The sequence below is a fragment of the Drosophila guanche genome, unplaced genomic scaffold, assembly GCF_900245975.1.
Source record: "Drosophila guanche unplaced genomic scaffold, DGUA_6, whole genome shotgun sequence".
Classification (NCBI taxonomy): Eukaryota; Metazoa; Arthropoda; class Insecta; order Diptera; family Drosophilidae; genus Drosophila; species Drosophila guanche.
In genome coordinates, this window is record NW_022995743.1 from 2,614,385 (window position 1) to 2,825,925 (window position 211,541).

The 211,541-nt window shown below is 48.2% G+C and overlaps 24 protein-coding genes across 89 annotated transcripts in view; 10 read left to right on the forward strand and 14 right to left on the reverse strand.

The window, feature by feature from the left end:
- The first annotated feature begins 5,422 nt into the window (after window positions 1-5,422).
- LOC117578667 (serine protease inhibitor 42Dd) lies at window positions 5,423-6,970 on the forward strand. The gene is made up of 4 exons (XM_034264293.1): window positions 5,423-5,528; window positions 5,596-6,479; window positions 6,544-6,688; window positions 6,752-6,970. The coding sequence occupies exons 1-4, from the start codon at window positions 5,510-5,512 to the stop codon at window positions 6,874-6,876; spliced, it is 1,173 nt and encodes a 390-aa protein (XP_034120184.1). The 5' UTR covers window positions 5,423-5,509; the 3' UTR covers window positions 6,877-6,970.
- On the reverse strand, window positions 6,866-7,402 carry LOC117578668. The gene is made up of 3 exons (XM_034264295.1): window positions 7,319-7,402; window positions 7,099-7,263; window positions 6,866-7,038 (listed from the first exon to the last, which is right to left on the reverse strand). Exons 1-3 carry the CDS (start codon window positions 7,344-7,346, stop codon window positions 6,965-6,967), a joined length of 267 nt encoding a protein of 88 aa, XP_034120186.1. The 5' UTR covers window positions 7,347-7,402; the 3' UTR covers window positions 6,866-6,964.
- A 936-nt stretch (window positions 7,403-8,338) lies between these two features.
- On the forward strand, window positions 8,339-51,807 carry LOC117578662 (protein prickle). 3 transcript variants are annotated; one of them, XM_034264288.1, is made up of 6 exons: window positions 8,339-9,358; window positions 46,357-46,915; window positions 48,089-48,202; window positions 48,950-49,078; window positions 49,149-49,352; window positions 49,429-51,804. In XM_034264288.1, the coding sequence occupies exons 1-6, from the start codon at window positions 9,318-9,320 to the stop codon at window positions 51,298-51,300; spliced, it is 2,919 nt and encodes a 972-aa protein (XP_034120179.1). In that variant the 5' UTR covers window positions 8,339-9,317; the 3' UTR covers window positions 51,301-51,804. The 3 variants fall into 3 exon arrangements, with proteins under 3 accessions (XP_034120179.1, XP_034120178.1, XP_034120177.1); XM_034264287.1 differs by lacking the exon at window positions 8,339-9,358 and adding an exon at window positions 27,385-27,771 and having other exon boundaries at window positions 49,429-51,805; XM_034264286.1 differs by lacking the exon at window positions 8,339-9,358 and adding an exon at window positions 37,195-38,381 and having other exon boundaries at window positions 49,429-51,807.
- LOC117578666 (serine protease inhibitor 42Dd) lies at window positions 9,513-11,066 on the reverse strand. Its single transcript, XM_034264292.1, has 3 exons — window positions 10,957-11,066; window positions 9,795-10,829; window positions 9,513-9,728 (listed from the first exon to the last, which is right to left on the reverse strand). Exons 1-3 carry the CDS (start codon window positions 10,982-10,984, stop codon window positions 9,607-9,609), a joined length of 1,185 nt encoding a protein of 394 aa, XP_034120183.1. The 5' UTR covers window positions 10,985-11,066; the 3' UTR covers window positions 9,513-9,606.
- Window positions 11,134-12,754, reverse strand: LOC117578665 (antichymotrypsin-2). The gene is made up of 3 exons (XM_034264291.1): window positions 11,723-12,754; window positions 11,512-11,662; window positions 11,134-11,439 (listed from the first exon to the last, which is right to left on the reverse strand). The coding sequence occupies exons 1-3, from the start codon at window positions 12,698-12,700 to the stop codon at window positions 11,327-11,329; spliced, it is 1,242 nt and encodes a 413-aa protein (XP_034120182.1). The 5' UTR covers window positions 12,701-12,754; the 3' UTR covers window positions 11,134-11,326.
- On the reverse strand, window positions 13,622-15,446 carry LOC117578663 (alaserpin). 2 transcript variants are annotated; one of them, XM_034264290.1, is made up of 4 exons: window positions 15,288-15,446; window positions 15,019-15,223; window positions 13,922-14,988; window positions 13,717-13,853 (listed from the first exon to the last, which is right to left on the reverse strand). In XM_034264290.1, the coding sequence occupies exons 1-4, from the start codon at window positions 15,301-15,303 to the stop codon at window positions 13,717-13,719; spliced, it is 1,425 nt and encodes a 474-aa protein (XP_034120181.1). In that variant the 5' UTR covers window positions 15,304-15,446. The 2 variants fall into 2 exon arrangements, with proteins under 2 accessions (XP_034120180.1, XP_034120181.1); XM_034264289.1 differs by having other exon boundaries at window positions 13,622-13,853; window positions 13,922-15,223.
- A 7,071-nt stretch (window positions 51,808-58,878) lies between the features above and the next one.
- On the reverse strand, window positions 58,879-60,745 carry LOC117584209 (odorant receptor 43a). The gene is made up of 6 exons (XM_034272981.1): window positions 60,292-60,745; window positions 59,960-60,227; window positions 59,795-59,894; window positions 59,640-59,741; window positions 59,077-59,184; window positions 58,879-58,983 (listed from the first exon to the last, which is right to left on the reverse strand). The coding sequence occupies exons 1-6, from the start codon at window positions 60,743-60,745 to the stop codon at window positions 58,879-58,881; spliced, it is 1,137 nt and encodes a 378-aa protein (XP_034128872.1).
- Window positions 60,746-63,290: 2,545 nt separating this feature from the next.
- On the reverse strand, window positions 63,291-65,078 carry LOC117590736 (adenosine kinase). The gene is made up of 3 exons (XM_034283649.1): window positions 64,589-65,078; window positions 64,361-64,516; window positions 63,291-64,302 (listed from the first exon to the last, which is right to left on the reverse strand). The coding sequence occupies exons 1-3, from the start codon at window positions 64,666-64,668 to the stop codon at window positions 63,435-63,437; spliced, it is 1,104 nt and encodes a 367-aa protein (XP_034139540.1). The 5' UTR covers window positions 64,669-65,078; the 3' UTR covers window positions 63,291-63,434.
- A 3,614-nt stretch (window positions 65,079-68,692) lies between these two features.
- LOC117591897 (growth arrest and DNA damage-inducible protein GADD45 alpha) lies at window positions 68,693-70,087 on the forward strand. Its single transcript, XM_034285282.1, has one exon. It carries the CDS (start codon window positions 68,992-68,994, stop codon window positions 69,472-69,474), a length of 483 nt encoding a protein of 160 aa, XP_034141173.1. The 5' UTR covers window positions 68,693-68,991; the 3' UTR covers window positions 69,475-70,087.
- A 7,999-nt stretch (window positions 70,088-78,086) lies between these two features.
- On the reverse strand, window positions 78,087-80,297 carry LOC117583472 (bromodomain-containing protein DDB_G0280777). The gene has a single exon (XM_034271783.1). It carries the CDS (start codon window positions 80,280-80,282, stop codon window positions 78,288-78,290), a length of 1,995 nt encoding a protein of 664 aa, XP_034127674.1. The 5' UTR covers window positions 80,283-80,297; the 3' UTR covers window positions 78,087-78,287.
- Window positions 80,298-84,439: 4,142 nt separating this feature from the next.
- On the reverse strand, window positions 84,440-90,213 carry LOC117583464 (peregrin). Its single transcript, XM_034271774.1, has 4 exons — window positions 88,818-90,213; window positions 87,496-88,754; window positions 87,163-87,434; window positions 84,440-87,096 (listed from the first exon to the last, which is right to left on the reverse strand). Exons 1-4 carry the CDS (start codon window positions 89,959-89,961, stop codon window positions 85,425-85,427), a joined length of 4,347 nt encoding a protein of 1,448 aa, XP_034127665.1. The 5' UTR covers window positions 89,962-90,213; the 3' UTR covers window positions 84,440-85,424.
- A 252-nt stretch (window positions 90,214-90,465) lies between these two features.
- Window positions 90,466-91,925, reverse strand: LOC117581242. Of its 2 annotated transcripts, XM_034268242.1 has the most exons (3): window positions 91,513-91,925; window positions 90,882-91,457; window positions 90,466-90,819 (listed from the first exon to the last, which is right to left on the reverse strand). In XM_034268242.1, the coding sequence occupies exons 1-2, from the start codon at window positions 91,839-91,841 to the stop codon at window positions 90,896-90,898; spliced, it is 891 nt and encodes a 296-aa protein (XP_034124133.1). In that variant the 5' UTR covers window positions 91,842-91,925; the 3' UTR covers window positions 90,466-90,819; window positions 90,882-90,895. The 2 variants fall into 2 exon arrangements, with proteins under 2 accessions (XP_034124133.1, XP_034124123.1); XM_034268232.1 differs by having other exon boundaries at window positions 90,466-91,457.
- Window positions 91,926-92,512: 587 nt separating this feature from the next.
- Window positions 92,513-95,377, forward strand: LOC117581231. The gene is made up of 6 exons (XM_034268220.1): window positions 92,513-92,674; window positions 92,765-92,933; window positions 92,989-94,063; window positions 94,125-94,221; window positions 94,290-94,947; window positions 95,018-95,377. The coding sequence occupies exons 1-6, from the start codon at window positions 92,606-92,608 to the stop codon at window positions 95,209-95,211; spliced, it is 2,262 nt and encodes a 753-aa protein (XP_034124111.1). The 5' UTR covers window positions 92,513-92,605; the 3' UTR covers window positions 95,212-95,377.
- A 966-nt stretch (window positions 95,378-96,343) lies between these two features.
- On the forward strand, window positions 96,344-112,975 carry LOC117581200. 5 transcript variants are annotated; one of them, XM_034268183.1, is made up of 10 exons: window positions 96,344-96,688; window positions 97,640-97,792; window positions 99,559-99,939; window positions 108,333-110,750; window positions 110,815-110,978; window positions 111,037-111,159; window positions 111,217-111,888; window positions 111,948-112,108; window positions 112,162-112,303; window positions 112,365-112,975. In XM_034268183.1, exons 3-10 carry the CDS (start codon window positions 99,732-99,734, stop codon window positions 112,563-112,565), a joined length of 4,089 nt encoding a protein of 1,362 aa, XP_034124074.1. In that variant the 5' UTR covers window positions 96,344-96,688; window positions 97,640-97,792; window positions 99,559-99,731; the 3' UTR covers window positions 112,566-112,975. The 5 variants fall into 5 exon arrangements, with proteins under 5 accessions (XP_034124074.1, XP_034124097.1, XP_034124066.1 ...); XM_034268206.1 differs by lacking the exon at window positions 97,640-97,792 and having other exon boundaries at window positions 108,333-110,324; window positions 110,391-110,750; window positions 112,365-112,565; XM_034268192.1 differs by having other exon boundaries at window positions 96,386-96,403.
- A 6,601-nt stretch (window positions 112,976-119,576) lies between these two features.
- On the forward strand, window positions 119,577-121,387 carry LOC117582577 (golgin subfamily A member 6-like protein 1). Its single transcript, XM_034270426.1, has 4 exons — window positions 119,577-119,666; window positions 119,901-120,356; window positions 120,424-120,681; window positions 120,745-121,387. Exons 1-4 carry the CDS (start codon window positions 119,646-119,648, stop codon window positions 120,997-120,999), a joined length of 990 nt encoding a protein of 329 aa, XP_034126317.1. The 5' UTR covers window positions 119,577-119,645; the 3' UTR covers window positions 121,000-121,387.
- A 7,525-nt stretch (window positions 121,388-128,912) lies between these two features.
- On the reverse strand, window positions 128,913-189,621 carry LOC117592618 (Down syndrome cell adhesion molecule-like protein Dscam2). 50 transcript variants are annotated; one of them, XM_034286506.1, is made up of 26 exons: window positions 189,164-189,621; window positions 185,531-185,675; window positions 176,695-177,039; window positions 171,274-171,444; window positions 169,994-170,143; window positions 167,709-167,841; window positions 157,062-157,906; window positions 156,844-157,005; window positions 151,156-151,461; window positions 141,319-141,438; window positions 140,021-141,247; window positions 139,801-139,956; window positions 139,059-139,742; window positions 138,879-138,987; window positions 138,649-138,825; window positions 138,425-138,591; window positions 135,546-135,758; window positions 134,101-134,268; window positions 133,267-133,422; window positions 132,633-132,943; window positions 132,387-132,567; window positions 132,166-132,324; window positions 131,947-131,961; window positions 131,063-131,129; window positions 130,881-130,892; window positions 128,913-130,145 (listed from the first exon to the last, which is right to left on the reverse strand). In XM_034286506.1, the coding sequence occupies exons 2-26, from the start codon at window positions 185,601-185,603 to the stop codon at window positions 130,061-130,063; spliced, it is 6,192 nt and encodes a 2,063-aa protein (XP_034142397.1). In that variant the 5' UTR covers window positions 185,604-185,675; window positions 189,164-189,621; the 3' UTR covers window positions 128,913-130,060. The 50 variants fall into 50 exon arrangements, with proteins under 50 accessions (XP_034142397.1, XP_034142432.1, XP_034142396.1 ...); XM_034286541.1 differs by lacking the exon at window positions 171,274-171,444 and adding an exon at window positions 171,601-171,759; XM_034286505.1 differs by lacking the exon at window positions 171,274-171,444 and adding an exon at window positions 171,867-172,037.
- Window positions 189,622-189,872: 251 nt separating this feature from the next.
- On the reverse strand, window positions 189,873-194,502 carry LOC117586517 (kinesin-like protein costa). The gene is made up of 4 exons (XM_034276653.1): window positions 193,747-194,502; window positions 192,983-193,688; window positions 192,508-192,926; window positions 189,873-192,451 (listed from the first exon to the last, which is right to left on the reverse strand). Exons 1-4 carry the CDS (start codon window positions 194,369-194,371, stop codon window positions 190,590-190,592), a joined length of 3,612 nt encoding a protein of 1,203 aa, XP_034132544.1. The 5' UTR covers window positions 194,372-194,502; the 3' UTR covers window positions 189,873-190,589.
- A 1,065-nt stretch (window positions 194,503-195,567) lies between these two features.
- On the forward strand, window positions 195,568-199,042 carry LOC117585029 (putative pre-mRNA-splicing factor ATP-dependent RNA helicase PRP1). Of its 2 annotated transcripts, none has more exons than XM_034274277.1 (7): window positions 195,568-195,715; window positions 195,781-196,595; window positions 196,665-197,138; window positions 197,204-197,467; window positions 198,066-198,188; window positions 198,244-198,597; window positions 198,661-199,042. In XM_034274277.1, the coding sequence occupies exons 1-7, from the start codon at window positions 195,663-195,665 to the stop codon at window positions 198,786-198,788; spliced, it is 2,211 nt and encodes a 736-aa protein (XP_034130168.1). In that variant the 5' UTR covers window positions 195,568-195,662; the 3' UTR covers window positions 198,789-199,042. The 2 variants fall into 2 exon arrangements, with proteins under 2 accessions (XP_034130168.1, XP_034130177.1); XM_034274286.1 differs by having other exon boundaries at window positions 195,574-195,715; window positions 195,784-196,595.
- LOC117585163 (gustatory receptor for sugar taste 43a) lies at window positions 199,011-201,346 on the reverse strand. Its single transcript, XM_034274506.1, has 9 exons — window positions 200,832-201,346; window positions 200,713-200,767; window positions 200,368-200,500; window positions 200,136-200,298; window positions 199,933-200,076; window positions 199,731-199,874; window positions 199,587-199,665; window positions 199,178-199,529; window positions 199,011-199,125 (listed from the first exon to the last, which is right to left on the reverse strand). Exons 1-9 carry the CDS (start codon window positions 200,983-200,985, stop codon window positions 199,063-199,065), a joined length of 1,287 nt encoding a protein of 428 aa, XP_034130397.1. The 5' UTR covers window positions 200,986-201,346; the 3' UTR covers window positions 199,011-199,062.
- Window positions 201,347-201,401: 55 nt separating this feature from the next.
- Window positions 201,402-202,424, reverse strand: LOC117585137 (lactoylglutathione lyase). Its single transcript, XM_034274469.1, has 5 exons — window positions 202,266-202,424; window positions 202,036-202,172; window positions 201,882-201,968; window positions 201,701-201,814; window positions 201,402-201,649 (listed from the first exon to the last, which is right to left on the reverse strand). The coding sequence occupies exons 1-5, from the start codon at window positions 202,335-202,337 to the stop codon at window positions 201,523-201,525; spliced, it is 537 nt and encodes a 178-aa protein (XP_034130360.1). The 5' UTR covers window positions 202,338-202,424; the 3' UTR covers window positions 201,402-201,522.
- A 2,260-nt stretch (window positions 202,425-204,684) lies between these two features.
- LOC117585049 (ell-associated factor Eaf) overlaps window positions 204,685-211,541 on the reverse strand; it is a 15,684-nt gene continuing 8,827 nt past the window's right edge. For both annotated transcript variants that reach the window (XM_034274311.1, XM_034274318.1), the window contains exons 4-8: window positions 206,389-206,527; window positions 206,099-206,319; window positions 205,939-206,026; window positions 205,263-205,875; window positions 204,685-205,199 (exon numbers count right to left, since the gene is read on the reverse strand). In XM_034274311.1, coding sequence (XP_034130202.1) covers window positions 204,738-205,199; window positions 205,263-205,875; window positions 205,939-206,026; window positions 206,099-206,319; window positions 206,389-206,527 — 1,523 coding nt within the window. In that variant the 3' untranslated portion in view covers window positions 204,685-204,737. The remainder of the gene's footprint in view (window positions 205,200-205,262; window positions 205,876-205,938; window positions 206,027-206,098; window positions 206,320-206,388; window positions 206,528-211,541) is intronic.
- LOC117585115 lies at window positions 207,185-207,897 on the forward strand. The gene is made up of 2 exons (XM_034274432.1): window positions 207,185-207,214; window positions 207,271-207,897. The coding sequence occupies exons 1-2, from the start codon at window positions 207,187-207,189 to the stop codon at window positions 207,843-207,845; spliced, it is 603 nt and encodes a 200-aa protein (XP_034130323.1). The 5' UTR covers window positions 207,185-207,186; the 3' UTR covers window positions 207,846-207,897.
- On the forward strand, window positions 208,067-209,016 carry LOC117585119. Its single transcript, XM_034274445.1, has 2 exons — window positions 208,067-208,144; window positions 208,205-209,016. The coding sequence occupies exons 1-2, from the start codon at window positions 208,117-208,119 to the stop codon at window positions 208,771-208,773; spliced, it is 597 nt and encodes a 198-aa protein (XP_034130336.1). The 5' UTR covers window positions 208,067-208,116; the 3' UTR covers window positions 208,774-209,016.
- Window positions 210,603-211,541, forward strand: part of LOC117585091 — a 4,236-nt gene continuing 3,297 nt past the window's right edge. The window contains exons 1-3 of one of the 7 annotated variants that reach the window (XM_034274387.1): window positions 210,605-210,657; window positions 210,727-211,210; window positions 211,241-211,364. In XM_034274387.1, coding sequence (XP_034130278.1) covers window positions 211,112-211,210; window positions 211,241-211,364 — 223 coding nt within the window. In that variant the 5' untranslated portion in view covers window positions 210,605-210,657; window positions 210,727-211,111. Of the gene's footprint in view, window positions 210,658-210,726; window positions 211,365-211,541 lie in introns of all 7 variants that reach the window. The other 6 variants (XM_034274395.1, XM_034274379.1, XM_034274405.1 and 3 more) reach the window with 6 other exon arrangements.

The following is a 211,541-nucleotide window of genomic DNA, read 5'->3' on the forward strand; positions in this document are numbered from 1 at the left end:
ACAATTGTTTAGCCAGGCCGGCGCGCTCTCTCACTCTCCAACACTCCAACACTCCAATTCCCCAACTCTCTCACACTCTCCACTTCTTCACTCACTCACGCTCTCCGCACTCTCCCCACTTACTCACAATAGCGTTGCACTCACTCTCTCCTCCACTCTCAGGCGGGACCCATTTAAATGTCACTTTAGACGCGTCAGTCCGAATCCGAATTCAAATCCAAATCCGAATCTGAATCTCGCACATTAACACATCTTCGTGTGGCGCCAAAGACCCCATAAAACGCAATCTACGAAACTATTTTGGCAGGGGCGTGTCGAACAATAAATTTTGGAACCCCCGCTCCTCCATCCTGCTGCTCGAAAAACGTTGCCTAAACTCCGTTCTAAGCTCTGTTCGTGGATCGTAAAAAAGCGACAGCGACAATTTCCGTGGAAAATCCGCTTTTAAAACTCACATGTGTGTGTGTGTGTGTGTGTGCCTGTGTGCGTGTGTTGGTGGTGAACTTTTTGCTTCAGCGAATTTGCATATAAAGTGAGGCAAAGTTGGGGCGGAGGATGCGTGTGCCCTGCTGTCGTCATTCACACGCCGGGTTAGAGCCTTTTAGCCAGTGCCAATACGTCAATAAATTGGTTCCCTGTGGCAGCAAAAACTACACCAAACTGACAGACAGTTCAATTTTGGCGATGCTGCTGTTGGCTTCTGTTTTGATACACTTTCTAGGAGGAGTGGAGTTGCCTACAGCAGCAGCTTGGGGACTGTAAGTGATCTAAAATAGAGGTCGGCCGAAGTCACTCACATGCTTTGGTGCGTTTGTATGCACACACAACAGAAAATAAGTCTCAAAACGTTTCTTGCTTCTCTGCCGCTGCGCGCAGCCGATCAAAGTTCTTTCTCTGCCGCTGCAGCGGTTCTCTATTCATTGGCAGACGTCACACGAAGCTTTCACGGCCTGCGTGTGCGGACGTGTATTTGCATTCCTGCTGTCTCTGTCTAGCTGGCACTGCAAGGGCATCAAAAGCTTCGGAGCCTCAAGGCTAAATATGTACACACAAAACTCTTTCTCTTTTATTGCTTCGCCTGCTTATTCATCTCTTCGGTTTTTGCTTTGTTCCATTCCATTGTTGCTGAAAATCGACTGTCAGCGGCGCGGTATACTTTTGGGCCGAAGCGGCAAATGTAGCTGCCTATCACGCAGGCATGCCAGGGCGATGGATGTCCAATCCGCGCCCTCCCGCTCTTCCCTTGCTATCTTTGATCGATGTGTCATTTTGACAAGCAAATTAGCATACGCCAAAAGAGAGAGCGACGAGGGGGGCACAGGCCTCTGAGGAGACAGCGTCATTTGCTGAGGAGGAGGCCGCAGGAAGCGGCGATGGATCTTCTCGGATGGGTTGGGTTTGGGTTTGGGCTGGGTATTGGGACCACCATCATCATCATCATCATCATCATCGTTATCCCCATGGCCCATTCCCGCTGAGCGTGTGCTTTGGCCAAACATTTCCATTTCGAATGCATCTTCAAAGGCAGCATCTAGGCAGCATTTGCAATGCAAAATGTTGTTGGCTCCCGCTGCCGTTTGAATGGGGATCGATCGTTACATAAAGTACGCCACCAGAGAGAGCGCAGCGCCAGCGACAGGCTTGCGAAAGCAAAGGAATAGAAATGGCTGCCTGACTGCCTGACTGCCTGAAGAAGGTGCAGCCCGAGCTGGAGTGCCTCTCCCCTGGCAAACGGCATCTTGATCATGCCATTTGTTCTGTGGCCGTGGCAGTCGCTGGCTGCTGTGGCTGCTGCTGGCCATAAACTGAGTCTAAAATAATTGCCCCAGCGCTGATTTCAATCAGCTAATTGACATTTTATGATGGACACATTCCGCCCCAATAGACAAATGAACGTCGAAGGTTGCCCAAAAAATATTACATTGCATTGATATGTTGTCCATCATATTGAGAACTTAGCCTCAGACTCTTTCCAATTGAATTCGATTTGGTTTTGGCTTCGATTGGTCTGCGGATCCCATGGATCGTTCTTTCGTTGGTTCGGTGCCCACTTTGGGCATACCAATCGCGACTGACTGCTTAGGCGGCTGTCAGATGCCTTAACGGACGGCCAACAACATGGTGTGGCATGTTTCCTCCTGATAGATGTCTCTGATTTCGTAGAAAACGAAAGGCAGGCAGGGGTCTAGGGTCTGCCCCTGTCCCACTCGCTCTCCCTCTTGCAGTTTGCCTATTTTAGTGCTAATTAATGGGAAGTACAAGCAGTCGTTCTACTCGTTGCAGCTTAATTTGTCGCGGCTGGAGCGACTCGGATTGAGGCGAAGCCAGTTCCAGCCAATGTTGCATGCACCACAAGTGGGTAGACGCAAGATTGACGTGTCATCCATGCTGTTGCTCTGGCTCTGGCTGTGGCTACTCCGGCGTCTGTCCCTGTCAGCGACTGAACCTCTGTCTCGGGCCTGGTCAAGTGGAGTCCAACTCCATCTCGGACTCTGCTGCGGCTGACTTGTCGCAGAGTGTGTGCCGTGGCAGGTTTCTATTTGCATACGATCCACGCCAAGTGCAACGCTTGATTCGGATTTGGCTGCCGCAATTGAATGAACGTCTTTTTTTTTTTGCGGCACGGCCAACGCCTCGCGCTTTTCACTAAAGTGCCTCCTCGGTTGAGCCATCGATTAGATTGGGCCACAGCATTTAGCTAATTACCGAGCTTGTCGTGGAGCGGAACGGGTACCCTGAGTGGCGGGCAAACCGCTTAGAAGATGTCAGCCCGGTCGGATTCCAGTTAGAGATGAGCGAAAGCAAGGCCAATGAGGATGTGCCACCCGTACGGGGAGTAAAAGATAAAAATTTGAAATAAATATTAGCCACAGCCAATTTAACAGACTTTTAACTACGTTTATGTATAATTTATAATTATTTATCTACTTTTTTCTCACACTTTGCCTGACTTTGTACCCGTCCGTTCCCACTTTGGACCCCGCTCAGCCATTCGGCTCTCCCACAATACCCATTCCATTCCACTTCGTTCCCTTGGACCATCAATTGTTTGGGCTGTGGACACGCACCAGCACCAGCCAGCACCGGACAGAACGTGGCTAATCCCCCTGGGGCTTTACTCCTTCGATACTATGCAAATTTCGAGTATTCTGTTTTAGTTATGTGCAAATTTATTGTTTATAAAAAGCAGCAGCACCAGCAGCAGCACCAGCAGCAGGATGATGAGCTGTGGAAACAAAGGGACAGCGCGGAGAGCGATTGCTGCCATTGTTTTTTGTGTTCTTTTATTTCTGTATTTATTTATTTGGTTTTTCTGTTGTATTTCGGTGGTGTTTGGGGGGAGTTTTTTGTGGCCCAAGTTGTGCTTCTGCTCTATCGTCAACTGGTTTCGGGTTACGTGCACGCACACACAGAGCAGAGCAGAGCAGAGTCCGGCAGGAGAGAGTGGGAGAGGAGATGCAGCAGCAGCAGCGATCACATAATTCGTGTTGCTGCCTCATCATTCTTATGCTTTTCCAGGCTGGAGCACCGACTGGGGCTTTGGCTTTGGCTCCGGTGCAGAGACGGGCAGAGGGACGGAACAAGAAGACGCTTTTTGCCAAGTTTATTTTTATCAACAGCGGCAGGCAGGCAGCATTTTGCTGCCGTTGCATGATGCCTTCTGCAGCTTCAACTCCTGTCCCCCTGCTCCGTATTCCCTTTAGCACGGCCTGCTGCTGCTGTTGTGTGTATCTATAAAGACAAGAGACAGGGCTTTTTTTTTGCGGCATCCCGACATCTCACGATCTTTAACATGTTTTGTCTCGATCAGTGAAATCATTCAATCAGAACGGTCAGCATCGGCCTGCGGTCGTTGCCAGGAGACGATGCACACAGACACACAGCCACACACACTTGGAGAAACAATCTTGTAGTTGTAAATTATATAAGGCTAAGCCGAATCTGGTTTTGTGCTTTTAAGGAAGGAAGCCAAAGCCACAGCCACAGCAAACATCTCTCCCCAGTGCCAGCGATTCGATTCCCAGTGCAATCGATTGAAAGTGTTTGCGCCTCTCTTTTTTTGTTTGCGCTGCTCTCACATCTCATATTTGTACCGTAATTATGCAATATCTAAAGCACATCTACTCATATCTGCGTCGTTATTCTGCACAGATCTGAGCAGCCCATCAGTCAAATGCAGGCGCTGCCCATCCCTGCCACGGTAGCTGCCAGTTTATGACACCCCAAGCAGCAGAACAATACAAAAGGTACTTCCAATTTTTTTTGCCAGAGTCATCCTCCTTGTTTCAGTTTGATGGAGCACAAGAGCAGGAGAAACAGCGGGAGTGCGGGTCAGTGCTGCGAGTCCATAAAGCATGTTTTTAAAATTCCATTAAAATTTATTAGCATTTCACACAAAATGTGCATAAATAACGTGGACCCAAATCGGGATACTTTTGAAACCATACCGCAGAGGGGCAAACAGATAACGAAAGAGAGCGTGAGAGCGGTGGAAGCGGTGGGGGAAGCTGTTCTGAAACGGTAACCGCGCGCCCCTCTTAATGATAAAAAATTGCTTAACGTTTTCGGCCTTTGATACGCTCGTTGAGCATGAGCATGCTGTGATTTCGATTTTTGGGGGTCTCTGGGGTTTCGTAAATATCTTTCTGTCTGTCGGTATGTGCGCGCTGCACTTTATTGGAGGGCAGCGCATCTTTCCCATTGCTAAACAGTTTATGCGCAGCCTCTGTTTGCTTTTGTTTCTCCCCTTCCAAGTCCGACACGGACAACCATTGTTTATGCACGCATTATCTAAACAAATACGAAAATAACTCATTAAAATCAGCGGCTGTTAAACAGGGGCATTTTAAGGTGTTTTTCTAGGGAGTTGGAGGAAACAACACGAGAAATTAGAGTTAATGTAATTCCCCCCAAATCTAATACGCTGATCTGCTGAGCCACTGCCTCCGCCGCTCTTCCCCTGCGCACTCTTCTTCTTGGCTGCGCGCTCTCCAAGCAGTCAGTCATGTAAATAATTTGACAGAAGAGTAAATGCCGTGGGCGAGGGGTGAGAGACAAGTGCAAAAGGCAGAAAACGGCAACTCAAGTGCAACTACCAAAGGGCATTACAACAGGGTGAGACGCAACGCAGCGCACGCTCTCACTCATCTGTTTTGTACGTAAAGAGAGCATAAGATGGAGCGGCACTGCCTCACCTTATTCAAGACGTCACGCGCACAACTGCAGTGCAAAAGAGAGCGCCAACAAGAGAGCGAGTTTGCGTGCGTGCGTGGAGCGCATGCGATCGTTCGCTTAATCTCTTCCCAGTATTTCCAGAACCTTCTCCTTCCTTTCTTTTCTTGCCTTTATTGCGTCGCTTGTTCTTGTTCTTGTGGCTGCAATGCAAAGTGCATTAAGCCGCTGTCGCCGTCGCTGTCGCTGCCTCTTGGACTGTGATTCCTGGCGCGGCTATAAATGACAGGTTCCAGGCCCATTTCCCTTTCAGTATCGACCCAACGACGCAGTCGCAATGAATCGCTGGCTAAGCTGTGGGTGCTACTCCCACCACAACCCGAACTCGATTCCTAATCTCTCTGTCTCTCTCTCTCTTCACAGTTCTACTTTTAGTTGGAGCGCTCGCTGTCCCGGGCGGGCGGTGCAACACCATCAAGGAGCGCAATCTGTTCGCCACGGAGCTGTTCCAGACCCTGGCCACAGAGCGGCAGGACGAGAATGTGATCATCTCGCCAGTGTCCATTCAGCTGGCTCTGGGCCTGGCCTACTACGGCGCGGAGGGCAGAACCGCCACGGAGCTGCAGAAGGCGCTGCACGCCTCGGCCAAGGAGAGCAAGGATGGGCTGGCCGAGAGCTACCACCGCCTGCTGCACTCCTACATCAAGTCCAAGACGGTGCTGGAGATTGCCAACAAGGTGTACACCCGCGAGAACCTCAAGGTGGCGCCACACTTCCGCGAGGTGGCCCAAAAGTACTTCGACTCGGACGTGGAGGCGCTCGACTTTAGTCGCGAAACGGAGGCCGTCGATCGCATCAACGCGTGGGTGAAGCAGGAGACGCAGCAGAAGATCGACCGGGTGGTGGACAGTGTGGAGCCGGACACCAATGTGGCGCTGGTCAATGCCATTTACTTCAAGGCACGCTGGGCGCGGCCCTTCAACGATGAGGACACGCGCGAACGCGACTTCTGGCTGAGCGAGGGACTGTCCGTCCAAGTGCCCACCATGTTCGCGGACAACTGGTACTACTACGCGGACTACCCCGAGCTGGATGCCAAGGCCATTGAGTTGTTCTTCGAGAACATCAACATGACCATGTGGTTCATTCTGCCCAATCAGCGGACCGGACTGCGCGCCCTCGAGGAGCAGCTGAAGGGCGTGGACTTTAAGCTGCTCGAGGATCGCTGGCAGTACCAGAGCGTGTCCGTCTACTTGCCCAAGTTTAAGTTTGAGTTTGACACGGACCTGAAGCCCACACTGAGCAAGGTAGGAAGTCGGGCATGACACTTCATGCTTGAGTTTTTATTGGGTTTCTTTTTCCCTTTGATAGATGGGCATCAGCGCCATGTTCTCGGATGCCGCGGACTTCAGCAACATTTTCGAGGACTCGCCCATTGGCACGCGCATCAGCCAGGTGCAGCACAAGACGTTCATCGATGTGAATGAGATTGGCTGCGAGGCAGCAGGCGTGGGCTGTAAGTATTAGCCACCCTTCACCCTACACCCTTCGATATTTGCCTTATAAATCCCTTTCCTAGATGCCGCTGGAGTGCCCATGTCGCTGCCCCTCGATCCGAAGACCTTTGTGGCCGATCATCCCTTTGCGTTCATCATACGCGATCCGCACGCGGTCTACTTTACCGGACACATTGTCAAGTTTTAGCTTTTATTCAGCGCTCATATCATAGCATTGAAAGTACATTTGTAATCGCTTCATAAATGAATAAACTGGAACTCGTTTTCCATTCGATTTAGAACATGACCGTGAGGCAGTAGGGGGTTTGGGTCTCATTGTTGCACGCTCCCTCGGAGATCACTTTGATGACTGCAAAAGGGAAACTCTTTTATGGATTTCGCTCTGCATAATGGCCTGCAGCCCGCTCACCGCTCAGGCCCCGCTCCTTGCGATGGAAGTTGAACGTGTTAATGGTGCAAAATTCCGTGTTGAAGTAGCAGCCGCTGAAGGCACAAACCATTTTGCCATCGGGTTTTGGACAGTTGTTGGGCCACAGCATCCGAGGCACTGCCACCTGCACCAGCAGGGCTACAACTGCAATAAAGGATTGTGGTGGTAAATCTCGAGTGTAAATTGCTAAACCAAATACCAAGGAGGAGTACCGCAGCGCGCTTCATGTTCGATTCGTTGCCTGAAAATGATTCCAGCAGCCAACTGGCAGGCGTGACTCTCAGCCATGCCAAATCCATTCTACAGGGTTCAAGAATCCAATTATGATAAATGCAAGTCACAGAAAGCCAAGGCTAAAGCACTTCGGCTTTAACGATCAGTAGAGACTTCGGCTGATATTTCATAACGTACTCAGTGGCCGACTTTAGCTTGAGAGCTAAAAATAAACATAAAAGCCGTGGAAATAAATATGGAAATATATTTTCGAAGTCAATTGCAATATTTAACTCGAAGCAACGGGAGAACGTGCGACCCCAAAAGAGTGAGGAGAAAGTCAAGCTGGACGAACGGTGGATGCCCTGCCCTGCGAGGTTCCAGCAAGATTTGGTTAGCCCCCTCCCAGAGGCCTCTTCTAGGATCTGGGATTAGTTAAATGAACTGTCAGATCACCACAGAAACGAGTTTGCATCAAGAATCAAGATCTCTCGGGGCCCTTCTGCGGAGTAGACAGCCACAGCGCCTGCGCCTGCACCTGCACCTGCTGCTGCTGCTGCTGCTGCTGCACGTTTTAAAATTCCGCTCACAAAACGTGAAAACAAAGAAACAAAAGGAGAAACAGCAACAGGGAGAACTTGTCAGGGCGCACATAAACAATTCTAACAAAAAAAGGGACGGACAGCTAGAGGAGCGACATCACATGCCACATGCGAGGCAGCGTTCCAAGAGGGAGCGCTGCAGGAATTACAATTACAACGAGGCAGCGCTCCAAGGTATATGCTTCGAGAGGTGCAGCACTCCCCTAGGTAGTTGCATTTTGTGTACGTTGAGCCATTCCTTGATTTTATTTACTTTTAGCGGCGCGTCGAGCTGTCTGTGTGTTCCCAGTATCCAGCGCTCAGCAATTACCAGTATTTCCGCAGTCGAAAGAGAGCGCGCGCAATCGGCAGCGAAGAGAGCGCGCGCGACTCCCCGTTTGGAGTTCGTCTTTGGAGCCCGATCAGTCTGCTTTCAGACACGAACACACACGAGCGCGCGATCACTTGGCTCCACGTGAAGCACAGTTCAAGTTGCGCATGCGCGAAACCTTGCGAAAGAAAACGTTATTGCAACGGCAATCGGACAACGTCTACTGCCCCCGCGTTATTTTCGGCCAGGCCTTCTTATCAAGATCCGGGGCAGCTGTCTCGAAACCGCCCCGAGGCTTGCGTGTGCAACGTACCGTGCCACGGCCAAGAGGAGTTTTTTAATGAATAAAAAATACAAATATATGCAACAAGTAGCCGTAACCATACGTGTAGCAGCATCAGTGTGTGCCTGTGTGCCTGTGTGCGGTGTGTGTCTGTGTTTTTGGTAAAGTAAGCAACAAAAAAAATGTGCATCAATTATTTTAAATGGTCAACTTAGTGCTCCCCCCTCCCAGCCACAGTGCGCGACATCCAATCAGCGCGAAAATGTCCACCACTTTGTGCAACACAGATCCCAAGCAGTAAACACAATTAAGGCGACTGGGAGACAGCGTCCGAGCCAGAGCCAGAGCCAGAGCCAGAGCAGCGCAAACGTAATTCGGGCACCGCGAACCAGTTTCCAGTTTCTAATGCCAATCCAGCAATCGACAGGCACACTCCACCTCCAAATGCCACCAACTGCAAAATAAAAGTTATAGCCCAACAAAAAATATAAGAGAAATAACAAAAACCTAATAATAAATACGCCTAAGCCCAAATTGTTGTCAGTTTTGTGCGGCTTTTTCGTTGATTTATGTGCGCGATTAAAGGAAACAGCAACAGAAAAGTCCAAAAGGCAGCGACAGAAAACGATAATAAATAAATCCGTGTAGCTGCAGCGCCCCACCCTTGCCCCCCCACAGTGAGTGTGTGTTGTGTACCTATGAATGCAAATCAAGCGAAAAACAAAGCCAAAAGGCAACAGCTGATCAAACGCCAGAGATAAGCTGCAGTACAAGGATAAATTCCCGCAACATGGATAAACCCAATCAAATGATGCCCATGGAGCTAGAGAGGTGAGCGACATTTGTAGCTAAGCTTATGGCAACATGTGTAGCTACATTTCAGCTACATATTCTATGTGGACACTTTTTGAATTATTTAACAACAAAATATAAAACACTTAGCACCTCTTTCGTTTGCTCAAGCTCTCACACGAAATTAATTTAATTATTATATGTAAATTCAAGCACAAAAGTTGCCGCCTTTATTTAGCAATAAATGAAATGAACAAAGTGTACAACAAAATATTCAAGAGCTCGCCTCAGACATACGCATAGTTGGCAATGTGCCCAATGAAGGCTATCGAGTCCCGGTACTTGACAGCAAACACAAACGGATGATCGGCCTCGAACTTCTTGGAACGCGAGAACAAGCCCTTGAGAACTATATTTGGGAAGGGAACGAAACCATAAATAGGGGAAAGACCCTTGGGGAATGAGCAAAACTCACCGCCCGATTCCAGTGGCTGTTCCACGCCCGCCTCCGAGACCTCGACATTGGCCTTGTGCTCCACGGCATTGATGAAGTGGCTGACGAACATGCGATACATGTTGCTGAAGTCACCGTCCCGGGAGAACATTGTGTGCACGCCCAACTGCTTGAAGGGCTTCTCCAGACTGAGGCCAAAGGTAACGCTGAATTTGGGCAGCAGCACCTCCACCTTGTGCTGGCTCAGCTCACCAATCTCCGCCAGCAGATTCTTGCCCACCAGCGTTTGCTGGAGGGACCTCAAACCATCCTTGCGGTTGGGCAGCAGAAGGAGCATCGAAAAGTCAGCATTCTGGTAGGGCAGCTCCACGACCTTGGCATCGAGAGAGCGCACCTCGGCATAGTTGAAGTTCTGCAGGGTCCACATGGTGTCCACGCGCACGGACTGTCCGTTGCCGGTGCGGAAGGAGCGCTTCTCGGTCTTGTCCAGCCTGAAGGCCTTCTGCCAGGGCGCCGCAAACGAGATGCCATTGACAATGACGCCCTCGGTGCGATCGTTGAGCAGTTCGGCGGCGAGAATGTCATTGATCTTGCCATTGGTCTTGGTGGCGATCGCTCGATTGATGCCATCCGCTGTCCGCTTGTTGTACGGCGGATGGAAGTCCAACTTGTCGATGTTCGAGTCGAACTGCCGCTGGGCCACGTCCCGGAAGGAGCCCTTGAACTCCAGATTCTCGTTGATGTAGATGTTGTTGGCCAGCCGCAGATTGTTGTCGCGTGTCAGCGACTGCTGATAGCTGCCGAATCGCTGGCTCACCTGATCCACATCCCCGGGACCCAGCCGCAAGCCCTGCTGCAGCTCGCTGGCCGTCTGACCCTTGGCCCCCACAAAAGCCAAGGCCATGGAGCTCTGTATGCTGGCAGGCGAGATCACAACATTCTCATTCAGGTGATCGGCGCCCACCGCATTGTACAGATCGGCGGCCAGCAAATTGCGATCGATGGAGGCATCAAAGCCCGAGTTGGTCTTTGCCCGGGCAAGGCCCACAAGGAGCACTAGAGAACGGAGGGGAAAATGTTGTTAAAGATCGAGCGTTTTTCCTTTGATCATAAGTAGTCATAAAAGAGAATAAACGAGAGCCATGGAACCCATTAAGACCAGATCGTATAAATTGGGGCTTACGTAATAGGCAGCTGACGATGACAGCCATGATCGCAGTCGTTTGTAGCTTTGCTCCACTGATTTCGCACTTGAGATGAGACCCAAACGCGTCGGAATATAAACTGAACGAGCAGTCGAGCGGCGCTGCGCCTTGGAGGTTGTTCCAGCCGCGAATTCCAATCAATTTTCACAGCGCTCTTTCGCTCTCTTTGGCTCTCTTTTTTATTTGGGGGGATCTCAGAGAGTGATGTTTACAAATCATTTGTCACCTTTGCTCTGTGTTTATTTGCTACGAACTAGAAACTGATTTGAGCCTGAGTCGGGGCACTGATAAGGCGATAACCTCCGTGTGGCCTTCCCACCGCTGAATGCATTCGACGTCGGAGGGCACTCAGATGTCGACTATGTGGCCAGCCAGCAGCAGGCTCTTGTCGTTGCCGATGGCATAGAAGAACGGATGATTGATGGCCAGCGGCAGGGCGCGTCGAAACAGATCCCCAAAGGCTGCAAAAAGACAGCAGGCAGCTGATTAAAGAGAGAGAGAGAGAGAGCAAAGACTTCCAGACACAAACTTACAGAAAGAATCGCTGGCGCTGCCACCCGCCTCCTGCAGCTCCAGCAGCGTGCTCTGCGACATCTCACCCAGATGGGGGGCCGAGCTGGCGAGCAGCGAACTGAAGACTTCACCCAGCTGCGCCTCCGCTGTGAAGAGTCGCGTCAGACCCAGCTGCAAGGCAAGGAAGGGGGTTGGAAGGGATTTACCGTTTGCGTTCTACTCTTTGCTCACCTCTTTCAGCACCTTGGAGAGCTGCGAGTGGACCAGCACCTGGAACTTGGGCAGCGTGAGAGCCACCTTGCGCTCGCTCATTTGCCCACGGAGATACTGCAGATCGTACTTGGCCAGCTGCTGCTCCAGCTCCGGCAGTCCATCCGCTCTGTTGGGCAGAATGAGCAGCAGCCGCAGCTCTGCCACGGCAAAGGGCAGCTCAATCAGCTGCGCGTCCAGAGCGGCTATCTCCGCGTACCTGAAGCGATGCTGCCCGAACATGGCATCCACCAGCTTGGGTCGCTGTCCCTCGCTAAAGAAATTGATGCGCTGCGTCTCATCGGGGTCGAAGCTCTGGGCCCAGGGTGCGCGGAAAGTCACCGCCGACACGTGCAGGAAGGGTGTGTCGTGTTCGGCGATGGCCTCGAGCTGCGCAGCACTGACCAGCTCTCCCACACTGAAGTTGCTGCGGGTGAGGAAGTCATAGTTGATGGCTTGGGCGGCGCTGGCGGGCGACTCCCACTCGAGGCGATGGCTGCCGACTCCCATTTGGGCTGCGAGCGCCTGGAACTCATCCCGAAAGTTGAAGGTAAAGCGCTGCAGCGTGTAAAAGTCGCTGAGCAGACGCAGGCGACAGCCCACGGCCGAGGATTGCTTCAGTTCGGAAAGCAGTTCCCGAAGGCCAGCGAGCGATTGTCGGGCGCTGCTCGCATGCGGCAGATCGAGTGCCTCGCGCAGCTCCCGGGCCGCCGCGGAGTCGGGCTCGGTGCCAGCATACAGCAGGCCGAGTGCTGCCTGCACGAGGATGGGCGACACGGCCACATTGACACTGGGTTGACTTCGTCCCAGCCTGGCGGAGAGTCGCAGCCCAAAGCGATAGTTGGAGGCGCTGGCGGTAGCTGAGCCCGGACTGCCCGAGGCAGCGCCAACGACTGCCAGCAGTTGGATAGCCAGCAGCGCGGCCAGTGGGAGTCGTCTCCAGTATTGTTTATTGCTCATGGCTTGTGGCTATTCCAAGCTTTGTTTGGTTTGCGTAGTTTGTGATCCAGTGGTTTACACACAACTAAACGAAGTCGTCACACGGCTCATTCATGGAAATTCAAAAATACTTCGAAGACATTGAGCCGGTCGGGGTTCACAGTTTGTTTATTGATTGCGCAGCCAAAAGCTCGGCATTGAAATTCTGTCAGTGTTGCTGCGGGGGGGTTGGTGGGGAGGGACGCTGACCGAGAGAGAGAGAGAGGCACAGTAGCTGCTGTGAGCACACAAACGAATTGAGAGCGGGAGAGCGGGAGTTGAACTTTTGAAGAGCGCAAGCAGGCGCAGAGAGTGAGAGGGAGAGGGAGAGGGAGTGTCGTGCTATCCAGTAATGATTTCAAGATCAAGCTTCTACCTGCCCGCCTCTCTGCCTCTCCGTTTCGCTACACTTGCACAAAACAAAGCTGTAAACATTGAGCCAGCCGAGCCTTAATCCCTGCTGAAGCCCCTTTTTCTGCGAGTGCATGGGCAACCTTGAGTCGAGGCTATTAATTATGCGCAGCTTTCAGCGGGTATTCCAATTACTCATCTCGGGCTTTCCCCTCTCTCTGTCATTCTGTCGCGCTCTCGATATACACTCGTGCTGGCTGTAGTGCGCATGAGGAAGTTCGCTTTGAAAAATGATTGAGAAATTCGCTTTTTATTTATAGCCACTCCAGTGAGGCGGCAGTGGGGGCCAGGCCAGATCGTGGCTGGGCTACCCAAACGGGTTTGCCAACTTACAGCAACGAGCGAACGGCAATCGCTGGAAATTCTGAATCCAAATCAACAAACAGAATGAGCACGAGCTGGGAAAAGGCACCCACCGGAGGTGCAGCTGTGGGCTGCAAAGGTTATCGTTCCTACAGCGAAAGGTGATTCGCATTGAATGATTCGCAATCCTTGGGGGAACTATGAGTATTTTTTGTTCACTTTATTATTTGTTTCGCAAATGCATCAATCTCTCTCTGCTCTAGGGTGTGTCGCGGCGGAGTCTCTTAGGCCAGTGCCGTGGGCTGCAGCACGTGGCCGATGAAGAGCACCGAGTCGGGTGTGCGCAGCGCAAAGACGAACGGATGATCGGCATTGAACTCGCGCGACTTCATGGGCAGGGAGAGGGGCACAAACTTGGCATCTACCAAAAGAGAGAGAGAATAAAGTTAATCCTGCACGCTGAAAGCTTCTCCTTTTAGCTGTACTCACATGATGAAGCCGCCGCCTCCGAACCCGCCTCGTTCACATCGATGAAGGCCTTCTGCAGTATTTTGGACACGCGCACGGGCCGATTGAGCATTTTTGTGACTTGGGACCTGCGCGTGAACATCTCGCGGATGCCGAGCTGCTGCAGTGGCTCCGTCATGTCCTGCTCGAACTCAATGCGGAACTTGGGTATCCGAATGGTCACCGTCTCCTGGCGCAGGCGTGCCGCAATCCTGTTGAGATCGTGCTGGGGACGTGCCAACTGCTGCTCGAGCTGTGCCAGGCCATTCACTTGGTTGGGCAGCAGAATCAGCATGCTGACCTCACTGTCCGCGTAGTTCATCTCCAGGGCAGTGGCCCCAAGATCGGGCAGATCCGCATAGCCAAACACATCATCGTTGAACATCATTGCCACATTGCTGGGCGCACCGCTGCCGCGTCGGAACTTGCCGGAGCTCGTGTCCGTGGCGGAGAACTCGTTGGCCCAGCGGGCCTTGAAGTAAATGGCATTCACCAGCATCGCCTCCGTCTGGCCATCGATGTCGCCGGGCTTGACCAGCTCCCGGATCTTGTTGCGCGTCTTGTCCGACACCCAGGCATTGATCCAGCCAGCCGTAGCCCTGGCGCGTCCCATGTCCACGGGCTCTATGCCGGACGAGTAGTAGTACTCCGCGTACTCCGGATAATCCCGATTGACGGCGCCCAGATTCTTGTTGTAGAACATCTGACTGACAATGTTAAGCTCCGCATTCTGTAGCTGTCGTCGCTGTTTGATTAGCTGACGGAAGTCCTGCCCCACGGCCTGTGCATCGCTGCTGAACTCCGCCGCCTGCTGCAGCTCCTGGGAGGTGCGACCCTCGGAGGCGCCGTAGATCATGCCCAGCAGCGCGTGCACCGACACTGGCGAGTAGACCATATTCTGTTGCTGCGAACGGCTGGCAATGGGCTGGAAGAGCTTCGAGCTGAAGCGATCCTTGAAGCTGTGCTTGGCAGGGGGACGTGTGGGACTGTTGGAGGCGGCGGGCAGATGCACCTCATTGGCGCCCAGCACATTGGCGGGCTGTGGCTGTTGCTGGGGCTGTTGCTGTGGCTGTTGCTGGGGCTGTGGCTGTTGCTGCTCATCGGCAGTCGTCTGGGGCTGCAGCTCATCCTCCAGCGGCCGCTGATTGTCTGTCTGAGCTCTGGGTGCTGCCGGAGCAGCGAGTGCGCCTCCGAAACGCAATGCGATGGGCACGACATAGGTGCCGTGGGTGTAGGCCTGCGCAGCCAGCAGGTAGGGTCCCAACACCAGGAGCAGCAGGAATACTAAAAGAAAACAGAGATTGGCCTACAGAACGTGCCTCGAGGTGTAGCTGTTCCTTTTGCTTACTGCATTTGCTTGCCATTTCGTTGTCTGTTATCTCAGCCGCTTGACCCGTTACTGTTTTCCGCACTATATTTAAATAAATATCAATCAATTCCTTGTCGCTGTGCGGCCTGCTGCGGTGTAGTGCTGAGTCGATCAGCACGATTGCAGCTTTAATACAAAACTGAACTTAAAGATGATCGCAAATCGCCAAGCGCAAAACGGAACGGAGACAGAGAGAGAGAGCGCGAGAACCGGTCCAGAACACGACTTCTATGCTGGCAGCGCAGAAAGAGAGAGAGAGAGAGAGAGAGAGAGGCAGAACCAGTTGAGGTTCGCTGCTCTCCCGTCTGTTTACGGGCCATTCGAGTGGGGAAAAACCCAAGCACAAGCCGAAGCGAAGCAAAGCTCAGGCCGAAGCCACTGCTGATGCTGAAGCTGATTCTAATTGCACACAAAAAGCAAAAGGTACAGACATCAATGCATACACACAGACACATGTGTAGAGACATTGCACACAGACACATGTGTCCGTGGAGCTGTTGCCTGCTTGGTTTTCCCGATCTCTGCCCCCAATTGTTGGTTTGCCGCGTGGGTTGCCCGTCGCCCATTTCCCATTTCCCATTTCCCACTTGGCAGCGTGATGTGACTCATACGAAAGAACATCTTCCAGTTGTAAACCTGTCTACAAGTTCTCTCTCTCTCTCTCTGTCTGTTGTATTTATAGAAACATTATCTTGGGCCCGGCATCGACTCATAACTCTGCCACTTCCTGCTGACATTTGTATGCCACCAAAATGCTACCTCAAGCACATTAGATAACTCTTTTCTTTCCCCATGTCCACATCCATTTCATAGTCACAGACCATAAATATTAGCGCTAGCATCTAATTAGAATATTCCAACCGGCAGATCAAATCTAAGAACGGAGCCAGACCGCACACGTGGTCTCTGTTGCAGCCTCACTCTCAGCATTTCCATTTCCATTTCCAGTTTCGCTGCTGGAACCTTTTTAATTATGTAAAAACCAAACACGAAATGCATTTCATATCAGCACTCTGCCGCTCCCTGCCAGCACTCAATCTGTTGCGTTCTGTGACCCAATTTGCAGGCGGCCGAATGTGTAAACATAATTTACTCCAATTAGAGTGCCGCCGCCACCGCCACCGCCTTATTAGTGTGCCACGCCCACGCCAGCACACACTCCACACCGCCTGTTGCTGCTGTTGCATACGAAATTGGGGCACATATTCAGAGTGCATCGCAGATAGCAGGCACATGAACGAGGGGTAGGCATAGAATGCAATCAATAAATGAAGTGGAAGCAAAGTTAAAAGTGCCCACAGGCGGGGGGAGTACACACTCGAGCTAATTGTAGTGCCTGCCCCCAGGTGCGTGCATTTCATTCCATTCAACTCTGTGAATCTATCCCTCCTGTGTCATGCGAGTCTCCCTCCTGTGACTGATTTGTCGTCGAGTGTTTTGCCAGTGCAAACAAGCAGTTCGCCCAGGCGGCAAGCAGTACGAGCAGGCAGCAAGCAGTACGACTGGGCAGAGGGACAGCTTTAACATCGTTCTGATTGGGTCTATCAAATGTCTATGGCATGAAGCATTTCTGATGGCATTTAGATGTGTATCATCTGGCACCACTTTCAGCTGTCATTTTGTAGTAAGAATTGCCTCAATCAGCTGCACTGATCATTCCTTCTCTTGTTAGATTCCAATGAAAACAAATATTATTGAATATGAAATTCCCTAGAAAAGCAAACGCAAGTCAAAGATTAATTCACAGATTTATGGGAATTAAAGAGAAATATACCATTTATGTGCATTCCACTTTTCATTTGCGATTTCCTTCAATTAGTCACTCAATTAACCACCTCACACCAACCCACTGCAAGCCACAACCCACAGAGCATGAAAATATTATAAATTGTCGCTGCAATGTTGCCTCAATTAGCGTGTGCAACATGTTGCAAACCACAAAAGCAATTTGTTGCTGCAAGCTGCCAACCAGACTCTAGTTGGACGCTCATTAATTTGCGTGTTGAGTGGAGAGTCGCTGGAGCATTAAATGACATGGGAGCAGGTGTGGAGTGGCGGAGTGCAGGTGGAGTGGGAAGTGCATGGAAGGCGGCAAATGAGGCACACACACTGGACTGACTGACTGTCCGTTGGCGTCGCTTACAACAAAATCGCATTAAATTGCACGCTTTGCGGCACGATTTGCCCGATTTGCATATAATTATGGCAAATAAATCATAAAGTTGCCGTCAAAATATTTACACATGCGATTTCCATATACAGACGTTTTGTATGTGGCGTGAGTCTGACGCCGCAACATGTTGCTAACGAGGCGACTCCACGCTCCTGTAGCGCCGCCACTGCATCCGGAGCCTGGCATCAATTAAAGCAACATAAATGAAACTTATAATTTTGTTTTAACTTAATCATAGTCGGCATTCTTTGTCCTCTCTGCCCCCCGCTTTGGCTTTCCCACTCCGCTCTGCAGAGACGTAAATGCAGCAGATCATGCATTTAGCAGCATTTATAGAAATTGCTGCGGGAAGCGAAGCTGCGCTCTCTCTTGCTGCCCGCCTCTTTCCCGCTCTCACGCTTGCTGTTGTCCCAAGAACTGTACAGTTCTTGGGCAGGGCAGGGGGAGAGCCGACTGCAGGTAATCGCTGTTTAAATTTGTACTTCGTGATGCAATCATTCTGAATGTCAGAGAGCTCGGCAGAGACTCTCTGTCGCTCCCTCTCTCGTCCGTTAAGCTCTTTCGTACGTTAGGCGCCATAATGGGTAGAGCCTTGCACACACCCACACACAGATCTCAAGTGTGGGAGAGAGGGAGACAGCGCTCTGCTGAGGTCAGCAGCCAGGCAGTTGTTGTTTTTGTGCTGCATTGTTTGCGGACTCCTTTTGTGGGCTTGGTTCTGGCTCACTCTGCGTGTTCTTTATTGATCTAAATTTGTGGTTTGCAAATTTCCAGCTCCCTCTCTCTCTCTCTCTCTGTGTGTGTGTGTGTGTGTGTGCTGCTGCTTGGCATTCCATTGGCATTTTGGGGCCGCCGCAATTGTCTGTTATTTCCTTTATAGATCTAACTGCCAGGGACTCTAATGAGCCGAGATCTTATTGTAATCAGTTAAGGCTTAATTGGAGCCGCAGCCACGCCCCCACAATGGGGGGAATCAAGAGCAAGATTAGGCGGAAAGTACCGCTAAAGCAAAAGCAAAAGCAAAAAGCTAACTGCCAGTGGCGCTGGCATTTTGTTTTATTTCTTGTATCCAACCGACTTGACTTGCCAATATATCAGACAGCAAGCACAAGAAAACGAGCGGAACAGCCTTTCATTAGAGTGCAGGAAAAGAACAACAAAAAAAGAGCCACAGAATAATGATGAATTGCGGCATTATCGCACGGGTAATACAGCCATGGAGGAGACAGCGAACCACATAGGAAACTGGAGCACACCGGCACGAACAGAGAGAGAGAGAGAGAGAGAGCGGAGCACAGAGCCAGGCCAGGCCAGGCCATGTCATGTCAGGGGTGGAGCAGAGCCCCAGAGCCCCGAAGAGCCCAAGACAAATATGTAATTGGCCGGCAGACACGAAGGTGCGCGAGTATCACGTACAAGCCAGGCAGACTCAAATGCATCGACATGTTGATTTATTTGCATTGCAACAAAGCCAAGAACATGGGCGAACACTGTGAGAAGTTTGGGGCCAGAGAGCAAAGAAAGTTGTGTCAGGCAGTTCCCAGCTTCAGATGCAAACATTTCTTGCAGTGCTGGAAAAATCCAACACGTTCTCGTGGCCAATTTCCCGAACAACTTAATTGAATTTCGCCTCGGGGCAGCTCTTGGCAGCAGTGCAACGCCGCGTATACGCAATGTCTTCCCGGTGGCTCTGTCGCTCATTTGCATTTTTCATTCAGCACGCACGCAGAGCCCGAGAGTCTGATCGACCTTAGCTGCATAATGTGGCTTATTTCTGGTGTACATTCGCTGGCCCCGACACACCCCAAAAGCCGCCTTCAACTTTAACATTTTTGCCACGGATCGCGGACTCTTTTTTTGTTGTGGATTTGCAATTAAAGTCGCAGTCGCAGTCGAAGTCGAAGTCGGAGCTACGCCCAACAGCCGCTGGCGGATCCACCCATGACAATTGCCTTTGACATTTGAGAGACGGAAAAGCTGGAGACTGGAAAAAGACTAAAAGGAAAACCAATTTAAAAGCGTTTTTGTTTTGCTTTTTTGCTTTTTTGCTATTTGCTGCCATAACTAAGTCGCTCTCTGGCAGAGCCGCACCTTTGTCGGCCTGTCAAGCTGGAAAACTGGCCAAGAGAGCCGCAGCAGCAGCAGGCCGGGCCAACAGTTTTGACAATTTACCACCAGCCTCGGACTTGCGATGTCCGACTGGGAATCAGAGTCTTACCTTCTGTCTCTCTCTCTCTCTCTCTCTCTCTCTGTGGCTGTCTTTGTCCATTTGTATAATTGGCAACTCTAATTTTGTGTGCGCTTTGCGGGAATCCCAATCCCAAACCAGTGGCTGCCCGGTGCCTTATTATGGAGTTGGTGGCTGGAAAATTCACGATCAGCGAGCAGCGCGGAGCCGGTTAAGCGTGAGTAATCGGAAAGGCAGCAGGCAGCAGGCAGCAAGGAGAACTGCACAAAAATGAAACTGGTTTGTGGGTTTTGGGGCGGCAGCTCTAAGAATTACAAGCACACACTGCAAGAGAGAGAGAGAGAGAGAGAGAGAGAGAGATAGCTGTAGCCAGTGTTGCCATAATGCTCGTCATAAATTCTCCAAATTACCCAACACGTCGAGGTCTCGGACTCGATCTCTGCCTCTGCCTCTGCCTCTGCCTGATTGCAAATTGTGTGACAGCAAAGTTCGCCTCGCTCCGCGTAAATTGAATTTATGTAGCGCGCTCCCTGCCGCTCTCTCTGGGAGCTATTTACTCACAGGATTAATTGTGCCACGAAGCTGGACTCTGTTGCAGTCCATTCGTCAATCAATGTACCCCCAAAGATATTGATTTCCAAACATGAGCCTCGATTGAAGCCACAGCTGCCGGTGCAGTCGGTCCATTGAACTTGTCCCGCCATTTGGAGATCAACAGAAGAAGCCAATAAAATATTTCCATGTTCTCTTCAACAAAAGCGTTCCAAAGTCATTAAAAATGTTTTAGCTCCGCACAGAGATTATGGCTAATAAAGTTGGAAGATTGAAGATAAAATCTCCGATTGTGTAAGCCAAAACGTGGAGATAAATAAAAGAGCAAACGGGAAATAAATTATGGCTTTTTGGAGCTCACATTTGGCTGCAGTTTGCTGTAGGAAATCTGGAATGAAAGAGGAATTTGTGCCCTAAACATGGCCCTAACTTTGGCTTTGGCTAATTGCAAAATGTCAAATGCCTGCGAGTATATTCTGTGCATACATAAATACATATTTTCTACATAAATACATATGTTTGTACATAAGTACATATTTTTGTGCTGTGTGCCGTGATTCATTTGCCCATTTTATGGGCAACATTTTGTAGACTTTATTTTGCTGTTGCCCACTTGAAAGGCGGCTCTTGTCCGCTGTTTGGTAGCCTCAAGTTCCTCACTTATTTTGTGAGTTGTCTGTCAAGGCCCACGCGCTGAGCGGTTCCCAGCTGTTACCAGCACACATTACGCACATTTGCGTAACAGATTCAAGTGCGCAGGAGGTCTCAAGTGGGGGGGGAAGCATTGAACATTACTCAAAAAATGTACATACATAAATGTATGCCTTCTGGCGGCTCCATGGTTGGGGAGCATTACGCAGCAAGACAAGTTTTCGAGTGGCTGAAAAATGTTTTCTGTTTCAAGTTTTTATTTTTTGTGCGCCGGTAATGAGTCTGCAGAAGTTTCGTCTGCTCCAAGCGGGGGGGAACTGGTTTTTTCTATACAAAAATGAACTGTGTTTTGATTAATACTCGATTAAATCGAAGCGAAGCCGAGCGCGCTGCTTGGCTCTATGGATTATGTTTGGCACAGGTTTGAGGCGTTGAATGTCTGCCTGGAAAGTGTTCATCTTGTTGATGGGAGCAAAGGTTCTTCGTGCCGGATGGCCAGCTAATTGGCCTAATTATGGTGCAGTTTACTGCGAGGACAACATCAACTGCAGGCCAGTACGATTCACACTTCCGCGATGGATGGGGCCAGAGTTTGTTTTAGCCGTTGCAAAACGGCAAACAACAAAGGCCAACGGAGGCAGCGGAGAGAGACAGAGAGAGAGAGAGAGAGAGAGAGCTCAAGAGTTGCCGTCTCCAAACTTGAGAATCGAGTGCAGGGAATGGCACCCAAAGGCAGACTTGAAGTTGCAGCAGTGGCGGGGGCAGGGGCAGGGGCAGGGAGAGGTAGCGGCCTGCAGTGTGTCTGCTGCCAACATCGTGACTAATTACATGCGACATAAAATGAAAGAAAATCCCCGTAGCCCAGGAGAGGCAGCGCTGGCAACCAGGTCGTATACGTAATTGAAGAAAAAGTATCTGAAAATTGGCAAACGACAAGCGGCAGCGGCTGCAGCAGTAATTGGCAGGAAAAGGCAGCAGCAGCCAAGAGCCAAGAGCCAAGAGCCAGCCACCGCTGCAGCAGCAGCAGCAGCAGCAGCAGCAGGAGGAGGAGGCTGCCACTTGACAATTCAATAAAAGTTGAGCTCCGATTGCTGACATTCTGCTAATAATCAGCAGCTCTTGGCCCTGACACTGGCTGGCTCTAATTTGAGCATTTTTGGCTGTGGCAACTCCCCGTGGCATGGCGGCTGTTCATTAAATCTGCATCTGTTGCAGCCATTCTCCTGCCGCGTCCAAACAATTTATGTGGCAGGCAGCAACTGCTGTTCTCTTGCTGATTTCTGGTTTCTGGTTTCTGTTTCTCTCATCTTGAACGCCCACTGGCCTGGCATCGCCATCTGCTGTTGCAACTTGCGCTGCCACACGAAAATAGCGCAAAGTAGTGCATCAATAAACAATAACAATGCTCCTGCTGCAAACAAAACAGGAAAAGCCAAAGCCAAAGCCAGCCACATGTGCGGATGTTGCAACAACAACTGCTGCCTGCCTGCCTGCCGCTGGCGAGTCTGCTGCCTGTCAATAAAGAAGAGAAAAAGAAAAGGCAATGCCTGGAAAATCCGTGTAGAGTGTGGCAGGGGCCGAACATGTGCAAGTTGCAGTGGCCCGCGGTTAAGTGAAAGAAATAGCTGCCAATAGCGGAAATATTAGTCTGTGGCAAGGGGCAAACTCCTCCGAAAATGGGGGGCTCCTGCAGCTCGCAGACAATGTGTTTATTATGGCATAGAAAGATGGATAAGCATCTGGCAGCAGTCTCCGCGAATATGAAAAGTATTTCGCTAATAAATCGATTCAATCCGATACGTTATAATCCGATCCGATCCGATCCGATCTGTGGGTATAATTAGCCATTGAATTGCTAGAAATTTGAGTGAGTTTAGGAGCTCCAGAAACTGGGGTAAGAGGTGGGTTAGAGGAGTGGAGTTTGCTGTAAATTTTGATACATTTTGTAGCTCAAAGCAAGTTCTCCCATCTGGCCATGCCTGAAGTGTGCTCCATGACATGTCACTACCCCGAGGTATGTGGAACGAATCAATGCCAACCTGCGCCCAATCCAATTGTCGCTGAAAACGGGCATCCAAATGCCTCGACATGGCTGCGCGGCAAAGGGCTGTCAGGGGCAAAGTCAAACCGATTGTGTTAAATCAAATGAAGCATAATTTTGACTCAATTTATGTGCAGGCAGTAGCCCCAAGCCCAGGGGGAACGCTTAGCCCACCCACCAAAGACGGGGCCAGAGGGTTGCTGACTTTGATGAGAGCTGACAGGATGGTGGAGAGAGCTCTGGCCCGGGGCTGCCTCATCTATCTATTAATGACTTGCATATTTACGAGCCAGTCCCTCTCTCTGGGTCTCTCTGCGCCCGTGGGCACCCACCCAAAATGAGTGCAAATAAGCCAAAAGATTTCAATAATAGACAAACACAACGAACGGGCAAATACCACGAAATACTCGTCAAAATGTGTTGCAAGTTTTGCCTGAGTTTTGGTCTGGTTCTCGTTGCGAAAGGCGTAGTAAAAACGGGGCAAGCGGAAGAGCCCCCAGCGATCGGCGCTTTTATCCGCATTTTGTAGTTCGCTTTGATGTGGCCATGGATTTCGTCAACATGTGGCACGGCCCAACGATGCGTGGCAAGTCTTTAAATAAACAGCAGAGTCAGCAAGCGGCAAGCGGCAAGCAGCTGCCTGGATCCAGCGGCATTTGCATATGATTTTTTGTGGCAAAGGGAGGAACGACCCAGCGCTAGGCTTAGAGCTAAAAAGTGGCTTAAAAAGTCGAGTAGAGAGTGGCTTAGTTAGTTGCTGTCTGTCTGTCTGTCTGTCTGTCTGCTTTATGAGCGCTTCTGTGTGGGCTTTTCCCACAGCAAAACGGGCAGCGGGAGGAGGCACTGGCACAACACAATGGGCCTATCAAAGTCTAAGAGTGCGCCCCTTGATGAAGTGTTTGGAAATATCAGGCAATCAGCATATCAGCGGCAGTCACGGAGGGAGCTGACAAAAATTGTAATTGAGCCGCCGCCTTGGGTACTTTGATAATGATGGGAAACATCTTTTTTGGGCACTGATATTGTCATTATCTAAACGCAACTTGAAGGTGACATTTTGTGTATTTTGTGCTAGAAATTCCACTATCTGCTCTCTCTCTCTCTCTCTCTCTGTGTCTCGCATGTTTAACCCCTTAGCTGCTTTAACACTTGAAACTGTTCGCTGCCGGGCCACAAAGACCTGCAATATTTGTTGGGTAAAAACCAACCCCAAAAGAGTCACAACAGCCGCAACATGTCTGGCAAATGGAATTAGGAAATCTTTTTCGCCAAATCCAACAAATCATGTTAAAGGCGGCCCCGGCCATGGCAAGGCCCAGGGCGAGGTGAGTATCGTTGTGTCTGTGTCGTGCAGTGGTGAAGGGGAAGGGGAAAGGGAACTGTAACGGTAACGGTAACGAGAACGCCGGCGGGCTGAATGTTTATACCGCTCTCGGTTTTTGGGCTGTTGGGCTGAAAACTGTGCGGTTTTTGGGGGAGGGGGAGCAAAAGAGAACTTGGGGGAGAGCTTGGAGTTGGACAGCGTAGTGAAGGTGGTCCGCGTGGGCGTGTGACAATATCGAGGGTGGAAAAGCAGTCCAAGAACTGCCAGACGGCAGGGGCATAAAGTTTATATAATTATTTTTATGCCGACTCTCGTAAGCAGAGTGGGGAGTGCGAAGTGAAGTGTGTGGTCTCTCCTGGGTCTCTGTTCTTGCTAAATATGTGAGTTATGCAATGAATAAAATTAAATTACGCAAATGTCATTTGTCTGTGATGTTGGTCGTTGTTGCTCGCTGATGCTGCAACATGTTGCTAATGACAGCAAAGGCCTGGCCTCACACCTACCAACCAGATGCATTTTAATTAAAATTTTGAAGCAGTTCTCGCTTTAATCGAAGGGAGAGCCCTCTGCTGCCGCTGCTCCCCCTCCTGTACCCAAAGCGGAAATTGTGTGTGCGGCTGTTGAAGTGTTGTTGGTTGTTGGTTGTTATTGCTGGCAGTACGCTCCACCCACCAGGCAACGTTATGCATGTTTGTTGTCCTGTCTGCAGGGTTGATTTGCCAAACGACGCAATTTGTTTGTGCTCGCAACAGTAACAGGCAAAAGCAACATGCCAAGGAGTGGAGTAGAAAGGAGTAGGTGGGAGCAGAAGGTAGTAGAATGGTGTGGCGTGGCGTGGTGTGGGTCAGTGGCCGTCAAATGTCGCGTAGTATGAGATATTTGCACATTAAATACCGTAGCGTTACCCAACAGAGCTTTCACTTTTACCCGTGTTCCTTTGGGGAAGGGGGGCGGCATGCATCCTATTCCCTGGGGCCTCGTAAGTGTTGCCTGGATGATTGTTTTGGCCCAGCACTCGCAGAGGTGCGGTGTGTGGGGTACAGTTATGTTGTCTAAACTCTTTCCTCTCTGTGCTGCGTGTTAATTGCATAGCATAGCAAAAGCTTCGTCAAGCTGGGCAGAGACGCGTCGCTGTCTGTCTGTAGGTCTGCCTCTGAGCATAAGCAGCATATGAAATCATAAAATTTAACGATCGCTGCGCTGTCTGGTCACGAGTGAAACCAACCCCCGGGCTGACCAGGCGACCCACGCAGCTTTGCTTAGCTCTGCTCGGCCGCTCTGCTCTGCTTAGCTCTGCTGCTCTGCCTAGCTCCGCTGCGTTTCTGCTTTGACCCTCTGCTGCGACGCTGTTTTGCTGCTTTTCCGCTCAGCTCAGCTTCTGCTCCGCTTCGCTTCTGCTGCGCTGCTGCCTTCGCTGCTTTGACGCTCAGCTCAGCTTCTGCTACGCTGCTCTTGTGCTGCTCTGCCGCTTGGCACGTGTGCAAATTACCGTGAAGACGCTTAGGCTTGGGGGTTGCATTCTGCAGGGTACAACAGCCCGAAGAGCCAAACGACATTCAAATTGAGTGAGTGAATTAAAATAAAAACCAAACCTGGCAATCAGTGAGAAACAAACTACAGAAACAACGCGAGAGACGCTCTCTCTTGCACTCTCTCCCTCGTTCGCTCTCGTTGTCTCTCTCTGGCTGTGTGTGTAACAAAATATGAGCATACGTTCGAGCGTTCGTTTCCTTCCTGCCTTTGTTTACTGTTTTTGGGGTTTGTTCGCTTCGAGTTCCCTTCAAGAATATGCTTGCCTGTGTTCGTGTGTGAGGGGTAAAAGGTTTTCCTGTGTGTGTATGCGAGTTCACGGGGATCGCGTCGTGCAGACTTTTATGGCTATAAGTTACAACTGAGCACAGTGGTGCGTGGGTTATTGGGTCTCTGTCGAAATCCAACTGCGGCGAAAGCGAATTGAAAGTGTCTAACTGGATGCTGTATTTTTTTGACAATAATAATTTGTAAATATACAAATAAAGTATGGCATTATTATGGGATGTAATAAAAGAATTTCATAGCTGGCAGAAGAACAAATTTAATTATAATTTTCCTTCGTTCGAAGCCACAGTTAGTTCTGTTCAGTTCACTTAACGAAATATTTCCTTCTACTGCTTAAGACTTAGCTCAGATTTTTATTCTCTAATTCCGATTACTAATCAGAAATTAAACTACAAACTTCAATCTGCATTGTACCAGCGTTCCCCAACCACTGTGCCCATCCAATTCGAACTCCGTTCAAGAGCTTCAAAAGGTGAACACTCACACTCAGGCACACACCCACCTCTCCACCACCCCTCTTATGCTAGCACTTTGCGCCCTCTCCCTTTGGCTACATAATTTCAACAATATGCGTGCATTGAACACAGAGCCCTCCCACTGCCTTTGGCCTCCTGCCACCCCATACAATCGCTTCAAAACCGAAATCAGACATAAAAACATTACATTACAAACCCTTATTTTACTTTACACACACACACACACACACACAAACACACACACACACAAACACACTCGCAAATGCATTAAAAAAAGGCAGAAGAACGGTAACACAAGGCGAGACAGCGACCAAAACTGAAACTGAAACAGCGACGAGGTGGCTGGCGACTCAAGGACGCGAGGCGAAACGGTGGCGAGTTCTTTTGCCATCGACAAGGGATGCAAAAGCGAATGCCAGATATTAACCCCTCACGTACAGCTGTGTGTGTGTGTTTGCCTTTGTGCGATGTGTTTTTCGCCGTGGCCGTCAATTTTGGGTGCCAAAACAAACGCAACGAACATTTTCGCCGATTAGAAGGAAGAACAATCCGTGAGTGCAACGCGAGCGGAGAGCAGCGCGCGCGACCGTCCGTCTGTCGTCTCGTGTTCAAAGTTTAATTGAATAAATATTATTAATAATATTTCCTGTGACAAAACCCCAAAACCGAAATCGTGTAGAAAAAGGCAAAAATCTCAACAGCAACAGAGAGAAATTTCTTGTGTGCCCACAGCCGGCTGACTGTCTTTGTTATTGTTTGCTACGCGGCTCCAGCTGCTTCTTCTTTTAGTTGCTTTCTCTCTCTCAAGGAATAGTTCTCCTTTGTGTCGGTGTTTCTGTGTGCGTGTGAGTGTGCGTGTGGCGTGTGGCGTGTCTCTCTCCCAGCGCCGTGTGCGTGTGAGTCAGCGCAAATGGCAATGCGCATCTTTGTTTACCCACCAAATATTATCCCAGCGGCCACGAAGTGACCTCCTCCAGTGAAAGCGGCGCCAAAAAAAAACAATGAACGATTCGTTGGATAATTTGCATGCCTCAAGCGATAGCCAAAATCATAATTTGAGCAACAATAATGCCAGCAACAATGATGCACCACCCCATAATGATGGCGACTCGGATGAGGAGGTTATCGAGGGCATGGCCCTGCTGGAGGGCAACTATCAAGTGCTGCGCCAATGGGTGCCACCCGCGCCCAACTATTGGGATGCACCGCCAAAGGCCATCATCAAGTCGGCCGAAGTGAGGTAAATATCCAAGAGGAAGTTGTAAACTACACTGTGGGAAAGTAAGAGTAGTTTTGGAGTAGTATTTTTTATGATTTCAAATTTAAGTGTCCCCAAATGAAGACATAAAATGTAATGAGAAAGTGAATGAGCTTTATGGTGAAGCTTTTTATGGTTATGCAGTCTCTATCTACAGTGGAATTTCCTCAGCTTAGCTTTATGAGCTGTCCACGAATAAATAAAGATTGAAGATTACAAATCTCCAATCAGATTATGCCATAGTTGACTTAATATATTTTTCTGCTCTTTTTTCTCTTCTGTTTGCTGCCTCATTTTGTCTCAGTGTCTCCGCAACACTTGCGTCTCCCGTGCAACATGCCTATGCAATTAAAAGTTCAATTTTTGCATACATATACATTTGGCTATACATGGGCTTTCAATAACTTTTAATTAAGTGCTTTGCTGCGGCATTGATTTGACAGCGCAGCATTCCATGCTGCTGCTGCGCTCACAAATTGCACAGCAATTAGCTCAAATCAGCGCGATCGGCGCTCAATTTGAGTGGAGTTTGGACATGAACATGGAGCTAGAGGGAGAGCGAGAGCGAGCGCTAGAGCTTTGGCTGCTGCTGCTGTCTCTGTCTCTAACGGTCCAAGGCAGCTGCTGCTGCGGACGCTGGAGCCGGTGCCGGTGCCATTCAATAAAAGTGCAGTTATTTGTAACGCACTTTTTATGGCCGCACAAGCGATGGCCGATCTGGTTGGACCACAACCACATGCCCCGCACCCCGCACCCTTCTGCCAACGATGACAATCTCAATGGATTTGGCCTCGACGCTTGACAAATAATTTGAGCATTTTTACAGCCAGCAATTCATTCAATAAATATTTAATTATTATGGGCGTCATTCACATTTTGCATTACAAGCAGCAACTAACCGAAGGAAATTTAATTGTGCATGGCGCACACATGCCCTGTATAGAGAGTGGTGGAGAGGGTAGATACTTTATGCAGTGGATTATGTTTAGACACAATATTTGTACCAGAACTTGTGATATTTGTGCAACATTTGCCATTTCATAGCTAAAAGCAGCTCAGAGGGTATTCCTTAGTCTTATACCCTAATATTCCCGTTCTTATTCAACTTTAATGGGAAATCCCAGCAAGGAATACATATAATAATAATAAATATATCAGTTTTATTTACGTATCAGCCGCCCCGCTCTAATTAGAACTTGGATCATCGATTTACCCGTAACTCTTGGTGGGTTTTCACCCGAAAAAACCCACATCGCATCGATAGAGCATCAACTGATTGTCGGCTATCTGTCCATCACTCGACAGTTGGCGCTGTCTGGCTGTCTGCAGCAACCAGAGTCGAGAGTTGCAAGTTGCTGTGGCTGTTGTCTCACTGTCAACACCAAGTGGTTAGCTACATGCAGCTGGCGGACAAGTGGTGTGGGGGCCCGTAGCTGGGCTCCTCTACAAGTGTCTTCGCCGTCGTTGGCGTTGACAACTGCAGCATGAGTCTGCGAAATTGAGTTGCAGTCTGCCGGCTGCCGCAGTTGCCTCCTTTTGTTGCCATCCACTACTGCCTGCTGCTGCTGCTGCTGCTGCTTGCTTTTTCTGCTAAGTAATAAATGCGTTACTGGAGAGCACGCGAAATGGGAAATCAAAATGCAAACGCTGCCAGATTTTGCATCTTGCCACGGGATGCACTTGATGCCGCAACAATGTCTTTGCCTCGTTGCTTGCTTTGGCTTCGTTTTGTTTTTATCCGCCGGCCCGTTAAGTGCAACAGGGGGAAAGGGAGGGAGGCAGAGGCAGTCTGCCTCTGTGGAGTATCTCCTTGCACGTTCTCAATATGCATTTCTGAATTACAATATGTTGATTGCATTTCGCCCGGCACGTAGATGGAACACATGGAGCACCCCCCGTCTGGCCATAATAATGATGAGCATTGAAATTGGTAACAATGCTCAGTGCATTTCCGCACAACAACAGTCCAAACAGTTGCTGCTTCCCTCTGCTGCGGTTTGTGGCCTTTTGTTCTTGGCCAGGATACGGATACGAATACGGATACTACTCTACTTTGGTCTACATTACTTTATATGTTGGTTGCCTGGGTAATTGATATGGCTTTGTTTCGCTTGGCCAACTTGGGCTTGTGTGGTGTCGTCTTTGGGGGCTTTTTCTGCCCTAACCCCTAACCCCTAACCACATGAAAGGCACTGCCTCTGCCCCTCCAACTGTACCCCAAAAACCGCAGATGACATAATTAATGTACCCTCGAAGCATCATAAATAAGGCTCTGGTTATTTCGGTTGTTGTTCATTTTGCACATGACTCGTAGATAAATCAATTTCATATATTTCTCATGTATTTTAGGTAAGGATTCCTTTCTCTTTGCCCGTCACAATGGCAACATTAAACATTTGTGAATTGTGTGAAGGCGGCACGTCAATGTCATTGGCTCTCGTGGGGTAAATGGCAAAAGGGAGACTCCAATTCAAGCAGCGTGGAAATTACGATGACTTGTCACACGAGGCAAACATTTGCCTCAGTTATTTCAGCGAATTAGCACAGCGCTAAAGTAGAGCTCATAAATTGCCATTTAGTGGGCTAAGAAGAGGGAAAAACTCTTTAAAAATTTGTATAAAGAAAGAAGTTCAGCAATCTCTGGAGACTTTCCATTGATTTGGGACACATCAGCGCAGAAATCTATTAGCAGGAAATGGGCAAAGCGAAAAAACTATTTCCATGCCCTGCGGGACACACCTGCGACCCTGTGCTGCGGCGCTAACTTTGCCCATTATTATGGCCTTTAATGGGCCAATCGAAGAAGTCCGAGACAGCAGGCTGCCACAGTTGGCCCTCCCCCTTTAATGGCTGCAAATGTTGCCCGGGAAAAAGTTTGCTTTCCCATTTGGCCTCTGCCTTTGGCGCTAACTTCGATGCCTGTGCGCTAGTTTGCATTGATTTGATGACACTTTGGGGCTTATTTTATTTCACTAATAAACGATAGATACAACCCCCAGTTCCGACCCACTGCCCTGAGTTGGCGTGTCAAAAAGTTGTCTGCAGCCTGAAGGCAGCTCCCTTGGACGTTCCTAATTCTGTGTTTGCTGGCGTGTTGACGTTTGGGTGTCTCACGAAATGTGGCAGCAAACGAGGTCATTATGCTTTGCAATTAGCCAAATTGATTTTGTGATAGCAGCGAGGAGAAGGTCCTGCCTCTAAGCTCAGCTCTAGCCCCAGCTGCGGCACACATAACGAATTCATTTGGTTGCCTAATTAGGCTTTAGCTTTAGCTAATTGCATCTGGAATTTTCAGTTTTCCATTGCCACCAATGCCGGTACTCGTAAAGCGACTGCCGGCACCTCGGGAGCTTCACACGGCCGGAGCCACGCACTTGCCCCGCCGCTCCATAAATCATAAAATCATAAAATCATAAAATCATAAAAGAGCATCGCAGCTCTCTGGGTGCAACAAAAAAAGGCATTTCCGCTCTCACTACGCTCCACGCTTGGCATCTAATTAGCCCAGAGACCGCATTAAGGGCCTAATGTCATGCTCAGAGAGAGGGCAGGGCCTAATGATCTTGTGACCGGCAAAGGCATCTGCCTGGCTGACCAACTAACATGGTCAAAAGGCGCATTAGCCTTGAACCCCTTCACATGGCTAACATGGTTGACATACGCGCTTTTTGTCACGGTTTAATGTCTCAAGCAGCTGGAGGGGACAGCCGATGACACGCTCAAGTGCGAGATTCCACGGTTGGGGAGTCACTGCATTGCTCAGTGGCGCCACGATCAAGTAGTTCATGGCGTCGAATTTGAGAACTATGCACGTCTACATGTTTTGGCGCGACATCAAACTTACATTCTACACAAATTTCACTTATCTCAGGCAAAGAAAAGAATAAAGATTAGTGTTTGCTATTTAAGCACATATTTTGCAGCACAGAATCATAATTTTTTGTTGTGTTTTAATTGATACTCTTCTAACACATTTGTAAGGTTTTATTGCAAATAAATGTATTACATGTACAAACAACTAAATCGCTTGTAGCCTTGTACTTCCAAAACTGTAGCACACCGCTGGGCTGCGCTAGCTATTCAAGATCCACCCATCGCGATCCACAAGCAAAAGAGAGAGAGAGAGAGACAGAGAGTAGTTTGTAACGCAAAATTGAGTTAGACTCTCTTTGCTTTGAGTATGAATGCCATAGTGCCCACCCCACTCCTGTCACTGCTCAAAAAACCGAGTCTCAGAGACACGAACTCATTTTGAGACGCAAAAATGAGAAGAGAGAGAGAGACCTAATCCTCTCTTTGGCATATAGCTAGCAAGGTATGGCAAGCAGGTAAAAAAGACGACATTTTTTTATGGATCCTACCTTATTAGCACCTGTTTAAAATGACATGAACGATTTCGTTTGTATAAAATCCATCACGGCGGATGAAAAACGGGTGTAGTTTTCGACACCTTATTTTCCTTCCTCTGTTTCCGTCCCATCCCAATGTTAAGGGAATTTGTATGTATGGTGAAGGGAAACCAAAGCCAATCCAAGTTTACACCTGTTGCGCGTGCGCGTCGTACCTCCATTCGCTCTTTACTCTGTTCTTTCGTTCATTCCGTGGCACGTTCGGGTCGCGCCGCTGATGTGGATGTCGATTTCGGTTCATGTTATCTTGCGCCAGATCTGTCATTTACCGTTCTCCTACCAGATCGGTGCAAAGTGCACTCAAAAAACAACATCAATTATAGCAGCAGCTGACAACACAGAAATTCGCAATAATCCCAGCGATCCAGCGATCGCAGTGTGTGTGTCCGTGTCCAGTGTGAGTGAAGTGCGAAAAAAGGATCACAAAAAACTGTGATCTCAGTGGCCAATCCCCAAGGGAACGTCGCGGCAAAGCGTTCGATTATGCAAAGAGCCGGGGCACGGGCTCCACAGTGAAGGCGAAGCCGCTCCAAGTGTCGAGTGAGGTGCGACCAGGGCCAGCCATTGTCAACAGCGCATTTCAAACGATACGGATACACAGATACAGATACAGATACAGATGCAGCAACAAAAAAATTACATTAAAAAATCAAATGAAATTCGAGTGCGATTTGATATGCGAGGCACAGGCAGCAGCATAATATTTGTATGGCTTTTATCACAGATTCAGAATCATTGAAGCATAGTGTGAGTGTGTGTGTGTGTGTGTGTGGTAGTGAGTGACTGTTGAGCAACGAACTTGATGACCGGACCCCGACCAGCGTAATGGCATTCATAAGCCGTTGGCAGCAGCCACCTCATTTGATTTATTTAGATGCGTTCAATTTTAATCGCCACTGCGCCGCGCTGTGCACTTTCACCAGCCACTAACAGCATCGGGGAATGAAGTCATAACCAAATAGGCTTACGAGCCCATAAAACAGGCTCCAACTTGCACACACATTACTTGTCTGCCCATAAAAAAGCATAGGAAAAAGGCCAAAACAAAAATAATTTGATTACCGCGTCGAGGCTTTCTCTGCTCCACTTGATCCAATTAGCCAGGCTAGAAGCGGCAGTGGCTTAGCCACCCACAAGCCAAAGCCATAACCGAACCGACGTTTGTAATGGAATTGACTTACGTACATGGCCCGGGCAATGTGTCACCAATGGCTTGTTAGCAATTGAGTCCCGATACGTGTCCGTGTGGGCCGTCGACATGGCTTAAAAATTGACAAGAGACATTTGACTCGATCGAGTGTGTGTGTGTGTGTGTGTGTGTGTGGGCTTTTGATCAGAATTTATCTTTGATTTCTAATTGCTTGACATGCCAATTTAAATTTAATGCTCGACCGATAGCAATTTCAAGTGAATTCTTTGCACCGGAATGGCAGTCTGCCATAAACATGCGAATGCCGAAACGGCAACCCACAATTTGCCATAATATTTTATGGCACCAGCTGAGATTACAACCAGTGGGAGAGGCAGCGTGGTGGCCCAAGCTGGTGAGCTGCAGTCAGCTCCCCGCTAATCAATTTTTGCACAAACTTTGCTTTTGATTTGTTTGCCTTTATTGAGAAATTCTTCGTAATTATGTATGGATAGCCGCCGCCGGCACTAACGAAACAAAAACTGTTGTTTATGGCTGGCAACTTGTTGTCTCAATTATGGGCAACTCCGACTGCAGCAACTTTCTCCCTTACTTTGGCTGCTGCTGCTGCTGCTGCTGCTGCTGCTGCTGCTTAACCCAAATCCCAAATCGACGCCTCTAACTAACTGGCGTGTTAATTTGTTAGTTTCCACTTGAGAGACAGAGCGACAGCCACTAGGAAATTGCTGGAGCATGCAAGACCCTGAAGAGAGAATCTTCTCAGCTGTGGAATGTGTGGAGCAGATTGGCTGACGCTTTACAGTTATCAACAGTCTGTGTTGCTAGCATGACAAAGGGTACAAAGGGGCAGAGAGAAGGGTCAACAAACTGTAGAAAAAGAGAGGAGAGAGGAGAGCCATTTGACATTCGTTGGGCCAGAAATCTCAGCCTCATTTGCATATTTATTACACATGTTTTCTGTGTGTGTGTTTTTCTCCACATTCGAGTGAACAATTAACGAACTACACACAGACATTGTTAACTCCCCAGTCCGGTCGGGAAGTCATAAATAAAGTTGGACTCTCAATGATTAGATAGATTGGCAAAAATCCCAATTCGATCTGTCATACTGTCGCCTCGCGTTAGCCGATAAGCCGCAAGGAGCGACTCCTCGAACGGGTTTTTGCTCGTGCGGCGTTTCCTTTTTCCGCGCGACGCTGTTTTGATTGCATTTGACATTTCACACGAGTGCCACAGATTAGATTAGAGCGGCAAACACGCCCACACCACAGACACAGACACAGCAGCAGTTCCAGTTGCCTGGGAATGGAATGACAAATTTCGATTAATGGGCTATCAATACGCAGAGCAGACAAAAGGCATTTAACACTTCGAAACTGGAGGCGGGAGAGGCATCGAGAGCGAATGAAATATGAGACTGAGCCGGACAATGCCGCCTCATTAGAGAGGCAAAAACTAGTTCTAGGCTGGCTCTCCAGCCAAAGCAGAGGGGCCTTTGGTAGATCCTAAACAAATTCCAGCTGGAGCTGCGCATAAAATAGACAAAAACAAGTTAATCCATTAGCGGGCGCTGCCTGCACAAGTGAGACATCATCATCGGCGCTGCTGCCAGAACCGGAGAGAACTCGACCGCAACATTGTCTCGCATATTTCTCATTGTTTATCGCATGTTAATATTGCTGAAATGTGCCACAGCTGCATCATAAATGATGCAATTTTACAGTTGCAGCCACAATCTGATGCTGCTGCATGCAGCTCGGAGTGAGCTGTCAAGTCGCTGCTGTGGCTGCGGCTTTCTAAACCACTTAACCCAACAGTGATAAGTCCATAGATATGCCAGCTTGAGCGCTGAATGGGATGCTTGATAACACCACTTTTGAGCTCAGATCAAAAGAAAAGCCTCTTAGCACAACAAAAGGCAGCAGTCAAACCCAAATCCAATTCCAATGAAAAGTAAACCAAGGCACAGCAATTGACCTTTTCTTGAGCCACATTGCAGCAGAGAGTAGAGGAAAATCTGCATAAATAGCAATAAAATTAATTGCATCGCCTGTCTGCCAGCCGCCGGCAATGAAAACTGGAAAACTGCACAAATGTGACGGCGAGAGGAGCTGCAGTTAGCGGGGTAATTGCAGCTGAGGATTGATGACTGCAAATGCAAATAAATCAAAGCAAACTAAATAGACTAAAAGCCAAAGCAAATCAGTCAAAATAAATGCAAAATGAGCATAAAATATTGTGTCATTAAATGCGCAAATCTCTAATCAAAATCAGCTGCTAATTATGTGCCGTAGGAGGCAAAATAAAAGCAAAATAAGTCCAAAATAAGGTTTAAAAATCCATAAAAACCGATATATTTGTGGCTTGATTTGCTGCTGTTGGGGACTGACTCGTATGCAAATGTGTGGAGCCGTTAGCCGCTTCAGTCGAGTGATTTTCAATCGCTGCCGAGCAGCAATTTCCTTTGGCCATCAGTTATTGAATCGAACGAGCGCGCCGGATCGATCGGTGGCATCGATCGGCGTCACTTACACATGTACGAACAGGCAGCAATAAATACTAACGGTGCCTGGCGGCATTAACTTCGACCGACACTCGTCAGCAGCAGCAGGCAGAGGCTAGGAGGCTCCAGATGAGTCTCCACCTTGTGGCATCCAGCGCCGGAAGTCTTTGTTTGAGCATTTGGACTCCACTTTATTTCTTATGATTGTTGTGTGATCGCGTTTTGATCGCCTCAAGACGTGCCACATGTGCCGCTTGTTGTTCTTCTTCTATGTAAACTGGTTTCGTTCCCAGCGGGAATGGGCTCCATGGCCACTTACCCACTCATTGGGCTCTAATCACACCCGCCGTTGCCTGCCACTCAGTGCGCGATCTCAGCTGTAACTGCAGTTCTGGCCGCAGATCGCGTGCCCCACACACAGCGACTAAGTTGCAACTGGAAGGCGCATCTTCAGCCAGCTCCAGTTATGACTTTTCCTGCATTTGTTTTGCCTTATAATTCAATTATGTGGCAGTGGCCGCCCGTAAAGAGGCAAACTGGAATGCGTGGAATGTCTTCCAGCTGCTGGCTGCTGCCTGGGAAGCTCTTCCCAATGTTTGATCTTTGATCTTGCTGCCTCCACTCTTGATTGACAGCCAGTCCCTGCCCGAGTGCCTCCAAAGGCTAAGCTAAAAGCAGCTTAATGCTGCAGCTCTCGGCTGGCCCTCGGCTTGGATAATGGCTCCAAAGGCACTCAAAGTTGATGCTGCCACTGCCCCATGCCACTCCTCCTGCTGATGATGATGAAGATAAAGTTATTATTATCTGACAAGGGCATCGCCGCCTTGCATTGCAGTTGCAGTTTTGCAGTTTTGCACTTTTCCACTCGTTTCCATCTACGTGTCTTGTGTCTTGTGTCTTTATTAGAGGCGTCTCTAATCGCCTGATGCCTGATGGCTGAATCATCATCATCATCTGACTGCGGCAAAAGCACTTTGCTATTTGCTATTTGCTATTTGCTTTCTGCAAGCCACCAATTTTCGCACTGCGCACAAAATGTTGCCTGATTTTTGGTGCAGTTTTTGCTTGATTTTTGTTCGATTTTAAGGCATCTTTTTTGCTTGAGTTTCGCTTAATTTGTTGTGCTGGCTTTGGCCTTGTTTTCCAGCTTGTTTGGACTCCAAATTATGGCCCATCGATCAGAGTTTTGTTTGTTTTTTTTGTTTGTGAAAGTTGCAGGCAAAATTTGTGTAACGTTTGAAATGCGGCTGGAAAATGTCCCAAATGGAAACTCTTTTAACTAATTAAGTGTCACATAAAACTAGTGAAATAAAAGCAAAGAAAAAACTCAACTAAAACGCACCAAAAAACAGCAAAATTCAGCTTCAATAAATTGTGAAAAAAAAAACAAAGGCAGGCAGGATAATGTCATTGGCAAGAAGAAAAGGCAACTGAGAACTGAAAAATAATTACGGCAGGAAAGAACAATAATAATAAGCAACATGAGCAGCCTGTCAGCGGTGCCAGGAGCTGTTGCAGAGGCAGCAGCAGCAGCAACTGGAGTTGCCACTGCCACGGGCAGCATGGAGCCAGCGATGGTGCCACGTACCGCCAATTTGCTGGCATGCAAACAATGGTGGCGCGTCTGCTTCTTGTACGGCGACCAGCAGAAATATTATCGACAGCTCTATAGCAAGGCAGCGGCACAGCGGCTGGCCCACGGAGCCACCAACAATGAGGCAGGCGGCCAGGGACAGGGACAGGGACAGGGCCAAGAGTACGACACGGTGGCTGGCGATTTTATCGCTGCGCAATTAGATGCCGCCGAAGATGCGGACGATGGCATTGATCTGGCAGGAGATAACAGCAGTCAGCCAGGAGCAGGAGGAGCAGGAGGAGCAGGAGGAGCTGCTGCTCGCCCACTCTTTCCGCTGTGCACCTCGCCGCGACGCAGCAAAAAGCTTCTTCGCTCGCTCAGAGCACATGTCCGCGGGGAGAGCAGGCAGGAGAAGGTGAGGGAGAGGGAGAAGCCAGAGCTGACCCAACGGAATGCCCGTGTGACTGTGCTCGATGATCCCTTTCTCTTTGGCCTGGACATAGACGCGGAACATCTGGGGGATCTGGTGGAGGGCCGTGGCAATGGCAGTGCCAGGGGCAAGCAGTACAGTCCGCTGGAGGCCACAGAGAGCATTGCCAGATACTACGATGAGCTGCAGCAGGAGACGCTAGAGGCCACAGCGCAGGTGCTCGAGATCATCGAACAGGAAGAGGAACAGGACAAGGAGCCACCCAAGCCCGCGCTGCCGCCGAAGCAAAAGCAGCCACGTCCTGTGCCCCCGCCGCTGCCAGCGCGTATCACGCAGGGCGCGTTGCAACCTCTGACCGTCGGCGATCTGCAGTTCCTGAATCTGAGCCTGCGGCAACGCAGTTTACCGCGCAGCATGAAGCCGTTTAAGGATCCCCACGATATCAGTTTCACTTTCAATGAGCTGGACACTGGAGCGGAAGTGGCCACAGGAGTTGGCCCCGCCACACAGCAGGAGTCCAATGAGTGAGTAACCTTCCGCCCCGGCAGCTCGCCAAAACTCATTTGTCAAGAAGAGCCAAAGCCAAAGCCCTTTTCCTTTTAAGATGCTGCTGCTCCTGCTGCTGCTGCTGACAATTTAAATGCACAATTTGAGTTTGCCTCTCTGGCCACAGTCGCATAAAGATTGATTACCCGCAGGAGCACAGCGATCCCCAGCAGCCCGAGAGGAGCTGAAACCAAGCCAATGAGCACACATTGCGTGTGCTGTGGAGCCCCAAACCGCAAAATGCACGCAACCCAGGAGACAGGAACTTGTTCTTGTCTTGGCAGCCACTGAAATTGAAACCCCCAAAGGCAGAGACAGTGGGGCCAGAGAGTCGGCGACTGAGCAAGAATGTGTGTGGAGTGTGTCTGCCTTTTCGCTGCTACTTGGAGCCACCAAAAAGCGCAAACAACACTCGGCAATGGGGCACTAATGGAGCTTCCCATCACGCTCTGCCCGTCCGTCACTCTCCCACGTAGCTGCCCCGTAATAACTTCTCTGGGTTCCCACCATCAACGGAATTAGCTCTGAGAGTTGCCAGTGCCTGCACACACAGAACACAAACAGAGCCCTGTGCTCACACCTTGCACCAGTGTGCCGTGCCGCACACACTCTACGCATCACTCGCATCGAAGGCAGGCCTTTGGGTGTCTCCTCTTACCGCTGGCAGCTCGGGTTACGCATACGCCGCATTGCCCCGCGCCTGCCATTGGTTGTGCTGTTGCGGCGATAAACAAACGACAACTGCCAAAGTGTGATTTACCAGAGGCCTTTGTGCGCTCCCTGCAGCTTCGCCGCTGCCTCCCTCCGTGTCTCCGCTTTCATGTCATGATTTTGCATAATGCCATGCAAATATCGGAGGCTGCTGCCTGCATTGTTGTGGCAGGCACGCAGCTTATGAAATATGGCCAGCGATTGTTTGTGCCGCCTGACATTTCCTACTTCTGCTTGGCATATATTTGTATGCACATTTAAGGGCTTTGATTTAGTATGCAGAAGGACTTTGGCTGCTCGATTGTGGAGCCCTAAGACAAAAGACTTGGGCCACAAACTGGCAGCAGACAGGGGCACAGCCACAACTCAATTAGGTTTTGCCGATGATGAAGAGGATGATGATGAACCTTTTGGCAACTGCAAATTAAAGCGCCCAGCGCAGAAGGCACAAATCAAAGCATAATTATTAATAATAACAGTTGCCGTTTCAGTTTCTTTTCCCAACACGCAATCGATGGACAGACACAGAGAGGCAAATGAGAGCTGGAGAGAGTTTCCTCGAAGCTGCTTGGAGTTCTAGGCACAACCTGGGACTCGTCTTCAGCGCTCAGCACTTAATGAAGTTATTAGAAAAGAAGAAGTGCAATCATTTTCAGCTTTTAGCTTCTGGTTTGGCAATTAACTTGCGTTCAGCTCGTGTCTAAGCATTCAATTCAATCTTAACTGCCATCGCAAATGCCGCATAAATCTTGAGCGCAAAGACTCGCCAGCTCCGACTGCAGCTTGGAGCTCCTCTTGCGGCGTGTTAGGGAGGCGTTGCCCAGGGTCCAGAGACATTTACGACCTGTTCCTCCATGCACAAATGACAAAAATTGATGGAATTTCCTTGGCTCCGCGGAGTTGCTCAAATTTAATGGTCCAAGCGGAGTGCCACATTCCCTATTGATTTTTTTCTTTTTTTTTTTGGCTTTTAATTAACAAAGTCATTTGGCTGCTCTCCGCCTTGACACATGTGCTGCTTGGAGGGGGAGGGGCGTGGCAAAAGCAAAAGCAAAAGCCTCCGCTGATGGAGCTGCCCCAGACAACGGCGCCAGCGTGAAGTGCCGCAGCATTTTGTGATTTATTTATGCACGTGGCCGTAAAATAAGATTTTGTTTTCGTTTTCTTTGCCTTCTTTTAAGGTTTTTGTCCGCGGCCATTAAGCGGCGGTCTCCGCATGTTCGCCCATGCTAATTGCCTCGTAACGCAGAGATGGCCAGAACACAAACTGCAGAACCGCGCAAATTAATTGGGCGGCACAGGGACGAGGGCAAAGGGTATTCAATGCTTCGATCTAGCGGCGCTTTTCGCTGCCTTTTCTCTGCCGCTCTTTGAGCCGCGTTAAGCTGCTGTCAAAGTGTCCGAAACGAAACGTGTCTCGCCCACATCAAAGTGAGTTCGTATCTGAAATTGTTGCTCTTAGACATCCAAAGAAGTGCGTGCCTCTACAAGGGATTTGTTGTGCATTTTTGGGGCACTTTTGAACATTTGTTCGTGTCATTTCGTTGGCCCAAAAGTCGACACCTGATTGACAGCGACACGGGAAATTCTTAGGAGAGTTCCTGCAGTTCCAATTTATAGATCTAATTAATGAAACATTTAACGCACACGCAAGGCCATCAATTAAGCGGCATGTGCGGCATGTGCGGCATGTGCGGCATTTGCGGCGTGCCGCGGCAGTCGCGTAATTTTTATTGACAGCTTCAATTTTTTGCATTTAAATTGGCTGCATGCCACAGGACTGGAGGCGAGGCATTAACACTCTCTAACCTGCCACAAGCGGGTTTCTGGCTGGCAGTGGCCAGCGGCCAGCGGCCAGCGGCCAGCGGCGTGATAAGCGAAACGGAATCATTGTTTGAACGGGGCTTAGATCTGCGTAAAGACCTTTCTGCCTGGCCACAATCTGCGGCATCATTTAACTGTCAACTAATTATGAGCTGCCTCCCTGCTGCCAGTTGTCAGCGAGAGAGAACCGTTAGTGCCGGCGTGCACTTTACCGTTGCAGCGCTTTTTGTCAAACATTTGGCCAAATGCAAAGGCAATGCCTGGCGGCCAAATACCCTGACAGAGGTGGAGGCCAAGCCAAAGCGGGTTTTGATTATCATTTGAGACGGCAAATGGCATATTTAATGCTACTTTTTAAGGGATTTATCCAGCAATTGCTTAACAAAATGTTCGCCCAACGAAACTGAGAGAGAGTCTGACCAATTGCATGAAGGCTTATTTATTAAGCAAAGATAAATCGATCTCCCATTGGCAGCTCAGAGCTGCAAGCTGCCGGCCAGCATCGTCATACCCGTTGGCACACTGCCAGGGTCCACATAGGATCCACAGGAGGATCCTCCGCTGCGTAGGCAGACGAACACACAGAGAAATGTTCGGTGCTGCTGGGTTTTGTTAATGGCCAAGAAATTAGATTCCAATTTCAGCTGGCCATAAATCAAAAATGAAAGCGAACATGCAGCAGCGGGGTGGTGGAGGGGGAGGAGGAGCAGCAGCCAGCCAGCCTCAACTTTATTACGGTTAATTTGTGAACAGTTTTGCTGAGCTGCAAGCCGCATAAATCAAATCGGATTTGACTGTACTGGCACTGTGGGCACTGTGGACATGTTTTAGGCCTGCAAATGTGTCATTTATAATTATGGTTTTAGCCAGAGTGCAGTTGATTTATGCCTGGGGGAGGGAAGCAGAAGCACAGAAGCAGCTCCGGCTCGTCTTTTTTGCTTATTGAAATCAATCAGTGCCAATTTGTTTACCGAATCATCATAAAAACCAAAGCAGAGTCCAAAGCCACTCGACCTAACGGCTGTCCGTGCTGGAAGGGGGTTGGGGCAGGGGAAAGGAAGAACGAACGAAAAATGTAATTATGGTCAAAAACAAAATTGAGCATAATCACGGCGGCATGGCAGCCACCAGCATTAATGTATAAAAATCGAAGCAGCAACAAACACAAAATAGTGGAAAGAAAAAGAGAAGAGAGAAGAGAAGAGAGAAGAGAGCGGAGAAGAGGCCCACAGACGACGACAAGTAACAAGGGGGAAGGGGGAAGAGGGCAGAGGGGGAACAAAAAATAGAAGAGAAACAGAAAGAGGCAAAGACACGGCTTCAATTAAAAAATAAGTGCGGAAAGGGGCCGCAGGTAGAAGAGGGAAGAGGCACAGGCAGAGTGGAGTGCTGGCTGCTTGGAGTGTAGAAAACAAGTTCATAGACCAAAGACAACGACCGCAGAAGCAGCAGCCAGCCAGCCAGCCAGCCAGCCAGCAGCCAGCTGCCTGGAGCAACTCCTGCCTCTGCCATTCCTTTTGCTACTCTCACAGCCGAGCAGCGCCTCTAGTGGGCAGAGGGCGCAGTTGCAACTTCCATTTGCGGCGCTCCTCCTGCCGCTGCTGATGCATTGGCAAAACAAAGTTTTTGGAATTAATTGGTCGTCGCTTCGAATCAAAATGAATGCCCTGAATCAATTACCATGAAAACAAATTGGAACTTGGGCCACGCTCTCCCCAGCTAAATTTGCATTGATGTTGCAGCCAGAAGAAAGCCTGTTGCGGCTGCCACAAACCTGATCGCTCTTTTGGTTATGTTGCACTGTTCTCGCGGTGTTGCCTGTTGCCTGCTCTTCAATGCTGCCGCCTAGCACACAAATTGCTGGCATAGTTGCTGCTGCTGTTTGCAGCTGTGAAAATTTGCACGCTCGCAAAACAATTTTGCTGCCCGTTAGCAGGCAGCGAGGCAGCGAGGCAGCGTGTACATATTTGCCGCCCAACCTTTAATTGGTTTAGTTGTTGGCCACAAAGGCAAAAGGCTGCAAATTGAAACAAGAAATTAGCGTGGAAAAGTACAGTTGACCACCCAGTGGCGGGGTCGGGGCAGACTCTCACATTCTTAATCAACTTTCAGGTTGAGTGCGAACCGTCCAGCCGCCTGCCTGCCTGCCTGCCTGCCTGCCAAAGTCAATAAAAATGTCAACACGCCAAATGTCAAATTGTCATGTTGACAAGGCAGACGCGACAGCAGCAGCGGCAGAACGTGGTCCATGTGGCGGGGGGCAGCATTCTCTCTCATAGAAACTTTACGAGCTTTTGCTCTCTGCGTTCCCAGCCACTTTTATGGACAATTCAAAAATCGTTTATGACAATCGCAGACAACACAAAGAGCGCGCCGCAGCGGGGCTCAAAGCTTTTTAATAAACTTTTTCGTTGTTGTTCTGTGTTTTGTGTGGAGTAAAACAATAAAAAGGACATGTGTAGAGGGCAGCACAGGGAGCGCCACATAATTGCTGTCCAGCGCAGAAATGTCGTAAAAACAAGTCCGCAATAGCAGCACACACCTGCCCCAAAGGGACTCACAAACAGGCACGGAGAAACCCTACAAGATATGGTTGCTGGTTTTATGTTGCACGGTGTAGAAACTTTCGCCTGTAGAAATGTTTCACTGAATTTCGAGCTCATCCGATCCAACATTAACCCAAATCTCATCCACCAACACGGCAAATGACTTGTGAGAAAAAACCGCACACAAAGTGCCAAAGTGATTTCGAGGCTAACCTTTGAAGCCATTGTATGTCTGTCTGTCCGTCTGTCCGTCTGTCCATCGTTTAGGCCGTCTTTGGCCAGCCATTGAGCCGTCGCTCATCGTTGCTTTTGGGCAATTTGTCAACGTGTCCGTCCAACCGGCGGACTAATGATTATTCATTTGGATGGATGTGGCTGCCGGATAAAGTCGAACGATCTGGCTAAAAATAGACACAGACACAGACAGCTGCAGTCTTGCCACCTTCAGTTTGCGGTTATCAATGGATGGATGGATGGCCCTCTGCCTGCGATATGCCAATGCCAATGTCGCTATCGATGTCGATGTCGATGTCTGGCGTTGAACTAGTTTTCCAAAAGGGCCACTCCGCAAAACCAGTTTCTGGGTCATCGACTGCCAAAGTAATTGCCTGCAAGGAACGAAGGGTTTCCAGTCCCCGATCAATGCAAATACGAGACGCGCAGTGCCAGCTGCAGTTGGGAGCGCGCGCTTTTATGTTGCCCGGACAACAATGTTGTGCAACATTTGTGGCCAGGCCGGGCCAGCACATGTGTTTGTGTGTTGCTGTTGCTGCCTGCACTTTCCATTTTGTTCTGCTGGCCACCTTAATGACTTCATAGACCGAGAGCCAGGCAACCAAATTGAAACTTGCCACAATTGCTGTGGCAATTTTACGCAATTCGTTTCAGTCAACAATAAATTTGCAGCGCGCAAATGGAAAAGAAATGCAGGTCGCTCGCCCCAGTGGATGGTGGGATGTGGGTCTTGGATGTTTCCATGTTTCCTTGTTTCGTTGAAGCTGGACTAAAGTCGTACGATAAACTTAGACACAGACTCGCGCGCGCTCTCTCTCTCTGTGTGTTTCTGGGTGCCGCGGGGCCGTCAACAAATTTTGTGTTTAGGCACAGTTTCGGGTTTGCTTTTCATTTGTGGAACAGTTGGAGATTGCAGCAGCGGCTTGGGTGCCGCGACTGAGGTGTCCCGGCTGTGTTGCTACGACTGTGGGCCGTTTGTTTGGTTCGGTAATTTGAGTTTGAATGCAGCTGATTTGACAGCGGAGCAACACTTTGGTATCCCCAAGCCGTATCCAGCTGGGACGCGACGCTGCACGTGCATGTCCAGCGACTTTTGATTCGCATTTCGCATTCGTTCGCACTCCCCGCTCACAAACCCAATTACTATTCCCAGTCGCTGTGCCAGAGCATTCTTTGCCTACAGCTTTTTGAGCTTTAAAATGCAAATGTCAAACGAAATTGTTGCTGGGTAGTCAGAATCTGCGCAATTAATTTGCTGGCAAACCGCAGCAACCGCTGCGCATTGGCACTCACTATTGACACATCAGCGCCAGCCAGCCAGCCAGCCACACTCTCTCCCTGCCCACCGACTCCCCAATGGCTGCTGGACTAGAAATGGAATTGGAAAATGCTGAATGTTGAATCCGTACAGAGAGAGAGAATGAAAGAATTCACTGGTTAAAAACAACAAAAGGGCGGACAGCATTGTTTTGATAAAACGCCCGCATGAACTGCACATTTACAGTACAGTTCGCTACGCCCTCATACACTACCCACAATCCACAACACACCACTCTCCAGTTCTCCCCCTCCCTTGCTCATTCAAAGCTCGACACGATTGTGCCTGCACAGACAATGCACAGTTATCCTTTGATATGGCAAACTGCCATGAAATGGTGCGTGTTCATTTCACCGATGTTAGGCAGCAAAGCACAGAGAATGCGCTACAAAAGGGCAACCTTAAAAGAGAGAGCAAGAAAGAGAGCACTGAATTTTTGGCAGAAATAACTGTTCTTCTGCAAGCTGCAGCAGAACCTCAAAGCAAAAAGAGCCAGCAGACCCACCCTCAAAGCAAAGAGAGGATCAAAGAGAGCAGAACTTTATTTGCTACCTGCTACCTGCAGCAGCTTTCGCTTCAAGCAGCGCCTGCAGCAGAACTTCGAAGCAAAGAGAGTACCGAAAAGAGCACTGCGCTTAGGCAGAAATTAATTTTCGACCTGCTGCCCAGCCGAAGCGGATCACTGACGTTCACTGCAAGCTGCAGACGTTGCGGTAGGCCGAGCTGCTTGGATTACAGGGTACCTAGCATACAGCACTGATGCGATAACAATGTCGAGCTTGGCTTTAACATGAATGACAACGGCGACAGCGCTGCGGGCTTGCGCTGGGGCCTGTCCCTGTGGCATGGTTTGGGCTTGGGGGCTAGGACTTTGCTGCCAGACAAACAGCAACACAACGCGGGCTGTCGATTTGTTTGTGCTCTGAAGCGTATATTTTTCATTTTGACGTTTGCAAAAAAAATTCCCCCACCACACTCCATCAGCACACACAAAAAGCAAACAAAACAAATAGCAAAAAAAAAAAACGCATGAAAAACAAACTAAAATTGACAGCTTGTTCGGAGCGGCAATAGGAAGTGAAAAACCGCATAAATCCGGCGACTTACAAAGGGAATACGTACAAGCCGTCCGAGTATGCGGTTTTTATATTACATTAACAATTTGATCCGAGCCGAGAGATTAACAGCCAACCAAACTCTGACCCGGCATGTCCGCACCGCAGCAGGAAACACTTTAATTGCGATTTTCATTATTATTAAATTTGAATTAGTCAAGGCTCGAGACTCCACACTAAATTCTAAATTCTTTCTCGTTTGCAGACCCATCAGCCGGACGCCGCTAACGCAGATCTCCTATCTGCAGAAGATACCCACGCTGCCGCGCCACTTCTCGCCCAGCGGCGGCTGCGCCCAGGGACTGCCCCCACCGCCGGCCCTCGCTGGCTGTGGCTCCGCCTTGGGCCTGCCCAGCAGCTCCTCTGCCAGCGCTCTGTATGCCGCGCAGAATGCGGGCATGCTGCCCACCTCCCCGCTGCCGCTGCAACGCCATCAGCAGTACTTGCCGCCGCACCATCAGCAGCTGCCTGGAGCCGCACTTGGACCGCAGTACTCGCCCGCTGTTTCGGGCTGCTCCTCCACTGCCAAATACTCGAATGCACCGCTGCCGCCGCATCATCATCAGCTGTCCCCAGCGCTGTCCACGCCGTCGCCGCCCTCGCTGCTGCACCATCCCGGCGCAGGCACGTCCTCCGTCTCGGCACACGCTCCCTTCCTGGCCGGTCCGCACATGGATATGCAGCGGCAGTCGCACTCGGACGATGACAGCGGCTGTGCGCTGGAGGAATACACCTGGGTGCCGCCCGGACTGCGACCCGATCAGGTTAGATTTGGATCGTAAAATTTCCCTTTAAAAATTCCCCCTAGAGAATGCACAAACCGCTGTTAAAGCTAGTGCTAAAACCCTTTGGCACTCACGCGCCCAGGTCTAGCCCGACTGGGAGCAAGATTTGTGGGCTGGCGATAAGCGAAATACTTGAGTTATTGTGCGTTATTTTGTCACTCGGAGCGAGCTGTAGATAAATACACGCGACGAGGCCATAAATCAGCAACGGAGCAGACTCGCAGCCTTCGCCATAGTTGGGAGACGCAGCTGATAGTCGGAGAGCTCAGAGCTCAGAGCTGAAACCCGCTTTATGGTACTGTGTCAATTAGTTGAGGTTCTGCTCTGTGTACCATCCATCCATCTACGACTATCTATCGAATTAGATTGTGCTAATGAAAGTCCAGGGCTATTCCTCAATGCGAATTTGACTTTAATGGCCCGGGCCGAACTCTTTCTGGCCTGGCCATCGTTTCGTGCCTTTTTCAATTATTTGGCCCGCAAACCCGAAACGAACTCGTAAATTATTCGCGTGAAATATGCGACAATGCCAAATAAATCTTTCACAATCTTCGCAACCGGCAACGGGCAACCATTTTGCATGCCCCAACCGCTGCCTGCTGCCAAATCTTTCTTTTGCCATTTTCCGCTGAACTCGCTGTGGCTTCCGTTAAAGCTAAAGCTGTCCCCCAGTCCGGCCCAACGGACCTATCAAATGTCTGGCATTGCATTTCTTTTTTTTTTCGTTTCCTTGCTGCATTTTTTCTGTGACTTTTACAAACAGAATTGAAAATTTATTTACAGCCATGTGGCAGCAATTTACGTTGATGCGGCATAAGCCATGTGTCAGTCACTCGCTGTGAGAGTCGGCTTGGCAGCATCTCTCACAGCCGCCGAGGGGCAACGGGCAGAGCTGCAGAACGTTCTGCAGCGTCTGCTGCGAGCGTGGCCAATAAAGTTGGCTTAGCACGTTGTGCACCTTTCAACCTGGCTCAACCAGAATGAAGTCCCGACAGAGAGAGAGAGAGGGAAATCAGCGCAATAAAATCAAAAATCTTTTACTCCACCCCGCTGTGTGGCTAGGAACTCGCCTAACCCTTTCTCCCCTCTATCCCTCTGTCAACTGTATTTAAGCATTCCATTTGCTCAATTGTGTGGCTTGTTTACCCGCAGGTCCGCTTGTACTTCTCGCAAATACCCGACGACAAAGTGCCATACGTCAACAGTCCGGGGGAGCAGTATCGGGTGCGACAATTGCTGCATCAACTGCCGCCGCATGATAACGAGGTGAGTACGGAACAAAAAAAAGGGGCAAAAAATGGAAGGCGACACCTACTGGTCGCTGGCTGTAGTCTGCCTGGAACCTGTCAATTTCGTGTCATTTATCCAAGTGCTCTTTATCGTGATTGAAAGCGCGACGCGCATTGCGGGGCTATGACATTTCAAAGTCAAATTGTACGCCCCAACCCCTTGGCCGCTGTGTAACCTTTAATTAAAGGAGGTAAAAAAAAAACGCACACAAGTGCAGTGCGGGTAGAGCAGTGCAAGCAGTGCAGAGTCTGGCTGCTGTCGGTATTTGGAGCAAAAAACTATTCAAACAAACACACAAAAAGCGGCTTGAGCGGATTGCCAGATATCAGCCACTGCCATGGCCAACACTGGCTAACGATGGCTCCCAGGAACGCTCATTGAAGGCCAAACTACGTGTGTGCCCGAAAAAATAAGTGGAGGCAGAGCCAAACACACAAAAATTTGCATACAACACACAAACGAGACGGGACGAGACGAGAGGAGCTGGGCTGACCGCAGTGGAGCTGCAGGCCAGTCTGCGCGCGGCTACCGTTTTGCCTTTTGCGGTCTGCCTGTCTGGCCACCCCACAATCTCCGACTGTACGTTCCTGGAAAGATCACTTGAGACAGCCCACGGTTCGGCTGCAACATGTTGAACATATGATTTCCCTGTCCAAAAAAGAGGGACAGGGAGAGGGAGAGCTAGAACGGTTTTCTTCAGTTTACTTGCTGCTGTCATTGCAGGTTCGTTACTGTCACTCACTGACGGATGAGGAGCGCAAGGAGCTGCGCCTGTTCTCCACACAACGCAAGCGGGATGCCCTCGGACGCGGCAATGTGCGACAGCTGATGAGCGCGCGACCATGCGACGGGGTGAGCCTATGCCCGACAGGCCGACACTGTGCCACATTCAATAACTCTCATGCCCTTGCCCCTGTTGCAGTGCGACGAACTCATTTCCACGGGCGACATTGCGGTGTTCGCTACGCGCCTGGGACCCAATGCCAGCTGGCATCCGGCCTGCTTTGCGTGCTGCATCTGCCGTGAGCTGCTCGTGGATCTCATCTACTTTCATCGGGATGGACGCATGTACTGTGGCCGGCATCACGCGGAGACGCTCAAGCCGCGCTGCTCGGCCTGCGATGAGGTAAGAGAATCACCTCTGGGATGTGGGATGCCCACAACTCAACTCTGATGCAACTTTGCTCCCTTCCCGCTTTCAGATCATCCTCGCCGATGAGTGCACCGAGGCGGAGGGTCGTGCCTGGCACATGAATCACTTTGCCTGCCACGAGTGTGACAAGCAGTTGGGCGGCCAGCGGTACATTATGCGCGAGGGAAAACCCTACTGCTTGCACTGCTTCGACGCAATGTTCGCGGAGTACTGCGACTACTGCGGCGAGGCCATTGGCGTGGACCAGGGACAGATGAGCCACGACGGGCAGCACTGGCATGCCACCGATGAGTGCTTCTCGTGCAACACGTGCCGCTGCTCGCTGCTGGGACGCGCCTTTCTGCCGCGACGTGGCGCCATCTACTGCTCGATTGCCTGCAGCAAGGGCGAGCCGCCGACGCCGTCGGATAGCTCCGGCACCGGCATGTACACCACGCCCACACCGCCCACGCAGCGTGTGCGGCCACAGACGCGCATCACCAGCAGCCACGCCTCCAGCTCGCCGCCCATGTCGCCGCAGCAGCAGCAGCAGCACCAAGCGAGCTTCAACCAGGCGATGTACCAGCTGCAGAGCCAGCAAATGGCAGCGGCCGGGGGGGCAGCCACAGCTGGGGGCAGTCTCTTGGGGCTGGGCGGGGAACTGTCCCTGCTGGAGCAGGCCAAGCAGAGCCAGAGCTACGCCACCTCCGACTCGGATGCGGGCGTGGTCAAGGATCTGGAGCACTGCCGCGGAGGCGGAGGCGGAGGCGGAGGCGGCGCGGACTTTACCGACTTTTCCAGCACCTCGCAGAATCTGTCGCCGCTCAACTCCCCCGGCGACTTCCCGCCGCACGCGCTCATGCCGCAGCCCATGGAGCTGCAGCAGCGGGATGGCGTCTACAACTTCAACGAGATGTCCTCGAATCTGGATGCCGCGTGGCCCGCCAAGCCTCCGCTGGGCGCCACACACAGCTACCAGCTGCAGCGGCAGCTGCTGGAACACTCCCACACCTCCAGCATGCCCGAGCTGGCGGGGAAGGGGCCAATGCTGCAGCATCATCATCAGCAGCAGCAGCAGCAGCAGCCAGCGTTGCATGCCTCCGCGCAGCAGTTTCAGCACGAGTACGCGGACATCCTGCATCCAGGGACTGCCACCGGGGAGCTGCCTGAGTTGCCGACGCCCAACCTCAGTGTGGCTTCGACGGCGCTGCCGCCCGAGCTGATGGGTTCGCCCACAAACTCCGCTGGGGATCGCTCGCTGAACACGCCCCTGTCCACCCACTCGGCCACGCATGCGGCCACCCACCCCGTGTCCATACTGAGTGGCGCCTCCTCCTCGTCGCCCATGAGCGGGGAGCCCGCGAAGAAGAAGGGCGTCCGCTTTGAGGGCATCCCGGACACGCTGCCACGCTCCCGCAGCTACTCGGGCAATGGAGCGGGCACGAGCCCGGAGACGAGACAAGGCGACAAGGACAGAGACAAGGAGCGGGACAAGGAGCGGCATGGAGCGGGACACTCCTCGCGGCGCAGACGCCGCCGCAAGTCCAGCAGCGCCGCCGCCGCCTCCTCCTCCAGTCATCACCATCGCAGCGGCAGCGGCCATCGCTCGCACTCCACCAGCCGCGCAGACACCTACGCCCCGGCACAGCCGCTGTCCTCGTCCTACCAGGGAGCGCCCTCCATGCTGCAGGCGGACAGCGAGTCCCCGCACAAGGGGCGGCAGCCCAGGGAGGAGTCCGCGGAGGAGTCCGATGTGTGCTCCACGTGCAGCTCGAGCTCCTCCAGCTCCGAGGACTACATGATGATGTACCAGCTGCCACAGCGACGGCACTACGGCGGCGTGCGGGTGAGCTACGTGCCCAACGATGCGCTGGCCTACGATCGCAAGCGGAAGCCCGCGGAGCTGCCCGCCGACAAGGACAAGAACTGCATCATCTCGTGATCCCTGAGGGCATTTCAACTAGAGTCGAGCAGCGGCGGAGCAGGAGCATTGTTAATGAGGCGCCGCGGGGCAGCTCCACTCGCTAACGAAGTAGCCACAGAAGCTGCAAGGGATCATCAATTCAGAGCGAAACGTGGCTGAACGCGGAGCAGGGGCAGAGCTGCAGCAGTTGAGAGAGCGAAACGGGATCCCGAGGATGCAACACAATAGGAGCCAAGCACAGGCGGCGGCTCCACACTGTTCCAAATACACACAGCCCTAGTTTAGGCTAAGCGACTAAGCAAGTACACAACTAGTTTAGGCCGAGCAACTAAGCAAAGCAGAACCCAACTTACTTCCAACTGGCAAGTGGAAAAACTATTTTCACATACGCAAATATTTGGGCAGCTAAAAACTATTTATGCAGCGGCAAAGTACGAGTTTTAAGCCACAAATTTAACTGTAAATTGAAGTAAAATTAATTTTATTTATTATTAACTTTTAGTTCCACTTTAAGCCACATTTTCATGAATAAAGCAAGCAAAAATGGGGAATAAATTGTGTGACATTTTGGCTGGAGCTCTGAGCAGAGATACAGTGCGTGCCATGCCCATGGGTTTGCCTTCTTGCAGCTGCAATTATGAGCCAAACGCATAATGAATACAAATTGCTGGCTGCTGCTTGTTGCATTCTGCATTTGCATGTCCAGTCCAGCCAGCGGCGGGCAGCACGAAAATTAAAATCGAAGACACAGCCAGAGAGCTCTTCTCGTTTTTCCTGCTAATAAGTTGCCGGGCAAATTATGGCAGGGACGACAACAACGTTGCAACTGCAATCACATGCATGCAACGCTGACTACTGGCTACTGGCTGCAGGGCGTAATTAGCCAGGCTAAGAAGGAATGCTGAGTAAAGTGCTGCCCCTGCCTGCCTGCCTGCCTGGCTGCTGCTGCTTAGAAGCAAACCCAATCCCGCCCTCCTGCGCTCATTGGCAGCTGTGTAATTTGTGTTAATGCTGCATCCCCCCCCGAACCAATGCCAAGGTCCGGCTAATGGCCACTTAATAATGCCGCATGCCACCTGCATGGATTTGGCGATGCGACCAAGCGATAAGCGAGCCAAAATTGTCTGCGTCTGGCATTGATAAGCCCGAGTGTGTGACAAAGGGACATCTGGACTTTTGCAATTGTAATTTTGGGTAAAAGTTTCTGGGGTTCTGCTGCTCGCTAAAGTGCATTTGCCAGATAGATTTTTGCTTGTTAGATGCCATTTTTCGTTATAATCCAGCAGCAGACAATGGATGTGCGTGCTGCCTCCCCGCTGCCCTCTGTCCTGTGTCCTGTGTGTCCTTTTTGTGCTTTATTGCATGTCATTTCCGTTTTGGCCGGTCCTGCGGCGCACTTCCGATGATTGGTATGGCGTACGGTGGGTAGTCTGGCCGGCATCCTGCAGCCATTATGTTTATCCTGCCACACACACAGACACTTGTACACTTGTACATCAGATATGGCAGAATTTATATTCGCATTTCCGACGCTCATTTTTATCATGACCAAAGGGGAGAGACGCTGCCCCCGAACAAATTGTAATGTAGCGAGAGTACTTATTTGTGGCCAGTGTGGAGGCAGGGACTGGGGCGTGAAGCTGCACAAATAAACGGTGCACTTTCAAGCTGCCAGTTGCAGCGCAGAAATGAAAGCTGCCACTGCAAAGCGTGGCATACTTTTAGGCTGCCCAAATTGAGCCACAAAAAATGTTTGCTTAAGCAATGGAAAACCAGCGAAATGTTGAGCAGAGAATGCAGCTAAAGTGACACGAAAGCGTAGCTAAAAAAATATGAAAATGCACAGTAAATAATACACCAAAATTGACACCAAAAGTCAACAATTTGCAGCAAAAACTACACAAAAATGTACAAGAAAAAACAAAGAAAACTGCGGGGAAAGTTTCGCACAAATGCATAAGCGAAAACAAGTTATTAACTCTGTCGCAATAAAATGCATAACATGAGGGAAAACCCTGCTTAATTTATGTGTCCACTGGGCTGGCTTATTATTGCAGCAATTTTCTGGCACTCCGCAGCCCCCTTTGGGCTGGCGGTGGGCACTGCGGCTAATGGCGCAGCTTTCAGCAATTGTTTACTGGCCCATTAATTAATACAAATATAAATTGGCAATGCGAGGCGAGTGCGTGCTGGCCAAAAGCAATGAATCAAGCGTAGGCTCGGCCAGGGGCATAAATAACCACGAAATGGCCGAGCAGCAAAACAAAACAAAAAAAAATACATCCATACGCCCTTCGCCAGGGACGTTTAATTAATTTTTAGCGTGTTTCGCAGACGTCGTGCAACAGCAAAAAAAGAGCAGAAACAATTATTAATATTCGCCCACACACACACAGACACACGTGCAGGCTGTGCATGTGTGGAAGGATCATCATCAGCATCAGACTTGAGGCCTTGAAGAGATAGTCGGCGAGTGTCGAATTAAATTAAGCATTATTGATGGTGCCAAGAGGGGGTCTCTGGTGTTTATCGCAACATAAGACTGTGCCGAGCAACAGTGTGGCAGGAGGGGAGGGAAAAACTGGCAGCGAGTCGTGTGGGGCATACAAATATCGCAATCATTAGCTCCGCTGGTGGCTGGCTCTCCCGCTCTTCTGTGTCTAATGCTCAAATCTAATTAAAGCTGCACTACAGCACCGCACACATAAGTTCTCTCCGTTCTAGTGTCCACTGTGCACACCATAAGTGCCACAAATAATCATAAAACTAATGCCACAGACACTCGCAGCTGCCCTTGGCTGGAACTGACTTTGCGACTCTCTTCTGCGCTGTGTCTTACACTCACACTTTTGGCCGTATTTATGATGGTTGTACTTTAGCTGCTTGTAGCTCTCACTTGTATCCCGGCATCTGTATCCCTTTTGGCTGTGTCTTAGCTTCATATTTCATTATGAATTTATGTGCCTCGCCGCTGCTTGTAATGTGTTTATGGGCCAAGCGCTGGCTCTGGCTTGTAGCTTTAATGTGGCTACCGAAACATATGTTTCGGGCGCTGTTTGGGTGGCGGGCAGCCTTTAATTAAGTCGCTCCGCACTGCCAGCTAAATAATTAAAATATGCAAATGCCGTCTAAGCCGGCGCCAGGCGACACGTACACCGAGCAGACAAAACGTCGGACCGGTCACAGTCCACAGTCCAATCCAACGATTTGCTTAAATTATTCATAGCTATGCAGTTGGCCTTGCGGAGTTGGCTAGTAAATTAAATAAATGGACTCGTCGTGAGAAAGTTTCAACGATCTATGCACGAAAAATGCTGTGCAGCAGTGAATTCCCGGCGACTGCTCGATGGCTCCATGCTCCGCGCTCCGCGCTCAAATGTATGCTACACTTTTTGGTCTGCCTCCTTCCCCCTATCCTGGGCTGGCTAAAATATTCAATTATCGAAGTGGTAGGCCCTGGACTCCGCCACTGCCCAACTTTTGCATCGTTTTGTTTAATTGTTAAAGTTTTATGTGCAGATTTTATTCGTCTTTTTTACAACTTTTTCTGGCCATGGAATGTTTCCCTTTCCGCCACTGCCAGAGGTCGAGCGAGCGGCGAGGAAACATAATTTTTAATTTCGTGTGCGGGCCATTTTTTTATTGGTTTTTAATTTCGTTGCTGCCAGGCAGGCACAGACCAAAGTCAGGCAATGTCCGTCTTGTGCAGTGAATGTAAACAGCATCCTTGGAGGCGCTTCTCCACGCTTCTTGGGGGGTTGTCACAAAGCGTTTGGCGTTTGGCTATCATCAGCAGACAGGTTGGGTTGCGCCACCCCCCCCCGCTCCGCCTGCTAATATGCTTTGTCTCTAGCTTTCGTTTTAATTCTTTTTTTTTTTGGGTTTGTTCTTCCTTTTGCTGTTGCTGTTGCTTTTTCATTACTTTGGCTTAAAATTGATATGGCAGAGACGGCGCCAGCGCCCGTGCCATCAATACGCTTCATGTTTATTTTACCAGACAGAGCGAGAGGAGCACACCCACACACCCACACACCCACACACCCACACATCCACACACATCCCTCGCGCTGTCTCTCTGTGTCTGCTCCTGCGTTTGTGGCCAGTTGTTGTGTTTGTCCTGCTGCTCGTTGTCCTTGTGCCTGTCGTTCATGGGTTTTTAATTACGGCAAGAATAACAATATCATGTGGTCGCTCGCTGGACTAACTTTAACTTCACTTGCAGCCCCATCTAAGTCCTACAAAATGACATTGAAATTCGAAATCAAAATTTGGCACGCCATAATTTGATTGCTTTAACATTTGGCTGCAAACTTTATTATCGCAGGCGGCAGGATTTTGACTCGTTCTGTGCATAGCTGAAATATCGCTTAAATATTTGATGCATCGCACACACAACCACTCAAAAAAAGGAAAGCAGAAGCAGGTGGAAAAATGCAAAGGCAAACAGGCAGCCGCAGGCAGGCAGGCAGGCAGGCACCACGCTAAAGCGCTAAACGTTGTTTGCCATTCGGATATGGGGAGTTACAAAGCATAAAATCAGTGCGAACGAGGAGGAGGGAGTTCCTCCTACAACTTGGCGGCATATTTGAATGTGGCTGCGGGGCAGACACTCAAAGTGGGAGCCAGCTGGGGTTGCAGACAGTCGACAATGTGGAAAATGTGTCTGCGTTTTCGGTTAACAGGAATTTCGCATTTTCCAGCCGATAATCAAAATGTTGATCAAGTTTGAGGCCCCTGGCCCCTGGTCCCTGGTCCCTGGTCCCTGGTCCCTGGTCCAACTTAAAGTTTGTTTTGCTGCAAATGAAGTGCCACGACAAATGACATTTTCTGGGCCTTCTGGCTTTGCCTCTTCATTTTCCGCTTGTGGCTTTTTATTTTTGTAATTTTCTACTTTGTGGCTGCTGCAAAAGGACAGACTCGCTCTCTGCTGTGTAATTATCTGCTTATGCTTGCCGCTCCTTCGCTGTTATTGTGGCTCCTTTGCTGGCATTTTGCAGCCAAAGAAAAGCTGCTTAGGCGCGCAGTCAGCTCCAGCTCCAGCACTCAACCTGCACAGAAGCGGAAGTAATTGGCAATGGCATAAGAGGCCAGGCCATGGCCCTCTGTTTCGGCAATTTGTGCCTGTAATTAGCAAAGCTGTCGCGCGGCTGCCCAGCCTCGAAAACTAATCGAAAATGTTCCCTAGGGCCAAGGCAACCCACAAGTTGCCTCTTCACTTGAAGCTGCACTTCAATTACTTGTTCCAATGCCGCAATTACCATTCGTAATGTGTCCTTGTCAACGCTGACTGTGCTGCTCCTCCGTCTGCAGCTGCAACTCCTTCTCAAGGCATCTGCGGGCTGGTTGTTTGCACCTTTGCTTTGGCAAATTTACACATGGCCCTGGCACTAATAAATCAAAAGTGAAAATGCAAATATTTTGCCAGAACACAGACAGCAGCAGCCAGGCAGCCAGGCAGGAGCCCTCGCCCGAGCCAGACAAACATTCTGTGTGTGTGGCTGTAGCGCTCTGGCAATTTATTGCAGCCGACTGCCGGAGTCTGCACGGCAGAGTTGTTGCCTGTGTGGGAGTCATCAATAAATAATTGCAAAATGAATGCTTTGCTTATGAGGGATCAGTGCAGACAATGGGCATTAGACACACACACACAGACACACACACACAGACAGACAGACAGCCGGCAGATTGATGGAATTTAAGTGGAGTTAAAGCCAGTCCCTAGCCAAGTGGCTAAGCCGTAACCCAAACTCCGTGATTCCAACCACAAATTAAAATGAAAATTAACAGCAAACAGCAAACAGCTGTCAATGGAAGTGTCACGAGTGACAGTCAGCTGAGAATGGGCTGAGACCAGCAAACACGCAGGACACACACGGCACATGCACATGCCATCAATGAAGCCACTTGGCCTGCTGGCTGGCAAGCGGCAGCAAAACCGCAATTGAAAATCCACTTAAAAGTGCACGGAAAATGCGTGTCCTGTGAATTCAATTATAAAACAGCGTCAACTGTGAGTTGGCCCGTGGCTGCTGCTCCCTTCTCTGATGAAACCAAAACTTGTTAATTTTATGCAGCAAAACCCACAACAATGAAGCATCCACACAGGACACACTGCTGCTGTCTGCCACATTTACATTTCCGCTGCCGCATTTGCATATTTGTGGCATGAAAATCAAAGGATCCGCCCGGCAAACTATACCCGCTGCAGGGAGCAAAAAGCGAAAGCCTAAAGGAAGTTCACATTTTGCGGGAGTCGCCGGGCGGCATAGGCATTCACCTGCCACCAAGGCAGACAACATAAATAACAGAAGCCCAAGACAAGAGGCAAGTGGCAAGAGGCGGCTCCTAGGTGGCAAAGTCAACTGGTCTCCGTCCCCACTTGACACCTCATAATAAAATTAAGTATACGCCACTCGAGGCGAGGGATGGATGGAGGCGCAACGCTGCTGTCCTGCTCGACTGTTGTTATTTATGCGCTGCTCCACGGCAGGACATCGAGCAGCGGCACAGCGGGGGGCCGGACTTTGAAGTGAACTTTATTTGCGTTTATTCCAGCGGCGCTCATTTCAATTTTCCCCACAGCGAGCGCGGGTCCTTGCTGTTGTTTTCCTTTCGGCTGGCTGGCTGCACGCCTTTGGCAATTGTTTAACTAGTTGGTGTCAGTTATAATGAATTTTAAATTAAGTTGTTATTGCCGTTCGTTGCTGGCATTAAGCGATCCCAAAGCTGGAGCTGCTGGTGCTCCTCCTGGCTGCTGCTGTAAGCCTTTTATTTGCATAATAAAGGACATGACTAATGTTAATTAAATTGCAGCAGACAACGACTAGGCTGGGGCACTTTAATTAAAAGCCCTCCAGCAAAGGGGAATTCGATTGGCCAGGCTCAAATAAAGGAGCACAAAATAACTGAAATTCGCTGCCCAAAATAATTGAAAACAAATAATGTGTGCTTATGGTTGTCATTAGTTTAAACCACATCAATGCCACAAAGTCTGCACTTTGTGGCTTAAGTATTCATAAAACAAATTCAATTTTGGCCTGGACTGATTTTCGTGTAACTTAACTAACTCTGTGGCTGTGTCTGATGTTTGGCAATCACAATTTAATTCCATATTTTAGCCACAAATGCGAGAGCTCTGGCAAGCTGCAAAAACAAACCGAGAAACGGAAAACTTTCGGTTTGACTTTACTTCGACGATAACATTTTGCTTTAATCTACAATCTATTTTGTGTAACAATCTGCAGAAGCCAATTCAAAGCAATTTTAGCTGGCAGGGGCAGTGGCGAGGAGGGAGCCAGTAGTCGGCAGCCAGCGCTGCGATTGCAAACAGTCCGCTTAAATCCTTTCAAACGGCAAGCATATGCAAATAGGCAAAAAGGGAAGCCAGGCAACAACAAGTACAGCAACAACTTTTTGCATTACACAGATGGCTGGCAGTGTGCGGAATAGAGGAAAAGGAATGCAAGAGAGCGGATTGCTGCCGCTGTGCAAGAGCGGGAAAGGTATGCAAGAGAGAGTGGGGGGAGGCGAGGTAACGGAATACAGTACAGGGTTTACAGCAGCGCAAAGCTCCCTCTCTCCTTGGTCTCTTTCAGCTCATTTATTGGTAACGCCACGCAGCATGGTGAAGTAGGAGTACGATGCATTCAGCAGACTCTGAAACATGGCCAAAGTCATGGGGTAAACGTTGCCAACTCTTATCTGAAATGATGAAATGGAGCGTACAGCACACAGGATTATGTGGAGTTAGAGAGTAGAGTCCTGGCACCCAAAATGAAATGGAATGCCACCCACCTCTAATGGACATTGCGTTTGCATCAGGAATACCAAGAGAGTTTTGCGAAAATAAATGCTGCCCTCATACCACGGCACATTGTAGACGGCCTGCGCCACAAGCGAATTCTAGAAGCAGGTGGAGAAATTAGTCAGAGCAAAGCAGAGCTCGCAAATAACTGTAAACGCTTGCGGGGTACCTGAAAAGAAACCTCTGCTTTGCTCTGCTCAGCTAAAGCAGAGGCTGGCAGCGTCGCATGCTGTGTACATAGCGAACGATCACGGGCAGCGCAGTCGGCGCATGCAAAGCGTGAAAGCTTTGACGCGTCGCGACGCAGCGACAGAGAAGACACTGCACAATTTCTAGATTGCGCGCAGCGGCAGAGAAGCAAGAAACGTTTTTGGCTTCGTTTCTGTTTTGTGTTATTGTGAGACATGCTCGATCGTGTCTCGACGCAACCAAAGAGCGAGTGCATGCTGCAGTTATAAAAGGTGGTGGGTGTATTCCCCTCTCTCGTGCAAATAGTGTTGACAGTTATTTGCGAGCTATGGAGCAAAAAAGAGAGATCTGGAATGACGCCTACCTCAATGACCAAGTCGTTGGCGCGATTGTAGTAGGTGTACATCACATAGAGCATGGTGAGAATGTACATGACGATTATGATGGTTTGCGTGGGTGATGTTATCTGAAAGAAGAGTAGCAATAACTCATAGTCGATGTTCCACTGTACTCACTTACAATATTCAAGCAGAAAAGCAGCGAGCTGATGATGGAGCCAAAGATGACTGCCTCGACGGCCACAATGAGGTTTACCAATTCGTTGAAGTTTTTCACATAACTGAAAAGACACAGACAGAGCTAATCAAAGCTGGTCAAGTGGATGCAACCCGGACGTCCGCTCACCCCATTACTGCGATGTAAAAGCGTATGCAGGATATCAGATCTACCAGCATGCGATGGTCCGTGCCCTGCCCGACAATCAGCGACAATTTGTGCACGAGAATACGCAGCATGGCCCGGCCGAAGAGCGCAAAGCCCGCAAAGACACTGACAAAGGGCATGTAGAGGGCGGAGAGCAGCAGGGGCGTGGGCAGCTGCAGCAAGTAGGCGACTTCGTAGACGGGCGAACGGCTCATGTCCAGCAGGGGTAGAGCCACGCCAAAGGGATGAACTGGGCGATGAGGGGGGGGGAGAGACAAGGAGTAATGATTCCACTGACCAGCAGCACAACTCACCTCGCTCCTCTTTGAAGAGCGTAAGGACCAGCGCCCCCACAACGTCCAGAAAGGAGGCGCACAAATTGCACACCGCCAGGCGATGGGCCTCTCGCTCCGCCTGCAGCAGCAGGGACCGACTGTACTCATCACCGGAGCACTCGTGAATCCACTGATAAAGTCCGTGCAGCTGCTCCAGGAATGCCTCAAACTCGTGACGCTTGATTATGACCAGCCACGTACGCATCAGGGCATTGAAAATGGCCGCAAAGAAGAATAAATTGAGGATGAAGGCGGGCAGGTCGCCCCACATGCGGAGCAGATAGAAGAACTGCATCACATTCATGGCGCAAACGGGCAGCACAAAGGCAAACTTCCTCCAATTGGTGGCCGGAGTGGGGTACAGCACGGCCACATATCTCCAAATCCTCACGTTGATCCCCACCAAACCGTTGTCATCGATTGTCGCTGCCATTTCTGCCACTTACTCGAGTAATTCTCCACTTTCAACTGTGCCGCAAAGTGCTGGGGCAAATGTCTTTTATTCTTCTCGCCAATTGACGCCCTCAATGGCGCTGGTAGGAATGTGCTTTGGATTGGTATTGGGTAAGGGGAATTTGTCATTGCCTAGGCTATAATTTAGCTAATGGCCTGCCTAATGACGAGTGTGATGTAAGTGACGTGGGAGTGCTGGCTGCTGATTGGAAAAGGACAATAATTTGCTCAGGAAAATTAGCATGTGACAGCAAGCAAAGCGAGAATTTATTCTTCAATATTACAGAATTTTACTAGCAATTATTGGCTCTCAAATATAAACAAATGCTGCGCTTGCATCCCAAAAGTAAATCCAGAATTCCTTACCCTCATTTTCAGTGGCTGTTCCTTTTTTTTTGGATAATTTGATGTCCCATTTGATAGCGTTATCTATTTTCAAGAGGTTTTGCCTGATTTAAAGTCGATTTTTCTGCTACATGCAAAATGCCATTTAATTTGGCTATCGATTTTCCAGAAGCTTCACTCTCAGCAGGCCAGAAAAAGGCAGACAAAAGAGTCCTCCAGCCAGCACAGGTTCTCCTGACAGCGATAGCTGGGATGACTTATTAAACAATAAAACCGGATTATCCGTAAACAACTGGGCAAACATGCCAAAAGAGTCGAATATGTTTGGCCAGAGAGCCGCTTATCAGGCATGCAAAGGGCCGAAAGTCCAGCCAGGGAAAGGACTTGCCCAACCGACAGCCCGACAACTTTCTCCCGGCAAACAGACAACAAAAAATACAATATAAAAATCAACAAGCCAGCCAGCGAGCGGCCTGGTAAAACATAATTCAGCAACAATGCTGGCTCAGCAAATATGGCAAAAAGGAATTAAAATGGGAACTGGAAGCAGGATAAAGGCAGGAGCCGGGCAGGAGCCGGGCACTGCCAATGCCAATGCCAAGCCCATAAAGGCACACATTATGGCCACTTAACCGCGCGTTATGCCGCAAAAAGGCAAAAGGGACAAAGCCAAACGGCAAAGAAGGTTCTACTCGGGTGGCGTATGCGCAATATTTTGTGCAAACATGCCCCAGAGGGGGCCAAGCCAGGGGATGGGTGGCATCTACGAGGCTGGACAAATATGCAATGTCAGTTACAGCTGCCCCATTTGGCTGCTCACACGCAGCGTTGCACATAAATCAAAGAGGAGGAACGCCAGCACAGAATGCACTGCAAGAAAATTGCAGAGAAAATCTATCGGCAAGCCAATTTATTACTAATTAAAATGCCACAGTTAATTATAACATTTTAGAACAGATCTTAGGACCGAGCAGGAGGAGCTGGGAGGACGCACATCAAAGTGGAAACTGCAGACTGTGGTCAGCCCTGTTAACCCCATGAACCACACGATGACATTAATTACGGGCCCCAGTCTGGGCGAAGGACTCGAGCACCGACAGAGAGTGGACGGAGGCACTGTGTTCCCTCTTGGCTTGTATAAAATTAATATCAAGTAATTAACGGCAGCGGCAGCAAGTTCCATTTAAGCAGACCCATCGGCAGGCGGCACTCAATTGTGTGGGCGTGTCAATATTGGCTCTGCCACATGCCCATTGCCATTGCCATTGCCATTGCCATTAGGTTGAGCCCCTGCCAGATTCCACTCGTACTTCTTAAACATTTTAAGCAGCTTTCTGCCAATTAGGCAGCTCACTAAGCTGAGCCGAGAATTGGCCTTTAAAGGCCAAGCCAAAGCCCGGTCCGTCGCTCGCTTTATTGTTTTGGGATTTGCCTGCATCAGCTGAGCGCCTTCGGCTTAGTTTTTGTTAACGATTTGCAAACATGTGTGTCACAGCCGCCAGCCCCACAGGAAGCGAGTTCTTGCCGGGCTGGGCCATGCCGTCATTCTGCCTTCTGTGTGTGGGTGGACTGAGTAAGCCGGCCTAGGAAAATGAGAAACGTTTTGTTGGCGGATAATAAGGCAAACAATTCGACATGCCTGACAACGAATGAGGCAGCGAGCGAGGTGGAAATTCAATCTTACATTTATGTACATATTTATACATATTTATACATATTTATGTATTGCCTGCTTTCACTTATCTTACAGAGCTCTGCTCTGCTGCCTGCTGTTCCCAATGCATTTCGAAGCATTGAAAGTAGTCCGCCAAAACGGAGTCTTACATTTTCTTGATTAATAAATGTCAGCCATAAAAAAGTGTCAACAAATACCCGTAAGGTGTGCGCACATGTCTGCACTTTCTCTCACTTTTAAGCAACTTTATCTTCTCCTTTCTTAAGTCAATACATTTTATTATCACATGTGACTAAACCCTGCTCTCAGACATGCATCAAAATCTTTTATCTCAAAAAGCGCGCACGAAGGCACAGTCACGCCTCCCCTGCGAAGTGCTCCCCCCTGCAATAATTACTAATCTGCGCAGTTCCACATACACAAATGCCCCATTAATCATGGGCAAACACTGACACACATCTCCATATGTGGATCACAGACTCAAGTTCTCGCAGTTCTCTCGCAGTTGGATGCAAAAAATTAAGTTTTTATTAAGTCAAATTGCTAGTGGGAGGGTGAGAGGCAGGAAGCTAAGCCTAGGAGTGTGTGTGGGTGTTACGTACATGCTAAGAGTCTACTTTGATTGATTGTGCGAGGATCCTCTCTACGGCTAAGGACTGGGCAGATTGCAGCCCACTTGGGTGACCACCTTGGCGGCCACATCGGTGGCCATGCGAATGCTTTCGCCCAGCGAACGCTTCTCCAGCCAGGCGTGCAGGAAGCCAGCGACAAAGGCATCGCCCGCTCCAGTGGCATCCACCAGCTCCTCCACACGCGGCGCACGATAGTCCTCAACGCTGATGGGTCCAGGGGGACCCAACTCGTCGACATAGTTCGTGATCACCTGAACGCCGGCGCTGCCTTTTGTGATGCATATAACGCGGGTTTGGCCCTCCCGCAGCAGTTGCTCGGCCAACTGGTCCACACTCGGCGAGCCGGAAGCGGCGGCAAGTTCCTCGAACTCCTGTCCATTGCCGAAGAGGAAGAAGGCGTGCCGCGCCAGCTTCAGGATGGTCTGGGCATGTCCCCGCACGATGTACGGAGCGCTGAGATTCAGTGCCAGGCGACGACGATTCCGCACCAGATTCTCCACAATGTAGTCGCAGACATCGGCGCACTGGGGCACAAAGAAACCTTCGACGTAGAGGATCTGCTTGCGTTCGAGGGGACGCAGGAAGGACTGCCCCTCGTGGATGGCCGCCTGGCTCAGTGCCTGCACCGAGAACTGCGCAGAGGCGCCAATGTTCGCATAGAGCGTGGGATTGTCCTCGTACATGAGGCACACACACTGGCCCGTGTGCGTGGACTCGATGGTCTGCAGTCGCGCCTCAATGCCACGCTCCCGGAAGATCAAACGCAGCTCCTCCGCATGCTTGTCCGCGCCAACGGCACCAAAGAACGTGGGATCCGTGCCCAGTTGCTTGAGGATGCGCGCGGTGTTCAAGGCCGAGCCACCGGGCTTGGTCAGGCATTGGGAGCTGTCGGAAAGATAACTTTATGGAAGATATTCTGAGGAAGAGCGAAGCTAACTCTTACCTCTCGGCCGCTTCGAGCGCTAGTTTGTTGAGTTTCTCCAGCTCCATTTCCCCCTTGGAGCCCAGCTGCAGATCGTAGCGCTGCAGCAGTTCCGGATCCTCCAGCTTGACCAAACGATCCAGCAAAACATTGCCAAAGCACACGACTTTGCGGGGCCTGAGAGAACGGGAAAAACCAAAAAGGAAAATTAGCGCTGAGCTTTCCCAGTGCGATTTCCTCCCAACTTACGTGTGGCAGCGCCCTTGCGTGTCATCGTCTGGGGCATTGCCGCCGAATAATTTCTCATAAACATAGCTCAGGTACTCCATTGTGTTCGGTTCGCAAATTAGCGTGGAGCGGGTACTTTTCGCGATTCTACGTCGTCACACATTTGATTTACTGTGCTGCCGGTTTCCGCCTGCTCTGTGCTCTATTTGTGGACGGGCCAACAGCTGAGTCCGATCTGTAGCGATGCTGGGAGATTCTTCGTGTGCCGTCCGTAACTTTCGCCCCGACCAGCGAGACGCGAACTGAGTGGCGGAGCCGGTTTGGCTCTGTGTTTTTATATCATGACAGTCGCTGTTTCTGTTTCTGTCTCTGTCGCTGCCGCTGCCGCCTCCGTCGTGTGGGTTTCCCACTTATCCCAGTCACAGAGCAATCATTGGAAATCCAACTTCAACTTCTTTGTTCACTTTGGCACAAAATACTCCACTGTTGTGGCTGTTTTCGCTGCAAATTCTCTGCTCATTTTGTTCTTTTGTTCTTTTGACTTTGAAAAGAAGCTTTTGGCTCGCTCTACCTGCGGGCCCGGCTGTCCGTGTTGTGTAATAAGCCTTCCGCTCTGCCTCTCTGCGTAGCTAATGACTCTCTGCTGCTTTGAAAGTTCAACTGGAAATGCCGTCTATTATAGCTAATGACTTTATTTCTTAATTTATGCGTTGGAATTATTCTAGTGCGGATTATATAAAGTTATTCACGCCTGCAGCCCTGGCAACAGCTGCTCTTGTTTGGGTAAGAAGCAGACGCTGAGCAAGCGAAAGCTCTTTTCGCCGGCAAAACAAACACAAAAGCTTCCGACTGTGAGCGCAGAGAGCGGGAGGGCAAACTTTAGACAGAGCTGCCACGCAGCCGAAAGCTTAACGAAACGGTTAAAATCCGTTGAAGATTTGAAAGTGCAGCTGCGAAAGTTCTGGCAAAAGGGAGTGCAAAAGCAACAAGTGGAAATAAATGAACGTAAAACTAAACTGTAAGAATATGGAAATATTATTTGACATTTATTAACTTAATAAATGATTCACAGGCACAAAAAGTATTTCGCAAGCGCTTCAAAATAATCAATATAATTTCACCACAAAATATTTTGCATGCAAAAAATAATTCTTAATTTATTATACATATGGAAAGTGTTTTTTTTATAATTTATACAAACTCGAAGCCTACATTGAAAATTTCACAAGCTTTCGAAACTAAACACAAATATTTCACCATTAAAAAACAGAACAGATAAAGCTTTCATTTCGGTGGCAGAGGGAACCACTCTCCTCGTGCTTAAGATAAACTTTTTTTTACTCTTTTTTTACAAAACAAAAAGTACCAAAACGAAGGCTATACACAAAAAAAACCACAAACTATTTGTATTGGGGATTTTCAGCGGAGAATTCTTGTGCACAGGCGGGTTTTCCCTGCAGCCAACGATAAATGGGAAATCCCCCAGCATAGACGCTGCATCGCATACATAATTGCAGCAGTGCAGCACCTCGCCCGACCGGTGCACGTGAGGCGAGAGAGAGACGCGCGAGAGACGGGTGACTGGCTGCATGTCGCACTGTATCGGACTTTGGAACGTCTTTCAAAGCCAAATGTGGCTCAATGCAGCGGAGTTTTTCAGGGGAATTCTCCAAAACCAGTTCGGTCGTCAAGAGCCCCGTCAAGAGCTCCGCCAATCGCCCAAAGACGCACTCGATTCGGCTCTTTGGCTTTGACTCATTTGGGCTGTGGGCCAGGCCAGATTTAGTGCTGCGGCGACGTGACTCAGCAGTTGGGCATTCGGAGGCATCCCACCAGCGAGTGGCAGCCACAGCCATGCATCGATCACTGTGTAAGGCGAGAGCATCCGACACCCTTGGCACCCATGTGCCGCTGGCATGTTGCACACACAATAACAGGCGATGGATCGCCCCTAACTGGAGGTTCATTGGCCACTTTTGAGTCGGCAAAAGAGCGCAAATTCAGAGCTGAATGCGCAGTTTCCCATAGAACTGCGCTTCCCCTGTAGTTCCATGTTAGCGCCGAGTAAGCAGTGAAAATTGTTTATGTTTTTCGGTGCACTTGCATAGGTCAGTATTTGGCGGGGGAACCCCAAAGAGGGTGCGGAAAGTTCACTTGATGCCAAAAACAGTTCATTGAATCCACATATATATTTTTGTAGTTTTGTTTTATATTTTTCAACTTTGTTTTTGAGCCAATTCAAATTACAAGAGGAGCGGGCAGGTTCTGTTTCCAGGAAGTTCATTAAACTCTTGCAGAAATTTTTGCATTATTGTGTGAATTGCTGGGCTTTGAATCCAGTAGCTACAGTTGGGACTGAATAAATGGTTTTTCATTTTAATATAGAAATGATCAGTAAAAACATATTTTTAAGGGTTGTTTTGGCATTCAAGGTAGGGGTCACAGTAATTCAACATTCACATTCCAAATCTCCTCTTAATGATCCATACCCTGTAGCATTTTAGTGGGCCGCACTGTCAGCAGTTTGTTCAACCCATTTACATGTGTAATAACACATTTAATTATTTATTTATAAATGTTTCAATGTATTTTTAAAACTTGTTATTCGACACAAACAAAAACTGTGCAAAAAACCCTTCGATGAGCCCGAAACGAAATAAAACCCAACCCCCACAACCATAAAGAATGTGAAAACAAGCTGTAGGGTCGACTTAACTGATACCCTAATGGAGGGAGCGTTGCAGGATTTCATTTACATATTTTTATTTATTTCTTAGAACTTTCTTCAAAGACATTTCGAAGCATTTTTCTGAATAATACTTAAGGCCACTTTATCGCGACCATAACCAATCGAATGTGTAGAATTTATAAGGTCCCAAGCTTCCCCAAAATACCATAATACCCATCACAAATCCAAAGTAAACAAATAATTCATTAAAAGGTGCATTAACGGGACTGGGAATATGTGCGCGGTAGTTGAACCCCCAGGGGGGTGATGGCTGGGGAAACGGTACCAAATGGCGTAGTTTCTTCGCTCCCTCGTTCAGCGAGGTTCAATTGATCAAAATTTCGCGTGAATATTTATATAAATTTTCGACACGTTCCCACGTGCTCAAATATCGATGCGATGGACAGGGAGCACACGGATATGCGATAAATTGATTAGCAGCTTCCATTGTATTGTTCGTGGTCTGCTCCCATGTTTGTTCCAATGTCTGGTGTCCGAAGCAGAGCAAATAATCGAGTACAAGAAGGAGCATGAGGAGGCGTTACCCGCTCTCGTTCGTTCGCTGCACTTCGGGCGAAAACCAGAACAGAAATAAATTTAGCTCGAACTCATTTCGTTTTCAATAAGAAAGGTCGTTAATTAATCATGCCTGAGACACCCAGCACCATCGTCGCGTTGGCCAAAACAACGCATTAAACACAGACGTCACAGGGGTCCGTACCCGGTGACAGTAGCAAGAACCTGTTGAATGCCTTTTTGGCCTAGTGCCAAATGGTTCATGACCAATCCACTAATTTCCCGGTAAAAAGTGTTCAGGAAAATGGTGGGAAATCATACAAGTTTGCCCGAATTTCGCTGAGCAACCTTTTGTTTCAATCAAAATTACTTTTTCTGCTGAAAAATATTAAAAAAGAAGACTCTTAAATTAAGGGAGACACTTTTGGGCCAGACAGGTGCGTGTGCCTGTGTGTGTGAGTAGAGTGGGAGAGCGCTTCCGAAGTTGTATGACCTCGATGCGTGATCCAAGGCGCGACAAACTGCAGTTGCAACCCATGGAAAGAAACTCCAAGACTTGCTAATTGCCCCGAAATGAACGGAAATCTTTTCCCTACCAGTGAAAAAATTACCGATTTTCGATGAGCGATGCAAAAATGGTGTGAGAGAGAGGCGTGAAAAGAGAACAAGACTGAGAGAGTGTCCATGTGTGTGAAGTGAGCCCCCATGAGAAAGCTCTCTTGCTCTCACTCTTCCTCTCTGCCATTCGTTCGTTCGTTGGCGCTCGCTCTCTCTCTCTCGCTCGTTCGTTCGTTTCTGATGAAATTCAATGGGAAACGCACGTTTCGGAGAGCACAGCTATAAAAGCTCGCGTTCGCCCGGTTGGGGCATTCATTGTGAAATTGCAAATCAAAATTGAAACAGCGGGAAATAACGGTTGAGAGCGGATCGCAAAGCGTGCCACACACAAAACGTGAAAAGAATTTCATAATCAAAAGTTAATCCAAACGCTACAACAAGCAACAACAAAAACCCACAACAACAATCAGTGCCAGCCAGTGACAAGCAAAAAAGTCAAAAAGAGACTAGCCAAAACCACACAGTGCTAAAAGAGCCTACAAAAATTGATCAAGTGCCGCCAAGCCGCAATATAATTTCGCCAGAGCAAGAACTGCAGCAGCCACTGGAATACCTAAGCAACATGGTCGTCGATCAGAACTGCACAATGCACCACCTGGACATGGAGCTGGACATGGAATTGCCCATGGAGTGTGCCCCCATTGGGCGCACCGTCAAATCGGCCCTTCTCAGGGCCCAGGACGAGTCGCGTGTGATCGTGGGCCTGTCCGCCGCCATCAACGTGCTGTCCAAGTCACCGGATGGCTCCCTCTTTTGCCTGATGGCCGTGCCCAAGGACGGAGACTCTGCCACCCACATGCACGAGGTGCTGCTGGAGGCCTTCTGCTACGAGAACGACATCTACGTGATCAAAGTGGACGATGCCACCAAGCTGAGCCGCATTTTGGGCCAGGAGACGGTCGAGTCGTGCTGCCTGATACAGAAGACCTGGACAGCCGACCAGGATGAGGAGCGCCTGAGCAAAGCCGAGAATCAATTGGTTGACTACTGCGAGGCACACTGGGATGCACCCAAGCAGCCCACTGTGCAGCTGCCGGCCGTGTAGGCTGTGTGAGCGGGACAGCCACATCATTGAACACTAAAAACCCCCGAGGACAGTGGGGCAAACATGGTTTAAATTGAGAGAAACTTTGCAATGAGCGAAAACCAATAACCAGTTAGAGGTTGATGTACTCCAACGTCTTGGAGAGTTCCCCGAGGGAAACCGACGTTTGGGCTGCCACAGCCACATAACTTGTACATACATATGTATATAAATATCAGTCATATACATAGGATGTACATACCTATATATGTAAAATCTTATATAACTGTACACGAGAGGAGGAGTCAGATAATTGGAACTGAAAGGCGACCTTCGTTGGGGCGGGTAGAACCTGCCTCTGAACACCCGCGGAAGTCGCTCTCACAGTCCCTCTTCCCCTTTGGCAACAGCAGCAGAAGCAGCAGCGGCAGCAGCAGAGACGCAGCAGCAGCAGCAGTAATTTTGCGACACACTCATACACTTACACACAAAAGCGCGTGACCAGCTGCCGCTTCACACACACACAACTTTTACTTGCTCAAAATTTATTGATAATGGCAATTATTCTGTTCACACTGATCGGATGCATGCCGTAAATTGTACAGTAAAAATTAAAGCACATCCGAAATAATGTTAAAAATTAAAGTTTTGTTATGTTAGCTTTTCCCAAGGCATAAAAGAAAGAAAAAATGTAAAAAACACACAAAATTGTTATTTAATTATAAGCAAATTAAATTTAAAGATTTTTTGTTGGTAAAAAAAAAACTGAACCAACTAAATACAATGTTATATAAAGACCAAAACTCCACCTCTGTCTTGTCATTTCTTTGGTTAATTATTTCAGCAAGTTTTCTCCAGCCATTGACGTCAATCATGGCAAAGGCCTGGCTGATGGAAGTCCCTCATTAATCTGCTTATGAATAAGACTTTTGGGGGCATTCCCCAGCGATCCGTGCCATGCATATGCCGTGGCCCTTATCAAATAATTCTCGGAACGAGCCCAAGCCATGGCACAACCATAAGACAGCAGCTGAAAATGGGCACAATTTCGATCAGTTGGTTTTCGACTTTGAGTTGCGCTTAGAGGTCTGAAGAAGAGCTTGATTTATGCAACAGGTGCCAAATTATGCAGCTAGCTAACTAAAATATTATCAATTATGATACTAATGAGATGTCTGGCTATTTATTTATTCTGTTATGCACTCCACTGTGCACTCACACTGCTTGACCTGCTTCCACATATCATCGAGTGTTAAACCCAAACGTGTCTGGTCCGTGATCATGCCAATTGAGTTAACTAACCAGACAGATGGATGGATGGCTGTTAAGCAGCAGCTGCGACATGTTAATACAATCAATGCCAGACATCGCAAAATGTTAGCTTAATGTACGAATCCAAAGTAGCAGACCAGATGCGGCGGCCAGCCAGGAAGAGCAGCGCAGAGCAGAGCAGAGCAGAGAGCATGTGAGCGACTCGTGGCAAACACAGGGAAAATCACTGGGAACAAAAGTTTGCCACTGATTAGGACGATTAACATGAATTTGGGTATGGGTATGGTCCAGACATAGGTCAGTTAGGAGGAATGTCTGAGCACGATTTATACGGGGAAGCGGCTCAAACATTTCCACTCTTCGTGGTAGCAAAAATGCTCAAAGAGGACTCTAGTGCATAGTACCCCAACAATTATCAACTGAACTATTGGATGATTGCATTACGGAGGGGATTTACTTGCTAATAATTTAAATGTACTTTTGGGTCAGCTAATATTTGCCCGACTTTTGTTTACCTTAAAGCCAATCGGCACTTAATCATCGGCTGTACTTTACCCCCAAGTCGGATTTGGTGAATTCCAAAGAACAACTTCGGCGCACCGATCCACACTCCATTGTCATGTACCGATTCCGGCCAAGTCATGCCGGGTTGAGTAATGGCACATGCGGCCATTGACTGAACAATTGAAGTTGGCTGCTTCTCTGTCGGGAAACGGGGAAGTTTAGTTAGACAGTGAATGGGGACAGTATGGGTGCTGGCTGGCTGCTGTTATGTATGCAAATTGGATCGGCAATCTTTGCACTCTGTGCGCCAGCACAGAGATTCGTCTGTGTGTGTTTTTTGCCGGAACCAAGCTGACAGCGTGACTGGGCGAGATTTTTGTGAAGGCAGACGGGACGAGACTTGGAGAGTTGGAGCTGCCCCAGCTCAAAGTGCAAAATCTCAAAAGATTCACCTCCAGCGGCGATGTCGTCGAAGGTGAATGATTCACATCAAAACGGTGCCAGCCCCTGTCTCTCTCTCTCTCGATAAGAAATTAGCATAATTCTCAATGCAAAATGTACGTCAAATACTGGCTCAAAATACCCATAGATACCCCACTACAAAATACCCCCATGCTCAGGGGAACTCGATCTACAACCAGTCTGTTGGTCGAGCAAACTAGTTTTTGAGTTCGTGTGACAATGCCGCAGTTTTCTCAGCTGTTTCGAACCTGTACATGTGAGTGCCATGAGCTCGCGCTGTGTGTGTGGTGTCTGTGGGGTCCGTACACCACCCTATGGCCTGCACCACCCATGTACGGATAGCACCTGTAGAGCTCAGCGGCTGTGACGTGGTGGGGCCTCAACCTGAGCCGAAAAAAATGTCTATTTTAATTCGTTTATTTGTCTTTCTTATTCGCTTTCAACACGAAAATACAAAATATTTTTATTATTATTTATTGTTATTGTTACGAAGTATCTGTATCTGTGTAAACAGTTCTTGGCTCTGCTTTGGCGGTTTTTCCCCGCAAATCCCTATACGGATTTCTGTGGAAATCAAAACGAGAGCCTGAGAGCTGCCTTATCAATGCCTTGAATGCGCCTCAGCGCCAGAGCAGGGGATTATGCGGCGTAGAATTATCAGCTGCCCGGGACTTACGCAGAATAACACAATGACTACTGCGCATGGAGCTGGACTGACACGAAGCGTGCCGCTGAATTTCCCAGCCTCGAACAGCAGCCCATAGACAGGGAATCACACCACAGAAAGTGAAACAGACGCCACTGATAATGGATCAGAATTTCCATAATTTGGCCTAATCAAATGGTTCGATATTTGTTTACCCGCACAGTTCACTGAATGCTTTGAACTTTTCCACTGTTATTCCTTCAATTTGATTGATTAGATACTACCAACTCTCCCCCGCCCCCCCGTCCAATATTATTCCGCAGCTTAGAAAAATATGAAAACAAAAGCCGCTGTATTATGAATGAAATTTGAATGGCTTCAAAACGGGTTTTTACTCGGGGGAAATGTTTAAAAATCTGGATACCCCCCCTGGGTGTTGCTTGGGTTATACCAGTCAGCAGAAATAATGTAAAAATGTAATAATAAAAAGTTGTAACTGGTGCTGGGAACATTATTATACAATGTGTACTTTGACAGGCGAAATCTGTGTGGAAATAGTACTCGTATTAGGCATGAGTTCGCAGAATACCAGTCGGGGGGATACTCCGCGTTCCGCTGATAAGAAGTTTGTGGCCTCGTTTCGCCACAATTCTAATCATATGTGGAGCAATTGAAATTTATTGAAATTTAAATATTTACTTTCGCTTGCTTGATTTGTTTTAAGAATGCTTTCCAGAGAAAGCAAACCAAATAAATCTGTTTTAAATAAACAATTTCTTAATATCATTTAAGAGTTTATAGAGAAAACATAATAAAAGCAGCTGCCTCCTAAAGTGCGCCTCAGACAGATCCCTGCGACCCAGCCAGACAGTTTGAACCGGTTCGGTTTGGCATTTCACATGATCCGGTAAATCGAACAAGAGCAAATCGCACTTTATGGGTGGGTAAAACTAATCGGAAAGTCAAACATTTATAGTTCGGTTCATTGTGCGGACCAATATAACAGTCAAATAACGGCGCGAAGGTAAAACGCAATTGCACTTGTTACGGCCATTGATATAGAGCCCCGCGAGCCCTGCTCCACTCCATCAGCAGCAGGTTAAATATTTGCACAAACAAATAGCCAGGGGAAATTAGCGCCACATTAGTAATTGAGAGAGGCATAGACAGGTACTTCATTTAATTAATCTTTTTTCCTAGCTTTTGCTCTCTCTCTCTCTCCACACTTTGCAAAGCGCACGGAAGAGCGCTAGTGTGTGTGAGAGTGAGCGGCAATTAACGGAAGGGCGATGAATTTCACAAGAACACAGAATAGCAGGGTATATGCATGCAGGGTGTGGTGTGCATGTGCGGCTAGAACTAGAAGGTGCCTAAAATAGTCGCCAGCATTCTGGAAAGAGAGCAATAAGCTCGCAGCTGCACTGACCCTCACCTTGCACAATTAAAGCTTGCTCTTCACTATGTTTGCCTCTCCCACTCTCTGCGTGCGTTCGCTCGCTCGCGCTCTCTTTTGTCTGCTGCAAAGTGTGCCAAGCAAAGTCAAACGCCGATAAGATTACTGTCGAGTGACTGGGGATCTCCACCCCACCCTCTCCTGCTCCAACGCCTGACTACCTGAATGTCGCACTGCCTGACTGACTGACTGATTGACTTCGGCTGCGGCTGCGATGCCGGGGTGGTCACGGGCAAGTTCACAAGGTGCTTCCACCCAGCGGCCAGCGACATGTTCGAGCACGTTTGCACGAACACTGATGTGCCTTCGATAAGAACACAGTTATATTGCATATTTAACGATTTGTGAGGGCACATGTCCTGCACCATCGTCTTGGCTGCTTACGCAAATCAAAATCGAAAGACGGGCGCTCCGGTAATCCACAGCACAGCGTGTCGCCGCGAACCGTGTACCGTTATGCAAGCGAGAGTGAGCAGGCGCAACAACCACCCAGCAGTCAGTGCCACCCACCAAACAGATGCTGCAAAGGCAAACGAAGCGACCGACAACTGCGTCAATGTCATAAAAGTTTCTCACGTAAGTCAAAGTCAGAGTCAGAGACAGAGGCAGAGACAGTGGCTGGAGAGAGTACCGCTATACGTACACATCTTGTCGCCCGAATCTCGGCTTATCCTTTGTTGAAGCAACCAACAGCACTGGCATCGCCACCCCCAGGCCTGACCAAAAATATTGGGTGTATAAATACGAGTTTTATGGCAGTGTAAAAAATGATTTTTTACGATCTCGAGTGGATATAATGAAGTTATCTTTTGCCAGATCTCCAGCAAACAAAACACATTCAAAAAGGGAAACTGCACATTTCAAACATTATTACGAGCATATCGCTTACTTAACCCAAGAACAACGGAGGAAGTACAGCGTCAATGCCCAAAGCCAAACCCAAACCCCCGCAAGAAGTGATATAATTATGTACCGCAGGTTGTACTTGGTACACACATCTTATAACACTGCTTCTTTGCCTCCAACAGTGACGAAAGCGAAGAGTCTTTGTGACGTCAATACGCGAGGCACCTACGAAATATCACATGTGCTCTGTTCTGGGGGCGGATTTTAATTTGCTTTTGCTGTTGCTGCGGTTGCTTACTCCTACAGGAATAGCAGACTTATCCGCTGGGAAATCTTTCATTTTGGCGGCGAACCAATTTTTGAGCATTATTTAATACGTCAGCAGACGTCTGGCTTGTCTGTCTGCAAGAGGTTTCAATATTAAAGAATTTGGAGCATGTGTACACCTAATTAGGTACAGTTTTTCCAGCCACAAACCAACCAGATCCCCAGCGTCGATAGCCGTTTTTATGTTTTTTTGGAGACCAAAAAGGCAGAAAAATTATCGCAAAAAACGTGATAATCATAAACGCGTGACTATCATATCACGTTCCAGCTTTCATAATCATGCGACAACTGTGAAGCAGCGGACCTGGCAACAAGGCAAATTGTTTATCATTGCTGAAATGTATTATTGAGGAAGGAAGTAACAAAACACTCGGCCATATGGAGTGGCCAGAGTGCTCCCCACATCACGAACTTCCTATTGTTTCTGGGTAAAGATATTACATGCACTGCCCCACTGGAATTGCTATTAATAAATGCACAAACAAAATGGAACAGCAAACATGGCGAAATACCCGTACTTAAACTCTATCTAATCAGAATCAGAAGAAATCAATCGAAACTATGGTAGGAGCAAACATGAATTCAAGGAGAACGATTCTGCCATGGAGACACACTTTCTCGTAGATAAGAGGCAAGCGGTGTTATCAGCTACACACAATGTTTGCATTGGGCTCTGGCTCTGGGGTTCAACCCGTTCGTCTGTGTCTCTGACTGATGGCCAGCCACCACTTGACATTGTCTTTCTCATTACCGTCTGCGTCGCATTAACATCCAAGCCACACACACAAAAAACCAAAAATAACCCAACAAATGTTAAAAATAAACTGCCCGCCTGCTAAAAATATCAACGATAACAAATTTATAATAACAACGAAGGCAAATATTCTGCATAAATATCAAAGTAAAGAGACCTTAGCACAAATTCCTGTTCGTTCTTGTTCGTTTCTGGGCGTTTTCTTATCAGTAGTTCCGGAGAAAAACAAAAGTTGGCACAGAAAAAATCACCGTTGTTTGCCCAGCACTCGATGGGGGGAACTCCCCCAGTGGCATTGCCTTTTACGGCCAAGATAGCCAAAAGGCCAAAAACTGTAGAGTTTATTATTTAATGGCGATTACGAGTGCGATTTCGGGTGAAATAGAAAATGAATGACAACTGGCGCCTGAAAGAAGCAGAAAAACTGCAAACAGAAAAAGTGTGCAGAGGGATAAACGTTTAAACGATAATAATACATAAGTTAAATATTGAAATATGTAAACCCGAAAAAGAAATTATATTTCCGTCTAAAATGTTACACCTTCAACCGAAAAGTTTCCCATTCTTTCAATGATTTCTAGTTCAAGGAATCGCCCACATATGATGAGTGGGATTATTTTTATGCACCTGCAAAAATCCCCTCTGTTATATTTATTTGCTCTAGAGATTGCTTGCCCACAGTTCAGTTCTCAAATGCCTGAGATATTTCCCATTTTTTCAGCGAATTTCGATTCGAAAGGTAATTTAATTTTGGCAATCACCGCCCCGTGTGCCATTGTAAACACAAGATCGAGCACATTTTTGTGGAGCAGGGAAATAATTCGCACCCACAAAAGAAACTGCGCAGCGGCATGGAGTGAACAGACACGGAATGCCCCACATCCCATTTGAACAAGGCCAAATTGGGGGAGGGGGGGCTTTGTGTAGCCGCAAGTTGCATCAGCCAAATCAGATCACAGATATCGCTACAATTGGGAGTTGGGATTGATTTGATTAGGCAGCGATAAGGTTGGGTTTGTGTGGGATGGCAGCTGCCTCCCAGGCACCTTTAGACTTTGTACCCTGACAGGCACACATCAGGAGACATTGGCAATCTTTTCTCAAAGTGATTCATTTGCGTTGAACCTGTGGACTCGGAAGACGCTAAAAACCATCGGCAGTTCCGCTGTAATTTCTATGACTTCTGGCTCTTATCTGCCATTTCTGTCACATGTCTGGCAGTGGCATCCGCAGTGGCACTTCATCTGCTCCGACATCTTGTCCATAAATGGCCATAGGCATAGGAACATCTTTCATTAGTCACTTTCGCCAGACATTAGTCATGCTAGAGCCACGTAATCGCTGACGAAATCTTATCAGCGCAGGGCAGACAGGCGGCAGGGCGCACGACAGGTACTACAAAGCAGTGGGTGAGGGACGGTGCTCCAACGGTAATTTCATCAATTCCACCGGCGATTAACGGTTCGAGTTTGTGTTCGGTTTTTGTGCTAGGTCAGTGCAGAACCGCAAAGCACCGAGCACCGAGCAGCACCGATCAGAATTCTGTTTTGGGGGGATGCGATGCAAAGTGGATTCCGTTCTGTATAAATTTGTTCAACATTTTAATACCCGCTACTTTAGCTGGACACAAGGCTATATTGCGGCGGAGTGGATATATGTAACGGAGCCCATAATCCCAGTCTAGACTGCAGCTACATCCGTCTGTCCAGGCTGTGTCCAGCTGTCCAGCTGTCCAGTCTGCACGGCAGCTAGAACAATCTTTAACGGCTAGGCTAGCCCATACCAAATTTGGTATGTAGATTCTTGTTTGTGGCGCGCACACGCTGCCCCAAGTAGATCAAGTTTATATTAAAATTGAGCGACATCGAATAAATGTGAATAATAAAATAACAGGCCTCAATTTTTCAAGGAACCATTCGAATGCGCTTGAATAATGCCCAGCGCCACACTCTGGCCTAGTTCCAATTTCATAACAAAATCCTGCAAAAGCAGTTCGCAATTAGCGCACTGCTCGCACTGCCACAGGGTATGCTGCAGTGCGACAGCCAGCATTACCATCCGATGTACCGTTGCTCACTGCTTTGATATATGCGTCAAGTGCCGGACGGATAACATCTTCATCTGTGCCAGTTTACGGCGTCATTTGAGCGCCTTTTATGCGCATTCCTAAACGATCGGCCGATCAGTCCGACAATCTGGCGACTCCAAAATTGAAATTGAGAACGTTCTCTCGCGTAACTGTACAAAGGTATCAAGCATTCCATTTCCTCTGTGACCCAACCCCGCTGCCACCAGCCACCAGCCACCCGCCACTCCCACTCCCCCTTGCAGATGATTCTCATTTACGGTTCACCGTCTGTGTCTTCACGTTTTTGCGTTGTTTTATCAACTGAATTGCATTTACGAATTGGCACTTAAGCTATGCAGGTGTACGAGTATGAGTATGGGTGTGGGCATGAGTGTGAATAATGAGTGCTGGGGTGAGTGCGTAAAGCAGTGCGTTTGCTTAAACCTAAGGGCAATGCAAGTGAAATCGAATTGGACAATTGTTTGCGGGTTCAGGTTCTGCCTTAGTGATTGCAGTTCGGGTTCCAGGGGGTCTGCAGATTGGCCAGGCGCAGCTGCTCCAGCGCTATCTCATGGGCACGCAGATGTTCGCGTGTGGCCAGCTCCAGTTCGGGGGAGAACTGCACCTGGGGCTGGATGAAGGCCGCCGCAGCCGCCTTGTCCGTGTAGACAAACGCTGGCGCACCTATGGGCGCCGTGGATGTTTGTATGGCATTCGGTTGATTCGTTTGAATGCGCAAAAGGAAACCATTCTGCACCGACTGCTGCTGGCTGATGGTCGAGGCTTGGGTCTGAGCCGGAGCTGGGGCTGCCTGGGAGGCGAGCAGCTTGATGTTGCCACCCTCTGATGCACCCAGAAAGATGGGCAGCGAGTCGCTGGTTGTCGTCTCCGAGCCGGTGGCATAGTTCTTGGTGCTCTTCAGCTCCTGCTGCTCGGCCTGCCGCTCGGCATACAGCCGCTGGCGATCTTCCTCCTCGATTTTCAGTTGCTCCGCCTGCAGCAGTCGCCACTCCTGGCTGAGGCGCTCCTCTTCGCGCAGTCGCTCCAGGGCCGCTTCCTTTTGCTCCATCACCTGGCGCTCCCTTTCGCGCAGCTTCTCCTCGTCACGCTCAAGCTCCTCGAGGCGTATCATGTCTTTGATGTCCTCCAGCTTGTCCTCGGCCCTGACCTTGGCTTTGTTCAGCAGCTGCAGATGCTGCTCCCGGGCTAGCTTTACCTCGGGCGTGTCCTCAATCGGCTGTGGAATGACCTGTTCGATGCTTTTTATCAGTGGTGCAAACTGCGCACTGGGAATCAGCGGCTGCTGCTGCACATCGATGGGCTGACGCTGCAGCGCCTCATTGAACTGCTTGAGATGCTGCTCCCTGGCCTGCTTGACCTCTGCGGTTTCCTCCACTGCTTGCGGCGTCTGTAGGTTGCCTTCGGGAAACTTGAAGCTGCTTTGTGGTGTCTCGTAGCTCGTAGCTTGGGGCGTTGCCTTCACGTTGGCCTCTTCGGTGGGCTGACGCTGCAGCGCCTCATTGAACTGCTTGAGATGCTGCTCCCGGGCCAGCTTCACCTCGGGTGTCTCCTCCACGGGCTGTGGCGATTGCTGCTGCTGCGGCTGCTGTATGCCAGGGATGGTCTTGAGGATCGGCAACTCCGGCACGGCCTCGGGTTGGCGATGCAACGCCGCGAAGAACTGCTTGAGATGTTGCTCGCGGGCGAGCTTAACCTCGGGAGTCTCCTCCACGGGCTGTGGCGTCTCCTGGGTGTAGCCTGTAATCGTTGCTGACTTCACGAGGAACGGATTCAGTCCGTAGGAGTGCGTTTGCGGTGCCTCAGCGGACTTGATCTGGAACTGCTGTGGCGCCTGCTGTCCATAGATCACGGGCGTCGCCTGCTGCTGCTGCTGCTGCTGCTGCTGCTGCGTTGTCTTCAGCTGCACAATCTGCTCCTGTGGCTGATAGTGTCCCGTGAGCTGCTGGGCCTGCTCCGCGCGCAGCACCTCCAGGCGCGCCTCGTTCCAGATGCGCAAATGCTCATCGCGGGCGCGCTGCACCTCCGGACTGAGGCCGGGCACGGCGTCGAAGGCTGAGTACTTGACAATCTGCTCGAGTGGCTCGAACTGGGCCATCATTTGGGCCGAGGGCTGCACCCCCTGAGCGCGCAGGCGCTCCAGCTCGAGGCGCATGGCATTGTAGCGCTGCTCGCACCAGGCGCGAAACAGCGCCGTGTCCTGCTGCTGCTCCTCGGAGGCCAAGCCGGAACGCAGCAGACTCGTGCTGGCGCGTATGCCGTTCAGTGGCTCTGGATAGTTGTAGGCCAGCAGGCGCTCCGCTCCCGTGCCATCCAAGTAGCGCACATAGCCCTGAGCCAGTCCGCTGAGCACGGGGAACTCGCCACGGGCTGGGGCATAGGAGAGCAGCTGTGGCTGTGGCTGTGGCTGGATCGTGCGCACCACGGAGAAGGCCTGCACGGAGCCAAGGGCCAGCAGGCCGAGCACAAACAAACGCATCTTGAGGGGGGAGTCGCTCCTGGGACTGGTACTTGGACTTGTAGGACTTTTGGGCTGCTGCTCCAAAATTTCGCTACAACTTCGAAGGACTACTGCTGCCGGTTCTCGGGGATAGACTGATGCTGTTCTGGCTGCGAGTGGAGAGCTTTTATAGTGGAAAAGAACCGCAAGCCGGGACTGGTTATGCGATGTGTCCTTGGGTGACCAGACACCAGACACCAGACACCAGATACAGGATGTGTCAATAAATATTCTGTTGCCCCAGGTCTGACCTCTACCTCTCTCCCTCTTCTGCGATTCTTGAGTCTTCTTTTATCTCTGAAAACTTAATTGGCCAGCGTTCCCCTCTCCGCCTCTGCCCCCAGGACCACATTTCGCTTTTTGCCCTTTTCCGTTATGTGGCAGCCGCTCAAGGTTAGGCCCTGTTTTATTTTTAGCACCGACTGCTGGCAATTTATGGCCAAGTCCAGACCAAGTGAAAGGACACAACTCTGAGGGCCAGTCGATCGATCGCTGGCTGCACCGTTCCTTTGCCTATCGATTGATCACTGACAGAGAGGCTACATGCGGCTGGACAATAATTGAAATTTGTCAAAAAGTCTCACTGGGAGGAACAGCGCCCCCTGCAAGCAGTTCACTTATTTTTGTACAGTCGCCGTCTGGTCGCGCCTGCGAGACGCTTCTTGGCTGGCAGCCGGGAGTATCCAGCTAATACCCAATATGGCTTTTGGGCGCTGCCTGCGCTCCAACCGGTTCGGCGACTGTTCAAGTTAATTCCAGCCGGCGCCGTTATACGGCCACAAGGGGGGCAAAATGCGAGAAGCCTCTCCTGACTGGAGAGCCAGTTCGGGCATTACAAATTATATCACACAAAAGATGCCAGTGCCACATTCCTGTGGTTTAAGACTCAGCGGCAAATCCCCTTTTTATTGTAATCAAATTAAACAAAAGCAGCAAACAGCTGTGGCCAAGAAGCGCACAAAAAAACAAAATACACCCAAATTTATACATACAAAATGACTGCACTGCTTTGACTGCTCACTGCTTGGATTTATGGCTCCAATATTGCCAGAGCCTTAGCACTGCTTTGATTTCTTGGCTCTATCATTTCTTCGTTTTGTTTGGCAAAATATTCCCTTCAGTCTCACTGCCCCAGGGGAAATTCCTTAGCTCCTTCTTCAACCCTTTCAAGCGCATGTCTCTCTGAGCGTGGTGAATTGGTGCTCCCCACAGCGCACAACGGCAGCAGCTTGTAAGTAAATTCCCCTTGGTTGGTTTCCTCACTCTTTCTTCGTTCTTCTTCCACTCTTTGCTGTCAAATTTTCAGCGCTTTTTGCAGCTATCTCTTGGGAGAGCATTTTGCTTATCTGTTGCCCCAGCTGATAATCTGCCTCTTTTTTGGACATTTTTGTGCTCATTCATTGATCACATGCCATGGCTTGGCCTGGCCCCATTGTTCGATTTCATTGCCAGATTTTCACCCATAAAAGTCACCTTGGCTTCAGGCTACAATTTTCACACTCTGACAAGACGAACTCGAACGGGGAAGACACATGACAACGCGGTGACTGTGACTGTGTAATGGGCATGTGGCATACCTCACGTAATGCCCGAAGCCTCAACTTTCACAGGCAGAAAATAGGCAGAAAACATTTCATAATCCAGCCACACAGTTGGCATAGAAAGCGTTCGGGCAGCTGGCAGCTGTCTTGTTGCCAGGCGGAAAGATCGCTCTCAGATAGATTCTCTTCTTGCTCGAACTGACCATAGTCACGTTGCCGCAACGCACATGTGACGTAGATCCAATGATGCGCAGCCTCTGCCCCCATGGTTACCACTCGTCGTCTCTGCTCTCGCATCTTTTCGGGGCGCGTGTGGCTGCTGCGCCATCAATTGCTGCTTTTAATTCTTTTGTTGTGCCCAGACTCTGGCGTTCGATGTGCCATTCAATGAACGCCGAAAAAAGGGAGGCACGTCCGCGCTAATTGGAGCAGTTCAAAGTGCCTGCTGCTCACCACGTTGCCGCTTATCTTATCAGAGTAACAAAAGTCAGAGTAACAGCCAAAATGATAGCCAAAGCAGCAATCGCTGAGCGCTGCATGTGGCAGATTTGTAGTCGTTAATTAGTCCACAATTAGCGCATTCATTAAGGTGTCTGGTGGCCCAACACGCCATCTCTCGCTCTCAGAGCTTTGCAAACTTTTCCCTCAAAAAATTCCGCAAGCCAGAGGGCACAAGTTTATGGCCACTTGCATGAATAGTGATGCTGAAACTGTAGGAATAACAGCTCCGTGCTGCAGAGATTATGCAGAGATGCAACTGTAATACAACTGTATTTACATGCACATACATACGCCACCCCCAACAGTTATATCAGCAGCAGCCAAGTTGCTGTTACCAGTCTGACTGTTAACCACTGCTGTTATGTTAATGTAACTGCTTTGTGGATCGCTTTCGCTTACCTGTACAGCGTTTGTTAGCTTCAAATATAATCAAAATATTCCGCAAGCCAGAGGCCAAAAGTTGATGGCCAAGAAACGCACTTGAACCAGCAGCAGCAAAAGGAATTCCCAAAGTTTGTCTCTTCTTTCGGCGGCAACGTGCAACGGATCACGTGCCTCTGTCTCTACGAAATAACCCAAGACGTCACTGCAGCTAACAGTAACAAGGCAGCGGCAAATAAAACCGATTCAGCTGTGATTTTTTTATTTATTTTTGATGGCAGGTTTTAGAGCACATTTTGGAGCAGCTCTTCCAGCACTTTTCCTACCTCACAGCCACACTCAAGGCCATGCATTTGTATGCCCAACATATTCTTTATTCAAAGCAAAAATTCGCTGCGCTCTTTTGACGTCACTTTGGCCGCAGCAGAAACTCGTTTCTCTTGGGCATTTCCCGCACTCGCAGTTCCGGGGACGAGGGCGAGGGCGCGCAAATAGATCATAATTGCGTTCAGTTCAGTGATAAATAAATACATCAATTAGAGCGCCAACGCAATGACCTACAGCTGGACACTTGGCCAACACTTGGCAAACTCGTCAGCGACAACCGACAACGAAAGTAAATCCAATCCGTAAACTTTGAATCGTCGACAGCAGCAAATTAATTTGCATTTACAATTGAGGCCGCCAGCTAATGGAGCGGGTAGCTGCCAGGTATTTTTGGGCGTTCTATAAGCCAGAGTTGAGCTGAAGATTGAGTTGTTGTGACTGTCAGACTTAAGCCCCGCTTATACACTTGATTTGTGGCTTAAAGATCGCTGCCACAAAACGATTACAATTATTTGTTGTGGTAAATGCGTTGAAAATATTTCAAGATTTTGTTCTGTCACGCAGCACAAAACAATTCCATTTTTTAACGCACAAAAATGACTTTGTTAATGCTCGAAATTAATTGGCCTAATCATGTGGCTGGACCGTGACGTGTGAATGCTCAACTGTGAGGTGGCTGAACAGCCGCAGAGTGGATGGAAAAGTCATAAAAATGTAATTAAGGGCCGTGTAAATCACTTAACATTTAAGAGGGGAATGTTTTTGAAAGATAATTGAGCAGCTAATATAATTAGAAGCTTTATTCTGTTCTAATTGATTGCGAAACATAAAAAGCTGTAGAGCTGTAGTATGGAATAGTGATGCTGAAACTGTGGCAATAACAGCTGTAGAGATTCTGCAGAGGTGCAACTGTAATTACATACATACATACACCACTTCCCCAACTGTTATATCAGCAGTAGCCAAGTTTCTGTTACCAGTCAGACTGTTGGCCACTGCTGTTATGTTAATGTAACTGCTTTGTGGGATCGTTTTCCTTTTGTAGCGACTCCTCAACTGTCTACCCTGGCCAGTAATCACACAACTGTAATTACGTCTGTGTAAAAATAAACATGAAACTGTAAAGCTGAAACCATCTGTTCGGGTGATAATTGATAAATCAGCTGCTGCCGAAGGCAACCCAAAACGTGGTTTAATGACCTCAAAGTGTAAGTAATCAAAATGAATGTAAGCCAGTTCATCAAAACAAAACACCCTGCCCCGAACTGCTGACGCAGTTTAGGCGACACTTAGCACGTGATGGCAGCAGCTAAAACTGTGCAGCCAGTGCGCACAAAACTGTCAGCGAAACTTTTTCACGCAGCGGAAATGCAAAACGGAAGAAGGTTTGTTTAAAACATTTATTTTGTCTGCATTTGAATTTATGTTTAAGTTTGTTTGAATAACATTCAATCTTGTTAAGGTCAAAGGTGGTGGTTGTGGTGTGAGGTGTGGCTTGGAATTGTGTGTGGGGGGAGTTTCAATACTTTCAGACCTAAGCAAACGCAGGATTCCTAGCATGAATCACACGCACAGTAACTAACTATAGTAATAATCATTATGTACAGTAAAGCATAATCCTTGCGGGGAAATCAAGATATATAACTGTATATATATCAACGCACACACACACACACACACACACGCAAGCACGCTCTTTTACAGTTTTTTTTTTAATGCTATTTTGTAAATTTTTCATCTTGATTTTTAAGGTTTTTCTCTTTTTCTTTACACACTTTTTGCTTAACGTTTTTTTGTTTTCTGTTTTGGAACTTATTCTGTAGCTTGTTGTTGTTGTTGTTGTTGTTTTACTTAAAACTATTTAACTTAAACATTGATTTGATTTCGTGTGAAACATTTTGAGGTTATAAATTCCATCTTGTTGCCGCGTGTTTCCGGTATTCATTTAAGGTTCAAGGTTTGGGGTCTGGGGCATTTTCTCTTAACACTTTTCGTTTCATCGCAATAATTAATAATAATAATAGAAAAATCCAAATAACTAATGTACAAAAATCATCGCTTGGGATTACAAAAACACACACTAAAAACTGTACACAATCGTGGGCAAAGGACACTTGCAGTGGGGGGTTGAGGGAATCAAACGAAATACGCTAATGGAGGGCCTTCTACTGCTTCTGCTTCTGCTTCTGCTTCGTATAACAACAAATGACGTAAAAATACACACACACTATAAAGAGCAAGGATCAAGGATCGAGGGCACATATTTATAGTAGAAGATTCGGGGCTGGGGACTGGGGAGAGGGGGCATATTTTATGGCTAATTTCGAGCGATGACGCGCATTCAGCACAAACTCAATTGGGCAAATAGCTTTCACATAATCGGATCGGGCCCCTGGCCCTCTAGATCCGAGACCTGACTCTGATAGTGCAACGCATCCTGGTACGCCTTCTTCACGGCCTTCCGCTCCGCCGGCTTCCTGGACTCGATCAGCTTCTGCTGATCCACCTGCTTGTCGATGCCGAGTATGTCCAGCTTGTTCGCCGGCAGCCACTGCCACGTGCGCTTCACATCGAAGAAGAGCACCAGGAAGACAATGTCGTCGAGGCAATTCTTGCGCAGCGCCAGCACATCGGTGGGCGGTGCCGGCAGCGGCACGCCGTTGTACACGAACCCCTTGGGCGTCTTCGGGTCGAGTATGAGCGCGGGATACCACGGATAGCCGCGGCACTTGGCCCACACCAGCTGCAGCGGCTCCAGCGTTGGTTTGTGCGAATTGTGATGCCGCGTCATCGTTACCACCTCCTCCACATCCATGTCCCCGTGTCGACTCTTGTTGTTGTTCATGGCTGTCGTCGCGGTTGCCGTTGCCATTCCTGTTGCCGTGGTGTTTCTCCTCGCCTTGATGTTGTTCACCAGCGGCGAGACGATGCTGGGCGTGGCCGAGCGCAGCTTGCCCGCCTTGCGCATGATGGGCGGCGGTGTGGCCGTGGAGCTGGTCGTGGACTCGCTGAGATTGCTGCGCCGCTTGCCACGTCCGCGTGCGGCGGACATGACGGGCCCCCGTGCTGCCAACGGTATGGGCGTGGGTGTCGGCGTGCTGCGGTTTGTTCTCGTCTTGCTCGGCCTGCCGCGTCGCTTCGGATGCTGCTGCCCATCGTTCAGCAGGGGCTCGTCCTCGCTGGAGCTGCCGCTGGCGCCGCTGCTGCTGCTTATGGCCATGTTCCCGTTGCCCTGCTGGCTGTTGTTCATCCCGAGGCTGGCGTGCTGCAGATCCATGGCATCCGTGGTGCCGTCCTGCGTGGACGTGGACTCCCGCTCCTCGCTGTGCCCGTCGCTGGCCTCGTCGCTGTCAAAGTCCGAGCAGCTGCCGGACATGCTGAAGTCCGAGCAGCTGCTGCAGGGGCTGCTCGACTGCGAGGGTCCCTCGTCGCTGTCGCTCACATCCCGCTGGTTGTTGGCGCGATAAACTCGAAAACTGTCCGGAATGCGCTCGAAGAGGCGACCATCGGGCAGTGGTTGGGCTGCAGCTGGATTTGGGGACTTCTTTGGTGACATTGAGGCACTGTTTCGCAGCTCGGGCAGGCGACGATAGCGTCCCGGCCGCTTGGGCGACTTGACGCCCAAATTGAGGCTCATCTTGCTGCTGATGGACAGCGCCGTGGATGTCAGACTGGCTGCGGCAGCGGCTCCCGCGAGTGCACCCACACCGGGTGTCGTAGCGGTGCTCAAGCCCGCGGCGTTTCCCCCGCTGTTGCAGCTGCTGTTTTGTGTCAGCGTAAAGCTCGAGACGGCAGCAGAGTTAAGGCTGGCATTGGCTGTGGGCGTGGGCGGCACACTGTTGAGTGAGGCCACGCTGGTGGCAGCTGTCGCCGCTGTAGCATTGGAGGAGCAGCTGGCACTGGCACTGGCGCTGGCGCTGTGGCCCATGGACTGACTGCTGGAGGACTGGGAATTGTGTTGCTCCTCCTTCACGGGCGTGGACAGTGGCTCCGAGGGCCGCTTGAGCGCCGCCTGTGACTTGCGCGTGAGCAAAATGGCCGTTCTGCGGGTGGGAAATGTCAGGGATAAGGCTGGGCTCGTGGCTATGGTTTGATTCTGACTCTCTCACCTTCGATTGATGCCCACCGGCGAGCTGCTGTTGTTGAGACTCTTGATGGGGCTGCAGGGCGGCGTTTGTGTTGTGCTGAGCATTTCCTTGGCTGTCTCCTCCTCATCAGCGTCGCCCAATGACTCCTCCTCAGAGTCTTCATCCTCGTCCAGCTCGTCATCCGGCTCCAGGTCCATGTCCATGGCGCTGCTGTTGAGACGTTTGCGTGGTCGCTTCTTGGAGGGTGAGCCTCTGGCCTCATCGTCGTCGCTGCGGCTACGATTGGCATGGCGCTAACGGGGGAGGGAAGAGACATTAAAGGGAGAACTTTAGAGGTTTGGGACGTGCACATACCGCTGCATAGCGCGCCTTTTGCAGCGTCTTGCGCATGCGCGTAATCTCCAGGCGAATTTGCTTGATCTTCTTCGTGCGATAACTGGGATTCTTGAGCACCTGCGACTTGTCGGCGAGTATGAGCAGCTTCTGGACGACATCCTCGCTGGCTGGCAGCGTCAGCAGTTGTCGCAGCTCGTGCTCCACCTCCGCCTCGACATGATCGACATGCGAGCGCTGTGTGCGCTCCAGCAGCCCGTCCCGCTGCAGTTCCTTGCGCAGCTGCACGAAGAGCGGCGCCGCCTGATCGCGCAGTCGTATGCCCGCGCGATAGAACACCGTGTCCTTGTTGTTGTACGCCAAACAGTTCTGGATCATCAGATCAAAGTCACTCTCCAGCTGCTCCAGCGTCGTGTACTGGCAGTCCTTGAGCCGCGTGCGCATTGTGCCCAGATCCATGGGATGCTTCACAATGTCCGTGTAGTCGGGCACCTCGCTGATGTCCACCGGCTCGCGGAATATCTCCATGGTGTCCCGCGCCTCCAGCGCATCCAGCAGCTTGGTCAGCGCAGACTCCAGCGGATTCAGCTGCAGCATGACAACCTCCTCGGAGATCTTTACAAAGGCCACCTTCAGCTTCTCCCGCTTGCGCACCAGCTCGCAGAGCAGACGCGCACGCTCCAGATCCTGCCGCAGGCACTGCCAGTACTTGAGCTGCCGGTACAGCTCATTCGTGTCCGGGGAGCCCTCGATGCCGTTGCGCTGAATGACGCCGTGATTGTGTCCCTGGCTCTGCAGGCGCCGCAACAGCGGCACACCGTTGCGATAGTGCCGCTTCAGCGTCCAGTAGGCAATGATGCGATCGAGGAACTCCTTTTTCTTCTGCATCGTCACCATGGTGGCGATCTCCTGGACACGGTCCGGCGGTATGGTCGGTATCAGCACCACGGGCGCCGTGGAACGCTTCTTGGCCAGCGCCTTGCGTGCCTCGCGCATCTTGTGCCGCGTGTCCTCAAAGTCCGGCACGTTCATTTTCAGCTTGGCATCCGCTGGCGTGTGGGCGTGGCAGTAGGCAAACTTTTGCACATGCATCGAGGAGTCGTTGTGGCCATCCTTGATGGTGTCCATCGTCATGTAGAGGCCCGCCTGCTGCGCACACGTCACGTGGAAGGCGGCATAGCAGCTGTTCCTGTGGCACTGGATGCAGGCGCCAAGACCCTTCTCCTTGCACACATAACACGTGAGACGCCAGCGAGCGGGTGGAATGGTTTCAATAGAATCTACAGGGAGCAGAGAGCTTAAGTTAGTTCAAGGCAGAGGCAGGATCGGTGGCAACTACAAACCAATTGGCTCCAGGAAAACGGTATTGGCAAACCGCACCTCGGGTATCCACAGAGCGCACACCACATGCGCCCACTGGCCGTGATCCGTTTGCTTGAAGGCGCCACCCGCATTGGGGCAGAGAACACAGTTGACCGGCTTGCTGGGGGATTGCAGGCAACGGCGGCAGAGCCACTGGCCCTCGGGTATGTAGGGCACACCGTAGCAGTCCTGGTGCACCGCCAGGTTGCACATGTCGCAGAAGAGTATCACGTTGGTGTTCTGGCACTCGCCATCGAGGCAGATGCAGCACACCGCATCATCGTCCACCTCCACGCCCGTGGGCGTGCCATTGGCCGCCGCCTGGAAGTGCGACTCCTTCTCGAGGCGATCCATCAGCAGCTCCATCGTGTCGATGCTGACGGCTGTGAGGCCGAGCTTGTGTCGCTCCTCGTTCATGTGCTCCAGCCAGGCCGAGTCCTCCTCATCCACATCGTACTCAATCTCACCGTCCAGCTCCTCCAGCGACTTCTCGATGAAGCGATAGTAGGCCAGCGGTCGGGGCGGGGCGTCAGGCACATTGTAGTCTTCGATTTCGCACACCTTTGCCACCGGCACCTGCACCTTGGCCCACGGTGCATTCTCCTCCAGCGGCGCTGCATCCGCATTCAGGATGCATCCCCGCTCCACCAGCGCAACGAATTCCTCCTCCTCCACCAGCGGCAGGGCATCATCGATGCCCAAGCGCACGCTCTTGCCCTCGATATTGAAGGTGACGGTGGCCTCCTCCTCATTGTAGGCGACCAGTGACTCGGGATTGGCGTACTGATGCCGCGTGACGCTCCCACTGCCAGCGCCAATGCCGCTGCAGGCTCCGTTCTTCGTCTCTCCACCCACGCTGCCCGTCGCATCCCCGCCGCTGCCGTTATCCTTTGGCTTTGGCGTCGAGTGGTGCGTGGAGCGGGAGCGCGCCTTTTTCCGATGCGGCGTCAGCACTGGCGTCAGCGGCTGCGGATTATCGTGGTCGTACTTGACCAAATGGTATTGCAGTCCCATGATCGTCTTGTAGCTGCGGTCACAGTCCCGCACTGGACACGCATACGGTGGCTGGGATTGCTTGTTCTTTACACCTTTGCAGTACTCCAGGGCATCGAAATCGAGTCCCATGGCTGCGCTGCTGCTGCCTGCTGCCTGCCTGCTGCGGGTGCTGCCTGCCTGCCTGCGAGTGTAGCTCTGCGTGTGTGTTGGGACTTCTGGTTACGAATTGGGGACAAGTGTGTCTACTCCCGCATACGGTTTCCTATATATACATCTTATTGTTGTGGTCGCAATGCGCGCGGTTTTTTTGTTGTCCCCCTTTCCTAAGTCGGATTTTCGTAGCTTGTTGCAAAAAACGCGATATTAACAAATGCGCAGTGTGACCGTGGAACTATCGCTAAAATATACCGTTGCGCCGTCAAAAATAAACTAAAATATACCAAAATATACGGTATCATTTTAAAGGTATACCGTAAGTTACGGTATAATCGAGGGCTACAAGCACATCAATGGCCACAATGTGTTCGCCGACATTCTTAGCGGGTGCAGCGGGCCACAGCAGCAGGGTGACCGTTTACGGTATATTTTTTCACGTCGAAATTGAGTCGACGGTATATAGGTATACTTCGACAATTGTTCGGTATATTACGGTATATTTGAGACACATTTTCGAGAAAATTTCAAACAGATTTCAAACAAAATTACAGACTACAAATTTTAAATCAGAAGCTGGGCTGGCGCCTCCTGCTCTAGGAGCTGGGCGAGCAGCTGCCACAACAGCTGTGTGTGACCGCCAGCCGACTGGGGCAAGTGCCTGGAGTGCCGGCAACATCTGCAGCAGTTCCGACAGCTGAGCGAAGGCTTCCTGGAGAAGGTGCTCATTCGGAAGGATCATTGTGCGTTCACAAGACAAAAGCTGGCGTCTGGCAAGTGCCCTACTGCGAGGCGTACACCCCGAATCCCACAAACAGCTTTGTGTGTCGAAACCTAAAGACTTGATCGATGCTCATATCATTGGACTAAATATATGTAGAACCTGAGACTAGAACCTGTAGACTACTGGCTACTCGCATTGGGGGACTTGGCACTTATCTTTGACGCTCTTCTTGTATGTCTGCTTGTTGCGACGACGCTCGTAGGTGATCTTCTTCTCGGCAGCGCACATGAGGCGACGCTTGATGTGATTGTCCATCTCCAGGTCCAAGTCAACGGACTTGGCCAGCTCGTTGGGATCGCGAGCGGCCGCCGAGTCCAAGGCCTTGATCACGAGACTGAGCAGAGCGTGAGCGAGGCGATGGCACACATCATACTCGATGGCATCCTCGCTGGTGTAGTAGATGGCCGATTGGGAGGCAGGCTGGACACCGATGGCCAGCAGCACGTTGCAGAAGATGCCGCGCTGCATGCGGGCATAGGGATCGACCAGCTGCGGCGGTATGCGCATTGTGGTGGCCAAATGGGTGATGAACTTGGCAAACTTCTTGATGAGCACGTTCAGGTACTGTGTGCGACACTGGCGCTCCAGTTTGGTCAGCATGCTGTAGTACAGCTCCTGCTTGCGCTTCAAGAAGTCCTCCTTGCGCCGCTCCTTTGACTCATTGCTCTTGAGTACCTCAGCAAGCTGTCTGCAGCGAAAGAACATATCGTTAGAGCCCAGCACTTGCTCCTTTAAGCACTTACTCTGTGGTTATGGCATTGTACTTGCCCAGCAGCCGCTTGATGCGCGTTGCTCGCTGCTTTGGGTTGTAGTAGTCCTTGAACTGTGCGTACGTGTCGATCAGCTGATTCTTCTTGGGCTGCGATCTGGCCACATCGCCGGGTCGTGTCTTGGGCGGCATGGATGGCTGGTAGGCCATGCGGCGCACATACGAACGCAACTTGTCCACGTTCTCCTGCTGCCTGAGCTGGCGGTTGGTTGGACTGCAGTAGTCCGGATCCTCCTCCTCGACCTCCTCGCTCGACGATGTCGGCAGCGGCTCATCCCAGTCGGACACATTCGAGCTGGCCATTCTTTATACACAAATTCACACAGAAATTTGGCAAAAAAAAAAGTAGAGAAAAAACGAAAAATTTGCTTATTTTTGTTAAATGAAACTCGAAATACTTTGGAGCTCTCCCACTGACAATTTTTATTTGTTGCTTAATCGAACGTTGAATGTTGAATGAACGAGAGACGGCATATCCTTCCCCTCTGTGGGGACAAATCTCTCGGCCTACCACATTCAATCATTTATTTCAGTTGGCCCTTGAAACAACATCATTTAAAGCTATTTGTGTGTGTGTTTGTGTCTAGTCTATATGTAAACTGCTCTTTTAGTTGCTATCTTCTGCTTCCATTGCTATCTTATATCACTACTAATATTTATAAATTTAAAACATTTATTACCTGCATTCAATCAATAATTTCACAATTTGCGCGGGAACTTTTCTGCACCGTTCAGTGTTGTAAGTTGTAAAAAGAGCAGTCGGCTGTGCGCATAACAGCAAATAATATTCTCTTTCTCTCGTAACAATCTTATCAACAAATTGATTGAAAAAACTAATTAAACCATACTTTTGGTGGTGACAGGCTTTATGATTAAGGATTTGCAGTATATTTACGTTGCATTTTGAAAAGCAGATATTACATTTCGGTATATTTCTGAGGGCTGTGCTGTATATTTGATCGCTAATTCTGCGGTCACACCACGCATCGCTATTGCCGCCATTTTAAACGGGGTACGAAAAATAAAGCCAACTTTGCGCATTTTGTGTAGATTTTGTTTTGTGCCAAATGGATGACTTGTTGGATATAATGCGGCCCCTGTCGGAGCTGGAGCTGGAGCTGCAGATGATCAGAGAGGTATTTATCAGAGCATGGAGTGGACACGGAACACGTTGATCAATATGGCGATGACGCTTATGTTTTTTTTTCACTTTTGGTTGCTTGCAGGCTCACTTCAGGGAACTGGATGAACTTTTCTACGGCATCAAGGTCAAAGAAGCCAAGCCAGCAGACAGTGCTCCGGAACAGAGCGAAGGCACATCGGTGACGCCACAGCAGACGAAGAAGCGGCCTAAGCGGCTGACGAAGCTGTCGGAGAACTCGGACGAGGCCGAAGGTGAGTTTTGTGTGGCAGCTGGTGGCAGCAAATCTCACACTGCTCCCTTCCACAGATGTGCACGATGTGACGGCCGACTCGTCTGGCATGCAGAGTACGCGACAGAGCAACTCCCAGCTGCTGGCCGTGGCCGAGGAGGAGAGCAATCTGAACAGCACCGCGGCGCTAATGCCGCCGCCACCGGCGCCCACTCTGGCCGATACCACCATGAGCTCGGGTCGGCCACAGCGTGCGGCCAAGCTGAAGTCGGGCAAACTGCTCAAGGAGCCCTCGCTCAACCGCAAGATGCGTCGTCCCAGCGATGAGGACATGGTTCGCGTGAAGGTGGAGAGCGAGCATCGCGTCTCGCAGTTCAACAGCTCCAGCGCCAGCAGCAGGCCAAATAGTACAGCCTCCGAGCCGCTGCCGGAGGTGCCTGCTGTGGAGGAGCCACTAGCCTCGGATGAGCCACAGGCACAGCCAGAGCCGGCAGCACCAGTTGTGCTCAGTGAGAAATCATCACAGAGCATACACAAGAATTTGGTCGTGAAAGTGAAGCGAGAGAAGCTGACGGGCGAGTTACCCCCGCCAGCGCTGTCTGCCGCTGACACAACGGAATCTACCACCACAGATGAGACCTTGGCCGTGGCCGATGTGTCCAAGAAGTTGCGCAAGAAGAAGAAGGACGGCACCTGCCATCGACCCATCAAGGTGGAGCGCTTTAGTGAGATTGATAAGAACTCGCCGGTGTCCTCGCGGACACGCAAGAACAGCTGCGAGTCGCGCACCCAGGAGCGCTCCATCTACAAGGATGCGCTTGAGGAGCCAACAATCGAGCAGCCGCAGCAGCCGCAGCAGCAGCAGCCGGCACAGATTTCTGGCGCTGTTAATGAGACGATGACCTTGTCGAACGCCACCATGGTGCTGGGTCCAGCGCCCAACGATGTGAGTCCCAGCATAGCGCCTGCCGATGCCACTTTTGAAGTAATTTCCAACAAGCGGCAGCCAGCAATGCCAGAGGCGGAGCCAAAGCGGAACAGTCTGCTGACCGAGGATGAGTCGCTGGACGACAGGGTGGTGCCGGTGGCCAAATTTCTCTCGAATGTAAAGACCATGAAGTTGCCCCCCGGTCGCCCGCACGAGCTGTTCAAGTGAGTATGAAATGGAAGCTTCATAGAATGCCATTTATTACCTTTTGTTCCAACCCCGCAGTCCGTTGCTACAGAGTCCCGTGAAGATGCGCGTGGAAGCGTTCGAGAATGCGGCCATTGCACAGAGCAAAGTGCGTGCACCGCGAGCCAAGAATACGGTAAGTGAAGGAAGCACCTCCTCCCCTGCTTCCACGATTGATAACTCTCGTGTCTCTCCTTTCTTCAGGGCACGCCAGGAACTGGAACATCGAACATTACTCCCAAGATTGGCAAGTTGCAGCCACCGACTGTGGGTCGTTTTTATACGCCCACTCAGACCTCGAGTGCACTGCCCGTAAGCGCGGTGCAGCCCAAGAAGGCGCCCATGAGTGCCTCGAAGGCGACGACGCTGCTGAAGACGGCCACTGGCACCAATCTGAAGTCCACCAATTCGACATCCAGCAAGACGCTGTCGCGCGAGAACAGCGGCGACGATTTCCGCAAGGGTCTGCACACGCTGGCCGAGGAGCGCAAGAAGCTGCGCGAGCAGAAGCATCTGCAGGCCGCACAGCAGCGCGAGGCCAAGGAGAAGGAGCGAGCCAAGCAGGCGGCGGAGCGTGCCAAGGTGCGGGAGGAGCGCAAGAAGCTGGAGGAGCGCAAGCGACTGGAGCTGGAGGAGCTGCATCGCAAGATGCGCCAGCAGGAGGAAGCCGAGGCTCTCAAGAAGGCCAAGCAGCGAGAGCTGGAGCAGCAAAAGCTGGCACAGCTAACCGGCGCCAAGAAGAAGATGCTGCCACCGCCGCCGAAGACAAAATACACCTGGGACATGCTGCACGAGGATGACTCCACCGACGACGAGGGCAAGGTCACACACAAGCGTCCACCAGCACCCACCTGGAGTCGCAGTAAGTTTTGGCATTCCCTTCGGCCAAATGTTCCTTGATTTAAAACCGATTTTTCGTGTGCCTTTTGCAGGTCATGTGCGCGCCGAAATGGTTGCCATGCAGAGCCACTGCCCCACGGATATCATCGATAGCTTCTTCTCGGTGGCACCCACCACGCCGGACCTTAAGCAGATATTCCCCAACATCGATCCCAGCCAGCTGAAGCGCAACTCCAGTGTGCTCTGGTCCACGCCGCCCCGCTACTCGGAGCTCCCCAAATATTAGCCACTCTATTAAATGTTTAACTAAATAATCCTTTGTTTTTTCTTAGTGTATTGTCTATGGGAAATGTACGAATATTTATGTACTATAATTATGAAATATATTTACGAATAAATGCTGTTTAAATAATAAAATAAAGTAAAGCAAGATACCGCTCGTTGCCATTCCACTTCACTTGATTCCCTCTGACACTAATACCCAACTGCTTAAGAACTATTAAAGCCGCCAGCGTGCTCAATTAATGGAGATGCTTGGGGGGGCTTTAATGCTGTTTTGATGCCCCAAAGGTGTTTCCATTAACAATGAGCAGGCGCTCTTCCAGCTGCCGCTGCTGCTGTCGATTCGTGAAAAGTGTGGAAAGGCGCAGGTGAAAAAGAAAACGAGCAACGCAGCACAGCAACAGCAAACACAATTTCACTGGTCATGGGGCATGGTTTTGTGGCATGATGAGCCGAACAGCGGCAAATCTTCGTCTGCTGCCTCTGCATCACACGTTTTGCGCTTTTCCCGGTTCCCCCCAAGCACCAAGCTGTAAGCGAATTGCAACCAAAAAAACTCTAAGGATTTTTCATTTGATTTCGTGCGTTTGCAATTTGCATGGTAATTGCCAATGATTGGAATGGAATCTGTTCCGATTTGCCTGCAAATCGCAATTTAGAGCCGCAAACAAGCAACGCGAAATTCCCTAACTAAGGACGTTCAGCGGAGTCCTAATCTGCGATCGGATTAATGTCTGTATATTCAATAAATAGCCACTTTCAATTGTTGTTATTTCCTTTCTGGTTGGAAATTCACTACGGTTGCACGGCGACGTTTGGTTACCCTCACAGATCTACCTAGCAGTGAGCTAAAATCACGAAGTTGTCTACCCCGAAACTGGTTCATTGCTTTACACTGCGCGAAATGATTTGTGGTTGAAGCTTACATTTTTTCGTATTGAAACTTTTAAACATTTATTTATATAAGAACTTATGAACAGCTTGGAGTTCCTCTTCTCTGTTCCTACCCATCTCCAACGCGTTGTCTAGTCGCGTATACTCTTCATTACTCTGTCTGCCATCCACTCTTCGTTCACCGATCGCAGCGCTTGGGTCTTGGTTTCTTTGCAGTTCCACGACTTGGGGGCTTGAGGCCTCCACCTTAGTCAGTCTCTGGCGATCGAACGGTGCACACCTGTGTTAGCGGTGTGTTTTTGGTAAGACAGCGTCGAAGCTGTAAAACGGCGACGGTGAAGTAGAAGACGCGCGAAAGAAGAAAGAAAGAAGCGAAGAAGCAACACAGCAACAACACAAAGTGAAGAAGCCACTCTGCCGGCGGCTACATACATATTTACTCGTGTGTGAGTGTTAGTGTGTGCGTGCTTAAATCTATGAAAAGTGAATAACTAAAACGAGCTCAAAGCTACAAAAGTGTGTGCGTAAAAGAAAACAACAACAAAATAGAGTGTTTCTTGTATCTCTAGAAGAAGCAGCCGCAAAAGGTAATAATGTAAAACGAATACATGATATTTGCGCGTATCTCTCTCTCTTACTGTGTGTGCGTGTGTTTGTGTAGAAAAGCAAAAATATATGCGGCTGTGTGTGCCTATGTACAGCGGCAACAAAAACATAAAAAAAACTTTCTTTTTTTCGCGCTGCCTTTTGGCTGTAACTTTGTTTTTGTGTCTTGCGGCTTTTGTTTATTGCATTGTTGCTGTTGTTGAGTTCCGCCGCTGTGGAATTTGTTTGCAAATTTTATAATTTTCCCTGTGTATGTTGCACCTATTTGCTGGCCAATTAACGGGCAATTCACTGCAAAAGATATGAAAAAGAATGTGAATAAATTGAAATTTTGTGGAAGCAAAGAAAAAAAGATTAATAATAAATCACAAATATAGCAAAACTGTAGAAAATGGAGAGAGAGACTCCACTCCTAGCCGGATATGCTCCACCGTGGTCAACCTGTCTACCCCCACACACACACACACACACACAGGCACAGGCGCACACTACTTCTCTCCCTGTCTGCCTGTCGTCTTGCCTGTCGCCGCAATGTGATCTGGCCTGTCCACTCTGCTAAATTGCCAAGAGCGCTTGCCCCTTCCATTGCTTGCCCCCTGCTGCTCTACTCTATGATACTCCCCACTCAAGTGTCCCGTTCCAGCATTTAATACTGTTACTTGTGCCATTTTGCGCGCACTTGTGCCAATTTTGTATGCAGAAAACAGCAGCAGCTGCCTCTCCCCTCTCTACATCTTGTCCAGTGCTTGTCGCTTGATTTTTGCTTTTCGATAATTTAAAGCTAACATTCCTTCAAGCCACAAAACCGCATTTCTGGCAAACCTCTTTGCTACCACCAATCCAATCCACTCCAATCCCAATCCGTCTCCATGCTGCCTGGCTGGCTTTCGGAAATCTTCAATTTGTTGTGCCTCTCTGGTTTTTTTTTGCAGTTTTGTGTTTTGGGTGAAATTTGTTCCATTATTAACGTTGCTTATGTGCAAAAACTAATTGAAAATATCGTGCAATAGAAAGAGAAATAAAAAAGGAAAAGGAAAACAATATTCAGAAAACATCAATCACATGATTATTGGCAGCGTTTTGTGGTGAGTCTGCGGGGAGTGGTGGGGGATAAAAGCAAAAATGAAAGAAATTGATGGGCAGGGTCTGTGTATTTTCTGAGATGAATCTGCAGACTTTTGCGCGAATGCAAAGTCACAAGAAGAGTATTATGCAACTCTCTTTCTCTCCACTCTCCACTCTGCACTCTCCACTCTCTTACAACAAAAATATGAGGGTTGCGCAACAGAAAAGAGCACCAAAAAAACCTTTATGAAAATCCCATGAGTCATTTAACCCGAGAAGAAGATGAAAACATAAAAAAAGACTAATTACCGAGAGCAACTTCCGTTGGGGTGTTGAAAAAGTCTCGAAAAGAAAGCAAATCTGGTAAAATTGGGCAGAAGAGAGGAACAGAAGAGAGGAACAGAAGAGAAGTTAAGTCAAAACAAGCGCTAGCGTGGGCGAATCATTCATTGGAAAAGTCGTAGCAGCAAGAGCAGGAAAATGATGAAATGGAGTCATTTAATGACAAACGACGACAGACACAATTCCAAAGCAACAACAACGCCCACGAAGCAACAAATTTTGTTGTTTGTTTACAAGAAAACTTTCTATTTCATTCGCGCTTCTCCATGCGTACCCGCTGCCTTCTTTTCAAGGTTCCAAACGAAAATCCCTTAAACAAGAAAGAGCAGTCGGTACCAGAGGTCGAACATAGAGATACCCTTTACATTGCAGGGATATTGATTGAGTTCTCAGGAATATAGAGACCAGAGAGAAAGATGCAAATTGTATGGCTAATATTTAAACATAGTGACAGACGGGAAAATGTGCATAGGTTCCCACTTTAGTCAGATTCGAGCATACCCTCTCTGAGGGAATTGTAAAAACAAAGTAAAAGACTGCCAAAAATCGGTCTCTGGGCATGACTCAACCCCTTGTTGCACATGTTACCGGCTCAATCCGGTCGTGTCCGGCTCTGAGATCACGTAGCAGAGCAAAACAAAAAGCCAGCAGCCAGCGAACAGCAACCTTTACCTTTCCTTTCCTTTGCTTACCTTTGGCTTTGCGCTGCTCTGGCTTTGACTTTGCCCCCCCACCGCCCCGATTGTGGCCGCTCCTCTAAATGCCGTCTCGATGCTTTCACTTTCCATCTAATGCACGGCACAATTGCTTTTGCGGTCTGGGGCGGCCTGATCTTGTTTTGGCTTCTGATTAGCAGCGACTCGAGACACATTCGGTAATCGTTCGTTAAGCCCCAGCACCAGGATCGATTAGAGATCATCGCATGGTAATGGCTGTTGGGGCATCTACATATGTAGATATGAATGTACATCCGAGTGGTAGAAACATTTGTGGAATTTCACTTTTGCTTTTGCAGACACCTCGAGATTGTGCTCCCAAAAACTTTCGCTGCAAACCAATTTCTGTGCGCACAGCAGTCGCTGGACATCAATCAAAATTAGCATATCAATCAGCTGGAGATTGCAGTTAGTTTTTGTTGAACGAAGCCTCGAGACTTTATGCAATCATCGAAACAGCTAAACTGTTGCTGAAAGTATTTCTTTTTCCAACCATGCTGGAAAAAGTATTTACATAAGCGTGGGGCCAAGGGTCAAAAGCATTTGTAGATCACTCGGGGAACACATGATGGACTCACCTCACTGATGTAATGTCTGCTAATGCTTTTCCTTTGGCACTTTGTACTGGCAGCAACAAAAGACTCAAGCCACAAACTTTAGAATATATTTTGCACTTTTTTGTTTGCATTTTTCATTAACAATTCTTTCTCTCTCTTTTTATTTTGCAGCATAAATCTGCATGAGGAAAGCAGCAAGATGCCAGCACCAACTACAATTCAACAATAAAACAATCTGAAAAAAAAACACAAACAAACCACACAGAGAGATTGAAACCCCGCAAAGTGTGGCACAGAGGAGTAGCAGGAGAAGAAAAGGGAGGAGCTATTGGATTTATGCAAAAATGCGACGAAAGCCACAAAACTTAACAAAAAGTAAACAATCGAGTGGCAGAGCAGGAGACGAAGACGAAGGCGGCGGAACAGTCCATAGAGGTGGCAACTTCTCAGCATTAGCAATCCCCAACGAATACAACAATAGAATGCCAAGAGACCATCGACACATGATGGCCATGTGGCTGGCATTGCTGCTGCTGCTCATCCAAACAACAGGTAAGTGTAAAGAGTGTAGAAGGGGGGGACACAGGGGGACACACAACAAAAGAATTTCACATTCAGTTAAGTTCAGTTAATAAATTGAACCAGGGTTGCCGGCCAACTTTCCCACTGGGAGAGGATGAAAGTTTCCGATAGCAAGAGAATTTGTTTAGAGAATTTTTAAAGACAAAGCCTAGGCTATTACCAATACTCAGAACTATTTGAATTTATCAAAAAAAGGCCCATAATTTCTATGGAACTCTGAGCATTAAAAGAGCATGGAAAAAATAACATAAATTCTCCCAATGCTCCGCAGTACGTGTGCCGTCGATGAAGATGCTCCGACACGGCTCGTACGTGCCTCGTATTTAGCTTCTTTTTGTTTTGTGTGTGTTTTTTTTTAGAAAGCTTGTGCTTGCTGCATAATTTATTAGGCGTTACTAAGAATGCGCATAGGTTCGGTGGCTCGTTTGGACTCGTTGCAAATGGAAAACTGTGCCAAGCGTAATGAAGTGCACAACGAGACTGTACCAGTACTCACAGTCTTTCTATCTATCTGTCTGTGTGTCTTTCTATCTGCACACCCGCACAGTTGTGTTCAATTGTTGTGGGCCAAGAAGTTTGTTAATTTGTTTTGCCACTGAAATACGGGCTTGACACACTCTGCGCTGTCGCATGTCTCTGTTGATTTTTGTGTGTGGGGGAAATGTCCCAAAAATGTCTCAAAAATCCATCACGAAACTGGATTGTCTGCTAGACCCGATACCATCATCGCAGCTCACTGATCCGCAGTGAATCATGGGGCTTACTTTGGTATTGCACAATCGCGATTATTCATGCCGCGATTCATTGGACTTGGGTTGGGTTTTTTCTTTGTTTTCTTTGTCGCATTGCCAAGTGCGTGACGTGCGTAAAGTCCAAGTTAATTAATGTTTATTATGACTTGAGCAGACGCGGCTTGATAATCGCCAAGTGTCCGCTGTATTGGTGATTATATAATTTTAGTTGTGGCAAAATGTAAAGGTTATTAAACTGCTGGCAAAGGGCAGGGAAAAGCCATTCTGCTATAAGGCATGCCTTGGCTTTTGTTACAAATTAAACTGAGAAAAGATTTTTACATGCAGAGAACACCCTTTTGTTGTTCAAATAACTTTGTCTAACAAACAAATACATATGCATTTATTAGTTAATTATTTGTATTTGCATTTAATTAAAATCTCATTCGCTCCCACAGCATTTCCCATGCAAGTAAATTCCCTCCCCAATTAATGCTTTGTGGAACGCATTCCACATGCTCTCCATGCATTCCACATGCTCTCATGCACTGCTTGCTTATGCATACCAATGGAAAGCTGCTGCCAGCAGCCACAGCACTTGCCATTAGGCAGCCACTGTAACCGTTTAATTGCGATGAGGGCGGAAGGGGGTGTGTGTTCGAATCAATTAAAGCTAACTGCACTATTTACTGGCCCATTTGAGGCAGCTCCACACACTTGTGGCTGTAACTGGAACTGCAACTGGCACTGGGAAACCTTTCATGCAGCTAATAAGCCTTTCCATATCCGAATGGAATTTACATAAAGCCGCCAACAAGGCAGCGGCAAAATTGGGTAAAGTGAAAAGATGTGAGAGCAGCAGCAGGCAGCAGGGAGTAAAACTTAATTAAAAAGAATCTTCACCTGAGTTATGGACTTAAAGAAACAGAAGACGAGGCAATGCCATGGTAACAGTTATAGCCCCATGTAACGGCGTTTTTTTAGGGGGCCGGACCGTCGATATTTGTGGAACTATAACGAAGCTTTGCTACGGAACACCCTGGAAAAGTGTCAAAGAAAGCGCCATGAGTTGGCCTTTTATTTTCCCGAGTCATGGAATCAATCAATGAAAACAATCGATGGGAGCGATGGGAGAGAGATTGGCTGCCATTCGATGCGCGGTGCTGTTGACACTCTAACCCATTGACTTAGTGCTCGCTCTCTCTCTAGCTCTCTGCCTCTCTCGATTCGCTGCCAACTGTTAAGCTGATTACATTTTCAGATTAGCTGCTGCCATAAACAATTTTTCCTGCACATTTTTGTCAGTATTTTCTTTTTTTTGGCACATTGCTGTTACATGGCCCACTTGCTGCAAAGAGAGAGAGAGAGGGCTGGTGGGCGCAGAGAAACTATAAATAATCAAAAAGCAAAAGAAAGAGCCAACAAAAATTGTGTCTCAATGCGAAGAAGAAGTAAAGAAGCCGCCGTTGCCGTTTTGCAGGCTGAACAAAAATTTATCGCTTGAGTTTTTATTGGGTCAAGAGGCAGGTTGAGGTTCGTTTGGCAGGTTTTTAACTTGGATTTAGCTGGGATCTTTTGCTGTATTCTTGGTGGGCTTCGGGGCACTCATGGAAGTACCATGGAATGTTGATGCAATTTATTTTATGTATGAACAGGTGTGCCGGCGTAATCCATAGTGAAGAATATGTCGATGGGATGATGCGCTCTTCTTTCTCTTATTGGATGCGTTCCTCGATAAACGCTTCCTCTCTCTCGCTTCCTTTCGCTTTCTGCAGACCACATGCTGCTGCTCTTGCGCTGCCTCTCCGCTCATCTTTCATTTTCAATTAACGTAAACGTTTCGCCACCCCCCGCCAAGCCCTGTCGCGGCGTTCATTCAATCGAAGGCGCAAGCACTGCCTGAGCTTGGGCCCAATCAAAACACGAAACCCAATCCCAGATCCGTGGCAGTATCAATAACTGCATACGTACTTTCCCTTTCCCGTGAGAAGAGAGATGCGATGCGCGGCGTTTCGTATAAAAGATGCCCAAAATTGTACAATGAAATTCGGCACAACGAAAGTTGCACACACCCAAAAGAAAGAGAAGACTAAAGGGGGAGGGGAAGCAGAAGTAGAAGCAGCAGGAGAAGGAGATGCAGAAGCAGAAGGAGAGAGAGAGAGACACAACAATTGGCGCAGGTAGACGGAAAGTAACATCTCGTTTTTGGGCTTCATGTTCGTTCTGCTTTAATGGGTTGTCCTGGCCCGAGGCCATACAAGTTTCGCAGAGAGTGGGAGAGGGAGAGATGATAGATAGAAACCCTTTCATCTGGCGGCGTTGACAATCAATGGCAATCAATGAAGATACTCGCTGTTGCCCCTTTCCCTTCGAACCGGTTCGCGTTTGGAAACGCTTCTTGCAGCCTCACATTCTCACATTCCTACAGCAGCGAGTTTTATATTTGCTTAAACAAAAGACTTGAACAACAAACTGGCAATTTGAGAATTGTAATGGAATTGAGTAATTGAAATTGTAGTAATTAGAAATCATTTAGTAATTGCTTAGGAATATGTTTAAATATGCAACTTTTACTTAAACAAAGTTTATCAACTTCACAAAATATTTATCAGCAAATATTTGCTACAAATATCCCACAAAAAAGCTTACAAAAAAGGCTTGAAAAACAAATACTCACATCAAAAGTTTAGAAAAAACAAAAATAATCACGAATATCGGAGTATAAGCTGGCAGTTAAATTCACCGTTAAATGGGTGCAGTTAGCTGGCACGCACGCACACTCACACCTGCCTGTATCTGGGCTGACGGGCCTGGCATGACACAATAAAGCCCACGCACACACACAGACACACACACACGAACATAGAAACACAAAGCTACAGTTTTACAGCCACTTTACCCATTTCCACCATTTGGCACGCAGTCCAGAAAGTAGCCTAATAAAAAGCTAGCAAGACAGCGAGACAGAAAGACAAACAGATAGAAGAGTTTATGTTGTACATAAACAGCTATAGATTCTTTTTATATACGGAGCAGCAGCCGGTTCTGTTGGTCACTTGTTGTAGATTTATATTTGAGGCAAAACACAGATGCGGATACACACAGAACACACACACACACACACACACACACACACACACACACAGCTACAGAAATAAAGTCTCTGCCGCAGCGACTTGAACTTGTCACAGACCATTAAGACCATATTGGCCGGCAACTTGTTTCCGTTTGGTGGCGGCTACTGTGGGTACATTGACACAGTTTCATTTCGGTAGAAACATAGAGACAGAGAGACAGAGAGAGAGAAATGGAGAAATGTAAAGAGAGAGGGAGAGCACAACTTATCAATCAATAAAACTCTCAAGCACTCAGCCTGTGCTCTAAGCCAGTTTGTTTTCGCCTGAAGGGGCGTCATTTGTGTGCCAGTTCTTGGCCAGGTTCTGTTCTGTGCTGTTCCATTTTTGCTTGCATTTAAAATGTGATTTTTAATTGTTCAATTAGTGTCTCAGCAGCGCCCCTCGCAGCACCAGCCAAAGCTGGGTTAGTGACCCAAGCAGCGGCATGGGAAATACATGGCAACTATGCACGGCATGGACTGGGGTTTGGGCTGTGGCGGAGGCTGTTGCTGTTGCTGTTGCTGTGGCACGACAAACATTTCAACTGTGCGCCGTCGCATTTTTTATCCCAGGGAATCGTGCAGATCGCTTATCGCCTGCTAAATTGCAGCTAGTTATAGGCTTACAATCTTGTTGCTTGTTCTTGGACTCCAACTGGGAATTGAGACTGGAACTGGGCTCTGTTTGGCGTCTGGGTCTAGGGCCATTAATCCCGCGAGTCTCTCCATTGTTCTAGCTGGTAGTGGAATGCGTTCTTGTTGTACCTCTACTTGCCGCACTTAATTAAGCAGCTCTTTGGGGGAATTAGATTTCATAAGTGGCAGCAATTAACTCGAGGATAGCAGCAGCAAACAGCAGCAGACCAACCCGCTCCATGGATATCGAATCGAGGATGGGCGCATATTTTGCCAGTGTTCATTTTTCCCTGAATTGCAACAGAGCGCATCCAATGGCGGCTGCTAATAAATTTCCCTCTCTCCTGCTGCTGCTAATAAATTTCCCTCTCTCCTGCTGCTGTTGTTTGTGTCTTGGATTTTGGCTTAGACATGGACCCGCCAGGGGGAGCCGCAGTGGCTGTGGAGCGTAACCGGCAGTAGCAACAGCAATGCAGTTCGACTGCAACCGGCTTTGGCTTTGGCTTTGGCACTCAGTCTGGGACTTGGCTTTGACTCCGAGTCTGTGCTTTAAGGCGGTTAGATCAGAGTCGACTTAGACCTTGATTAAGGTCATTCGCTTTGCAAGAAAACCTTCCACAGGCTGCCACCACGTACACTCGCAGAAAAGGAACATTTTAGGAAATATCTCCAGGATTCTTATGCCTTAGACACATGCAAAATGCTAAAATCAAAGCGCAGAAAAGGCCACCAAAGGCCAAAGCTATAGAAAATAAATTTTTCAGTGAAATTTCACTACAAAACAACTTCAGTTGAAGTCTCAAGTGAAGTCAAAGTTGTGCTTGGTCTTGGGTCTCTGTCTTGGCACTTGTCTGCTCATTCGTCTTGCTGTTAATTGCAGCTCATGCATTTCAGCTGCCAGAGAGCCATGAAGGCTGGAGCAGCCACACACATTTCTTTTCACAAGTTCTTTTCAACACTCCAGAGGAGAGTCGGCTTGCTGCTGCTCCAACTGCCTGTCAAGTGTTGAGTTCAGTCTGAGAAGTTCCTCTATTTGCTTTGCTAATGAAATATCTTCTACACATTATTTTTTGTGGCTGCAACTTTCCTTTGTGGCTCACAATTTTGTTGTTGTTGTTTATGAGCTCAAACACAACGAAAGTTTGTGGCCAGAATGTGGATGTTGCCCCGCAGCAAATCAATTAGCACTAAATCAAATTTTTAATGCCACAAACTGGACAACGCCCTCAGAGAAGATTGGAACACAGATCAGGGTTTGAGACTGGCTGGGGAGACGCTCTTGAGGCTCATAAAAGAAATCTTTGGCTGTATTTATGAGCAAGAAACGACTGAGCATAAAAGCTACAAACATACACAGCTCGGGCTTAGATTCGTTCAGAGATATATTGTCTGAGTTTGCTTTGTGAAAAGAGCTGAGGAATATTTCCTGTTTGTTACTGTTTGAGAAATGTGAATGTGAAATGTTATGCGAGGTTTAGTTCAGGCTTGACCAAGGAGAGGCCATAAATGTAAAGATTAATCTGTCGAATTCAGAGACAAAAGTGTCGAGGCTTTGTTTAAGCTGAAGTCTGCCTTTTCATACATTTTCCATGAGGTTTTAAGCTTCACAAATATGAAAACTTATGCCGGCATTATGTGCTCTTGGCTGCTGGCATTAGTTATTTATAATTATATAAATTTAAGCATTCATTTATGGTGAAAACATGACAAATTGTCAAAGGCAAGCCATCAAATGTTATTATTGCATAATCAAAGCCCCACTTCCACCTGTTGCTGTTGCTGCTCCTCCTCTCCTAGGGCTGCCATGTCGTATGCGTAATGCGGTTGTGGCTGTGGCTGTGGCTGCCTGTACGTGTGCCAAATATTGTAGTACTTGTGCGCATTTCGTAAGCAATTATCCACGCCAGCTCCACATTTGGCCTCAGCTTGGATGTGTGTCGTTGGTGGCCTTTTTTGGTGCTCGAAGTGCTCGAAGTGCAGCGAAATAGAAAGTGATTTTGTGTCGTCAATTTGGCGGCGCTGAAAATTGCCAATTTACTTGAAGCAGCAGTTGGAGTAGAGGCTGAAGTTGTAGTCTGAAGCTTGAGCCAAACAAATTCGTGCAGCCAACTCCCTGTGCCACCTCCCAGTCCCCACTGCGACTTCCCTTTGCCTCTGCCTCTGCCTCTGCCTCTGCCTCTTGTCGTGGGCTGAAGTAGCGCCTCAAATTAGTGTGGGCAAGCGCCTGGAACTAATGACGTTGTTGCCTGCTGTCTGCCAGTACGATTATCTGTTGCCACAGTCTCTGAATTGTCATACAACCAAGGGTGCATTCAACCCGGCATATAGCCTCGAGAGCGAGCAACAATTGAAACAGTTTTACTTTCATTTGGTGGCTGGGGCAGCAGCCGTGAAAGTGCAATTGAATTTTTGTGATTTATTTCAAATGTGTTTGCTACACACAGCCACACAGCCACACAGCCAACCATGGGCAGGGTCCAGTTCCAGTTGCATGTCCAAGCCCATGTCCCAGCTCCACTTTTTCTGATATTTTCACAGCCTCCGGGCGGGCAATCCAGCCAGACTCACTTTCATCCGCACAATTCAATTTTGGCATCGATTAAAAGTGAAACAAAAAACTGCCAAGCGAGGAAAGTGAAAAGCTGAAAACTGTGTCTCTGGAGCGCATTTGTGAGCCAAAAGGAAGCGCTAATTGTATTAAAAGTAAATGAAAAACAACGTAGAAAGTGAAACAAAGTTATTTTTGTTCATATTTCAATCAGAGTTTTGATCCCGTTTGGGGCCGAGCGAGCGACAGGTGAAAGCGAGACCCAGACCCACAATTGGGTTAAGCTTCAATAAGTAAACGTGTTCCGGGGGTGTTCTACGGCGTGTTAAAGTGTGAATTATGAGCCCAGCAATGGGCACAGATTTGTGTACACATTTCAGGCCACAAACTGGTTGACGGCTTTAGGCGGAGATTTAAGAGCCAGACCAAAGATGGATGGGTCTGGTTCGAGTTCTTTTGTGGCCATAGAAATCTTTAGAAATCTTTTTGGGTGCCAAAGAGGTGTCAACTTGTTGAGCAAATAAGAGCTTTGATGGGAACTGCACGCTGCCGAAAGGCAGAACTTACACCAGGAAGAGCTCTACGACTGATCATAGGTGGCATTTCAAGTGAGTTTTGAGGCCTTAGGCTGCATCACTGCAGATTATTGGCTCGAATCTGGCGAATCTTTTGCTAGAGGAAGTGCTCAAGTGCCTGCCCCAATCGTGGCAATCGTTGCTTAAATATAGATTGTTGGCTTTGCTCATTAATCTGCCATAGCCAGAGGAGAATATGATGAAAATCAGCGGCAGAAGCAGCCACAGGCAACAGCAGCAACTCGATGCTACATGCAACTACAACTAAAACTAGCAACTACAACGACAAACGAATGTCTTGGCATCTTTTCAACGCTTGACGTAGCAATTTGTGAAATTCTTGCCAGCTCAAAGTGCAGATCTCTCAGTGAGTTGGAGCTGCGAGCTGCGAGCTGCAAACTTCATCATGGAATGGGCCTTCATTTCAATTGTGACAGATGTGCAGGCAGGCAGGCAGCGAGCTCCAAGCCCACAATTTTGAAGGCAAAACCAAATGAATTACACATGAAAAGAGAGTGAAACGAATAGGCCCCAAGGCAGCGCAGGGGGAGGACACACTTGACATGGAAACCAAATGATGCCTGCAGATGGAAACTGATCTTGCAACGAGCCTTGCCTTGGGGCTCTGCAAACGCAAATGAAACTCGTTGACAATGACAAAGCGAAGACGTGTGAAAAGTGAAACCAGCAGTGGGAACAAAAGGCAACAAAGCAAAAGAACTTTTCCCTAACGATTTGTTCCTTCTCTTTCTTTGCAGTGGCGCAACACGAACGCATCTCCCAAATCTCACCCAAGTCGAGCAGTCAGCGGAATGATCGCCTGAGCATTGAGAGCACCATTGCGGACTCCATCAATGGCTTGGCGGAGAGCCAGTCCACGCTGCAGCAGGACCAGGAGCCGGACAATGAGAACGAGACGCGTGCGGAGCGTGTGGAGCGTTCGGCGTCGCCCATTCTGCACGAGCAGCACAACCAGCAGCAGCTGGGGCAGGCAGGCAAGGCCTACCTGGGACCCAACGATGTGAACTACCGCGAGGGTCAGCAGAAGGATGTGTCCGCGGGCAGATATTTCCACTACAACATCAAGCCCACGGGCACGTACGACAGCCAGGAGGAGCAGCCCGAGCAGACGCAGCGAATCAGAGCGGGAAAGACTTTAGCGGGGAGCAGCCAGGGGAGCAGCAGCAGCAGCAGCAGCAGCAGCAGCAGCTTGGAGCAGTCTTTTTTAGGGGCGGGGGACCTGCGACCGCTTACGTCGGGGTCCCCGCCCATCAGGCCGAGTCCGAGCAGTACTGCCATCTCGGGCACGGCGAGCAGTGCCACCCAGGCGCCGCATAGTCCCCGACAGAACGGCAATCCGGACATCCAGGACATCATCACGGGCATCGTGAAGCTGCTCAACGGCAACGTCAATGTCCATGCCAACACGCAGGGCGTCGTCCGTCGCCCCTCGGCCAGCAGGATCAACAACCGTGGACCGCCGCGCATCTCGGATACGCAGAATCTGCCGCCCATCGACTACGAGGCACAGAAGCCGGGCACCTCGATGCGTCCGCCGCCCTACCCCTTCGACCGACCGGAGCGTCCCTTCATCACGGGCGTGCCCATACCCGAGCAGATTGTGCCGCTGCGGCCGGGCTTTGTCAGCAATCGGCCGCCCTGGTACCGCAACAAGCCACGGCCGCCGATCACGACGAGCGTGGGTGGCAGTCGCCGCCCGTTGCCGCAGTACAAGCCGCTGCCAGCGCCGCAGGTTGTGCCACAGCAGCAGGAGCAGCCACAGTCTCCTGCGTTGCAGCAGCCGCTGGAGGACGCTGTGCTGCCCACGGACACCACCTACGACTCGGAGTTCTCCAACGAGGATGCCAATGCGCAGTACATTGAGGTCTCCGATCAGGAAACAGATGCCACTGGGGGTGGCGGAGAGGTCGAAGATGAGCTGCTGCAGCCGCCGCCTTCTACGCCCACCAATCCACCTTCGACCACGCCCACAGCGCCCAAGAAGAAGCACAAGCCAAAGCCAGAGAAGAAAAAGCAGGAGCAGCCACTCGAAGGTCTCTACACCACCATCGTGGAGACCAGCTCCGTGGTGCACACCGTCATGGGTGGCATGCCCGCCAGCTCCTCCACGTACGTGCCCATGCCCATGGACAGCTCCGAGGGCCTGGACTTGGATCCCTCCACAGAGGAGGTCATCTTTATGACGGCCAATCGCACGCCCGGACTGGAGACGAGTCCCAGCAGCACGACGGCCACACCGTTGCTCGCCATTGAAACTTCCAGCATAACGACCACCAGCAGCACCTCCACCACGAGTTCCACCTCCACCACTTCCACCACTTCCACCACGTCCACCTCCACCTCCACCACAACCGAACAGCCGCCCAGTTCCAGTCCCAGTTCTACTACCAGTTCCACTGCTAACACAAATGCCACACCGCCTGCCATTCCCTACCATCCCCGACCCGGCATTGTGCTGGATGATCCCGAATTCAAGCCCGGCGGCAGGCCACGCCCCGCTGCCGCTGCCGTGCAGCCCAAGCCGCCCATTCAGCCCACACGACAGCAGCTGCCGCCTGGCTATGGCGAGATCTTCGACGTGACACTGTCGGCCATTCAGGGCCCGGGGCCCAAGGGCAGCGGCTCCAAGCAGACAATCAACATTAAGCCGTACGGAGGGTACGCAGCGGGACAGGGACAGGGACAGGGACAGGGACTGCGGCAGGATGACATCATTGTGTCGGCAGCAGGTGACGATGGCTTCGTCTCGATCGATGGCAAGCGCACTTACATCAATCTCTTTGGTGATCCCACAGATGCGCCGGCGGGCAGCGGCACAACACCAGCGACACGTCTGCCACAGCTGCCAGGCGCAAGTCCGGGAGTGGCTGCCTCGTCTCCACCCGCGAATGCCGTCACTCAGAGCAGCGGTGGCTATGTGGTGCCCGAAACGGAAGTGGTGGATCTGCAGGGACAAAGTCAGTCCACGGGAACTGCTGGTGCCGGTGCAGCCACAACAAATGCGGGACCCACGCGGCCACACTATCGCCAGCGTCCGACGCCGCCGCCTGTGCGGATTGACACGTGCATCGTGGGCGATGATTCGACGTGTGATCAGGCGCAGCACGAGCGCTGCAAGACGGACAGCGGCGTGTCCAGTTGTCACTGCAGGCCAGGTCGGGATTGAAACCCATTCAACGATGATAATTACTGACATTTCTCCCTGTTTCTATCCCACAGGCTACTCCCGTCGCAAGCATCGTGAGCCGTGTCGTCGCGTCATCTCCTTCCATTTGGGCCTGCGCGTGGATCGCATTTACGAGCATCGCATTGTGTGGGATCACAAGCTGATGGATCGCCACAGCGAGCCCTTCGGGCAGCTCAGCTATGAGTCCATAAGAGCGGTAAGCAGGAGGCGCAGCGAGAGCCACAAATAAGTCTAATTCAATGCCCTTTTCGCAGCTCGACTCTGCCATGTCTATGACGCCCTATTCGGATGAGTTTATGGAGGCCAAGGTGAACAATATTTATCGCGGGGATCCCAATTTGGGTGGCAATGGCGTCTACGTGAATATGACCCTAAAGGTGAGCGGAATGTCGCAACGTTTCCCCAACCAAACGACTCATTTTTTTGCCTTCCAGCTGGACGAGAGCGTGGAGACTTTGCGCCCGAATCTACGCAGCGATGTGCAGAAGCATCTGCTGGGCGTGCTGCATCGAAGGAACAACAACATTGGCAACTCCGTGCTCTATGTGAGCTCGCCCGAGGGCGCTGTCTCGCCGCTGCAGGATCTGGATGAGTGCCAGTCGGCGGAGCTGAATGACTGCCATCCGGGCGCCACTTGCAGCAACACTTGGGGCAGCTTCCGGTGTGCCTGCGAGGCGGGCTTGCGCGACCCTTGGGCCGATCAGCCGCAGCGTGCGGGCCGCGAGTGTCAGGCGTGTCTGGACTCGTACTGCAACAACCACGGCAGCTGCAGCTACAACGACGAGGGCAGCCAGCTGTGCACCTGCGACTCGAGCCACTACGGCGCACAGTGCGAGATCGATGGCGAGGTGCTGGGCGTGGCCATAGGCGCCTCCGTGGCGGCCATTATCATCATTGTCCTCACACTCGTTTGCCTCATCATGTGGTCCCGTCGCTGGCAGCGCGAGCAAAAGAACGCCATGGGTTCGCCCGTCTTTGGGTACATGAACACGGCGCCCTTGAAGTCTGCCGCGGGACTGCCGCAGGCGGGCTACCAAGTGACGCTGGAGGATCGCATGCGCTGGGCACAGATAGCGGATGTTATGGCCCAAACGAATCACTACGGGGTGAGCTGGGAGTTGCCCTAAAAGCCGCGTTCCTTTTGCTAATTTGTTTTGCTTTGCAGGCGGAACCCATTGGACCCACGCGTCCCTCCTCGGCCATGTTTGCTTACCCCAACCTGGGGGCCATGGGCATGGGCATGGGCACGCTGGGCGGCATGTCGATGCAGAGCACCATGCAAATGCATCCGAGCGCCAGTCTGGCACCGCCAGTGCCATTACCCAGGTAGGAGCACAAACCCTCTCCTGTTGTATTTTCTCAACCTCTTTTGCACTTAGAAGACTTGGCCTGGGTCCACGCTCGAATGGCATGCGCACCCTGGAGAACAGCAGCTCCAGCGAGGAGGAGGATCGCGCGGACTTGCTGGGACGCAACTTTCAAGTGCCACGCCCCAAGAGTCGCAGCAATGGCAGCATAGCGGTGGGTGCACGCAGCTTTAAACTTCCTTTAGCTGCTGCAACTTGTATTTCTCTTTCTGTAGAACCAATCTGGCATCTATTACGATGTTGACTATGAGCCATCGGGCAATGGCATTGGCAACAGCAGCGTGGATCATCTGTACGGCTCGCAGAACCCATCCGTGACGCATTCGTCGGGGAACAATCACATGCCCGGGCCACAGGGCATACCCATGAGCACCTACACCTCCGGGCGGGCGCCCAGCAGCTACTACATGAAGTGACCCCACGCAGCACCCGCCACCCGTTGGGACTGGATCAGAGCACAGCCCAACCAGCCCAACCGGCCCAGTTAACCCTGTACATAGGCAGCACCTCAACACCCTTAATGTAGGATTATAGCCAGTAAATTCCAGCCTAAAATGAATTTCCACTGCAAGTCCCCGCGGCGACTGCAGCTGAGATGCGATTTTGTGTCCTGCCCCCCCTTAGCATGAGAAGCGTAGACTTAGACTCGATTTAGCACAACAACTAATCATTAATTGTAAACTTTAAAGTTTAAACCTTAAACTAAAACTAAACTTAAGTTATTGAAGTTGCAGTCAAAAACGCATGAAATTAGCCTTAGTTTGTAGCTGTATTTAGTTTGTGTGCATGTAAATAAATGAATAAAAGATTTAGGTGTTAAATTAAACTCGAATTTGTTGTTAAAAGTTTAAGAAACAGCGCTAAAATCGCTGCTAAAGTGCATGACATTTTCAGGCGTTCAAATTGTGCCGCCCAGTGCTGCTCAAACTGTAACTCATAGTTGCAGCTCGCTTTAACATGTGCTTTGTGGCGGCCGCAGCTGCAGTTTGCTATGTGGCTCGCTCTAACGCATGCTTTATGCTGGGTAAAACTGCTGTTAGCTGTGCGAGCGGGACAACTGGTGAGCTGTAGCCAGTGCTGTTAAGTGCTGTTTGTACACGGCAGCAATGGGCGCGCATTTTCAAAATAAAGGCAGGGATTTCCTAGGAAAATTTGTTTGCACGCATAAAAATAGTTTTAGCGGCTAATTTTAATAAATAAAATGCATAAAAAAGTGTGAAAATACTTGGATCAGCTTCAGCTGTGCTTATTTATAGTTTCTGCTTTGTTAATAATCGAGGAAAAGTCACAAATCCGCTGATGATTTATGAAATTTCAACTCTCACGTCCGGAAAAGAAAACGAGAGCCACTCCAATTTATGGCAGTCTTGGGGCTGCTCTCTCAGGTTTGGTTCACACGCATAAATACACTTGCGTTGATGGCCGCGGCGGCAAGAATGATGGCGAAGAAAATGAAAATTATTTCATGCGTGTGGCAGGCACCGCGAGGGCTCTTGCGCAACCCCAAAGATGATGCGTTGAAAGGTGTAGCCCCCCCTCCCGGAATGCCCATAAACAATAGACAGACATGCTTGAGGCAGAGAGAGGGGGGAGAGATATGATTTTGACAAGTCAACAACTGAGCTTAGCAGATCATCATCAATAAATTCCGTGGCCATTAGCAGCGGAACGAACACACCAGCTGTCGAAGTTCAATGCCAGGTCCGAGACTTATTAATTAATCAATGGCTGGATGTGGATGTGTGGAAGTGTTAAAGGTCGCCGCGGAGCCCCTCACTTGTGGCTCACCCTTTGAATGCCGCTAATGGCGCTGATTTAGTAATTATCTTAAGCGCTGTGACTAGTAGCTGCGACACCGCTGCTCCGTTTAATTGAAATTAATTTGGAAATTGTAATTTCGACTTTTGATTTTCATTCCATTTGCAGCTGATTTGACTGACCCATTTTTGGGAGCTCTTTTTGCACATTTATTTATAACATTTTTTCGCTGGGTTTTATTTGCAATGACGCTGCAATCCATGCCAATCGAATCACGTATGTCGATGGGTGTTCCGAAATTCCATTAGCTGCGATTTGTGTGCATCGATTTGAGCTCGTTATTGGCTGAAATGATGTCACTAGTTAGCCCTCCGCTTCAGCTGCTTGTAAAGTTCCTCAGTCTTGCGGCAAGGGCAGGCATTACTGCTGCCAGTGTGCAACAAAGTGGCACCAAAGCCACAGCCATAAACACAATTCGCACAGCACGGAGGCAGGCAGAGCTGCTGGCTGCTGGCTGCTGGCTGCTTGCAGCTTTTTGGTGTTCCAGTTAGCCACATTGTTGCGTCTTCGACAAACGGCAATGACAATGCCAAAGTGTGTCGTCAGCGCCTCCATGTGACGTGTGGCTGCTTGTCGTTTGTCATAATTGGGCGCGCGTGGTGGATGCGCTTCCAACTTCCTTGTTGGCATTGTTGCCGCATGTCAGCACCAACAAAAGCTATCTTTAGAAAATCTACAAAAAACGGCTGACAAAGCGTAAAAGATTGACAAACGGCTGTGGAATTTTGGTGGCGGATAAAGAATAATTGTAGTACTTTTCAAATGGCAATTTTTGCCATTGGAGCTGGGAATATTTGTGAATATTAGAAACCAATAATGGCTTATGGGTTTTCCTTAAGGTTTTCGGCGTCATAATTGGACCTTATAATGTGCCACAAATGATACAATTTTGAATGCACTTTACACAAGGCAAAAATTGAATTGTAGGCTGGAAAGAGTAGCTCTCCTGCTCATACTTAGGTTTCCCATTCGACAGCCAAAAGTATTTTTAAAAAATTAAAGCAAATTTGTACGCCGCAGCTGCAGCTCGAATATGAAGAGACGAATGATGAATATGCCCGTAAATTGTACCAACTCTCCAGAATTTATGTTACGTGCTGTTAGAATGAATATTCCCGAAGTTACAGCAACTCAAACTAGAAGTTTTCCATCAACTTAAATGTTTCTACAACTCGTTTAAGCCGATTCACATGCCTGAAGCTAGTGGAAGTTGGGAAGTTGCCACAAAAATTAAATCAACTCTCTCACATGTCATTACATAAAGCAGAAGCAGTGGCAGTGGCAGTGGCAGATGTGGCAGCTGTGGCAGTGGGAAAGTGAGCTAATTGGTGCTGCTGGAAAACTGGGCAGCAAGTGAATGTGGCGCTGAAAGAGTTATACAGACCCACTGGCAAGCGAAACGTTGGTGCCACTTGCAGGCGGAACTCGTGACAAGCTTCAAGTGCAGCCAGCCACTGGGAGGCCACTGCAATAAACACCCATAAAAAACAAGAGTTTAATGAATTTGCGTATTAATGAGCAAAAAGGCAACCAAGAGACATTCGCACGCATGCCAATGACTCAATTTTTGTTGTGCTAGCTGGCCACTTGGACACTGTCTTCCCTAACGCCCACCTGCGCTGGCAACACGTCGCTTAAGAGTCGCAGAGAGAGAGTGCGGCTGATGATGATGTTCATGAAGCACGGTGAAAGGGGATCTCACGTAATGCGGTTGCATCTTCTTTTGAGCCCAGGCCAGCAACTCGTATCGATGGGGCTGGTCCGATTGCGCAACATCTAATTGTGTGGCAGGAAGCAGCCGAAGTTCCGCTGTGGCAAGTGGCAAGTGGCAAGTGGCAAGCGGGTGGTTGCCCAATCTGTTGGCCAGCTGGCAAGTCTGCCAGTCCCCTCCCCCATGATATGACGTTTAATTAGCCATATTTGTCAAAGTGCTATAATAAACTGCGCGGACAGGTCCAGCTGGCTGGTGTCATCATCCACGAGCAGCTTAGGTACACTGCAGCAAAAAGGGGGCGAACAGTGCCTGAAAGTGCCTGCAAGTTCTGGGCAAGCAAACACAGAAGGAACGCCCTCGCTTTCCGCTCGCCTTGCTGCCTGCAGACTTACTTTCTTCGACTTTTTAGCTATATTTGCCGCTGTGTAGCAATGAGGAAATCAAATTTTGCAGCGGGTGCAGCTGCAACATTTTGGGGGGGAACTTTTGGCGTCTACGGCTACGCAAATTGGAATGCGAGACCTCTGACTGTGTGGCTGGCTGGCTGTGGCTTAGCTTCAGACGAGATACTCGTCTTGCGTAATGACCAACTGAGCCACTGAGCCACTGAGCCGGTTTCAGCACAGATCCAGTATGCTGCTGGCAACTGTAACTCTCTGCCACTCTGCTCAAAGGACGACTGCTGCTTCGCAGCTTCTTGCCTTTAATGTTCATTGCAACAGACTTTTGCTTTGGCTTTTGCTTTGTTAATAAACTTTAATACCATTTACCATTTACCCAGAGCCGTAGCCATGTCGGAACGACCTTGGCTGGCAGACTGCGAGACTGCGAGACTGCCTTCTGCCTCTGCGCACATCTTTGGCTGGAGCTCGAGCTGCCACCTGCTGCTTAATCCGCTGATCCGCTGGACACGCACTTTCAACTGCAATTAATTTACCTGAGCATTGCATTTAAGCTGACTAAACGCACCCACCGGTGCCAATTGGCTGGCTTGCCTGCTTCGCTGAGTGATGCAACTGCAAATGAAATCAATTTACGCTGCCGAACCGGAGGCTGCAATTAGCCATTGGTTCATTTACCATGGATGTGGGTCAACATCATCGCCACGCAGCTGAAGCTGGAGCTGGAGCTGTTGCTGATGCCGTGGCAACAATGACATTAACGTCAACACTTGAGGTGCGGGCACCTGCTTGAGACCACGTAACGAATTGGGGCAGCGCCAAGTGGCAAAACTGAAGAAAGAAAGCCAAAAGCAATTACAAGCGCAATCTGTCGATGAGGCCGAGGATGATGACGTTGCAGACTTGTGCCGTGGAGGCCATTACTCCTCTCCATTTCATTTGGATTAGGCCTAAGACGAAGCCAGGGGAGAGAGCGATAGAGAGCTGTTGCCTGATTGAAGGTTAAGCGTGTTGCCTTTATGGCTTATTGTTCGCGCGAGCTAAGTGGCAGATATTTCTAGTTGCAACAGCGCTGCCGCCGCTGCAGCTATGGGGCGCGTTTTTCACTTGAATGTCAAGAAAATGCCAACGAAAAATGGATTAAAATATGGCATGCATCCACGGTTTGGATTCCCAAACGAACCTTTCTCTTAAGCCAATCCGTTAATGCCTTTGCTTTCATCCGTGAGCCATTTTCCAGGCAATTGAACACGCTTCCTGTCCTAGCCATGAATGGTTAAGTGAGGCCAGAAACCTGTCTGTCTGGCAGGCACGACAAGGTACTACATAACCTACATATACATATATTTATATGTAAACGATAAACGTTCAGATCAATAAAGAGATGCCGTAAATTATGCAACTGGGCGAACCAGGGACGACAGCAGCGAAAGGTGTTTCCAGTGGGTCTCCTGCAGCCAGCCAGCCAGCCAGCCAGCCATCCTCCACAACATCTTCGACTAAACTCGATCTGCCAGTCGCCCAATACGCTGGGCACGTTTCAGGAATTTCAATTTCATTTTTGCACAAACAAAAAGAAGCACAAAGAGAGCCACAGACGAAGCAGCAGAAAAAGTTGGAACTGGGAGTCGCAGTCGCAGTCGAAGTCGCAGTCGAAGTCGCAGTCCCAGTCGTAGAGCCTGTTGCACATTCTTCATTATTCGCATATGTATTGCTGGTTGTTGTTTTTTCTTTACCTAATTTCGAGTTTTTGTTTTTGGTTTTTATAAATTGGTTTAACATGTCGCTGTGTCTTCGGTTTGTTGCTTTCCTTTTGCAGTTTGCCGTTCCTGCATTGAAGGCCGTTCGCCTGGCAACTGCCAATTCGAGCGTCGTCTGCCTCCGGCTCCTCCTTCGGGCTGTGATGTAACTTCTGGTCTCTGGTGTGGTCTCGCCTGTCGCATTCGATTTGTGCATATTATTTACGACGCATTCGGAACGTATCAAAGGGTCAGAGCTTTAGCCTCTGCCGAACTGCTTGCTGTGAGTCCGTTTCTCGAGTGTTAATTGCAGTTCAAAACAGTTGCTCTTTCGGTGCTTTTGGCGCATTTATCAAAACCTAATGTCCAAAAACTATTTAGGTGTTCATAAAATGCCAGCCTTATTACCATGCTAAAATGTACATTTGGCCCCCCGGTAGCCACTGAAGCGTACCATCGGACGGCGACGGCGTCGGCGTTGGTGGTGGTGGTTTACTTCTTCATGCTATGTCGTCCCGTCCCGTCCCTTCCCGTTCCGTTCCCACCTGTTTCGTTCCATTCGCGGAGGTCGCTATGCCATTTGAGCAGTTAGGGTCGTCCCGTCCATAAATGGACTTTTGTTGTTGTACTTAGTCGTGTGTTAGCTTGGCCAAATGGCGGCGTCTTTTCTTGCTTATTTCGATCATTTTGCAACTGAACTGTGCTAATTGTTTGTCTCTCAGAGTCGCACATGGTTAATCGTGCCATATAAAATGCGAGCACGTAGCGGCTCCAATTTGTTATAGCTTAGCGGTACTTAGCTGGTGGGCACGGGGCAAACGCCCACACCAATTGACCTTATCGATGTAGCCGGAGGAGGTGAACCACTCTCTGCACAGTGCGAAATGATTGATTCGTGAAGATTTACCATTTTTGTGGATTTAATTTGTTCATAATAATGAAGGTTGATTAATGAACACAAAACGAATATGAACTCAGACTTAGTCTGCGATTTGTATTATTTCCCCTGAACCATCAGCCATGAACCATCCATGTGCTGAATTATGCAACTGTTCTTTGTGTCTCTTCTTTTCTCCCTGTGTAGCAGTGTCCGAGTACTCGCACAACTCATCGCTGCCAACAACACAATTACGAGTATTCGTATGTCAAATTCTAACTGTGGATCAACGCCGGACTTTGACTTCGGCTGCGACTGCGACTCCAAAGACAGCGCATACATACATACAAGTTTGTGTACATACTTGAGTCCAAGAGCAGACCATTGTTTTTGGATGATGGTGCGACTGCGACCTGGGCTGAAGCTGCGACCGAGGCTCTCCGCATTACCTTGGGAAAATCCGCGCAGTCATCGACGGAGGGGTCCAAGACCAAATCCGAATTCGAATTCATCAGCTGAAGAGCAGCACCAGCGGCAGAGCCGAGCTTGCAGGCGGTTCACTCTCCCTCTCTTGCGGTTTTCGCTTTTGCTTTCGGTGGTAGTTGCGTGCATTTTGCACAGAAGAGCACACAGTGGAGAGAAGAGAGAGAGAGCGCGAGGCGATCCGAGCTTTGCTTTGGTTACAGTTTGGGTTGTGTTTTGTTTTGTCAAATTGTTGTTGTAGCTTTGGGCTGTTGCTGCTGTTGCTGTTGCTTCTGCTGCTGCTGCTGCCGACGCTGCCGCTGGAGTTGGAGTCTCCGGAGACCGACCGAGACGAGAGCCATTCAAAATATAAATAGATGTGCATGTAGGGAAATGCGAATATTGTTCATAGAAGACCTCAACGGAGGCACACACCAAGCTCCCTTTTGTTTTGACGCGCTGTTGGTGGTACAGGGATACCAAGCATGAGATCCCTCAGTTTGTTGGTTAGTGTTTCCATTCAGTGATCGGCCCGATAAAGCCATAAAATCCCCCAGTGAATCCTTGATAAACGTGAAATCAAAAACTGCATGCAAAATTCTACAAGTGAAGTGACAAAATGAGTGCTAAAATATACAAATAAACAAAAGCTTATAAATAAAAGTGAAAAAGTGAACTCTGTACGCATAAGAAACATGAAGTAACTGTTCTTTGCCTTCCCTTTTGCCTTACCCCCGCAGCTACTCGGCGCCAGCTGCGCGCTTGTCATAAGCTTTGCCTACGCCCATCCACCCGAGGGCGTGTGGAAGAAGAAGCTCACCTGGAAGGAGGACTGGGTGCAGGTATGGAAGACCGTCAAGAAGGAGGCATGGGAGACCAAGTGGAAGAAGGTATCCGTGCCCATATGGAAGGAAGTCAAGGTGCCCGTCTGGAAGGAGGAGAAGGTGCCCGACTGGAAGATCATAAAGAAACCGAAGCTGGAGGAGCGCGAAGTGCCCGCCTGGAAGGAGGTCAAGGTGGCCGAATGGAAGAAGATCACAAAGCCCATTTGGGTGCCCACCAAGGTCGCCGTGTGGAAGGAGATCCAAGTGCCAGTCTGGAAGGAGGTGCAAGTGCCCTTCTGGAAGGAGATCCAAGTGCCCGTTTGGAAGGAAGTACAGGTGGCAGACTGGAAGCAAATGTTCGAGCCTCAATGGGTAAGTTTTTAGCGTTCCATTTTCCGATTTTCATCGGACTCAGCACTAACCTGAACCTCTGGTGCAGGTGAAAATGGGTATTCCCGGTGAAAAGTTCCTGGGCAAGGATCACGAGGGCTGGGAGTACACCAGCCACGATCTGTGGCGCAAGAAGCTCGTGTGGAAGCCCGTGTGGAAGAAGGTCTGGCGCACCGAGAAGAAGCAAGAGTGGCGCACCGAGAAGAAGGAGGAATGGCGCACCGAAAAGAAACAGGAATGGAAAACCGAGAAGGTGCAGGAATGGAAGCAGGACAAGAAGCTGGAATGGAAGGATGAATGGATTCAGGTTGGTCATCCCCCCTCACTCTCTATTAAATTGACTTCTCATTGACATTTTCCTTCTGTGCAGGTGTGGAAGACTGTAAAGAAACAAATCTGGATCAAGGAGAAGCGCGAGACTTGGGTCGAGGAGAAGGTGCAGATCTGGCGCACCGAGAAGCGCCAGGTGTGGGCCACCGAGAAGCGGCAGGCGTGGAAGGATGAATGGCAATCGGTGAATGTGCCCGTCCACAAGGAGGTCAAAGTGCAAGAGTGGAAAAAGGTGTGGAAGCCCGTCTGGGAGAAGGTCTGGGTGCCCGCACCCCATGGTCACGGCTGGGACTGAGACCGTTCGCAGGCTATGCGACAGCACTGATATCTGTTAACTGATCCACTCTTTGTTCATCCCAATCCATTGAACCATCCATTGTCCCTTCCTACCGCCAGGAAACACCTTTGTGTAGAAGCGATATTGTTGTTAAAATTTGTTAAATAGATTTAAACTCCACTCCACTCGCCAGCTGCCTGTTTCATGTTTCATCTTCATCATGTTGTATAAAACATTTCATTATTTCCATTCTTCAGTATTCTTTCTGTCTTCTCTCTCGCTCTGTCCATCTATTCTTATCTTATTCTCAAGTGTACAAATTAGTCATGCGCGCGATTTTGTCTTTAAGTTATACAAAATAAAATCACAAAATTCAATAAAACAACGAATAAATCTACGAATTTTGATCATTTCTCTGCCAGTACTACGAATATGTATATGTACATACATAACTACATAACTACATACATACATCTACATACGTACGTGTGAAATCTCTAAAAAAAACTGCACAAAAAGATTGCCTTGTAAATATGTACTTAAACATAATTATAATCCACTTTATAAGTCCACACACACACACACAACGAGAAAAGCAGAAAAACATTTCATGTAAAGTTGAAAATTAATAAAACCAACAACAAAAAATAATAAACTATAAAAATTAAATGCTTTTAATTACGGTTTTAAGCGTAAATTACAAACTTAACGCATCCTCAGGCATATTTCAATTCAGAGCTGGCTCTTCCCATGGCCAGCGGCTGCGGATGATGCAATTTTCGTGGCTTCGTGGCAGAAGATGCAACTCATAAAAGTTTCAATTGCTGTCCCGCGATATGCGGAAGTTAGATAAGAGCACAGTCCTCATTGTCGGGGATCGTGTATCGGGGTTCAATTGGCAAAAAGGTCTCGAGCTGAAGATGAGGAGAGGCCATGAGCCAAAGTCAACAACTGCTGGGACTGTCAATGCTGATGATCATTATAATGTTGATGATGTTGCCTGTTGGCATTTGCCGCTTTTGCTAGATGCCAAATAAATCTCAAGGAAGCATCTCCCCAGCAGATAAGCAGCAACAAACAATACCGTTTGCCACTTCCTGTTGCCAAGTTGAAGTTGAAGTTGCAGCTGGCAGACAGACAGACAGACAGAGCAGCCTATGGTGGTGCTGGCTGGTGTCTTACCATTCCAAGTCAGTCGGTCGCGTCGCCTGTTTGGTTGCAACATGTTGCTTTAATTGACTTGCCACCCGCCCTGCCTCCCTCTATATATGTATGTGCTCTGGCTCTGCCTGTCCCTGGTTTCCACTGTGTCTGTGTGCCAGCAGCAGCGTCGAAAACCCCACATAAGGTTAGCCGAGGAAGCCAACTGTTGCAGTTGCAGCTTGCAGCTTGCAATTCGAGTCCCAAATGCGGTGCTGGCGCTGATTAGGTAACCGCCGCCAAAAAGTTCGAGTTCAAGCAAACATTCCATTGGGAAATGTTTGTGGCGGTAGTTGGCGAGTTGCCGACTTGCCGACTTGCCGACTGGCCCCCACCTTATCTTAATGATGTTGCCGAATCTTTTGCTTGGCAAATCAACATTTGATGTGGCAGACAAACGAGCATTTGGCGGAGGGCGTGTCCGAAAGGAAAGGGAACTGCAAAGATGAGCAAAGATTAGGCCCGAAATAGCTTCAGTAATTAGTGCTCACTGGCAGGCATTTCCTTAATGCTGCTCCCCAAAATATCCATAAGCTGTCGAACAACTAGCCACTAATTTAGTCAAGGTCTATGTCAAAGGTTTCTAGCGATAAACAATGGAAACCCAATCGATTTCCATGACATTTTCAATGTGTCGCAAGTCCGAGTGTCGCGAGTCCAATCTTTTGTTTTCCCTCTTTGTGATTCAGCATTTTGTCACGTTTTCAATTTGTTATTAATGGGATCTCTCGTTTGGCTGTTGGTTTGATTTGCAATTGCTCGACATGGCTTATGGCTGGGATGCTCGACTGAGGCCTAAATTGCATTCCGTTTTTATATAACCAAAAGCCAGGCAAGTGTCATGCGAAACTGAGATTTAGCAGCGAACACTTAACGCATTTGAGTGAAGCACATAATTGTTGTTGTTTTAATTATTGAAGCGGCAGAGGCAACATCAAGCAACATCTGTGGCCATTGCACAAGCCACAAAAACCAAAACAAAACGTAGCCAGCCACACCACAAACCACACACCACATAAAAAGCGCAAAAGAAATTGAAAAAATGTAATAAAAATAAATTTTGATGAACAAAACAAAAAAACTGAGACAGCAACGAGCAAAATGCGAAGCGATAGAAATGTTTTATTGTAATAAATCTTTTGTTTCCAACCGGAGAGACACCCCAGATTTGAGCCAGGGGCTCAGCGTGTGGCGAAGCATTTGATACTCTAGGAAATTACAAGGTAGAAAGGCTAACCGAGAGAGTGCTGATGCTGATTCGTTGGCCAACAAAATAAATGTTTCTTTTATAACTATAAATAGAAAATGAAATATTACAAAAATAAATCCAATAGCGACTCAGGTTCAAGTTACAAACCGCAGCAGCCGCAGATTCGAGGAGAGCAGAGCACGTGACGCCTTTGCCGCCAGCGCCTGAGCCAGAGCCAGAGCCAGAGCCAGCGTTTGCCAAGCGTGAAACTGCAGCAACTGCGGCTGGTGCCTAGGATGACGTATGGGAGGTTATTGCACGCCTCGCAGGTGCTGTTGACTCTGGCATCGTGCGACATATTGTATGTGGGTCGAACGAAAGCGAATTGGGAGAACTGGAGCACAGCCTCTCCGCTCCCTGTTGTCACAGGCATGTGTGTTGCCCAAGTGTGGCAAGGTCGTACGTCAACTGTGGCTGATTGAAAAGAAAAGAAGCTGTGGAATGGCAGGGGAGCAGGAAATTAGCGGTGGGCCGTAAAGAGAATGCGAAATGAAGTAACTAACAAAGCAACTAACCAGCACAGACCAGGCCATGACGCTGCTGAAATGCCACTCGAAATGTGTTGCAAACGAGACGTTGCCCGGTACGCTACGGGGCGGGTACTTGCATCCCCCCATTCGAGCCGTTAAAGTTGATTAAAGCGCGGCACGGAGTGATGCGATTGCGTTGACAACAGGCGCGCGGTTTGCTCTTGTAGCTTCGTATCTGCGGATCTGTTTAGACGATATGTTACGGCTCTGGTCTGGGCCACGCTGGACAATCGGCACTTCCACACAAAAGACTCTGGCAACGAACTCGTTTGGCGGCTGTCAACAGTCGCAACTTTATTTTTATTTAACTTTTCGTTGACTGTCAAATATTTTGATTGCTGCATTTGGAATTTTATTAATTTATTGTGCTATTTTCGGAAATTTTACATTACTTTGTTTGAGTGATTTATGGCAGGAAAATGCTTTTATTATTTTATTAAACTTATTAAGCCATTAAACAGATTTGATGATTCTAATTATTAACTAAAAGTATAAAGGAAACTTTATACTCTCATCTTTTATTCCCAATTAATTTGTGATTCTATTCCCTGTTCTAATTTATTTCAGTTCTCTTTCAATTAATGAATTGTATTTGCTATTCATTTAATTACTCGCCTGAGCTTATGCAAATCTGATGCACAATTACCGTTGTGGCCTACTTGTTGCACCTGCTGCCACGCCTCTTCATAACAAAAACGAAAACAAAGCCTGGCCACGCTCCATCTCCAGCAGCAGCAGCAGCAGCAGCTCGGGCTTCTCTCTGGCTCTCCAGCTGGTTCCCCGCCATTCACTCATTCACATGCAAACGATTTGATTGTCAAACGTTGATTTTTTTGTTTTTATTATGTTTGTTCGCTCTTTTGTTTTATTTTCTCTCTCGCTCTTTCTCTGGCGGCAGATTTATTGCAATGCCTCAAGAAAATTGCAGTTTATGACTTCCTGCGGTGTTCTGCTGCCGATACGCTAAATGATCAATATTTGATGGGGGAGTGGGAGTGCGGCAGGGGAACTGGGCATGGGTATTTGTCATGTTTCCATCACCAGTTGCCAGCAGCTCGTCGTTTAGCGTCTAAACGTTTGACTAACTCATTCACCGTCCCACCCTCTCCACTCGGCTACACCCTCCACCAGCAGCCCCCTTGCGACTCCCATTTGCATGTTGTAATTTCTGTTATGCAGCAGCAGCAGCAGCAGCAGCGGCAGCGGCAGCATTGAAGACAATGCACAATTGTCGGCTGGGCATGGGATGGGGCGGTGCGGCTTGTCGATTGCGGGGCGTCAAACGCAATTGTTTGCGAATAGTTTTTCTTCTTTTTTTTTGTGTTTAACTACCGACCACACACACACACACACCCATACCCTTTAGCGGTGCTTGAATTGGCAGTCGTTTACTGTGAGGCGTCGCAGAAAAGTGCTCATAGCCGTATGGATTTATATTTAATGCTGCTCATTTGCAACTGCTCATTTTGTAATAATTAATTGTATTATGCAAGGCGCCTGGCCACTCAGAGAGTGCAAAATATAAATTACTTTTGATTGATTAGGCAACAGACGGATGCAAATGATGATTATGGCCACAATTGGGTAATATCTGAGGCATGATGGCAGATATTTGGACTTGGAGCGGACGGTGTCAGTGGGTAACCCGCTGGAATTGCCCCTCAGTCGGTCTACATTTGTACTCTGCAAAGCCAATATCTTAAGCCGATGGCTACATATGCATTTGTACAAAGATTACAAGATATGAGAACATTGAAAACAGCCGCCCAGCAGAATAGACTCGCAGATCAAACACACAATGCATATATCTGTACATACATACACATGCACTAGTGGGAGAGCATACAAACACGAAGAACATATGTACGTTTTTACGCTGCTTACTCTTCCCTCTCCAAGCACATGCCAAACCAAGAGCACATAACTTTCCCCTCCTCATCATTCACAGTTGCATTTCGCGTGTAAAAATTTCGCTCTCTTAAGGTACGAGAGGAAGAACAAAAAAGTCAATGAGACAGCAATTACGGAAGCTCATCAGAAAGAGAGCATGGAATGTTCTAGAAACTAAGCTTCCCACGCATGCATACTGCGCTGCTCTCACACTTTCAATATATTCTTCCTGCCTCTCCCACCACATGACAACCCAGGTGCACACCGCTTTCCCCTCCTCACCATTCACCGTTGCATTAACGCGTGTCGTTCATCAAAAGCACAAACGTTCGCTCTCTTGAGGTAGGAGAGGAGGAACACAAAAGTCAAAGTCAAAGTCAATGAGAGAGCAATTACAGAAACGCATCAGAAAGAGAATGTTCTATCACGCTATCACACTTTCAATTTTTCGGCCGGGAAAAACGCGTGGTTTTAAGTCAGCGCCGCGTCGCGGGTCGCGTGAATCGGGAAAAGGATGAAAAATCCAACGGGAAATTGTCGCGCAGTTGTGTTGTATTGCAGTGTTGTGATGTAGTGCTGTGGTGTAGTGTTGTAGTAAAGTGCTGTGGTATAATGATATGTTGCAGTGTGCAGAACAGTGATTAAAGGCCCAATGTTCCTGATGAAGAGCGGAGGCGGTTGTCGTCAGAATGGCAGCAAAAGGCAGAGCGGCAGACGCAAAATGAGTCAATAAGTGAAAAGTGTAGATTTGATGTACAAAATGTGTACCAGAATATTGTTCGTGATTATTGGCATCTTTGGTGATCTTTGGTGTGTCTCCGCAACAAGGGCAACAAGAAAGCTGTGAGTGCAGCGTGACGACGCTATCTCGTACCAAGTGTCTCTCCCCCCCACACGATCTTCAGTGCTGTTGTGCCTCCCCTTATATTGAAATGTGCATGGAATTATTCAAATTCCGTTGGATGTGCCAGTGCGTTTTCGTTTTCGTTTCGTAGATCGTTCTTTCTTAACCGTCGCTCGTTCTCGTTCTCGTTCATCCTCGTTCATCCAATCGTCGACTTAAGGAAGAGCAACAGCAAATGCTGCTAACGAAAACGTAGTGAAAACGTAACGAAATATTATTGCCCAAAAGGTACGTGAGAGCAGAAACCTGTACTTGTTTTATACCCACAGCTTTTTATTGCCACAGCTCTTTGAATAGTTTTTTTCTCCATTTTTTGAGGCCCAATAATTATTTTTAAAGCAGTCGCCCAAAAGTATGCCTATTGCTGGTGATGCATTGAACATAAAAGAAAAAAAGAATGTCTGTTTTGGTTTTATCCAACATAAATTGGCATTTATTTAATTTGAATTGGTTTCTGTTTGATTCGAATGACACTGAAACTGGAAACTGACAAATTTCTGTGCATGCGCAGAGTGTGATCGAAAACTTTCTGGGGGCTACCCTGCAGATGCATTTGGATATTCCTCTGACTATGAGTAAATGCCCTGGCAAGTCTCTTGTGTTGTCAATTCAATACATTAGATATTTAATATAGTTAATATATATGTATGCGTTTTGTAATTGTAATTAGTAATACACATATTTGTATGTAGTATAATGCCTCGCTTAATGATTACGAATGTTTCCACTTGGGGGTATTGATTCTTCTCTTCATTTCGTATAATATTTGTTCTGCTAAGAAGGAGCGAGTGATTAGTATAAATGCGATTTAAACTGCTTCCGTTTTCCCCATTTTGGATATACATCTTTGTTTTTGCTGCAATGTACTTATCCAGTGTCTTTTACTTCTTTGCTTAGGTAGGTCCTTGTGGATGTTGAGACTGATGTGCGTTGAAGTTGAATGTCGGTTGTGTGTGTGTGAAAGTGAATTTTTCACTTACTCGTAACTTTGTTGTTCAATTTTTGTTGTTTTTGCGATGGAAGTTAAATTTTGATTAATGCATTTTATGTAAAGTTAAGTAGAAAATTAGTTATATATGTAGGTATGTATGGTAAAAAATAGCGTTCTGCGGAATATCTGTAAGTATTCCCGCTGGCAATGAAGCAACACAAAAAGCGATCGATTTGATTCGATTCTGCATGCATGATACGAGTACGTACGCCTACGAGATTGTAGTATGAAAAATGGCTTCATGATTCTTAATAAATGTATGCAATTAATGCGTGTTTTTTTTTTGTTGTACTTAGCCTAAGTTTTTATAATCTCAAACCGCTTTGTTGTATTAATTCGTTTTTTAATGCCCGAAACTGTAATTTCTTAGATATTTTCTTTTTTTGATTTTGATTTGCCGAAAAGTTTCTCTAATTATTTTGTGAGTAAAATCTGGTTTTCGTTTCGTTACAATTTCTGAAATCCAACGTTCTCCGACCATCATCGATTATTGCTTGCTATTTGAATTACTTGAAAATTTGTAGGTGATTTGATTCCTCATCATTATTTGTTTGTGTTCTTCTTTTTTTTATAGCGATTAAATGCTTTTGCTCTTCGCTAAACACTACTTAATATTTGTAGTTCGTTTACCATGAAAATTTGTAGTACATTCAGATAGGTTTTCTCATAATACACAAGCAAAGTTAGTTTTCTTTTGTTTTCTTTCGGTTTTTGTTTACTCACAACGCTACATTTAGATATATATATTTATATGTAATTGTATTTGTATTTGTATTTGTATATATCTATATAAAATTGGTAGAGTAGTCTGGGTAAGAGTGGATATAGAGTTTGAGTGGGAACCGAAAGCGAATGAAATGAATATAATTGTTCCTATAAATGTTTCCGTTGTTTTTCATCCCCCGGTTTGTGATTTGGGTAAATGCAGTTCGTGATGTGCATAGAGTCTGGGTAAATCAGTATCCTTTTGCGGATCTGATGGCAGTGCCCTGCTGAACCATCATGGAGCTACCTCGAAAATGCCTTTGCTATTTCTACTGTTCAGCACTTTCGTGTCGGCTATTCTAGTACTGGGATTCATCCGTTTTCGTATTGAATTTTGCATAGTTCAGTCTTTGTTGTGCAGGCCGGAAAACCAAAACAATAAATAAATAAAACAATATCAAATAAAATGTATAATAAAATCATATATTTAAAATCTTACGGGCTAGAAAACTTAAAGTAGAGCGACTGAAAATGAAATTGAAATGGCATAAATGGGCATAAACAATTTCAAGTTCCCTTTAAAGCTGAGCAAAAACTTTGTCTAAATCAATCGTGCGAGAGTGGGTCCTGTGAGTCTGTGTGGTTGTCCTTTGGGGATCTTGTATTATACAATTAAAAATCTTTCGTGGCTGCATTTTGTGCATTGAACAGTTCTTTCGTTTTGTTCTATTGGAAGCGCATTTTAAAATCAGAATAAAACTATGTTATAAATAAGAATTAAAAGCAAAACGAATACACACGAATACAATTACTGACTGACACAAACAAGGCTACAAATTAAAAATCATCACAATCGTCAACGCAAAACGCATTACAAAAAAAATTAAAAACAAAATTTGCAAATGTGTGCAAAACGTATAGCAGAAATTATACAATCCGTATATGACTAAGTATACAATATATATATATCGATAGGTGAGTTAATATTATGACTCTGACTTAGGCTAGGCAAAGGATGAGTTTGTCTGCTCTTGGCATAGATGGCAGAGGAGCTTCTGCGTTTACGTTTACATTAAAAACAAAAGTCCGAAATGCAGCTCCTCCCTAGTGGTTCTCTGCTGATATTTTGGTAGGTCTCGCTTACTTAACTAAAATACAATATATTAAAAATTAACTTTAAATATTCAGATGCGAATATGTAAGTTTTTGTTGTTTCTTTATCGTTTGCTCGTTTCTTTCTCGTTTATGTAATTGGTAGATACCTTCCTTAGAGTAGTTATTCATGTATATATGATGTATATCTTTATGTATGTATGTATCTTTTATGTACGGTTTACGGTTTACGGTTTACGGTTTACGGCATAGACACTATAAATATGCTTTTGAAGTTTACTTTCTTTACGTTATAAATACTTGAAATACGAGTACGAGTAGTTGAGTAATTTGTTATGCGTGTATATATGCGTTATATAATTCACTTTTCTGTTTGTGTACGGATGATGTGTGTGTGTGTCCGAGTGTGTCATTCAACTCCCACGCACTTCATGCACCTAAAACCACTAAGCTACAATGCCACGCCCACACTGCTGCTGGCTTTGGTTGCTTACAAATTACACTGCCATAGTATCGTAGGCTGTGAATCCTGCGCCATTTGCTTGTTGTTGGAGTTGGAGTTGTTTTGGGCCGGCTTCGTTTCTAAACAGCGTCAAAGGAAGGGGGAATCCAAAAATAAATGTGTGATTAATCAGTTCAACTAGAGGAAAATGTACATTAATTTGTAAACAACTATTTATAGGCTGCAACCAAAAGCATTGCAATGGTACGAGCTGGGATCCCTGGATCGATATTTAAATTTCGTTGGGGATCCCAATTCGTCGGGTTGGCCGTGTCTTTATGTTCTGTTCATGGTTTGTTTTTGATCATACGAGTTTATGTTTACTTCTTGTGTTTGGCAAGCTGTGGCCAAGCGCAAAAGCTGCAAGAGACTGTTAGAACTTGTGGGAATATTATGTATGTACGGGTAGATAGAGTATATCGTGATAGACGGATACGAGTACGAGTACGAGTTATGGCTTACAGTATCGCATACGATATATGGGAGTAGTTGTATCAAAACGATTTTCAAAACATTCAACTGTGATTTGCCAGCAAAAACAAAAAAAAACCAGAAATAAAAACAAAATTTAAAAATCAGAACAGAATTAACTTAAAGACCAAAACCAAAACCAAAACCAAAACAATTCAAATTCAAATTAGTAAACAAACCGGAAAAGGAAAATAAACTTGGTTATATATGTTTTTAGTATACAGATTGGATGCACAGACTCTGTTTGAATATATGTACAAGGATGGACCATGCATTGGCGTTTGTGGATTAGTCACATTTAGTTGGGGCTTAGAGTTAAGAGAGTTTAGTTTGAGAGAACTTACAACAGTCGACGACTAGTGCCGGCGATCATATTCATTCACAATCAAGTTAGTTAGTTAGTGGGTAAAGTGAACGAAAAAGGATCAATTAGTTGGGAGATTTGCTGCACCAGAACTACAATTATCAACTGGATGTGAGTGTTGTTTGAGTGTCGAGTGTCTGAGTGTGCTCTCGGGAGTCTTACCTTTCAATCAGTTTACGCATCTCTTCGGTGGTGCGCTGATCTTTCGGTTGGGGTGATCGCTTCACAGCTGCGATTTCCACATTTTTATTTGTATTCAAAAATATTTGCAATAGAAGTTTGTTTGTTTGTTTTTGCCCGAACCGAAAAAGTAGGATATTTATATTTATTTTTGGGATATAGAAAGAAAAACATAAAACATAAAATGAAAATAAAACATAGGATCGAGGGCATCGGGCTTAGGTCTAGACACGTGTTCGATGTCCCCAATAATTCGTGCAGGGGGTACTGTGAAATGAGTGCTGATCCCACTGTAGAAGAGATTCCTCTATGAGGTCATCGCATGCAGTTTTCTAGTCACAATGAATACGATTCGATCCCCCCCCCCCCCCCCCCCCCAGAGGGTGCTCCGTTAGTTACAAAAAACATAAAACATTTAAGAGTGATATGTGTGTGTGTGTGTGCGCCATGAAGTGAAATGAAATATGTTAAATGTGCAAAATGTAAGTCTTAATCTTATGAACGAATAACCGAAACTTAACACACAAACAAATATATTTAACCATCAACCGAAAATGTAACATAAAATTCCGAAATATATAAAACTGAAGGACAATTACAACACGGATTGATGTTTGTTCCTCTGTAAAATTGTTTTAGCAAAACACAGCATGAATATTTTTGCAGGTGGAGTGGATGAGTGGAACAACCAAAAAGAAAAACTCGCTGACTGATGGGGAAATTAACGGTTGGGATTACAATTTGAAGTACATTTTGGTGTTGTGACAGTGAGGAGTCGAAGTATGAGGGTGATTCTGGTTATCGAATGATTGATAATGGATAATCACACTAGCTAACTCAAACTTCTTTGGCTTTGCATCACTCACCCTCATTGGAGTCTTCTGATTAATATATATTTAGGTATTTTTGTTATGTTTTGACCGTATTTTTATATATACACAAAAATTTCGAAAAAATAGAATTGAAAGAGATGGCGAATTGGTTGTGTTAAAATTAGACGAATTTCTTTTGAAATTTACCACAGCGAAGTGTCACGAGTGTCACTTTAGGCTCCTGTGGAGCCTTATCTTTGTGTCAGAACTTACCGCCATAGTTGCCGCGTGGTCCATGATCGCGATCGCATTCAGCCTCTGAGATCTCGTTGCTCTCCTTGGAGTCGTTGAATGAGGAGTTGCTCATGTCATGGTTGCGTGGTGGCGGTGGTGGGGGTTCGGGTGAACCATTGCCAGGATTGCGAGCAGAGCCTGTACAACACAGAAGAAGTTGAGCAGAGACTCGATTGGCATTCCCCTTACTTAGCACTTACCAACGCTGCGACGTCCCATGGAGCCACGAGAGCCATAATGATCGTAGGGCTGTCCATAGGGGCCACCATACTGTGAGCCATATTGATCCTCCTCAGGTGCACAGTTGGCTGGATCATCGTATTCGGGTCCGGGTCCAGAGTACAAGCTGCCGCCCTGAGAGTTGACGCGAGTATAGCGGCGCTGTCAAAGAAGGAAACACAAAAGTCAAGTCAGGCGGTTCTCCACGTAGCCAAAGTTTTACGCACATATTGATCCTCCTCGGCACAGTTGGCTGGATCATCGTATTCGGGTGCTGGTGTGTAGATCGACGACTGTCCACCCTGGCTGTTCTTGCGTTGGTAGCGATTGGCCCGTGGCATCGACTGGGAGCCCGAGCGTGAGTGCACATGTCCAGGGTGTCCGGGTGGCAGCATGGTGCCGGCATGGCCGGGCACGGGTCCAGTGTGTCCGTTCTGGTGTGGGAACGTCTGGAAGTTCATGGCCTTGGTGGGATCCATTTCCTCGCGGAATCCAAGCAGATGGAAGGTAGCATAGGGGCAGATTTCATCTTCCATGCCTTGGCGGAACAAGAGAAATCAATTAGCTTGGGTGTTTAGCTTCCACAGCTGGCAACAGTTGTGTTTGGATGATGTCTGTTTAGTGTGTTTAGTATGATTGAGAATGAATCCTGTTCCCCGATTAAGATAGTCCCCCACCAAGTGGTTACTTACTACTTTGTTAGCTCGCTGCGACCACGCGTTAGACTGCAACTTTGTTAGTGATGGTAAAAATCAACTCAAAGAGAGAGGATCGGTTGGGTCAGTTGGGTTGGTTGTTGGGTTAGTGGGCATGTTGGGAGCTTGGGAATGTACAGAAATAATATCTTGCTACTCCTCCTACCTGGATGCCTGTAATGGCACTCTGCGGGACCATTGCCATGGGCATGACCGTATTGATTGCCGTGCAGCGGCACTGGCGGTGCCTTCAGCTCCTCGTACAGATTGGGTCGACGTGGATCCCACGTGGAGTGGTTCGAGCGCAGGCCACCACCGCGGCCTAATCGATTTAGCGTTCGTTTTTTTCATGGTTTTTGGTGTGGTATGATTCGGTGTGATGGATTTTCGTGTGATATTTTTTCAAATTTCCAATTTCGTACAACATCAAAGATAAGTCAACGGAAATCATAATAGAATCGAAGCAACCGAAATGTGCGGAGGTTTGGGAGTTTGTGGGAGGTAAGAATAATTAAATTAAAAGTTTATAAATGCAATCAAAAAGTGTTGGGCTGCTTGCGCAATATTTTTTCAATGTTGCGAATGCAGCCCCAAAGGAAGATAAAGCTTAACATAAAATTTATCTAAATTTACAACAACATTTAGGAATGGATTTATTCTTTCGTTCATTTCATGCGAGGAGCAGGACTGGGACTTGGACTCTGGGAGGACTCAAACTCAAAAGGAAGCGCTTCGAAAAAAGCAACATTAAGAATTTTTTTCACAGTCTCATTTTAAAAGCTTAGCTCGAGTGTCGTGTGTGGGGCAGATGGGCGTGTCTGCATTTGTTTGGTGCAATAGCAACGCAAAATACTTGATATTTTTTTGGGTTTCTTGGTTTTTGCAAAGTAAATGGAAGAAAGAACTAAGCCGCTGCGCCATGTCCGGGTGCTGCACTGGCGCGACCCGAACGTGGGCTCGTGGCATTAATAAATGTTGCATTGGAAATTTAGATGCTTACTTATGACTGTACCTCGCTTAATCCGGTCGCAGGTGTTGTAGTTGGAGCCGGGCACTGGGGGCAGCTTCCTGTTGGGTGGCGCAATGTAGCCGAGCTCGTCGCGCAGATCCGGGCGGCGCTTGTCCAGGGTGGCGCCGGGTCCCATTGTCTGATTGTAAACTACATCGTCTAGAATTAATATATGATATCGCCAACTCAATATTGAAACACTGAAGATGCTTTTCCGTCATCCGCTCGCATACTTTACTTCTGTTTTTCGTTTTTCGTTTTTCAATTTCGATTTTCGACTTGTGCGTTCCCGTCACTCGTTATTGGATTTTTGACAATTATTTTGGTTACTTTTTTTGGTTTTTGGTTTTTTGGTTTTTGGTGCGGCATTTCAACACACTAAATGTGCTAATTAGTAGCTCAAAAATACAAGTTACAATTGCGAAAAAGATTCCAAAAGATGTTACGTGAAGTGTTTTTTGGTTTTCTCAAAATATACCAACTGGTGAACTGTTTAACAATTACGAGAGAGATTAATAATGGCATGAAATGAGCGATGAACTTAATTTTGTACTCGACTCGACTTTTACTCTAGATTTGATCCAATCAACGATCTCGATTGCGATTTCAAAAAGCATCTTAGTTTGGTTTCAAAGTACAGAAAAAGGGGGTAAAAAGTGCGGAAAGTATTCAACTGAAAAACATTTACGATAGATTTGATTTGTCTTTGTTTTTGTGGTCTGATATGTACGAGTATTTATATGGATAGATAGTGGGATAGTTGAGATAGTGTTGAGAAGTCGTTTCGATTTGTAAAAGTTGCTTAGAACATAAGCAAGAACGTATGTACAACAATAAGGCTAGGCGTAGGGGTATTACTTTTACTTGGATTAAACTAATATTTGCATACAGGAAGGGACCAGCAGGACCAGTTTCAGGTTCCCTGTTGGCCCTTTGCTGCGTAAATCTGTACATTTTGAATCATCGCAAACTGTATTTATATTTGAATTTGTTAACTTTCCAATTGGCTTCAATGAAGATGGAAGAGCTAATGATATAGACACTGAATAAATTGGATATATATTATACGAATTTACATGGGTAAGATCTGGTGGTATATTTTCAGTATTTGGTATATTCTGTTGGTATATTTTTGTAGTGCAAAACTTTTGGTTTATTTCTGTGAGTGTGGACTAGTATGAATGAATGTTTGTCCATAAGCAATTGTGAATCATGCCAGCATGCAAAGAGTGCGTAAAATCAGACACAGACATGCCATAAAATATGTTCTTAGTTGAAAGTTGTACCATGGAGTGACGGCTATCGTCATTGCGCGATTGTCAAAAGAAAAACAGTAATAAAATATCGAGCTAAACTAAAAGTTAAATTTAAATCGTTAAGCAACACATTGCGCCTCTGAAACAGCCCAAGATTTTGGGGGGCGGTGGGCAACCTACAGTAGACATCCTTCTGGCCGCCGCGTAGATCATCCGCTCGTCTGCGGGACAGCGCCACGCACACCACACAAATGCCCACAGCAACCACCACGACGGTGGCTATCAGTGGCACCATAAAGTTGAGATCCAGCCACTCGGGCATCCAGGCGGGCAGGCGAATGCGGGTGTGCACATTGCCATGGCCCAAGCCATCGTCCAGTGGGGCAATGGTGCCTTTTGGTCATGTAAATGTCATGCAGAGGACCAACGACAATAGTTTCATGCAAAAAATAATTCAAGGCAAAAGCGCAAGTGTGTTGTGGGTGTGTACGCGGGTGTCGTGTGTGTGTTTCAGAGAGACAGATTGTGAATGTGTCAGAGAGAGAGAGAGAGAGAAACCGAAAAGAGAGAAAACGAAATGCGTAATTAGTTGGATTATACTTATAGATACCTTTGTGGTGATTGCCCTTGCTACGCAGTATACAAATAACAATTATCGCTATTATTATGACGAGCAGAGCCGCCACGACGGGCACAACTAAATTGAGATTCGAGAGGATAATGCGGATTGTGTCCTCGGCGCTTAATTCGGGTAAATCGCGCGAGGGTGCGATAGTGCCTGCAAACAACAACAACAACAACAGTAACAACAACAACAACCAAAGAGTCAGTTTGGACAGGTACAAATGTAGAGAGAGACAGAGAGAGCGCGACAGCGAGACAGACGATAGCGAGTGACAGAGACTCGCTCTCGTACGAACGAGTGGGCCAATCTTCTGTGGCTTTTCGCCTGCCTCTGCTTCAGCTTGTGGCACATGTTGCACATTGACTTTTGTACCCAGACACGCACACACATTAAATGCATATACAAATACAGACAATTGTCGTTGCAACTCGATAGAGAGTAAGAGTGACAGAGAGAGGAGAGAGGAGAGAGAGTGAAATGTGATTAAAGTATTTTATGGTTTTTGTTTGTTTTTTCGTTGGTTATTTTACAATGCGCAGAACTTGAGTAACTTTGAATCTGAAAACTAATTTAATTGAACTATTGAATATGTTTAATAGTTTGTTTAAGTTTTAACGATAAATTGTATAAAAAACACTTTTTAAATACGTTTAAATGCAATTTGTTTTTTCTCTTAACCGCTTAAAGCTAATTTGTGATTGTAATGATGTACGTACGAGTATTGATGTATGTAAAAATGCTCTAACTTTGATCAAAACGCATTGAACAACATTCGAGAGAGAGAGAGAGAGAGAGAGAAAGAGTTTCGGGCTCTGCTTGAAATGAAACCAACTAACTAACTAAGGCACTTAGGAACAACTCAACCATAAACTTTGACATAACTGAAATGAATTGTAAGGAATCGTAATGAATCAATCACAAAAGTCCAAATCAAAATGTAGTTTCCATGTAACTGTAATGAATATGTAGAATGTAGAATATATGTATGTACGTATGTAGATAAGGAAAATCAACTCTCGGGCTCGGCTCTCTGGTCGGATCGGGTCCGACTCGCTGATAAATTGGATTGGATTGGTTGGAAAATTCTTTGGTTGTTGTGTTTTACTATATTTTCTTTTTCTTTTTTGTTTGTACTTGTGGTAGTGGCTCTGCTCGATTCCCAGTTTTGGAGTATGAACTTTGTTTCTTTTTCATATTTTTTCCTGTGTTTACATATTTTGTTTTTAAATGAGCATTTGGCTAATTTTCAAATCAAATAAAAAATACAAATTAAATGCTAAAATGCGAGTGAGTGGGTGAATGAAATCTGTGGCCAGTTGCGGAATGAGAAATATTATTGAAGTTTAGTGGAAAGTTCAAAGAATTCTCCGGCTTGAGCACACTGCTATAAAATGGAGCTTAGAAGAAGATTTTTACAATATTTTTGTTTAGCTGGGAATATACAAAGATTGGAATTTGTACAATCTGTGAGAACTGGGTGGGAGGATGGATCGCGGGGTACGACAACATTTATTGTACATAAATACGATGTATTTCAGGCAGTTAAAGCTGCAAACTATCGCAGACTATCTTGTAATTCCTTTGCAGAAGTGTGTTTTGGCATTTGTACAAAAATCTCTTTCACAAACTGGGCACAGAAATGCAGTAAAAAAACACAAAACATAAAAACTTAAAACAATAATAAAAATCATATTTATGTAGTTACATTATTCATACTGTGATCTTCTAGCACTACAAATGGATGTTCTATGATAAAATAATAGAATAAAATAAAGTAAAACTGTTGCTGGATCGTGAGTTGGATTGGTAAACTATTCAGTTAGGTACATCTCGTTTCGCTATGGTTAAACAACAAATGGAAAGAAACAAATTGCATTTACGTAAGGAAAATTATTCGTTTTTTTTTACACTAATTATCTTTTTTTTTGGGTGGCGCTGCGTTCAAAGTTCTGGCATTTAGCAACGAAATAATAAACATTACCAAAAAATATAGGAACTAATTCCACAAGCCAAGTTTGGTGCAGATCACAAAACGGAAAAATATAAAAAGAAAATATCAGAGAATTAATTTTACTGTGCAATTTGTTCACAAATGAAAATTAAATGAAAAATTTGCTCATTTTTATATTTTTTAAGGCAAAAAATCAACTCAGGAAATATATTTATGAAGTGTTTTCGTGGGTGTACAACATTTTATATAGCTGGGGTGCTTCTCATCTTGTTATTTGTATATGGACAGTGCTGGTGGGATGGCCCGAACCGCAAGCCACTGCATGCAACACAACCCCAAGGGACTGGAGCTGCTGCCCCATGGAGTGGCTCATGTTCTGGCACCCCACACTGTCTACGTAGCGTACTTCTATGTACAAAAGCAATGCGGGAATCGTTTTTAGGGTTTGGTGGAGTTTCGAATTGGAAAACAGATCATAAATACCTCCGGTCACGGTCAGTGTGGCAAAGTCGTATTCGGCAACGGTGAATCCCGCGGAGTTGTGGGCCGTAATGCGTAGATTGTACCAGGTGGCAGGCTCCAGATCGAGCACCACGTAGTTGTTGTCGGGCTTCACGTTGTTCGAGATTTGATTCCATTCGATTTGATCGCTGTGAAGAGTCAGGCTGGATGGTTAGCAAATGTTTTGGGAGAGAGGGTTTACGTACCGTTTCTTGCTCTCAACCACAAAGTGGGACATGGGGCAGCCGCCATCTTTCCAGGCCTTGAAGTGCAGCGAAACGGAGTTGGAGGAGACTTCAATGAAGCGTGGCTTCTCGGGCAGCTTGGGCTTCTGGCCCTTGGTGCGGGTGTTCAATATATCGGAAGCTTCGCCGGCACCAATGCTGGATAGAGCAGATTAGTTTAGTTTGGAGCTAAAGATTGTGGGGCTACTCACTTGTTGAATCCTGTGGCATACACCTGATAGCGCGAGCCGCAGAGCAGATTCTCAATGTTTTGCTTCTGCGAGTCCACAGACACCTCAGCAGTTTCCCATTCTCCAAATTCTGCAAGAATAAATTTCACATCAGGAAAAAGTCTGAGAAAAGTTTCCCGCTTCGTAGGGGACTCCACCCACCTGGCTTGTAGTGCAGTGTGTAGCCATGCAGCGGTGCGGTGTCGCCTTCATGGGGCTTTAGCTTGACGGTCAGCGCATCGGTGGTGGTGGCCGAGAGAGTGACATGTGGCGACTGAGGTGGTGCCAGCACAATCAGTTTGTGTGTAATCGAATCCTTGGCAATGGAGTTCTCGGCATGGCAGGAGTAGTCACCGGCATCTTGTCGATTCACCGACTTAATCAGCAGCGAGCCGTCGGGCAGGAGGCGCATGCGATCGTTGGCACTGAAGTCGACGCCCTTGATCTTCCAGGTAATCTCGGGTTGGGGTGCGCCAACAGCCAGGCAGGGCATTTTGGCATCCTCCTTGAAGGTGGCAGTGAACGTGTCATCGAAGGAGGCTATCTTGGCGGGCACCTGATCGCTGGGCATGGCCACAATGCTCTTGGACTGCTGACCCTCGCCAATGGTGGTGCTGGCCGTGACCCAGAACTCGTACGGTTTGTTCTTCTCCAGCTCGCTGGCCTCGAAACTCATTTGATAGTGTGGCACCTTCTGGGTCTTGGTCTCAGTCTCAGCGCCCTCGGCCTTGGAGTAAACGGTGTACTGCGTGATGATGCCATTGGGTTGTGCGGGTTGACGCCAAGATACGAGAATGGCAGCATTGCCCATGACCAGAGCTTTGACATCGGTGGGTGCTTCGGGAACTGCAAGGGAAAGAGAGGGTAATTAGAAAGGGATCTTCCCAAAGCATTATGCACCCACCATCGGGTTCGGTTTGGCAGTGTATGGGTGCGCTGCGTACGCCATCGCCGCCTGCTGTGGTGGCCAGCACCTGCATCGTGTAGTTGGTGTACTTCTTCAGGCCATGCAGCACAGTGTCCGAGGAGGCAGTCTTCTTGTAGTGTCGCTTGGTTTCATCTGTTAAAGGAATTCAATTTTATCGGGGATCCAATCTATTGGTTGCTTTAGTTTCCCCACTTACCATACCACTCATCACTGGGGGCATACACAACTTTGTAGGTCTTGATCACACCATTGGCAGACTCTAGGGGTGGACTCACCCAGCTCACGCGTATGGTCTGGGAGGTCAGGGTGGTGCAGGATGTGTCGCTGGGTGGCTGGCTGGGTGTGCCTTCGGCTGTGAATTGTTTCTCCTCTTCGCTTAAAGGTCCAGCTCCAATCTTATTGAATGCCTGAATGACCACCGAGTACTGGGTGTAGACGCGCAGATTCTGCAGCTCCAGGTTGTGCTCCTTGCCTTCTTCGGTGATAAAGTTGATGGTCTCAAAGACGTACGAGGAGTTGGTGTTGGATAGCTTGTAGCCGACATAGTAGCCAAGGATCTCGCCGTTCCATTCGGTGCGTGGCGGTGGCTTCCAGGTGACGCGCATTGTGGTCTGATTCACGGGTTCCACTTTGATGTTTTGCGGCTTGCCGGATGGCGCTTCTTCTGCGGTAATGATGGTGACGGCTTCCGAAGACTGCGACGTGCCAATTACGTTCTCGGCCACGATGCGAATGTTGTAGGTGGTGGCGGGGCTGAGTTTCTGTACCTGAGCTTCGGTTGTGTGGCCGGGCACCATGACGCGATCGATCTCGCTCCAGGAGGCTCGAGAGCGCTTAAATTCGATGATGTAGCGATTCAGGGGAGAGTTTCCATCGTAGGGTTGGGCCCAGCTCAGCTGCACGGAACGGCCGGACTTGTCGAGAACCTTCAGGGCGTACGGCATCTCGGGCACCTCCTGGACAATCATATTGATGCTGGCATCATCGGAACCAAAGGCATTGGTGGCCACACAGGTGAACAAGGCAGAGTCGGAGCGTTCGGTGCGCTTAATGGAGAGACTAGACATCACACCAGTGGAGAGGATCTCCTCGCGAATCGTATAGCGGTTATCGTTCTTGGGGTCCAGACGCATGTTGTTCATGTTCCATAAAATGCCAATTGGCTTCTCGCCCTTCGCCTCGCACTGCAGCACGGCGGGTTCGCCGCGTCGAGCGGTCTGATTGCGCAGCTTCTCGGTGAACTCTGGTGGGGCCTGAACGCTGATCATGATTACGGCTGAGAGTCCGGAGCCAATGCCATTGATGGCCTCACACAGATAGTAGCCCTCGTTGGTCTTTTGGATGTTGTCCACGTGCAGAGTGCCCTCTTCGACGCGAATGTTGTCGCTCTTCTTTAGGTCCTTGTACTCGCCGGGTGTGTCGCCTAAAGGAGAGATTTATTCCATCAGTGTTGTACTTTTGCTGTATATTTTCTGTGTATTTTGTTCTACGTACCAACTGCTTTCTTCCATGTCACTTGTGGCTTGGGGAATCCGTCGGCTTTGCATTCAACCTTGGCATCTGAACCCTGAGCGAAGGCTTTGTCAGTGGGCTCGAGAATCCATCTTGGTGGCACTGTACATTGTGTCGTTGTTGTTGGTGTGTGTTGAGGTGTTTTGTTGTTGTGGAAAAACAATATGTTAGTAAGGCTGTGGCGGTTTCTCTTTATAATATAGCAAAAAAGCATGCGGCTGGTTTATATCTTTCTGGATAAACGGATGGACAGGCGGACTTTTGCTACAAGCAAATCAAAATGTTCTTTTGAAAGTTTTAGAAAGATCTTTAAAGTTTCAAAATTTGTAAAATTTAATGAACAGTATTTGAGTTTCATTTCAATTTGCTTTTAAAGTGCGAAAATATTCTCGACAAACTTGTCTTCAAGTTTTTTCTTTGCACACAAAAATAGTTGCGCACTTTTAGCTTAACTTTAGTTTTAAATAATAAACTCGAACTACAACCAAATACATTATTATATAGTAAGCACAATGAAATAACTAAAATGTTAACGGGACAACAGAAAGTGGGGCTTTTAATGAAACTGAAGGTTAGAATCAAACTGAAGGTTAAAGTTCATGCAATTTGGTGCAAAACGAAGTCTGGTTCGTGGTTTTTGTTCTCTTCCAAGTATTTCTTTAGCGAACAGACTTCGTTTTGTGTTTAAGTGACTAAGTAAATGATTAGCACAACAAAATGAAAGTTAATTAATGTGGGATGGGGGTGTGGGATCTTCGTGGGATCTTCGTGGGTTCTTTCTCGGAGTCTGGAGTGGACTGATTCGGGGGGTCGAAATGTTACGTTTATGGAAGCGCACAGGACTCAGCCTCAGTGGCACATTTTGGGCTTACACGATTAAGTATAGTTTATCGTTAGTTAGACATTGAGAAGCGATTAATTATAAGGCAAAGATCTTGCTGTTGTTGCTGTTGGTTGGTTGGTTGATTGACTGATTGATTGATTGATTGGTTTATTCGGTGTTGGAGCATGAGCAAAAAATATCCTCATAAAATGTGTGTGGTAAAAGCTTAAGCAAAAATTGTCAGGCTGTGAGTTATCTTTGGTGGACTTTCGCTAGAGTAGAGTGCTCTCTGTGTGGGTGTGTGTGTGTGTGTGTGTGTGGGTGGTGCGTAAACAAATGTCTGAGTGTGTGTGATTTGGTGTGCCATTTAGTGTGTTTGGTGCAGAGTCAGATCTGAGCTGAGTTAACCATACAAAAGTGTCAATAAAACGTTGGAGGAATGCTATAAATTGAGTCTAGAGATCGCAGGTTTCAGCGTATTCCATATATTGCATATATTTTGTACAGTGTGGTTCATAATTACACGGATATACATATGTATGTACAACTGAACGAGTATAAATTTAGACCCCAAATCGAACTGTTTTACAGTCTTTGGCCTAGAGAGAGAGAGAGAGAGAGAGAGAGAGCGAAAGAGAATCAAAATGCAGTCAAGACTAAACTTTTTCTTGTAGCCGCTGGGAGAGACAAAAGAGAGTCAAAAAAGAGAGCGAAGAGCGAGAGCTTTGACTGAGCAAAAGAGAGGAAGGAAAAACAAACGCGAACATTTACCATTTACAGTTAGCTTGGCCTGTCGCTCTGCGACGCCCACCTGATTGCTGGCTTTGCAACTGTAGTTGCCCCCATGGCTCGCCTGCACCCGATGGATGAGCAGCAGGCTCGTGTGCTCGCCCACTGTCGCCTGCTGTACAGCCGAAACATCATCACGGCCCTCGTGATCGTGCACTTGTCGCCCGTTCAACCACCACTCGAACAGTATGGGCGTGGCACCACGGCTGGCAATGCACGTCAGCTGCACATAGTCGCCCACATCGCATATGGACGCGGAGAGCAGCAGGGGAGCGAGAACGGGTGGTTCTTAGAGGGAAGAGCAAATGGGGTAAGGGAAAGGGTAAATGCGATTCAAGATCATTTCAGGAATTGAACGAGTTTAATGAGAGTTCCCCAAGCTTCTGCCTTTGTGGATTTAAGTTACTTATTTAGGCAGAATCTTTCCTGAGGGGCTTCTGGAATTATTTCATAGTTCGGTTTGGCAGCCAAATCCGCTCCATATACTAAGTTTTGTATGTGCAAGGTACAGCAGTACAAGACTGCACATTTCTCATTTTATTTACAAAATATTTGAATATTTTACTTTTGTTGCTCGTTTTTTTGTCCGTCTTTTCTAGCGTCTTTTGTCGCGTCGTTTGTCGCGTCTTTTGTCGCGTCGTTTGTCGCGGCGTTTGTCGCGTCGTTTGTCGCGTCGTTTGTCGCGTATTTTGTGGCGTCATTTGTCGCTCATTTTGTCGCGTCGTTTGTCGCGTCTATTGTCGGGAAACTGGCTGTGGGAAAACTTTATACAAATGATAAAAACACACAATTTACACGTGAACCATCTAGAATAGTTCGTAGAGTTCTTATATACAGTGCAGTAGTAGTACTTAGTACCCTTCACTTTCAAGCTGGATGAGCGACTGGCATTGCCTGCCGCATTGCTGGCCACGCACGTGTAGTTGCCCGAGTCGCTGATGGTGGTCTGTCGCAGGGACAGTATCAAGGTGTACTCGTCGATCTTGTGGTAGATGGAGCGCAGCAGCGGCTGGCTGTCCTTTAGCCAGTAAATGTCGATGGGCAGATCCCCGGAGGTGACCATGCACATGACACGCACAGCTTGGCCGCCATTGACGCCGTTGGCATTGAAATGAAATTGCTCCATTTGTGGCAGCTCTGAGCAGGGGGTGAAACGAAAGCCGTGCAAAAGGGGTGAGTGAGTGGCGGGGGGGGAGCAGCCATATGCGTATAGATAAACCCAATGGCGTGTTATTTATAATACAAATTCGTGCTAATGCAATACCAACCACCAAACAATGACAAAGCCAAAGGCAAAGACAGAAAACACGGAGCGAAAGATTTACAGATGCAAACTTGAAGTCCTAGTCTAGGAGAAGAGTCTACCCACTACCAGTTGTACAAGAAGACAAACCCTTGACACTCAGATGACTCTCGGCTGTTGTCTCGCCCGCCCGATTGGCGCCCCGACAGGTGTAGACACCCGCATGGCCGCCCTGTACGCTCTCGATGTTCAGCGAGCTGCTGCGCCGACTGTGCATCATAATTGTAACACCGGGTAGATCTCCGGCCGGCTGGCCATTGTAGTCCCAGGTGATGTTAAAGGGCGCATCCCCATGCACCACGGCACAGGACAGTTGATAGTAGTCGCCCACATAGAGCGGGGAATTGATGGGCAGGGGCGCCAGCTTGGGCAGCACTTGATAAAAATGTTGAAAAATAAATAATTAAACATAAAATGTACACAGAAATGGAGGGAACCCTAGAGAGTGTGGAGAGTAACGAGCCTCAACGAGCCTCAACGAGTAACGAGTAACGAGAGAAGAGTCTCAACGAACCTAGAGGGGCCCTGGGGGAGGACTCTATTGCGGAATTCAGTTCAGTTCAGATCAGGATCAGTGCTTTTCTTAGTTTCTCAGTCATGCAGGCTACGAGTATTGTGTGTGTGTGTGAGTATGTCTAGCTTATGGTGCTACAAAGGAGTGACAGACAGAGGCAGGGAGACTGCAACAGAGAGAGAGAGAGGGAGAGAGAGAGGGAGAGATAGAGGATGATGCAGCAGACTTCTGGTTTGCTTCTGGGTTAGTAGTAGTAGAGACAGCGACAAACAAACTACTCAAGCGACCCCCGGGTGCGGGTTTGGCCTAACCATAAACATTCAGTGGCGCCGTGTACTGCTGATGGCCCGCAGAATTGCGGGCGTGGCAGGTGAAGTTGCCCGCATGGGAGGCCTCAACTGCCTCGATGGTGAGCACGCTGCCACGACGGCCCACGCGTGCCGTGCTAATGCCCAGATCCTCGGGCATGGCCTGGCCATCCAACGTCCAATCGATTTGCAGCGGCAAATCCCCGCCAGGCACGGAGCAGTGCAGCGTCAGGTACTGACCCACCTGGGCAGGGCCCTCCTCGAACGCAAAGGGTATGATGCGCGGCAGAACTGGGTTCAGATTCGGATTCGGATGCGGATTCGGATGGTGGTTTCGGTGTTGGGAAAATACGAATAAAAAACAGAAAAAGGTGCACAAATTATAATCAAATTAATGATGGGAGTGGCGCTACGGGGTTGCTCGCTACAGGTGCTCCACCTATCACTCTCAGCTGGGTGCTGTAGCTGGCCCTGCCGGCGGCATTCTCCCCGTGGCAGCTGTAGTTGCCCGCATGCCGTGCCGCCACACTCTCGATGGTGAGGACGCTGCTGCGTCGCCCCATTTTGGCCACGAGGATGTCCTGATCGTCGTCATTGAAGAGCGGCTGATTGTTGAATGTCCAGCGAATGTTCAGGGGCAGATCACCCTCCGTGAGGGTGCACTGATAGGTTATGTACTGGCCCAAGTGTGTGGCCTGCGAGCCAGTGGCAAAGGGCGTGATTTGGGGCAAGACTTGTGATGGATGGAAACAGAAGGGAAATCAAAGCAATACAAAACTACAAAAGATGATCTCTAACTACTTTCTGGCAGGAGAAGCTAAGCCAATGTCCCACCATTAACCACCAGCGCGGCGGTGTACTCCACCGTGTTGGCCTTGTTCCTGGCCCGACACGTATAGTTGCCCGCATTGTTGCCATTCACCGAGTCAATGGTCAGCACATTCACCTTCTTGCCAATCTTTGATGTGGTCACGCCATGATAGTCATTGATGGCATAGTCATTGAACAGCCAGGTGATGTCCACGGGCAGATCGCCCTTGGAAATGGTGCACTGAACGGTCACCGAGTCGCCAAAGTTGGCTGGCTCAGCCCCAAACTCAAAGGGACTGATGTTGGGTGGCACTTGAGGAAGATTAAAGCATAAATTGTAGCAGGGATAGAAGGAAGGAACAACTGGGAGAGGGTTGGTCCTAGATTTGTAAGAGTTCCTGAACTGAACAACGATCAAAAGCCAAGCCAAAGCGAACATGCAACTGCGTTTGGGTGTGTATAAGGAAGGGGGACATACAGAGAAGTACCAACAAAAAAGTAGATAAAAGCCTCAAACACTCTCTTCTTTATACCATTCACTATCAACTCTGCGGTGTACACCGCCGAGGCCCACAGATTACGCGCCTTGCAGGTGTAGTTGCCCACGTGCCGAGCATTCACGGCATCGATCATCAGCACACTGAGACGTTTGCCCATCTTGGAGGTGGATATGCCGGAGTAGTGGTTGATGGGATACTCGTTGAAGAGCCACTCAATGTCGAGCGGCAGATCGCCGGAGCTGACCAAACAGTTCACCGAAACGGAGTCCTCGAAACTGGCCGCCGACTCGCCAAAGTCAAAGTGCGCTATCTTGGGTGCAACTTGAAGCAGCGTGAAAGGAGAGCGGGGATTTGGGGCCACAATTAGCAGGGGAATTTGAACTAAAAACTGTACAGAAGAAAACACAAAATGTATGCACATATGTTACAGAGGAATGGACGCTCTACCATTCACGATGAGCTCCGTTGTGTAATTCACGGCAGCTGCGTGATTCTTCGCCCTGCAGCTGTACTTGCCCGCGTGCCGGGCCTGAACACTGTCAATGCTCAGCATGCTGTTCCGCTTGCCACCCTTGACCACATTGATGCCCGAGTAGGAGCTGATGCCGTAGTCATTAAACAGCCACTCAATGTCGATGGGCAGATCCCCGTTGGCTATGAGACACATGACCGACACCGAGTCCTCGACATTCGCTGGCACATCGCCAAAGTCAAAGGGCGTTATCTTGGGTGGAACTTGGGATGGAAATGAATTACTCAACTTAACTTTTGGTGCCACGAAATCATAATCCAAATTGAAAGTCAAACGAGTGTGTGCAAATATTCTACAACTATTTCTGTTAACCATTAACGATCAGTGCGGCGGAGTATTCACTGCTGGCCGCCTTATTCTTGGCCTTGCAGCTGTAGTTGCCCGCATGGCCCGCGTGCACCGAGTCGATGGTGAGGACACTCGTTCGCTTGCCACCGCGCAGGACCGCAATGCCGGAGGCGTAGTTAATCGACTGCCCATTGAACAGCCACTCGATGTCGATGGGCAGGTCCCCGGAAGACACAAGACAGCTGACGGAAACAGAATCCTCAAAGTTGGCAGGCGATTCCCCAAAGTCGAAAGGCGCCAGCTTCGGGGGCGCTGCAGATGGACGGGGTGCAGACAGTTGTGGTGTGCGGAGGGATTCGTGGATGGAGAGTGTAAAAATCAACAGAAACATAAAATACAAGTTACTCTACTCTAACTAACACTAAACCAAAGGCCAGTCCAAGTACCATTCACAATGAATTCAGTTGTAAAGTTGACGGCCGCCGCATGATTCTTGGCCCTGCAGCTGTACTTGCCCGCGTGGCGGGCCTGGACACTGTCGATGGTCAACATGCTCGTCCGCTTGCCGCCCCTGTAGACAGTCATGCCGGAGAACGAACTGATGCCAAAATCATTGAACAGCCACTCAATATCGATGGGTAAATCCCCACTGGAGATGAGACAGGTGACAGAGACAGAATCCTCGACATTTGTGGGCTCCTCACCGAATGTGAAGGGTGTGATCTTTGGGGGGACTTTAAGTGCAGGGAAAGTATTTAAACAAAGACAAAAACTCATAAATTGAATGCTTAAGCTTAGGAAAAATGTTTAGTTTGGCTGCAAATACCATTCACGATTAATTCCGTTGTGTAATTAACAGCGGCCGCATGATTTTTCGCCCTGCAGCTGTACTTTCCCGCATGACGGGCCTGAATATTATCTACACCCAGAACGCTGCTACGTTTGCCGCCCTTGACTACGGTTATGCCGGAGTAGGAACTGATGCCAAAGTCATTGAAAAGCCACTCAATATCGATGGGTAAGTCTCCACTGGAGATGAGACAAGTAACCGAGACAGAATCCTCGACATTTGTGGGCTCCTCACCAAAGGAGAAGGGTGTGATCTTTGGGGGGACTTTAAGTGGAGGGAAATGATAAAATAAGAAATGGAAATGATAGTAAAACTTCTTAAGGCTATGAAGAAACAACTACTATGGCTGCAAATACCATTCACAATTAATTCCGTGGTGTAGTTCACGGCAGCTGCGTGGTTCTTCGCGCGACAACTGTACTTCCCCGCATGACTGGCATGGACATTGTCTATGGTCAACATGCTCGTCCGCTTGCCACCTTTAAGAACAGTCATGCCCGAGTAGGAGCTAATTCCGTAGTCATTGAACATCCACTCAATATCGATGGGTAAGTCTCCACTGGAGATGAGACAAGTAACCGAGACAGAATCCTCCACATTTGTGGGCTCCTCACCAAAGGAGAAGGGTGTGATCTTTGGGGGGACTTTAAGTGGAGTGAAGGGTAAATATAAATCAAAGCAAACCAAAAGCAAACTAAACGTCTTAAGCCTAGTAAGAAACTTCAAACTTGAACGTGGCAATACCATTCACGATTAATTCAGTTGTAAAATTCACGGCAGCCGCATGATTCTTGGCCCTGCAGCTGTACTTTCCCGCGTGACGGGCCTGGACACTGTCTATGCTCAGGACACTGTTCCGCTTGCCCCCCTTCATTACAGATATGCCGGAATAAGAGCTGATGCCGTAGTCATTGAACAGCCACTCAATGTCGATGGGCAGGTCGCCGGTGGAAATGAGGCAAGTCACTGACACGGAATCCTCCACATTGGCTGGCTCTTCGCCAAAGCTGAAGGATGTGATTTTGGGTGGAGCTTTGCGGGGGGACACACGAGGATGTGATAAATGATAGTCAATAAACGAAAGAAAACACCAAAAGCGAGAGATAAAGAGTCAGAAGTGTGTATGGTTAACCGTTGACTGTGAGAGCAGCGGAATATTCACTGCTGGCCGCCTTGTTTCTGGCCTTGCAGCTGTAGTTGCCCGCATGCCCCGCGTGCACCGAGTCGATGGTGAGGAGGCTCGTCCTCTTGCCACCGCGCAGCACTGCAGTGCCAGCGGAGAAGTTGATGGGCTCTCCACCCAGCAGCCACTCAATGTCGATGGGCAGGTCGCCGGAGGTGACCAAACAGTTGACCGAGACAGAGTCCTCGAAGTTGGACGGTGACTGGCCAAAGTCAAAGGGCGCTATCTTGGGCGGGGCTGTGTGTGTGGTGGGGAATGTAATGTGGGTTGGAAATCAAAACGGAAATAATCAACACTCTTAGTTCTACATATAGCTGGTACCATTGACCACCAGCTCTGCGGTGTACTCCGCCGAATCGGCATCGTTGTGTGCCAGGCAGGTGTAGTTGCCCGCGTGTCCGCCATGCACCGAGTCGATGGTGAGGATGCTCGCCTTCTTGCCACCCTTCACAATGGACACACCGGTGTACGCGCTCACGTGTGCCCCGTTGAACAGCCACGCAATGTCCATGGGCAGATCCCCCAGATAGATGAGACAATTGACCGAAACAGACTCCTCAAAGTTGACGGCATGATGCCCAAAGTCAAAGGGGGCAATCTTGGGTGGAACTTGGGGTAGGATAAAATCAATAAATATCGAAATTAAATATAAAACTGCATGCTACAAAGGATGGCTATCGAGTGGCATTCACCATTCACCACCAGCTGGGCGGTGTAGTTGGCCGCTGTGGCACGATTGATGGCCACACAGGTGTAGTTGCCCGCGTGCTGATCGCGCACAAAGTCAATGGACAAGGCGCTGATCTTCTTGCCAAGCTTCACCATGGACACATCGTAGACATTCTCATTGATTTCGCGTCCATTAAAGTACCAAGCAAAGCTCACAGGAAAGTCGCCCGAGGTGACCAGACACTGAACGCTCGCAGACTCGCCAAAGTTCGAGGGTTCATCGCCGAAATCAAAGGGAGCAATTTTGGGAGGCACTTGGGGCAGGTAGGAGTGGGTTAGGACAGGGGGAAAACGTAAAAGAAAACCAAAATAAATGTTCTACAATAACATTCATCATATTAACCATTAACTTTCAGCTCGGCCGTGTGATTGGCACGACCAGCGCGATTCTCGGCAATGCAGGAATAATTTCCCGCATGCTTGGCCGACACCGCCTCGATGGTCAGCTCGTTGATGCGCTTGCCACGTTTTGTGGTTAGGATTTCGAGATAGTCCTCAAAGGGTTGACCATTGAGGGTCCACGTAATATTCACGGGCAGATCACCACCCGAAATGGTGCACTGCACGTTGACAAACTCCCCATAGCTCATGGATTCATCACTGAAGGAGAAGGGACTGATCTTGGGAAGGACTGGGTGGACAAGGGTATGGCAAATCAGTATTAAAAAATCATAATTATTATGAACTAAACTTAGAGCTAAACAGTTTACTGTCTGCTGTGGCTAACCATTCACAATCAAACGCGCTGAATGAGCCGTGAGTCCCGCCTTGTTCTGCGCATGACACGAATAGAAACCCGCATGATGCCCCGACACCGACTCAATGGACAGAACATTGATGCGTTTGCCAATTCGCGAGTAGGATATATCATGATAACTATCGATGGTGGCATTGTTCAGCAGCCACGTGACATTGATGGGCAGATCACCGCCCAAAATGGTGCACTGCACGGAAGCAGGTTCGCCGTAGTTCAGAGGCTCCTCGCCGAAGTCAAAGGGCGCTATCTTGGGGGCAACTTTAACAACGAACAACGAACAACGAGAGGTGTGCAGTTAGTCAGAGATGAATTAGGCAAAGATAGAGAGGGGAAGGGGAGTGTTTTTAAGGTGTATTAGTAGCAACGCATACGCAAGGATTAGCAGTCATTCCTCCACCCTTAGAGCTAAGTCCTAGTGTGAGGTTTCAAGTACCATTCACTGTGAGATCAACGCCGTAGGAGGTGGTGCCAGCCGCATTGCTGGCCAGGCAGGTGTACCTGCCCGTGTGCGCCGGACTGGCGCTGGGTATGGACAACATGCTCGTCTTGCTGCTGATGCGATTGGTGCGCATCTGCGGCAGCTGCCCCTCGTAGCTGTCATCGTTGGGACTGGGACTGCGCTCGAAGCTCCAGCTAACCTTGATGGGGCGATCGCCCTTCTGGATTTGGCAAAACAAATCGATGGAGTCGCCCGTGTTGATCACATCCTCGAAGGCAAAAGGCACGATTTGGGGCAGAACTAAAGGCAGAGTAGGGGAAAGAGGATTGTGCTGGGTTGGGGATATCAAAATGAACAAACTAAGAGCTACACTTAAGCATAAACAGGGGATAACTTAGCGCATAATCAAACCATTAACTAGCAGCTCGGTGGAGTAGCTGACATGACCCGCACTGTTGCTGGCCACACAGCTGTAGTTGCCCGAATTTGCAGCCTTTACAGACTCCACTGTCAGCATGCTGATGCGCTCCCCGATCTTGCTGGCCAGCACACCCAGATGCGAGAAGAGCGGCAAGCCATTGTGGGTCCAGCGTATCTTGAGAGGCAGATCCCCCTTGGCCACATGGCAAGTCAACTGAACGCTGTCGCCCTCATTGGCCTCCGCATCGAAGCTAAACGGATGGATGCTGGGCAGGACTGGGACGGGGAAAGGGGCACAAATGATAACAAACAACTGAAGAAACTCTTAGCACTACTTTAGATACATATTAAGAAGCTCAGCAGCAGTCACCATTGACTTTCAACTCCGCACTGTAGCTGCTCTCGCCAGCCTCATTGCGGGCCAGACACGTGTACAAGCCTCGATGCTCGGCCGCTATGTAGTCGATATTGAGAGTGCTCGACTTGCTGGACATGCGACCAATGACCACATCCAGATCGCCGCTGTTCAGCGTGTGATTGTTCAGCACCCACGTGATATTGATGGGCAGATCGCCCTTGATTACCGTGCACTGGATGCCCATTGTTTCGCCGGAATTAGAGGCCTCGTCGCCAAAGTCAAAGGGTCGTATTTGTGGGGGAACTTTCGGGTTATGGAAAGGGAAAACGTAACATAATAAGACACACAAAAAATAGGTCAAACAAAAGTGTTTCTTAGGTAGAAAAGACTGATTCTATCCATTAACCATTGACCACCAGTTCTGCTGTTTGCTCGGCCGTGCCAGCCGCGTTTGTGGCAATGCACTTGAACACTCCACGATGATTGCCACTGATGGCGTCGATGCTTAGGGAACTCAGCTTGGGGGACATTTTGATGATGCGTATGCCCACAATCTCGTTGGTGATGGGCTGTCCATTCAGTGTCCAGTGCAGCTGCAACGGTGTGTCGCCCTTGAAGACCATGCATTGAACGGCCGTGCTGTCGCCGTAGTTGGAGGGTTCGTCACCAAACACAAAGGGCATAACCTGGGGCGGCACTAAACACACACAAGGGGGAGAGGAGAGCACTCAAAACGAATTCTAAGCCACTAAACACGGGTTAATAGTTCCACTTATAAAGAGCGGCAGGGAATTAGACAGGTTGCAAACCTCCTTTGGGACATTCAGCATATCCTTAGAAAGGTTCCAAACCATCATTGGGACGTTCAGCCAGAGACTTAGACAGGTTTCAAACCCTTTAAGGTGCTATTCAGCGGAGTGTTAGACAGGCTTTCAACCTCTTTTGGTGCCACTCAGCAAATGTGTCCTAGTCAAGTTCCAAACCTCTTTGGCTGCTAATATTTTGTTTCTAAATTTATAAAACACCTATAAATGTACTTAAATTCTCATTTAAATCTTCAGAAACTCCAACCAAAGCTTGTCAACATCATGTAGGAGGATACAGTGCTCTGTGCTCCAAGGCTAAACAGCAACAACAACACAACAGGAACAACAACAAAACAGATCGAGTGAGTGGACTACGCGTACTTGTTACAATATTTGTTGGTTAAAGCGTGCTCTTATATCGTATCGCAAGGTGTGGTGGGGTTGGGAGGGGTGGGGGGACAAACCATTAACTTGTAGCTCAGCGACATATTCACTCGTTCCCGCCTCATTGGTGGCCGTGCACTTGTAGACGCCGCGGTGGAAGGCGCTCAGCGAATCGATATTCAGCAGACTTGTGCGCTTGTTCAGGCGCATTTGAGTGAAACCATTCTCGCCGTTCACAATGGGCGCCGAGTTGAGGGACCAACGGATCTCGAGCGGCAGGTCGCCCTTGGGCACCACACAATTGGCACTGGCAATGTCCCCGACATCGGCGGCTGCTTCGCCGAAACTAAACGGCAGCACCTGAGGCGGCACTTGAAGGTGTGACGGAGGGGGGAGTCGGGGGAATAACGATTAAAATACAAATAAAAGGCCAGGCACACTAAAGGATTAACTGTTGATATAACTGTGATGTGCATAATGACCGTTGACATGTAATTCAGCGCTGTATTCAGCAATGCCCGCCCGGTTGCTGGCAATGCACTTGTACAGTCCGCGATGCCGCGCCTCCAGGGCATCGATGCTCAGGGAGCTGGTGCGCGGATTCAAACGCGACAGCGAGAAACCATGCTCCCCCGTGATAATGGGCGCTGCATTCAGGGTCCAGCGTATCTCCATGGGCAGATCACCTTTCGGCACCATGCAAAAGATGCCCGCGACCTCTCCCGTGTTGGCTGGCTCCACCCCAAAGTCGAAGGGTTGGATTTGTGGGGCAACTTTGATGATGAAATGAAGATGGACAAAATCAACAAATCAAAGAAAACTCAAAGAAAATACTACAGCAGACTACATAGGGTAGTGGGTAACCGGACAAACGACAAACCATTCACATCTAGAATCGAGACGTGCTCGGCATAGCCCGCTGAATTGTTGGCAATGCACTTGTAGCTGCCCCGATGCGCGGCCTCCAAGGAGTCCACATTCAGCGAGCTCGTGCGCTTGTTCAGTCGCACAATGGTGAAGCCCAGCTCCCCGTTGACTATCAGGGCAGAGTTCAAAGTCCAATAGATGTCCAGCGGCAGGTCGCCCTTGGGCACCACACAGTTGACGCTGGCAACCTCGCCGCGATTTAGGGGTTCGTCGCCAAAGGAGAAGACACTGATTTGTGGAGCAACTAGGAAGGGAAACACTCTTCAACACACAGACAAAGCCTCTTCCAATGCACCAATAAACCAACATTGTGTTAGTGGGGAATAAGCAAACTTCTACAGATAGAAAGAAACCCTAGGAGGAGGCTGTTCACCAACCATTTACTTGCAGTTCGGCGGCATAGATCGCGCGCCCGGCCTGGTTCTCGGCCACACAGCTGTAGTTGCCACGATGCCTGGCCTCCAGGGCATCCACACCGAGGTAACTCGTGCGACTGTTTAGCTGCAGGACTGTAAAACCATGCTGATCGCTCTCCAGGCGCTCACCATTCAGTGTCCAATGGATTTGCAGTGGCAAATCGCCCTTGAGAACGACACAATTGATGCCCAGGACATCGCCCATGTTGAAGACTTCGCTGCCAAAGCTAAAGGGCAGCACATGGGGCGGCACTACGGGGTTAGGCCAAGGGTGGAAGGTGTGAGAATTAAATCATACAAAATAATAATAAAATAAAAGCTAGAGAGAGAGAGAGAGAGAGAGGATGGCTGCCATGTACCATTCACTTTAAGCTCCGATGTGGTATAGCTGGAACCTGCCACATTCTCGGCAATGCACTTGAACAGCCCGCGATGGAACTGCTCGACGGCGGCTATGTTGAGGACACTCGTCTTGGGTGAGAGTTTCAGTATGGTGATGCCCTCCTCGCCATTGATGATGGGACGTGAGTTGAGTGTCCACTTGATGGTGATGGGCACATCGCCCTTTTGCACCATGCACTGGACACCGGCATTCTCGCCCGTGTTCACGGGATCATCGCCGAAGGAAAAGGGTGCGATCGATGGGGGAACTGCAGTGGAGTTGTGTGGGTGGAGTTGGGGATGAATGAAAAACTAAACACAAATCAACGGAAAAGGGAAAGCTAATCGGAGACCTGCAATCGATTAACCTTTGACTGCCAGAATGGCCGACTGTCGTGTCTCCCCCGCATTATTGGTGGCCACACAGGAGTAGTTCCCCGCATGCCTCGCCCTCACAGATTCGATGCTGAGAACGCTAATCCGTTGACTATTTCTGGTGACAATCAGACCATCGTTGGTGTAGACGCGACCGCCGTTCCGCGTCCAAGCTATATCCAGGGGGAGATCGCCCCGATTGACGGTGCAGTAAGCGGAGACCATGTCCAGTTCGTTGATGATATCCTCGCCAAAGTCAAAGGGCATGATTTGGGGCAGGACTGGGGAGCAGGAGTTCAAACAAAACACAAAGCAAAACTCAAGAGAGAGACAAAGACTAGACGTAGAAGCAGGATTAACCATTGACTGCCAGCAGTGCGGATTGGGTTATGGCACCCGCATGATTGGTCGCCACACAGGAATAGTTTCCCGCATGCCTTGCCCGCACAGACTCCACGCTGAGTACACTCAGCCGCTGGCTATTTCGGGTGACAATCAGACCATCGTTGGTGTAGACACGTCCGCCGTTCTTGGTCCAGTAAATGTCCACGGGCAGATCGCCCTTGTTGACCGTGCAGGAGGCGGAGACCATGTCCAGCTCGTTGATGCTGTCCTCGCCAAAGTCAAAGGGCACAATCTGGGGCAGCACTGGGAGGAGGGGGGGAATGGCGGTGCAGGAGAGGGAAACACAAATAAAAACCAAAGCAAAAGGAAAGGCAAAAGGCAAAAGGCGACACTTAGAGATGAGCTTGAGCAGATCTTAACCATTGACTGCTAGGATGGCCCAGTGGCGCGTATCCCCCGCATTGTTGGTGGCCACACAGGAGTAGTTCCCGGCATGCCGCGCCCTGACAGACTCAATGCTGAGGACACTCATCCGTGTGCTGGTTTTGGTCACCACAATGCCATCGTTGGTGTAGACACGTCCGCCGTTCTTTGTCCAGGCCACATCGATGGGCAGATCGCCCTTGTTCACGGTGCAGGAGGCAGAGACCATGTCCAGCTCGTTGACACTCTCCTCGCCAAAGTCAAAGGGCACAATCTGGGGCAGCACTTTGGATATGGAACGGAGGGTTTGGAGGTTTGGAGGTAGATGGGGCAACAGAAAACGAATCAAACTACGTATAAAACGACTCTAGAAGTGGAGGAGGAACACCATTCCTGTCCCTCTCTTATCACCATTGACACGCAGCTCTGCCGTGTGATAAATGACACCCGCCGCATTCCTGGCCACACACGTGTAATTCGCACGATGCCGCGCATGCACCGACTCAATGCTCAGCATGCTGATGCGCTGTGTGGTCTTGGTAATCAGAATGCCATCGTTGGACATGAGACGACCCACACCGGTGGTCGGATCCGGCGCCGTTGTCCAGTGCAGCTCGAGCGGTGTGTCCCCCTTGTTGACCGTACAGGTGGCCGAGACCATGTCGTTCATGTTGATGGTCTCCTCCCCGAAATCAAAGGGCACAATCTGCGGTGGCACTGAGATGGAGCAGAGAGAGTATACCGAGTGGAGGAAGCGAGCGACCACCGTTGAGCTGTAAACCCGCCCATGGAGTGGAGTCTGCCCAGAGATCTGTTCTGGGCTGTACATGGATTTGCTTTGACTTACCCATAACTTGCACCTCCAGGGAGCCGCGTGCGGAGTAACCTTCCTGATTCTTGGCCACGCACGTGTATGTGGCTTGGTCCGAGTTGCGTTCAACATTCTCAATGATCAGAGTGCCATTGGGGAAGACCTTTTGCTTGCGATTGATGGGCAGAGCGCGATTATCTAGAAGGAATCAATGATTAAGGGCAATCAAGGAGAAGGCAGCCAGGGGGACCTACCACGCTCCCAGACAATCGAATCGATGGGATAACCGGCCACGGGACAGGTGACAATCAGCGTCTCTCCGGCCACAATTGCCTTCTTCTCCATTTGGCGTATGTAGGGCAGTCCGTAGACATTCAGCTTGGCCGAGTGCTCCGCCTCGCCCACTTTGCTCTTGGCAATGCACTTGTACAGTCCTCCATCGTTGGCGTGCACCGAGGTGATGTTCAGATACGAGACAACATCCCCATTGACCGTCACATACTGCCCGACCTGATAGCGATCGTTGTTGGCGATCTTCTTGCCATCCAGCTCCCAGGAGATTTCGGGCGTGGGATTGCCGCCAGCCACACACTTGAGGAATACACTGGGTCCGGGCTCCATGGTCTCTTCCTGGAATGCCTGCCGTATGACGGGTGGATCGAAGCGGCCGCCCAGCTTCAGCTCGGCACTGGCCTCCGCCGACTCCTGATCGTTGCGCACAAAGCACTGGTACATGCCCTTGTCCTCCTTCTTGACCGACTCAATGCGCAGCACGGGCTCGCTGTGTCCCATCGCCTTGCCATCCTTCATCCAGCTGACAGTCTTGATGGGATTCCCTGTGTACTGGCACGTGAACACCGCCGGACGGCCAAAGTCCACGGTCTGTGTGGGTGGATCGATCTTCGCGGAGAGTGGAGCGGTGACTGTGAGCACCGTCTCGACGCTCTCGCCGCCCACGGAGTTGTTGACGACGCACAAATATTTGCCCGAGTCCTCGACGACGGCGTCCTTGATGATGAGTGTGCCAGAGACCTGCTTCACGCGATCATTCAGCACCACAGCCTGCTTGCGGGTGGTGCCCTCGATGAACTTGTACCATCTGCAAGGAGTGGGAATTCCGTGTGAGTTGAGTTGCTGCCAGGGGTCAGGGGTTGCAGGACACAGTGGGGTGCACAGAGTGAGCAAAGTCTAAAAAGTCTTTTAGTTGGGGATTCCTTGAGCTACTTACGCGTCTCCGCTCGGGCATTGGACTTGACTTTCACTTACCTTGAACTTTCTTGAACTTTTCTTTGCTCATTCTGTGCTCCACTGTGTGGGCTGGGGCGGGGGCAGACCCTACACCTAGCAGAAGGGGGAACAGACCCTAAGCTAGCAGAGGAAAGGGAGCGTGGAACTAACTATAAACTGGCACTGGCTAACCCTGTCCAGGACAATGACCCATGGAGTGGTGTGGCTTAAGTACCTAAATATGGGCATGGGATACGCTTGTCCCTGGCACAGAATGGAGAAGCTGTGGCCCAGCTGCTGCGTCTGCTCCTGCAGGCGATCCCCCGAGACCGTGGGAGCTGCACTGCCAATGGGTTCTGCAAGGGAATAGATCTCCGCATCAGCTGTCTAATCTGCCAGAATGTTGCTGTTGGGGGGGGGGAGCTATGTACATGTGGGACTATGTACCTAAATGCTGGCGTGGGAAACGACTGACCCTGGCACAAAATGGCCAAATCCAAGCGATCTGTGCGTGTCATTTCCTGCAGCCTGCCGCCGCTTATCTTAGGAGCCACACTGCCCACGGGCTCTGCAAAGGTTTCACATTCCATTAAAGCAGCAAAGGGGAACTGCCCGTTTGTTTGTGGAACTAACCTGATGATGGGCACGGGATAGGCTTGGGCCTGACACAGCAGAGCAAAGCTAGTGGCGATCTCTTTGACAAACGTAAAGCTCTTGGACTCGCCCGAGAATGTGGGTGCCTTGGCGCCTACGGGCTCTACAAAAAGAAACAATAAGCGAGGGTCTGTCATGTAGACGTGGAACTGCTGGGACTTAATCCTTATGGCTACATTAGGGACTACCTTATCAGTGGCACGGGATAGGCTTGGGCCTGGCACAGCAGCGCAAAACTCTGACCAAAATAACGCACAAATGTGTAGCTCTTCATGTCGTTGGCAAAGGTCGGACCCTTGGCACTGACGGGCTCTAAAATAAAACAAAAAGGCGACACGTGTGTTCGCTACCTTATCAAGGGTACGGGATAGGCTTGGGCCTGGCACAGCAGCACAAGATCACTCGAACTGGCGCCGAGTAGACTGGAGATTTTCGAGACACTGGCAAATGTGGGTGCCTTGGCACCAACGGGCTCTGCAAATCAAAGAATACACCGAATAAAAACTGCCTGAAGAAGGGGCTCTAAGGGGACTCTACCTCATGAGTGGCACGGGATAGGCTTGAGCCTGACACAGCAGCGCAAAACTTTGACCCACGGAACGGGTGTACGAGAAAACATTCGAATCAGTGGAAAATGTGGGAGCTCTGGCGCCAATGGGTTCTGTAAGCAACAATTGAAAAGATTTTAAACACTAAAAAGCTAAGTAATAAACTGCCTGAAGGATGAAATATCAATGGCAAACCTCATGAGTGGCACGGGATAAGCTTGAGCCTGACACAGCAGCGCAAAACTCTGACCCACAGCGCGGGCATAGGAGAAGGAATTGTAGTCGGAGGAGAATGTGGGTGCCCGAGCGCCAATTGGCTCTGCAAAAACAATTAAATAGAGATGAAATCCCCGCCTGAAACTTGCCTAATGATGGGCACGGGATAGGCCTGGGCCTGGCACAGCAGCGCAAAACTGCCATTGACCGAACGCTCGAAAATGCTGCCCTTGGAGTCGCTCGAAAATGTTGGAGCCTTGGCACCAACGGGCTCTAAAAGGAATACATTTTAGGTGTAAATGCTAGCTAGAGAGATTAACTAATTTAATTATTGTGTGCCCTAAACAGATGCAGAAGCAGAAGCAGAACCAGTTGAGCAGCGTTGGGGAGGGATTGTTGCGATTTCTTTACCTAAAAATGGGCACGGGATAGGACTGCGCCTGGCAGGTGAGCGCTAGGGCAGTGTTCTGTGGCGTTTGGATGGTAAATGTGGAGGCCACGCTGGGAAAACTGGGAGCCTTGAAGCCCACAGGTTCTTGAAAGAAAGATTTAGCTAAGGGCTTGGAGATCGTGGGGAAAACTGACTGAATGTTTGGGCTTGCGGCATAAATTCTATCGCAGATTTACCTAAAAAAGGGCACGGGAAAGCCCTGTGCCTGACACAGCATTGCAATGGTGGAGGCCAAGGGAATGCTCTGCTGAAAGCCCAGCACTCCGGTGCCCACGGAAGGCGCCTTGGAGCCAATGGGTTCTTGAAGGACACTTTTTCGTTAGACTTCAGCCTACAGCCTCGGATTTAAGCATAATGAAAACTGCCTGAACATTGGGGCTCGCTCTAAGATTTACCTAAAAAAGGGCACGGGAAAGCCTTGCGCCTGACAGAGCATGGAGAAGGTGGAGGCCAAGGGAATACTCTGTTGGAATGACAGCACGCCAGTGGCCACAGAAGGTGCCTTGGAGCCAATGGGTTCTGGAGTACAAAAATGCATTAGAAGTCGAATCAAAGCTGTGTGAAAACTGCACTGAATGGAGGGAGCTTGTGGGTTGTGGGCTTCTCACCTAATAATGGGCACGGGAAAGGCCTGCGCCTGGCAGAGTAGAGCAAAGTCTGAACCCTTTAGCTTTTCAACCTCAATGAGCTTATATTCGAGGGAAAATGTAGGTGCCTTGGCTCCCACGGGCTCTGTAAATGAACATTTACCATAGATAAAGGATGCTAAGCCAACAGTAAGCCACTTAGAGAACTGCCTGAATGGGATTGGAAGACCTTAACCTCAGTTAAACTTATCAGCAGCTCCTCCCAGACATTCTACGTGACTTTCAGACATGAACACTGACCCCGCACAACCCACCTCAAGATGACACGAAACTTTTTACAGTCCAAAGCAAAAAGAAAGCAGCGAAAGTGGTTGAATGGGTGGAAAGTAAATGCATAATTCACAGAGGTCAATGCTGTCGGCAAAGGGCATGCGCAGTGTACGGAAGAACAGCTGTGTGGTGCAACAAGTGGAGCACACAGAGTGGAGGGGGAGGTGTGATTGGATGACCTTAAGAGTGTGGCCACAAAGCCCGTCATCTGTTGACCCAAAAACGTGCGTTCATTCATGCGAAATTGAGCGAGCGAGAAGCATGCCATCCACACACGCACACAACCAAGCGCATGGCGGGGTAATTGTTTGGGAAATTTCGTGTGGAACGCAAGCATGCGCAGTGGCGGAAAGAGCGCGCGAGAGAGCAAGGCAAAGCAAGAGAGCGCGAGAGAGTGTGGACTGCGTGTGGAACCAGCTGGTGGTTTTGTTTACAAATTGAAACGGTAGAAAGGGAAAGAGGGAAAGAGGGAGCGAGAGCTTCCCACCGGGTGGTTGGGGTGAAGTAATCTCACTCTCCACTCTTTTGATTTTACTCTTTCTCGCTTTCTGATTCTCGCTCTGTGTTTATGCTTTGTTTACATAGCTTACTTTTATGCGTGCGGCTGTGTGGGTGCGGCGCAGGGCACATTAAATGGGCGGGCAAGCAGCTACACAAACAATTACAAACAGACCAGAAGAGCCGCCAAACACCTTCCATGGAACATACCTTGTCGGTGTGTGTGTGATTTTTTGTTTGTTTTACTTTGCGCGCTCGCATTTTTATGAATGAACACGAAGCAAAGCAGTCTCCGTGCCACTGTCTCTGTCTGGGGTTAAAGTTCACACATTCTCATGCATAATAAAAGTCACGTTTCTAGGAGGGAGTCGAGAGGGCAGCCTAACCTGCTTACGGGCACCGGATATGCCTGCGCGGGACACAGCAAAACAATATCTCGGCCGCACTGTCGCTCAATGCCGGACCATTTGGTGTCCACCGATAGAGTGGGACCCTTGGCCGAAATGGGTTCTAAGGGAAGAGAGAAGACTAAGACTAGAGAGGGAGGACTATGATAAAGCTGCCCGAATGCTGGTTTAGGAACGGGACTCCAATTCTAACCTAAAAGCGGGCACTGGATAGGCCTGCGCGGGGCAGAAGAGTGCCAAATTGGTGGCCAGCTGCCGCTCGATCCACGAGCGCTTAATATCATTCGACAGCAGCGTAGGAGCCTTGCCCCCAACGGGATCTACAAAGGGAATAAGGGGAAATATCTAAAAATCTATTCCCTGCCTGCCCGAATGTTGCCAGTTTCGGCCTTACCGAAAACTGGGCGCCGGATAGCCCTGAGCCGGACACAGCAACGATATCGACTGACCCTGCAGCAGTTCGAGAGGTTTCTGCACCAGCGCTGGGGTGCGCGGTGCACTGCTCGAAATGGGTTCTATAAAAGATGTTCAATTAAAGCAAAAAGTAAAGCTCCCACTGCCTGCCTGATGTTGGTCTAGGGGTGGTCTAGGACTGGACGCTTAACCCACCTAAAGCTGGGCGCGGGATAGCCCTGAGCCGGACAGAGTATGGCAGTGGGTTGGCTGGACTCCACGACATTTGGCTTGTAGGTCAGAGCATTTATCTTGGGCGGACTGCTGCTAATGGGCTCTAGAAGGTGTGAAAGGATAAGAAACTTCTGCCACAACCTAAAGTAAATCTAAACTGCCCGAATGTTGTGCTCTTAGTACCTGAAACTGGGTGCCGGATAGCCCTGTGCAGGACACAAGATCGAGAGACTGCTGTGGCCGGGCACAACCAGCGGACGTGACTGCAGTGGCGGCACCTTGGGCGCAGTGCTCGAAACGGGCTCTGCAAAAGGGGTTTCAACACTCTTAAACTCTAATCTCTGACCAACTTTGATTACTGCCTGAATGGTGTGAGTTTACCTAAAGAACGGCACTGGATAACCCTGCGCGGGACACAGCACAGCCATTGTGGCGCCTCTGGCATAGCTTTTCATATCGAATTTAGCCAAAGAAACAACTTTGGGCACAGTGCTGCTAATGGGTTCTATAAGGGAAAGAGTCAATGAACAGATTTAGGGGTTCAACCTGCCTGAATGCTGGCACTGGATAACCCTGAGCGGGGCACATAATGGCCACAATTCCACCCAAAAGAACATATTCGATGTTCGTTTTCTGTATCAATGCCACACGGGGAGCAGCGCCACTAATGGGCTCTGGAAAAACAATCCAACAAGTGAGTAAAACCACAGAGAAAACCTCAAAGAACTGCCTGAATGTCTGGTAAAATCACCTGAAATATGGCACCGGATAGGCCTGTGCAGGACACAGTAAGGTAATGCTGCCCGTCAGCGGAATGTCCACGTTGCGCGTCTTATCGCCAGAGGTAAGGCGTGGGGCCACACTGCCCACGGGCTCTACAAAGGGTTTGAGGGTTAAAGGAACGCCTGAAAACTGCCCAAAAGCTATGGGAATTACCTAAAGAACGGCACTGGATAGGCCTGACCCGGACAAAAAAGCGTAAAAGTGTCAGCCAGCCGTGCTTCGGCATTCTTCAAACGATTCTCAACACTGATTTTGGGCGCCACACTGCCCACGGGCTCTGAGTAGTGAAGAAAATAAATCAAAAATCAAACCAAAACCACCAGAACTGCCTGAATGATTGGACTGTTTACCTAAAGAACGGCACGGGATACGCCTGAGCTGGACAAAAGAGCGTAAAAGTTTCATTTGACTGCGCGCCCGCATCCTTGAGGCGTTCACCAACACTGATTTTGGGTGCCACACTGCCCACGGGCTCTGCAATGAATGAAGTGAATGGAGCGGAGTGATTACCTGAATGCTGGCACAGGATACGATTGGGCAGGACAAAAGATGCTCAAATCCCCATGCAGCAGCACTTCCGCATCCTTGCGACGTTCCCCAACACTAATCTTGGGCGGCACACTGCCCACGGGCTCTGCAGAGACACACAACAAAAGCGTCAGCAAGGAGAAGGAGACTTGAAAACTGCCCAAAGTTGAAAGACTAACAGCTGCCTTCTGCCTTCCTCCTTCCACTCAACTAACTTTTGCCAGAGGGGGGCGGGGACATTGGCGTGACATGAATGGGTTAAATCGGGCGACAGTTCTGAGCTGGCTAATTGGAGTTCCAGAAGCCAATGAGGCCTGAGGAGTGGGTTTGTTCTGTAAAGCTCTTAATTGGAAAACTTTATTGAAGCGCCTCACCTATAGAAGGGCACGGGGTAGGCCTGGGCGGGACAAAAGATGGCTATGGGCCGCGAGAGCCTGATGCTGTCGTGACTGAAGCCATCCTTCTTATTGACACGCGGCGCCACACTGCCCACGGGCTCTGCGAAAGAGATTTGCGGGTTTGCAGGGGGCATTGGGATTGGGTAACTCGACACTTGACGCACCTATAGAAGGGCACGGGAAAGGACTGTGCGGGACAGCGCAGAGCCACAATGCCATGGACAGCAATGCGATCGTGACTGAACTCGTCATTCTTGTTCACCTTGGGAGCCACGCTGCCCACGGGCTCTGCGAAAGGGAGATGGGGAGAGGAGATCCTAAACTGCACAAAGAAAACCCCAGGCAATGCCTTAGAATACTCGACTTTACCTATAGGCAGGCACTGGATACGACTGCGCTGGACACTGAATGGCTATGGTTTGGGAGATCTTTATTCTGTCATGATTGAACTCATCCTTGCGATTCACACGGGGCGCCACGCTGCCAATGGGTTCTAAAGGAAGGAATGGGTATGTTAATCCTACTTAAAGGAAGATTTACCTAAATGCTGGCATGGGATACGATTGTGCGGGACACAGCAGCGCCAATGAACGATTGGAAGTGGCCCAAAAAATGCCCAGTTTATCTTTAATTTCTACTTTGGGGGCGACACTGCCCACGGGTTCTGCAACAGGGAGATAAATAGAGATTGGATATGTGAGAGTTTATCCCTGGGAAAGGAGACTGCCTGAATCTGTTGGCTATTGGTACTCGTACCTAAACGCTGGCATGGGATAACTCTGCGCCTTGCAGAACAAATTCAACGATTGATTCGAGTTTCGAATAGTGAAATCCATTTTGTCGTGCATGTCCACCATTGGAGCCACAGAGCCAATGGGTTCTGCAAGGATGGGAATACGAGGTTGAGGTAGAGTCAAGCGAAAACTGTCTGAGAGTGGGGTGGAGCTGTCGATCCTACCTATTGGAGGGCACAGGATACGACTGTGCGGGACAGAGCAGACTCAAGGGCTGCCCCTGAGGCTTGTCCAGCCACGTGATGCGATCCTTGACATCCACTTTAGGTGCCACACTGCCCACGGGTTCTGCAAAGGAACGTTGCCAATCAGATGGGATTCAAAGAGGGGGAAAACTGCCTGGAGGAGGGATAAGAAGCTCGGAGCTTACCGCGCAGCAGGCACTGGGTAGGACTGTGCCGGACACAGGAGACTGAGGGAGCTGCCAAGAGGCTTATCGACCCACTTGATGCGATCATTTGGATCCACCTTGGGCGCCACACTGCCCACGGGTTCTGCAGAGGAATTCAAATAAGGTTCTGCCTGCTCCTCCCCAAAGATGAAAACTGCCAAAATGTGGGAACGGGAAACACTCACCGAAAGGCAGGCACCGGGTAGGATTGAGCGGGACAAACAATGGCCAGACTGTGGCCCAGAGCCACGCGGGCATAATTGATCTCATCTTTGATGTCCACCTTGGGCCGGACACTGCCCACGGGCTCTACCGAAAGGGAGGGGAAGGGACTGTCTTTAGTTGGAACCTGAATGCTGGGATTACCTAAACGCTGGCATAGGAAACGACTGAGCGGGGCAGATGAGTGCTTTGGAGGCACCCAGACGTGTCCTGGCAAACGTGAACTCATCGCGAGTGTCCACTTTGGGCGCCACACTGCCCACGGGTTCTGGTTTTGGAGAATGAAAAGATTATCTTGGGTCGAAATGTTAAGCTGAATGTTGCTCAGGGGAACTCTAACCTAACGATGGGCACGGGGTAGGCCTGGCCGGGGCACTGCATGGAGTAATCCTCTGCAGATTTCACCTGCAGCACCTGGAACTTGTCGTGCAGACTCGTGATCTTGGGTGGCACAGCTCCAATGGGTTCTAGGGGGCAGAGGGAGGTTAACTTAGGGGAAGGTGCTACGCTGAATGCTGGAATGCAGACACGACCGGGACACCCACCTAACTATGGGCACGGGGTAGGCCTGGCCGGGGCACTGCATGGCAAAGTCTCCACCCAATGGGACTTGCATCAACTGGAACTTGTCGTTGATGTTATTGATCTTCGGCGGCACAGCGCCAATGGGTTCTGAAAGGGTAAGATGAAGCATTACCTATTGCTGGGCACGGGATAGGCCTGACCGGGACACTGCATGGCATAGACCCGACCCAGGGGCACCTCCATGGTGCGCACACGCTCGAGCAGATTCAGTTTCGGCGGCACAGAGGCCACGGGCTCTAAGAATGGCACACAAAGTTTGATCTAACGCCTGAAGGGAACTGCCCAAATGCTGGATAGAGAACCCACCTGTAGACGGGTATGGGATACGACTGTGCGGGACACTTGAGGCTGAGACTCTTGCCCACATAGGCGCGGGCATTGGCCACCTCATCGTCGATGCTGACTTTGGGCGGCACACTGCCAATGGGCTCTGCAAAAGAAGAAGCCCCAGGGGTAAGGTAGCAACAATCAAAGAACTGCCTGAAAGGTGGAGCTACTAATAGAATAATCACTTCAATTACAGCCTGGGAGAAACCCGAATAAATTGTTAAATTTCTAGCCCGCACCTGTGCGATGGCATAGGATATGATTGGGCGGGGCAGAGCAATGCCAGGCTGACTCCTTCCGCCATTTCGCGTGTCTGCAGCTTGTCCTGAATATTTATTTTGGGCTTAACCGAGCCAACGGGCTCTACAAGCAAAAGGAGGAAGGAGAAAGGCGTAAAGTGGTGGCAGAAACCCACCTGAAGAGGGGCATAGGATACGATTGTGCCAGGCAGAGCATGGCAAAGCCACGCGACAGCTCCACGTCTATGAACTGATGCTTGTCCTGGGCATTCACCTTGGGTCGAACACTGCCCACGGGCTCTACAACAAAGCGGGAGAGAAGACTCTTACTTGAATACTGGCATGGGGTACGACTGCACGGGACACTGAATGTTGAAACTGTGGCCACTTGGCAGCTGCATCATGCGAAAGCGCTCGAGAAAGTTCAGCTTGGGTGCCACACTGCCAACGGGCTCTGAAAGACGGGGAATCAAGGAACACTCCTCGAGAAAACTCCTGACATATGTTGGTACAGGCTTGGGACTGTCTTTACCTATAAATCGGCTGCGGATAGGCCTGGCCGGGACACAGCAGACTCAAACTAAGCGAACTCCTGACCTTCACATGCTTCAGATCATCGGCATTTGTGATCTTGGGACTAACGCTGCCAATGGGCTCTGCAGGAGAGAGAAAGAGAGGGAGTTCCCGCTTGAAAACTGCCTTACCTATAGAAAGGCTTTGGATAGCCCTGTGCCGGGCAGAGCAGACTCGAATCGTGGCTGCTTTTGCCTTTGATATGATTGTAGTCTTCGCCTGAACTGATTTTGGGACCAACGCTGCCCACGGGCTCTGCAAGAGGGAGAGGGGAAAAGGTCGAGGTCTAAGCACTGCCTGAGTTGGGAATTACCTATAAATGGGCACCGGGTAGGCCTGAGCTGGACACAACAGAGTGACACTCGCCTCGCGGCCCACACGCACCGTGCGCGAATCATCGCCAGAGGTTAGACGGGGACCAACGCTGCCAACGGGTTCTTGAAGAGGGTTACACGTCTATGAGTTCTTGCTCTGTCTCCTGCCTGATGTTGGGAGGAGGGACTGTACTTTTATTACCTAAAAAACGGCACTGGATAGGCCTGAGCTGGACACATGAGTGTGACGCTGCCCTTCATGGGCGCACGCAGGAGTGTGATGTGCTCCTGATTCCCATTGCCGCTCAACTGGGGACTGACGCTGCCAACGGGCTCTAAGTAAGCGAATCTTGGACATTAAATGGAACCTCCTGTCTAAGGAAAAGTGCCTCGAATGTTGGGGTTGTGGCTTTTACCTAAAGAACGGCACTGGATAGGCCTGTGCCGGACACATCAGCGTGGCACTGTGACCCATTGTAACCTTGGGTATCCTTATGGCATCATCGCCAGCTGTCACCTTGGGGCTGACACTGCCAACGGGCTCTTGATTGAGAGGGGAAAGCAATGTGGATTGAGTGGGGAACATCTAACGAAGGGACTGCCCGGATGTTGAGGGGTTTTACCTAAAGAATGGCACGGGATAGGCCTGAGCAGGACACAGCAGGGTGGCTCCTGCCAGCAGAGGAACTCGCAGAATTCGCGACTCATCGCCGCTGGTGAGGCGTGGACCCACGCTGCCCACAGGCTCTGCGAGGGAAGGAGATGCAGAGTCAGATAGGGTAAAGGGATTCTCCTGCAGTTGGGATAGGAGCAGGAGGAAGTCTTACCTAAAGAAGGGCACCGGATAGGACTGAGCGGGACAGAGCAGAGTGAGAGCTGCTCCGGCGGCAAACTGAACCACTTTGATGTCATTGCCCGTAAGGAGTCTGGGAGCGACGCTGGCAATTGGTTCTTCCAGAGGAGAAAATGGGAAACAAATGGCTCATCAAAATGGTGAAACTTTAACTGGAAACTGGCCAAAGTTGGGTGCGAAAAGGGATACGGAAGGGGGCTTCAAGTTCACCTAAAAAACGGCGCTGGATAGGCCTGGGCGGGACAGAGCAGAGTCTGACTGCTGCCAGCGTCGCCCGTGAAGCTGCTGCTGGTCAGCGTATTGGGAAACTTGGGCGAAACCCTGCCAACTGGCTCTGCAAATGAATCGGAGATCAGAATTCAGATTAAATATCCAAGAAAATAGATCAATGGATCCATGGAGGAGGCTGCTGCTGAAAGTGTGGCACTTACCTTGAGAAATCGAATTGAAATGTTGCCTTGTGGCAAGGACTTGGACTTTGACTTGGGCTTCGACTGGGTTTACTTAGGAGCGGACCGACCCTAGCACTACTCTAAGCTGGGCTTTGTTTCAAGCCACGGATCAGATCGCATCGCTGTGCCGGCCGAGTACCCTATCCCAACATTCAGGCAGTTTTCAATTTGGAGCTTAGGAGGCTACGAAGCAACAACAAGTCTCTGCCGTGGTCACAAAGTAGACCAAAATGGTTAAACTTTTACCTTTAAATATTTATTTGTATTAATATTCACCAAGAGGGCGCAAAAGAATTATTTTGTTTATGCAAAGAAAGAGATTTTAAGCGAAAAATCGTTTTGATTGCATTTTCAGTGGCTTGCAAGACTTGTTGTTTATTAATGAATATTAATAGCTAGAGAAATTACAGAGAATATAGCACATAATGTAGTATATTGCATACATAAAACATTAATCGTTATATCCACTTTAATTTCATAACAAAACCAATCAGATTTCGAGTTTACTTCACGATTTCTGCTTGCTTTTGCGTTGAACAAATGTTTGGAATACTTTTTAGCTTTCGAAAACATTTAAATTATTTAATTCAATCAAAATCAATATTCTGTATATATTTAGTGCATTCCAAATAATTGTTTTTTGTTTAAACCAACCTCAACTGAAAGTAATTTCATTTTATTTTTGTAATTTCTTTCAATTTTTGGCAGTAGGAAAACTTTATGGAACTCTTTTAAATATAAGGTTTAAAAATACATCAAAATGTTTAATGTACAACTCGAAATAGTTACGTTAAATTAACAATTAAATACTGTTCCATAAAGTTGACTTTTGCGACACGAAAAACTTCAGTTGTCATGGAAATTCGAGAATTGAATTATCGTTACCATAATTGAAGATATTTAATATTTTGACAAATAATTGTCGAATAAAGTAATCAATCTACTCAATTAGTTAAAGTTCACTATTTTTTAGCTTTAAATATTTGTTGATTACGATGTGTGAAATGTGTGAATGGATAATTGTTCAAATTGGAATTGGAATATTTTTGTAAATGAGAATTTATAATTATTACTTTAATGAAACATTTGAATTCTATGTATTTATCCAACAGATAACTGAAGTTCTTCTTTAAATGCAATAATTAAAATATAAATCAAATTGGCCCCACAGGCTCGACTTACCTGTGATGACGAGACGACCCTTGGTGGCGCTCAGACGAGTCTCTCCGGTCAGACGATGCTTGGTGCGGCACTGGTAGCTCTTGTAGCCATCCTCGGGTCCCACTTCGCGGATATGCAGTTCTCCAGAGGGCAGTACCAGATATTTGCCATCTGTTTGGGCCAAGCGGTGAGAGAGAGGGGCATACAAATAAATAATGTTAGTGGTTGCTGGGTCAAAGAGCTAAGCTTCTGGGCTAACAAAATCAAACTACGTTTACCGTGGAATAAACTCAATTAAAAAGCGAGCAATTGAGTTGAGTTTATTCCCAAGAAAGCCACATGCAAGCCTCATGAATATTCATTTTAACTTTACTTAGCTTTTGCTGTACTTTAATTTAATTTGATTTTAATTTGTGCAAATCCTTTTGTCATTGTTAATCGTTGTGCGGCAATGTTCATGCAATGTGACTTTCGTGTGATTTGGCACTGGCTTCAGGACTGAAGGAGCTTTAAGATTTAAGTTTAAAAATTATGTACAACTTACAGCACTCCTCAGTCCCAAATGCCAGTCGAAAGAATTTTATTCAAACTTTGATTTGAGGTACAAAAAACGGACTTTCGTTTATGATTTGTTTGAATAAGATTCCCTTGTTTATGGACTAACTATACACCAAAGCAATGCCAGAAATTTGTGGCATAAACAAAACGAAATGCAGCTGAAACTTTTAATTTATATTCTTTTTAATTTTCGGAGCCACAAATTCCGCGACATTGCAGTCTTAAAACTTATGTGTAGCATGCACCAACAAAAATGCCAATAACTTGAGATGGAATGCGGATTATAAATGGAAATTATGTACAGATAATGTACAGATTTGTATACGCTGATTTTTGGTGTGTGAAATGTACAGAGATTGGTTAGATCGATGTTGTATTTTACTTGTAATATTTATTATTAGCATTTTTGTATGTATTTACACTGGACTACAGAGCACAACGCTACTTTCGACTACATGAAGGGGTTCGGGATGTACGGGCAAGTCAGGAGCGACTCATGGATATTGGGGTGGGGTGTAAAAATAAAACAAGTTGGGATGTGGGATATAAAAACGAAAAGAAGAGAAAGAAATGAAAGAACAGAACGGAAGGAAACAGAAAGCAGAAGTGAGAGCCTAGCCTTGGCAGCGGCATATCCCAGAGAGCTATTGATCCTCGAAGCGAATCGTATCGAATGGCAGGGAGCACGGATCGGAGTGGAGTTTTTAGTGGAGTAAAGTTGAGGCAGAGAGGATAGTTATTACCGCTGGCTGTGATATCTTCTTGGGCATAGATATCACGCTGCTCATCCTCCACCCACGAGTCGACGACTATGAAATCGGCCACGAAACTGGGTATGTGGCACTTCATAATGGCGCTATTGCCGCGCAATATGGACTCGTCCATGACATTGACGGTGTACGATTGTGGCACAACTGCAAGAGTTTTTGGTAGAGAGTTTTGAGGCATTTTAGGGATTGGAAAATTAAAGGGAAATAAATCATATGCGTTTGTGTGTGTGTGTGGGAGTGGGAGTGAAAGTGAAAACCCCTTCATGTGCGGACTCTAAACTCTCTGATGGGAAGGCCTACCCGTGATGTTCTTGGTGTACACCTCGCCCTCGGTATCGATCCAGTCGGTAATGTCTATGTGATCCGCCACAAAGGACGGTGTCTGGCACTTGAATATCGCCGCATTGCCCTTGATCACGTACTCGTCGTACACTTGCGACTCAAAGAATTGTTTAACCACTGCAACAAATCAGGGGGGATACGCAATGAGGAATGGGAAGGAGCATGGAGTATGGAAGATCTACGCTTAAGCCAAACAGAGAGTAAGAGCTTCTCCAAGGGGTTACCCGTAGACTCGGTAGGCAGGGGCCGCTGTATCTCGACACCCTCCTCATCGATCCAGGCTTCCACGTCGATGAAATCGGCCACAAATGAGGGCACCAGGCACTTGAGTGTGGCAGCATTGCCGCGCAGCACAAACTCATCAATGACGCGAGTCTGATAAAACTGATGGACAACTGAGGGAGGGAAAAATCAAACTAAATTCAAAAGGAAATGCAAGGATAAGGTGTGGACAGGGACTATAGAGAGATGTGTCCAAGTACCCGTCTCATCTGCATTATTTGGATAATAATTGCGACCCTCCGAGTCCAGCCAGTGATCGACAAAGACAAAGTCTGCCACATACGAGGGTATTTCGCATTTCATCACCACAGAATTGCCCCGAATGACATACTCGTTGTCAGCCTCCGCTTCGTATGTTTGGATCACAACTACGCCAAAGAAAAAACATAAAAGTTGAAGATAAAAGCGTGGATGGGGGGAGGAAGTATGGAGCTGAGACCCTTAGTTACATTTTGTTGAGACTGTACTTCGTACCGTAAGCGGCAGTGGCATTGTTGCGCCACAGCTCGACGCCCCCATCGTCCACCCAGGCCTCGACCTGCACAAAATCGGCCACAAATGAGGGAATCTTGCACTTGACGACCGCCGCATTGCCCCTGATCACATACTCATTCTCTGCCTCGGTTATGTAGAACTGTGAAACGACTTTAAATCGAAAGAGCAAATCATAATTATGGATGGAAAAAAGGAATTTAAAGGATGCTTAAGGGAATGCTGGGGGTTGTAGCTATAATAATCCTAAAACTAAGTCAAAGTAGAGTGCAAAACTGGCCACCACATCGCACCATAATTGTCCGAGAAGGACAAGACATTGCCCTCGTCATCGATCCAGGACTCCACGCGCACAAAATCAGCCACAAACGAGGGTATCGAACACTTGAGCACCGCCGCATTGCCACGTATGACATATTCGGTCATTATTTCGGCCTCATAAAACTGATTGACAACTGCAAAACGATGTAGGGAAATCATAAAAGGAAAAGGTGTAAAATTAAAGCTGTATGTGGGAGAGTGAAAGAGTTGGACAGTTGGAACCCCCTCAATTCGTTTGATTGCCTTTTCTCTAGAGTTAAATAAAGTACCATAATTATCAGAGTGCCGCAGCTCGGTGCCCGCCTCATCGATCCAGGACTCCACGCGCACAAAATCAGCCACAAACGAGGGAATGGAACACTTGAGCACCGCCGCATTGCCACGAATGACATATTCCATGAGAATATCAGCGCCGTAATACTGATTCACAACTGCGTTACGATAGAAAGGAAATCAAAGCTAAAGCAGGGAATGATTGTGGGGAGGAAAAGGAAGGTAAGTCCTACTTAAAACTAACAACAAAGGGAAACGAAAGGCTCTAAGTTCTGTACCAAAATTCTCTTGCGGGGCATACTCCGTGCCATCGCTGGCCACCCAGGCCTCCACGCGCAGGAAATCAGCCACGAAGCTGGGTATCGTGCACTTCAGCACCGCCGTATTGCCACGGATAACATATTCGGAGACAACTTCAGCCTCGTAATACTGATTAACGACTGCCAAAGGATGGAAAATAAAATGAAAATCGTAAGGGAATAAAGGGTAAGGGTAAGGGAATGATGTTCTAGAGGTTTAAGGATTTGATTTGCCCGAAAATAAACAAGGGTTTTGTGTACCAGCAGCTCCCTGTTGTTCGCCGAGTGTGCCATATAGCTTGCCTTCTTCGTCCTGCCAGGATACGACCTGAACAAAGTCCGCCACAAATGATGGTATGGAACATTTCAGCACGGCCGCATTGCCCCTTATGACATACTCGTTGTTGACCTCTGACTCGTAAAACTGTTGCACAACTGCAGGGGAATCGTGGGAGTAGATTACAGCAGATTTTATAATGAAAGTACAAGAGAAAGAACGCGGGGGAACGAACAGTCGCTGCCAGACAGACACCTTGCGTGTGGCGAGGCGTGTGAAAATGTGCACAGCCAGTGGAGTGCACCTAATGGCAGGCCACTAAAGCGCAGGCCAGTGGGAAAGTTACTTCCTCCATTCATCCCAAAATGGTTAATAATACGTAGTTCTGATAACATTGCCCAACAGCACGCAGAGGGGCAGACAAAGACACCCAGAAACTGCGATAAAGACTCATCAAAATGTAAACTTAAAAGATGAAGAAGGAAAAGGGGGAGTGGGGAGATGGGCAGAGTCTCACTTAAGCTACAGCTACAGTTATAGCCACAATGGCAATGCGTATAGACATAGACAAACCATATTCTTGGCCTGGGGAAAAGTCCTCGCTCTGGTCCGTGTGCCAGGACACAACGCTCACAAAATCGGCCACAAATGAGGGAATTTCGCATTTGAGTACCGCCGCATTGCCGCGTATAACGTATGCCTTATTTACATCGGTATCGTAGTGTTGGGCAACGACTAAAACAGCACACACAAACCACAAAACAAATGAAATTTTATACAGAAAGCAAAAATAGAACTAAAGAAGATCCAAGGAGACGGAGACAAAGGCGAAGGAATTACTTTGCACACTGTTGCCTCACAGTTAATGCCTAACCAGTGTTGGTTAATTGAGTTACAGTTGGTGTTTGTTTGAGTAGAGTGTAGTTTGTACAGTGTTACAATCATTATTAGTGTTGGTTAACTGTACAGCAGCTCTGTACAGAAGTGAAGTGAAGTGGATTGTATTGGTTGTTTCTCTGTGTGTTTTCTCGTTGTTCTAGTGTTGTACAATAGTTAAAGCGGTGCACAAAAACACACACAGAGAGAGAGGAACGATCGATTTTTCACACACCATATTCAGTGTCGGGATAGAAATTCTCTTGCTGATCGCTATGCCACGATATAACATTCACAAAATCGGCGACAAACGATGGTATATCGCATTTCAGGATAGCAGAATTGCCGCGTATGACAAACGCCTTGTGTATATCCTCTTCGTAGTGTTGCGAAACGACTAAACGTAAGAAATTAAAATAAAGTTGATAATAAAAGAATGATAGAGTGATGGATGATGGATGATGGATGAAAGATGGATGGAGCCAATTCATGCTTTTAGTAGACCAACACAATTCTAATCTAACGCTAGGGGAATGGATTCTTTCTAGATTCCGCACCGTATTCCGTGCCCGGAAAGTAGCTCTCCTCCTCGTCGGCGTGCCAGGAGACAACCTCAACGAAATCGGCGACAAACGAGGGTATCAGGCACTTGATAACCGCCGCATTGCCACGTATGACATGCTCCTTGTTCACATCCGCCTCGTAGTACTGGGCAACCACTGCAGAGTGGGGTAGGAGGAGGAGGAAAGGGAGAATGAGTCAGGTGACATTCACACGCTAAAACCTATTCCTGGAAATGCTATTTGCTTTGGCTGGTTGGAAACTCATTAACGTAACAAAAAACACCCGAAACTATCATAATCACTCTTAAGCCGCCTGGACAGGCAAAGTTAATTTCAATTAAGCAAAAGTTTTGCTGTGTGGCCTTCGTAGATATATTTCATGCCGGACAACAAGCAGCGGGCTGGCTGGCTCTCTTGCCTACTTCGTTTTCCTTCACACAAAACATGAGCATAAAATGTTGATAAATTCCCCTGGTTAATAGCAAGCGAAAGCAAACGACAATAATGATGTCAGGCGAGAGTCAGGGACAGGAAGAGGGAGAGGTCGACTGGGGGGCAGAGGTAACGAGGAGTCCGTTCAGGTGTGCTGGCTGGCTAATTGCCAGGGAACACGTCAGCCGATGGAGCGGCGATGAGTAAGCGGGGGTTGTAGTTGTGTGTTGTTCTCCAGCATGATGCCAACATAATTAGCTAAAATATAATCAAGTCTGGCCTATTTAGGCGTCGCTCCAGGGAAGCGGAAGTAACCGACGGGGCCAAGGGACGTGGCTGTCTGGCCCTATAACTCGATAAGCCACCTCCCTCGCTCTCCAGAACTGTGGCCAAGTGACAATTGCATCACCGCAGGAAGCTGAGCTGTCAACTGGCAAGTACAGTTGCCAACAAAACACTTCAAGTGGCTGACAGACGGGCAGACAGCAGAGGAGATGAAGCGAAGCGGCAAACCGATTAAAGTGAAAATGCCAACTTGCATTAAATTCCAATGAACATTGCGAAAACTCTGCAAACGAAATGTCTATACGAAAACTCCTGTGTGTGTGTGTGTGTGTGTGAAAATGAAAGCGCGTGGAAATCGTTCGCCAGCTAAATCCAAGGAAAATTCATTTTTAATTGCCGATAATGTAACTGCAAAATAGTGGAAGAAAAAATCCCCAACGACGAGAGGCGGCGAGCGGTCAAAGTGAAACGAAACTCGCCAACGTCGATCGATCATCGGATGGTTGTGGGGGGGGGGATTCAGCTGAAAATTTGGAGTAGAAATTTTAAGCGGAGGGCAGTGCAAGTTGTTAAGTGTTGGTTTTTCTTTTAAAATATTTGATAATTCATTTAATTTAATTTTTAATCCAGCACAGAGAGAAAATATTTATTTAAAAATCATTTGAAATAATTTTCCCTTAGATTTAATATTTCTTTTATTTATTTTAATTGGTTTGAAAGTGAATTTAGCCATATTTAGTCTGAGTTTACTTTGCCTTTTTGTCTGAGTTTTTCTTGAATATTTTCTATAAATATTTCGCTGACATTCTTTCAGCTTCCATTGGATCTTTTTAGCTGTTTCATTGATAAATATTGTATTACATTTTTCCTTTAAATCAAATCTCAACCAACATCCCTATTTGCTCCCCAGCTTGCACTGCCCTCCGCTTAGCCAAGTAACCGCTCAACTTACCGGCTCGCACATGAACATCTCGGGATATGATGGATCCAAACTGGTTGCGGGCCAAACAAGCGTAGACCTGAGCGTGCACCTCCTGGCGGTAGTCCTCGGCGCGGAAGGGCGGAAAGACCAGCTTGCCGTCGGATGAGATCTGTCGCAGGCCGGGTACATCGCCCACGGCTGTGCCATCGCTGCGTATCCAGATAATCTCGGGCATGGGATTGCCGCTGGCCTTGCACTCGATCTCGGCGCCGGTGGAGTTCGAAAAGTCAATGCGATTGGTGGGCTCCTTGAGGAAAACGGGTCCCTTCTGGTCGGCATCTGGTGGATTGGCAGCCAGAGTTTGACTGGCAAAAGCTGTCGAGGGAGAGACAAAGAGAGACAAATTAGTTATTAGAAAGACAAACAGAATAGTAGCCTAGAACTTCCGCAACGGAAGTGCATTGATGGGTGGAGTAGGAGTACGTGGTGGAGTACTTCTCTGTATTCATAGCCATGTCCATGTCCATGTCCATGTCCATGATCCATGTCAACAGTTTGTCTATTGTTTTCCACCTTTGCTGTTTGACAATTGAGTGCCACGGATCAGCGACTCCCTCAACAACAAAAGCTCTTTTATGTTATTTTAGTGTTTTCCAGACTTTCCAACTTTTGCTGGCAGACAAAAGGCCTAGGCCCAGCCCCAGGCAAAAATCGTTCGTTGACACTTTTGCCAGACCCCCAAGCCCCTTCCTGCCGTTACTGCTGTCACTTTTGCACTGGCAAACGATTTCATATTCAATTTTATGCACTGCCATGTCCCACTGCCTCTCCTTCACCCATTGTCTATCCTTTGTCGCAGTCTCCCACCTTCACCCCAGTCAAGTTTTGATGCAATTCTTGAGGCGTGAGTCTGCAAATTTGTCGGCTCTGGGGATATTTTAGGCTTTGGCAAACTATTTACCAATGAAAATTGTTTGGCTGGCATGCGCCAACAGTGAGAAAGGAGAAATGTCGTTGGGGATTCCGATTTGTACAGTAATCTGATAGGGAAAGATGAAATATTGAATGTCCCAGGCTAAAGATTTCTTGTTTCAGAAACTAAATGTTGAAATATTCTGAAATTTAAGTGAATTCCTGCCCCAAAAAATTGCATAAAATAAATGTGAAAACGAACGAATCAATTGGTTGACTATTTTTGGGGGCTTGTGCGTGTCCATTAAAAATTCCAACAAATTACGTTTCGAGGCGTTACTTTGAATTGTCGCTAAACAAATTAATTGGTCAATTGTTGAATGTGTTCCATAAATAGGGGAGGACAGGAAGTGTAATTTCCATTTGATTAATTTTTCTTTCAAGCATAAAATGTGTAATATAAATAGTGTGCCACCAGATTCAACTTCAAACTGCCATTTAATTCTAAGCTCCACTGTACTTGAATGGATCTGCATGCACACACACATACACACTCTCATATCAGATTCAACATGTGCTTGCCATACGGGCAGAGCGAGAGAGCGCGAGCAAAGCGTGCAAAACGATGTGCGCAAAACGAGGAAGAGGAATGAACGTGCGGAAAGAAAAAAATACGCAATTGAAAATAATATTTTGCAGCTGTTCTTGCAACTGATCAATAGACAGGAGGGGGAAGATAAACATGCGGCACAAAGGATGTGAAAAAGGGGAAATAAAAATGTTTATCGCTCTCTTTCTCTCTGCCTTTCTGTTTCCTTTGCAACACGAACGTTTTTTTTATCCCTTTCTACTCACTCTCTTTCGTCTTAATAATTGTATTTTGATTAACTTCCAGAAAGAGATTTGCTCTTTAAGCAATATTTTGATTGTCTTTTGCTTCTCTCTTCTTTTCTTGGCTTTGCTCTTTCTCCCCTTCCACTTGCTACAGAGTTCGCGCGCTGTCCAATTCATCTTTCAACCAGATTTTCGCATTGCACCTGCGTCTTCTTTTTCTTTATTTTGTTTCCTTTTGTCTTCTGCAGCTTCCCCCCAAGAGGAATAGCAGCAGGTGCTTTTTGTTATTGCCAAAAGTTTGTAGCTTGCCTTAAAACAACAACAACAGAATTCACAGAACGAAACCGGTTGAAGTGGCAAAAAAGTAGCCGGCATTTAACACAGCGAACCAAAAAGCTAATAAAGCAAAGGCAAAAGCAAAGCAAAGCAAAACCTGGAGACAGCAAAGCTCTCTCTCTCTCCCCCTCTCTGTTCGGCTTAATGAAGCACTCAAAACTATGTTTTGTCTGAATTTAACGCGTTATTTTCCACTTATGCAGGCAATTTGCACAAGACGACGATGATGATGATTGTTGATTCCAACTAAGGTCAACATTATGCACTGCATCAAAAGCCTGAAAGGGGGTCTTGGAAGTGACTCAGTCTCAAGTCGGCAGCCTCTCAAATGCTTAGCACTCGTCTTGGGTCGACACAACACACAGTAGCCGCGACGATGAGCAAATAAACAAAAGCCACAGCAGAGCAAGACAGAAAGAGAAGAAAGAGTAGATTAAGCTTCGTCAAGGGGGGGTAATGGAATGACTAATACCACAAACAACAATAGAATGGAACAGAAAAGAGAAGAAACGAAACGACACGCAATTCCAGAAGTGTCAAATTACGGCGTCGAAAGCTCAAGAAAAGTAAACAAATATTGAACATCGAATTCGACAGCCACAAAAGGGTTCGAATATACAAAAGCGTAAGTCCCTCCTCCTTCTCCTACTCACGAACTGCTTCCGTTCCACTAATTAACCCATTTCCAGACATACACAAAACCCTTGGCACCTCATGTAAAGGCAAATTGGAAATTAATAACTTCCGTCTAAACAAAAACAAAGGGAATAAGAGTTCAATAAGCACACACACACGACACGGCAGGCCCCACCCAACGGAACGCCTATTCATCACGCACTATTGTCATCGAGGTAGGAATATAAACACACGCACGACCAGCGACCACCATATGGGGAAGATTCGAATGTCCAGCCAAACCCCACAAACCAATACGATTCTATACAATGGGAGTACCTTCTGGTGTTGCATGCAATGAATCTCAAACCAATTCGATGGAATTTCGTCTCGCTGAAAGAAACATCTGCTCTGAGAGAGGTACAGAAACCAGTCCGACAGCTGTTCGAAAGAGTCGGCAGATCAGAACAGGTATCTCAATGTCAGCGGTACGATACGGTACGGGTACGGGTACGGTTACGGTACTAACACACCCACACTCATTCATGCGAATCGTGTGGCGTTTACCCACACACACAGTTAAGTCCACAAAATATGAACAATTATGTGCTGAGCTAAATGGAAAAGTTAATACTTATCCATTGATAATGATTTTCTGTAGATCGCAATTGAATTCCTACACACACAGCATACCCTCTATGCACTCTACAAGTACTCGTAAAAATAATTAGGTAATGCGTGACATAGATAATTGCAGTCGTGTCCTGCCCACACACTTCTCGAACTTTGTCCAGACACTCAATTACCCGCAGGCAGACACCACGCAACCCAACCTGTCCCACCTCTGCGTGGACACAAGATGTCAGAGTGAGCTGCCACGCTGCTGACAGAAGGTGACAACAACAGGCAGAATAACCGCAACAAACCGCAGTCGCAGACGACACGTGAGAGAGAGACAGACAGACAGGCAGACACCGTTAAGGCGACACAGGAGAAAAAAAAAGTGGAGCAGCACGGTCCACGTGGGGTTCAGTGGGGGATGATGATGATGATGCTTCTGTTTCTGCTGCTGACACGATGATGATGATTTGACAGACACTAGATGGCTCCTCACAGTGGGATACACTCAAGGAATAGTGAATACATATGTAGAGCGATGGTGGATAAATCGTGTACTAAGCTTTCCATTCCACTGTGCCTGACCAGCTTTTACTAGAAAGCGAGCAGTGGGAGAGAGAGAGCGAGCGACCCACAAATGTGAGTGACAGAAGGAGAGCTAAAAAGAATGGCTTGAGGGTGGATTTGCTGTCTAATTGAAAGCGTTGCACAACAACAGTTACGCAAGGCGAAGCCAGGCAGCAGGTAGCCAGAGAAAGCAGCAGAAGATCGTAAGACCGGAGAGCAGGCAACGACAGCCAGCACACGTGCACAATCTACGTCATGCAGGGGAATGCATTTCGCGTTGAAGAGAGATCCAAGGAGCCAACAACAGAAGACAGTGGGAGACAAAGAAAATGTAGAAGAAGCGAGGATGAGGATGAAGTTGAGGAAGACCAAAAGAAGCATATCGTATGCGTTTTGCATATTGAATCGAGTTGACGTCGTCACCGTCGCCGGCGCATTAATTAAGACAGACGCAAAAAGACTTGTTAAAAATACATAAACATACTCACATATGTATGTATGTATGTTTGTACTGTACATTTACTCGTAATTCCACAATGGAACTTTTTGTTTTAGCCTGCCCTGCAGATTGTGGAGATGCGAATGATACCATGAAACACGATGGACAAGTTGGCAGTCCCCAAAATAACGAAACGTGACTCAGGCAGGGGGAAAAAAACGACATAAAGGTAGGAGATGACGAGAGGGAGCAACATGCCTGGACGTACAGACATCCATACCTCGTCGTAGATGATGTCTCTGCCAGATAAGTGTCGCCTCGTTCTGAAATTGGGGTTCGGCATGTGAAGGAATGAAGGAGGAGCGTGAAGCGAGAAGACTTGGTGGATGGGTGAGGCAATAATCAACATATTTTTACAAATTATTATGATGGCTTGATTCCATTTTTAGAGGGGGCGCCAAACCCCGATGTTAATCATTTCACGCGCTTCGCTCCAACTCTTCCACCGAATCGTCTTGATTTTTGAGATTTCTCTGCCTTGTGTTTGAAAGATAAAAGAATTTTCAATTTAACGGCATATAAAATATGGAAATTTATTAAGCAGAAAAAAATTAACCTTTAATCAAAGCCCTTTAAAAGGGGGGGACAAGCGGTGTAAAACGGTCAACCACTGGCCCCTTAAAATCCAACACTAAACAATATAAACACCCAACAACAACACCCATCCATTCATCCCATCCCTTGTCCCACCTAATGCGAGCAACGAGGTTGAGTCCCTTTGCGTTCCAGGGACTCTGTGAAGTGCGGCAACAGCGCCTTCTCGCTCCAAATACGATTTTCCGAGCGCAGGCAGAGACATAAATAAGTATAATAATATTTTTACACCCAACGTGATGAGGGACGGACACACAGTCGGAGAGAGAGAGAGAGCGAGAGTGAGAGGGATGAGGGATAATGTTTGGCTGAGAGGAGATTTGTGCGTGTCGACGGAGTGCTTTTAGTTATTACAGAATGGCAGGGGAGGAGCAAGTTCTAGCCCTCTCTGTGCATCCTGTCCCACTGGGGACTGTCTTAGAGCAAATCTTAACTGGATAAAAACCATTTACATTTTTCACAAGTTTTCGTTAGTCCCTCTCTCACTCTCTCTATCTAAGAAGGGTGCCAGAGACAGGGACAGGGAAAGCGAGAGAGAGTGAGGAGTGTGTGCGAAGGGTTGACGGAGGGTGAAAAGCAACGTTGCCGTTTTTTCAAGTCCACAAAAATTAGAATTTTTCAGCTTTCCCTACTAAGTGTTGCACCCACTTAAGTAAGTATATTCTCCCCAAGAAAAACCCCATAAATTCTAGAGATTTGCAGCCAAGTCGTAAAATATTTCGAGTTAACAAAACACTTTCTATATTTACAGCATGCACAGATAGATATTTTCAAGTTTTGTTTCAGCCAGAAGCACTTAATGAGAGTTCCACAGAATGTTGTGTGTATGACAAATGCTTTTAATGGTGCCCCCCTCGGGCTGTCATGTCTATCGTGTGGATTTGTTAAGAATTTAGAGAAAAAGCGAGCAAAGCACAGCGCTGGATTCTTTTGAAGTATCTAAATGGAAGCGTTTTCTATTCGAGAGAATACCACGATTCTCGCGTGTTGCCAATTTTCAGCTTCATTATATGCCAATTATTTACACAATTATCGAAAAAGTTGCTCCGTCTGGCAGTCGATTCGCTGCCAATTCTACTCCATTCTCCACAGAGAAGTTGACAAACAACTTTTGAACTATGAGTATTGCAAATGCGGGGAAAAGTAGGCTGCCTGCAATGGCTCATAAAACAGATAATTGCGACTGCATGATGACGTCAGTTGTAGGGTACTCAAAGGCATTCCTGCGGTTGTTCAACTAACAATAATACGTACAGCGAGAGGCCATTAAGATGGGGAAGCAAAATTCTATTGAACCATCCACAGCTGCGGCTCTTCTTATGCCACTCGGGGCCCCCTTCTTCAGGTCTGTGTGTGATGTGCCTCAATCTTCGGAGGTATCATAACACATGGAAGCAGGAAGAGCAGCAGAAAGATGAGGAGGATGCTGCATAGTAGACCTAGAAACTGTCCAGACGAGGGGACGACTAGGGTACATCAATCATTTGTAATTATACGCATGTCTCCGCTCTTCTCCATTCCATCATCTCATTTCGGCTCCTTTTTTCAGTCCCAGAAATAGTCTTCTCCCCTGGTGTGAGGCATGGGGCTTGCTCGATCTTTTTGTAATCTCTGAAGAAGAGAGAGAGAAAGATTCCAACGATAGCGTGGAGCTGTAAGTGACCCAATTGATAAGTGGCACTCTTAGAGATCTTCGCTCTGCTCTTATCATTGTGGAATGCAATGCAATGCAATCCAGAGCGCCAGAACCAGAAGCTTTATGCTCGCGAGAGAGGGAGAGTGAGAGGGAGAGAGAGAGCGGGAGCTTTGCCTGCGATAAAGCTTCATATATTCCATTTGATTCGCACACATGGACTGACATCAATTGTTTGCTTCCTGTTTATCTTTTTGTTTGTGTAACATTACTACCGCATGACGTGTGGCTGGCCTGGAGACGCACAAGAGAATACAACAAAATACAATTTGAAAGAGAATTGAACTGGATTTATGCTTCCCTTTTTTCCTTGCTTAGGTAATTTGCCCTGAGAGGGTACCCACACTTCGAACATAGCTTTCATGGTGCCTTCAGCTCCATTACAACGTTTCCTGCGTGCTTGTGTGTGTTCGCGCTGCTTGAATTCCAATTGAATTGAATGAAATTGCAAATTAAATGCGTTGGCACTGCCACTGCAGGCAGCAGGACGGCAGTCGGCAGTCGGCGTTCGGCATTCGGCATTCGGCAGACGAAAGCCAAAACAAAGGCAGCAAAGAAACAAAACATTTCAAACTTTCCCATACAACTTGTACAATAATAAATCCCATTTAATGTTCAGTTTTCGCATTACATGCGAGCATACTCGTATGTATTTATTGGAGTATGCTGCTCTGCCGGAACATTTCAATGAATAACCATGGACATGCCTCGCATCATAATAATAATAATAATAAAAGCAATAAAAATTGGCGCAAAATTGTTTTTAATCAATTTCAATTGAATGATGACCCGGGCACAATCAAGACGCAAGACGAGGCAGCAGGCGGACAGCTCAGAAGCTTTTATATCTTACAGATGGTAATATGCGGTATGCTTTTGCATCATTTACATGAAATCTTTCATGGAGATTCCAGCCTCAATTTTTGGCAAAGAAATTTGATACAATTTCGATTTCTGTTGCCTGTTTTGGTATGCCCCTCGTGTACCACAAGTCACGTAATGAACATTTTTGTACACTCACACCACACGACATGAAGTCGTTATTTTTACCAATATTACATTAAATGCTGAATGTATTTGATTTGCTATATTTTTAGCATTGATTGTGGCCACATGTTTCAATTTTGATCTACATTTTGTGGATTCATGAATATGGAATTTCTAATTTAAATATGGGCACGGCTTTGCCATTGCATAAAGATTTATTTATTTAAGATATTATTTATTTATATATCTTAAACATACATACATTCAATTGGTTTCCAGGCAAAGACTGAGCTAGAGCGAAGACTGAACAATGAATCCCTTTAAGGAAATAACAAAAGTAATGAATTATTCATCGCTTACTCATTTTATGTTATTGTATTTACTTTTCTTTAATCTCCAATCATTCCTACAATGTGTCCGACTTGTCCCAGGAACGACTGATATTTCTACTTGAAGATAAACCCATTCAGAAGAGGTTTCCATGTGTATATCTTGCCTTGGACACAGCCTCATGTCTGACCCACTCATGGTGCCCACCTTCCACCCCGTGCCTCATGCCGCAACATGATTTCCCGGACGAATGAGGCAATGAACCGCAGCAGCAAGTTTATCTGTGCGCCAGCAGCAGCGTAAGCCACATGCAGGCACATGCAGCAAATGATACAAAGATACAATCCACAGAGAGACAGACAGAAGCGGGTAAACAGTCAGCAAAAGTGGCGTTCCAATGGAAAGAAAATGTAAATGGAAGAGCAGAGCCAATGTAAATGTTAAGTAAACGCAATTAAAAATGCATGAAAATGCTCGGGAAAATCCACAGGCAGCAGCAGCAACAAAAGCACAGAATGTGTCAACAGCGATAACAGAATGCAGAACGAAAATGAAACCGAAACCGAAACCGAAACTGCAGTCAGAGTGGAGTTAAAGTGAAGAATTTACAGAGAAAACAAACTTTAATTTAAACAAAAGAGAAAGAACTAGATAGAAGCATACATAAAAGGAATGTCAGTGGCTGGAAAACTGTAGCCAGAAGAAGGGTGTGACATGGTTATTTCTTGCTGTTTCTTCGACTTTCAGAATGCTTCTATAGTTTCCGGTATTCCAGCTAAATTCGTATCGGCATCCAATTGTATAGATATCTATTTTTTGTAATAACTTAACCGCATGGAAAATGAGTCGAACAGCAAATAGAAAATTGATTCATTACTCACCCAATAGGGCAACAGCTGCGTACAGCATTAGCCATTTGTGGCGTTCGTTGGCCATATCCATTGTATAGGCCATATTTCCGCTCAGCGGGTGTTCTCCTGCTCTTTGTGGTGGACGCGTATCGGTTTAATTCGATATGGAATTGATCTGCAAGTTAGAAAGTATAGAAAAAGCTTTAATTAGTTTTGCAAAAAGTAAATTCTGTATTGTATTCTTTATGCTGGCAACGTTATTGATTTTATTTACATTCACACTAGAGCTCGCTCGTTCGTTGGTTGCCAATGAAATGCAAGTAATTTGATTAGGGACCATGGCCAGCACGGTCCACCCACCTGAGTGCACCTCACGTTCCAAAAGGGGTGGAATATACACCCCTAAAAGGTGTTAAAAGTGTTAAATATAAACTGAGTCATGCTCTGGTGAAATATATTCCAAGTATTAAAGATATCCCTGGATATGTTTTATGAGTATTTCAGCTCCATCTGCGGTGTCAGTGGCTAACAACAGTATTTACAAAGCCATAAAAAAGCGTTTAGCAAATGGAATAGAAGTGCAAATGAATGAATAAAAGAATGAGCAGAAGACAGAAAAGACAACGATGTGGCTGTGGATGTGGCAGTGTCATTAATTAAACCGCAAATGGCCAAGCACTCCAACGACCGATCGGAAGGCGACAACTTCATATTTCTCTGCCTTCTGCTATCCATAAAATGTCACGCGTTTCCCCCCCACAAGCACCACCCCCCTTAACCGTACGCTTATATATTTTATGACAGGCAGGAAGTCACGATTCCACATTTCTTGTGTGTTTGGTCTGTCTCCTCCGCTCTGTCTGACATGCGGCCCCTGGGACAGAGTAGGAGCTCCTCCTCCGCCACTCATTTTAATCCAAGAGATAGCCAGCAGATAGATGGATGAACAGATACAGCTCTATAGAAATAGATTCCAGAGCAATTTCCTTGGCTTTTTAGTGCTTTAATTAACGCTTAAGTGGATTCCTTCATTCGCTCAGTCAATGAATTAAGTTTCTTATTTTACTTTCAATTGAAGACATATCTGGCAGATAAACATACATAAATATATGTGTGTGTGAGTGTGTCTCTATGCCGTTTCTCTGTTCTTTCTCTGAGGGTTGCGCAGGCGTACTTAAGCCCTACAACTCCGCACGTGGCCTGCTCAACAAATGTTAGCTTTTCAATTGATTTAATGAACTTCTGCAGCATTCTTTGCACAAGGGGGTTGTGCAGCTGCTCATGGGACTTTAACACTATCAGAGAGAGGGTGTGGATCGGAGCACTTTTACACTATGCAGCAGAGGGTGTGGATCTACTGTAGGATAGATATGCATAGTAGGGTTTGTTCTGGTTGAGAACACACCGCAAAGAGCTCCCTAGAGAGAGTATCGTTTACCCTTGTGCGCGCTACTATTATAGTATTTAAAGTAGTTTCCTGTTTTAAAGGAAGTTCCTAAAGCTTGAAAAAAAGCTTCTGAGTGCTGACTCATGCATCTCGGGGTTGGCTTTTTCATGTGAGAGGCGCTCCCATCTCGTAAACGATTCTGCCACTCGAATGAAGCAAAATTTAGAAAACATCTGGTAATCAGTCAACAGTCGCACCCATCTACTTTGTATACATATGTACAACTATAAGTATATAGCCAGTCAACCCCTCATGCTCTGAGCAGATCCGTTTGGACAATCGCGTGGTAAAATCAACGAAACTCAAGCATATTCGTATGTATTTTTACATTACTCATTCGTTTATATTATTGCGCTCGTCTGCCTGAATTTGCAACTAAAATTGGGGTGACGAGCCAATAAATGGTTCCAGGGGCAGAGGATGGGATGGGGCGTCGACGGATGGGGGCCACTGTCTGGGCTGGCAAAGTGCAGTGGCCCAATGCAGGGCCACGTACATCAGACAGCAGTGGACTGTCCATTGTCCACTCGCCCAGTTCCCAGATAGTACCCCAGAATCCCAGTCGCTGTGACCCATACGCGGACAGCGGCAGCGATGGCTTTCCGCACTGCGCCCCCCAATTGAGAATCAAGTGCCACAGAGGCAGAAACAAAAGGGAATACACGAGTATTTATTTGGTGCCTCATCCGTGTTTGTCCGCCTTTGTTCACTTTAACCTTTTGTGTTCTGTTGCTGAAAAGCCAAAGGCTAAATCAATATTTGGCATTGCAGGCGATCCGTGGAACTGCCAACAGATGATTTTGAGTGAAAGGCAAGTATCATATGCGACCAGGATACCATCAATGGTAGCTGGGAGTCCGCCCAAACAGAAGCCGAGCGCCGCCTAGCAACAGGACGACGAGAGGACAAAAATAAAAGAAAGAAACTTTGAAGAAGAACCAGCGGGGGTGGGCACAACGAATGCTTAAGTGCTCTACAAAAACTATTTATTGGTGATGTGAAATAAGAGTAGAAATTAAGTAAACCAATGGAAAGCCTTAATGCATATCCAGCAAAAATTAAACATTTTAAACTATGTATTTCTTCATCGAGTTTTATAGAATTTTCCACATTTACCTCCATTATGTGTGCCAAATTTTAAACACTCAAAAATGCTCTCCTTCCGGCAGAGTATAAAATCGAGCAAAAAGAGAAAAAGAAGATAAAAAGGAAATGGCAGGCAAGCAGCAGCAGACAGCGAAGAAGGAAGGTGAAGAAGAGAAGAGCAAAAAAGAGGAGGAGAGAGAGAGAGAGAGGGTCTGCGGCGCAACACTTGCAAAATCAAATAACGGAAACTACAGCGCGTCGGCAGCGGCAGCTGCATGGGATTTCAGAGATTAAATGGTGCTTGCTGGCTGGCTGGTGCCGGCTAAGCAGGGGTTGCTCTCACACAGTCAAGCATTCAGACACACACGCAGCGAAACAAAAGCAAAGCCAGAGCGAGGCAATATGTATGCCAGATGGGAAACTGCGAAGGATCTTAAAAGATGCTCGAAATGTAAAGTGGACTGTGGAGTGAAGGAAAAACTACCTGCCCGAGGGATAGAGAGGACAAAGGACCCCTAACAGGCAGCCAGCCAGCAGGTTGCAACAAACACGCACACAGGCAGCAAGCAGCAGCAGCCAGCCAGCCGCAGAGTTGCTTTTGCGAGAGGCAGAGAGCGCATGCGCAGAAAAAAAAATTCGCTGAAAAATTCACACAGGCGAATAGATTTTCTCTAGATTGGAATTTCTAAATGAAAATGTATTCGAAATGGCCTAAAAGTACACAAATATTGACCGGGGTCTGTTGAATTTTGTTATTTTAGGCGATTCTGTGGGCTAAGACCCCCGTTACAGCTGCTCAGAATACGTTTTGGCACACCCTTTTGGCCAGCGTGTGTATGTGTGGTGTGTGTGTGTGTTTGAACAGAAAGTAAGAAACTCTTTTGCATTCCGCACAACGGAAAAACCTTTCATTCTGTGGTGAAAAATCAATAGGAAGCTGGGAATAGAGTCAACAAATTTGGCAAAAAACTTCATTTCCTTTTGGGGGCACACAACCGTAGTTGGGTGGGCGTGGGCAGGACATAAACCCACGCACCGCGTCAGTCTATGCATACACACACACACACACACACAGTAACACACAAAGAAGAAGTTGCCAGACAGCGCTGAAAATTGCCTACTTTTCTTACCGTTTATTGTTGAATTGGTTGTTGTTTAAATTATTCTTTATTCACACTCACACACTGACACTACACAGTGAGAGTGGTGCAGCGAAATTGGTAACAGGGTGCCACTAATCCACGGGGGTGACGACTCTGTCCAAGATCTGCCTCGCACACACGCACACGCACACAAAAACAGACAGCAGAGACGCTGCTGCTGCACTCGCTTTGCTCTGCTTTTACTTTGTTGTTAACTAATTGGCGTATTGGTGGTCGATTAATCGCTTTTGCATACTATTATTCACTATTTTTGCGCAGAAGAAGAATCTGCCGCACACCGATATACACACACACACGCGATGTGGCTGAACCACCACCGGACTGGACCGGTTTACGGGGGTGTGAGTGGGCGCGCACCGTATTAACCGTAGCCAAAACAACGTACGATACAGACAAGACGAACCGTTGCTTTCAGATTCGCGTTCCACAGAAGAGTGCGGCATCGCCGTGATAGCCGGCCGTTTTTCGGTGACAGCGAGCGCGCCGTGTGGATGTTGTGGATTGTGACTGTATTTACGCTCTCGCACTGTCTGGCACAACTGCTGGCAGGGGCAATTGTTATGGGAAATTGTTTGGGATATTTTCTCACCTGTTGCCGGCACGAGCAAAAGTAAACAAGAGTTTATCATTTATCACAACTGAACAATTCCTGTTGTAAATATTTAAAATGCGTTCGTTTATTGTATTAATTATTATTTATTTATTTGCTTAGCCATACACAAAGTTGATCTCCTGTGGAATCTGTGTGTGAGAAAAAGTGTGTCCCCTTAGATTCTGGAGTAATTAAAGTCTACACAAATTGGAATACACAAAAACGTTTCAACACAACCAAAAAGTTAAGATTTGCTTATAAATGTAGGATATTTTAAGATCGTATTAGTGCTGAGGCTAACGGATAAATGCTTGGGCTGAGTATTTTGGGTTACAATTACAGGAAGACACCAAAAAGTCGCTAAAACTTCAACTTGAACATAATAAAATCATTAGCTGTGGTAAAAATCAATTAAATTAGCAGCTTAAACTAACATTTGTTCGCTTATTTACAGGTAATACAAAATGAGGAGATGCGCAGTTCAAGCAGAGTTGAGGCCGCTCGTCTCCTCCTGGTGGTTTGTGTTTGTGTCTTGCGAGTATTTGTCAGATCTCTCTTGAGGATAGTTAGTTATAGTTATAATTATAGTTATGGTTACTTATGTGTGAAGTAAATGCGGTTCAGTGTCTGAGAACCATGTCAAAAGTCTATTTTTGTGTCATGACTGTGGACGTAACTTGTTTCAGTACGAATGGCCGAAGGGAGCAGCGAGCTCCTCCAGCCTTGAGATTACATTACAATTGTTGAGTATTTAGTTAGTTAGCGTACAGTTTAGTTAGTCACGCTGCCTTCAATTCGCTTCTAATTGCGCCTGCTGGCATCCTGGATGATGATTTTATTCTTCTGCCGCGTCACCTTGGTGGCCGTGGGCGCTGGCAGCAGACGCTTCAGCTGATCCTGCCGTATGTTGGGCAATCCCCGTTCCCTGCTCTTGCCCGTTGTCGTGGTGGTTGTGGTCGTAGTCGTGGTGGCCGTCGCTGTGGTGCTTGACTCAATCAGCGCTGTGGACTCATCCACCGTGGAGCTGGACGCTGAGGCTGCTGCTGCCGAGGAGGCGTACCGCGTGAGCACCTGGAATTTGGCGAAAATGTTACGCCCCGCGCCGCGCTGCTCCTTGTCCTTGTACTTTTCCAGTGCGACGCCACTGGGCGTGGGTTTGGCTGCCTTGACCAGCGCCTTGTTGTGGTTGTGGCTGGTCGTGGTGTTGGCTGTTGCCTTGTAAAAGTCCAACTCGTAGTCAAAGTCGCCGCTGCTCGTTTGATGGGCGGGTGCCAGGGCACGCTCGCCGTAGCTGGCCGAACTGGCGGACGTTTCCTCAGCGAGGTGTCGCAGCATCAGGGTGAGCTTCATCTCGTGCTGCCGCTGCAGCAGAACGGCATTCCGTTCGCCCTCGAGCCGCGCCTGACGCACTGCGTTCGAGAGGACACGCTCCTTCCACTCCCAGGCGTCGCGCTCCCGCTCCAGCTGCACCAGCTGCAGCTCCAGCTTGCGCGAGGAGTCCCGCAGATCGATGACCTTGTTGAAGTACTTGTACAGCAGCGTGCGCATCTCCTCCGGCGAGAGTTTGTTCAGGCGCGCCATCAGCATTTGCTCGCCCTTCTCCCGCTGCAGGCGGTCGCTGGTGTCGATCGATCGATGGCCGCAGATCATCTCATTCTTGAACTCGATGGCCGCATCGATGGCCTCAATGGCCTCGTCGCACTCCAGCAGCTTGCGCTCCTCGCGCTGCGTCAGCATCTTGTCCCGCTTCAACTTGCGATCCAAGTGGCAGCGTTCGTCCAGCAGCAGATCGCGTGTGCCGCGCAGGTTGCGTATCTCGTGCCGCAGACTCTCCTGCTGCGCGGGTGCGGGACTCTCGCCGGCCGCGCACTCCTCCAGGTTGTCCGATTTCTCGCGCAGAATGTGATTGAGGTGCGTGATGCGCGCTTGGACCGCCTTCAGCTGGCGGCCCTGCTGCTCGGGCGAGTCCAGCTTGACGAGCTCCTTGCCACCGCTGGCTCCGTCTCGGCTTTCCTTCAGCTTGGCCAGCTCCACCTCCAGCTGATCGCGCAGCTTGCAGTCCTTGCGTATCTTCTTCTCGAGCTCCTCCAGCTGCTTGCGCGACTCGGCCATGGACTGCTGCAGTTTCTTCAGCTTCTGGCCACTCTCCCCGGCAATGTGCTTCATGGAGCTGAGATCCTCCAGCCGATGCTCAATGTGCGCTATGACCGCCGACCAGCGCTCCGTTTCGCCCTTCTCCCTGCCCTGCACGAGCGCCTTGGCCAGATGCTTCCTCGCCTTCTCGCACTCGGCCTCTAGCTTGGCCTTCTTCTTCTGAAAACGCTGCTTGGCGTGGCTGCGCGTGTCGCTGTTCTTCACCAGCTCACTGATGATGTTCTGCTTCACCTGCATCGTCTGCTCGATCTCTTTTAGCTGCCGCTGCCGTCCCTCGATCTCCGCGTGCAACTTTCGCAGCTTCTTCTGCAGCTGCTCAATGGGCGCAGCAGCAGCAGCGGCGGCAATGGCCGCCTGTCTGAGGCCCTCGCCGCCAGAGCTGTCCAGCGGATCGATGGGGATTTCTGCGATCGGTGGCTGCACCATGGGCTGCTGCAGTGCCACCCGATTGAGCAGCGCCAGCTCCGCGGTGCTCAAGCTCGCTCCGGGTTGAATGCTGCGACGGCGACCTGCAAGCGGGAGGGAATTAATGATGCTACAGATTATAAATGATCGAAAAACTCACCCGCACTGCTGCTCTTGCGTTCATCCAACTTCTCCTGCTCTTGGTCTGGCGTTGGCTCCACCTTCTCCCCCTCTTTGTCCCGCTCTAGACTCTGCATAACTCCAGTGGGATGTTTGGTAAGAAACTCCGAATGTTTGGCCTGAATCAGCGCGTCCGTCTTGGCGCGAAACTCCTCCATGAGGCCCTCCAGCTTGTCAGCCAAGTCGGGACGCTGCGACTCATTGTCCGTGTCGTTGTCCGAGTTTGGTGGCTCGCTGAGCGATTCCTCGGGCTCCTCGGCCTCCTGGATGGGCACCAGCTGCTTGTGGGAGCGCATGGCCTCCGTTGAGCTGAGGCACTCCTCGCACTCCTGCTTGAGGAAGAGCCACTCCTCGATTTGCTCCTTCTCCAGTTCGCTAATCAAATTGGAGCCCATCAATCTGCAAGGAAAGGGGCATTTGAAGTGGTGCAGGAAAGGGATTGAGAGCAGTCTTACTTGGCAAACAAACCCTCGGCATTGGACACCAGCTTGAACCACTGACTCGCCGCAAACTGCAGCCCAAAGTTGTCTCCAGCTGCCACCTGAGCGAGTGGTCCCGCTGCGGGATTGACGCCGCCCATGGGCTCTGGGCTGATGGGCGTATTGTCATCGGAATATGTGTTCATAATCACATAATTCCGCACGCACTGCACCTTGAAGGCGAACTGCAGGTTGCCCAGCGTCTCGGCCACATGCTGCTCCAGCGGCGAGACACACAGAATGACCAGCGTCTGAGCGCGGCCACCAAAGGAGTCTTTCAGCAGCGTCGTGAGCGTCGTCTGGCCATACGGAATGTTGCCATTGACCCCATACATGATGCTGGGATCCGTCAGCGTGCTGACCACCTGCTCCAGCATCTGGAGACCAGCGTCGCGGGGCTGGCCGGGCGGTGGCTCGCCCCAGCGTTCGGTGGCGCACAGATCCGAGAAGCTGGCAGTGGACAAACGATGCTGGATGAGCCCCTCCTTGGACACCCACTGCTGCTCCAGGGTGAGCGTGAACAGCGTGTGTGCTGGCTTTGGCTGCCTGTTGGCCAGGCCAAGCTGCAGCCAGCGGAACACTTCCTCCACGCTCTGGCAGTGCACGTTGCCCATGTCCAGCAGGTCGCAGACTTCGCCCTCGCAGATCTCCACAAAGCCCACATTGACGGCATAAGTGCGCTCTAAGGAGAGGAGAGTCTCGTTACAGTGGAGGATCGCTGGCAAAAGGGAATCCCTTACCTGAGTGCCCCCCAATGTGGGTGAAAATGTCCCGCACGCAGCGCTGCACCACGCCCTGATCCGCCTCCCCGTGGACGCACTCGAAGCCAGGGCCGTACAGCGTGTAGGTCTTGCCCTGTTCCCGCTGGCCGTAGGTCACCACCGAGGCATCGAATCCCTCGAGGAACAGGCTGATCAGCGGAAACACCGTCTGATAGTAGAGCTGGCTCTGGGTGGTGCCGGGGCCCAGCGCGTGTGTCACGGGCACCGTGTGGGCGCCCACCTGTATGAGGCCGGCTGCAATGCTGTCTTGGGCACCACCGCCCGGCAGTGCGCTGGGCAGGCCCAAAGCGGCGGCTGATATCGGAATGGCTTGCACACAGCAGCCCGAACCGAGGGGCACAATCGTTCCATTCTCATTGCCATTGCTGTCCGTTGGCGGCTTCTGCTCCCCGCTGTTGCCATTCGCATCTGTGGACTCCGAGGCATCGTTGGTGGATTCCCCCGAGTCCGATACCGACTCTGTCTTCACATTCGCCGCCACAACATCAGACACAGACGCGTCTGCCTCCGCCGCAGGTTTCGTTTCATCGCTGCGATTCGTGTGTGGACAGATGCGCACGGCCACCTGTATGGGTATCTCCATGGTAGTCGTTTCACGCTGTTGGCCAACTGGATTTTCACTTGGTTTTCTCCGTTTTTGTGTGCATTTTAAAGCGTTATTTTAAAATATGTGCAAAAAAACAACGCAGCGGGCGAATCGATACAAACAGTGTGACCGCGGTCTTGTCGCTGCAACAAACCAACCGAATATCATGAACATACCTAAATATACCTACAATATACTAGTTTGGACACCAAAATATCGATATTTTACGGACGAATTTGGCGGGTAAAACAATTACTTTGAAAATACAGCATAAGATTTCAATTTATTTGTCTTCATACAAAATATAAACAATATTCTTATATTGGAGTTGCTTGGCTTTGCCTGAAATCAGCTTGCGAACTTTCGACAACTTGGGCAGCTTGCGTGGCAAGGGCATTTTCATCAGAGTGGAGATAACCTTCTTTGGCTTTTCAGCACGCAACAATTCCAAGAGCTTCTGGACCTCCTTGACCAGGCGAACGTTCTGGGCTTCCTCTGCAGTCAGAGCCTTGACATCCCGTTCGTTAAGGTGGCAAACGCACCTACAGCCGCTCTTTGCCAACTGGCGTATGGCATGCATTTCCTTGGCCTCTGATAGGATCCACCGCATCATTTTCAATGAAAAAACAATTTTAATCTGCTGTGGCATCTGGGAGGTTGCCTCTTCTGTTGGCTGCGCATCCACAACGAAAGGTTTTGTGTCGAAATCGATAATCAATGTCTTCCGATCCTCCGCTGGATCATTGTCAGCACCTGCCTTGAGCTGCTTCACTTGCACCTCCTTGGACTGTAAATCGATTTGCAAGACTACAGTGTCTTTCGAAAGAGCCTTGTTGGACGTCTCCTTGGACGGCACGACAATTGCTATTTTCTTTGGAGAAGTGGCTGACAACTCGTCCGCCGAATTCATTTTACTGAAAGCCAAAGAAGAATTAAATTTGAAATATTGAATCTATTTTATCAGTCTTCAGCTTATACGACACATTAAATACAACTGAGGAATGAGCAAGGTCCACAAGTAGATTTGAAACTAAAACTAGAGTTTTACCTAGCCTACTTGTTTGAAAGAGAATTTGAATTCAAACTCTTTATATTTGTCGCACAAAAGCATCGATATATTTGTGTACTTCAATTACAAAGCATTCGTTGTATTTGCGGTATATTTGCAAAATAAGAAAGTACATTTTGGTATATTTTTGCAATACTTCCTCGGTCACACTCTTCACATCCAGCGCGTGTTGCTAAAAAAAAATTTTGTCGAATTAAAATTTAACAAAATCAACGCAAAATGTCCAAGCGCCGCATTGAAGTCGGTGAAACCTACGTGAGCAATTCCAAGAAGTGAGTACACTAATCCATTATTGACTCTTTGGCGTGCTTAAATGTGTAAATCTTTGTGATATTAGCAGGGTTGCGGAGGCGGCGTCGTCCAGTTCGGCATCGGCAGCGACTGTGGCAGCGGCCGCCGGCACTGTTGCGCAGATCCTTGGCGGATTTGTGCCCAGCAAGCAGCCACCCACAACGAATGCGCTGACCGGAAAGACGTATTCGCAGCGTTTCCAGAATCTGTACAAGAAGCGCATCGCATTGCCGGTGTTCGAGTACCAGGCGGACTTTATGCGCCTGCTGAGCCAGCACCAGTGCATCGTGCTGGTCGGCGAGACAGGTTCGGGCAAGACCACCCAGATCCCACAATGGTGCGTGGACTTTGCCGTGTCCAAGGGCCGCAAGGGCGTTTCCTGCACGCAGCCACGTCGTGTGGCCGCCATGTCTGTGGCACAGCGCGTGTCCGAGGAAATGGATGTGAATCTGGGCGAGGAGGTTGGCTACTCCATTCGTTTCGAGGACTGCTCCTCGGCCAAGACCCTGCTGAAGTACATGACGGACGGTATGCTGCTGCGCGAGGCCATGTCCGATCCCATGCTGGAACAGTACCAGGTGATCCTGCTCGACGAGGCTCACGAGCGCACACTCGCCACGGACATCCTGATGGGTGTGCTCAAGGAGGTCATTCGGCAGCGCAACGACCTCAAGCTGATTGTCATGTCAGCCACCCTCGATGCTGGCAAGTTTCAGCAGTACTTTGACAATGCTCCCCTCATGAACGTGCCCGGTCGCACACATCCCGTGGAGATTTTCTACACGCCGGAGCCGGAGAGAGACTACCTGGAGGCAGCCATACGCACAGTCATTCAGATACACATGTGCGAGGAAATCGAAGGTAATTTGAAACTGCCTGAAAGGCAAACCCTCACTGAATCTGACACTTCATTCCCCTCCCCCTCGTCAGGTGACATTCTCATGTTTCTCACGGGCCAAGAGGAGATCGAAGAGGCGTGCAAGCGCATCAAGCGTGAAATCGACAATCTGGGCTCGGACATTGGCGAGCTTAAGTGCATTCCGCTGTACTCCACGCTGCCGCCCAATCTGCAGCAGCGCATCTTCGAGGCAGCTCCACCGCCGAATGCAAACGGAGCCATTGGCCGCAAGGTGGTGGTGTCCACCAACATTGCCGAGACCTCGCTGACCATCGATGGTGTGGTGTTCGTGATTGATCCGGGCTTTGCCAAGCAGAAGGTCTACAATCCACGCATTCGCGTGGAGAGTTTGCTGGTGTCGCCCATTTCCAAGGCTTCGGCACAGCAGCGGGCAGGTCGTGCCGGTCGTACCCGGCCGGGCAAATGCTTCCGCCTGTACACGGAGAAGGCGTTCAAGAACGAGATGCAGGACAACACATATCCCGAGATTCTTAGATCTAATTTGGGTAACTAGCGGGTAAGGGAAACCTTTGACTTTTGCTTAATATTTCCTTTTTCCCCTCGCTCTCAGGCACTGTGGTGCTGCAGCTCAAAAAGCTGGGCATCGATGACTTGGTGCACTTTGACTTTATGGATCCCCCGGCACCGGAGACTCTGATGCGTGCCCTGGAGCTACTCAACTATCTGGCCGCCCTGGACGATGATGGCAACCTCACAGACTTGGGCGCTGTCATGTCCGAGTTCCCGCTGGATCCGCAGCTAGCAAAGATGCTGATTGCCAGCTGCCAGCACAACTGCTCCAACGAGATACTTTCCATAACGGCCATGCTGTCGGGTGAGAATAACTAGCAAACAAATCAATCAAAATTCCGAGCTTAAGTTGAGGCGTGCCCCCCCCCCAGCCAACAGGCGCCAAAGGGAAGAGGTTTAGCTATAGCTTCAGGGTGTGGGTTGATCCTTTGAAATTGAAAGTTGCAACAGGCTAGCGGGGTTCTCCTTTTTGTTTGTCAATCGTAAACGGACGACCCAGACGCTACGTGGACGCTCTTAAGTATTTTGTTAAGCAAGAAAAAAAAAGTGCAAAGAAAAAAGTTTCTTCAATTTATTTGTTCTTTGCATTCAACACGAAAAGTAAAGTTGCACGTGCGTAGCCATGCCCCATTATAGTGGCCTTCATTCAAAATGGAATGTTGAACGAGCGGCAGCAGGGCCTTGCTGTAATTTATTATTTCCCCCCTGGGCCACGCACTTGCAACTCACAAATGCAATCAATTTTTCGAATCACAAGCCTCTAGATTGCGTAGCTGACACACAGTAAGCAGTAATCGAATCGAATCTATTTGTTAATATAAAAAATATACAAAAATAAGAAACAATGTTCTAAACATGTGCTTAATCGACCAACTGCTAAAACAAACGCCAAACGACCAAAGTGCCACAATGCTTCGTGCGTCCCAATGAGGCCAAGAAGGCGGCCGACGAGGCCAAGATGCGATTCGCACACATCGATGGAGATCATTTGACGTTGCTGAATGTCTACCATGCCTTCAAGCAGAGTAAGTAGAGGTACCCTCTCCCGTCTGCTATCCTCATGCCAAGCTCTTCTTACAGGCAGTGAGGATCCCAACTGGTGCTATGAGAACTTCATCAACTTCCGTTCGCTTAAGAGCGCTGACAATGTGCGCCAGCAGCTGGCACGCATTATGGATCGCTTCAACTTGCGGCGCACCAGCACGGAGTTCACCTCCAAGGACTACTATGTAAACATACGCAAGGCCCTTGTGCAGGGCTTCTTCATGCAGGTGGCTCATCTGGAGCGCACTGGCCACTATCTGACCATCAAGGATAACCAGAATGTGCAGCTGCATCCATCGACGTGTCTGGATCACAAGCCCGATTGGGTCATTTACAATGAGTTTGTGCTAACCACCAAGAATTATATACGCACGGTGACAGATGTGAAGCGTGAGTAGCTTAAATAAATCTTTGGTTAGCCTCTGCTGATCTCCCATTTCCTTCCTTTTCCAGCTGAGTGGCTCATCAGCCTGGCGCCGCAATACTACGACCTGAACAACTTCCCTCAATGCGAGGCGAAGCGTCAGCTGGAGTTGCTGCAGCAGCGTATGGAAACCAAGCAGTACCAAAAAGGATTCTAAGGTTGTCCGCGCTGCCCTTTAGAAGTAAGCAAATTTATGCAGGAGTTATTTGGCTATGGTGTGTGTAGCCCTGTGGGGTGGTGTTAATTTTTTGAAAACTGCTGCGGAATGAAGTAATCCGTTTGCTTTTTATTTGTTTGATCAATTTCAACTTAGGCACACCGTTCGCATTAATCATTTAACCAGCAGCAGCAGATACCAACTCCGTTTAGTGAATAGTGTTAATAAACAGAAGCAAACATTTTTATATCTAATTGTGGCCTGTCCGATGTTCCTATCCATTTGTCTTCTGGAATTGTATGAGTATGACCAAATAGGTGGCTATGGCTGAAGCGAACTGCAAGCAGAGGAGATTCAGAAGAGCTACAGCGGAGATTTCTTCCACTTACCGATGTCAGAATGTTGCGATTGACGCGGCACAAGCCAGAGGCGGAGAAATCCGAGTCGACCACGAGCAGCTGCTGCCAGAACTTCTTCACCGCTTCGGCCAGTATGGGCTCGTGCACCTTACGCTCGATTTCGCAGACAATTTGAATGGTTTTGCGTGACTCGCGGGCTGCCAGGTGGCAGGGCTCGACCACCATGAGCAGGCGAAATGAGTGCAGCAATATCCAGAGTGCCTGCACCCACATGTAAGCGTCGTCACGCTTGCTGAGCAGCTCCAGAAACAAAAAGTAGGCGGTGGCCACCAAATGCAGCAGACAGGAGACGAGAATGAACAGAACGGCGATGCCAAAGGAGCTGCGAAATGAAACGAAATGAAGGAGGGACACTACACGGATGGGACTGACTACAAACTTGGATAAGAGCAGCACACACTTGGTCAGCGAATCGTGATTTTCGGCCATGGTTTGGATGAGCAGACTCTTGTTCTTGGCTGCAAAAGAGAAAGGAGCAGTTAAGGGGAAGGCCACTCGCGGTATGGAGTCTGGTTCGTGTCACCTGCAGACTCATTTGGCAGCATTTCGCTGCTCAGTTTGGTCAGACTCGAGTGCAGGGCGGTGGGTGTCATCGTTGCATTTGTGCTCACGGTCTTCACGGCGCTCATTTTGCGCAGCTTCAGCGCGTCGTTGGACTCCTTTGGCTCTGGGGAGGCAGAAAGTCCAGTACTTTCTTGAATCATACGACTAAGAACTCCACTTACCGCCCAGAAAGCTGCTGCTGAGCATCTGATTGAGTCGTCTAAAGCGTCTGCCCAGCCCATAGGCCGTGTTGGCAAAGTTAATGTGCAGTCCGGTGAGTATAAAGTACAGGCTATAGAAGGGTATATACCAGTGCACATTGAGCTCTAGATAACAGAGAGGAAGCGTGAGACACAGATCAGATTGGTATTGAGAGCCTGCCTACCCGTATCCGAATCAGATATGTTCATCTCCTCTGCTTTGTGTATCCAAGTGCCCACATCCAGGCCGAGCAGCGCAGATATTGTGAGCAGAGATACGCCGGCCATGCCCAAGGCACGCCAGCGATCCCTCCTCGACTGGGTGCAGGCATTCAGAGTGTTGTCAATCTGCAAGAGCAATGGAGGAAAGGGAAGTCTTGTTTTGGGGTTCAACTGATCGTGCTGAGAGATTCTCACCCTGTACAAGCGAGAATTTAGTTCAAGCGTTTCGCGCAGACTGAGAAGGCCACAGTAAACACCCGATACAACGGCCAGCACAACGACAGACACATCCAGGGCCGTAACCACCTTAGACGTTGCCGATTTCATTCTAAAAGATGCACTTTTGATTTGTTTTCGGTTTGCACATATGCAGTTTGCAGTTTGTTGGTTAGAGGTGGCCAAAGGTGATTAGATAGAGAAAAAGGAAGGAAGTAAAACAGGCGCATTGATGGGACGCAGACAAACACGCACACACACACAGAGTTTAGTGTAGAAATTAATTAAGTAAAAAGAGAGCCAAAGACAGTGCAAGATGCTTACCGAACGGGAATTTTAGCATTTGCATCAAAGAGTAATCCACGATAGGTGAGAAAAACTAAAGGAAACGGAAGAGAACTGCTAGCTAATAGCTTCTACATTCTACACTCTCCACTGCTCACCCATTGCCACGGTCAAGGATGCCGAATAGATCGAGAAGAGCCAACTGCGACGAATCTCATACTGACCCTTGGAGTTCTTACGCGTGGCATACGGCGCCAGTGCCAGCAGTTTGCTTATGTAAAAGATGCCAATGCTGGGCTCCGATATTTCCATCGTGTATTAAAGCAGAGGTCAGACTTTCACGACACAACTTCTCGTCGAGAACTGTTCGAGAATGGCCGCCAGCCATGGCTCTTAAATTGTAAAACGCTGTGCAAATACTGCGCTCTAATATTTGACTATTATTAGGGAATGGCCATAGACATAGTCCCCAACCCACTGCTGGCACATGCCAGACACCAGACAGTGGCGAAAAAGGTAACACATTTGCTTATCAAAAGGTTCGGCAAGTCTGTCGGTTCTGTAAATAATAATTAGCGTGTGAAAATACCCAATAGGCAAGGACACAGGAGCCAATTATCTCCGCCACAAAATGTGTGCCTGTGCCTGTGCGCTGACAGCTACAGCTCAAGCTCAAGCTCTGTGTGCTGCTGTATGAAATACAATACGAACAATGGACACACTAGACAGCTGGACAATGGACACTCCCTAATTTATTTGTAACAATTTAAAGGGTTGGGTTAAGGAACGCTAGAGCCAGCAGCACATGTAAATTTCACAGGAGTTCAGTTTTGCATTTCCATTCCCGTTCTATTTCTGGACGGTGTAGGCATTGAAAACCTCAATCCAGTAACCATCGGGATCCTTAATGAATGCCAATCCCTTCATGCGACCATCGTCTGGCTTCTTGACAAACTCGACGCCCTGTTCCTGGAATCTACAGACAAAGATTAGCAGTGCTTAAAGCTCTTTCGGGTTGATTGTTTACCGCTTGCAGGCAGCATAGACATCGGGCACCATCACGCCAATGTGTCCAAAGCCACGAGGGTCACTGTTGCCATTGTGGTAGCCCTGTTCCAGATCGTTTTCAGTGCCCCAGTTGCTGTTAACGAGAGAAGCACAATGTACAGTCCCTGCCCCAAGCCATGAAGCTCAAGCGGAACACTCACTGCGTCAGCTCAATGGTTGCCTTGCGGCTCAACGCCCAACTCCTGCGCTCCTTGGGGTCCTTGGGTATATCGTCGGCATTCTCATAGCTGTAGGAGAGTGATAAGCAGAGTAAGTATGTCCCATATGCTGTGCCCTCTACCCCACATAACCTACCCCATGAAATACAGGGAGAACATGGACTCGGGAAAGTCCAATTTCGCCAGCAATGTCATGCCAAGGACGCCCGTGTAGAAGGGCAGCGACTTGCGGGGATCCTTGATGCGGTACATGGTTTGTTGGAACAGGAAATCCTAAAGAAAATCGCAATGACGCGTGTTAATAGCGACCTTCCCACGACCGGCGCGGACCGGCTCGGCACTTTGCGGCTATTTGCCACGGCTCACCTGTGTTCCCTCCTCTGGCTTCTTGCACAAGGCTTCTGCCTCAGCATTGCTTATGCCTGTGACATCGCCCATTTCGCTGTTCTTCAATTAATCTCACACCTGTTGTACAATTTTTGTTGAAATGTGCGTATGCGTGTTATCAGCAGTGTGACCGCGGATTTATCGATAAGACATACATACCGCACGTCCCTCAAAATGTACTCTTTCATTTTCAAAATATACCGTAAATCTTAGACCATTTTCCTCTATTTTGATGTTTCATTAGTTAGAATTCTAAGCGGTATAATTACAATTTTATCCAATTTATCAACCAGTTTTCAACAAGATTGGCTAGTTTTGACTTACTTTTGTTGGAATGTTTCCAAATTAAGTTTAAAATTAAAAAGGGAAACCAACAAAAATAGCATACAACGTTGCGTGAGTGAGGAGCAATGTTAAGTCTTTGGCAATTTGTAGCTGGACAACCAGAAGTATCTGCCATTGGATACCCTATTTTCATTAATTATTATTAAAATTCCCTTCATTGCACAGAAATCTGATTTAGATTATTCAAGCTATCGCGATTGTTGCTATCGAAAAATACCATAAAATCCATCGGATTTAAGCGGCACATTAAAATTTGAACAGGAAGCACCAAAAGTCTGCGTACCAACAATCCCCTTCCCTCTAATAAGAAGAACCGACAAATCGTGCATCCATTTTATTTTGCTTGTTGACTGTTTAATTGTCGTTATTAAAACTAATTCAACTGAGAGTATTTGTTAGGTTTGGTATGTATGAATGAATGTATGTATGTTTGTTGGTTTGTATAAAGTCGTGTACATGTATGTATATAATATATGTATGTATTTATATGTATATGTATATATATTTTTGCTTACCAATTAGACTAAGATACTCTCATTGTTTCATTGTGATCGTAGGCATTTTGTGGATTCGATTCTATAATTATTTCTATATTTCTTTGCATATGTATATATTGTGCTTATGATTATCTGAATCATTTTGTCATGTAGCTAGTTTGTATTTGTAGTTATTGGTGATTTGCTTCTGCAGTCTGCCAGCGAGACGTGGAGAGGGGAGCTCTACCTACTACACTCACTACTATTCAAGGCCTGATTACTATCATAATATAGCATGTACAAAAAATAATTCCTATCATCTTAAATCTCTCTCTTTCTCTCCAACTCTCCCGCTCATGTGGCTATCTTCCTCTTCTATTGGTCGTTTTCCTGATGGATGGTACATTATAAATACAATTCATTATTGTGTTGGCAAATCAAATCGTGTTCATATACATCTATTAGTAAGTGTGTGTCTGGACTTTTGGGCCACGGCACGCACGCTCACTCTCAACCCAATTGGAAGGATTTTTAAAGTATTACAATATACAATAAGTGCACCACAATAGTGCTCAATCTGTACCCATGGATAGTTTTGATAGTTTACGGGCAGTGGCTGGTGGATAAGGGCAACAAAATACAGTGGGTTACACGGTTCGGGCGTCTTTTTTCGTTTCACATTTATTTCATTTTTCATTGCTTTAAACTATTGCAAGCAAATAACAAAATCATAATAATAGCTATTACAAATTAATTAAAAAACTACAAATAAATTCAAATAAAACATGAGCTAAAAACACATACAGATGTAGCTTGATGTCTTCATACCGCACAAAATGGTTAACTAATAAAGATAGGATAAGATAAGGCGGAAATCAATTGATAATAAACATATTTATAGGGGATTTGTCGCTTCCATAACAATGCCAGATTAACGCAAAATTAAATAATTATTTTAGTATGACTACAATAGCTAAAATGAGCCAAAGGGGAACTCCTCTTTTCAAATCCAATCTGCATGAAATTCTATTTTCGCTTTTGGTATCCAAATGGTTTTAAGGCTTACATTAAAATGCGTAATTAATGGCAAAAATCCGCTGTGGTCATTTTTTCTGTTGTGTGTGTCGTTAACTTAACAATTAGGATTAAGATTTGCATTCGTTTTGCATTAGAAACTAAATAATTCTTGTAGTTTTCCCTTCGTTTCTTGTAGCTGGTGTGTTGTTGAATATTGTTGGTGTACGAGTACTATATATATATGAGCTCTTTCTTATTTAGGACTACCAACCAAATTTCACATAACCTTTGTATTTGATTTTTCGTATTTTAAAATTAATTTACATTATGGTATTGGCAAAGTAGTTTTTTGCGTTGTGTCGTATTGTGTTCGTATTGAGTGTGTTTCTTCTTCCGCACATTTGGATGTTCTAAGTATAAGGTTTAAAAATTAATTAATATATGCATGCATGCTGTATGAACTAAGAATTTATTTATAAAAAATTTCACTAGCAATTAAATTCTCCCCCGTCAATAATTACAGCTTAATTACACTCATATAGACAGAATATCAATAATTGTTGTTGTTGTTGTTTGTCATAGAAGGCAAATTCAATAGAAACTTAAATGCAGCTCAATCGTCATCGTCGGACGAATTGGAGGACAACTGCAGATCGTTTTGCAGCAAATCATTTGGAAATCCACCATTGGGCGCATACACGCCGGACATTTGTTGCTGTTGTTGTTGTTGTTGCTGTTGTTGCTGCTGCGGCTGCATCTGCTGATGGTGATGATTGTTGTAGGATGGTGATATGGAGCCCAAGCCCAGATTGGGCAGCTGATTCATGTGCTGCTGGGACTGCTGCTGTTGATGGCGTTGATGGTGTGGAGCTGGCTGTTGTATCTGCTGATGCTGCTGCGGCTGCTGTTGGTGTAGTGGTTGTTGGTGATGCTGCTGCTGTTGTTGTAGTTGCTCAGGTTGCCCTTTCATTGGACGATCATCCTCGGTGCTGTCATCAGAGTCGCTGCCGCTATCACTGTCGCTGGAATCCGAATCGGAACTTGAGCTGGAGGCACTTAGAGCACCGCCAATTTGCTGCGAATAAACAAAAACCACAAATTGAGTTACATTGGAAGACTAAAAGACACCAAAACCCACCTGTTCGAGAGCGGCCGCCGCTTGTGCCACAGACTGTGAGGCCAAATCGTGTTCTCTGGATGAGTCCAAGTCCATGGGCATATTATTGCTATAGCCGTAAGATGTGGCACGCTGCTGCTGATGCTGCTGTGGAGAGTGCCGTTGTGGATGTTGCTGCTGCTGTTGCTGTGGAGAGTGCCGCTGTTGGTGTTGTTGCTGCTGTTGTGGGGAGTGCCGCTGATGCTGCGGCTGTTGCGGAGAGTGCCGCTGATGCTGCTGCTGTGGAGAGTGCCGTTGTGGCTGGTGCTGTTGCTGTGGATGCTGCTGTTGTGCGTAGTTATTGCCGCCATTGTAGCCCCCACGACCGTAGTTTGGCTGTTGCTGTTGCATGGGTGGACTGGATCGCTGTTGCATCTGCTGTCGCTTGCCATGCGCCTGCCTCTGCTTTGCCATGTGCGACGAAGACGAGCTCGAACCACCATAGTGATCGGGCTGTCCTGAAGACGAGCCCGTCGAGGAGCCAGAGATATTCGCCTGACCGCCATTGTGCATAGCGGCCCTCAAGCCAAAGTCATCGTCATCCGTTATCATCGGAATGCTGGGCAATGTCTGTTGGGCATTGTTTGCATCCCAACTGAGAGAATAATTTCAAAACATTAGCTGGCTGCCTGCAGACTGCCCAAAGAGAAGAACTTACGCCGGCGCAGACTGCGGACTGCGATGGGTGACCACTGGACGCGAAGGGGAGCTCTGCTGCATGGGAGAATTGCGTGGCTTGAAGTCAACTAAAAGGTAATGAAATTGCAAATTCAAATGAGTGTTTCCAATCGCACTGACTGCAGTCGATTGTTACGTACTTATATTATTCCGACGACTGCCCGTCGAGACCTTTGTCTTGGTTGAGATCCGCATGGTGCTGTTCTCCAATTTGCCGCCAGCTCCGGGTTGAGGTCCTGGTGCCATTTGTGCCATGGCTGGCGGCACAGATCCGTTCGTGCCTAGGACCTGGCCTTGATGGCCCATATTCATGGCCACATTCTGTGGCGGCAGCTGCACGGGCTTGTTGGTGACTTCACTTCTGCAAAGTGTATACAATATTCGGTATAATACGTTGATGACTCGGTACTCGCACTCTCTTATCACTCACCTTGTCTTCTTCACTTGTATGTTATGGTTGAGCTTCTCAATTGTGATAGCACCCGTCTCCTTGTCGTAGATCATCAAGCACTCCTTCGCATACTCTCTCTGATTACCCTTATAAACTGTATGAGGCACACCGGAACTTTCTGCAATAGAAACAAAACAAAAGAGTATTCTATAAGTATTTGCTCGTAAATAAACAGGTTCAACGAGAGTTCAGTTTAACGGAGTTCAATTTAACTCCAACCGAAATTAATATGGAAACTTAACTATCATGCTTTGGTGTTGTTTATAAAGGTGAAATGCAATACGTGAAATGCTTGCTTCAAGTCTCCGTCAAGCTCTCACAGCAGACTCAAAGTTTAAGTATATTGCCCAAGGCAAAACCAAAATAAAAAGCAAAATAATGAGCAACGAGCCGAACCCAAACGAAATGTGAGTGCCAGTGCCCCAGGCAACAGTTGAGCTGAAAGAAACTCATTTTCTATGCCCAATGGAGCAATTCGTTTGATAAATAAATAAATACCCTCAAGTGGGTTGCCTCTTATGAGTACAAGCTGAAGGAGCAGCTTTTGCCACCTGAAAGAATATTGTATACGATAATCCGCATAACATTCTTAGTACTCCCATACAGGAATTTATTTATTTGATAGTTTTTCCTGCACCGAAATCGTGCATAGTGGAGACATTTGATACACTATAATCTCGCTACGGAATGTAGTAATCTCATGGCTAATAGCCATGACAAATCGTCATCTCTATATGGGTTATTGTATGCCAAATCTCCAAACCATTTTCGAACAGAATGTGGAATATGCCGGTGCTCTTGCTCGGTGAGTTAGATGGAACCCATGTAAACGATGTATCTGAGATACTATAATATTACTAGGGTTGCTTGGAAGGACTAGTAGCCAAGGAAACGATAATTGCGACAATGAGTGCAAGCTATTGCAATACGAAAAGGCTCTGCCAAATGCTTTGGCCGTGTACGAGTACCAAAATACCATCGTACCTCCCACATTTCCCACCGGTCCAGTTGACAGCAACTTTATTGCACCTAAATCGAGATTTAGCAACGCGAAAAATGCTGCGTGCAGAGTGGCAAAATTGATAAAACCGAACAAATCGGTGCCTAGTTGTGAGGAATTGTACGAAATTGGTATATCGAAACGTGGGCCCGATGATACCGATGACATGGATGAAAATCCCATTCGAGAACTAAACCTACCCGTTCTCAGAAAGGGAGATATGTTAACCATGTGCAGTGCCATGCGTGATATCCTAAGGAAAATCAACATGTCTGAAGAGGAGAAAAATCAGGAATACGAACAAATGGAGAGCCTGCTCGGCGATGTCATCGCCGTGACCTTAGTTTCTAAACAGAAAAAGCGGAAAACCGAACCCGAAATTCTGGCCAATGCCCTCAATTCCATGTGCGGCAATTTGTGTGTAGGAAGTTTGTAAATATCGGAAAATCCGATATAAAATAATAGGCACTCATAAAATGTTTAAGATAGTTGGATAATCTTTTTTCTTCTGTTGAAAAATGTTCCACAAATGAAATTGTGGATTAGTGGAACTTGTCCAAAGTCTAATCTAGACACAGCTTTGAATGGGCGTTCCCTTTTAAATTAAATCATTTATCCATAGATGTTATACGAGTAAAAAGTGCTTGACTAATCCACAACGCTATTGAAGCGACTGTACTGCAAAATTGCACTAATTTCCCAAGGCGATGCGGCTGTTAGCTGTGCTCTTTCTGGGTGAGTTGTTCGTTACATCACAAAGCAGTGGCTTCCTACTTAATGCTTAAATACTCAAAGAGTTACTTGCCATGTCAACGGTCTACGGTCAGGATAATTGCGACAATGAGTGCAAGCTATTGGAATACGAAAAGGCTCTGCCGAATGCTCTGGCCGTGTACGAGTACCAAACTAACATCAAGCCTCCCACATTTCCCCATGGTCCGGTCAACAGCAGCTTTATTCCACCTAAATCGAGATTTGACAATGCAAGAACCGCAGCGTGTAGAGTGGCAACATTGATAAAACCGAAAAAATCGGTGTCTGGTTGCAAGAAGCGGCAAAGGCAGCGGTTGTGGTTTGGTGTTTTTGGTAATGAACCACCACCAAAAGTATGGCCGCAAAGATATACGAAGACCACGGAGGCGTTTACCGGATATCACGACACGACCAGAGTAAAAGGACGACAACAACAACAACGACAACAACACCTCGGCCGCCACCGCCAAGACCAGCACCTCCACGCCCTCGCCAACCACCACCCACGCCACCTCCGACTACGTCACAGACGCAGTACCAAAAAGGTCAGTATATCTGGCGTCTTCGGCCCGATATCAAAAACATGGATACCAATCCAATTCGAAAACTAAATCTACCCGAAATCGGAAAGGAAGATCTTGTGACTTTATATTCTAATCCCAAAACGCGTAAGAGAATCGATCCTGATCTATTGGCCAATGCCATCAATTCTATGTGCGGCAAATTGTGTGTGGGAAGTTTGTAAATATGTTCTGCAAGATCGCAATAGGAACAGAAATTCCTTCAGATTTTCAGTGAGCATAATAACACGTGCTTATTCAGCTAAGCAATAAACATTATCGGTGCACATGAAAGATCCCACCTGCTCTGCTTATCTTTTCCTGTTTAGAAATTTTCTCCATCTCGGAATTGTCGAACAGGAATATACCTTTTCCAAGTTCTAATCCAGACACAGCTTTGAATTCCTTCATAATTTAATCGTTTATCCATGGCTTTTAGACGGTTAAAAATTACTTCACCAATCTAAAACTCTTTTTAAGCGGCTAATTTCAACATATTTTCTGGGTGAGTTGGATAAACCAAAAAACTCCACAGCGTGCCAAAAGAACTGCTTCCGCTTGCGAAAACGAGACCCAGAAGTTGGCATAAATAAATAATTTATAGCAAGAATGGCGATGGCATTGGGGGTGAGAGAGATATTGAGAGAGGAAGAGGGGGAACAAAAGTGCATGGCTAATGGAGGTGGCACGTGGGAGCGCTGCAATGCCAGTAGTTCGCTTTCTTTCTTTTTGTCTTTCTTTTGCTACTTTGCTTCGGCCGTCAGCTGAGCCAAGGTGAATTTACTTCCAAGGTTATGTCTTTACCACTGGGCAATCTCTCTGTCCTCCCCATAGCGGACAACGTCAACTTCTAACTAAATTCAAAGTGGCCGTGAAATTTACCATGAAATCAAAGACCAGAACTGTGCAAGAATTAAATCCTTATAAACTGTGGCAAACAGTCAATCTGCAGTGCAAGATCAAATGTGCAAGCAGAAATGCGGAATTTCCTAATTTTACCTGGTGAGTAGTTTTAGGTTGCTAGTCAAAAAATGTAATTAAATAAATTGCATTTATCCAAAGCTCTACTTGATGTGTTGCAACTGCAATGTATGGCATTTTCTTTCTCTAATCTGCACTCTCTGTTCGATAAAATGATTGAAGAAGGAACTCGGGTACTTCAAACGAGTCCCGAGGCGACGACAGAGACGAAGAACGAAATTTTTATGCTGGATATTTTACTCCAGCTGTGCCAAGTAGAACAGAAGAATAGAAAAAAAGAAGCTGCTCATAACACAAACATCAACAACAACATTAATAATATAAACAACGTAATTGAAAGCCCAAAACTCCAACAGCCACCCGTTACCATTATTATTAATAATCATGGATTGATTCCCCCATCCAAGAGAAGAGGAAAAGTTCATGTTTTAAGGAGAAAATATAGATGGCAGCGAGAATATCGTTTTATTATCGAGAACAATAACGACAACTCCTCAAATGTGCAAAAAATAATACGAAATTCGAGAGGAAAACAGCGACGTCGAGTTCAAAACCGAAGCAATCAACTCTCAGTGCGAACGAATAATACAACTCTAGATTCTGATGTGAAAGAATGTATTCGGGTGAAAGTAAAGGAACTGGAAAAAAAATAATCCACGGCACTCTCATACAACACTTTATGCAAATACAATTTCATTCAAATCAGCAACTTTGAACATTATTTCTAGGCCAGTTTCTCACTAATTGTAACAAATATTCGGTGTGCCTTTTCCCTGGTTAAAGAAAGGAGATGTGGCGTATGCCGTCATGGCTCTTGATAAAATGGAATATTCATGGCTATATTATAAAATGTGCTTGACAAATCGTCGTCTCCTTATAAGTGACTGTACTCCCACGACCCCACAATATTTATTTTATACAGCACGATGCGAGTGCTGCCCGTGTTTTTTCTAGGTAAGTTTTATGGATTCCTACTGCACACCACATGGACGGCTTATCCTTATCCTTACCTTTGCCTTTAAGCGGTGCTCTTCTCGACAAAGATCGACGTACAGGAGTGTTGCGACCATGATTGCAAGTTACAGCAATACCAACAGGCCCTGGAAAATGCCGTATACGTGTATCAAGCACAGAGAACCCAACCAGGCATATTTCCAAGAACTTCGATTATAAACGGGCGCACTTTTGGGCTTTTATGTGGACTAAAAACTCTAATATGTTTCGTGGGAAGGCTTTTTGGATATATTTGTCAACGGCATTGTGGACAGCCACCGCCGTCCCCGCCGCCACCTCCACAATGTCCACAAATTGAGCCGCCTCTGTGTGTTTGTCAACCTCCACATCCGCCAGGTTGGCCTCCACATACTTCGCCTCCACCATATTGGCCTCCACATACTTGGACTCCACCATGGCCGACTCCACCATGGTCAACAACAAGATGGCCACCTCCATCTGGACCGACTTCGACACCAAAAACTTCAACACCCACTTGGCCGACTCCACCTTGGTCAACACCCACATGGCCGACTCCACCTTGGTCAACACCCACATGGCCGACTCCACCTTGGTCAACAACAAGATGGCCACCTCCATCTGGGCCGACTTCGACACCAAAAACTTCAACACCCACTTGGCCGACTCCACCTTGGTCAACACCCACATGGCCGACTCCAACTCGGCCAACATCGACAACACCAACTCCACCAACAACTACACCAACACCAACACCTCCACCTCGACCGTCGACGACACCTAATTCACCGACATCGAGGCCGCCAACACAAAATACAACAACAACAACAACACCAACAGCACACCCAACACCACCAACCAAAAGC

Bases quoted from the DNA above. Each gene is read 5' to 3' on its own strand.
- LOC117578667 (XM_034264293.1), top strand. The intron at 6,480-6,543 runs GTAGGAAGTCGG...TCCCTTTGATAG, and splicing joins TGAAGCCCACACTGAGCAAG to ATGGGCATCAGCGCCATGTT. The intron at 6,689-6,751 runs GTAAGTATTAGC...TCCCTTTCCTAG, and splicing joins CGAGGCAGCAGGCGTGGGCT to ATGCCGCTGGAGTGCCCATG.
- LOC117578668 (XM_034264295.1), bottom strand. From the start codon at position 7,346: ATGAAGCGCGCTGCGGTACTCCTCCTTG. The intron at 7,264-7,318 runs GTATTTGGTTTA...CCTTTATTGCAG, and splicing joins CGCTGCGGTACTCCTCCTTG to TTGTAGCCCTGCTGGTGCAG. The intron at 7,039-7,098 runs GTGAGCGGGCTG...TCCCTTTTGCAG, and splicing joins CAAGGAGCGGGGCCTGAGCG to TCATCAAAGTGATCTCCGAG.
- LOC117578666 (XM_034264292.1), bottom strand. From the start codon at position 10,984: ATGGCTGTCATCGTCAGCTGCCTATTAC. The intron at 10,830-10,956 runs GTAAGCCCCAAT...TCCGTTCTCTAG, and splicing joins CATCGTCAGCTGCCTATTAC to TGCTCCTTGTGGGCCTTGCC. The intron at 9,729-9,794 runs GTGAGTTTTGCT...TCCCAAATATAG, and splicing joins ACAGCCACTGGAATCGGGCG to TTCTCAAGGGCTTGTTCTCG.
- LOC117578665 (XM_034264291.1), bottom strand. From the start codon at position 12,700: ATGAGCAATAAACAATACTGGAGACGACTCCCACTGGCCGCGCTGCTG. The intron at 11,663-11,722 runs GTGAGCAAAGAG...CTTGCCTTGCAG, and splicing joins TCTCCAAGGTGCTGAAAGAG to CTGGGTCTGACGCGACTCTT. The intron at 11,440-11,511 runs GTAAGTTTGTGT...GTCTTTTTGCAG, and splicing joins CAGCGCCAGCGATTCTTTCT to CCTTTGGGGATCTGTTTCGA.
- LOC117578663 (XM_034264289.1), bottom strand. The intron at 13,854-13,921 runs GTGAGTACAGCT...CTCTTTTGGTAG, and splicing joins GGAGGCGGCGGCTTCATCAT to ATGCCAAGTTTGTGCCCCTC.
- LOC117578662 (XM_034264286.1), top strand. From the start codon at position 37,333: ATGAGCAGCCTGTCAGCGGTGCCAGGAGCTGTTGCAGAGGCAGCAGCA. The intron at 48,203-48,949 runs GTGAGTACGGAA...CTGTCATTGCAG, and splicing joins TGCCGCCGCATGATAACGAG to GTTCGTTACTGTCACTCACT. The intron at 49,079-49,148 runs GTGAGCCTATGC...CCCCTGTTGCAG, and splicing joins GCGCGCGACCATGCGACGGG to TGCGACGAACTCATTTCCAC.
- LOC117584209 (XM_034272981.1), bottom strand. From the start codon at position 60,745: ATGGCAGCGACAATCGATGACAACGGTTTGGTGGGGATCAACGTGAGG. The intron at 60,228-60,291 runs GTGAGTTGTGCT...CTCATCGCCCAG, and splicing joins GCTCTTCAAAGAGGAGCGAG to TTCATCCCTTTGGCGTGGCT. The intron at 59,742-59,794 runs GTAAGTGAGTAC...CTCTTCTTTCAG, and splicing joins TGCTTTTCTGCTTGAATATT to ATAACATCACCCACGCAAAC.
- LOC117590736 (XM_034283649.1), bottom strand. From the start codon at position 64,668: ATGGAGTACCTGAGCTATGTTTATGAGAAATTATTCGGCGGCAATGCC. The intron at 64,517-64,588 runs GTAAGTTGGGAG...CCGTTCTCTCAG, and splicing joins ACGCAAGGGCGCTGCCACAC to GCCCCGCAAAGTCGTGTGCT. The intron at 64,303-64,360 runs GTAAGAGTTAGC...TCTTTCCGACAG, and splicing joins GCGCTCGAAGCGGCCGAGAG to CTCCCAATGCCTGACCAAGC.
- LOC117591897 (XM_034285282.1), top strand. From the start codon at position 68,992: ATGGTCGTCGATCAGAACTGCACAATGCACCACCTGGACATGGAGCTG.
- LOC117583472 (XM_034271783.1), bottom strand. From the start codon at position 80,282: ATGCGTTTGTTTGTGCTCGGCCTGCTGGCCCTTGGCTCCGTGCAGGCC.
- LOC117583464 (XM_034271774.1), bottom strand. From the start codon at position 89,961: ATGGGACTCGATTTCGATGCCCTGGAGTACTGCAAAGGTGTAAAGAAC. The intron at 88,755-88,817 runs GTTTGTAGTTGC...TGCTCCCTGTAG, and splicing joins CGTTTTCCTGGAGCCAATTG to ATTCTATTGAAACCATTCCA. The intron at 87,097-87,162 runs GTGAGAGAGTCA...TCCCACCCGCAG, and splicing joins CCGGTGGGCATCAATCGAAG to AACGGCCATTTTGCTCACGC.
- LOC117581242 (XM_034268242.1), bottom strand. From the start codon at position 91,841: ATGGCCAGCTCGAATGTGTCCGACTGGGATGAGCCGCTGCCGACATCG. The intron at 91,458-91,512 runs GTAAGTGCTTAA...CTTTCGCTGCAG, and splicing joins TACAATGCCATAACCACAGA to ACAGCTTGCTGAGGTACTCA.
- LOC117581231 (XM_034268220.1), top strand. From the start codon at position 92,606: ATGGATGACTTGTTGGATATAATGCGGCCCCTGTCGGAGCTGGAGCTG. The intron at 92,934-92,988 runs GTGAGTTTTGTG...TCCCTTCCACAG, and splicing joins GAACTCGGACGAGGCCGAAG to ATGTGCACGATGTGACGGCC. The intron at 94,948-95,017 runs GTAAGTTTTGGC...TGCCTTTTGCAG, and splicing joins AGCACCCACCTGGAGTCGCA to GTCATGTGCGCGCCGAAATG.
- LOC117581200 (XM_034268183.1), top strand. From the start codon at position 99,732: ATGCGACGAAAGCCACAAAACTTAACAAAAAGTAAACAATCGAGTGGC. The intron at 110,751-110,814 runs GTCGGGATTGAA...TCTATCCCACAG, and splicing joins CAGTTGTCACTGCAGGCCAG to GCTACTCCCGTCGCAAGCAT. The intron at 110,979-111,036 runs GTAAGCAGGAGG...CCCTTTTCGCAG, and splicing joins GCTATGAGTCCATAAGAGCG to CTCGACTCTGCCATGTCTAT.
- LOC117582577 (XM_034270426.1), top strand. From the start codon at position 119,646: ATGAGATCCCTCAGTTTGTTG. The intron at 120,357-120,423 runs GTAAGTTTTTAG...CCTCTGGTGCAG, and splicing joins AAATGTTCGAGCCTCAATGG to GTGAAAATGGGTATTCCCGG. The intron at 120,682-120,744 runs GTTGGTCATCCC...CCTTCTGTGCAG, and splicing joins GGAAGGATGAATGGATTCAG to GTGTGGAAGACTGTAAAGAA.
- LOC117592618 (XM_034286503.1), bottom strand. From the start codon at position 185,603: ATGGCCTATACAATGGATATGGCCAACGAACGCCACAAATGGCTAATG. The intron at 157,006-157,061 runs GTAGGTCCCCCT...GATTCCTTCTAG, and splicing joins TTCGATTGTCTGGGAGCGTG to ATAATCGCGCTCTGCCCATC. The intron at 138,592-138,648 runs GTACGTAAACCC...GACTCTTCACAG, and splicing joins GTGGTTGAGAGCAAGAAACG to CGATCAAATCGAATGGAATC.
- LOC117586517 (XM_034276653.1), bottom strand. From the start codon at position 194,371: ATGGAGATACCCATACAGGTGGCCGTGCGCATCTGTCCACACACGAAT. The intron at 193,689-193,746 runs GTAAGGGATTCC...TCCTCTCCTTAG, and splicing joins CCACATTGGGGGGCACTCAG to AGCGCACTTATGCCGTCAAT. The intron at 192,927-192,982 runs GTAAGACTGCTC...CTTTCCTTGCAG, and splicing joins GCCGAGGGTTTGTTTGCCAA to ATTGATGGGCTCCAATTTGA.
- LOC117585029 (XM_034274277.1), top strand. From the start codon at position 195,663: ATGTCCAAGCGCCGCATTGAAGTCGGTGAAACCTACGTGAGCAATTCC. The intron at 195,716-195,780 runs GTGAGTACACTA...TTGTGATATTAG, and splicing joins TACGTGAGCAATTCCAAGAA to CAGGGTTGCGGAGGCGGCGT. The intron at 196,596-196,664 runs GTAATTTGAAAC...CCCCCTCGTCAG, and splicing joins CATGTGCGAGGAAATCGAAG to GTGACATTCTCATGTTTCTC.
- LOC117585163 (XM_034274506.1), bottom strand. From the start codon at position 200,985: ATGGAAATATCGGAGCCCAGCATTGGCATCTTTTACATAAGCAAACTG. The intron at 200,077-200,135 runs GTAGGCAGGCTC...TCTGTTATCTAG, and splicing joins CATATCTGATTCGGATACGG to AGCTCAATGTGCACTGGTAT. The intron at 199,530-199,586 runs GTTTGTAGTCAG...TTCATTTCGCAG, and splicing joins TGTGTGCTGCTCTTATCCAA to CTCCTTTGGCATCGCCGTTC.
- LOC117585137 (XM_034274469.1), bottom strand. From the start codon at position 202,337: ATGGGCGATGTCACAGGCATAAGCAATGCTGAGGCAGAAGCCTTGTGC. The intron at 202,173-202,265 runs GTGAGCCGTGGC...GATTTTCTTTAG, and splicing joins AGCCAGAGGAGGGAACACAG to GATTTCCTGTTCCAACAAAC. The intron at 201,650-201,700 runs GTAAACAATCAA...CTTTGTCTGTAG, and splicing joins GTCTATGCTGCCTGCAAGCG to ATTCCAGGAACAGGGCGTCG.
- LOC117585115 (XM_034274432.1), top strand. From the start codon at position 207,187: ATGTGGAATATGCCGGTGCTCTTGCTCG. The intron at 207,215-207,270 runs GTGAGTTAGATG...TAATATTACTAG, and splicing joins TATGCCGGTGCTCTTGCTCG to GGTTGCTTGGAAGGACTAGT.
- LOC117585119 (XM_034274445.1), top strand. From the start codon at position 208,117: ATGCGGCTGTTAGCTGTGCTCTTTCTGG. The intron at 208,145-208,204 runs GTGAGTTGTTCG...AAATACTCAAAG, and splicing joins GTTAGCTGTGCTCTTTCTGG to AGTTACTTGCCATGTCAACG.